General features: G+C 48.3%; 10 protein-coding genes and 1 long non-coding RNA gene across 40 annotated transcripts; 5 read left to right on the forward strand and 6 right to left on the reverse strand.

Annotated features, from left to right (window-relative positions):
- Positions 1–3,386: 3,386 nt before the first annotated feature.
- REEP4 (receptor accessory protein 4) lies at positions 3,387–7,412 on the forward strand. Its single transcript, XM_069574026.1, has 8 exons — positions 3,387–3,919; positions 4,712–4,784; positions 5,164–5,240; positions 5,331–5,451; positions 5,869–5,982; positions 6,386–6,521; positions 6,673–6,827; positions 6,923–7,412. The coding sequence occupies exons 1-8, from the start codon at positions 3,888–3,890 to the stop codon at positions 6,986–6,988; spliced, it is 774 nt and encodes a 257-aa protein (XP_069430127.1). The 5' UTR covers positions 3,387–3,887; the 3' UTR covers positions 6,989–7,412.
- A 4,275-nt stretch (positions 7,413–11,687) lies between these two features.
- HRURF (HR upstream open reading frame) lies at positions 11,688–14,389 on the forward strand. The gene is made up of 2 exons (XM_069574027.1): positions 11,688–11,757; positions 13,940–14,389. The coding sequence occupies exon 2, from the start codon at positions 14,284–14,286 to the stop codon at positions 14,386–14,388; it is 105 nt and encodes a 34-aa protein (XP_069430128.1). The 5' UTR covers positions 11,688–11,757; positions 13,940–14,283; the 3' UTR covers position 14,389.
- A 17-nt stretch (positions 14,390–14,406) lies between these two features.
- On the forward strand, positions 14,407–30,872 carry HR (HR lysine demethylase and nuclear receptor corepressor). 2 transcript variants are annotated; one of them, XM_069574025.1, is made up of 19 exons: positions 14,407–14,562; positions 15,859–16,509; positions 17,323–18,103; positions 19,329–19,479; positions 19,559–19,746; positions 21,702–21,869; positions 22,727–22,816; positions 22,992–23,107; positions 24,154–24,235; positions 24,792–24,955; positions 25,072–25,326; positions 25,672–25,837; positions 26,045–26,114; positions 26,296–26,426; positions 26,549–26,668; positions 26,766–26,881; positions 28,729–28,893; positions 29,321–29,449; positions 29,589–30,872. In XM_069574025.1, the coding sequence occupies exons 2-19, from the start codon at positions 15,898–15,900 to the stop codon at positions 29,649–29,651; spliced, it is 3,567 nt and encodes a 1,188-aa protein (XP_069430126.1). In that variant the 5' UTR covers positions 14,407–14,562; positions 15,859–15,897; the 3' UTR covers positions 29,652–30,872. The 2 variants fall into 2 exon arrangements, with proteins under 2 accessions (XP_069430126.1, XP_069430125.1); XM_069574024.1 differs by having other exon boundaries at positions 14,483–14,562; positions 21,705–21,869.
- Positions 30,873–34,705: 3,833 nt separating this feature from the next.
- Positions 34,706–38,963, forward strand: NUDT18 (nudix hydrolase 18). Its single transcript, XM_069576052.1, has 3 exons — positions 34,706–36,454; positions 37,371–37,584; positions 37,954–38,963. Exons 1-3 carry the CDS (start codon positions 36,293–36,295, stop codon positions 38,547–38,549), a joined length of 972 nt encoding a protein of 323 aa, XP_069432153.1. The 5' UTR covers positions 34,706–36,292; the 3' UTR covers positions 38,550–38,963.
- Positions 38,964–40,742: 1,779 nt separating this feature from the next.
- FHIP2B (FHF complex subunit HOOK interacting protein 2B) lies at positions 40,743–56,736 on the reverse strand. 9 transcript variants are annotated; one of them, XR_011254290.1, is made up of 19 exons: positions 56,594–56,720; positions 51,356–51,434; positions 48,515–48,687; positions 47,811–47,915; positions 47,368–47,490; positions 46,930–47,154; positions 46,630–46,826; positions 45,988–46,096; positions 45,688–45,764; positions 45,145–45,334; positions 44,412–44,557; positions 44,175–44,303; positions 43,922–44,012; positions 43,457–43,600; positions 42,972–43,112; positions 42,654–42,754; positions 42,056–42,419; positions 41,355–41,474; positions 40,743–41,170 (listed from the first exon to the last, which is right to left on the reverse strand). XR_011254290.1 is itself a non-coding variant. In XM_069576046.1 (17 exons), the coding sequence occupies exons 1-17, from the start codon at positions 56,636–56,638 to the stop codon at positions 42,281–42,283; spliced, it is 2,214 nt and encodes a 737-aa protein (XP_069432147.1). In that variant the 5' UTR covers positions 56,639–56,736; the 3' UTR covers positions 40,743–42,280. The 9 variants fall into 9 exon arrangements, 5 of the variants coding, with proteins under 5 accessions (XP_069432147.1, XP_069432150.1, XP_069432148.1 ...); XR_011254289.1 differs by having other exon boundaries at positions 41,355–42,419; positions 56,594–56,729; XR_011254291.1 differs by lacking the exon at positions 43,457–43,600 and having other exon boundaries at positions 56,594–56,721.
- A 4,270-nt stretch (positions 56,737–61,006) lies between these two features.
- Positions 61,007–63,083, reverse strand: LOC138432613 (uncharacterized). Its single transcript, XR_011253924.1, has 2 exons — positions 61,719–63,083; positions 61,007–61,625 (listed from the first exon to the last, which is right to left on the reverse strand). It is a non-coding gene; the product is annotated as an uncharacterized lncRNA (long non-coding RNA).
- Positions 63,084–63,162: 79 nt separating this feature from the next.
- On the reverse strand, positions 63,163–89,296 carry DMTN (dematin actin binding protein). 6 transcript variants are annotated; one of them, XM_069574034.1, is made up of 16 exons: positions 85,754–86,029; positions 76,295–76,501; positions 75,974–76,048; positions 75,078–75,233; positions 74,088–74,132; positions 73,649–73,748; positions 73,189–73,245; positions 72,786–72,938; positions 72,222–72,346; positions 71,253–71,358; positions 65,373–65,437; positions 65,178–65,226; positions 64,977–64,984; positions 64,727–64,792; positions 64,369–64,449; positions 63,163–64,244 (listed from the first exon to the last, which is right to left on the reverse strand). In XM_069574034.1, the coding sequence occupies exons 2-16, from the start codon at positions 76,310–76,312 to the stop codon at positions 64,131–64,133; spliced, it is 1,218 nt and encodes a 405-aa protein (XP_069430135.1). In that variant the 5' UTR covers positions 76,313–76,501; positions 85,754–86,029; the 3' UTR covers positions 63,163–64,130. The 6 variants fall into 6 exon arrangements, with proteins under 6 accessions (XP_069430135.1, XP_069430131.1, XP_069430130.1 ...); XM_069574030.1 differs by lacking the exons at positions 63,163–64,244; positions 64,369–64,449; positions 85,754–86,029 and adding exons at positions 87,906–88,081; positions 89,077–89,296 and having other exon boundaries at positions 64,766–64,984; XM_069574029.1 differs by lacking the exons at positions 63,163–64,244; positions 64,369–64,449; positions 85,754–86,029 and adding an exon at positions 89,077–89,295 and having other exon boundaries at positions 64,766–64,984.
- A 5,102-nt stretch (positions 89,297–94,398) lies between these two features.
- On the reverse strand, positions 94,399–107,307 carry FGF17 (fibroblast growth factor 17). 3 transcript variants are annotated; one of them, XM_069574038.1, is made up of 5 exons: positions 107,256–107,307; positions 99,673–99,709; positions 96,545–96,689; positions 96,268–96,374; positions 94,399–95,215 (listed from the first exon to the last, which is right to left on the reverse strand). In XM_069574038.1, the coding sequence occupies exons 3-5, from the start codon at positions 96,666–96,668 to the stop codon at positions 94,922–94,924; spliced, it is 525 nt and encodes a 174-aa protein (XP_069430139.1). In that variant the 5' UTR covers positions 96,669–96,689; positions 99,673–99,709; positions 107,256–107,307; the 3' UTR covers positions 94,399–94,921. The 3 variants fall into 3 exon arrangements, with proteins under 3 accessions (XP_069430139.1, XP_069430137.1, XP_069430136.1); XM_069574036.1 differs by lacking the exon at positions 107,256–107,307 and adding an exon at positions 99,876–100,397; XM_069574035.1 differs by lacking the exon at positions 107,256–107,307 and adding an exon at positions 99,876–100,322 and having other exon boundaries at positions 96,545–96,722.
- NPM2 (nucleophosmin/nucleoplasmin 2) lies at positions 105,569–120,186 on the reverse strand. Of its 10 annotated transcripts, none has more exons than XM_069574040.1 (8): positions 119,955–120,186; positions 119,658–119,737; positions 119,427–119,512; positions 119,055–119,180; positions 108,491–108,581; positions 107,256–107,404; positions 105,896–105,925; positions 105,569–105,773 (listed from the first exon to the last, which is right to left on the reverse strand). In XM_069574040.1, the coding sequence occupies exons 1-7, from the start codon at positions 119,957–119,959 to the stop codon at positions 105,914–105,916; spliced, it is 549 nt and encodes a 182-aa protein (XP_069430141.1). In that variant the 5' UTR covers positions 119,960–120,186; the 3' UTR covers positions 105,569–105,773; positions 105,896–105,913. The 10 variants fall into 10 exon arrangements, with proteins under 10 accessions (XP_069430141.1, XP_069430145.1, XP_070148322.1 ...); XM_069574044.1 differs by having other exon boundaries at positions 119,936–120,186; XM_070292221.1 differs by having other exon boundaries at positions 119,463–119,512; positions 119,936–120,143.
- Positions 120,187–129,647: 9,461 nt separating this feature from the next.
- XPO7 (exportin 7) lies at positions 129,648–219,579 on the reverse strand. Of its 5 annotated transcripts, none has more exons than XM_069574050.1 (28): positions 219,346–219,579; positions 164,553–164,699; positions 162,407–162,500; positions 161,483–161,649; positions 160,435–160,500; positions 157,950–158,054; positions 156,353–156,518; positions 155,696–155,769; positions 154,265–154,384; positions 152,743–152,889; positions 151,757–151,929; positions 149,653–149,846; positions 149,115–149,220; positions 146,808–146,943; positions 146,187–146,260; positions 144,953–145,033; positions 143,721–143,784; positions 142,940–143,048; positions 141,928–142,034; positions 139,612–139,700; positions 138,791–138,898; positions 136,847–136,929; positions 136,392–136,606; positions 136,027–136,165; positions 134,127–134,287; positions 132,914–133,012; positions 132,281–132,408; positions 129,648–131,262 (listed from the first exon to the last, which is right to left on the reverse strand). In XM_069574050.1, exons 1-28 carry the CDS (start codon positions 219,361–219,363, stop codon positions 131,169–131,171), a joined length of 3,264 nt encoding a protein of 1,087 aa, XP_069430151.1. In that variant the 5' UTR covers positions 219,364–219,579; the 3' UTR covers positions 129,648–131,168. The 5 variants fall into 5 exon arrangements, with proteins under 5 accessions (XP_069430151.1, XP_069430149.1, XP_069430150.1 ...); XM_069574048.1 differs by having other exon boundaries at positions 160,408–160,500; positions 219,346–219,501; XM_069574049.1 differs by lacking the exon at positions 219,346–219,579 and adding an exon at positions 165,237–165,479.
- An 8,606-nt stretch (positions 219,580–228,185) lies between these two features.
- On the forward strand, positions 228,186–232,896 carry DOK2 (docking protein 2). Its single transcript, XM_069576053.1, has 5 exons — positions 228,186–228,433; positions 229,420–229,701; positions 229,941–230,028; positions 231,111–231,295; positions 231,767–232,896. Exons 1-5 carry the CDS (start codon positions 228,371–228,373, stop codon positions 232,388–232,390), a joined length of 1,242 nt encoding a protein of 413 aa, XP_069432154.1. The 5' UTR covers positions 228,186–228,370; the 3' UTR covers positions 232,391–232,896.
- Positions 232,897–248,435: the final 15,539 nt, after the last annotated feature.

Consider the following 248,435-nt stretch of genomic DNA (forward strand, 5'->3'; position numbering starts at 1 on the left):
ATGTGAGAGTTGGACCATAAAGAAAGTTAAGCAACAAAGAATTGATGCTTTTGAATTGTGGTGCTGGAGAAGACTCTTGAGAGTCCCTTGGGCAGCAAAGAGATCAAACCAGTCAATTCTAAAGGAAATCAACCCTGAATATTCATTGAAAGGACTGATGCTGAAGCTGAGGCTCCAATACTTTGGCCATCTGATGTGAAGAGCCAACTCATTGGAAAAGACCCTGATGCTGAGAAAGATCAAAGGCAAAAGGAGAAGGGGGCGGCAGAGGATGAGATGGTTAGATTGCATCAGTGACTCAATAGACATGAGTTTGAGCAAACTCTGGGAGATGGTGAAGGACAGAGAAGCCTGGCATGCTGCAGTCTATGGGGTCGCAAAGAGTTGGACACAACTGAGCTACTGAACAACAATAATATATGTATGACCCTTAGAATCATGTGTCTGGCACAAAGCTAAGACTTTTTGGTTGTAGGACTCTATGAGATAGCCAAGTGTCTCACAGAAGACTGTTTAATGGCAGGGAGAAGGCTGATCTTTGAGGAGACCCGCTTTCTATGGATTAGGATTCCTACCCGTCTTGGGTCTCAGAGCCCCTGTTGTTGTTGTTTAGTCACTAGGTCACGTCCGACTCTGCGACCCCATGGACTGCAGCACGCCAAGCTTCCCTGTCCTTCAGTATCTTCACAGAGCCCCCGTACCCTACATCTTACCTTTAGCCTCAGATGCCCAGTTCTCACAACAGGGAACCGATAGGTGATATGTCTGGGTTTCCACCTTCTGAAACCACATTCACGTGCTCTTGGCTTAGCACGAGGACCTCCTGGGTCCCCCAGCCATACTGTCCTGGGAATGCCTGTCCTACTTTTTCAAATGGGGTCTCATCCTCTGCCAGGGGAGAGGTTGCCAGGGACAGTGGGTTTAGTCTTCTAGACATGTTGGCATTTTGTCACCCAGTAGAAAGATAAACATCACTCTGACTGTCGCTCCCCACCCCCCAGCAGGGCACCTCCCGGGGAAGAGAGACACTCCCCCTCCTGAATGCCCAGCTTTTTGTACAAGGCAGGGCTGGAATCCACCGTATGCCTGCATGGTCACCTGCCAGGGGCAGGTCATCTGTATGTCCAGAGAGCTGCTTAGCAACCCAATGTAACCGGGTGACTGTGTCAACAGCTCAGGACCAAAGGGCGTGAGAGGTAGAGTCCACTCACTCTGCCAAAGCCCAAGAGGGTAACCCCCCTCAGCTGTCAGCCTCACGCCCCTCCCTGCTGAGCTCTGCTTTGAGCCACAGACCTCTGGCATATTGTCTCTTACATTTTCCAAGCACAGTCACTGGGACCAAAAGTCTCCCTTTGAGAGATAGTCCCAGTTGGGTTGGCTTAGAGTGGGCACAGGGGAGCTCCTCTCCAGTGAATGGGGGTAAAGTGAACCCTGTGATGCTGAGGTCAGGTGACTCTGGAAGGCATTGAGGGTAGGGGAGGAGAGGCCGATCTGCAGCAAGTACCGAAGGCTGCTAGAGGTTCACATGCACACAGTCAGCCCAGGCAGCCTTACTTCCAGAAGAATCGATGTCTTTTCCCCTTTCTGCACTTCCCCACCCGGCTCCTCCTGAGCTGTCCAGAGGATCAATCACATCCTTCTACCCCAAGAAGACAAGGGTATTTTTCACCTTTGTTACAATGTTGCATGGTGGTCAGGACCTTCTTGCCCGTGCCTTAGCCCTGAATGGTTCTTGTTCCTCCAGCCTAGGTGGGAGCTCCAAAAAGCATGAGCAGGTGGGGGCGGAGAGAAGGAGGCATCAGGGCCTTGGGGGAGTTTCTCCTGTGGGCCGGTTTCACTGCAAGCTCTCCCACTCAGCAGTACCAATAAAACTGATGATCATAATTATGACTGTATAATCACTGAGTGTTTATTTACTCCCAAGAAGCCTCCTTTCCCTGGCCTCCATCATTAGCTACTCCGTCCTTCTGAAAGATGGCGAGGGTTAACTATGGCTGTAATAAAAAGTAGTAATTGCCCCCACAGCTCTGGGCTGCTCAGCTGTCATCCTCACTTTAGCTCCATGAGGCAGTGAAGAGGCTGTGCTGGGTCGGGGGAGGGTGATGTGCTCCCCATGTCCAGAAGGAGGAATGGGGCACCTAGCAGAAGAGGTACAAAGAATGCAACTCCACCTGCAAAGCTGTAGAAGCAGCAAAGATTGCCTTCTTTTGATTTTTCAAAAATAATTTTTATAGAAATAGATGTATGGCTTCCCTGGTGGCTCAGATGGTAAAGAATCTGCTGGCAATGAGGGAGACCCAGGTTCAATCCCTCGATCAGGAAGATCCCCTGGAGAAGGGAATGGCTACCCACTCCAGTATTCTTGCCTGGAGAATTCCATGGACAGAGGAGCCTGGTGGCTACAGTCCATGGGGCCACAAAGAGGTGGACACGACTGAGTGACTACCACTTTCGTATATATATCAATCACTCAGTCGAGTGGCATATATACTAAAATATGTGTTACAATGTTGCAAGTCTTCTCTTCTAGCCTCCCACCTTCTTCCAGATACATACCTTCCTCCTAGAGGAGCTTTCCCATTACCTGTCTCTTAGAGCTGCCCTCAAAAGAAGGCTGAGCCAAAGATTTGTTTATAGTCCACCGTCAAACACCATCAGGTGCCCTTGAGCAAGTTACTTTCCACCACTGAGCCCACTTCCTAAATGGTAAAAAGGGGTCTTGTAAAGTTCAAGCCTTGTGCTCAAAAATGCACTACAAAGTGGCGATTCTTGATACTAAAGCTCTCAGGGATATCTGTGCTCTTGACTCACGAAAATAGGTGGCATTTCAAACTTTGGGGGAAGATGGATTGAGGACTTCACCCAGAATCTCTCAAATCTGCCTGCCCAGGGACGTGGGAGAAGTCAACTCCTGCAGCCCACCCTTCAGGGTGAGTTGGGATGGGGGTGATGAGTCCCTCAGATTCCCTCTCCTCCGAGTCCTCTCCGCTTTCCGTCTAGGTCACCGCAGCATCTTTGAAGCGCTTATCCATCTCCTGACCTAGTGCTTGTAAGAGCGAGATTTGCCGGCGCTCAGCCAAACCTCCTTTAGTTCTCGACTGAGCCTCTAACCCGGGACCTCCACCCATCTCACGCCCATTCCCATCTTACAGAGGGCGGGAAAACGAGGTAAAAGAGGGGAGCCAGTAAAGAGCCCCGAAAAGTCAAGACTCCGAATTTCCTTCGTTTCTTCCTCCCCCGGCCCCACCTTTTTGTTTCCGCTTCCCACCTCCAAATTTCCCATTTCGAGGGCTACTCCAACCTATGGGCCCCAGCCGCGAGACGGCTGAGCATCGCCACTTTAAGGGGCAGGCCTCTCGCCTCCCTGACCTCGCCCCGCCCCCTTCGGAGCCTCTCTGCGCCTGCGCCCCGCGCCGGAGACCTGGGGTTGGGCAGCGCCCAGTTCCCTGCAACTTTCAAGTGAGTTGCAAACTCCGCCCCGAAGCCGGTGCCGGTGGCCCGGCGCACTGAGCTCCCGGGACCTGCACGAGCGCAGGCTGCGACCAGCCACCCTTGGCCCGGGACTCGCGGCGCCCCTGGCAAGGGCCGAACGCTTCGTTCTCCGGAGCAGGAAGTGCGGGTCAGGGCTGTAACTGTCAGAGCGGCGCGGCGGGGCGAAGGAGCGCGCTGGCGGGTACCGGCTCCCGAGTCGGTCGTGCCTGCCCCGGCCCGCTCGTTTCCCCTTTCTTTAGGCTCTCCGCACCGAGGAGTTAGTGAGCGGCAGGCTCCGCCTCCACAAAGGGGCAACCCTAGTGCCCCTGTGGTTCCTGCACCTCCACCGTGGCGTAAGCGTCCCTCTCTCTGGTCGTCTTCCTGGAGGGATCTCCCTTCCTTCCCAAGGCTGCAGAATGGTGTCGTGGATGATCTGTCGCCTGGTGGTGTGAGTATGGCCGTTCTAATACTCCCTCTGTCCCTGGGTTTCAACCCGCCCCTGGGGTGGAAACTGGGACTGTCAGGTGGAAAGGGGGCTTTCTGAGCTCCCTTACACATTTTCCCTCCTTCCAACATTCACTGCAGGGGTTAACGGATTTGTGAACCTGCACAAGGCATGCGGGGGTGGGGGGGTGGGGCGCGCTGGTACCCCCACCCTCAAGCCAACTTGGCTGACGCCCAGGCGAAACCCCTTGCAGTCAGACACACATTGCAGGCAGGTGCGTGGGAGAGAGAGGACCACAGGCCGGCCAGCAGCCCCTTGGCAGACACAAGATGTGACACGTTGTGGGCGCTTCCCAACTGAGTAGTCATTCACGTGACTCACCATCCTGGCCTCAGTCTCCCCACTCAGTCCTACTTGTCACCTTTCGGTACTCCAGCACCTGGCTGAAATATCTCTGTCTGCAATCTGGCACTGCCGGATCTGATGGCCCTGCGCCTGATGGCACGTCCAGCCTGGTATTCTCACAGCTCCGAAGCCTGCTTCCCACCCACCTTGTGCTCTCCCTGCATCATGCACCCATGGGCCACTTTTGCAGGCCTGAGCAGGCTTGGGGTGTTTGTAAACAGCAGGGTAGGGAGGTGGCCTCCAGGGCACTGACTCAGGCACAGGTTGTGCAAGCCAAGCGGGAAGAACTGGGCAGGTACTGCCGCCTTGAACCTGGGAGGTGGCCACCTGGCAGGGGGTGGGGAATGGTGCCCCTCACACTTCTCCTCTGTTTTGGGAGCTGCTCTTCAGGCTGGTGTTTGGGATGCTGTACCCAGCTTATGCTTCCTACAAGGCTGTGAAGACCAAGAACATTCGTGAATATGTGAGTGTGGGGGTGGGCAGGAGGGCTCAGCCCACGTGGGGGGTGTGGTAGGATTTGGCGAGGTGTGTGGGGTCCAAGCTGGGCTCCCTCTTTTTCAGGGGTATAATCTGGTGGGATATCCTGAAGCAGCATGGGCGTGAATGGAGGGTGGGCTGTTGGGGTTCTTTGTAAGATCTTGTGGGTGAAGCTGATTGAGGGTGGGTACAGGAATGAGTGGCAGTTTCTCAGAGGCAATTCTGTAAGGCCAGCCAAATGCCAGGGGAATGCAGTGGGAAGGGCTTTCTGGAATCTCTGGACTGGGTCAGCCCAGGACAGGGGAGTTGGTATTGCCGGTTCAGCTTCTGGCTCCTGACCTCTACCCCCGCCTCACCGTATCCAGGTCCGATGGATGATGTACTGGATCGTCTTTGCGCTCTTCATGGCGGTGGAGACCTTCACGGACATCTTTATTTCCTGGTACGGGCACCGGGGTTCTGTGGGCTGCGGGGAGGGGCTGGCTCTCCCTGGCCTGGCTCCCTGGTGGACCTTGCCCCTCTGCTCTCACAGGTTCCCTTTCTACTACGAGATCAAGATGGCATTTGTGCTGTGGCTGCTTTCGCCCTACACTAGGGGGGCCAGCATGCTTTACCGAAAGTTTGTCCACCCATCCTTGTCTCGCCATGAGAAGGTACCCCAGGGGGAGGCAGGGTGGGCAGCGTAGGGGTGGGTGCGAGGGGAGGAGCCCTGGATTTGGGGCCTGAGACACTGGGCGACATCTGGGCTCTAATCTCAGTCCTACTGCTGTTGAACTGTGGGCCCTTGACAGAGCCTTGCCTTCTTCCTCTTCTGGACTAATCAAATGGGTGCACAGGTGAATGATCTTTGGAGGGTGTAAAACATCAGCTGGAAGCTGGTTTGGGGATGGTGTGGGGAGCCTGGAGTGTGGTGGATCATTGAGGTGGAGGAATGGGTGAGTGGGTGGGGAGCCCTTTGCTCTGTGGATGGGGTGGACCAGGAGGCATGACTCCCAGTGATTTCTCTGGGTCCGTACAGGAGTGACCCGGGTGGTCCGCCTGAGCTTTCCTCCCCAACGTATCATCTGCAGGAAATCGACACCTACATTGTGCAAGCCAAGGAGCGCAGCTACGAGACGGTGCTCAGCTTTGGGAAGCGGGGCCTCAACATTGCTGCCTCTGCTGCTGTGCAGGCTGCTACCAAGGTGCCCTGGGCCCCAGCCTTCCAACAGCCCTACGCCCACCCCCAGGGCCCTTGGGGCGGGTCCAGCTCTCAGTCAGGGAGCCAAGGGATAGCAGCTGTCCATGTCAGGGAGCCGGGGTGAGAGGTGACAGGTTGCGGTGTTGGCAGGAGCATGGAGCTGAAGTTCAGACTTTCTCGCTCTAACATTGACTGTGAGCCACTGCTCCTTGTCTCTGGGCCCAACCTTGCTGTTGGTGCCCCGGCACAGGACTAGAAGGGTTGCCATGTTGCCTTTGGGCCTGTGCCCCAGGGACTGCTCACAGGTCAGCCTTGATTTCCCTGGGCAGCTCCCCTGCCTGAGGCCCCTTCTGCCCGAAGCCCTGCCCCCTCCATCAGTTGGTGCAGCGGCTCCTGCTCCCTTGCAGAGTCAGGGTGCACTGGCCGGGCGGCTGCGGAGCTTCTCCATGCAGGACCTGCGCACCATCCCTGACGGCCCCGCCCCCACCTACCAGGATCCCCTCTACCTGGAGGACCAGGTACCCCGCCACAGGCCACCTATCGGTGAGTGGGCAGAGGGACCTGAAACTGTGCTCCCCAGAGAGAGGAATGGTTTCCTCCCCTGGGGCGGAGGAAGGCCTGGCTCAGTCTGCCCCCAGCCCTCAGACTGTGTCAATGCCTAGCTTTGCCTCCTGGCTCCTTCTCCTCCACACAGGGTACCGGGCAGGGGGCCTGCGAGACAGTGACACTGATAATGAGTGTTGGTCCGACACAGAAGTGGTCCCCCAGCCACCAGCCCGGCCCCGAGAGAAGCCGCTGGGCCGCAGCCAGAGTCTGCGTGTGATCAAAAGGAAGCCTCTGGCCCGGGAGGTCGGTGGTGAGGCAGGCACGAGGGAAGGGGGCTGTCCTTACCGCTGCCGCAGCCCCGACTGTTTGCAATGTGCCTGCCTCCTCTCCCCCAACAGGGCACCTCGCGCTCCCTGAAGGTTCGGACGAGGAAAAAGACCGCACCCTCAGACATGGACAGCTAGGATCTGTGGAGCCAGACTGGGTCTTACCTCTTGCCCTTTGGGGTGCTGGGGCCCTTCTGAGGGACCTCTGGCCATACCAGCAGCCCTCCTGGCCCTCCTGGCTCTTGCTGATGGTTCCTGGCCACGTGCAGGGCAGCACCCACAATGTACCAAAGCAGGCTGGGCTTACGGTTCTATTTATTGCCTTCCTTGCCCTTCTACCTTCCCAGATGTGGGACCAGAGCCCTCCCCAGACCCCTGGAAAATGAAACCCAAAGGTCACCCAGCTCTGTTCCTTCCTTCCTGTCCTTTAAAGTACTTGACAGCCTTTTCGAAGGCCTGTGTGTGTGTGGGGTTGCGGGGGGTTGCTCATTGTACGGTTTGTGTTAATGAATGAGGCTGGGTTTGTGGAAGTTTTGATAAATAAACTCATAAAAGTGCTCCATCTCTTCTGGTTTGTAGTCCTTGTCCTCACAGCACATGTTATTAAACAGCCCGCCACAGGCCAGTCGGCCTAGGACCAGTGCTGAAAGGCCTGAGACTACAGTAGGGCCAGATGGCCATTGACAGATAGTTGTGATGTGGAAAATACTGTTACAGAAAGCTCCTGGGGACCTCAGAGATAGGAGAGTTGGGGGACAGCCCTGGAAGGGGACAGTCTAACAAAGCAGTCAGGAGGAGATGGAAGCGGACCTTCACGGGAAGTAGAAACCAGTGGGAGTGAAGGTGGGGAGGGACCTCAGGTAGCACGATAATCTCACAGGGGATTAGCTTGAGCTATGCCAGATGAGGCCTGGATAGGCCGATTTCCTCCAAGGGCCTGCCGGGCCTCTGGGCACCTCCAGGGGTGCCTAGGTCTGCAAACCCTCAGGTTGACGGTGGGAGCATTGCACCTCTATGGAGTGGCCACAGGGGGGCAGCAGCTGCCAGAGTCTGGTTTGCCCTCAGCTTCCAGGTCAAGGAGGGCGGGGCTTGGAGGCTGAGCAGAGCCTTGCCCCTGCAGGGGCCTGGCCGCTGGATGGCTGGAGGGCTGATCAAGAACCCTGGCTCTGCCTCCAAAGGCCCTCCCTACTACTTGTGGTCATTGGTCTTCAGCCTGCCCCATCCTCGAATCTCTTATGCGACCCAGGCTGTCTGCTGGCTCCACTTCATCCTTTAATCCCTGGGGCAGCCAGTGCCCAGCCCTGCCCTCTCCTGCCCTGGTCTTATTGTAGTGTCCTAGGGCTGCTCCCCTCTCCCACCCATACGCCTGCTGTCCTTTCCCACCTTTGATTAAGTCGAGAGATGGGGGAGAGTGTCAGGTGGGAAGAGGGGATATGGGGTAGTCACCCAGAGTGACCTGAGGAGTGTGGATTAACTCTTGGTGTGGGGATTATCCGGGTTTATTCGGGAGAGGTACTTAATCTGCTGGGTGGCTTAGCTCCTCACAGATTGGTGTTCAGTGATTTCCTATCTTGATGTTCCCTTGCATCATGGGGTTGCCTTATCTCTTCATTTATTCATTCAAAAAATCTTTATTGAGCATCTGCCAGGTACCAGGCATGTTTCAAGAAACTTGGGGTGCAAAGTCTAGTAATAGCTAGCATCTAGACTATGGCTGCCCCAGTAGGGGCTGCTCTGAGCCCCCAACGGGTATTAATTTATTCCTCACAACAATCTTTACAGAGCAGTTACTATTATTATAATCTTCATTTCACAAAAGGGAAAATAGGGACCGAGAGGGCAAGTTATTTGCCTGAGGTCACACAGCTAGTAAGTGGCAGAGTTGGGCTTGGAAACCAGGTAGTCTGACCCCAGAGTCAGGATTCTTAACCACTGTGCAGAACGAGAGTAAATGAGAAAGTTTCTTGCCAGGGAGAAAAGGAGAAGGAAACTAGTAGAGATGAAATACTGATTGTGTCCCAGACCTTGTGCATTTTAAAGAGGTGATTTCCTTAAATCCTCCTGACAAGACTGTCAGGTGGGAGTTATAGCCATTTTACAGATGGAAGGATGAGACTTGGAAAAATAAAGCAATTTTCCACGATTGTGCTGCCCCTGGGTCAGAGCACCATCTCCTGAGGCAAGTCTGCCCAGAGGTTGCTTTGGTAGGGGTGGAATGGCAGGATCCACAGCCCCGTACCAAAAGAACAAAACAGAGGAGCATGTGATAAATTGTCAAAATGAAATAAAAACGCAAAGCAGGGAGCAGCTGCAGGAGGCTGACAGTGTGTGGCAGTAAGGGAGCTTTCCTGGGAGCTGTGGGGCTTTGCCTGCCCTTGTTCCTCGGATGGCACCTTACAATGAGTGGCAGGGTCACTAGGGCCCCGGGGCTGAATTAGAGATGGCCCCAGCCTTCCCATTAGCCTGGCTGCCCCCGCTGCTCCTATTTCTGTCTCTGGAAGCATCTCTTTCATTCCAGCATCAGCCTCTAGGCCTTTGCTCCGCTCTATGAATCTCTTGTGCTTCCTATGGTCTTCCTTCCAGGCTGTCACAGTGTTTCTTCATGATCAGATGTCACCTAAAAGCCTTCCTTGACTCTAGGCCCTTGTGAAGCTCCTGATCTCTGGCCAGTTCACCCTGTTCTGGGCTGTGCTTGCATGCTCCTTGCCTGCTCTGCTTCCTGCCCATCCAGATGCCAATAGCTTCTTGTTCCCCACCTTATCAATCTGGACTCATGACTCCAGGCTCTTTTCCTGTCCCCCTCTCCACCCTCCCTCACCCCCCGTGCTCTGTCCTATTCCTATTTACCCTTTGGACTTTACTCAAACATCACCTCCTCCAGGAAGCCCTCTGTGAGTCTTCCCCATGTCCCCTTGGGGTTGACTGCTCATCCAGACCACCTCCCACACTGCACTGTGGCTTCATAATGAACAGATCTACATCTTACTTTTGTATCCTGTCCTGGAGCAAATAGTGGTTAGAGCAGGTGACATATTGTGGTTCATGGTGAAATACTTGTTCTCTCATTTCTGAGCTCAGCATTGCCCCCTCTGTGACATTCCCCTGACTTTCCCAGCCTGGGACCAGAAACCCCTTAATAGTCTGTTAACATGCCTGACCCCAGTCTTCACCCACAGCACCCAGCATACAGCCTGACACCTGAGAGGTTTCAGCAAATGTTTGCTGGTAAAAGAACAAGCATCAAGGGAGCAGAAGCTCCTCGATGCCAGGGAACCTTGTATGTTCATTTTTGTATTATGAATCTCCTGGGTGCCCATCACAGAGCCTTGAAAATGCCCAAGTCTCTGTAATACATGTTTGGTGAATGTCTGCTGCAGTTGTATGGGTTCCAAGACCTCCTGGGGCCAGAGGGGAAGGGGCAAGGAGAAATCCAAGTTCTTGACCAGCACGTGTGGTACTGAGACTGCAGCACTGGATGCAGACTGGGCTTCCCTCTGAGAATCACTGAGACACCTGCCTGGCATCCTTTCCCTCTGCATGGGGTTCCTAGCCCAACCCGCCACCTCTCTGGCCTGGCCCCTAGGGGAAGGTTGGGCTGTGCCCTGGCCTGCCCACACCCCCATCCCCATTACCCACAAGTGTGCCCACTGCCTCCCCAGGCAGAATCAGAGCTGGCCAGAATTCCAACTGGCCTGGAGCACAGATGGGCCAGGTTCTGCTGCCACGGGCATCGGTACAGAGATAAAGAGCCTAGGCCAGTCCCCTTAGAAGCACATACCTCTGCTTGGCCCAGGTACCAGCCCTGCTTGGTTTGAGCTCACTCCGGCCTCCCCATCCACCTGGCCTGCTTCTGAGGGATGCCCCCCAATGCTTCCAAGTTCCCTAGTGGCCCTTCATTTTCAGATCTTCCTACTCCCTCCTCCCTACAGCACCCCCCTCCCACGCCCACAGTCCATTGGACCTTTCAGGCAGCTCCTTTCTCTCCTTGCCTCTTTGGCTCCTCTGGATCCTGGTCCCCCTTCCCCACCTCTGGCCTCCAGGTGCCCCGGCCTCACTGGTGCATTTTTCAGTGTTACTGTGGGCGGCGGCAGCGTGGTTAGCCTCTTGTTTCAACACAGCCCAGGCCCAGGCTGAGTTGGGGAGTCCTGGCTGACACGGCCCCACCCTTGAGAGGGTTGAGGACACAACTCTTAGGCACTCATCCCTTGTCCCCACCCCACCGCTGCCCGCAGAGTATCAGGGATGCCCCGTAGCTGGGTAGGGGCAGAAGCCTGGGCAAGAGGATGATGCCCTGCTGGGGAAACCCCAGGGTGGGGGACCAGAGCTGGGTTGCTAGGCAGAAGGTCCTGAGTGAGTATGGGGCAGCATGAGGTGGCTTTCTCTACGGGGTGGCTAGACTGCAGGAGAGGGAAGGTTGAGGGGGGAGGGGCACCGGGGAGGTAGAAGAGGAAATAGGTAGAGATGTGGGTGGGTGGGTGGGTCAGAGGGGAGCGGGCATTGGCCACAGGGCTTCCTCCTGGCTCCCAAACATCTCCACACTTCCCTTCCTCCGCCCCTCCCCCAGCGTCCTGGGAGAAATCTCCCCGGTATTCCCCCTCCCCCCCTGCCCCCGCCCCAGGCGTTGCCACAAGGGTGGGGGGTTGGGGGGGAGGCCGGCCTCAGCTGTCTGAAGGATGGAGGGGCTGGGGAAGCAGGGCTAGGTGCCCAGACGGCCGCGTGTGTGGGAGGGGATGTCCTGAGATGCCCTCCACCCGGCAGTCCCCGCTCTGACGTGGGTGCCCCCCCTCTCCCCGCCCGGATTAGTGGCAGCTTGGCCTGACTCTCCGGGGCTCCTTCCCCCGCCCCCGCCTGCTGCCCTCCCCTGGGCAGGGGGCTGCTCCGCCCGAGGGGCACTTGTGCTTGCCCAGGTAAGGGGCTCTGGGGATAGCGTGAGGTCAGCTGGCTTGTGAGTGCTGCTGCGCGTGTCAGCGGGAACGTGTGTCTCAGTGTGTGTGTGTGAGTGTGTGTGCTCTCCAGGGGTCGGCGCGGGGCAGAAGCGGCCTGCCCGTGGGGGGAGGGTGTTGGTCAGCTCGCCTTTGTCCAGGGAGCCGGAGCCGGTGTTGTGTCCCCACGTTGCGTGGCTTTCCTTCTGTGTTTGTGTCTTTGTGTGTCTCCTCAGACCTGCTCTGTCCTCAGGCACAGAACAGCCGGCTACAAGGGCTCTGGGCCTGTGGCATGGGCTATGGAGCAGGATGGAAAACTGGTGAGGGTGGAAAGGGGCTCCTTCTGGCCCCACTCCCCCCCCCACAACCCCCTGGGCATTTTTAGGAGCCTGTCCTGAGAGTCCTGGTCTAGTCCAGGGACCCGAGAGACTGGCAAATGGGGTGGGATGGGTGCCTGTTCCACTCCCCTAGGACAGTCCCCATCCCCTTGGGGCATGACAGTGACCGGCCCTCGGGGCCCCGGACAGCCCAGACTCCCACCCTGGCCAGCCCAGCCTCTTCTAGGCCTCGAGCCGCAGGATTCTCCCCCTGGACTCTCCCCCGGACTCTCCCACAAGCTTCGGCTGCCAGAAGACACAAATGGGGGACCATGGGCACACCCCGGCCCCCATCCGCATCCCGGAACCAGCCTAGGAATGGGAGGATAGGGCTCGGGGGCCTCGGGACTGCAATCTGGGTTAGACCCTCCGTGATCACTTCCCCCGGGCACACTCAGGTCCAGGCCACCCCTCAGGAGAGCCAGGGGAGGAAGGGAGTGTTAACAACTCAGTCATGTAAACAACCCCTACCAGCCAGCCTCTGGAGGGAGGCAAAAGGCCGGAGAATCTATGCCAACATGACCTAAGTCATGCCCGGTGCTGACCCCTTCAAGCCTCCTCTCCTCAGGACCCCTCCTCTTCTCAGCTGGTCCAAGGATCCCTGCCTCCCCTCTGGCCTCTCAAGGAAGGCTCCCTTCAGGCCTTTCATGGCGCCCTTCTCCAGGAATGGTGCAGTGACCCGGGACAAGGCTGGCCACATCCATGAACTCATCCCTTCAATGGACCAGGGGTGGGTGGGGTGGCACTGCCCATATCCCAGGCTGGGTAAAGGCAGGCCAAGGATGGCTTCCACAAGGAGGCAGGGGAGTTGTGCGGGGTGGGTGGTGGGTGCCCCAGGGGAAGGGAAGCGCCCGTTGGGCGTGTGGGTTTCTGTGTGTGTCTGAATCTGTCTGTGTGTGTTTGAATCTGTCTGTTTGTGTCTGTGCTCTGGAACCACCCCCGCAGAGGAGCTGGGATGCTTCCTCGGGTGGAGGGTGCCTTGCGTTCCCATTTCCTCTCCTCCTCTCTGCTCCCTCCCAGGAGCCACTCCCATGGGCTCCTCTCCAGTCCTGGGCCTGGAGACACTGGGATCCCAGGCCAGGGGCTGACCCCCAGAACACAGGGTGGGAGGGCATCTGGTCCCACTTCTTTGGGCAACGGGTGAAACTGGGACCCTTAGACCAAGAACAGAATAGAGTCTAGACCCTTCTAGCACAGCTAGTGCAGGACACCCCCTTGGAAGGGGGCTTGGGTCTGGAACGGTGGACAGCAGCTTGGCCAGATGAGGACCAGGCTGGGCAGAGTGGGGCCAGCGAGTGTGCCTGTGTGCCAGAGCTGGAGACGACCAGGAGCCAGTGGTCCAGCAGGCACGGGGTGGCTGGCGTGGGTCAGAGTGCCCATCACTGACCCGTGAGAACTCGACTGCCCCTGCCAGCTCTGGCACTGACCCCTCCCAGCCGCCCTGCCCTGGCACCCCTGGGGGCACCCCGCCCCATCGGTGGCCTGGTCCGGCCCCTCCCGCCCTTTGCTCCAGTTCCCGGGCTTGGCACCTATAGTGGGGGTGCTGCCCGCCTGCCAGGCTCCGGGGCCGGGCCCACGGGAGGGTGGGGCGGCTGGGAAGCTGGCACGCTGCCCCGGGGGAGCCTCTCTCGGCAGGCGCCCGGGTGCCGCGGGGGGGAGGGGGGAACAAAGGGCTCATTCTCCCCGTGCGCAGCCGGTGGCATCGCCGGGGCGTTGGCGGAAGCCCCCGGGGCCCGGGAGGGGGCAGGCCCAGGCGGGGCCGCCGAATCACGGGCTCCTGTTTCCCGCAGGGTGCTGGAGGAGGAAACCGGCGGAGCAGCTTCCCCACTCTCAGTTGCGCGTCTGGCGATGGCGATCAGAGGTCCTGCTGCCCTCTCCGCTGGGCTCTCCCTCCATTAGCCGCGCCGCTCCGCGCTGCGCCCTCGCTGGTGCCTCTCTCCCGGGTCGCGGGATCGGCCCCCCTTCGAGGCACGACCCCCTTCCCCCGGCCCCCCGGCCTTTCCCCCCAACTCCGCCATCTCCGACCCGGGGCGCGCGTTCCCCCCGGCCCGGCTCCCTCTCTCCCTCCGGGGGCACCCGCTCCCTAGCCCCGGCCCGGCCCTCCCCGCGGCGCAGCACGGAGTCTCGGCGTCCCATGGCGCAACCCACGGCCTCGGCCCAGAAGCTGGTGCGGCCGATTCGCGCCGTGTGCCGCATCTTGCAGATCCCGGAGCCCGACCCCTCCAGCCTGCGGCCCTAGAGCGCCCCCGCCGCCCCGGGGGAAAGAGAGCGCGAGCGCGCTGAGCAGAGAGCGGGAGAAAGAGTCCTCGCCCGCCGGCCAGGAGGCCCCGGAGCCAGCCCATGGGGAGAGGACGCCCGGTGTCGGCCACCACGACCGCCGCCGCCCGCGCCGCGCCGGGCCCGTGAAGCCCAGGTAAGCGCAGAGACGGGCGCCAGACCCGTGCCTTCTGGGGACGCCCATAGCCGGGCATTTCCGAACCGAGCCGGCCGCAGGGGACGCCCATAGCCCTGCGTTTCCGAACCGAGCCGGCCACAAGCAGGGAGTGAGCTCTGCTTGCTCCTCTGGGCTGGGCCACACACCTCTGAAAGTTAGGATGCCCGACAGGGCTGGACTGTGTCAGAGCAGTGGCCCCAGAAAACCCAAGCGCCCTATGTCACGGCTCTCCTGGGTTCCCTCGCCTCCTTCCTGGGGCTTCCCCTACTGGGCCATGCCGCCTTGCTGGGAGAGTGCAGCAGCTCCGGTACCACCTGTCATCCTGGTCCTTTGCACGCGCATTCAATTTTCCCTCCTTTGCCTCTCTCTGGGGCCCAGCCTGCTTTCCCCGCCTCCTTCCCTCCCCCCCGCCAGGCTGCAGTTACCAGCGGCCACAGCCGCCCTTGCACTGCAGGCTAGACTGGGGTATATAGACCCATCTGGCCTGAGGCCTCTAACTCCCCTCTCCCAGACTGGCTCACTCCTTCCCTTGGGGCAGCGGTGGGGACCCCAGCCCCCAGCAGTTGTCCTGGGCTCTACCTCAGGAGCCAAGAAACTGTAAAACACCGCTAAGAGGCTGCTTCTGTGTAGAGACGGATTCGGGCCAGCAGCCCTGTTCTTCCCGATGACTCCAGCCTGCCCTGCCTGCACTGCCCACCCACACAAGCCCAGGTGGGGCTCGGGGTGGCCTGGAAGCACCCCAGGAACCAAAGATGCAGTGCAGGAAGAGGCTTCCGAAACTGTGCATCTCTCAACCGTGTTTGACACAAGGGCACACTGAGGCCCAGAGGAGTGAACTGACTTGCCCGAGGTCACACAGCAGGGGACTGGATCAGGGCCAGGATCCAACCTTCTTGTCTCCCAGGGCAGCACCTTCTACAGAGCTCATCTTTCGGGTTCTCACCCTCTGTCCTTCCCCATGGCTCATGACCAGTTCCAGGCTCAGCGAGGCCAGGACATGTCATCCTAGAAATGGTAGTCTCTGTCAAGGGGCTCTGGCCCAGGTGGGCTGTCAGGTCCCAGGCACTTGGGGGAAAGGGTAACCTCCCCCCTACTGGGGCATCCCACCCAGGCAGGTCCTTCGAGTCTCATGTGGGCAGGTAGCATGGAACCTAGCTGTAGGTTGGCACTTGCCTTACTGGTTTGGGGTGCCTTGGCGCTGCAAGGGCGGCGCCAGGAACTGGGGTGCTTGAAGCATGTTTCTAAGCAACTCATGCCGTCATGGTTCTGCTCCAGGGACCCCCTCTGGGAGAGCCCCATGAGGGCAGGAGAGTGATGGAGGGTCCGCCCAGCTTCCTGAAGGACAGCCCAGCCTGGGAGAAGACAGCCCCTGAGAATGGGATTGCAGGACGGGATCTAGACACCCCACCACGAGATGGCCTGCGCCCTGCGGCACTGTGCCTGGGAGAGCCCGCTCCCTTCTGGAGGGGTGTCCTGAGCACCCCAGGCTCCTGGCTGCCCCCTGGCTTCCCGCAGAGCCCCAAGGACACGCTCCCTCTGGTGGAGGGTGAAGGTCCCCGGAATGGAGAGAGGAAGCCTGGCTGGCCAAGCAGCAAGGATGGGCTGCGCTGGAAGGAGGCGATGCTTACCCATCCACTGGCATTCTGTGGCTCACCGTGCCCGCCTCGCTACAGCCCCCTGGATCCTGAGCATAATGGTGGCCATCCCAAGAGTGACCCTGTGGCCTTCCGACCCTTGCACTGCCCCTTCCTTCTGGAGACCAAGATCCTGGAGCGAGCTCCCTTCTGGATGCCCACCTGCTTGCCACCCTACCTAGTGTCCAGCCTGCCCCCAGAGCATCCATGTGACTGGCCCTTGGCCCCACACCCCTGGGTGTACTCCGGGGGCCAGCCCAAAGTGCCCTCCGCCTTCAGCTTAGGCAGCAAGGTGAGTGTTGGAGCAGAGAGGGTACCTGGGGCTGAGGCCACACATGGGAGCTCCGCAGGCCCCAGGGGCAACACTGGCAGGGCCAGACCACTCTGCCAATCCATTCTGATGAAAAGATAAGGTGGTACCCAGGTTGGGGAGGAGGCTATCAGCTCAGACAGAGTCAACACCAAGCAATTCCTTTTCTGGGCATAGCCTTCTCATTAGGTGATGTTTACCCATCCGCTGGCATTCTGCCTGCCTCGCTACAGCCCCCTGATTCCTGAGCATAAGGGTGGCCATCCCAAGAGTGACCCTGTGGCCTTTGGGCCATTTCAGGAATTGACTCACCCATTGTCCACCCAGAAGGAGACCCTGGGAACTGGGGCCTCAGAATGTGTGGTCTTGTTCTCGGAGGAGGGGCAGACAAGGTCCTCTGGGATGTGCTGGTGGTCCTATGGCCTGTACCTATGGCACCTCTCCTCCAAGTGGCCTCCAGGGTCATCTCGGGGATGAGATGTAAAATATTTTGAATCCAGTATGGTACAGGGTATCACACCATCTGAACAGATCCTGAAAGCCCTTTGACTGTGTGTGGCATTAACCCTTTAGTTGCTGGATTGTGGGGAGACCTGAGAAATCCTGGGGAAGGATCTGGGATATCCAAGGCTATGAGGCTGTGGAGCAGGCATTTAGAGATCCAGTGCCTATTAACCAGTACATTCTTCTGTATTTTCACAACTCTTAAAGCCACACAGGTACACACCCGTTCTTGTCCTTTTAAGCACTGGGAAGCAAAGTCAGCACTAGCTTAATCCCTTCTCCTCTCTTTAGGGCTTTTACCACAAGGATCCAAGCATACTCAGGCTGGCAAAGGACCCATTGGCAACTGTGGAACCTGGGCTGCTGGGCTCAGCCCCTCGTGGGCATCTCCAGAGAACTGGGGAGGTGGAACACCCTTCTCTCCACCAGAGGGATGGAGAGACAGGAGTTGGCAGGCATCCGAACCTTTGTCCCCTTCTCCTGGGACATCCAGACACTGTGGCCCGGACCCCGTGGCCCACTTGTTCCCCAGGCCTGGTTCATACTCTTGGCAATGTCTGGGCTGTCCCTGGAGGTGGGAGCCTTGGGTACCAGCTGGGGCCATCAGCCGCAACAAGGTGCCCATCTCCTGGACCTCCTACCACCCAGGCAGGCTATTGCTCATCTCACCCACCAGCTAGAGATGACCCTTGTGGGCAGTGCCAGGAGGACCTGGAGGGGGCCACCAGTGAGCCCAGTGAATCCAGCGAGGAAGCCTATAAGACCCCCAGTCCTAGGGCCTGCCTGCCCAGCCATCACACCAAGCTGAAGAAGACGTGGCTTACTCGACACTCTGAGCAGTTTGGGTGCCCAGACAGCTGCCCTGGGGAGGAGGAGAGCCCGGCAGCCCAGCTGCCAGCCCGCAAGAGGTCAAGCAGCCCCGAGGTCCAGGGAACAGCGAGCAGCCCAGCTGCCAAGCGCCCGACCGGTCCTTTCCCGGGCAGTGTGGGTCAGGGGGCCAGAGGCCGGCAGGAAGTGCTGGACTCAGTATTTGGGAACAAGGCGGAGACAGAACAGCGTGATGACCACAGAGGTAAGGGGACCGAGATGGGGTGGAAGCGGGGGCTGCTGGTGGCCCTACTTGGGAGGGCACCACTGGGACAGGGGCTTTCCAGGGAGGTGGGGTCAGTATACCTTTATGAGTGGGTTACACCCAGCTGCCCCATTGTCTACCTCAATGGGGTAGTTCACTGAGTCCCTTAGCATCTACAAGCCAGAGCCTTCCAGCAAGTGGCTCCTATTTTCCTGTGCCTCCTCCCAAGTCATGGCATACTAGTGAGAATATAATGACAGGGTTCAGTGCGTGGAGTCAAAGGACCTGGGTCCTGACTTGACTGATTCGGTGCTGTGTGACCTTGGGCTAGTTACTTCACCTCTCTGGACTTCAGTTTCTTCATCTATAAAATGGGGATAAAGACAGCACCTACCTCGTAAAGACTGCTGCAGAGATGAAACCATATCATTCACATAAGTAAGCACCCAATGAACAGGCATCTCTGTGATTATCTGGGCCACAAACCCCATTGGAGAATTGGCTCTCCTGAAGGACCCCTTGTCCTGCCCCAGAAACAAATGACAAATCTCTGGGCCAGCTGGATCATGGAAAGTCAGTGTGAACATTGCTGGTGTTAGGACTTGGGCACGACTCGGACCCCTGTGTCACGCGGTGCCCTTCACAGAGGCTGGCACTGCTGACCCAGCCTCGGTTCCTCGGGACCGCCTCAGTTTCTCGGCCTCCTGGAAGCTGGGCCTGAATCAGGACTCTTTCGCTGGCCTTGCACCCCTGCACCTGGCACGGGGCTTTCTGCACTCTCCCAGGCCTCTGCCTGCAGTGGAAGCTCTTGGCTCCTCCACCGCCTTCTTGGGTTACTGCACCTGTGGCCTGTGTTGAAACTCTGCGGCCTTCTCACCTTCCAGCGCCCTCCATCCACGTTGGGATTGCCTCTTCACGCTCTCACACAGCCAGTGGCATCACTGAGCCTGAGGCAAAGCCATCCCAAGTCTACACCAACTGTATCTAGAGCCCCAGCTACCCTAGTATCGTAGAGCCCACCTCGTGGCCCATCAGTCCGTGTCAGGGCTCAGCTCTTTTGAAGTTTTTGGAGGCCTGCTTCTCTTGTTCCGAATCAGGCCTCATAGGCCTGGGCCTAGGAGCTGCGCTGGCCCCACGTGGGGGCGGGCTGGGTGTTAAGGCAGGGCCTGGGGCTCACCAAAGCCCAGGAGGCCCAGATGCCCGACCTGCTGCCATATCTCCTCAGGACCCCGGGACGACGGGGCCAGCCTGCAGGCCCCAGGGCCCCAGGATACACCTGGCGTGCCTCCTGTGGCAGGCATCACTCAGTGCCAAGGCTGTGCCCAGGCAGCTGGCGAGACGGGAGGGCCTGCCCGCTACTCCCAGCCACTGTCCAGGTGAGCCTGTTGCCCCTGGCTGCCCCCAGCACCCTCCCAGTGGGGGCTCCCTGCTCACCTGCCTCCACCCTGTCTCCAGATTGCTGCTGGGAGGGGAGCAGCCACAGGAGGAGGACTCGGCAGCCAGCTCCGAGGAGGGAGGAGGGTCTGGCCCGGAGGCTGGGCTCAGCGTGGGCCTGGCCAAGCACCTGCTCAGCGCACTGGGAGACCGACTGTGCCGTGTTCTGAGGAGGGAGCGGGAGGCCCTGGTCTGGGCGCACCAGGAAGGTGAGTGCGCCCATGGGGCATTCACCCTGCGAGGGCCTGATCCTGTGGCCAGTGCTTTCTCATGGGGCCTCCTTCCCTGCCAGTACTGCCTGCCCATCGTGCCTCCAGCTCAGCTCAGGAGCTCCTGCCTTGCTGTGCCCATATTTCCAGCTCAGGCTCTGAGTCAACTTGTATTCTGAAGTTTCTGGCCTGGGCGGAGGATGTTGGGAAGGTGTAAAACCTGGTCTGGCCCAACGCTTCTAGAGCTTTGGGCTTGCTAGGGAAACAAGATTGAATGCCAAGTGTTTGTAAGAGCTCCAGGAGGTGGCGGGGGGAGCTCCCTGTGGCTTTGCACGGGAGGGAAGGCTTCCGGGGCGGCCAGCTGTCAGGCCCTGGGAGGCTGGTAGGATTAGGGCCAAGGTTAGAGGTCAGCAAAGGCGGCGAGGTGTTCAGCTAGTGCCTCTGGCTCCAGCCTCTCCCTACTGTTTGTTGTTGTTTGGTCACCAAATCATGTCTGACTCTTTGCGACCCCATGAACCACAGCACGCCAGGCTTCCCTGTCCTTCACCATCTTCCGAGTTCGGTCAGACTTATGTCCATTGAATCAGTGACGCCATCCAACCAGCTCATCCTCTGTCGCCCCTTCTCCTGCCCTCAGTCTTTCCCAGCATCAGGGTCTTTTCCAGGCTCCCTTCCATGGTATCCTGGAAAACACACACCCTCGGCCTTGTTACTCCCTGGGTGAGGCCCATAGGTGGTTCCCTCTTTTTTTAATTTTGTATTGGGGTATAGCCAAGTAACAATGTTGTGATAGTTTCAGGTGGACAGCAATGGGACTCAGCTGCACATATATATGTATCCACTCTCCCTCGACCTTCCCTCCCATCCAGGCAGTGGTGGCTCCCTCCTATCCTAGAAAGTCCAGCCCCTTCCCCTCTCACAGCCAGCTCCTGTCCACCCTACCACTCCCTCCGTCCAGATTCCCGGCACACCGCATCACTGTCTGCACAGCTCACTTGAGCTTGTCTGCTCCCTCGGGCCTTGGCACCCTCAGATCCCTCGTCTGGAATGCCCTTCTCCTCCCTTCCTACCTGGTGAATGAAAACTTATTCATCACTTGGGGCCCGTTTGGGCAACTGTCCCCACCCTCACCCTTCCGTCCCGCTCATAATCTAGCAGCCACCCCGTGATGCCATGATCACTGCCGTGTTCGTGGGCTCATCTCTCGCCTTGTGATGTGAGTGCTGGGAGGGCAAGCACCAGGTTCTGACCAGCTTTGAACTACCAGCACCCAGTCCGAGATGGGACAAGTGTGTGTCTGATGAGTAAATGAACGTCTGCTCACCAGCGACCTCCCACCTGCCAGCAAGTGCTTAGTCTGAAACTCTGGGTGAGAGAGGGAGTAAGGTTTCCTCTTCTGAGATACAGAGGAGTCCCTGAGGAAATGGTCTTCCCAGGTGGCACTAGTGGTAAAGAACCTGCCTGCCAATGCAGGAGATGGAGTAGATGCAGGTTCAGTCCCTGGGTTGGGAAGGTTCCCTGGAGGAGGGCATGGCAACCCACTCTAGTATCCTTGCCAACCCAATCCAGAATCCCATGGACAGAGAAGCCTGGTGGGCTACAGTCCATGGGGTCACAAAGAGTCAGACATGACTGAGTGACTTAGCACACATGCCCCTGAGAAGACCCCACTGCCCTGGAGGATGAGGGATGAAAGTTTGTATTGGGTGGATCTGGAAGCCCTGGGACAGGCATTGGAGGGGCATACTGACTGAGCTGTCCTGGGTGGGTTGGTTGCAGATGGTGGTGTGGTAGAGGGGCTGTTGATTGATCCAGGGTGACTGCAAGAGGCCTGTCTCCCTTTTGGGGTAGCCCCTCAGTGAAAACTGCCCCTGTCTGTGCATCCCTCCCACATGAGGTCCCCAAAGGGGCCACTGGCTTGAGGCCCCTCTGACCCTGTTCTCTCCTGTGGTTAGCAGGCCAGGCACCAGTCGGGACTGAGGACGACCCAAGCCTTCCACGCTGCTGCAGCCACTGCCACCACGGACTGTTCAATACCCACTGGAGATGCCCTCACTGCAGCCACCGGCTGTGTGTGGCCTGTGGTCGCATGGCAGGTGCTGGGAGCACCAGGGAGAAAGCAGGTAGGAAAGGAGCTGGGGGCCTCGGAAGGGCTGCTTTAAAGTTCATGGTCAGGGACTTCCCTGGTGGTCCAGTGGTTAAGACTCTGTGCATCCACTACAGGGAGCATGGGTTCAATCCCCAGTCAGGGAACTAAAATTCTACATGCCCCAAGGCATAGGCCAAAAAAAAAAAAAAGAGTTCAAGGCCATTTCTTGGCTGAGTCTCCCCAAGAGTCTCCCTCCCCAGCCTGCTTAGTGCCCCTTGGGCCAGGCAGTTTCCTCTCCAGATCAGAGGGCCATGCCTGTGTTCTAGCCCACCCTTGAAAGAAGTTACATGCCTCCTCTCTGCCCCTCCCTTTGCTCAGCTTGTACCTTTTTAAACCTTACAACACTGGGGGGTGGATATTATTGCCTCCATTTTCCAGATAGGAAGAAAAACTCACGTTAAGTGACTTGCCCAAGGTCACACAACAAGTAAGTGTTAGGTCCAGGATTTAAAGTCAGGTCTTCTGATTCCAAGTCTTGCTGTCTTCATGGTTCTCAGCTTTCTCTCCCTTGGCTCAACTCGGCCACCTCAACACTTGAAGTTTCCCAGTGTTCCAACAGACATGGCCAAAAAGAGTTCCAGGGTCAGAAACCTTTCGGAACACCGTATTCTACACGATCATCTTGCAATGCACTCAGCATATTAAAGGCTCTGTGTTCTGCAAGCAGAGGATCTTATGTCACTATGGAACCCAAGTTTCCCAGAAGGCCCGTGTTTTGTAGATTGTCAAGGTCCCCGATTGAAATATCATGCCCTTGCCCTTCTTCCCTGACCTTAACCTGAGGTTACCTTGATTTCCTGACCCACAGCTTCTGCCTTCCCACCCCAACAGGCTCTCAGGGACAGTCCACAGAGAAGTGTGGCCAGGAAGCTGGGCACAGTGCCGGTTCCCTGATGCTCACCCAGTTTGTCTCCAGTCAGGGTGAGCTCTCTTGGAGGGGCAGGGTGGACAGAGGGCGGGTCCAGGGGGCCAGCTTCCTGTGTGGATATCCCTCAGCGCTATCCCATGTCTTCCTGGTGAGTGAGGCCAAGCTGTGCAGGAGTGGCCCCCTGTTTGCCGTCACTGGCAAGTCCCATCTCCCCTCTACCCCTTACAGCTTTGGCAGAATTAAGCGCTGCAATGCACCAGGTCTGGGTCAAGTTTGACATTCGGGGGCACTGCCCCTGCCAAGCTGATGCCCGAGTGTGGACTGCTGGGGATGGAGGCCTGCAGGTAAGAAAGCAGGGCATGGGATAGGGCGCTAGCCTGTGGGGCCCAGGATAAGGCAGTGTGTCTTCAAATCTCTGACCTCGGCAGGGTTTGGTCCTTCAGTGGGAATGAAGAGGGACGTGGAAGCTGGGTGAAGTTGGGACACTTCTCTTCTTCCCCTGGGGACCAGGATCCCTGGAGTGAGCTCGAGCATCTGCCCCCACCCAGGCCCCAGAAGTCCTCACTCTGCCTGCCGGGAGCTCCCACCTTCTTTGTGGGTGTTCTTGGTATAACTGCCAGCGTTTCTTCTTTCCGCTTGGGAGAGCGCGCCAGCAGGCAGAGTGTGCGTCCGTCTTCTCAGTATGCGCACGCGTATTCACCTGTTTCAGTTGTGTCCGTCCGTGGACTGTAGCCTGCCAGGCTCCTCTGTCCATGGGATTCTCCAGGCAAGATTACTGGAGTGGGTTGCCACCCTCCTCCAGGGGATCTTCCTGACCCTGGGATCGAACCCACATCTCTTATGTCTCCTGCATTGATTCAGATGGGTTCTTTACCACCAGAGCCACCGTAGGAAGTCCTCTTCTTAGTATTCCCCACACCTAATACAGAGCAGGTGCTCAATATGCATTTCACAGCTTTTTTTTTTTTTATGAAGTTCATGTACTTAACTGTAAAATTCATATATTCAATAAATAGTTTAGAGAATGGTTTTTGTGTGTTAGATACTGTATACATTCCAGCTGTGGAAAATGTGGAAAATATAGATAAGAAAACAGCAATGGCTTCTAATGTCACCATTGTCGTTTTGACATATTTCTTTCCAATCATTTGCCTCCATGTTTATTCCAGCCTCTTTTACATAGACTTTAGATCCGGCTGCACGCATGAGTCCATGGGCAACTTTTCTCCACCTAATGCTCTATCATATGACATTTTGCTCCTTGTAAACACCATTTTAGGACTTACAGGGGTCCACTGTGAATACTTGGGGGTTGAATTGGATTGAGTTGCATTTGCCATTTTTACATCTCTGATTGGATTGGGGGGGTGGTGGTGACTGGGTTTAACAGAAGGAGCCGACGGAGAAGACTCCCCCAACTCCACAACCTTCCTGCAATGGGGATACCAACAGGACCAAGGACATTAAAGAAGGTGAGCAGCCCCCTGCCCCTCACTCAGACTGTGTGGGGGAAGCTGAGTCAGGTTGGAATCCCCGGGAGAGATTGGAACTACTTTAGCCATCCCTATCCCCATCACCATTTCTCTCCTCAAGTCATCCTAAAGAAAGTGTAGTGTATGTGTGTGTGTGTGTGTGTGTTTGTGTGAAGTCAGTTCAGTCGTGTCTGACTCTTTGAGACCCCATGGACTGTAGCCCACCAGGCCCCTCTGCCCATGGGATTCTCCAGGCAAGAATACTGGAGTGGGGTGCCATGCCTTCCTCCATCTAAAGAAAATCAATCTCAGTAAAATCTAGGACAGACTTCTAGCTCTTTACTGTCCAGACCCCTGATATGAGTCCCTCGTTTGGAGAGGCCCTAGAGACCCTGCCAGGAAAGCTGGTGGGAGGTGAGTGCATCTAGGGCAGAGGTGAGATAGGCAAGGCCAGCGAAGGCTGAACAGGCATAGCCAGGAGATGAGGGAAGCACGTGTGTGGCCAATGGAACCTCTACAGAAAGGTGAAGCCCCGCACCCCTCTCCTCCTTCACAGAGACCCCAGACTCCACAGAGACCCCGGCAGAAGACCGTGCCAGCCGAGGGCCCCTGCCTTGTCCCTCTCTGTGTGAACTGCTTGCCTCCACCGCTGTCAAACTCTGCCTGGGGCATGAACGGATACACATGGCCTTTGCCCCTGTCACTCCGGCCCTGCCCAGCGTGAGCAAGGGCATAAAGGGAGGCCTGGGGGCCCGGGACCCAAGCTGGGCTACCCTCCCCTGTAGGCTCAGGTGGGTCCTAAGTACTCCCTCCCCTCTGTCCCTCCCTCCCCGCAGGACGACCGCATCACCAACATCCTGGACAGCATCATCGCGCAGGTCGTGGAGCGGAAGATCCAGGAAAAATCCCTGGGGCCGGGGCTGCGGGCAGGGCCGGGAATGCGGGCCGGGCCGGGCCTGCGCAAGGGCCTGGGCCTGCCCCTCTCCCCCGTTCGGCCCCGGCTGCCTCCCCCTGGAGCTCTGTTGTGGCTGCAGGAGCCCAGGCCTCAGCGAGGCTTCCACCTCTTCCAGGAGCACTGGAGGCAGGGCCAGGTGAGGCTCCCAGCTCTCACGGCCTTGCCTGAGAGGCCTGAAGGAGGCTTCCTGGCTCTTTGGCCCCGCAATCCTCAGTGCTCTGTGCTTGCTTTGAGGGGTTACCCTAGTCAGGGGGGCTGTGATGGGGTCCCTGGTGTCTGGGTTGAGTCTGTTGGGCATGACCACCCTCCTCCAAATATACACAGGGCCTTTGATCTTGAGGCCAAGGCAGACCTGGTCAGTCACTCAGAGGGAACAAGGCTGGTCCCCATGCCGTTCTGGTGCCCGACAACATGCTACAGTCTGGCCCCACTGGGTACCCGCTCCATTCTCCCCATGTTCCCCTTTCTTTTCCCATTGCAGCCTGTGCTGGTGTCAGGAATTCAGAGGACACTTCAGGGCCACCTTTGGGGGTCAGAAGCTCTTGGGGCGCTCAGAGGCGAGGTGCAGGCACTGACCCCCCTTGGGCCTCCCCAGCCCACCAGCCTGGGCAGTGCAACATTCTGGGAGGGATTCTCCCGGCCTGAGAGTGAGTATCCCAGATGGGGAGGAAGAGGCGGGAGCCTGAGCCTGGGGTGTGGCAGTGGGCAAGGCCATGGAGTCTCAGAGTGGACCTGGGGGAGGCTAGAAGCAGAGCCCCCTGCAGAAACTAGACTCTATCACCACCATGGGAGCAGGGCCCTCTGGGCCCATGAGGTTTCTCCCTGAGCCAACAGCTGTTCTGTCTCCCTGCTAGGTCGCCCGAAGTCAGATGAGGGCTCGGTGTTCCTACTGCACAGAGCTCTGGGGGACGAGGACACCATCAGGTATGTGGTGCCAAGGGCTGCCCGGGCCTCCCCACATCTCCTGTTTGGCCTTGGAATCCTCAGTGCTCTGTGCTTGCCTTAGGGGCGTTACCCTAGTCTCAGGGGCTGTGACGGGGTCCCTGGTGCCTGAGTTGAGTCTGTTGGGTGTGACATTACCCTCCCCCTTCCCCCCCCAACACAGGGTAGAGAACCTGGCTGCCAGCCTCCCACTCCCAGAGTACTGTGCCCGCCATGGGAAACTCAACCTGGCTTCCTACCTCCCTCCTGGCCCTGTCCTGCGTCCACTGGAGCCCCAGCTGTGGGCAGCCTATGGTGAGTGTCCACTCCACTCCTGCCCAGTCCCTACCCCTCTACATATCATCCCCAAGAACCCATGAGTCTGTGCCAAGGTCCTGGGGCCTATTCCCAACTAGCCTTTCTCCACCTCCATACAGGTGTGAGCCCACACCGTGGGCACCTGGGGACCAAGAACCTCTGTGTGGAGGTGACCGACCTGGTCAGTGTCCTGGTACATGCTGAAGCCCCCCTGCCCGCCTGGCGCCGGACACAGAAAGGTGCGTCCTCAGCTGGAAGCAGGGTGGGCACGAGCTTCTGAGGCGAAGTGGTGTCTCTGCTGGCCCCAGGTCCTCCTGAGCTGTCTTTCTTTCCCAGATTTCCTCTCAGGCCTGGACGGGGAGGGGCTGTGGTCTCCGGGCAGCCAGGTCAGCACCGTGTGGCATGTGTTCCGGGCACAGGACGCCCAGCGCATCCGCCGCTTTCTCCAGATGGTGAGGAGGGAGCCGGGGACCCCTCCCCTTCCCCTCCCAGCCCCAGGAGCTCTCCCTCTGTGTGTACCCTGTGTGCTCGCTCCCTCGCCTCAGGTGAGCTGGACTTGACAGGTGCAGAGGAGGCAGACGGGGCCCTTAGGAGAGGTGTGTGGTGGGGTGCACAGCAAGTGGGGGGTTGAGGCAGGACCTGGTGATGGAGTGAGGCACGAGCTGCCGCCGGCTGGGCCCTGGGTCTATCGTCTTCATCAGTTGTCATAGGTACCACATTCGGTAGGGCTTCCCTGGGGGCTCAGGATGGTAAAGCGTCTGCCTGCAGTGCAGGAAACCCAGGGTTCAGTCCCTGGGTCGGGAAGATGCCCTGGAGAAGGGAATGGCAACCCACTCCAGTATTCTTGCCTGGAGAATTACCCGGACAGAGGAGCCTGGCAGGCTACAGTCCATGGGATTGCAAAGAGTCAGACAGGATTGAGTGACTAACCCACACACTTTATGAGGAGGTGCCCTTTGGGGTGCTAGCAAGGAACAGCTGAGGGGGGGCAGCCATAGTAGGCAGAGGGAGAGATGGGACCTAGAGAAGGGGCAGGGAAGGAGAAGAGGAGGGGTTGAGCAGAAGGTGGCCGAGGCCCTGTGGTTCCAAAGTCCAGCGGAGCCCTGATTGTCCTAGGGAAGGGACGCCCACCAAGGGTCACCCCTGCTCAGGCACATGCGCACACACAGACATGCAAGTGTCAGCGCGGCTGTCCATCACCACCCCCCTACCCACACGCGCGCGGAAAGATGGGTGGACTCACATGGGCTGGAACACACAGAGCGGAGCAGACCACAGTATGCCTTCACACACACATGGCCTTGTCTGGGCTGGGTGTGGCTGGATGTGGGCAGTCCTGAATGGCCAAGCCGATGATTCATGGGGAGGGTCGGAGGGGCATAGCCTCACTGAGAGGCCTGGGAAACACTGCTCAGATTCCAGGTCGGACTTCTTGGCACCTGCCTGGGATTACCCTACAGTCCAGCCTATGGTCCAGCCTGACTCATCAGCCGGGTCTTGGAGGTCTGAACCCTGAGCCCAGGGATAATGGCTGAGGTCCTAACTGAAGGGCTTGGAAGGAGCTGGTGGGCACCTGGAGCACAAGGCTGGGTTCCCCTGGCCCCTGGCCTCCATGAGCCCCCGTCTGCACAAGAAGTCCCCACTCTGGTTGGAGAGGGGAGGGGTGGTGAAGGCCCCCCAAAGCTTTGCCTACTTCAAAGGCCTCAGCCTAGACAGTCTAGGTTCATCCACTGAGAGTCAGAACTTCTGAGTCTGGATCTGGGATCTTAGGAGAATCTGATGAAAGCTTCAAATTGTCTTCCTAGGGACATATGGCTACCTACTCACCCACTTTAGCATGCAGTTCAGGATGTCCCAGGATTCCACCAAGTTAAGAGCTCCACCAAGTTAAGAGCTCCTGGCATAGACGGTTTATGAGTTGCGATTCTGCAGGATGTCTTCCTGGGTTTTGGAGAACGGAGTACCTTTGGAGGAGGGAGCAGAGAGCCCAGGGCCAGAGACACAGAGGCTATTCAAGCCATCTATCCCCAGGAAAAGCAGAGATTTGGACCCTCTGCCTCAGACTCTTAATCCTTCCTTCTGATCTTCCAGATCTCTGCTTTGCTGGCCTAAGCGGCCCCAGGCCCCAGTACCCGGGTCCTGTCCCCGTCACCTCTACATCCTCCCCGACCTGCCCTTCAAGACTCTACAGCTCCTACCTGTGTCTCTGGCCTTTGGGAAGCCCACGCCCCATCTTCCTGCAGCCCTACCCTAGCCTCTCCCCCACTCCACTTGCTCATCCCTCCTTCTCTTCTTTGAGGTGTGCCCCACTGGGGCAGGAAACTTGGAGCCTGGTACCCCTGGCAGGTGCTACCTGGACGCAGGGCTGCGGCGGCGCCTGCGGGAGGAGTGGGGTGTGAGCTGCTGGACCCTGCTGCAGGCCCCCGGAGAAGCTGTGCTGGTGCCCGCGGGGGCTCCCCACCAGGTGCTTCCCCAGCGCGTGCCAGTGGGGGCTCTCTGCAGAGAGCTCAGAGTATCAGAAGCAGTCCCCAGGCTGTTACACCCTCTGTTTTTCCTGCGGAGCTAGGCAGAACAGGAAGTCATGCCTCCATTGGAGGGAAGAGGAGAATCCTGTGGTCTTGAAGTCATCAAGCTTACTGGGCATCAAGCTTACTGGGCATCAAGCTTATCCCTTGATGTCTGCTCTGCCTGCACCATCTCTGGCATCCCTTTGGCCTACTTTTGGCCACACCCTTTGTGGTGCCCCTTGCTGGATCCAGGACATCCGCTCTCTGAGAGCTGGTTGGGTGGGGCTCATTAACCAGAAGTACAGCTCAGGGATCAGAGGGGCAGGATGCGTCACCCTGAGTCTCCATTGACCGCCCCCCCGACCTGTCTCCTCCCTGGCACAGGTGCAGGGCCTGGTAAGCACAGTGAGCGTCACTCAGCACTTCATGTCCCCTGAGACCTCTGCCCTCTCTGCTCAGCTCTGCCACCAGGGGCCCAGCCTGCCCACTGACCACCGCTTGCTTTATGCCCAGGTGAGTGGAACACTGGCCAGGAGCCTGGTTGTGCTGCCCAATTTCGCCATCAAACAGAGCTGGGTCCAGGGAGGGCCTTCTTGGCAGGGTGAGCCCAGGGGCATGACTGTAAACTCCTTGTCCTCTCTCTTTCTCCTAGATGGACTGGGCTGTGTTCCAAGCAGTGAAGGTGGCTGTGGGAACATTGCAAGAGGCTAAATAGGGGTGGGAGGTCCCAGGTGTCTGGGGTGGAGGTCAGGGGCAGGCATGGCTTCAGCAGAGAATGGCACTGGGGAACTTGGGGACTTTGGATCAATTCCGCACTCTGGACACAAGCAGGCACCACGTTCCCTGCCCTTGACCTGAGCCCTGATGCCAACAACCACAGTGCCACTGAAGCTTACACCTGCCCTTTGCATACTGGCACTTGCTCTGCCCCTAAGCCCTTCTCCAAGTATCAGACCCAGACTGGGGGGTGATTGTCTCCTAACCCCTGCCCCCAACCCAGCAGACAAACAGCCCTTCCCTGGGGGACCTCAGACATCATTCTGGCTTAAGTGACACCTTCTGTTGCTGCTTCACCTCCTGCTGTCTCCTGTGTCTGAGCTCTGCTCATACCACCCACAGCCTCCTGGGCTCCCAGAGGCCCTTCTCCCTGCAGGTGTGCTAGACAAGGGGTCACTGACATCCCGCCTTCCTGCCACAGAGCTGTGAAGTGTGGGGAGGGGACGGCCTCAGGTCACCATCTAGGCTTGGCCGGAGGGTGCGATAGATATGGGTGAGGCCCCATCCCTGCTCCCTCCTCTGCCTCCTTCCTTCTGGATTTCCATTAAAGGCTGTTGTTTTGTGAATGCTGCCTTGTGGTTGGCCCTGCTCCTGCAGGCCACGTGGACAGGGAGGGAGGGGGACACCTGGAACTGGAGCAGGGTGGGAGGGGGCTGAAGCAGTGGTGACAGGGACCTCAGACACCCCTGCCTGCTCTTCTTAGGGTGGGGGAGGGCGCTGTGTCCCTCCCTCCCACAGAGGAGCAAAGAGGGGCTGACCTTGAGGATGCTCCTGACAGCAGGCAAGGCGGAGGTCTCCGTCACAGCAGCATGGCATCTCCCTGTGTGACACTAGAGCCCCAGAAGCCCTAACTCACCTTGCAAACTTCAGGCCAAACATCTTTCCTGTCTGAACTGGAGCTCTGGGAGTCTGGCCCCAGAAAGCCCCTGACCAGCCTTTTGCCGTCGGTGCCCATGGCCAGCCCCATGCCCACTGGCTGGTGCTGGAGACAGCTGACAGTCCCTCCCCACCCCTAGGGCCCTCTGGTGTGGCTCCATCCCTCCCCTCTTCCTTGTATTTCTCACCCTCAACACGCTCTGACTCTTGTTACAATTGTTCCTGCGGTGGTTCTGGGAATGTTATTTTTTTTATGAAATAAAATTTTTTATTATAAATTTAATATACTTTCAGAACTTTTAGAAAATAAGAAAAAGAAACCTGTATACTATTTATCTCTACTCACCTTCAATCCAACCACTCTTATGTTGGTGTATTTCCTTTAGTTTTTTTTTTCTCCAGGGATCTGTTTTACACATGGTTGAATTGGGGGTGTTTTGCATTAAGTTTCTTTCTTTAACACTGATCATCATCATTTTCTGGGTTGCTCTCTAACCTTTGTTTTAAGAAAGTGTTAGTTGCCCAGTTGTGTCCGACTCTTTGCCATCCTATGGACTGTAGTCCACAGGCTCCTCTGTCCATAGGATTCTCCAAGCAAGAATACTGGAGTGAGTTGCCATTCCCTTCTCCAGCAGATCTTTCTGACCCAGGGATCGAACCCCAGTCTCCTGCATTGCTTCCAGATTCTTTACCACTGAGCCACCAGGGAAGCCAGTTTATTTTAAATGGTCACTTGTATTATTTTAGGCTTGGCAGTGATTTACATAAACATTGCCCATTTTTCCAAATAATTCAATTTCTTCCTTGTATGCAAGGCTAGGCTATTTTCATTTTTTTTCCTGGGATAGGAAAAGAAGAGAAAATTAAGGAACTACTGCCTTTGATGTGTCAGTGTTTTAACTGATCTCATTGAAACCTTTTATCATAACTTTGGGGTCGATATTATTTAATTCTGTTTTACAGAAGAGGAAAGAGAGAGGCCGGGGTTAAGTCACACCCAAGGTCACACAGCATCACCCAAGGTCACACAGCAATTTTACTGGCAGCACTGGGGCTGGAGCCAGGTTTCCTGACTTGAGCTACCTCATGGATATCACAGCCTTCACACTTAATGGGCTTTGCAGATGGCCCTTGCTGCTGTCTCCTCTGTCCTCTTCCTTCCAGTACAGACAGCCACTTCTCAGCTGCTCTTGTTCCAAGTGGCACAGAGTGAGCTGTCCTTACCTATATCTCACCTTGTAATGCTGTGTCCTAATGTCACCCCAGAACCCCCTACATGGGGTCCTTCCTGTGGGAAGACGGGGAAGGCCTCGTGACAGGGCCTCTCCCCTCTCCGGGCCTCTCCCCCCTCCAGTCGTCTCTGCCACCTCCCTTTTCGTGGCGCGTTGTAGCATCCTTGAGGGCATATTGGGTCGGGCTCCTAGGGAACAGAAGGTGGACCAAATGTTCCAGGACTCACCTGGGAATGAAGCTAGTCCAGGTGGGGACTGACCCTGAAACAACCTGGGGCCCTTGGTGGCCCTCTTCCTCAAGGAGGCTCAGTGGGCCACCCCCAGTCCAGCCCTGTCCTTTGGGCCTTTGTTTCTCCCAGCATCCTGTGGTCTACCTGCTCTAGTCCTGCTCACTGGCCCAGATTTCACAACCTCAGAGCCAGACGTGACATCAGAATGTACATATCCAACTCTGCCTTTCTCTTTTTTTCTTATCAAATACATTTTTTAGGCTTTTTTTCTGGGTGGGGGGCGCTGTACTCTGTGGCTTGTGGGATCTTAGTTCCCCAACAAGGACTGAAGCCAAGCCCTAGGCAGTGAAGGTGGTAAGTCTCTTTTTTTCTTTTAGACTTTTTATTTTGAAATGATTTGAGGTTTCCAGTTGAGGCGCAGAGATACTACAGGAAGTTCCCAGTTAGCCTTCATCTAGCTTCCTCGCATGGTAACATCTTAAATAACCATGGTGGTGGTACTAAATTGCTTCAGTCGTGTCCACCTCTTTGCAACCCTATGAATGGTAGCCCGCCAGGCTCCTCTCTAGGCATAATACTGGGGTGGGTTGCCATGTCCTCCTCCAGGGGATCTTCCCAACCCAGGGATCGAACCCTTGTCTCTTAACATCTCCTACATTGGCAGGTGGGTTCTTTACCACTAACACCACCTGGGAAGCCCATGTAACCAGGGTACAGTGATCAAAATATAAGAAACTGGTACTGATACAACTCTATTAACTAAGCAACAGACTTTATTGGGCTTTCACCAGTTTTGTTTGAGGATCCACTCATTTTCCTTACAGGTGGCCTGGAGGGTAGATGTGGCTCCCTCGAGGTCACTCGGGAAGCTAGTGGTAGGGCACAGGTTGAAGTCCGGCCTCCTCCTCCCAGTGCCCTGGGCTGCTGCCCTCCTCACCCTTCCTGCTTTGTCCAGGGCCAGGGCTGCTGCTCCTTTAAAGAACTCTAACTTTATAGACACCCTTCCCCCACCTGGCTTGCCCGGCCCGATTCTGAGGTTGCCTACACTGTCTTTCTGCACACATGCTCACATGCACATGCTTGTCCACAGGCCCTGAAATGGCTGGTCCAAGCCTGGCTCCTGTGGGCGCTGGAAGCATTGCACCGCAGGGCCAACCAGTTCAGCCACTTCTGTTCACTGGGCTGCATGTGGCCACCCACACAAGCCAGTGCTCTAGCCTCTGTGGGAATGCAGGACGCAGAGCACATTTGATGGAGCCCTACCTTGGTTTCAGGTTCTAAAGGTTTCTATCTCAGCACCTCTCCCTCCCTCAGCTTTTCCAGTTCTGCCTTAGGGTCTCTCCTGTCTCCTGTCTCCATCTGGTGTGTGCCCTCTGACACCTGGAGACAGTCACTTTCTGTTGTCCTTCTCAGCATCTCGGAAGGCCTGGTAAAGAACCCTCCTGCCGATGCAGGAGACATAAGAGAGGTGGGTTCTACCCCTGGGTCAGGAAGATCCCCTGCTGGAGGACATGGCAACACACTCCAGTATTCTTATCTGGGGAATCCCATGGACAGAGGAGCCTGGCAGGCTACAGTCCATGGAGTCGCAAAAAGAGTCAGACATGACTGAAGTGGCTTAGCATGGTACAGCACAACCCCCTCTAGGGCCTTCCACCCATGGGGCCCTTCACTGTTTACAGCTGGTTTTCAAGTTTCTCTCATGTGCTTCCCATCACCGGGGTGATTAGGTCCACTCAACTGGCAAGGAACGCTTTGCCCAGTGATAATGGGGAGAGTGGAGCCGCGGTTTGCCACAGTCTTTGCTCTTCCAGGCAGTTAGGCTGTCTGGTGTTTATCTTAGGCCGCCTCTGAGGCTTTCAGAGCCCTGCCCAGACATGATCTCACTCTCTCTCAAATCATCCCTGGGAGGCAGAAGGGAGTCTGGGATGAATGCTGTCCCCATTTCACAGATGTGAAAATAAAGGTCTAAACACACACAGACATGCGTGTGTGCCTGGCAAATATGTGAAAAAGTTGCTTTGCAGTCCTGGGAGCCTGATTTCAGCCCTGTGAATTCAGTTGTTTGGAACGTTTGAGGTCTTGGTTGGGGTGGGGGCGGCAGCGTTCACAAGTGCCTCACATGATTGCAGCTCCCCCAGGGATAACCCACAGCTTAATCCAGTGCCCTGCCTCCAGAGACCTTGCAGTCAGTTTAGTATTTGAGAAGGGCCTAAGGAGGCTTATCTGGCGTGGCTGGAATTCCCCAGACTAAGGTCTAGTTCATGGTGGCCCTTAGGCACATTTCATAAGTGAGCCTTTGGTAGCCACAAAGGCTGTGGCCAGGAGAGCCCAGGCTGGAGCCTTGCTGGGCTGCTTGGTGGTGGTGACCCATGCTGGACAGTCCAAAGAGTTCCTCTCATGATGGCTCACCTTCACAGTAGTCCTGGGAAGGAAGAGCTGTTAGCAACTTATTGTAGAAAAAAACAGAGACATCACTTTGCCAACAAAGGTCCATATTGTCAAATCTATGGTTTTTCCAGTAGTCATGTATGGATGTGTTAGACCATAAAAAAAGCTGAATGCCAAAGAACTGATGCTTTCAAATTGTGGTGTTGGAGGACTTCTGAAAGTCCCTTGGACAGCAAGAAGATGAAACCAGTCAATCTTAAAGGAAATCAACCCTGAACATTTATTGGAAGGACTGATGCTGAAGCTGAAACTCCAATACTTTGGCCACCTGATGTGAAGAGACAACTCACTGGAAAAGACCCTGATTCTAGGAAAGATTGAGGGCAGGAGGAGGGGACGACAGGATGAGATGGCTGGATGGCATCACCAACTCAATGGACATGAGTTTGAGCAAACTCTGGGAGATGGTAAAGGACAGGGAAGCCTAGCGTGCTGTAGTCCGTGTCTCACAAAGAGTTGGACATGACTTAGCAACTGAATGACAACAAGAAAGACAAGGAAACAGGCCCACAAAACAGACCCACAAACAAGTCCCTGACGCTATTAGGGCACAGGATCAACCAGGGAGCAATGGCTGGGCATCCAACTCCAAGTCCAATGCTTAGCTCCACCAAGCTACTGTCCCCCCAAAAAGGGGCATGACCAAAGCCAGGAGGAGGGAAAAGGGAGCCCTCACTGGGACTGAGCTCCTCAGTCCTGAGAAGAGGTTAAAGGAAGAAGGAAAGGTCAGGCTGGGGGAGAAGAAGGAGCTCCTGAAATCAACCCACACCTTGCTCTCAACAGACGAGAACCCCACCAACGCAGCGGTGGCGGAGCGTGGGGCAGGGGGCGAACGGGGGGCGGAGGGGAGGCGGGGGGGGCTGGGGGGGCGGGGGCGGTAATAACAAAGTTGAAGGAGAAGTACCCATCCCCTGAAGGGGAGAGGGCCCGGACCCTGCTTAGGAAATGCGCTGGACTGGAGGCCGGGACAAGGTTGATGACGGCTACGCGCACTGATCTCTGCTCCAAGTTCTGCCTCCCATGGCCAGGCACAGCTCGACCATCCCAGCTCTGCAATCTCCCTCCTCTGAGCGCCTGCAGCATCTCATGCCCAAATCAATTTTTTGAACCAATCCTGTAGCACTCGCCTTATAAGTCAGCTGGCTTTCCATTATTTGTCTACGTCCACCTTTCCAACTAGATCAGAATCTTCTCCAAGGCAGGAGCTCTTGTCCTCCCTGCCACGTGACAGCCAGTACTTTCTCAGTAGAGAAATAAGGTTATTTGGGAAGTGTCATTCAGGGCAATGCCGTGGTTTGTTTACAAGTGCTGGACACTGGGTCCACGCCGCGGGCCCGGTGACGTCTTCGGGTTTGTGATGTCACCGTCGCTGGCTGCTGCGCCGCTCCGCAGCCTGCGGGCAGGTGACGTCACCGTCGGAACCCGTGCAGACAAGTGCACGCCGGAGGAATTAGCGAGGCTGGCGGCCTGAGATGCCGGGAAAGAGGAGGAACCGATGCAACGGCAGATGCGGTGTGGCGTCCGCACCACCGGGGCTGGGCGCCTAGCCCCTTTATGGACTGGCTCCGCCCCCGCCGTGACCTTTGCGCGCCAGCCAATCCGAGCCGGCCGCGGTGACGCGCAGCCTATCAGCGTCCACAACACGCCGGGCGCTTCCGTGTTCGCGAGCGCACCCGACCCGAGTCCTCAGGGGGAGGGGGCGAGGCCGACGGGCCCCACCGTCACCCACGTACAACCCACCAGGCTCGGCCGATCTGCGGTTCCCGGCCCGCCGCCTCTCGGGGGACTTTATGGCTTCGGAAGGCCTGAGAGGGGCGCTGACGGCCGTGCTGGGGGGCCGGGGGCTGCTCGTGCAGAACTATGATTCGGGGCCGGCTGGGGAGCCGCCGGCGCCGGTGCGGCTGCGGAAGAATGTCTGCTACGTGGTGCTGGCCGTGTTCCTCAACGAGCAGGTGAGCGTCCGCCCGTCGGGCCCACCGCCCAGGTCTCTGGGGCTCGCAGCCAGCCCCGGTAGGGAACAAAGGACGTACCGGCAACAGCCACAGCTTCCTGGTGTGTGGCTCTTCCCAGTTTTGCAAAGCACTTTCACACTTAACATCTGAGCCTTGAGCAGCGCAGCCCTGCGATCCTCCCAACGTACAAGGGAGGAAACTGAGGTTCACGAGCCTGTTTAATCCCACCAGGCCTCAGTTCCTTGAGAGGAGGCTGTCTTACTCCTCTTCCATTTTCCCCAGAAGCTAGCGCGGTGCCCGCCATGGAGTGGGCTTAAAAACCTGTCCAGTGCTTCAGAGGCTTCCCCTCGGCCCCATGGGCAGTAAGTGGACAATTTTCCTTACACCCAGGCCTCTGACCCCCTGTTTGATGCTCTGATTGGTGTTGATCCCTGTACATGGTGCGGTAACAACAGCTAGAACGGGTCAGAGCCATAGGTAGGAGTTGTTTGGCGTGAGGGTTTGGGGTGTGTTTCAAAGCCTAAGCAGGCCACACAGAGTTTGTAAACCGTGAGGGGAGGTGAGAGATATACTGTGACTTGTGCAGATGCTAATCAGTGCAGGACGCTGGGCAACCAATCCCTGGAGGCCTAATCTCCAGCCCCTGAAGTAGCTACCAGAATTCTTAACCCCTTTCTGAAATGGAAACCTGAATGCAGGGAAAGAGGAACTGCAGAGACCGCTGCAGTCCCCATACCCAGGGCCAGTCCCCTGGAGAACTCAGCAATTTCAGGGTGGCCCCTGGGATGTGGGTACTGAGCGACTATATCTGAGATTGGAGCTGGACCCAGAGCAAGTGAAGGCTGCTGGCTCTGCTGCCCCCCCTGGAGCTCCCATCCCAGCTGTGGTGGGCGAGGACCCTCTCTCTCCCCCTCAGGATGAGGTGCTACTGGTCCAGGAGGCCAAGAAGGAGTGCCGTGGGTCGTGGTACCTTCCTGCGGGGCGGATGGAGCCTGGGGAGACCATTGTGGAGGCGCTGCAGCGGGAGGTGAAGGAGGAGGCCGGGCTGCAGTGTGAGCCTCTGACGTTGCTGTCTGTGGAGGAGCGGGGCCCCTCCTGGATCCGCTTCGCATTCCTCACCCGCCCCACAGGTATGGCCCAGCAGGTGGGCAGCGTGGGCTGAGGGCAGTAGATACCAGTCCCCTGGCTTGTCCTCAGGTGAGATGAGCCCCTAGTCTGGCTAGGATAACCCTGGCATCTCCAGATTCCAGACTGAACACCTGATCCTGGGCCTCCCCCCTGGGTCACAGCTGGAACCCTGGGTGGCCCTTTATTCTACCAGGCCCAGCACTTCATTCAACATAGACCTTTTCTCCCTCCCTGTGCCCTGGAGAAGGAAATGGCAACCCACTCCAGTATTCTTGTTTGGGAAATCCCATGGACAGAGGAGCCTGGTGGGCTACAGTCTGTGGGGTTGCAGAGTTGGACACAACTGAGCACATCCCCTGCATCTCCACCAGGTGGAATTCTCAAGACTCCCAAGGAAGCAGATGCAGAGTCCCTACAGGCTGGCTGGTACCCACGAACCTCACTGCCTACCCCACTGCGGGCCCAGGACATTCTTCATCTGGTCAACCTCGCTGCCCAGTATCGCCAGCGAGCCAGGCACCCTCTCCTCCTTCCCCAAGAGCTTCCCTGCAGTCTGGTCTGCCAGCGACTTGTGGCCACCTTCACCAGCTTCCAGACAGTGTGGGTGTTGGTGGGCACAGTGGGGACGCCTCACTTGCCTGTCACCGCCTGTGGCTTCGCTCCCATGGAGCAGAGGGGTGGCATCAAGATGGCCGTCCTGCGGCTGCTACAGGAGTGTCTGACCCTGCACCACTTGGCAGTAGAGACCAAGGGGTTGCTTGGACTGCAACACCTGGGCAAAGACCTAACGGATGGCATCTGCATGAACGTGCTGGTCACCGTGGCTTTTCGGAATCCGGGTCTCCAAAACGAGCCCCCAAAGGTTCGGGGTGAGAACTTCTTTTGGTGGAAGGTGGTGGAGGAAGACCTGCAAAACCAGCTTTTACAGCGGCTTCGGGACTCATCTGTCGTCCCAATCAACAGATAGGAGGTGGGCGTCAGTGGGCCGGAGCAAGGCATTCGTGCTTTGGAGGAAGTTTTTGCTTTGGAGCGGGGCAGGGGTGTGGCAGTCAGAGATCTTCTTGCATGAGGACCTGAGCAGTTCTCCTGGCTCCCAGGGGGACTGCCCTCTCTTGTCACCACGGAGCAGGTCCCTGCACAGCACCCAAAGGGACAATGCCTTCAGCTGAACAAGGAGTCCAGAGCTCGGGGACCCAGTTGCCCTGAAATTCCAATGAGGGCAGGACTCCCTAAGGGGACGTGAGGACCTTCGGGACCTGAGGTGGCATCTCCTCATTTTCTGTGCCCTTGCCAGATGCTAGGCACTTAGAACATGGAATGGGTGTGGGGGAGGTCATTCCAAGGGAGAGGGTCCCTGGCTGAGTAAATAAGTGTTACTGACTTTGCATTCCCACCTATATGTTTCTGTGGGTCGGACTTGAGCTGGAAGGGGGAACTGCTATCAAGAGAAGCTCCTCCCCTCATCCCATGGAAACCACACAGGCCTTCCCAGACAGCAGGTGACCGGCTGGCAGACTCCCTTTGTCCACCACAGCTTGGCGCAGGCCTGCCGGGTGGGATGTGGGCACACACCCTCCAAGGTCTGAGCAGTGAGATGCCCAGAAGCTTCAGGTGGGCGAGGAGCTGTGAGAGCTGCCCGTCTCTTTTCTCCTGAGTTTCTCTGAGGGATCAGCGTCGCTCCGCCCCCAGGCTCATTCCTGCCTCTGCCCTGGTACAACTCCAGCCCAAAGCCAGACCAAAACCCTCTCTTCATTCCCCTTAGCTCAGCTGAATCATGGTAGAAATTATTATTTTTTTTTTAAAGAACTTTACTGAAGTTTAAGGGAAAACCAAAGGAAATGAAGAAATATGTACTGACTGCTATACACGCATCACTGGATGTACAGTTTTGGTTCTGAGCAGGGAAAATACTTGGCTGGGTTTCCCTCCTGAAGTAACTCCACTCTGACGCCCAAGGACCAGGACAACCTCAGAGGCCCCTGCCCTGCCTCTCTGGCTGCCATCTTGTTTTTCTGACCTCTGGAGCTGTGCTAGGAACCCACTTGTTCCCTCTAAAGACTTCTTCCAAATGAAGGAATCAAACCCTTTTATTCTGGATCCCTTCTCTTAGTGTCTGAGGGACCCACCGGTCTGTAAGCACACTGGACAGTGACCTTTACTTCCAGTATTTAGCCTATTATTAATAGTTTTCAACCCTTCCCTGGTGGCTCAGACAGTAGAGTCCACTTGCAATGCAGGAAACCTGGATTTGATCCCTGGGTCGGGAAGAGCTCTTGGAGAAGGGAATGGCAACCCACTCCAGTATTCTTGCCTGGAGAATCCCATGGACAGAGGAGCCTGGTGGGCTACAGTCCATCGGGTCAGAAAGAGTCGGACACGATTGAGCACCTAACTCTAGCACTTTCAACCCCAGGTACCCCCTAGAATCACCTGGAGAGCCTTAAAAGAGCAACTGTGGGTGTGCCCTTAGAGATCTGATTAACTGATGGAGGGTGGGACCAGGGCATCGGTATTTTTAAAAGCAGCCCAAGTGACTGGAACATGCCAGGAGGTGAAAGCCACTGATCAGCCCTCCCTCTTGCCTTGCCTGGAGGACTCTTGGTGACCTTCCTCCCCAGAGCATCTCCACGCACTCAGGGACTAGATTTTTTTAAATATGAGGCCCAGGACTTCCCTGGCATCCACACGCAATGCAGGGGGCACAGGTTTCATCCCTGGCCAGGGAACTAGATCCCACACACTGCACAGTGCTGCAAAAAATAAAAATCAGGCCCACTGTTCACCACTAAAGCAGTCATACCTTTCACAACACAAACCCTGCAAAGGAGACTTGTGCACGGATGCCCCAGGTGGCCCATTCCCTAGAGTGTCTCTGGAGCTGCCGGCTCTCAGCTGTAGGCAGGCCGAGCAGAAATAGAGCTCCCTGCCCAAGAGAGGCCGGTTTCCCGGTTCCTGGCAGGCGCTGGGGGAACATCACATTTGCGCTGCCAGAGCCTGCCCGTTTACCACCCGCCCCCACCACACAGACACTGCCCTCCCTCTGCTCCTGTGCTGGGAGAGGAACTGAATTCGTCTTCCTTAGGGAGGAAGATGTGCCTGAATGAGCAGTGGAGCCCTGGGCAAAAGGACACGGGGAGGACAGAGAAGAATGGGGCAGCCATGACCACGCAACCACACCATTTATTGCCATGCTGTCTGGGGAGACACTGTGCGAATGTTCAAGTGCATTGAGGAGGGGAGGGTCTGACTCCCGGACGCTTGAACGTTCTTTCTGAGTCGAAGAGTCCAGACCCAGTTCACCGCCTCGTTCCATGCTAACGCCCATGCGTGGGCACACGCAGGGACTTGCACGGTGTCCTTGGGAACAGCAGGTAAATCCTCCCCAGCTTGGAGGAACGCAGGAGAGGTAGAGGTCACTGAGTTTCCTCTGCTTTCATGTCACCTCCTGGCAACCTGTGGCCGGCTTCTAGAAGCGGCATGGGCAGGAAAAGGAAGCGAAAGGGGCTCTGGCCTGCTCCTCCTTGCCCAGGAGTTAAGCCAGCAACTGCAGTTTGCTGTGAGGTAATGCCTGGCGCCGCCTGTGTGTTCCTGCAGGTCGAGACAGATTTGGGCCGGGTGGGGTGGCAGCCCCAGCCGCAGAGGGCACGCTGGGAGAACGGCACCGCAAAGGACTGCCTGTGCCCCAGCCCCACCCTGCCAGGCCTTGGGGTCGAGAGGGGGTGGGGGAGGGACGAGGGGGCAGGCTGCGGGCCAGTGGGCACCCTGGCCTCACCTGGACCCGGACCTTCCGGCTCTGCTGGGAACAGTATTCTGTGGAGGACCCCAGCCGAATGCTTGGGGTGAGGCCTGGCCTCCCCGGGTCTCTGAGCCCCTCTGCCCAGGTGCTGTGGACCTGCCGAGACGGGTTCAGAAGGCGCCAGCGAGAAACCAGCTGGAGCTGGAGCCTGGCATCCAGCCCCCCGGCTTCCCAGGCCCTCTCCTGCCCTGGCTGCAGTTACTTCAAGCTTCTCATTAGCAGCTGCCCCCGCCTGGCTGTGGAACATGCTTTGGGCATTTGCCACGAGGCTGTTGGAATTTTGCAACAGTCTCTAGGAGGGTGAGCTGGAAGAGGGGCTCTCCCTGCCATCCATGGCCCCTTCCCCAAGTGTTAAACCGAGAAGGCAGGAGAAAAAACATCAAGTGTCAGCAGTATCTGTGGTACCTAGTGGGACAGAGATAGGGCCGTGCCCCCATCTCTCTGGCCTAGGGGCATGACCAGCCTCAGAGCCACTGACTTACTCCCCATTGTGCCCCTATAATTGAGTCTCAGGTCTTGGCTCTGGCCATAGAAGACCCATGGACACAGGTGACAGGCACAGAGCAAAGGAGGCTCTGGCTCGGGGGGACCTGGCTGTCACCCAACTCCCCAGAGAGGGCCCCAAGGACACCATGCTGCCCAGGAAGCCACCGCCTTGGCTCCTTGGTTCCTGGTACCTCAGAGACCCACTCCTTGAAATCCAGTCTGGTGCAGCCAACGGGCCAAGGTGGTCTTGAGTCAACCCAAGAGTGGAAGGCCAGACCTCCACACAGGTGGAAGTCCCTGGGATATAGAGGAGATGGAGCCAAGGCCAGGCCCCCGCTCCAGGACAGTGGCAGCACCACCGCCAGGCAGGGGGCAGCTCTTGGGCAGAGGCGTGAACGGGAGTCTCCCCTCCTGACTCAGACATGCCCTTCTCGGGGTTTGGAGAGGTGCAGGTGAGGACTGTGTGGGGGGAACTTGACGAAAGCAATGGCAGCCAGCTCCTTGCAGAATTCCTCCAGGACGACCACGCCCTGGAGGAAGGTCTGGTGGTCCAGCCTGAGGGAGATAGCACAGGGGTCACAGCTGGGAAGTGTGAGGAGTGTGCCCAGTGGGACATCCCAGTATCTGAGGGACTACCCAGGGACAGCCACCTCTGAGGGTCTATGAGGGACCACAGGCCTCAGCAATGAGCCCTCCTCTGCCCCTGGCCTGGTGCCTCCCCCACCTGGAAGCCCTCGCCATGTCAACCCAGGGCTCTTCCTTGGGCACCCGCTTCCCTTGGGTACTTACTGCTCCCCAGGGACTTGGCCCATCAGCTGCCTGCGCACCAGGAGCAGTTTGCCTGGGAACTGGGGAACCCTCTGAATTCTCTGCATCAAGTCCCCGATCACCTGGAGTGGGAACAAGAGGGGACTGATGAGACCAGAGACCCTGCCATGGGGTCCCTGGCCTGGTCATACCATGGGAGGGTGGGTGGTACCTAGGTTATCCCTTGGCGCTGGCAAGGGTGCCCACACCTGCAGCCCCCAGCCCGCCCCCGTCCCATTGCCCTCCCTTCCTGCCCCCAGCACTGGCATGCTTCCTCTGGCCCGGCCTGGGCGCCCTTACCCTGACGAGCACAGAGAACAGGCTTCGGCAGCCAGGGGCCAAGTTGGTGTAGGGATCCAGGAGGTACTCGTGGATAAGGGGGTGGGGGAAGAGGGCAAGCCGGGACAGGACTGAGGTCACCTGCAGGTTCAGGCTGTATGGCTGTGGGGAGCGCAGTGGACAAGCAAGGGTTGGCAGGGGTGCTGAGCATTTTTACCCCCTGCCCTCCTCCACCCCAGCATTGTGCCTGGCCAGTGTGAACGTGTGCGGGGGTTGGAGACGCACGTGATGTGTGCATCATGGGTTCCCTGGGGCTGAGGGCCAGGACGTGTTAGGGCGTGTGAAGCAGAGGCGAGACGGGGCTTCCCAGCTGGAGAAAGGTGGGGATTGAGGGGGGTCGTGGAGCCAGAAAAGGGAAGATGGCTGGACCCCCAGGGCTGGGCCCTGCTCTCCCGAAGGACTCCGGAGACCTCACCCCATGGCTAGGGCCCAGCCCTGCTGTCTACCTGTTCTAAAATCCGGGACATGCGGTCAAACAGCATTTGGAGGAAGGGACCCTCAAAGAAAGGCTGTTCGGGTTCATGGGGGTCCAGGGGTGGGGGAGCCAGTGGCCAGCCCCAGGGTGTCACTCGGGAGCTGCACTCCTGGAACTAAAAGAGGCGGGAGAGTCAAGGACATAGGCCGAGGAGGAAATGGCAACACACTCCAGTATTTTTGCCCAGAGAATCCCATGGACAGAGGAGCCTGGCAGGCTACAGTCCATGGGGTCACAAAGAGTCAGACACAACTGAGTGACTAACACACGCCAGTGGTCAGGGGTGCCAGCAGACTGGGAGAGCCACACAGGCAGATGGGGCTCGGGCGCTTGGCCAGAGCTGGGAGCACTAGGCTGGAGATCACAGGGGCAGAGTGCATTAACCCCACACTCTAAGTGGCAAGGACTGAGCACGGGCAGAGGCCTCGACACTCACCAGTCCATAAGCATCGTGGACGTACGTGTCGTATCCTGTCTCCTCCAGGAAGGCCGATGTCTTGGCTTCCTCAGGAACGAGGCAGAGGAAACTGAGAGACAGGACCCTAGATGTGGGGAGGAGGGCCCAGCCTGGGCTGCCCTGCTCCATTTCCAGCCCCCGGGAGCACTCCATCCCAGCCTGTGCCCCATCAGGGCTCTGGCCAAAGACAGAACAAAGCTCAGGTGGGTTGGACTTCCTGATGGGCCCCTACCTGTTGACAATCTCGGTCACTGCTGTCTTGCCATCAGGGTTGGTGGCAGGGGCCGGGGGAGGCTTTGCGGAGGGCTGAAAGCCAGAGTCGAGGAAGCTGTCGGTGAAGTAGGGATCTTCCTCTAGGTCTCTGTGCCGGGCGGAAAAGTGCAGCATCAGTGAGCACAGGAACCAGCAGGGGCCGGGGAGGGGCTCTGAGTGGCCCCAGGCCTCCTCCACAGCGCCGGGTTTCACTTACAGGGTGTCCTCGTAGCTTTCGGGCTCAGGCGAGCCACGGGCCATGTAAGGACGGCCCTCCAGGTAGCACAGGATCAGGCTCCGGACAATCTGTTCATGGGGCTTCTGCAGTAGCTCCTCAAACAGCCGCAGTGTGGCGATGCTGATCTGGGGCAAGAAGGAATCAGCGGGACACCCTTTCCCCATGCGGGCCTCCAGGGGTGCCTGGAAACTGCTCACCCAGGTGAGAAGAGGTCCTCTAGGATGGGGGTTTGCCTCCTCTGGCCGGGGGCTCAGGTGGCAGGTTTCAAGGGGAGTAAATGGGTGCTGGCCTGAGAACCACAAGTCTGGCTGGTCTCAGTTCCATTAACTAATTTGAGGTGTGGTATCGGGCAAGCCAGTTGGCTCCTCTGCACCTTAAGTTTCCATGTCTGAAAAATGGAATACCGGCCTCGCCTACCTCACAGAGCGGCTGTCAGCTTCCAACAAGCCAAGTGAATATAATAAAAGCACTTTGTAAAAATAAAAAGTGTCATCGTAAGTTTGTAATCACAGAAAATTACTGCGGGACAAGAGTTTAGCTACCAGTCACTGGGTCACTGTCTTTTTCTTTGCTTGGAGGTGAGAGGGAGCTGGGTTTCAATGCCTCAAAGGTAGAACCACCTTGAAAACTAATGAAAATGGGAAGAAGCTTCTGGAAATCCCATGGGCAAGGTGGGGTGCAGGTGAATAAAGAGGAGGGCCGCCCGCCTCACCTCATCAGAGAGGTGGTCACAGTGCCTGATGAGGTGGGCGCACAGGGTGCGGGGGCTGTCCTCAGGGGCTGCAGGCTGCTGGTCCATGCCCAGGAGGAAGGCCACAGCCTCCCGCAGCAGCGCCGGGGAGCGGAGCTGGCGCAGCATGACTGTGAGCAGGGCAGTGGAGGTCAGGACGCTCTGTTCAGACCTATGGGGAGAGTGCACTGAGCCACGCCAGGCAGGGGACAGCAGAGGACGAGCAGGGAGGGACAGGGTGCAGAGGCGCAGAACCCCTTCCTGGTTCTCTTGCATCTTCTGCTGGTATTTCTCTGTTCATTCCCTGTTCCACTTGAGGTCCTAGAGTCTGAGGGTGGCAGGCCTTGGTTAGCCCACATGGCTCTGGGTCACAAGTGTGTGAAGGGGAACATCGACCAATGGAGCCCACTGACCCCATGACTCTGGCCAAGGAGGTCCCTGGCCTCAAGCACAGGAAAGGGCTTGGTGGGGTGGACATTTCGCCCGGAGCATAGCCACACCTGGAAGGAACTAGATAGAACTTACACATGTAGGAGCTGGGGCTGCAGAATTTCCACAAATAACTTCTCAGCCACAGCCTTTGCCAAGGCATCCGAAACCACCTGGGTGCCAAAGAGCATGTCTTAAAACGCGTTCTACCGACCACCGACAATTTTCCACTGAGAAACAGCTGTATCCTTGTACAGAGCCTAACATAACAAGTAGAGGGGGATCTGCTGATCCTGGGCCTTGCCCAGCTCCCAAGAGATCCCCTGGGTCCTCCAGGTAGAGACAGAACAGAGCAGCATGAAGCTGGAGGTGGGGCGGAGCACCCGCTCTGCTCACCGTGTGTGCCTCTGTGATGAGGTGGTCACAGTAGTCAAACCAGCCCAAAAAGGCAGCCAAGGCCTCCTTGCCGGGGAAGGAAGCCTCATCAGATGGGGCGCTGGGTAACCTGCATAAGAGTAAAGGAAGTGTGTGAGGCCTGGTTCAGGTATAGCCAGGAAGTGGGCTCTTTCACCCTTTGCCTTGGAACCTCCATTGCCGGAAGGCCGTTCTACTGGGGGCTCTGAGGGCAGACAGGTGGCTCAGACCAGCAGGTAAAGAATCTGCCTACAGTGCAGAAGACCTGGGTTCAATCCCTGGGTGGGAAAGACCTCCTGGAGAAGGAAATGGCAACCTACTCCAGTATTCTTGCCTGGAGAATCCCATGGACAGAGGAGCCTGGCAGGCTATAGTCCACGGGGTTGCAAAGAGTTGGAAACAACTGAAGTGACTTAACACTTTCACTTTCCCTGAGGGCAGAAACCAGAGTGATGCTTTCCTGGAGGGTGAGAAGGCCCCTGGCATGGGCTATAGCCTCAGGAGGAGGGTGGCCAGCAGGGGTCCCCATCCCCCTTGGAAAACAAGAGAGGCTACCAGGAAGATGCCAGGTAGGGCTTCCAGCTGCTGAAAATGTAGACCTGCCTTCCCTGGCTAAGCGCCTACCTCCAGCTGATGCCCTCTAAAGCAGCAATGTCTGCAGGGTCCAAGGAGCTGGGCAGGGACTGGTACAGCTGGCAGAGGTGCTCGACGATGGCAGGACAACAAGGGCTGCTCTGTACCATGTAGGTGGCGGCCGCCTGGGACGCCACACTTACCAGGAGCAGCAGGTTCTCCCGGGCCTTCAGGGCCACCCGACCTTTCTGGGGATAAGGGTAGGACTTCAGAGACCTGTGGCTGATCCCCCACCTCCCAGCAACTCACCCACCCCGTCCCCACCCCCTGCGTCTTGGAGGCTGCCAGCACCTTGCTCTTGCACAAGCCAATCAGGGTGGTAATGAGGCTGCTCTCCCCAATGGCTCCATCTGGCTCCTGGGTCTCAGCAGGCAGCTGGGTGTTTGAGGCCCAGGCCCCACAGGTACCACTGTCCGGAGCCTTGCTGTGTGGGCGGTCCTTGTCCCTGACACTGGCTGCCTCTCTCAGAGAGGCGGTGGCTTCTCTGGATGCCTTCCTACCAATAGTCTTTTTACCCTGCAAGGGAGGATGGGTAAGGCCAGGCCGCAGTGCAGACCATTCTCCATGACAGCCCCTTGGGAGTCCAAAGGGGGCCTCAGAGTAGAGCTGGAGGGAAGCCTGCCAAGTGCCTCCTCAGTACCTACTCCATCCTTCTGCCCCTCAGCAAGGCCACCGGGGGCTTGCCCTGGGGTCTGGGCCCTCCCCCTCCTGCTCCCCAGAGGCACTCACTTCTAGGATATAGGTGAGCAGGGCTGGGTCCTGCTGGATCTTGGAGCAGAGGACTGTGGTGAACTGCACCTCCTCCTTTTCTGTGAGGGATCCAGGAACTGTCCCACCAAGTCGGAGAAGTTTCTAGAAGGGGAGCAGGACAGAGACAAGAGGGGGATGGGGTGGCGGGGAAGAGATGGAAGAATGGGGCAGCAGGGAACAGAATCTGTGCACGACCATGGGTTCAAACTCAAGTCCTGCAGCACGGCGCCCAGGGCCTGATGGAGAAGCTGGGGACGGGGTGGGGGGCAGGGGGAGCTCTTTTAGAGTCTCAGAAAGTGGAGCGTTTTGTCAAGGAAGTTTTGGTGCTTTGGGCCTGGCCTTGGAGCAACCCCACCCCCACCAGCTTTGCTTGAAAGCACAGGCCTCACCTCCGAACACCCCTTACCTTCTGGGCCCCTCACCTGCACGGGTCTGTGGACGTTGAGATAATGCAGGAGTGGGTGTTGCACTTGGGCCAGAACCTTGCTGAAGAACTGGAGCACCTGCTGCCGCATGCCAGGTGGGTACTGCGGGGCAGGGACAGAGCGCCTGTCAGTCAGTCGGCGAGGCAACGCCCCCACCTGGACTGCTCCTCCCCTCACTGCCTTCTCCACCAGCGCCTCCTCCTCTCACACTAGGAAACTGGCCTCCTGCTGCTGTCCTGCCCCTTTCTGCCTTAATTTTTGTCCCTAACCTTATCGTTATTGAACATACTATCCGTGGGCTCCTTTGATGCACCTGACTAGAATTTTCCTCTGTTTCAATCACTGTCGGGTCCCCAGCGCCTAGGCCACGGCTGGTACATGGTTGGTCCTCAGTACATCACTGATGAACGAACGCGGACTGAATGAAAGGGAGCATGTCCTCAACCCAAGGACAGCGAGAACACGCCACCAAAGCAAAGCGGTGAGGGCCTGAAGCCTGGGGAAGGTGGTGGCTGTTCTGAGCCATCCCAAGTGATCCCGTCCCCACCGAGCTCACACCGCAACCCACCCCACCCCACCCCAATCCCACCCTTACCCCCCGCCACAGGTTGGGCACTAGGAGGAGCACAGGTAGAAAGACCTGGATCCCTGGGGCCCCAGCTCAGGCGGAAGTTTGCAAAGGCACCCAAGGTCCAGCCCACCTCGGCCTTGCCCAGTGTGCACAGGGTCTCCAGGATCTTGTGCTGCAGCAGGTACTCCAGGCAAGGCCCCGCCTCGCCAGCCGCGGCCTGCTGCTTCTCCTCATACACCAGGATATCCAGCATCTGCTTCAGCCGCCAGGGAATATCTGTTTTCTTGGCGGGGGTGTTTTCATCTAACAGAGATCCAGGAAACAAGGTGAATGGGGTGAAGTCCAGGGACACTGTGGCTTAAAGGGTCAACCCACAGGGTCTAGGGGAGGTAGTCGGGGAGACAGAACAGCCTGGAGAAGGCCAGGTTAAGTTTTCTTCAAAGACCAGAGCAAAGGGAAGTTTACAGTTGATGCCTCTCTAGCTAACCGTAAAAAGAGCTTCCCAGGTAGCACTAGTGGTAAAGAACCTGCCTGCCAATGCAGGAGACTGAGACATGGGTTGGATCCCTGGGTCGGGAAGACCCCCTGGAGGAGGGCATAGCAACCCACTCCAGTAATCTTGCCTGAAAAATCCCATGGACAGGGTAGCTTGGCTGGCTATAGTCCATGGAGTTGCAAAAGAGTCAGACATGACTGAACTGACTTAGCATGTGCTAGCTAAAAAGATGAAAGACCTTTTAGATGAAGCCCAGGATATAGCTATCTGACAGGACATGTGTACAGGTGCCAGCACTTTATTAAAGAAAAGCAAGCAGCATTTTTTTCTCTGAACTCTGGGGAAGGACAGTTGGTGGGCTGCCGGCTAGCTCTGGGCCTGAGTGAGAAGCTATGGGCTCAGGGGTCTCTGTTATAATTTAGAAGCTGTCTTCAGCTTCCTAACAGATAACCTCCAGGGGCCTATTTATGTCTCTTTTATACTCATGGAAGGCAATACTCTATTTTCTTTTTTTTTTAAAAAGCTGAAAACAAATCCACTTATGACCATGGGTTCAGACTCAAACTCACTGCCTGATGCCCAGGTCCTGCTGGTTAGTGGAGTTCTCTTAGTCAGTCTCACAGGGCGGAGGATTTTTATAAAGAAAGTTCTGGCGCTTTGGGACTGGCCTTGCAGCACCCCCTAGCTTTTCTTGAAAGCATAGGCTCTTGAGCAAGGCACCTCACCTCACCCAGCCCTGCACTTCTGGTCCAGAAACCATCTGGTAATTAATGAATTGGGCCAGGTGAAGCCCCAGGTGGAAGTGAGGCAGTTCTAGAACTTTTCCTAGTTTTCCGCTTGCGATTCCATGACAAGAGATCTTCAGTCCAAAAGGTGTAAAATTCAAGATGTAAAATGAGTCCTGGGGATGTAATGCACAGCACGGAGACTAGAGTTAATAATATTGTATATTTGAAAGTTGCTAACAGAGATCTTAAAATTTCTTATCACAGGAAAAAAAAAAGTGTAGCTATAGGTGGTGACAGATGTTAACTAGACCTTATTGTGATGATCATTTCACAACATATCCATGTATCAAATCAGTATGTTGTACACCTGAAACTAACATGTTATACGTCAATTATATCTCAATGTGAAAAAAGAGATCGTCAATCTAAAGCATTCTTTTTAAAAACTATTGCTTGTTATTTTAGATTATATAAAATAGTATATATTTTACATTTATATTAATCCCATAAAATGACCTATTGGTATGGATCAGGATGTTTTTTTGCTGCTGTGCAGCATGAGGATCTTATCTCCCTAACCAGGGATTGAACCCATGCCCCCTGCTATGGAAGCAAGGACTCATAACCACTGCACCACCTAAAGCAATTATTCTTAACTGGGGGCAATTTTGCCCCTGCTCCCCAGGATATCTGGCAATGTTTGGAGAGACATTTATGCTTATCACAATGGGGAGGGGGTGCTACCAGCATCTAGTGGGTAGAGGTCAGAGTTGCTGCTAAACATACGGTATACCCCCACCCCACCCCCAACCTCCTACAACAAAGAATGATCCAGTCCAGACGTCACCAGTGCCAAGACTGAGGACCTTGGTCTAACAGAACACTCAGAGGGCCCCTCAGAGTGTCCTAAGGCCACTTTTAATTTTGGGGGCTGGCTCAGGCTGGAAGTAAAGCCTTTAGGAAAGGTATAGGCAGATGGCAGGTGCAATAGTAGATGAGATGGTTAGACAGCATCACCGACTCAATGGACATGAATTTGAGCAAACTCTAGAGGAGCCTGGCCGGGTACAGTCCGTGGGGTCACAAAGAGTCAGACAGAACAGGACTGAGCAACTGAACCACAAACAACAAAACTGGAGTCAATCCCCAGTCTGAACTCTAGGAGGTGGAAGGCTACGAATGTAGGGAAGGTTACTTAGCAACCAGTGCATCTCCACCAAGCCCAGCATACTGATTACCAAGCAGCCAATGAGACGCTGCCCCCTCAGTGAGTGATCCTGGTGGGCCCAGATGAACCAGAGCTAGAGTGTCAGCTGGGGGAGAAGGACCAGGCACGCTACGTGCCTTGGTTTTTTCTCCTCCTGTGCCAGGTCTCTACAAGGGAAATGCCCTCTAAATTGGCTCAAGGAAAAGAGGAATTTATTCCACTTCTTTTCTTTAGTCGGTAAGCCCTGGGCACAGGTACCTGGGGACTGAAGGCCTGGATACTCTGCCCAGCTAAGGGCAAGTGGAGTTCAATATCTTGGATGCAGAGTCAGGCCAGTGAAACCCAGCCTCCTTGTCCCTACTCCTACTCACACAGGTCCCTTCCTGGAAGGTCAGGGTGAGGCAGCCCCCACTCTGAAGTGGGCAGTGGATGTCACCTTCCCCAGGACACCTGCATCTCTGAGCTGTGGGGTGACCCCCACCCACCCCTCACTCCCCAAACCCTTCAGGGATCCCTGCATGGAAGGAGACGAGGCCCCACCTGTGCTTTCGATGTAGTAGTTCGTGATGCCCTTCCAGTGTTCCACGAAGGCCTCCAGCAAGTCAATGCTGGGCTCCCGCTGTGGAGAGAGCAGACACAACCTAAGTGGCTGCCACTATGACACTCTACCATCTGCTAAGTGTTGGACGGCTGCTGGGCCCTGAAGGAGGCAGTTGGGATCCTGGGTTCTCAAACTGAATTAGTAACACATTTTCTCCAGGACATCTGCACATTGTCTTCATATCTCCCAATAATCTCCTGTGTCCTCTCCCCAGATACCCCCTCCCTCCTTGAGATGTTGTGGTCCTGAAACATGTCATGATCATCCCCCAGCCCAGAGTGGCTAAGACTGTTGGTGCAGAAAACAGACACAGAAACAGATCATTTCGGTACAACGTGGTTATGCTACGATAGTGGTGTGTAGAGGAAAACAGGAAAGCACCCCCAAAACAACAAAATGTAAATGGAAAATGTGGCAGAGACAAAGCATTTGGGTCCATTTCACTCTGAGAGTCTGAAAATTTGGGTTGAAGGCCACCATAACTCAATTCAGCTAGGTGGGTAATGTTAGAATATGAAGCAAGTGGGATTTCCCTGGGGGTCCAGTGGTTAAGTGGGAGACCCAGGTTCAATCCCTGGGTCGGGAAGATCCCCTGGAGAAGGAAATGGCAACCCACTCCAGTATTCTTGCCTGGAGAATCCCATGGAGGGAGGAGCCTGGTAGGCTACAGTCCATGGGGTCGCAAAGAGTCAGACACGACTGAGCGACTTCACACACACACACCAGTGGTTAAGACTCTGTGCTTCCAATGCAGGGGGAGCCAGTTGGATCCCTGATCAGGAACTAGGATCCCATGTGCCATGTGGCTTGCATCCACCAAAAAGTGCCTAACTTATGGTGGTGTTTTAGTTACTAAGTCATGTCCAACTCTGGTGACCCACGGATCATAGCCCGACAGGCTCCTCTGTCCATGGGATTTCCCAGGCAAGCATACTGGAGTGGGTTGCTATTTCCCTCTCCAGGGGATCTTCCTGACTCAGGATTGAACCTGGGTCTCCCGCATTGGCAGGCAGGTTCTTTACCACTGTGCCACCTGGGAGGCCCACCTTACTTATACCGTGTTGCATCTTTTGTTCACAGTGCAGGGTGTGCACCCCTATCTTCTCTCAGTTCTGCTCATGTCCACACCTCCAGCTCCTTCAATCACCCCAAGGAATTCTGATCTTCCATGAGCAGCCCTCGAACCTCCCCCTTCTCCTAAAGCAACCTCTCCATTCCCATGCCCCAGGTGGAACTAACCTTGAACTGGTAACAAACACTACCTCTGAAAACTTCTCCAAAAAGGGCATTTCTTCTCTTTCCTTGCAGAGTGAATGTTCCCAGGGGAAAAATGCATATTCCAGTAGTCCCTACCCACATCCCTACCTTATGGTCTTTCCTCTAGCTGCTCCTCTGCCTAGGAGACTCTGTATATCCCCCTACACCTGTTTAGGTCCTAGCAGTCCCCAGTGAGGTCCAGCTCAAAGCTACCGCCTCCACAAAGCTGTCTCCTGGGTCCCTGGACACACCTCTCTCTAACTTCATGCTTTACTGCACCACAGGACGGGGTGTCTCCTCCTTCCATAACTCCCTCAGCAGGTATCTATTGATGCCTACTGTGTACGAAACACCACGCCTGATGCTATGAGCCACACAAGGATGTCTAAGAGCCAGTCCTCCAGAAACGTGCCATGGAGGAAAAGAGAATATACAATGCACTGAATGACTCAACTACAGGAAATAGTGGGAGACAGTGGCTGGTGCAGTCGCTAAGACTCCATGCTCCTAATGCATGGGGCCTGGGTTTGATCCCTGGTTCAGAACTAGATGCCCCATGTCACAAACAGAAGATGCCACATGCAACAATGAAAATCAAAAGGTCTTCCCAGGGCAGTCAAATAAAAGTAGTAGTGGTGTGAGAACACAGGAGAGGTGGACAGTGACCTTTGGGCGAAGAAGGGTCAGTTCCAACAAGTGAAATGAAGAGGCTATGCTGAGATCATGCGAGAACTAAAACCCGAAGAACTGGTCTGATTTCAACAATAAGAGACACAGGAGAGACGTTTCCTGCAGAACGATCTTTGCAAAGTGTGTCCGGCAAAAGGATGGATGGATGAGTGTGTGGGGCATTAAACTTCTTGGCAAAACCAAGAAGTCCCTTTTTTTTTTTCTTTGCAGGCAGTTGGGTGCAGGTCAGTGACATCTTCTGAGCTCCTGAAGAAGAGTCATCTGGCAAGTATGTAGGAGACAAATGCAAAATGAAGGTTTAGCAGGCCATTATGACAAGAGGAGGAAGAAATGACACTGAATCAGAGATACTGCCCCTTGCCCTGGCAGCCTGGGCAGTCTGCTTTCAGAGTCAGCTGTGGGGGCCTTGACCTTTATGGAAGTGGCACCTCCCACAGTCATTCTAAACACACAGACCATATGGAGTGACTGCATCTTATCACTGTCTACATGATGCTATTATTGTTGGGTGAACAATCATCTCTGTAGGAGACTGTGAGTTCCCTCAAGGCCAGGGTTCTGTTTTTCTCTCTCTGAGAGTCCCTAAAGGGCTCTGCACAGAGTGACTACTCATTGATACTTACTAAAATATCTCAGCAAAATCCTTAAACCTGGACTTCCCTGGTGGTCTAGTGGTTAAGAATTTGCCTGCCAATGCAGGGACACAGGTTCGATCCCTGGTCCAAGAAGATCACATACCGTGGAGCAACTAAACCCACAGCGTCACAGCTACTGAGTCCAGCACCTAGAACCCGAGGGTCACAACTGCTGAACCAAGGGCTGCAGCTACTGAAGTACATGCACCCGGGGCCAGTGCTCTGCAACAGCAGAAGCCACGGCAGTGAGAAGCCCGAGCACCACAACAAAGGATAGGCCCGCTTGCCGAAGCCAGAGAAAGCCCACACGCAGCAACAAGGACACGGTGCAGCCCAAAATAAAAACAAAGAAATAACAAGTAAATACATTAAAAACAAAACAAAACAAAACAACCCTCCTTAAGCCCTTCCCACAGTTCCTTTTTCTGGGAAAACCCTCTGACCCTTAACCACACTATGATCATCTCACAAGCCTGTGATGGGGTCTCATCTAACCTTAAAATTCACTTATAGTCTCCTGAAGCCTTAAGCTGGACTTAAACGAAAAAAGAACAACCCAGGAAAAAAAAGAAGGAGAAACAGAACAAAAGTTAGCCAAAACAAACCGTTAAAGCTAAAAAAAACCCATTAGATAATCTTTACCTAAATACATTGTTAGCTACTGTAACTCCAGAAAAAAGAAACTGCACCAAATGATTTCTTTTTAAAGATAATATTATTATTATTTTTTTTACAAATAACTGTAAAGATTGCTATTCTATTTTGTCAGAAGAGGGCAGGAAAGAGCACTCTTTCTCCTTAACACTTGCTGGGTCAAGTTGAGTTAAGCAACTTGCTGGGGGTTTTAACCAAGTGACCCAGCCCTGGGAAGATCTGTGCTCAAGCTTGGGGTTGAGGAGGGAGAGGGGACCATCTCCCCTGGTGGTCACATGGGACCAGTCAAATTTCTAGGGCATCGACTATATGTTGTATACTGAGGGGCCTAAGGACACCTGCCAAAAAATATCTCCCGTGACCACCAACTCGCCTCCAGCAAGACACTGAAATTTCTACAGAGGAAGCCTTAGAAATTCACTCAGGGCTAGGGTCCTGTCTGTCCTGTTCACCCACCTTGTGTCTGGAGCTTTCCCAGACAGGTATGAAGGAGTGTCAGACTATGTTCTAACATGACAGCTATTTTGACTGGGGACAGAGAGGAGGGGAGGAGAGATCGTTCTGGAATCCCCTCTGGAGGCAGGATGGCCCGAGGTGCCTGCAGGGCAGGCCTGGGGCAGGTGAAAGAGCTGAGAAAGCAGGAACTTTTCACTTTCTCCACAAGTTTGCTTAAGGCTGAGACTGTTCTCAGTCATAAGCCCTGATCTGGGCTGTGTGTTGGGGAGGTGGGGCTTCCCTGGTGGCTCATCAGTAAAGAACCCCCCTGCCAATACAGGAGATGTGGGTTCGGTCCCTGGTCCAGGAAGATCCCCTGGAGAAGGAAATGACAATCCACTCCAATACTCTTGCCTGGAAAATCCCATAGACAGAGGAGCCTGGCTGGCTTCAGTCCATGGGGTCACAAAGAGTAGGAAATGACTGGACTGAGAGCTTGAGCACCCAGGCATGCATTGAGAAGGAAAAGGATAGAACCCAAGGCTGTTTCTCCTGAGAACATTTGATACACTCAACTGATCAATTAGGAGAGTTTAGACTATGGACAAAAGAATTGTTAACTTCACAGGCAGATTCTTGGCAGGGTTACTTTGACTGGAAGGCATCCTGCCTACCCTATCTAAACCCGCACTTTTATCTTGCTGAGTGAACTGTGGGCGCCTCTGACCAGCCTTCAAACCCAACAGAAAATGGCAGAAACACAAATTCCTTGCCCCCCCTGGCCACCCCAGGCACCACCAGAGCTGGCCTCTCTGGACTCAAGGTCAACGGGGCTTGCGGTGGCCTGGGATTGAGATAACATTCTGGAAACGGCACTTGTACCCAGGATAAGACTGCTTCCTGGGCTAGGCGCTGCTCCCCCCAACACACTTCGATTGTTATCTGTACCCTTCCTGGGGACTTGGGCAGTTGGGGCCTGCACTTCCCTAGTCGAAGGTGAGAGGGCCTACCGCGCGAGTGAGGTCTTGGAGGCGTCGGAAGGCAAGGAACCAGGGGAAGGGGCAGTTAGTTTTTAAGGCCAGGTGACCAGGAAGGGAGGAGCGCGGGGGAAGAGGAAGGCCCACAGGCTGGGGGAGGGGACTTGGGGGGAATTTTGGGAAGAAATTATTGGGTGACAGGGGAGCACTCGGCACGGAGGAATTTGGGAATTGGGAGACTCCGGGAGCAGGGAAAATAAACAGGAAGCAATTTGGGGAGAAGGGTTAGGGGCTGGAGCGACCTGGAGAAAAGCTAGGAAGAGGGACAATCAAGAAAGAAGCCACTGGAAACGGGAAGAGGGGTCCGGGAGGGGGCGCGGCGGGCGAGCGAAGAGGCCCGAGACGGGGCTCCGTGCGGCCCGGGTAGGGGTCCCTTCCCCGAGGCGGCCTGCGCCCTCCGCCCGCCCGCGCGCCCGCCGGCTCCTCTCCCGGCCCCGCGCCCGCCCTTCCGGCCCCGCTTCGGCCTCACCGCCCCCACGGCCTCCTGCAGCAGCGCCCCGAGCCGGCTCAGCATGACGGCGGCCCGGTTCCCGGTTCCCGGTTCCGGGGCGGTGGCGGAGCTCCCGGGCGCAGGCGGCGACCCGGAGGCGCAGCGAGGGAGGCGGGGCCCCGGCCGCCCCGCCCCGCAGCCCCCGCCTGGCCCAGCGCGGGGTCGGAGAGGAGGCCGGCAGCCGACGTGGCCCGGCGGGGCAGCGAGGAGGGGCCCCGAGGCTGGGGGTGCCCGCCGCCCGCCGCGGCAGCAGAAAGACAAGGTCAAGTCCGCCGGGGCCCCTGGGGAAGCCCGGAGGCAGCGTGCGAACTACCCTTAGGGAAGGGCGCGTGGGACCAAGCACGTTTTTCCCATGAGGGATGAGAAGGTCCATGGGTCTGGAAGTCTCTAGATGTCCCTCATGGGATCCCATTAGGCCTACCGCCCCCCACCCCCATCGTAACGATGTCAGGGATCAGCAGACATACATTCTGAACGGCTGACTGCCTTGTGATGAAGAATCTCTTTCCATTCCTGGGAGGCTGGATGAGGGGGGAGCGCTGGGGGGGAAGATGGGGAAATGGGCTTTGAACTGGCAGAGCTGGCTACTAGAAAGCACCCTGCCAAAGGGCCCAACTTTGAACATTCCAGGAAGCCCTGCTTGGTTGAGGGTTCTGCCTATGTAATCCTTGGCCTTGATTTTCTCAGTGTGCTATCCCCTTCCCCAAGTTAGACACTGTTTCTTCCCCTGTTGAGTCCAGAAGCTCAACAGGCAGAACCAGGCCAGTGTGACTTCTTCCCCCATCCTGGTCCAGCACAGTAGCCACTGGCCACTTGTGGCTATGGAGTTACTCCTAACTGACACATGCTGAAGACATGTCAGACAAAGGAAAGAATGTAAAATAGTCATTAACGGGGCTTCCCTGGTGGCTCGGGGTAAAGAATCCGCCTGCCAATGCAGGAGACGTGGGTTTGATGCCTGGTATGGGAAGATCCCACATACCACAGAGCAACTAAGCCCATTGCCACAACTACTGAGCCCACCTGCTGCAACTGCGGAAAGCTGCATGCCCCTGAGCCCGTGCTCTGCGACACTGAAGCCACTGCAGTGAGAAGCCCTCACACTGCAACTACAGAGTTGCCCCTGCTTGCTGCAACTGCAGAAAAGCCCTCTCAGCATCGAAGATTTAGTGCAGCCATAAATGAATAAATAAATAAAAATTTTTTTAATTAAATTGTCACAGGATATTTTGGGCTTCCCAGGTGGCACTAGTGGTAAAGAACCTGCTTGCCAATATAGGAGACATACGAGGCACAGGTTCTGTCCCTGGGTGGGGAAGATCCCCTGAAGGAGAGCATGGCAACCCACTCCAGTGTTCTTGTCTGGAGATATTCCATGGACAGGGAGCCTGGAGGGCTACAGTTAGTTTATAGTGTCGCAAAAATTTGGACACAACTGAAGTGACTTGGCACATACACACACACAATGATGTTTTAGGTTGATTGCAAGTTCAAATGCAATCAGTTAGGTAAATTGAGTTAACCAAAGTATATTATAAAAATTAATTTCATTGTTGCTTGTTACTTTAAGTGGCTACAGTGCTGGTCCATAGTTCCTGTCAAGGAAGTCACACTGGCCCCATTTTGCCCTTGTAGACACACCAAAGAAAGATACAGATGGTGGGTCTCCTGGAAAAGTGGGGGGCCACACTGGAAAAGTACACCCCAGAGTCACACAGGCAGAACCTTCAACAGGAGCAGACTTTCCCCTAATGTCCAAAGCTGGGCCCTTAAGAAGGAGGCTTTCTAGCAGCCAGCTCTGCCGAGTCAAAGCCCATTTCCCACCTCACCCCTCCACCTGCCCAGAATGGAAAGATATTCCGCACGACTACAGGGCTGATGTCTGTTCAGAATGTATTCCTGCTGACCCCTGACACCATCTGATAAGAAAGTAAGGCACCAGGGGTTCTGTGAAGGAAGAGGGTAGCCCCTGTCACAGATCTGAGGACCTGGAGCTGTGGGATTCTGGAGCTTCACTGTTCCAGCCCTGCCCTGGGGGCCCCATTCACCAGTGAGACTGAGGCCCCAGAGGCAGCACCTGCCCAGAGGTGGCTGTGTGCCGTGGAGCGGAGCCTGCAGTCCAAACTAAGTCATGGGGAGGCCGGGGTTCCCCTGAGCCCAGGCTGCACTAGTATTTGGATCTCAGTTCTCTGGCATCTGCTTGGGGGAAAAATAGATGTTTCAAACAGTTCATCTACAATTGGTCCCTGGTGAGAAGCCTATGGGAAATGAGAGGAGGCTTTTTAAGCTAAAGAAGTATAAAATATAAGAACAAAGACAAGAAATAAGCCTGTATTGTGTATTAAGAAGCAATCTAGGGCTTCCCTGGTAGCTCACTGGTAAAGAATCCAGCTCCCAATGCAGGAGAGGATGAGATGGTTGGATGGCATCACCAATTCAATGGACATGAACTTGGGCAAACTCTAGGAGATGGTGAGGGACAGGGAAGCCTGGCGTGTTGCAGTCCTTGGGGTCGCGAAGAGTTGGACACAACTTGGCAACTGAACAACAACAACAATGCATGAGACATTTTTGGAATGTCCTTTTTTGGAATTCCTTCCCATTTAGGTCACCACAGAGCACTGAGTAGAGTTCGATGTGCTAAATACAGTAGGTTCTTATTAGTTATCTGTTTTATACATAGTATTGTATAGATGTCATTCACAACCTCCCAAATCATCCACCCCCATTTTCCCCCCTTGGTATCCAGTCATTTGTTCTCTGTGTGTTCATTTCTGCTTTGCAAATAAGATCATCTTTAGTATTTTCGGATCAGGGTGTGATGCCTGGTCCAGGAAGATACCGTATATGTCAGAGTAACTAAGACCATACACCATAACTACTGAGCCTGTGCTCTAGAGCCCAGGAACTGATACAGCTGCAGCCCATGCACCCTAGAGCCTACGTTCTGCAGCAACGAGAGAAGCCGCTGGAGCGAGAAGCCCACACATTATAACTAGAGAGGAGCCTCCCCTCGCTGCAACTAGAGAAAAGCCTGTGCAGCGATGCAGAGGCTAGAGTTCGGCCAAGCCCGGGCTGAGCTAGTATTTGGATCCCACCAAAATAAGTAAATTTAAAAAAATTAAAACAGAAGTAATCTAGAGTGTAGTCCAACATTGTTCTCTGGGTCTCCTTCCTCGTAGGTAAAGGAAGCAGGCTGGATAGATTAAATCCACTTATTTTCCCCTTCAAGATATTTCAAGGAAATGTAGGATATAGGGGAAGTGTATAAGAACTTCATGATATTTTATTTGATTTAATTTTAACTTTTAAATTTTAAAAGCCCTAATAAAAGTCAGTGGACACACTTGTGTATGTGCTAGAGCCTACTGATGTAGCTAAATTCTGCTGCCAGTTTACCTTACTGAGAAGAGGTTTGAATAAACCTCCCCTTCTGTCCCTGGGTCGGGAAGTTCTCTGGAGAAGGAAATGGCAACCCACTCCAGTACTCTTGCCTAGAAAATCCCATGGACAGAGGAGCCTGGTGTCCACGGGGTTGCAAAGAGTTGGACACGACTGGGCAACTTCACTTTTCTTTTTTTTCTTTTCTGTCAATGTAAATGAAGGTAGAAGGCTGTTGCAGAAGAAACAGCTTGAAAGAGCAAGTCACTAAGCCCAGATTCAAAGAGACGGGACTTAGCTGCTATCTCTCAACACTAGGAATGTGGCTGTTCGCATTTGTGTGTGCCATTATTTTAAATTATTTATTTATTTATTTCACTGCATTGGGTCTTGGTTGTAGCATGATGGATATTCCTTGTGTCATGCAGGATCCTTCACTGGGGTACACAGGCTTAGTCACCCAGGGCATGTGTAATCTTAGTTCCCCAACTAGGAGTTCCCTGCATTGCGAGGCAGATTCTTAACCATTGGACCACCAGAGAAGTCTCTTGTGTGCATTTTTAAACCACCAAAATTTTGTAACTATTTATCTATGTAAACTACTTATCTATGAAGGAAACGGCAACCCACTCCAGTATTCTTGCCTGGGAAATCCCATGGACAGAGGAACCTGGTAGGCTACAGTTCACAGGATCTCAAACAAGTTGGACATGACTGAGCTCCTTATCTGAATCTATGCGAATCAGGATTTTGTTGATACTTTGCAACCAAAAATAAGAGTAATTTAGGTCCTGCACTTGTTGAAAGGGCAGTGGTCATATATAATCCCTGGCTTAAATTTTTTATATCCATCAAATAGCTTCCTTATTCTCATTGATTGATTTCATAATAATTGACCATAAAATTCACTTGTAAATGTATTCTAATTACTAATAGTAAGATCTAATTAAAAAAAAAAAAGACTGGCTACTAAAAAGGTTTGGAAACCACTGGACTATATAATCACCAAGGTTTTATTTTAGGTTTTATTTTAGATCGCTACTTTGAGGGCTTCCCAAGTGGTGCTGGTGGTAAAGAATCAGCCTGCTAATGCAGAAGGTATGAGACTTTGGTTCAATCCCTGGGTTGGGAAGATCCCTTGGAGGAGGGCATGGCACCACACTCCAGTATTCTTGCCTGGAGAATCCCATGGACAGAAGAGCCTGGCGGGCTACAGTCAGTGGGGTTGCAAAGAGCTGGAAATGACTGAGAGTCTGAGCTCGCACACTCCACTTTGAGCTGCTCTAAATTTCTCGGGAACCTCAAATCCTTTAGGACCTCAAGTCCAGTTGAGCCCCTACTGTAAACATTTCCCAGAGTGCCCTGGGATCAAACATTCCTCCCACCTCTTGGTGCAAAGCATCCTGGGAGCTCCTGTCCATCATGCTAGAACATGGTAAGCCTTCCAAACATTCACTAAATACCCATTCCTCTCTCTGCTGCCCTTGGAGAGACAACTGTCTGTACTGGGAAAGTCCCAGCTTAGTGGTGAAGAAACTGGGATGTGTGTCTCCAGTCTGCATTTGTTAGTTGCTTGTAGCCTCTAGAGAAAACTTCACATGAAATGTCTCTATTCCACAATTCTCTCATTCTGGAAAAGGATGAAAACAACCTATGTGTGTTGTTGACCTTACGAGTTTGTTAAGAAGATCAAACAACGTTTTGAATGTCACAGAACTCCTACCATTTAAAGCAATCACTCAGGGACTTCCCTGGTGGTCTAGTGGTTAAAATTCCACATCCCCAATGCAGGGGGCTGAGGTTTGATCCCTGGTCATCCTGGTCTGGGAACCAAGATCTTGATGCTGCATGGTGCAGCTAAAAAGAAATACATATAAATAAATACTCTACAAAATAAAAGTTAAAAAAAAAAGTAATCATTCCCATTTGAGCAACTGTTAGCCACTTTGATTTTTTTTCAGCTTAAGGGCCTAGAAACTCAGGGGGGCTGGAAAGTTGATTCAGGTATCAGGTACAGTCTTGGGTTCACACTCGGGCCCTCCTCCAACTCACCAGGTACTCTAGACTGCATACCTCTTCAGGTCCCCAAACCCAGGTTCTGATCCTGCTGGGTGATCTGGGCCTGCCCCCACCAGCACCCACAGCCAAAGTCCTTTTTCTGATCTTCCAGTGTAGTCTTCACCCCCTCCACCCACTCAAACAGGACTGTTCCCTGCCCAGTTGCCTTGGACGGTCCTGCCATGTCAACCAAGTTACCCCTTCTCCTTCAGCCTCCGCTTGACCCTTGTTCCTGCTAGATTTCACCCATCATTTCTTCACCCAGCTTCCCAGGTAGCGCTAGTGGTAAAGAGTCCACCTGCCAATGCAGGAGATGCAAGAGTTGTGGGTTCAGTCCCCGGGTCGGGAAGATCCCCTGGAGGAGGAAATGGCAATCCACTCCAGTATTCTTGTCTGGAAAATCCCACCATGGACAGAAGAGCCTGGCGGGCTACAGTCCATGGAGCCGCAAAGAGTTGGACACAACTAACACCCCCCAGTTTTTCCCTCCTGACCCTTGACAATCAGCTCACTGCCCACTCACACACCGTTGACCTTTCCTGGGTGTTTGGCCTCCCCATTAAACTGTGGGTATCATAGGCCTGGAAGAGTACAACCATGTTGACTATTGATGAGCTTGACTGCCAAAGGCTACACTTAGGGCTTCAGTGGAGGACAGCGCATTTTTTCCCAGCTGGCTCTATATCACGCTCCAGAGTGTGACTTTCTGTTCCCTTGTCCATGCCACCATCGCTCAGCCCCTGAAGGAGAGGAAGCAGACAGGAACTGCTAGCCTGCCCTGGCTTTCCTGGGGCAGGACAGGGGGCGGGTAGTATGTGTGCCATCTCTCTCCCTCCTCCAACTCTGCCTTCCCCCTTCCCTCATTTGAACCCTTGCTCCATGGCTTTTCTCAGCCTGGCATCACTTGTCCCTCCTGCCCCGATCTGGAAGCTCATAAAGAACAAATAGATTTGGGGCCCCATTACAACCTTTTAATTCCAAGCAGAGTCCCCCTCCCCCAGCATGATCACACACACACACACACACACACACACACACACATGCACACACACTGCAGAAAGGGATCTCAGGGTCTGGGCAGGAACAAAACCCAGACCCGGGCAAAAATATATATATAATTTATACACGTGTATTTGGAGAGAAGAAAAGCTGGGAGCGTGATTAGGGTAGGGTGGAGAGTAAGGTGAGGAAAGCAGCTGGGGGTGCCCCAATAAATTACATTCTTTAGAGAGCATGGTGGGGGGGTGCACAGGCATGGGCAGAACCAGTGGCCAGGACTCTCAGCCTGGCTCCTCATCCCATCCAAGGAGATGAGTTCCGCCCAAGGCTTGGATGCTAGAAGGCAGCATTCTAGCCAACCCCGCCTGCAGGCTGGTGGTGGGCTGGGGGTCTGTATAGGCGACATCTCCACTCTATGCCGCAGGCTTCTGGGGAAGCCACGGGGCTAGAGCAAGAGGCTTCGAAGCTTGGGGGTCACAAGGGCAGGGTAGGGCGCGAGCTGGAGGACCAGGTGGCCTCCCTGCTGGAGGCTGAGAGGCGGGAGGCCCAAATGCAGGGGAACCTGTCCCAGGTGAGCTGCAGAGGAGTGCTTGGGTACACATGGGGTACTGGGGTGCTCTCTGCCTACCTGGCTGCTCCCTATCCTCACGGGACCTCCTACCAGGCCCAAGAGATCTCCCCACCCAGCAGACAGGCTTGGCCACTAAGTGCCATGTTCATTTCTCATCACTCTATTCTGGGACATTCACGTGGGGGTGGGGCAGGGAGAGGATGCAAACGTTAACTCACAGGGAGTCCACACTGCTTTTGCCCTGTACTGTGAGGACCAGGGATGAGAGAAGGAGAGCCCTCTCCCCCGTCCCAGCTCATTATGGGGAAGAAAGTCCACATTCTACAACCCCAACACGGCAGAGGTCTTTCTTGCTCCCCCTCAACTTGGATGACGGAGCCAACCCCACCCCTGCGCCATCTCCCTGCTCCCCCCCACCAAGAGATGATGCTCTGGGGTCTTGGGACCCCAGCTCCAGGGCCCTGAAGTGGCAGGGGTGAGGATCAGTCATGGAGTAGGTGGGGGCCATCAGAAGAGAGAGGCCTTTTTCTTGAGCTCGTTCCGCTTCCACAGAGCCAGCTTGCCAAACTCTTCAGGAGACATGGAGAAGACCCTAGAGAAGTCTTCTGCTGACAGGTGCCTCTGCGAGGGGACACACGGGGGCAGTTTAGGGGAGGAGGCACAGGCGGGGCTGGGCCGAGTGACCAGGAGGCGGTCCTCCCCAGCAGGAAGCCCCTCACCCACCCTGCAAATTGTCCCTGCATACCTCCAGCCTCATCCGATCCACACCTGGAGGCAACTTGGTGCGCCCCCTACTGGTCACCACCAGCATTTCATAAGGATAGACCTGGGGGTTGGGAGGACAGAGGGTAGTATTAGGCGCATAGAGGTCAACCTTACCCCTGCCGTCCCCCAGGCCTGCTTATCAGCCTGAAGGGGTCGTGGGGTCTCATGCCATCTTGCCATTCAGTTTCCGTGCTGCCCCTCCCAACATCAGCCCAAAGGACCCCTCAGTGCATTCACTTCTCTGGCTTCTCCCAAGCTGGCCCTCCCCCGCTAGAGACAGTTCTGTCCCCTGCCCACCACCCCCTGACTCTGCCCCTGCCCCTGCCCCTGCCCCTCACCTTCTGCTCCAGCACACAGGGCAGGGAGTTCCCCCGGTCCATCCTCCCCCTCTGGCCCTCTCCATTCTGGGGAGACCAAAGCCGCAGTGAGCCAGAGTGCGGCAAGGAGACCTCCCCAGCCTTATCATGTGCTTCTTGCGGCCTCATCAAGTGACTCCGTGGCCCCACAACCCCCTCCCCCAGCACTGCCAGTCTCCCCATCCATCCGTGACTTCCGTGGTCCACATGTTCCCCTGCAGAGGGCACTCACCTGCAGGCCTGCGGGAGAGAAGAGTCACTGTTCAGAGGTGGCTCTGAGGTTCAGCTGGAGGCCTGAGGTCAGCAGGCCTCCAACCTGCCAGTTCAGCCTCCCCCACCTCCAGCCACAGAGCCCTGCCCACATCGCACGCACAGGCTGCCCCTGGGGCCTGCCAAGCCCCTTGCCCAGCATCACGTCAGCTCTGTCTCTCACCTGGGCTTTCAGCCTCACTCCCAGATGGGCTGAAGTCTGTAGACTGGAGCTGGAAAGGACACAAAAGGATCATAGGAAATGGGAGTGTACTGCATCGTTCCCTTTCACCCCCTGCCCGAGTACCCTGTCCCTCACGGGCGGCCCCACATGCCCACTCTTCCCTAGCAACCTGTGAGTTCGATGCTGGGACCTTACCCGGCTCAGGGTGGTCCTGCCATAGGCGGGGAGGGAAGAAGATTTAGACGTTCCTGCGTGCAAGGCTGGAAGAGAGCAGGAGGCCCCGATTCAGTCCCTTTGGCCTGACAGTCATTCCTGAGGGTCATTCCTTGGCCGCCCCTGCCAGGGGCAGGGCCATGGAGAGGGGAATCGGGGGAACCCAGTGGAGCTCTTTTGGTTTCCAGCTCCTGCCTGTTACCTGCAGCAGGTGACAGCATGCTGCAGTTCTGAACTGCCCCTAACGCCTCCCCTCTCTTTAACGGATGTGAACGAAATAGACATTTGGGCCAAAGGCCCAAGTGTTCAAATTCAGAGTCAGATGATGAGGTAAGTCATGTCTGACTCTTTGCGACCCTGTGAACCATAGCCCGCCAGGCCCCTCTGTCCATGGGATTCTCCAGGCAAGAATACTGGAATGGATTCCCATTCCCTTCTCCAGGGCATCTTCCCGATTCAGGGATCAAACCCACATCTCTTCTGCACTGGCAGACAGGTTCTTTACTGCTAGCGCCACCTGGGAAGCCCCAGGTGATGAGGCTCACCATCATACAATGAACCTCTGGGATACAAAAATAAGTCTAAAATAAGTAAAAAGAATCGAATTATTAGTTTTATGTTTAGCAATGTTAGTAATCGAATTTCAAACGCCTGATGTCATAAAACAGAAGCAGCCATTCTCCCAGCACTGTCAGCTGCTAGATGGCACCGCAGTCGCTTAGACTTGACATTCCCAAGTCAGATGTCACTTGCAATTAGACCTCTAATAATGTCACTAAGGGCTTCCCTGGTGACTCAAATGGTAAAGAATCCACCTGCAATGCCAGAGACCTGGGTTTGATCCCTGGGTGGGGACGATGCCCTAAAGAAGAGAGCGGCTACCCACTCCAGTACTCTTGCCTGGAAAATGCTATGGATAGAGAAGCCTGGCAGGCTATAGTCTGTGGGGTCACAAAGAGTGGGACATGACTGAGCAACTTTCACTTTCACTTTCAACATCACTAAGCGTTCAAGAACTACATCTTATAATTCAGGAAAATTGGTTTTCAGTAACAGGTTTCCTAGAAAGCTTGTTTGGGCTAATCTCAAAATTCCTTCATCTCCAGAGGCTAGACATTGCTGGCTAGACATTGCATAGCGATTATTTTGACCAGCATTTTTTGTGTGTATGTACGTGAAAGTTTAGCCTGGATAGACTCAAAACTGTGAGGAATAATTGTTTTCTTCAAACATTCTTATAAGATATGTTATTTGGAAATTTGTGAGAATAAAATGTGTTTAGGGCAACCTCGTTTTTTTCCTCTTGATACTCCTTACTTTTATATAGAGAATTGTCTGCTTACACAACCCTCATTAATTATTTTTAAATAGTATTTATTTATTTAGCTGTGCCAGGCTTTAGTTGTGGCCTGTGGGATCTGGTTCCCTGACCAGGGATCGAACCTGGGGCCCCTGCATTGGGAGTGTGGAGTCTTAGCCACTGGACCGCCAGAGAAGTCGTTCATTCATTACTGAAGTGCTTCACCTCAGTGATAGGGAGCATGCACTTCTCCCTTGATGGACCAGTAGAATTTCAGCCATAAGGTTTTCACTCCTAATTACTTCTCGATTAGTGACCATTAATTTCATTGTCACCATTAAGTCAGAATGACAAGCCTGTTCGTAATTCTGCAATTGTCAAGGCTGATCAGCTATGCTGTAACCTACTCGATCATGTGACCATTGGTCCCATACAAGTTCAGGGATGCCAACAATGATGCTGATGCAGGCGTTTTGCTACTCAACTCTGCAAGGCCAAATGCACATTAAAGAGCTAATTTTGCCTGACTAGTTAATCCTGGTGGAGCATGAGGGCTGAATCCAACCTCCGGGACATTTCTCTCTTTCTGCTTCATTCTTCAGGCCTTAACTATTTATTCTACATTCTCTAAAAAAGCCTACCATAACTCTTCCTACCCGCACTGAAATATCATCCAGCTGAAATATCACTTCGATGACCAGGTGGATGTCCCAGCCATATATGAGCCTTAACAGTTCCTTGAGTCCCCCAACCCAGTGACCTTCACTTCTGCTCCATAGCAGGCAATCCCTTCCAATGGTCAGCTCCTGGATCCTGTTGTCCATAGCAGCTTCACCTTGACATTGAAGCCTGGGTATCCCACTTTGGGGTCACAGCGCCCTTCTTTGTTTGAAGTTTTCCATCAGCCACATTGCTGGCACAGCTGCTGGTCAGTCTCATGGGGCCTCCAGCATCTGCATCCCCCACTCTCCCCTGACCTTCAACCTGTGACTGGGCATATAACCTTGAGTATTTTGGATTTTCCTGGTGGCTCAGACAGTAAAGACTCTGCTTGCAATGCAGGAGACCCAGGTTCAATCCCTGGGTTGGGAAGATCCCCTATAGAAGGGAATGGCAACCCACTCCAGTATTCTTGTCTAGAGAATCCCATGGACAGAGGAGCCTGGTGGGCTACAGTGCATGGGGTCCCAAAGAGTCGGATACAATTGAGCGACTAACACTTTTACTTTCACACTTCTATCCACACTTAGCAGCTCATCTGGGCACTTAGTCCCTCAGCACCTGCCTTACAAAACTCTAACCCTGGGACTTCCCTGGTGGCCCAGTGGCTAAGACTTCATGCTCCGAATGCAGGAGTCCCGGGTTCGATCCCTGGTCAGGGAACTAGATCCCACATGCTGCAACTAAAGATCCTGCATGCCACAATGAAAATCGAAGATCCTGCCTGCTGCTGCTAAAACCCAGCACGGCCAAATAAATAAATTAAATACTTTAAACATTTAATATGAAGAAAAAAACTCGTCTTGTTAAAACACAAACAAACAAAAAAAATCTAATCTGCAACAACCTTGTGCTCCCCTTCAGCCCACAGGCTATGGGAAGCACCACCCTGTGTGGCGCTCAGAGCCACCAGGGAAGCCCACCCCGTGTGGATGAGTATCACTACAGACCCTAAACCCTCTACCCAGTTCCCATTCCCAGCAGAAACTGTTCTGAACCTTCACCACTCTCACTGAGCCTCACCCTGAGCTCTGCGTGCATGTGGGCTAAGTCGCTTCAGTCATGTCTGACTCTTTGCGACCCAATGGACCGTAGCCTGCCAGGCTCCTCAGTCCATGGGGATTCTCCAGGCAGGAGTACTGGAGTGGTCTGCCATTCCCTTCTCCAGGGGATCTTCCCAAACCAGGGATCAAACCCAGGTCTTCCACATTGCAGGCTGATTCTTTGCCCAATTTCTCGTGTGGCCTGCTCCCAGGTCCAAGTCCCAGACCCTTTCAAGGTCAGCCTCCTGCATCCTAAGACTGGGTCTCTTTCCCCACTTCTTCCCAGCCAGTGCTCCCAGGAGAGCATAGTTAAGTGCTCCTCAAACCCTTAAGCCCTCGGTGAACCTTGTTAAGCCCTCGGTGCCTGTCCTCTCCTCTCTGTCTACACAATGAGATTTTTTCTCATGGTCCCATTACCACATAAAAGCTGAAGATTCTACCTGAGCCCTGACACACCCCTCAAGCTTCCAACTCAGTCAAACTCAGCATCCCACCTACATGCACTTAAGACCCACATATCCCAAACAGTGTCTTCACCTTTCCCCTGACACCTGCCCCAGGTCTGTCATTACCCAGAACCCAAGGCAAAACCCCCCACTCATGCCTCCCTCACTGCCCAAATCCAATCAGCCACTCAGTCCTGTTGATTCCAATTCCTCTACAGACCTTCCTCAGCTTATGATGGAGTCACGAGCCCATAAACCATCGCAAGTCAAAATGCATTTAACAGGGCTTTGCTGGTGGTCCAGTGGTTAGGAATACACTTTGCAATGCAAGGTATTCCGGTTCAGTCCCTTGTCCGGGAAGATTCCCACATGCTACGGGGCAACTGAACTCATGGGCCACAACTAATGAGCCCGTGAGCCTCAACTACTGAACCCATGTGCCACAACTACTGAAGCCCACACACCCTAGAGCCTGTGCTCCACAGTAAGAAAGGCCACTTCAATGAGAGGCCATTCCACCACAAGTAGATTAGCCCAAGCTCGCTGCAACTAGAGAAAGCCTGCATGGCAATGAAGACCCATCACAGTGAAAAAAAAAAAATGTATTTAATACACTGAACCCACCAAATATCAGAGCTTAGCCCAGTCAACCTTAAACGTGCTCAGAACACTTACAGGAGCCTACTGCTGGGCAAAATCCTCTAACACAAAGTCTATTTGACAATAAAGTGTTGAATCGCTCATGTAGTTTACTGCATACTGTACTCAAACTGAGAAACAGAACAGCCCCCTGGGGTTGTTAAGTGCATGGGTTGTTTCCTGTCTTGATGGTGTGACTGACTGGGAGCTATGGCTCACTGATGCTGCCCAGCATCTCAGGAAAGCACCTTGGGACTTCCCTGGTGGTCCAGTGGCTAAGATTCTGGGCTTCTTGAGGGCACAGGCACAGGTTTGATCTCCTATGCTGTACAATGTGGCAAAAAAAAAAAAAAAAGTCAAGAGAGCATCATACTTTACATCACTAGCCTGGGAAAAGGTAACATTCAAAACTGGATGTACAGTTAGTTTCTCCTGAATGCATATTGCTTTTGCACCACTGTAAAATTGAAAAATTTCAAGTTCTGGGTTATTACTATACAGACTGTGTCTGTATAATTCTCAAACTCATTCCCTCTTCCCTGGCCTATGAAAATCTTTAGCTTATACCCAGACAACTGGGAAGGGTGGCAGACTGTCTCCAAAGATGGCTTGCAACATCATCTCTGAGCCTGTGTGCCCTTGGGTGGTTCCTCTCATCAAGAAGCAGAATCTCTTTCCTCTCCCTTGTGTCTGGGGGGCCTGATGACCTGCTCTGACCAGAAGAAGGCACTGGAAGGATGCCCTACAGCTTCCAAGGCCAGGCAGTGAGAGGCCTCAAGCTTCCAGTTTGGGGTTCTCAGATCTGCCCCCCTCCTCTCCAGCCACCATGTTGGAAGGAAGCTCAGGCTAGTCCTGGTAATGAGCACTGTGGCACCAAAGCCCTGGCCACTCCACCACAGGCTCTGCGCTGTGTAGTTCCAGATTTCCAGAGGCCCTCTCTGCTGGCTGGATGTTTGCTGCTCCTGGCCTTTGCTCCCACACCATCCCTGGGATCTTCACTGCCCTTCTCCCCCACTCACTGTGTCTCATTCTGCAAGACTCCAACTCTGGAACCAGGCCCTGTCAGCATCCTTTCAAAGAACTCCAAATGTAGCTCTCATCTCCCAGCACCTGCTATGCTGTGCTAAAACCCATTTCCATGTTACTTCTCCCCATGCCCTGAAGCTACCAGAAGGCAGCACTATAGTGTTTTACTCTTTATATCCCCGGGGATCAAGAATATGGTGAAGTGTGAGTTGCTCACTCAGGTGCGTCCGATGCTTTGTGACCCCATGGACTGTAGGCCACAAGGCTCCTCTGTCCATGGGACTTCCCAGGCAAGAATACTGAAGTGGGTTGCCATTCCTTTCTCCAGGGGATCTTCCCAACTCTGGGACAGAACCTGCATTCCCTGCATCTCCTGTATTACAAGCAGATTCTTTATATTCTGAGCCACCAGGGAAGCCCTAAGAACATGGTAGACACCCAATAAATGCTTGTTGAATTAAATGAAATATGCTAATTCTGTTTTAACTGATGCCATTTTTTGTCATCTCATTTTGTTCCATAGCTGGTGCTTTTGCCCTAAGGAGAGTGTGAGCACCCTGGGCCAGCACCAGAATCTTCTCCCTCTCGTACACCCACAGTAGCACAGGGCTGGGCACGTGACAGACTCAGCAGAGTATTTGATTCATGGTCTAGCCAGGTGATTCTGAGCCCCCTCGATGACACTCACAAGTATGGAAGGGTGTCCGGTCGGGCAGAGAGCGGGTTTTCCTCCGAATAGGCAATGACTTTTCCATCTCTTCTTTCAAGATCATCTTTCCCAAGTTGGAAGTAACCTGCGGAAGGAGAAAGGAAGATGGATCCAAGGTGGCATCAGTACTTGTTTGTTTCTGTTCTTAACTTTTTTGACTGCATTGCATGGCATCTGGGATCTTAGTTCACTGACCAAGGATTGAACCCGTACTCCTTGCATTGGAAGTACGGAGTCTTAACCACTGGACTGCCAGGGAAGCCCTGATACTTGTTTCTCATCTCCAAAAGGTTTGGAGTTGGTATAGCACAGGCAGGAGTGGGGACAGAGCTCCTGAGGGGCTGGTTGGTAGCCTGGAGCCCATGGAGCCTGTCCTTCTTGTGGGAAGCTCTGCCGCACTGGGTCTGGTCACCCTTGAGAGCAAAGAGTCAGAGCTGCTTGGTGTTACCTCTGCCCCAGGGGCCTCTGTATCCCAGGCCACAATGCCCAGAGCACAAGCCCATGTCACCAACAGTGGCCTTTCTCTGACTCCCTGGACCCCCTCCCTCTGCTTGGAGGCCAGCAGTCTGCTCACTCCTTTCTCCTCATCCCATGAACTACTGTGGCTGCTGAAGCCTAGCACTGTCCACGCCACCCTTTTCTGTGCCTTTGGTCCTAATCATAAGTGGCGTCCCCCACAGTGACATGCAGTCCCTGTGTCCCCGTCAAAGCATAGCCTGACATCCTGGCAAAGAAGGGGAATTCCTCACATGTTCTGACCAGCATGCTTTTCAGACATGAAGTCACTCAGATCAGAACGGGACACTGGAAGGATGCCCCATGGCTTCGGAGGCCAGGCTCTGAGAGGGCTGGTAGCTTCCAGTTTTGGGTCTCGCTCCTCTCCAGCCGCCACGTTGGAAGGAAGCCCAGGATGACATAGGGAGGCGGGCGGGGGTCTCCAGACGCTACCTTACTGAGTTCCTCTCTCTGCCGCTCCCTGAGAGCCTTCATCTCCTCCCCGGAGTCGTCATCTTCCTCCTCCTCCTCCTCCTCGGCCCCTCTCCTCGACGCCTTCCGCTTCCTCCATTCTGTCTCTAGGGAACACAGGCAAACAGGCACATCAGTCAATCAACCACGCACTCAACTCGCATCTCTCTAGGGCTGCACCTTGAAGGGAACACTGCAAATCATTAAAATAAAAGCAATGTTTTCTAGTCTTGCAGTGAAGATGCAAGACACATGCTCATGAGACTTAAAAGTCACCAGGGACCAAGACCTCGTCTCATTTCTCTTTCTCTTTCCAGAACTCTCATCACAGAGCCTGGGACGCAGCAGAAATTCAACAAATGTCTGTTAAGCAGTGAAAGAAATGAATGGAAAGTGAATGAATTACTAACAATCAGGGTCATTTACACTGAGAGGGATGCGGATGCTGGGTTCATGTAGGGGGTGGGAGTGGGTTCCTGGGGCTTCAGCAGGGCTTACAAGGCCGTGTCTGGGCCTCCCTCTCCCCTCTCCAGCAGTTTCTCCTACCCACAACAGCCAGTGATGGCGGGCATGGCCAATAGTCCGTTTCGATCTTGGCTGGCTGGTTGGGGTCGGGAGGCTGGGCTGCGGGGAACTTGGAGGACTCGATGATGAGGTCCTCAATGGGGTGCTTGCTCTGAGGGCTGCCTCCAGTGGACTCTGCAGGGGTGGGGGGGAGGTCAAGGTCAGCCCGGGCATACCCTGCCCAGCAGGCCACCTCCCACCTCAGCTTCCCACTTGCTCACGTCTCCCTCTTCACACCTGGAAGATCGTGGATACAAGAGCAATACACGAGGAAGAGAACAGGGCATGTTATGAACATCTCTGCTCCTATGGCCCTCCCACCCTCAGTGCAGCCTCCCAGCAGGTGGTGGGAACAGGGGTGCTGGTCCGTCAGGGGAACCCTCACCTCTCTGCTTGTAGATGGGGGGCTTCTTGTAGATATTGGAATCTGGGCGAGTGGTCTCTGTGGAGAGGGAGCAACAGTGGATGAGAAGGAGGTGGTGATAATGGGGAGGGATGACAGTGATGATGACGGGAAGGCTGGGTCAGAGAAGGGAATGAAGACATGGATTGGGAGGAGGTAGGAAGTTCTCAGGGTCCTGCCAAGAGCCAAGACAGAACTGGAGATCCTAGAATTTATCCCTCCCTCAGGGATTGGGATGTTTCACACTTTTCTGTCTGGGTGGGAGGGAAAATACAACAGGTCCACTCTCTCTGGGAGCTCTGCCTGGGTTCCAGCATTAGCCAGTTCTGGTGGTATGCATATCCTCCAGAGAATAGGGGACTGAGAGTAATGCAATTGGGTTCCTGAAGGAAAAAAAGAGGTCTTAGGGCAAGGACGTAGCCATGCTGACAGTAAAACCTACCAGGATGGTGGAAATGGGGCAGGCTGGTCCGGGGGGTCCCAGCAGTTCTGGGGGCTGGAGCCTGAGAGATGGTTCCAGGAGACCGGCTCTCTGCCCACACCTGCAGAGCAGAAGTGCGGTTCCCTGCAGCTCCCAGGCCCCCACCCCACCCCTTCCACTATCTTGGTGCTCCCACCCTAGCAGCCCACACGCTCCCAACCCCAGGGCAGAGGAGGGCTGTCCAAGGACTTGATCTACTAATGGTGCCTGATCCAGGAGAAAGGATTAAATGAGATCTTGGGTCAGACACAGATGGACCCAGAGCTGGCCCGTGACAGGACAAGGTCCACTGATTCCATCACCCCCTAGGTTCTGCCGAGCCCAGCCTGGATGTGTATGGGGCAGGGGCTAGCCCCATCAGAGCAGGGCTGGACCGGTGTCAGGCGCGGGGCAGACTCACCTCTGGGGATGGTGGGGGGGATGTGGATTTGGGTGACAGCGAGCGCTGTGAATGGAGAGGAGGCTGGTCAGAGCCACAAGGGTGGGATTAAACCCTCTTCCCTAGGACCCCAGGTGGGCCACTTCTTCCCCCACGCCCAATCCTGCAATTGCTCCGCTGATTTCTGGGCCACCTCTTCTCTCTCAGTCCTTGCCAGCTCTCAGGGCTGGCCTTCCACCCTCTCTTTCGCAAAGAGGGTCCTGAAACTTTCCCGAGGACCCATGAAGAAGCAGAAGAAGCTGAGGATTCTGGAGCAGCGTCCATGTGCTCTGAGGGCCAGCTGAAGGTGGCTCTGGCCCTGATCCCAGAGCCGAGCAACGATGGGAAGGGACAAGACCCACAGTATCCAGGATGGAGTCGGGCCCCTCACCAGGCATTTAAGTCTCCCAGAGCCTGGCCGTCTCTCTCCACTCAGCCATGACACAGCCCCCTTTTCCAATACAGTTTGCAAAGTACCTGTCCCGAGTTATCTCATGCATTTACTACCTGGTGAGGTGGACGGGCGAAGGTATCACTTCTATTTTGGAGGAGGGGAAACTGAGACCACACCATCACACATGTCACACTCAGCTAGGACTTCCGGCCTCCAAGTTCAGGCTGCTAAACTTGGCCTCTGAGCTGCTGGCTTCTGCATGCTTTCCATAAATGTGCTCACTTTCTGCCCACTCGCGCCCCATTCCTGCATGACCCCACTCTGTGGTGCTACCACTCAAATGTGGCCTCTCCTGCTCTCCACCTGGAACCGGCCAGAGGCCAGTCCATCTCTAGCTGCCTTGTAGTACAAACACTCAGTCACCAGCTGAGTGGTGATTCCTGTGCACAGGTTCTCTTTCTTGTTTTGGCATCTGGCCTACAGGAAAGAAAGTGTGAGAGGGATCCTGCCCCCCACCTAGTGCAGCTGGGGGAGCCCTTGCCCCGAGTCCCGTCCAAGAGGACCCTCCCACCCTTTACCTCCCGGCTTCTGGGCAGCTCCACATGTTCCAGCAGAGAATAGGTAAAATGGGGCTCATAGATCATGAGGTCAGGCCTCTCGATGTCCAGGATGGCCTTGTCCTTGGGGATGGCAGCCAAGTCCTTATAGCCCAGCACTTGATTGTCCATCTTGGCCTGAAGGGAAATGGTACCCATGGAACAGAGGAGCCAAAAGCCTCATCTAGAATACTGACCTTATGAGCCCGATTTCAATTTATTAGGAAGAAGATGGGCAGCCATGATAGAGACCAGCTCCTATAAGTTAGCATTTCTATTGTTTTCATTCTAAAGGTTTAAAGTGAAAGTGTTAGTTACTCAATTGTGTCTGACTCTTTGTGACCCCATGGATTGAAACCCGCCAGGCTCCTCTGTCCGTGGGATTCTCCAGGCAAGAATACTGGAGTGAGTTGCCATTCCCTTCTCCAGGGGATCTTCCTAACCCAGGAATTGAACCTGGGTCTCCTGCATTGCAGGCAAATTTTTTTACCGACTGGGCCACCAGGGCAGTCCCTAAGGGGTTTTCAGTTCAGTCACTCAGTCGTGTCTGACTCTTTGGGACTCCATGGACTGCTGCATGCCAGGCCTCCCTGTCCATCACCAACTCCAAGAGTTTACTCAAACTCATGTCCATTCAGTCGGTGAAGCTAGAGTGATCTTAAAACAATGATAGTCCTTCACCTAGCACTTTGGATACAAGGAGACAGGACCAGACCAGCAGGAGAGGGTGCATGGAATCTTCTCTGGATCTGGGGCTTTCTCTGCTTGCCAACACTGGCAGGACCATCGTCGTCTGAGTGTAGCTGCCCAGCACACAGCCTGTCCCCGACTCCTCCCTCCTCCCAGCCTGAGGACGCTGGTGGCCAACGGGTACTCACCACGATGCTGGAGGGAGAGCCAGGAACACTGGAGTCTCGGGAGGAGCTGACGCTCCCAGGGGAGGTAAGTGGTTGCTGGGGAGAGCGAGAAGGCAGGCAGGTGGGAATGTGTGTGGGTGTCAGGGCCGGGATGGAGCAAGCGGGCTGGGGTAGAGGAGGGCTTCCCTAGGCCTCCGGGGCCCCGGGGTGCGGTGCCATGGGCAACCACCAGGTGGCACCCTTGACTCCCGGACCTGACCCTCTGCAGGGAGCCGGGACCCCACCGCGTGCCCCTCTGTCTCCAGCATCCCACTGCCCCTGCGTGGGTGCAGCCCCGCGCACCTTCTGCAGTCGTTCCATGCAGCAAGGATGTGGACGGTCGGATCACTCTCGGGATCCTGTGCGCGAGAGGAGACGACGCAGGCGTCAGGCTCTGTCCGGCTCCTGGGCGCTGCGCGCTCGGGGCCGCGAGAGCAGAGAGGGCGCTCCCCCAGGCTGTGGCGCCCTCATCCCTCGGTGACTGTCCAGGCTGCTGGCCGAGTGCAGGGCCTGGAAGGGGAGGGAGAACGTGCCAGCTAGGGCTGTCGGACCCCGCAATCTCTGAGGGCGGGGGCGAGGACAGCCCTCTCTGGCTCAGCTTATCTCCAGGGAGCAGGGCTTCGGCTTTCTCATTTGCTCAGCCCTCGGGGACAGCGAGTCGCCTGTGGCCCTTGGCGAGACGGGAAAGCGGACGGGCTGCACTTGTTTTTAAGCCATTGTTCTCTGGTTGGAAAGGAAATGACGGCAGGGGTCAGCCGTTCCCAAGGCAGTCTCCACATCCCTTCTTCCTCACACCTGCCCTGCCCGGCCTGTGGTCAGTTTCAGGCCCAGGGTTTCACTCCCTTGCCATGACCTTTCCTTGGCTCTGTTCTTGGGCCGTTGCCCCTCTCCTTCTTAACCTACTATCCGAGGTACCACACCCTCTCATAGCCCAGAAAGGTGTGGTGGTTTTTTGTTTGTTTTTATTTTTTTGCCCCATATTATGGCATATAGTATCTTAATTCTCCCACCAGGGGATGGAACCCATGTACCCTGGGCGTTGGAAGCACAGAGGCTTAACTTTCCCTGGACTGACAGGGAAGTCCCCTGCCACCCCAGAAAGCTTTAACACAGAAGGTCTTAGTAATACTATGAGACGGCTACAGCAGAAGGGAAGGACAGAGCGAAGGCAACTTGGTGGGAAGCAGTCAGGCCACTGACTGGGAACTGTCTCACTGCCCTGGGTAGGATCCCTGCCCAGTGGAGAAGGGAGGGAGCCACAGCCCCCTGTGCCTGTCCCGGTACAACAGGCAATCTCACGTGCAGGCATTTGGTAAAGCACCCTGGGGACCAAGGCCACATCCCAGTTCCCTATCATCTTCGAATGCCTGAGCTGAGGCTGCCCTCTGAGGTACTACTTTGCTGTAAGCCAGAGCCCCCTGGTTTGGCAGGAAGGCCTCCGGGCTGGATCCTGGGGAGCTGGGTCCTATCTGCTGCAAAGATTAGGAGTTCCCCTTTGGGCACAGCCCAGATCTGCCTCCTCGGTAACTCCCTTAGCAATCCTCCCATCCTCCCCGCACACCCCTGGACCAAACACATAATAACCATACATTTAATGCCTGGCTGAGTTTCCAATGTGATGGTGACAGTGAGACTGTCTTCCAGCTGCTGGCAGTAAGCCACAGGATGAGAAAGCTGATGGCTACAAAAGGTACAGGGAAGAGGCAGCAATCATGTAGTGGTTAAGAGTGTGGGCTCTGGACTGGAGTGACTGGGGAGAGGGGACTCGGCTACTCAGAAGCTGTGTGACCTTGAGCAAGTTACTTACCCTTTCTGTGACTCATATTCTCATCTGTAAACTGGAAGATGGTCACAATATCTGTTATAGGGTTGTTTTGATTATTAGGCAAGTTATAACATGTGATGTGTTTGAAATATAAATTCTATGTAAAATGTTAACTATTATGATGTCTATCAGAGAAGGCAGTGGCACCCCACTCCAGTACTCTTGCCCCATGGATGGAGGAGCCTGGAAGGCTGCAGTCCATGGGGTTGCTGAGGGTTGGACACGACTGAGTGACTTCACTTTCACTTTTCACTTTCATGCATCGGAGAAGGAAATGGCAACCCACTCCAGTATTCTTGCCTGGAAAATCCCAGAGACGGGGGAGCCTGGCGGGCTGCCGTCTATGGAATCGCACAGAGTCGGACACAACTGAAGTGACTTAGCAGTAGCAGCATGATGTCTATCTCCCTGAGGACTGAGGAATTTAGATGGCTTTTTTATAGCCACTCTTTGCCACAGAAGGTCATGAATGACAGGTCATTGGTGCACCCAGTCTTATCTGTTACTCTATATCAGGCCATTCTATTTCTCACTATCTCTCTACCACCAAACTGCCTCCTTGAGCAGAGGCAGCTCACTCCCACTCCCCTGCTTTCGTGCATGCCCTTGAACTATTCTCTTCTTCCAGATCCCACCAATCCTTCAAGGGTCATCCTTAACACTTCTCTAGGAGACCTTCCCACTTATTCTAGTCCTCACTGATAAACTCTACTCTGAATTCCAGTGGAACTTAAACAGAGACCATGTAACTCAGTCCTTGATTATATGTTGCTTGGTATGTATTTTTGCCAACTAGAATGACTGCTAATTTCTACAATAATAATAGCTATTATTTGAATACTCAAGCTGGGTTTTTTTTTTTTTTTAAGCTGGGTATTTTGACAAGCGCTTTACAAGGATTATTTTGTTTCATCCCCCTAACAACCTTATAAGGTAGACCTATTTTACAGGTGAGAAAACTGAGGTTCAAAGAGGTTAAAACTTGTCCAGCGTTGTGGAGGTGAAAATGACTGTGTCTTCAGCACTGGCATGATTCATAGTGCCTTCCCAGTGCTGTGTCAGGTTCACGGTGTGGACAGACTAGCATTTGACACACTTCTTAAGTCTTTTTGGAATTTTAGAGTCAAGCATTTCTAAGATGAGATTCTGACCATCAGGGTTACCCTAGGTATTTGGTGCCCATGGAAAGACTTCATTCCAGAGCTTCATCTTACTCTTGCTTTCTTAATACTTACTTTGTAATGCTTTTAACTAGGTGTCTGAGGACCAGAATAAACTCTAGTATATATTCAAAGAGTTATTAGCTCCTTCTCACTCCTCTTTCATCTTTACCTTGTTAACAGACAGTATCAAAATAGCCATACACTTGACTTAGTCCTAGAGGCAAGTACTCATCCATCCATCCATCCACCTACCCTTCCACCCATCCACCCATCCACCTACCCATACATACATACATCCACCTACCCACTGGGTTGTGTATTGTTTTATCCATCCATTCACCAAATACTTTCTGAGCACCTACTCTTCAATGACCACAGACCATTGTGGTCTTATGGAGAACAGAATGATGAGTCAAAGAAGCTAAGCTGCCCCTCCAGAAATGAGGCCATGTGTGTAGATAATACCCATGCAAACAAACAGTTACATATGCCAGATAAGATAGTATAAGGGGTAATACAATGGTTAGAGCTCTGTACTCCCACTATTGAGGGACTCCCTAGTTGAGGGACTAGGATCCCACAAATTATGAGGTGTAGCCAAAACAAAAAAAGATGGTATAAGGGGCTGTGAAAGGTCACAGGAGAGAGGAATCACTCCTAATGGAGTATCAAGAGGAGGGAATAAAAAAAATTTCTTAGAGGTGTTGGTGGTTTTAGTCGCTAAGTCACGTCTGACTCTTGCTACCCCATGGACTGTAGCCCACCAGGCTCCTTTGTCCATGGGATTTTCCAAGCAAGAATACTGGAGTTGGTTGCCATTTCCTTCTCCAGGGGATCTTCCCTCCCCAGGGATTGAACCTGCATCTCATGCATTGCAGGCAGATTCTTTGCTGACTGAGCCCCAAAGAAAATCCTTTCTTTCAAGAGGAGGTATTTAAGGCAGACCTTGAAAGATGACTAATTGGAGATCCTGCAAAAACTAAAAAGGGATCCTTGGAAGAGATAGCAGCATGATGGAAACTGGAGACACGGGGAAGCACTATGTCTGTCTGGGGACAGCAAACATGGCTGAACTGTGGAGCTCAGGAGGTTGAGACAGTTTTAGGGCAGGAGGCTCGGGACCAGACTGTAGATGCCTTGAGTTAGACTAGAGGATTCTGAATGTATTCCGTGGGCAACTGGGGCTATGGAATGCTTAGGAACTTTTTTCAAAATGAAGAAGTGATAGATCTAAGCAGTGCTTTGGGGAAATGAGTCTGGCTGCAGACTGGGAGATGAATTTTCAGGTCCACAGAAAGACCAGCCAGGAAGTTATGGCAGCAGTCCAGGCAGGGCATGGTGAGGCGCTAGACTTGGGCCTGGGGCCGAAGAGGCAGAATGTGCAAAACAGAACTGGATCTGGAAACCCCACCGAAAGGAGGAGCAGATAGTGACAGGAGAAGGGGAGGCAATCAGTTCACTTCTTGCCAGGTTGATATTGAGGTGGGGGCAGTAGCGGGAAACACAAATTTGGGAGCCATTTGAGCTAGAGGTGGTAGTCTGCACATGAGGTTGCCAATGGAGAAAGAAGATCACAAATAGCATTCTGGGAAGTACCTAGAGGACTAGAAGAAAAAAAGAATCTGGAGATGGGAGGGCAAAGACGAGGGCTAGGGGTATACCTAGTGATTCTTTGTATTTTCTGTAAAGGACCTAATAAACAGTGAAGGTGCAATAAATATGAGAGAAAGGGTGGTGTGTGCTCATGCTCAGCCGTGTCCTACTCTTTGCAACCCCACGGACTGTAACCCGCCAGGCTCCTCTGTCCATGGAATTTTCCAGGCAAGAATACTGGAGTGGGTTGCTGTTTCCTTTTCCAGGGGATCTTCCCAACCCAGGGATGGAAGCCCTGACTCCCAAGTTGCCTGCATTGCAGGCTGATGCTTTACCACCGTGCCACCTGGAAAGAAAGACATTTGGGGAGGTAAAGAGGGGTTGAGAAAGAATGTCATGAAGGAACTTCCCAAGTGGTCTGGTGGCTAAGACTCTACATTCTCAAAGCTGGGTTCCTGGTCAGGGAACATTCTACAGCTAAAGATCCTGCATGCTGCAACTAAAACCTAGTGCAGCCAAATGTATATATATAATTTTTTTTTTAAGAGAAAGAGAGAATGTCGAGAAGCCCAGAGTCCATTGCCCAGAGAAGGGAAGATGTGTGTACAGGAGAGACAGCTCACCGGTTTGGCTGTCAAGGCCTGGCAGCCTCTGAGAGCATCTGCAAAGGAAGCATGAAGCCTCCTTGTTAGTAATGGGGTGCAGGGTGGAGGGGTGCAGGTGGCCAGGATGCGTAGGCCAGGGAGGGGCAGTTCTGAGAAGTGTGATAGGCAGGCAGGAGAGTAACTATGGAGGAGGTGAGCCTGGTTGAAGGTTTTTCAGGAAAAGGGAGACTTGAACAGGTTTGTAAGCAGTGGGTAGTGAGGAGTAAAGGCTCTCAGTGGAGAGTGAAGAGTAGAGAGATAGAAATTATGGCTCCTCTGAAAGGAGAAGAAAAGGAAGTTGGTAACTGCAACCTAGGGGAATTTAGAGGGAGCTGATCCCAATCAGGAGGCTTCTATTTTCCCAGGAAAATTGACAGAAGGGCATATGCAGACCCAACACGTGGGTTGAAAGTTAAAGGGTTGGTCTCTCAGTTGTGTCAGATTCTTCGTGACCCCATGGACTGTAGCCCGCCAGGCTCCTCTGTCCATGGGATTCTCCAAGCAAGAATACTGGAGTAGGTTGTCATTTCCTCCTCCAGGGGATCTTCTCCACCCAAGGATGCAACCCTGGTCTCCTGCACTGCAGGAGGATTCTTTACCATCTGAGCCACCAGGGAAGCCCAGGTGGGTTAGGCAGAGGCTGAAGAGAGTAGAAAGGACTGTAAGGGTCATGGTGGGGCCTGTGGACAGCTGAGCAGCTGGGAGAACAGAGCTTCTACGGGTCCTGGAGCCTCAGGCTGAAGCTGGGGGTGGCCCATGCAACCTTCCCTTGAACACCATTTGCGGGTGGCTACAGCGTGGGGCAGTGACTGCCCATCAGAGTGGTCACTGCCCAGAGAGGGAGAGGAGAGGGCCACCGTGAACCAGGTCACAGGTTACAAGGTCTTGAACTGAGACGCCCCACTCTCCCCTGCACGAACACGGTCCTACAGGCGCAGCCACTCAAACGATTCAGAATAACGATGTCCCCGCTCTAGCCCCGTCCCCTTCTCCACAGCGCCCGGCTCATCCCTTGGGCTGGGTCTCCTCGCCTTCTGCCCTGAGCCACCTTCTTTCTCCACAGCGCCTGGTGTGTTGGAAAGCACCCTGCGGCAATTGTTAATATCTTACCCTTTCGGGGACCTGGCATATTAATTCGGGACTAACCTGAAGGAGTGAAGGTCTTACTAGTGAAATATTAAGCCAGCAGAGAAAATGTTTCGCGGTGGAGTAAGGGGCGTGGGGGGAGGGAAAGGCGAAGGGGAAGAGAGGGACGGAGGGAGTGTTTTCGCAGCTTCTCTCAAATCACGTTTTACGCCCGCGAACCGCTTACTCCACCCACGCGTAGCCCCTCCCAAAGCCAGTTCCCTCGCGCGTCCGCACTAGCTGCCCCTACTCGATCCGCGCCTGCTCCCAACCGGTGCACACCGCTGGTCTTTGCACGTGCACTCCCAGGTCCGGGCTGCCTCCGGTGTACAGACCAAGAGGGCAGGCTGCAGCAGGAAGGGAGGGCTCAATGAGAGGAAAGGGAAAGCGCAGCGGAGGAAGGCCAGCCCAGGTGGCGGAAGGGCCATCTCAGCTGCGCCGCTGCTCCCAGTCCTTCCATCTCCGCCCCACCCTCCCCCAGCTGTACAGCTGCGCCTTATCTTAACCCCCAGCCCGGTTCCACCTCACACCGCCCGCCCCGTCTCCATAGCAACTAGAGCCGCTTGGCCTGGGTGATAAGGCCCGCCCACCCATCCTCCCTGGGGCCGGTTCCAGGTAGGAGCTGAACCTGCCTTGGCTCCCTGGACTTTGAGAAATGGAGGCTCGACCGGTGGTCTGGATCCTCTAGTCAGCTTTCCCCCGCCCGCGTTCTAAACCAACCACCACTCGCTCTGGGCCAGGGACTTGCACCCATCCTCTCTAGCTTCACACACGTTTACGTCTCCCCATTAGGTGATGAGAATACGGCTGGGCTGAGAGATTGACTTGCCAACTACCCCCGCCCCTACCCTCGCACCTCCCCATAAAAGTCAATCTGGAATTCCTACCCAGGTCTATCTCGGATCAAAGCCAATGGATGCTCTTTTCCGTGGGTCCCCAAAGATCCCACTTTAATGGGGACTTGCGATTTGCGGTCCCGTGCGCTAACCTTATACTGCGGAGCCACTAAAATCCTGCTCGCTGAACTGGCCTGTGGACAAGGAGCAGAGAGGCTGGGGGTTGGGGGAAGGGGTTGGCATACGGGCTCTGTGCCCTGGGGCATGGAGAAGTCAGGCTGGAGGCTGGCTGTGCAGACAGTAAACGGGTAAACTGGTTACGCAATGGGCAGGCTGTCCCCGTAGGTTAAGGGTCAGGTGAGCACGATTCTACTCCTCTCCTTTTTCACCAGTTTCATTTACAGTGTCCCTGCCTGCTTCACCCCGTTTCTGAGTCCCATCCCGCTCTTTCTGCTTTTCATCCCCTTTTTCTTTCCTTTCTTCATCTTTCTTCCCTTGGCTCTGTTTCCCTTTTACCCTCTCCCCCTCCCGGCCCCACCCCCGCAGTTACTGTGGCAACAACTCAATGCCAGAAATAAAGGCAGGATCCAGCTAGGTCACCAGTTTCCAAAACAGCATCCCAGGGTGGAGAGGGGAAGGGTGGGCCAGAGCAGCCTGGCCCTACAGGGGAGGCCCTGAGGGTGGGGTCTGTGTCTGTGTCTGGGTAGGGGGGGACACCCACAGTTGCCCCTCAGATTCCCCTACCCTGGGCTGGTGGTTCATGGAAACATCCTGTGCCAAGCCTGCGCCTGCACCTTTTTAAGACTGTTGGAGTCTCCACTCCCCTTCTCTCTTTTTATCCTTCTTCCCCACCCCCATGTTTAAGCCCTGGTCTATCTGCTAGGAGTAGGGTTGAGGTTCCTCTAATGCCAACCCCCAACAGCACCCCCTCACGCTATGGCAAAGCATCATCACACAGGGGCAGGAGGGCCCGAAATCTGAGTCCCATCTCGGGAACCTGCTTAAGGCCCTGCTGCCCCTTACTTCTGATGACAGCAGGGCCCGGCCCTAGGCACCCTCTTCCTCCCCGCTCCCCTAAATATGCATCTCATCTTCCGGTTTCTTTTAGCTCTCTCTTGGGTTTCTGTATCCTCAATCTACACCCCCAGCTCTGAAGAGGCTCACCTTTCTATGCCCCCCAGCCCCTCAGGTTTGCTTGGTCCTCGGCTTGTTCCTGCTCTGGCCTCTATTTATAGCTGGTCTTGTGGGCAGATGGTGGTGTCACTTTAACCAGCTGGATGGATAGGGCTGGTGCAAGGGAGATGCAAGGGAGATGGCCTCCCAAATTCAGTTTCCTGAATCCTGGGGGCATCCCTATTCTGGTCTTTACATACACACATAAGCTCCGAAGGAGGAATTCCTCAGACCTGCACCCCCAGGTGGACAATTTGGCTCAGGTGTTGGACATGTGGCCATGGCAAGGCTGGCAGCACGGAGCACAGACTCCCCCTTAGGGGCACAGGCACTTCACCTACACAGGCAGCCCCTGCTGAAACACAGGTGCAGAGCAAACACACACTGCTTGCAAGATCACACCCCCACTTTTCCAGCAAGGACCCCCCACGCTGCCATGCGGTGCCTCTGACACCCGCTCACACCCCCCACCTGCTGTTCTCCAGGCTCACAGTCACCTGCCCCATGGGTTGACACCCCCTCCCCAAGCATGTGCATGGCAAGGCACACAGAGCCCCCACTTATCCATCCCATGGGCACTCCCCGTGTCCCCTCCTTCCCAAAGCAAGACTGCTTGCCTTTTCCCATACCTGTCCTTGCTCCCCTGACTCGAATCCTGGCAACCCAGTCCCCTGGGAAGAAAACACTCTGCCCCTAAAGGGCAGGGAGCCTGGCCTGCCAGGCAGAGGGAGGGGCAGAGCTAGCAAGGGCATGCTTCTGATCCTCCTTGGGTGCCTTTGCATCTGCTCAGCTCCCCTGCACCCACCTCCCCTTCAAGCATTTCTACAGCCTACACGGAGAGCACCATAGTCAGGCCTGTGGCCACGCCCTGCCACCTAGCCTGGCCAGCTAAGGGCTGGAAGGGGGCTCCTTGGGCCCCTCCCCCAAGGAGCAGGCCCTACACCAATGGCACTCAGGCCTCTGAGTGAACTACTCCCCTCTCAAGAGGGGCAAGGTGGCAGGAGACTGGCAGACCGGCAGCCCCCACTCCCCTCCCAGTCATTCAGCAAAGACAGAAAGCTCTCCAACCAAACCAGGCGACTCACCTCACCCCCCACAACCCACCATCACTGGGACTTCTGGCCAGCATAGCTAGGTGAAGAGGGCTACTCGGTGATACTGGTGATACCATGGCTCACCCCAGCCCCCCAAATCAGAAGGAGGTGGATCAGACCAAACCCGGCTAGCCTCAGGGTCCAGCCCATTCTCCCACTGAACAAGGGGCCACAGCTGACCCCTCCCCAAGGACTCCTACCCCCACTCAGAACCTCACTTCCAGGCAGGTGCTATGGCCAAAATGCCCACAGAGGAGAAGAGAGGCAGGGAGGGGAATGGGGGGGGATGTCAGGGGTCCTGCCACCTACCTCTTCCCAGACACTGAGGCCCAGATGCTCTGAGGCCCCAAGCCGGCAGGGGCAGACGCAGATCCGGGGCTGCAGCTTTTGCTCAGAGTCCAGGTAATAGGAGACTCTTCCAGGAACCCAGCGTGCTTTCCCGGAGTACAAATAACCAGATAAAAGCTGGCTTGGGGTGGGCGAGTGGGTGGGGAGCTGGCGAAGGAGGGGACCTACCCTCTGGGTCCCCACTCCCTCACCCCCACCCTACTCCTCTGCTGATCCCGGATCTCGATCCCTGGCCAGGCGGGAGGGCGTGTGCGCGGGTGGGCAGGCCAGGCAGACGCGGCGGCAGGGCGGGCCACAGCTCCCCACTCCTGCACCCTCCCCACCTCCAGCTGATAGCGTGTGGCCGCTGGCCTGCGGGTGTGTGTTTGTGTGTCGGCTCTTCCACCTCGCTTGCTCGCTGCAGCTCAATCCATTTCAAACAAGAGGAGCATTAACCAGGCATCATGACGAAGCAGAATCGGAAGCAGACACGGCCAGCCGCTGGCCTTTTTCCCTTTCCCACACCCACCCCCTGCCCAGCAACACTCATGCTCACACACACAGCCCCTCGAGCCTCCTAAACAGCCAGCGCTTGTGTGGGGGATGGGGGAGGGGGCTCTTCTGATCACAGAAGGGGTGACAACACTTGGTTTCTCCAAGCACCTGTCTCTCCCACTCATCACCCACCACCAGCCAGGCCTCTGGGGTCTGTGCCTCCCCCTCCACACCACCGCCCCCCACCCCCGCCGGGGTGTGAAGGGTGTGAAAGCCCAGAGATGACTGAAGGGGAGGAGTGTGTGGGCTGGATGCCAGAATTGGTTACCCAAGGATTAACCCTCTCCTGGGGAGGACAGAATGGGAGGATTCAGAAGACCAGGTCCTCAGGACAAGAGACCAAGTTGGCCCTTCCATAACCCAAATCTCTGGGGGACAGAGCACAGCAGTGGTTAGTGGGAAGGACACAATCCTCTCTCCAGGGCAGGGTCTGCAAAAGAGAAGTTCTTGCCAGGGCATGCCCAGGCCCCTCCGTAGAACTGTGGGAACAGAGACACTGGGAAAACCACCCCCTACTCCGGGACCTTGTCATTGGCCTTTTGGTTCCCTCTGGGCTCAGCGCAGAGTCTGGTTCATGTGTGACCCCTGGGAGCAGGTGAGGGAACCCTGCCAGCTGACTCTGGCCCCAGCCCTGCCCCCTCTCCACCTCTGTGCACTTGCCTACCTAGGCAGTCCTTACTGTTGCCCTGGTAACCACTGCCCACAGCCGTTCAGCTGATGTTATCAGCTGTCGTTGGGGAAATCTAGACTTTGGGGAGGGGGCTCTGGGGTAACAGAATAGAAAAATCACAGGGGGAGGGTCTTGAGGGGACAGGTGAGAGTGTGCTCTGGAACTTCTTTCTAAAGAGAGAAGGGCAGGAGAGGACAGGTAGGGACAGGAAGGGAGAGATGTGTCTGGGTTAGTGGGAGACAGAGAAGAAAGAATCCTGAAGGATGGGCTCCAGAAAGGAGAAATTAAGACGACAGGTCGCTGAGTGGCTGAGGAAGAGTGGAAAGAATCTGGGCTTAGCTCTTGGATGTATTGCGGAACGGGGAGACAGGGAGAAACACAGGATCCATGGAACCATAAGAAAAAGGCCAGGAGATGCTGCAGGAAGAGGTGCACCCGTGATGTGGCAGGAGCAGGCCACACACCCAGCAGAGGGGAACCAGGCCTTTCTAGACAGCCAGCCTGGCCTCTCAGCTTTCTGACCCTGCAGCACCACCCTTATTGTCCTGGCCCCACCCTAGTCCTGCACAGCCTCCATCTCCCACTCCAGGAGACCAAACGCCAGATAGCCCTTTAGAATTTTTCATTTTTTCCCACTACTTCGGCTCCTTCTCTGTTTCCATGTGCCACCCCCTCCCCCAGACTCCATTCCAGGAGATTTGCCTTCCGGTGCCAGGGTCCCCAGAGGTAGGGCTGGAATGAGCTGTCGCCAGGAACGACAGCCGGAGACAGGGGCCTGGAATGAGGTGGCTCAGGAGGAATGGATAGGAGTGGAGCATTCCCCAGGGAAACAAGCACACTGGATAGAGAGTTGAGGGGTGAGGGGAAAGGGCAGGGGGAGGGGGAGGGGATGGGGGGGTTCTCTGGTACCTTCAAGGGCCTGGGGCGTGGGGCAGGAGCACAGCGGCTTCCTCGGTGACATATACCTCCATCCCTCGGCGCATCTCCTCTCCGCCTCCGGTTGCCAAGACAACCTGCCAGCTCAGCCGAAGAGGCAGCAGCGGCAGGGAGGGGGGAGGAGGCGGCTGTGACTCCTATTGCCTCCTCTTCGGTGATAGAGGGAGGGGGCCTCAGTGCTGGGGTGGGGGTGAGGGAGCTCCAAGAGCCCCACCACTCTCCCCTTCCCTCTCCTTCTATAAGGCTCTGGGACTGGCTCCGAGGAGGCCTCAGGAGAACCTTAATTCAGGGCCAGATAACAGGCCTGTCTTGGGGAGGGAGACGGCACTGGGCAACATCCCCCAGTGGAGAAAGCACAGCGTGGAGTTGGGAAGAACAGTAGGAACAAGGGAGGGATAGCTTCTGTTGAAGGGTCAGAGGGCGGCTTCTGGCAGGAAGGAGAGGCCCTGGGTGTGGCTGGGGTTGGGCACTCAGGCCATGGGGGTTCAGACGTCTCCCGGTGCCACCCCTCCACTTTCTCTGAGCACCTCCTCCCAGCCATAGACTCTCTCATTCCCCTGACTGAGAGGAAGGTCGGAGCTCGGAAGAGAGCTCTTTCATTCCCAAAGGGCCCATTCCCACTGTCCCTCAGTCCGTAGGAATGTCCGTCCAGGGGCAGGCCAATACCTTGGGTGAAACTCCCAAGAGCCAGCCCTGGAGCCAAGGGGACTGCGGAGTTAGGGCTCCCTCTGTCGACCTGAGGCTTGGTAGCTGTCAAGGTCATTCCTTGCTGAGGGATCCTGATGTGTGTATGTGATGTGTGTGTGTGTGTGTGTGTGTGTTGCGAGGGCACAGCCAGGCCAGAAGGCCCTTCCCTCACCTGCCTCCCCTCATCTCTGGTCTTGCCCTATGGGGAGACTTGCTCTGCCTCTAGCCCTCTCCTCTTGCGGAGGTCCCAGACTCCTCAAGGCCGGTGGAATGGCCCAGTCTTCCCCCTTGCTTGCCGGTCACCCCATCAGGCTGGGAGGAGACTGGAGGCAAAAAGCTTCAATCCCAGAAGCAAGCACACCTGAACACCAGGTTACCTGTAAGCTGGGCCTGGGCAGGATTCCTGGGCACCGCTGGGCTGCACCCAGCAGGCTGCTAACAGGAGGAGCGAGCTTACCTTTAGGCTCAGCAGTGCCTCAAGGCCTTGAGGATGGGTGCTGGAGTCCACAGGAGGGGGTGGGGGCTCCTGCCCCTCTCAGGAGGGTGGTCCCAGGCCCAAGATACCTAGTTCTTGGTTCTTTCCCGAGCAAGGGCACTGGTGCCAGCTATCCTGACTGGATGCTGGCCCTGCAGCCTGCCCCTTCCCTGGGGCCTGTGCCCTCCTCTGGTCTCACTCCAGTACCCCTTGCCCCGCCCCCTGCATGACCTGCCCGAAGAGGTCTAAACATTAACTCCTGGAGAGGCTGGCTGGGCCCCTGGGCGGCTAAGGGACAGTGCCAGAGAACTGGGCCAGCGGAACAAAAAGAAAGACAAAGGCCTCCGAGTGAGCCTTTCTCATCAGTTTGGAAGATACATCCCCTATCTCTGAGCACTGGACTGACTGTCAGATCCCAGAACCTTAGTCCCAGCGGCTGCCCCAGACCAGCCCTTCTCCTCCAGTCCCTTACCCCACAATTGCACCTGGTCACCTCCCTTCTCAAAGCCCCTCACCATCTCCTCCTGCCGCAGCAGAGACCTAATCGCCATAACGTGGCTCAATCCTTTCCTGCCACTGCCCGAATGCAAACTTTCAGTGCCAGCCAAACCCATTCACTGCTCACAGCTCCTCCTTGCCCTGTAACAAATCTCAACATTTCCCTATCTCAAAGCCCTTCTTCCCCTGCTGTTTTCACTCTCAATATTTCCCCCTTGTGGGTCTTCTTTGCTAACAGAGATCCTGTTCATTCTTCAAGATCATGCAAACCCCAGCTCTTCCCAGCACCACCCCCCTGTATACATCCCTGGAGCCACTGTGCCTGGCCAAGGAGTGGAGGACATCGCACTATAGGTGTCACAGACAGGAGAGAATCCTGACTGTCCTCCTCCCTGTCTGCGGGCATGGGTGAGTTAACATCTCGGAGTCTGAGCCCATCCACACATGACATGGGAATAATCTCACCCATTAAATGAGGGGTTCCAATGTGAGCTCGCCTTGTGTGCTGCCTGGCACATCTCTGGAGTTCAGTACACATCAGTATCATTATTTCCTCCCCTTTCACTCTTTGGGGATATACCACCTTTTTTTTTTTTCTTTTTTTTGCCACAGTGTGGCATGTGAGATCTTAGTCCCCTGACCAGGGATCAAACCCACGCCCCTGCTCCTTAATCACTAAACCATTAGGGAATTCCCATGAATGTACCAAATGCCGCTTTGCAATCTATGGTATATCCATTAGGGGTAAGAGACAGATTCCCACAGTCCTTAAAAAGAACTGCCTTTTTGTAGGTATAGCCTATGTGCTAAGTTGTTTCTGTTGAGTCCGACTCTATGACCTTGTAGACTGTAGCCCTCCAGGCTCCTCTGTCCACGGGATTTCTCAGGCAGGAATACTGGAGTGGGTTGCCATGACCTCCTCCAGGGGATCTTCCCAGCCCGGGGATCAAACCCACATCTCTTACATCTCCTGCACCGGCAGGTGGGTTCTTTACCATTCCGGCCACCTGGGAAGCCCCATAGGTTTATCTACCCCCGCCTCGATTAAATTTCCAGCATCTTGAGTTTGACAGAGGATGACACACTATCCTGTCCATCTTTTTAGTAACACAGCGGTTGTATGTTGTAGGAAATACATAAAGATTTGGATTAACTGCTTAGGACACTCCTGCTCAAGTCCACCTAAGGATGGAGCTTAGAGGCAGGATTCTGACTTTTCATCCTACCTCCACCTTCAGGGACCACAAGGTGCTGGACTTCTTTCTGGGTCTCCAGTTGGTTTATTTCTTCAATAAATACTCTGTGAAACATACTGTGCTGGGTATTACGGGCGAGCCAAACACTGACTAAATCTACATCAGAGTCCCGTGTTGTCCCGCAGAACCAGGACTATGCTCTTATTAGGACCATAGTAAGTACGGTTCTGGAAAAGCCATGATACGTGCCCTAAAGCGAGGGCAAGTTTGTGGCCAGAGGCACCAGGGACAGCAGAGATGGCCATCGTCCCTGGGGGAGTAAAGGGCATCTGTGGAGCTGAGGAGATGGCTGTGGTCTGGACATGCCAGCATGCTGGCGAAGGGTATCCTGGGCAACGGGAAACTCTTCAGCAAAGATGGGTCCAGGGGGAATTCCTGGGCAATTCAGTGGTTGGGACTCTATGCTTCTACTGCAGAGGGAAAAGGTTTGATCCCTGGTCAGAGAACTAAGATCCCACAAGCTGTGTGGCATGGCCAAAAAAAGCCAAAAACAAAACAGGCCCAGTGTACCTGTTGGATGGCAAGAGTTGTAGTTTTGCCAGCATTCTTGAAGGATAGGGCTGAAGGGGGGGCCTGGGCAGGACTGGGCAGGAGCTTGCAAGCCATGCTGAGTCTGCTAGAGATGGTGTGATAGAGGCAGAGCTGTGGCGTAAGAGAAAGCAAGGCGAGTTGAACAAACTATGTGATGTCCTGAGGAATGTGTGTGTAGGAGAGAGACCACGTGGAAAGCCACTGCAGTCATTGAGACAGAGCTCAGTGTCTCTGCACCTCAGGAAGTCCAGCCAAGGTGCAGAGTTTGGTGGAGAAAGCAGTTGGGCGCAAGGCTGACAAGCTGGTTTTCTCAGAGACAGGGGAATAAGAGAGTGGCGCAAATCTCAGGGCATGTTTCTATGAAGCAGGGCCAGGAAAGAAACAGTCTAAGACAGAGAAGGAAGAAAGGACGGTTTAGGGCGGGCCAGGGAGGAAAGAGCTTCCAGGACAGGTGGTCCTTCCAAGTGTCCAGGGTAGTGAGACGGGCTGGGTGACTGACTTCCCAGGCAGGGGAGTCAGAGGGACTGAACAGACAGACGCTAGTTAGAGGCCTGCTTGGAGGGCTAAAGCATGAGAGGATCTCTGCCCTGACTTCCTGCCTCAGCTGCCCTCTTGCCTCAGCTGGCTGTTTGGAGGACAGGACAGAAAAGGTGAGATCAATAGGTAGGCTATTCTTAGCCAGAGTTCTTGGGCATCCTAAACGGAGCACAGGATTTGAGGTGAGCTGCCACTGCCCCCCTCCTGCCACACCCTCCCTGAAGCGGTTGTCTTCCAACCCACTATGTCCATTCCCAACCCTCACACTGGCTTGGAATACTTAAGGGCACCCAGAAGCAACCAGAGCTGCTGTGGCCATCGGAGGTCTAGGGGAATTCTCCTTCAGGTTCTTGCCACAGTCACAGATAGTTTCAATCCCACCTCTGCACCCCCACGCCCCCACACCAGGTCCCATTATTAGAGACCATTCCTTTGCTTTCTTCCTTTTGGCATCTTGGAAATCACCGCCAGGTAGGAGGGAATGAGCTGAACATACTTTTTTTTCTCCGCACTCTCCATATCTCCACAGAGCATGAAGAGGCACCCCAGGTGCAGAGCCTGCACTCCGCAGAGGCATGAAACGGTGGGGTGAGATGGCTACTAGGGCCCAGCCGGGGACCCATGACCACAAGTGGGGCCGAGACTGGCCAGGCTCGGGGTGGGAGTGGGGCTAGGGCACTGTCAGAGGTGGCACAGGCCTCCCCAGCTGCCTTCCTCTCTCACCCTTCCCTGTTCCCTGTCCCTCCCCGCCAGGTCTCACCACCTCAAAAAGCAAGAAAGGAAACAGTGAGGGCTTTCTGGAACCGGCCCCCAGAGGCCTGTCTGAGCTGGGGAGGTCACGGAGAGGGAGGGAGGGGCCGGAGAAAGGCAGAGAAGAAAGGGGAGGCGAGACAAAGGGCCCCGTGCACCTTTGAAGCTCTCTCTAACCCCAGCCAGGGAGGGGTGGGGGTGGGCCTGAGAGCCCGGCTGGGGGGAAATGGTCCAGAGTTTTAAAGAATGTCTCAAATTCCTGCGGAAATCGGAGGGATTGTAAGAACTCCCCCTCCTCAGCACACCTCCTTCTCAGCCCCCTCCCTCAGCCCCCCAAGTCCAGTCTTCCACACCTAGGGCCCCAACCCTTTGTCCTCAGGTAATTACGGGGCGTTGCCCCTTCCCTGAAAATCCCATTGAACTCGCCTGTTATGTGCAGTAGTTCCAGACCACCCTCCTTACTCTCCCCTGCAGAAAAGAACCCCTACACATTTCCCGCAGTCCCCGCCAGGATTAAGACTCTTTGTGATTGGGGGGGGAGAGGAAAAAGCAACCTAGTGAAAAGCAATTATGACAAGCTGGAGGGAGAATGGCTTGGGTACCTCCCTCTTGGCTATGGCCGTCTAAATTCCCCAGGAGTTGGGGGTGTCAGCCTGGGCTCCAGTCCTCACCCGGGGAGAGGTGACTGATCCCCCCACCCCCATCCACTTGGACCACACTCCACTCACCTCCCCTTTTGACTAAACCAGCCCCCATCCCCCCCACCACTTTCCATTCTTTCTTTATTTTTAGGCCACTGTTGGGAGAAGAGGGGAAAAAGGGATGTCTTTCCTCCTTTCTTCTCTCTCCAAAATCCACACCCCCTCTCCCCTTAACATTTTCGCAGAAAGGGAAGGGAAATTGAGGCTGGGGGAGGGGGGGGGGTCCATCCGCAGAAGAGAGGGCTCCGAGAGAGTGTTCCGAGAGAAGAGCAGAGAAGGGGCCACTGCTAGGAAGGGCCTCCCCCCTTGACAAGATTAAAAGCCGTGGCAAAAGAGGAAAGGGGCGGGTTTTACGGCCTCTTAGTTCCACTCCCCAAATGCACACCTGGAGGCGTCTGGAAAGCCCACCAGAGGAGCTCGGGGCTGGGAGGAAGGCGGGGAGGATTGCCCCAGCCGCCCGGAACACCCCCCCTTTTCTAGCCACAGCCTCTAATCGCGTTTTCCCCCAGGTGTGGCCCCCGCCCCGCCCCCCGCGGGGACCTGGGCACTCGGGACGCGGGCTCGTCCTCTCTCCCCTTCTGCCCCTCCGCGCTCCTCCCCCACCCGACCTCCTCACCGGAAAAAAGCAATCTGGCTCCGGGCGAGGAGGCTGCAGCGCCTGCGGCTGCCCTGGAGGCGTCCTCGGCCCCGGTGGCTCCGGCCGGCCCCAGGATTGGGGTTTCTGCGCCCCAGCAGGTCGCACGGGACGCGCGGTGCCAGCCAGGAAACTCGAGCCCGCGGAGGAGGGGCGCGCCGTGGGCCGCCAGCCTCCTGCGGGGTGGAGGTGCGGAGCCTGCCGGCCATCCCTCCCTCCTGGCTGCCCCTGTCCGTGTCCCCTGCCCCTGCAGGGACGTGCGGGGCCCAGCCCGGCCTCCACCTGTCGCACCACGCCCGGGCCTGTGCGCTCGCCTCCTCTCCTCTCGGAGAGGAGTTTGTCCTAGTTTGTCCCCAGTTCAGTTTTGCAGTTCTCCCGCGCCCCTTCAGATAACCTGTTTGCAAGAAAATGGTTTTATTCCGGGGCTGGGAGTTGAGGGATTGGGGGTGCAGGCCTGGGTAGTGGAATGTGAAGAATGGCCAGCGCTCTTTTTTTTTTTTCTCCCTCTTTTTTTTTTTCTGAAACCAAAACAAAAGTCCCTTCCTACCGTCTGGCCAGGAAGAATTCGGAGGCTGGGGGCAGACTGAGGGAAATGGGGAGGAGAATTTGAGGAACCTTGAATCCGCTGACTTTCCCATTCGGTTCAGGGAGACTGACTTTTCTACCTTCCTTCCTGGGGGCCCGCCCCACCCTCAGGGGAGACTCCAGCGTGGGGCCCCGGGGAGCCGCCCTGGTTAGTGGCAGTCCTGCCCCTTTCCAGCGGGGGTGGGGTGGGGGTTGTGCGGCTGTGATGCTCGGTGGTCCTCAGCATCCCCCTTGGGGGCTCTGGCTCCCCGGCCCCCACCCCAGCCCAGTCTTTGGATTAGGAAGGGAGGGGAACGGGAAAGCCCGAGAGCGAGGGGCGGCGTCCCCGGTCCCGACTACGTCAGGGGCTGTGGCCTCCGCGTGCGCTTGGTCCGGCGGGTGGGGGCCGAGCCCACGAACTCGAACTGTTTCTGCCTCTCGGCGTGGTTGGGGAAAGGCAGCTGGCCCTGGTAGAGGCGCTTGATGAAGTGAGCTTCTCGCTGGTTCTGGCGGCTGCGGGAGGCCTGACGGGGCCGGCCCTGCCGTGTGAAGGCCATGAACCAGCCCTCGTGCCGGGCATTCTGGAAGGCCGTGTAATTGTTCTCCAGCACAATCTCGGTGAACACGCAGTCTTTGCTCTTCCCGCTGGGCTGCCGGGGGGGTAGGAAGGAGAGAAGGGGAGTTTGTCTGCCCACCTTGGGTGGCGTGTCTGCCTCATGGGCCTGTGTTATAGGACCAGGGAGGGAACCACAGAGACTGGGAGCCCAAGAATGTCTGCCTGGTGAGGTGGGCACTCTTGATGGAGAGGCAAAGGTGGAGGGAGGAACAAACTTTGATGAAGTCGGACCTGAACTTAAACACAACCTTGTCCTTTAAGTTGTACACCTCAAGCAAGGTATGTAGCCAGACTGAGCCTTGGTTTATCCAGCTGGGGGTAATGATCAGGGTAACTATGCAGTTCAGTGCACACTCAGTGGGCACTCATTAAGCAGAACAGTCCTCCATCTGGGTGAATGGTGTTGCTGGGCGGAGGGAGGATAGGCAACAGTGTGATGGAAAGAAGGGGTAAACGTATGTAAAACACCAACTATGTCGAGAACCAGGCATCCACCCATCTGGCTCTATAGATAATCTTGACACTATGCCCATTTTACAGATGAGAAGACTGAGACTTGACAAAAATAAGCAAATATTTGAGAACAGCCAGAATCAGAATGCAGGATGGGCTGATGCAAAAGGAAGTGGAATTCTCCCTGCACAACTCTGGACCCACCATTGCAGAGAGAGTGACTAGCGGTTACACTAGTAAGTGGTTAGTATGAATTTTGCCACTTGGAGCCTGTGGACTCCACTTACCTTGGGCAGGGGTTAAGAGGGGAACTTCTGGCCTTCTCAACACTGATCAGCCCTTAGCCCTCAACACGAGGGCTGGCACGTGATGTAGGTGCTAAAATTCTTCCTCACTATACTGAGAAATTACCCCATAAACCAGAGCCAAGGATCCTTATGGATCAGCCAGTGTTCTCAGAGGACTTTTAGACCCACAGGTACTAAAGGGATCAGAGAGAGGCTGAATGGTGGGGTGAGAGAAGTCACAGTTCTGGGTGGGGCCCGGCAGAGGGTGGTGGGATGCTGCAGGACCCGGCCTGCCCTCACCCCAGGAAGATGACTCATTTGTTACTCCCTGTCCCCCAGGCCTCACCTTTCCGATGAGCTTGCCCCTCTTATTCATACAGATGTATTTCTCACTCTCAGCCCCCTTGATGCGCACCCGGCTTCCGAATGTGTCCGTCTCCACTATGAGCTTGGCTGTGGGGAGGGGGAGAAACCTCCGTCCATTGGGGCTGCCAGCCCAGGGGTGCAGCGGGGGGGCCTGACCTCTGAGTTTGGGGTGGGGGTGAGGGGCATGGGGAGGCCCTTGGATCATGTGAGGCCAGACAGGGGTGTGGGGATGGCCTCCCATGAGGGCTGGGTCTCACCAAACTTGTTGCCATCCTCGGCGGTGGCGGAGATGCGACGCCCGGTGACCTGCACGTGCTTGCCGCTGGTCCGGCTGTAGAGCTGGTACTCACGGATCTGCCGCCGGCTCAGCTGGTCAGTCATGGCGCCCTGGTCCCTCACGTACTGGTTAAAATTAGGAGACGGGTGATTCTCCCCCTTTGCGGTTACCAAGGGAAAAATAGTGTCAATTTGCTTTGGGTGACACCACCGCAGGTCTATCCGGGGGAGGGGTGCGGAGGTGAGTGTGGTGAGGGCAGGTCATTTGCCCTGTGAAGTAGGGGGGGTGGGGGAAGGGGGCACCTGGCCGTGCCCTTCCCAGGCCAGTGTGTGAACCAGTCATCATGATCTCTTGGCTCCTCGTCTGCCCTGGAGCAGAGGACCGGTAGCTGCCCAGGCTCGAGGGACACTTGGGGACACAGTTCAGGTCTGGAATGGTGACCCTGGGAGCTGGAGGGAAGCTTCAAGCTGGTGCTATATGATCTCTGTGATCTAGGGAGGAGGGGCATGGGGCCACACAGCTGATTAGTGACAGACCCCTGCTCTGCCTCTAGGATGGGAGCTTGTCCCTTCTCCAAAATGCCAGGGGCTTGGTTCTGTTAGCCAGGGTGACCAGATGTCTCCCCAGTCCTCTGCACAGCCCAGGCCTAGCACATGCACACACATAGATGTGTGCACGCTCACACATGTATGTGCACACACAGCAGCTGGTCTATGGACCACTGTGGGGGCACTGAGACTCTTCTCTGTAGCTCCTGCAGGGCCCCTGGAAGCATTTCTTTACACCTCTTTACACTGCCAACCAAGAACTCCTGAGCTCACGCCCATCTCCTCTGCCACTCCCCCTGGGTGCTCAGGGCCCTCAGAGAAGCCATTGCCCCATCCAGCATTCCTCCCCGCTCTAGGGTTGAGCGGCCTCCCTCGTGGAAGAAGTGGAGAGGTACTACCAGCGGGGGCCCAGGGGCTGTTCTGGGAGGCCACCTGCCCGAGCCACAGAGGCTCATGGCCAGTCGGGGGTGATGCTGCCTCCCACTGCTTCCCCAGCGGGGAAAGGGGCTGTTGCCACCATGCATTGTGCTCCATACAAAGCCAGGACAAGTGCATGGTCTCTCCTTATCCATCTGCAGCGCTGAATGGGAAAGAAGCAGACCACTTCCTGCCTGCTCACTCTCTGGCAAGGTGCACACCTGGATGACATTTCACAGCTGCTGGTGACAGCTCCAGCTCTAGCTCTAAAATGTTTCTCCACGTGGATCCTGCTGGCCTGTGCTGGGGCAGCCTTTCCATGCCCCAGGTTCCTGAGTCCACCTTGATCCCAGCTCAATCACAGCCATCTGGACAGAGCTAGACCCCCCAGCCCCAGCATCTGTACGGGGCCTGTGTCTCCTGGAGGGAGGGGTAGGAAGTATCAGCTTGGAGGAAGTGGGAGGTGAGGGAGCAGCTCCAGGCTGACAGCGGAACCTGCGGAACCTGCGCAGGGTTAACCCTTCATGTGTGTGTGTCACTGCCCAAGGCGGACCCCAGCTCCCCACAGCCTGGGAGTGTTGCCACAACCCCATCCCGTGGGAGCAGGGTCTGCCCATCCCACTTCTCCACGGCCCTGAGAAAACCTAAGGCCAGCATTTGGGGTGGGGGACCTGCCTCCGTGCCAGGGGGAGGGGGTCCGGGCCGTCCCCAGCCCCAGCCTCCTGGCCCAGGTTCAGACCCTCCGCCCCTCTTGGCGGGCAGCCTCCTCCTGTCTGTCTGTTCCAGGTCAGGAGCAGAGAGGGGGCCCCCTCTCCCAAACCCCCTCCTCTCCCCATCCCCCTTCTAACCCTGCACAAAAGCAGCCCCACGCCCCCCCACAGCCCACAGCCCACAAGTCGCTCTCCCCGCGGGACCTGGCCTGTCCCTTTCATGTTCCCGCTGCGGGGTGGGGGTTGTGGGGGACCTCCCCTTCCCCTGCCGCAGACAGCTGCTTGTCAGACGGCTCCTCAAGCATGGCTGTGGTCCGGCCTGCTGGCCCCCCCACCAAGGGGGGCGAGGGGGCACTTCAAGGGGGAAAGGACAGCTTTGCCACCTTCCTGGAGTCCTGAATGGGGCCTCAGCCAGGCCATAAACGCCTTGGCCAGCAGCACCATTGTGCTAATTCCCCCTCCTGAACAGGTTGGGCCCACCCCCAGCCCCCTCCTGGCCGGGCTGGGGGCTTTCTTCTTGCTCTCCCTGGATGTGTGAAGCAAAAGGCCTGGAACGGGGGCTAGAGCAAAAGGGGGAAGGAAAAGGGGGGGTGTCTCTCTCTCTCCCACCCCCCCACCGCTTCAAAGGCAGCCCCTTTCCCTCGCTCAGAGAAAAGGCATTTACCTTCAAAAAAAGTCCCCACTGGCTATGAAGAGAAGCCGGCCTCTGGCCTGGGAAAGCCAAGCGATGTCTCCCCAGAGCGGTTCTGGACCAGTGCATTTTAATAGCTGCACTTTTATGGAGAATCACAAAAAGGGACCGAGCCTCGCACGGGGGGCTGAGGCTGGGGGGAGGCTGACTTGGGGTTGGGGGCTGTGGAGAAGCAAACCCTTGAATCTTGTCCCATACAAACCTCTGGGCTTGACCTCATTGCCCTATAGGTAAGGAGTCGCCCGCCCTGGCTGGGCATTCTGAGTGCCCACGAGATGCCCCCCAGGACTATGACTGGCAGGATATCTGTGTTGGTGGGAGTGGGGTGGGGTGCGGGGTGCACACAGGTGGTTTTGCATGGAAACCTGTCCTTTCTCGGGAACTTGCAAGTATTGATACAAGCCTCACCTGAGCCATCACCTCTGCCCTCTTCCAACCACTGCCGGGCTCCATCCCTCAGGCTTGGCTGCCCCTGTGCATTTAGCCTTGGGGGGAACCCAGTGTGGAGGGATGGAGGGAGCGGAAGAGACCCCAGGGGAACTGGGCTGAAATGAAAACGTCTGTCAATCCCCAAATCTCCTACCCCATGCCATCCCAGCCCCACAAACCTGAGTCTTCTGCACCACGGAAGAGGCCAGGATATGCTTCTGTCCACCGAAAGGAGACTGTACCCCACCCCCGCATTGGTACGGTGAGAGAGATGGGGAAAAGCTAGGTGGGGGTCGGGGGGATGCCCACCTACCTGAGTTTGACAGCAGAGAATCAGCAGCTGCAGGCACCTGTGTGGGAGACAAGGTGGACCTGGTTGTGGGTGCCGGAACAGCCAGCCAAAGGGCACACCAGGTGCCCATCCTGCGGTCCTTGTGGCAGTCCCGGGACCATTAAGTCTGCCCCCGAGGCTGGAAATGGCAACAAGACAGCGGGGTCCTACAGCAGTGCACTTACAGTGTGAGGTTGGGCAGCAAGCGGGCGGCTCCCATTGCCGGAGAGATTTCTTGGGGCTGTTTGCCCTCCTGCCCCCAAAGTCAGGAGCAGATGTGGGCAGTCCCCAGGGGCAGAGTCCCAGAGAAGCCAAGGTCTCTTCGAGCCACAGGTTTTCAGTGAAGAGGAGAGAGAGGGGAGGAGGAGAGAGGGGCGGAGGGGGGAGGGGGAGGAGGGTATAATTGGGAGACTGAGGTGTGAGGAGTCCACCTTCCCAGCCAGTGAGACTGCAAAGCGCAGCCACTGGCGGGGCGCTGCCAGCCTCTGGCAGGGCTACCCAAGCGCAGAGGATGGAGCTGCTGGGGGCTTTGGATCAGGAAGACAGGCTCCCGTGTTGTTCCAGACCCTCAAGGACCTCAACAACAGGGTCCCTCTTCTCTCCTCCTCCTGGCCCACCTCCTCAAGGGTGAGCTGCAGGTATCAATCAGTCCAGGCCTGGGGTCGCTGATTCTGGCTCTCTGGGTGTAAATTACCAGGAGCAGCCTTAAAAGGAGGAACCTCCCTCCAGGGGGCAGGAGGTGGGCTTGGCTAGGCGCTTCCACTGCCTCTGTCACCCCTTGCTCCCCCTATCTGCTGTCTGACCACCAGGAAGGAGGGGTTAAGGCTCTCCTGACTAGCAGCAAATAGGGGGTGCTCCAGCGTGGGAGCCAGGGGCAGGGAGACCGCTCAGCTGGGGCTTTGGGTGGATCCCCTGGAGGAGAGCAGGCATCAGCCGCTTGCCTCTGGGTCTCCGCGGTTTCCTCTGAGAGATGGGCACAGTGATGCCTCAGGATGTTGGAGGACCCAGTGATATTGTCACGCTTAAGCAGAAGCCAGAGATATATCTTCTGGGCCCCACTTGGCATTCCCCTCAGGCCAGCAGCCATCTCTAGTGCCTCTGGGAGCTGAGAGGAACCTGGGGCCTCCTCTTCTCGTACCCCAGCAGCTGTCTGGGATAAAGTGCCCAGCAACCTCCCAGTGGTCCCACTGCCTGGTACCATGCCAAGTATCACCCCATTCTGCAGGTGAGAAAACTGAGGCACACCGATAGGTCATTTGTTCAGGATCACCCAGCTAGTCCCTGGTGGCTCAAATGGTGAAGAATCTGCCTGCACTGCAGGATACCCATGTTCAATCCCTGGGTTGGGAAGATCCCCTGAAGAAGGAAATGGCAACTCACTCCAGTATTCTTGCTTGGGAAATCCCGTGGATAGAAGAGCTCAATGGGCTACAGTTCATGGGGTCTCAGAGTCAGACATGACTGAGCGACTAACACACATTCACATAGCCATCTAGCAAATGATGTGGTCAGGTTTCCAAAGTCCCTGCTCTTTCTCCTCCACTGTGCATTCTTTCTACTGTGTCCACACCCTCCCGGCCCAGCACAGCACCCATTCAACATGACCCAATATCCCTGGTCCTGGAAGCTGATGAGCGACGGACTCTACACCAGGGTTCCTTCCCTGCAGAAGGTGGCTGATGGTGGCTGTGGGAGGGGGCTAGTGCTTAGGGGGCATCTCTGAGGGAAGCTCACACTTCAGCTCTAGGCTCCCTGGAGGTCACAGTGCCCCCAGCTTGGGAAGAGAAGGGGAAGTGCTGGCTGGGGATTTATTTACCTAAAGAGATGAGGCAAAGGGAGAAACTCTCACCTTCAGGCCTCCTTCTCACCTTCCTGAGCTGGAACAATCCACAAAGTTGTCTGCCACCCCTCCCCACCCACCAACAAGCAGGGACACCTCCGGGTCCAACTCCATGCTCACTCCCAGCTCCACCCCAGGTGCCCCGCTGGGAGCTCAAGGGTGAGTTGAGCCTGAGCTGGCCTGGGGGGTGCAGCCTCGGCCCTGGCCCTGATCTTTGTAACTATGTGCCCGAGTTGGAAGCAGTCAGCATGTTTGCTTGTATGCTCAGTCACCTCAGTCGTGCCCAACTCTTTGCGACCATACGGACTGTAGCCTGCCCAACTCCTCGGTCCGTAAGATTCTCCAGGCTGGAGACGATTACTGGAGAGGGTTGCCATATTCTCCTCCCACCCACCCAGGGATGGAACCCATGTCTCTTACGTCTCCTGCGTTGGGAGGCGGGCTGTTTACCAATTGTGCCACCTGGGAAGCCCCGGATGCAATCGGAAAGAATGTCAAAACTGGAAGGGATCTTAGGAGATTCTTCACCTGGTCCCACCTCCTCATTTGCCAGCGAGGTCCAGAGAGGGTCTCCCAACTAGTTAGCAGCGCAGTTGGGACAAGGTACCAATGGTCCCCCTGGTTATTTCCATTTTCCACATTGGCACCATTACTAGGGGCCCCATTTAAACTCTGTCTCTCCCATGGCAACGTCCTGATTCTAACTCTCCACTGATTGGTGCCGGCTCCCTCTATGGAAGCCATGCCCTCATCCTCACCTGCTCTTACTCCCTGGAAGAGTATTAAGAGCTACCTTCTTCTGACCTCAATCCCTAGGACTCACAGGTAAGAGCAGAGAGGCTTAACCTTGGGGTCTGGGGTGATGGGGTAAGCTCGGGGAATGGAAGGCAGTGAGGAGAGGCAGGTGTGAGGAGTTCCATCCAGGTCCAAGGTCTCTGAGCCAGAGAGCCTGGTTCCTGTCAGTGGGGGAAGGGCCTGCTCTAACTGGCCAGCCCCCAGCCCAGCCTGGGTCTCCATGGTAACAGATGCCCGCTGTCAAGCTTGGCCTTGGGGCTCAGCCAGGGGGCTGGTGCCAGGGACTCTGGGGCACTGCTGGGTAGCCTGTTCGTGCTCTTCATCCCTTCCTATTCTGCACCTGCAGGCCTGGTTTCTGACTCTGTTTGCTTCTTTACCCCGTGGGAACCCTAGTGATGGGCCCCAAGTGAGGAATGTTTCAGACCCGGCCTCTGAATTTTATCCTCCTTCCCTGGCCCAGGTCCTTCCAGGCTGTGTGACCTGTGGCAAGTTCCTTCACCTCTCTGGTCTCAGCTTCCTAATTTTTCAAAAGGAAATGGCCACAAGCGACGATGTCAAAACTACCATCCATCACATCAGCTAAGAGGAAGGACACTTCCTGCAAGAGCTACAGGAATGAGGGAGAGAGAGGCAGAGACCCTCTTATGTAGTCCATCCTCAGTCTACCTAAACTTTGACTTTCTCCCCTGATATGAGGGAGCTGGGAGGGGGCAGAAGGGTAGAGTTCATTAACATTTATGGGGGGTGGCAGGAGGTGCTAAGGGGAGTGAGAAGTAGCCTGGGCCCTGGTGGTTAATCCCATCCCCTAGTGCCAAGTTCAACACCCCCCCCAGCGGAGACGTCTCACGCCTGCCTCTAGCAGCCCAGCTTGTGCAGACAGGCGGCCACCTGCAGGCCTGCCACTTGTCACCACCTGCTCGACCTCAGCCCACCCCTTTCCTGTTGACAAACAGAAGAGGTTGGGCCGAGGAAGGGTGAAGGGCAAAGGCCTCTGCTCCAGTGCAGATCCCCCCATCTTTGCTATTTGATCCCCACCACCAGCCAGCACGTGGAAATCAAATATCAGCAGTCTAGCTGTTGACTGCCTGTGGCTGAGTCAGAGGAAAGGAGAACAACAGTGGCGCATGCCTGAGGCTGAAGCAGGGAAGAAGGCCCTGAGGGGAACATAGGCTTTGCTATAACTGAGCTCTGGAGCTGCCCGTCCTGGGCAAGAAGATCACACACGGACTCAACTCTAACCCCTGCTCTCAGTTTGAGACTTCCCAATGCCCTCCAACTTTCATGTCTCCCTCTCACCCACAGGGTGGTTAAAAACAGGGCCAGACTATCTGAGCCTGAATCCTGGCTGTGTGACTTTGGGGCAAGTTGTTTAACCTCTCTGTACCTCACTTTCCACATCTGAGAAATGGGGCTAATAATACCCTCCTCTGGGCAGAGTCATGAGGATTAAAGGCATGAATCCATTGAAGGCACTCAGAGCAGTGCCATCACCGCAATCACATCAGCCTTCTTTCTGCCCATATCTCTGTGCTTGTTCCGCCTCAGGCCCTTTGCACCCTCTGCTCCTGGGAATGTCTTTCTGCCAGCTCCACACGTAGCCATCATCCCTTTCCTGTCCATGCTCTCCTTTGAGGCACCTTCTCAGATCTAACTGAACAGCCTACCCCCGCCATTGAAATTAGCCTATTCTACTTCCTCCACAGTGCTCGACGGTCATTGAAATTACGTTGTTGGCTCTTTGTTTCTACTAGACCTGGGCCACTTGAAGGAATTTGTCTTGCCCGCCCCATATCTTGGTGGCATGAGGCCACAGTCAGTGCCAGCTGCCTACCTGAAGCCAGACCTGATGTCCCTTGTCACTCTGGGTGACTGAGGTCAGTGCCGTGTCCTCCCTTGTTAGAAGGCAGGACAAAACTCACATCTGCCTCATGGGGTGTAGAAAGCAGAAGCAAGAACGCCAGCCCTGGACTTCCCTGGCAGTACAGTGAATAAGAATCTGCCTGCCAATGCCGGGGACATGGGTTTGATTCCTGGTCTGGGAAGATCCCACGTGCGGCAGAGCAGCTAAGCCCATGTGTCACAACTACTGAGCCTGTGCTCTAGGACCTGTGACCCGCAACTACTGAAGCATACGTGCCTTTGGGCCCATGCTCTGCACCAAGAGAAGCCACCGCAGTGAGAAGCCCGAGCAGGGCAACTAGAGAGGAGCCTCCACTGGCTGCAACCAGGGAAAAGTCCGTACAGCAATGAACACCCACCCAGCACGGCCAAAAGAACCCAAAAAGTGCCAGCCCTGCCCACCTCTACCTCTTTCTGGCATCAAGAGAAGCTGAATAGGGAGACTGAAGCCTGCCTTTCTGATGCAGGTGTTCAGAGACCTCCAGCCTCCTGGAACCCATACTTGGGGGTCCTAGGGAGGGAGGGCAGGGCCAGTTCCCCATTGGTCCACTTCAGCCTGGCCAGTGGGGTGCTGATTAGAGGCAAGGAGAAGCTCAGAGAGGTTGTACAAGTAGACCCCAATGGGACAGCCACCTGCATGTCACCATGGTTGAACCTGGCCTCAAAGTGGCTCTGCAGGCTGCTGGGAGCAGAAGCCCAGAGCCAGGCAATGAGTCATTCACCCCCCTTCCAATCCTCTGTTAGCCTCAAGCCAGCAATTTACTGAGCCCTGTTCTTGTGGCTCTGGCTGCTGCCCTCAGGGAATGCTAGCCTGGGAGTTGAAAGTGTTCACTGCCCACCTTCTGGAAGAGACCTTCTAAAGGCTTCAGGAAGCCTGCCTGTCTCCCCACTTGGGAGGTTCCCTTGAAGGTACAGACTGACACAGACCTTCGCCCTGTGAGGAGCTCCCCCAAAAAAGGATGCAGACTTGGGAGAGCAGGTCTAGGCTGGGCTCTTGAGATGCAGGCTGGCCCCTTCCTGGTTGGGGGGGTGTGGGGGTGGGCAGCTATCACCCCTCAGTTGTGTATCTTGGACAGCCAGGCCCTGCCAGAAGGGAGTGTGGATACAGGAAGACCCACACCAGCTCTAGTCCCTTCTCTCAAAGCTAGGGAAGGGGCTGAGACACTTGGTTCCTCCCCCCAAAGGTGGGAATGGGGGTGATGCCAGGGAAAGAGAGGAAGGTAAAGAGCAGAACATAGCTGGCTGGCGCAGGCATGCCCTGGTGTGCTGGCACAAGGCCTCCCTCTGCTGGACATGTGGGCTCATTGCGGCCGGCTAGGACAGGGAGACACCGCAGAAACAGGGTCCTAGCAAAGCAAACTTTATTGTGACTGTGAGTCAGGGCTTTTCCTGCAGCAACCGAGAGTTGGGGTGAGAGGCTCTTGCACTGCCCCCCCATCATGTCCATCACATTCAGACTCAGCACGGTGGTCTCATGGGTTCTCCCTTGGTCACTGCAGCCAGGCGCTCCTGGCTCCTCATCTCTCTTTAACGTCCTGGCTTTTTAGGTCTGGGTGTGGATTTGGCATATGAGAGAAGAGAGGCTCCAGTGTCCCACCCTCTCCCCATCCTACCGCCTTCCCAGAGACCATCCCCACTTCCCCAGGAGGACGGCCTCTTAGCAATACTCACTTTCCAGCAGGGCTCCCTTTAAGATGGTGTCTGGAATGGGGTGGGGTTGGACAAGGAGCGGGAATACAGATTAGAGAGAGACTCAGCTCCATGCCCATAGCCCCAGGCCCCGTACTAGAGCCCAGGCTGCAGAGTTGAGCCCTGGACACTAACAGGAAGCAGGCACTGTGATTTAGAGGTTCACTTCTCCACCTGTCACCTGCCAGGAACCAACTCTCTATTTTTAAAAATTATTTTTTGGCTGTGGCACAAAGCATGCAGGATCTCAGTTCCCCAACCAGGGATCAAACCTGTGCTCCCTGCAGTGGAAGAATGGGGTCTTAACCATTGGACCCTCAATGGAAGTTCCTGACTCTTTTCAAAACAAGATTTTTTTTTCTCTTAAACTTCTATCTGCTTTACTTGTGTATAAGACACAAATATTTCTTTCTCATCATAAAAGATGTTAACCACCTTGCACAAAATATAGCAAATAGAGATGAGAATATACTACCTATAATATTCTTTACCTCCTACCAATATTAACATTTTTTTTCCATTCAGAACTTTTTCTTTTGTTTGTTCTGAAAACATGTGAAATAAAATGAAAATAATATCCTGTTCTCTGAATTCCATAAACACTTTTCAGGTTGCTATATTCTTCATGGGCATTATGTTGCATTCCATTGAGAAGACGTGACAGTTTAAGCAGTTGTTACACAGATGGATGTTAGAATGCTTCCATTTTATACTATTATTAGAATAATGAAGTGATAAGTTTCTTAGTGCACATGTTGTTTAGTTGCTAAGTTGTGTTGGACTCTTTGTGACCCCATAGACTGTAGACTTTCAGACTCCTCTGTCCGTGGGATTTCCCAGGCAAGAATACTGGAGTGGGTTGCTATTTCCTTCTCCAGGGGATCTTTCCAACCCAGGGATCGAACTTGAATCTCCTGCATTGGCAGGCAGAGCCACCTGGAAATAATTTCCCCCATATTTCAGATGGGGTTCTTTAGGAACTGCCGTAAGTGGAGTGAAATCAGAAGAACTGCTTAATCCTTTCAAAAAGGCTCTGCCAACCGACAGTAGCAGCCCACTGTGTCCCCGCGTACCACACACCTGCAGACACGTGTAGCATTCTCCTTCAAGCACTATGTATCTCTGTTAAAAGAGATACTAATTGTCGGTTAATTTAATAGATGGAAAGAGTTACCTTACTGCCTCGTCTTTTTTTTCCACCTTTTTTTCCTGGAAACCAACACGAGCATTAGGGGGAGTCTGGCCGAGGCCAGGGCCAGAGAAGACGGGCTGAGCATTTGGCAGGGGGTGCCTGGAGCCTCTGCCCAGGTTTCTGGGGAGCCCTGGGGCAACCCTCCCTCACCTTGCCAGCACTTGTCTGCTTCTGGGGTGCCAGCCTTTTCACTTGTTTGATGGGCGTCTCCTCCAGGAACATATCTTCATCGTCGTCATCATCATCTTCCTCCTCCTCCAGGTCATCCTCCTCCTCTTCCACTTCCTCCCAGGATCCATCTGAAATGTCAGCGATGGCATGGGAGATGGGGCAGGGCCTCGGGGCCCTGGGACCTGGGACCTCTGCCCAGCTCCCCTTCCCAGATCTCCCAGTTTTGGAGTGGGAAGCATTTGCCTGCCCGCCTCCCGAAGACACTCTCTGGCCTCCCTGACAAAGTGCAGCTCAAGTGGGTGAGGCTGAGGGTGGGGGCAGGGTGAGGTACAGCTCTGGCGGCAGGAGGGGATGTGGGAAGGAGCATGTGAGAGGAGGAGGGGGAAGGTGGGGACACAACAGCCAAGGAGCTCAGGCCTGATCCTGAGGGAGGCGGAACCTGCCTGGGGTTTGGAGCAGGAGAGAACCCTGATGAAAGCAGCACCGCTGGACAGAGAAGAAGGCAGTTAAAGGGACCTGACGAGCACAGCCATCTGCCGGGGACCATGGCACTGCTACAGCTCCATGTTGGGTTGGCCAAAAAGTTCGTTTGGGTTTTTCCGTAACAGCAAACAGAAAACCTGAAGGAACTTTTGGCCAACCCAATACTTCCCAGGTGGCTCACTGGTAAAGAATCTGCCTGCCAATGCAGGAGAGGTGAGTTTGCTCCCTGGGTTGGGACGATCCCTAGAGAAGGAAATGGCAACCCACTCCAGTATTCTTGCCTGGAGAATCTCACGGACAGAGGAGCCTGCTGGGCTTTGTCCATGGGGTCACGAAAAGTCAGACACAGCTCAGGGACTGACCAATAATACTTCATAGCAGGTAATGTTTAAATGTGTGCTGCCACCAGGAATTATGTTCAGTGCTTTTGCTGAATATGGCATGCATTCCTTACAACTAGTCTTGGAAGATGAAACCAAGTATACCCCCACCCTCCCTGGTGTTACAGCTGAGGGGTCCGTGGTCCACAGAGGATGTGGTGGAAGGTAAATGAGAACCGGGGCTAGGACCCGTGCCCACACCTTTGGTCCAGGCTGCTGGTGATTCTGTTGCCTTGGCAACCCTTTCTAACCATTCAAGAATCTATCAAGTGTTTGAGGACCTCTTACGTCCTTGTCCCTGTGCTGGACACTGTACTCGAAGACCTTACTAGGGTCCAAGCTTGGACTTACTGTAATGTTCCTGGCCACAGAGGAACACAGGTCCAGAGCCAGCCCGGAGCTGGAACGTGACTGGAGGGGAAAACTCCAACCCCAGAACGACCTGCAGGGGGAGATGGAGGGGCACGGGGAGGGAAGGAGAGGCAGAGGAGGGGGAGGAAGAGGGGCAGGGTGAGGGGAGGAGGGGGAGACAGGACGAGCTACTGAGACCTGGCACCTGAGATGGGGTGCGGGGGGTGGAATGGAGTGGGGGGGGTTGCCTCAGGCAGAAATACTCAATTTATTCCCTCCCCTCCACCACACACTTCAGGGGTTCCCTGAAACCTTCTGCACTCCCAACCCCCTGGCCTTCCCTGCTGAGGTGGACTCTGTCAGAGAAGAACATGGATCTGATCATTTCATTCCTGCCAAGATCATAGGTGGGCTTCCAAGCTGGGGGGCAGCTGTTAAACAGAGAAATCTTATAGCCATGGACTGTCCTGCATCCTGTCTAATTCTCCCACTGAAGCCCCCTAACCCTCAATGTGATGGTAACTGGGGATGAAGCCTTTGAGACGTAATCAGGGTTGGATGAGGTCATAAGGGCAGGGCCCTCATCATGAGATTAGTGCCCTTAGAAGGCTAGACCAGAGAGCTTGCTTTCTCCCTAGGCTGTGTGAGGACACAGAAAGAAGGTGGCCACCTGCAAGCCAGGAGGAGGTCCCTGATCAAAAAGCAACCATGTGGGCATCCCCGTCTCAGACTTCTAGTCTCCAGAGATGTGAGAAAGAAATGTCTGCTGTTTAAACCACTTATTCTAGTATTTTGTGATTGTGGCCAAGCTGACCAAAGCACTGATGGAATGAGAAAAGCAGATGCAAAGTTATAGTTTCACTATTGCTTAACGGGCTCCCCTGATGGCTCATACAGTAAAGAATCCACCTGCAGGAGACCAGGTGGGAAAAGCCTCTGGAGAAGGGAATGGCTACCCACCAGAATTCTGGAGAATTCCATGGACAGAGGAGCCTGGCAGGTTATAGTCCATGGGATCACAAAGAGTCGGACACGACTGAGTGACTAAGCACAGCACAGTACTGTATTGATTTTCTTTCTACTTTTCCAAAGCCTGCAAATTTTCTAGAGTAACAATAATGATACTTAAGTTCCTTGAGTTCTTACTATGTGCCAGGCCCCATGCTAAGCATTTTACCTCATCTATCTTATGTAAATCTTCACAAGGAGCCCACAAAGGAGGTGCTATTACTTTACAGAGAAGGACGTTGAGGCTTAGAGAAATTAGAGTTCCTATTTCAGACAGGGAGCAGATAAGTGAAAACAAACTCTGCAGCCACAAACACCTAGAAATGGTAGACAAAATGTAATTTGATGTTTTTACTGCTTGCCTGAACAGTAAGACAGAAAAGAGGCTCCCTGTGGTCAGAAAGAGCAGCCCTTGTAGGGGCTGATGCTGCAGCAGAAGGGAAGATGTCTTCCTTGGTGGTCAAGTGGCCAAGAATCCACCTCGCAATGCAAGGGACACTGGTTCCATCCCTGGTCCAGGAAGATCCCACATGCCACAGAGCAACTAAGCCCCATGCTGATCCTGTGCTCTAGAGCCCACCAGTGGCAACAAGAGAAGCCACTGCAATGAGAAGCCCGAACACCACGGCAAAGAGCAGCCACCTCCATTCACCACAACTAGAGAAAGCCTGCACTCAGCAAAGATGACCCAGCACAGCCCCCCAAAGAATAAAATGTCCTTGGCCTGTGACACTCATGTGGACAGGAGACAAACGGCTTGGGCTCAAGAGGGGAGCTGTAATGCAGCCCCTTATGCAGGCTGGGACCCTCAAATGGCTACATCTCAGTAATGGATTGAGGAGAGTGGACTGAAGGACCCCAACCCATCCAACCGGGAATGACCCACCATCAAAGGAGGGAAGCAAGAACTCCCATGTGAGATAACAGAGCCTCTTGTGAGAAGCTAAGAGCTGCGGTTGTACCTGTCACTTACACAGAGTCTGAATTTACTTGGTGGTGACTGCCAAGTTAAGAGAACTGTATAAAACCCCCAGGCTTGTGATATATCTGGGGCAAATAGCAGATGCAAATGAAAGCAGTCTTTCAGGAGACTGAGTTCTTTTCATGCAGAATTCTTTCAGAAAACAGAACCAAACCCAACCAGAAGATGAGTTCACCATCTAAAATTACAAAACACACAAGGAACAACACTGCTGGAAGTACCAGAGGGAAACAGAAGGGCGCAGCCTAGTACAGTCATGAATCTGAGAAAGGAGAATAACAACCTAAGCAACATGAAATAAGTTTGATGAAAACCAATATAAATATAAAATAGGAATATATTTATATAAATGTAAAATAGGAATCAGAACCATAAGAACAAGATATTAATGAAAAGAAAAAGAACCAAAAGCAGCTCCTAGACATCAAAAACATAAGCACTGAAATACTGCAGGGCAGCGGTGGAGACACAGAGAACAGACTGTGGACACAGTGGGGGAAGCAGAGGGTGGGGCGAGTTGAGAGAGCAGCATTGACACTTACATTACCATATATGCAAAACAGATGGCCGGTGGGAATTTGCTGTATCGCTGCTGCTAACTTGTTTCAGTCGGGTCGACTCTATGCGACCCCATAGACGGCAGCCCACCAGGCTGCCCCATCCCTGGGACTCTCAATGCATGAAAGAGAAAAGTGAAAGTGAAGTCGCTCAGTTGTGTCCGACTCCTAGCGACCCCATGGAGTGCAGGCACAGGGAGCTCAAATCTGGTGCTCCGTGACAACCTAGAGGGGTAGAATGGGAGGGAGGTGGGAGGGAAGTTCAAGAGGGAGGGGACAGAAGTATGCCTATGGCTGATTCATGTTAATGTATGGCAGAAACCAACACAATACTATAAAGTAATTATCCTCCAATTAAAAATAAATTTAAATAAAAATTTAAATATGCATTGAAATCAAGTGAACAAATGGTTAAAAAGCAGAGTGAACCAGCTGATAGAATTGATAAGCTGGAGAAGTGCTGGGTAGAAACTACCTAGTATGCAGCAGAGAGAGAGAGAGACGAATAAAATATGAAGATTCGAACATGGTGGACAGATGAGAGGGTCCATTGTACATCCAATCAAAGTTAGGGACTGGAGAGGATGGAGTCAGTGTCCCAAGAAATAACAACTAAGAGTTCTTCAGAAACAATCCAAGACAGATCCTCAGCCATGAATGGGTACATAAAAATGAACCCACACCTGAACATACCATGGTGAAATGACAGATAAGAGCAAAGAAATGATCTTAACATCAGCTAGAGAGGACACATCTTCAAAAAAGAAATGATACACAGACTGAGGATTTCAACAGCAACATCAGAAATCAGAAGAATGGAATCACATTGTCAATGTTTTAATGGTACCCGGGAAGCAAAATAATTATCAGACAATACAGACTTTGTGGTGTTGGAGGAGACTCTTGAGAGTCCCTTGCACAGCATGGAGATTAAACCAGTCAATCCTAAAGGAAACCAACACTGACTATTGATTGGAAGGACTGATACTGAAGCTCCAATACTCTGACCACCTGATGCAAAGAGCCGACTCTTTGGAAAAGACCTTGATGCTGGGAAAGATTCAGGACAAGAGGAGAAGGGGTGGCAGAGGATGAGATGATTAGATAACATCACTGACTCAATGGACGTGAGTTTGAGCAAAGTCAGGACGACAGTGAAGGATAGGGAAGCCTGACATGCTGTAGTCCATGGAGTGGCAGAATTGGACATGATTTAGCAACTGAGCAACAACAACAACAATACAGGCTTTAATTCAATGAGCATTTTAGGAATAAATAAGATCACCACATAAAGAAAAGAATTAGATAAGGAAGATATTTACAATTATACAGGAAGGTAACAATTTTACAAGAAAGATAAACCTGTAAATTATATGCATCAACATAGTCTGGACATTCATTAAACTATAGTACAGTAATCAAGACAGTGTGATATTAGAGGGATAGACACAGATTAAGAGAACATAAGACCTAGAAATAGATCCACACAAATACTTGCAACCTTTTTGACAAAAGTGCAAAATCAATGAAATGGAGGAAGCTTTTCTGACAAATGGAGCTGGAGCAATTGAACGTCCACAGGCAAAGAAATGAACCTTCACCTAAACCTCATGGCATATGTGACCGTGATCATGGACTAAAGTGTAAAATGTAAAACTGTAAGACTTTTGGACAAAAAGCATAGAAAACCTTCATGATCTCAAACTAGATAAAGCATTCTTAGACTTAACATCAAAAGTCATAAAAGGAAAAATTAATACAATGGACCCTATCAAAATTAAAAACTTTTGTTCTGTAAAAGTTCACGTGAAGAGGATGAAAAGAGAGCTATAACTTGGGGAGAAAATATTTGCAAGCCATGTATTTGACAAATGATTAGGGTCTACAGTATGTAAAGAATTAGCAAAACTCAACAGTAACAATGCAATTAGAAAGTGAACAAAAGACATGACCATTTAACTGAACATACAGATGGCAAAAACTGCATGAAAAGATGTTCAACGTCATTAGCCATCAGGGAGATGCAAATTAAAACCACAGTGAGACATAATTACATACATATTGCATGCTAAGTCGCTTCAGTTGTATCTGACTCTGTGCAAACTTATGGACTGTAGCCTACCAAGCTCTTCCATCCATGAGATTCTCCAGGCAAGAATACTGGAGTGAGTTGCCATGCCCTTCTCCTGGGGATCTTTCCAACCCCGGGATCTGAACCCATGTCTCTCATGTCTCCTGCACTGGCAGGCAGGTTCTTTACCACTAGTGCCACCTGGGAAGCTCACATATTGGGATGGTTAAAATAAGAGCTAGTGACAACAAGAATGTCAGTTAGGATGCAGAGAAACTCAGCCACTCATGCATTGCTGGTAGGAATGCAAAATGGTACAGTCACTTTATAAAACAATTAGGCAGTTTTAAGAAACTAAATGTGCACCCACCCTATATGATCCAGCAATTGCACTCCTGGACATTTATCCCAGGAAAAATTGAAACTTAGGCTTATACAAGAACCTATATACAAACATTCATAGAAGCTTTATTTTTAAGAGCCCCAAACTGGAATCAGACTAGTTTTTCCACAGATGACTGGTTGAGCTGTGGTACTTCTGTGCCATGGAATACCAGTCAGCAATAAAAAACACACACACAACTTGAATGAATCTCCAGGGAATATGCTGAGCGGTGGGGATGGGGGGGTACCCAACCCAGTTCCTAAGAAGTTACGTATATCTGATTATATTTCAATGACCATATTTTAGAAATGGGGGACAGACTGGTGGTTGCCAGGATTTGAGGGAGGGTGGGTGGGTGAGGAAAACAGGAGACAGGTGAGTGGTTACAAAGGGAAAACATGCGGGATCTCTGGGCTGTTGAAACTTGGCTATGATATCTGTATCTTGGCTACGATAGTGGATATAAAACTTAGGTGAGGGCTTCCCTGGTGACTTAGTGGTAAAGAGTCCTTCCTGACAATGCAGGAGACACAGGTTCGATCCCTGGTCCAGGAAGATCCCACATGCTGCAGAGCAACTAAGCCTCTGGGCCACAACTATTGAACCTGTGCTCTACAGCCCAAGAACTGACCTACCTAGGGTAAAGCCTGTGCACCCTAGGCTTCTCTGCAACAAGAGAAGCCACTGCAATGAGAAGCCGGTGCACCACTACTAGAGAGTAACCCCCACTCACTGCAACTGGAGAAGAGCCCGTGCAGCAACAAAGACCCAGTGCAGCCAAAATAACAGATAAAATTTAAAAAAGAAACTTAGGTGATAAAGTAGTACAGAACAATACCCATGCGTTGTATCAACATCAATATCTTGGCTTTGATATAGTACAGTTTTGTAAAATGTTACCACTGGAGAAAACTAGGCAAACTATACAGGGATCTCCCAGTATCTTTTCTTATAAATGCATGTGAATCTATAATTATCTAACAATTTTTTTCAATTAAAGAATAAGCATAATAAACAAAATTATGAGAAGAATCTACTGAAACTTTACAATCACAGTAGGAAGTTTTAACACAGTTCTTTTGGTAATCAACAGATTAGGGAGAAAAAATATATATAGGTTTGACTATATAAGCTTGATTTAATGGACATACATATAATCCTATAATACTACCTTGTAGTAAGCCACAAATCAAGTTTCAAATACCACAGAATGTATATATATACATATCTTTGGGAATTAAAAATTCGAAGTAACTCATGCGTCAAATAAGAAATTGTAACTGGGGGGAATTCCCTGGCAGTCCAGCGGTTAAGACTCCACGCTTCCACTGCAGGGGGCGTGGGTTTGATCTCTGGTCAGAGAACTAAGATCCTGAAAGTTTTGAGGCATGGGCAAAACAAACGAAAAAACCCAACAAAACAAAAAAGAATCATAATGGAAATCAGAAAACATTTAAAATAAAATAGTGAAAATATAACAAAACACAAATTAAACGATGCAGTTAAAAAATCTTCAGAGGGAAATTTACAATATTCAAAATAAATAAACAAAATGTACTTGGAAAAAATAAGCTAGAACATGAATGGACTAAATAGCTAACTCAGGTAGTAAGAAAAAGGAACAAAGCAAACCAAAAATCAGGTAACCAGAGAAATTAATAAAATAGAAAATAAGGAAGCAATAGAAAACATCAACAAAATCAAAACCTTGTTCTTTGAAAACAAAAGAAAGGCTGATACCCAGTGATCGAAACGAAGGGAAAAAAGGAAAGATGATAAGCACTAATAAGAGTTTTAAAAAGAGGAATATAATAACAGATATATTCAAGATGAAACAGTTGAAAAAATTTTCCCATTGTCCTCTAGCTTGCATTACTTGGAGATATCTACTCACATCCTTGTCTTCATTCCCCTGCGTGAGATGCCTTTTTTAACTCTGGCTGCTTTTAAGATTTTCTCCTTATCACTGATTTGGAACAATTTGATTATAAGACACACTGAGGTTCATAGAATTTCTTAGATCTGTGGATTTATCATCTAACTAGATGAAAATACACTAATGAGATTAATGGCAAATGAAAAGAAAAATGACATTGAATAAATAAAGACTATCCAAAATGAAATACACAGGAAAAATACTTTAAGACAAAGTGAAATGAAGTGTGGGGCAGGTATTGATAATTGGACTCCTCAGTAGAGATGAGAGAGGAGATGGAACAGAAAAAAAATATTCGAAGAAATAATGCTCAAAAGTTTGCAAATGCTCTAAAAGTCAGATGATCAAAGTATAAAAAAACAAAAGGTAAAACTCAATTATGTGTTATAGAAAAGAAATCAAATTTATACATACAGATGCAGAGGTTTCAGTAAAATAACAAAATAAAAGAATAGGAAAAATACACAAACACTAATACAAAGAGAGCTAGACTGACTATATTAATCAGACTAAATAGACCTCAAAATGTTTGTCAGGGAAAAAGGGAACATTTCATAATGATAAATGGATCAATTAACCAAAAGGATTTAATAATCTTAGAAACACAGAATTTATTAGGATGTACCTAACAAAAGAGCTTCAAAATACATGGAGCAAAACTGATAATCAATAAGAGAAATAGAGAAAAGATACAATGATGGTTGAAGTTTTCAATATTCCTCTTTCAGTGACTAAGAGAGCAAGTGGACAGAAAATGAGTAAGGATTAGAAGGCTCACACAAAATCAACCAACATGAAATAATCAACATTTACATCGCAATATACCCAACCACAGGAGAACACATGTTCTTCAAGTATAAATAAAATATTCACCAAGACAATATATTAGGGGCCATAAAATAAGTCACAACCCTATTTAGATGGAAATCGAATAATGTATATTTTCATACCACAGTCAAATTAAAATAGAAATCAAGTAAAGAATGAATAATGGAAAATCTCTAATTATTTGGAAATTAAAAAGCAAACATACTTCTAAGTACCACAGGGAGTGAAGAATAAAACTAGAAAATAATTTGAACTAAATTAAAATGAATATTCTTAGCAAAATTGGAAGGATGAAGCCAGAAAGATGTTCAGAAGGAAATCATAACATGAAATGCTTATATCCAAAAAAGGTCTAAAAAATAATATAAGATTCATAATGAATAATATAAGATTATGCTGTAAGAAACTAGAAAAAGATGAAATTAAAACAAAAATAAGCAGAAGAAAGAAATTAACAACAGATAGATTAAATACAAAAGTGGATAAACAATAGAGAAAGACTGATGAAGCCAAGATCTGGTTCTTGAAAAAGACTGATACAACTGTTAAACCTAACATAGCGTATCTACAAAAATCTTTTATCTGTCTGAATGGTAAAATACTGAATACTTGCCCTCTGGAAAAAGGCAAGGATAGTCCTGCTCTTACCACTTTTATTCATCATTGTACTTGCTGTCCTAGTCAGTGAAATAAGACAAGAAAAAGAAATGCCAGGTATAGAGATTAAAAAATGAAGATGTTAAACTGCTTTTATTCACAGATGACATGAATAAGAACATAGCAAATTCGGTGGCATTAATAAAGAGCTGTTAGGACTAATATGCAAATTTAGCAAGGTCAGTTAGTACAAAAGCCACCTATATAACTATATGCTAGTACTGAACAATAATAAAATAAAAATTAAAAATACCATTTCTGAACCTACAGCTAGCATCATACTCAATGGAGAAAAGCTGGAAGCATTTCCTCCAAGATCAGGAACAAGACAAGGATGTCCACTCTCATCACTTTTATTCAATATAGTTTCTGAAGTCCTAGCTATGGCTACTCGAAGGTTTTCTAAATAACTATTTACTGGGAGGATATCAGATTTGGGGATGGGGGAAGAGGTCATACATAAAAATTAAGAATTTGGATTTAGTAGGTTAAGTTTGTAATATCTGTTGAAGTGTTAGTTGCTCAGTTGTGCCGAGCTCTTTGCGACCCCATGGACTGTAGCCCACTAGGCTCCTCTATCCATGGGATTTTCCCAGGCAAGAACAGTGGAGTGGGTGGCTATTTCCTTCTCTAGGGGATCTTCCTGACTCAGGAATTGAACCCGGGTCTCCTGCATTGCAGGCAGATTCTTTACCGGCTGACCCACCAGGGATAACTATTAGATAACTGTTAACGTATTGAGTTGGACAGAATATCTGGAGCACAAGAGAGACTGAGTTTACAGGATAAATTTCCAAGTCTTCATTTGTATAGGTGGTCTGAAAAACTATGGGAATGGATAGATCTAGGGAGATCTTGTTGATAGAGGAAAAAAATAGGTTTAAGGGCAGTTTTACACATCAACCTCCCAGATCTTTAAGGGCAGATAATCCTGGTCTTCAAATCACTGTTGTCCACAGAGAAGAAGGGAACACTTTATGCCTCGGTTCATAAGGCTAATACGCTTTGATATCCAAATAAGATAATTTATTACACGCCAAGCTCACTTATGAGTATGTAAGTTTTAAAAAAGTGTCTTATTAACACAGCAAATCTAGAAGTTTATAATACAATCAGTAATGTTTCTCAGGAAGGCAAAGTTGGTTTAATATTATTCTATTACTATAATTTACCACATTAACAGATTAAAGGAGAGAGTGCCCGTGATCATATGAATAGAAACACTTTCAATAACCAATCATGATTAAAAAGAAGAAACGTCAATTTTTCAAAATAGAGTAGGATTAGACAGAGACTTTCTTAACCTGACAAAGGGTATCTACCACATACTTGATACTGAATGGAGAAATGTGAGAAGCATTCCTTTTTTAAAGGAATGAAACAAGGATATCTACCATTATCATTTTACCCACTATTATACTGGAGGTCCTAGCCCATGTACTGGATTAAAAAAGACAAATACAAAAACTGCCATTATTCACAAAGATCTACACAGAAAACTCAAATGACTAGAAGTGAGGATTTCTGGATACACAAGCAGTGTGTAAATTACCAACAGTATACGGTCACCAGCAGTAAACAGTTGAAAAATGGGATTTGAAGAAAAGTTATTTAACTTGCCCAAAGTCACACAACTAGCGAAGAGTGGACTAGAGTTTCCTGGCTGTCCAGTGGTTAGGGCTCAATGAGCACCGCTCCCCTCTCCCCCACAAAATGCAGTGGACTAGGATGGAAACCTGGCTCCCTGCTCCCGGGTCCAGGCTTTTAGTGCTGGGCTATACGCCTCTCTAGGGCTTTCCAGGTGGCTCATTGGTATAGAATTCGCCTGCCAATGCAGGAGACCCAAGTTTGATCCCTGGGTTGGGAAGATGCCCTGAAGAAGGAAATGGCAACCCACTCCAGTATTCTTGCCTGGGAATTCCTGTGGACAGAGGAACCTGGTGGGCTACATACAGTCCATGGGGTCACAGAGTGGGACATGATTTAGCGACTAAACAAAAAATATTTCTCTGGGGCACCAGCTGCACGTCTGTAGGAGCCTGTATACCACCTTTGTGTCCATCTGCACACAAGGGCTGAGGCCTGAGCAGGGCCTCCGCGGGCTGGAGCCAGGGTTTCCTAGGCCCTCAGGGAAGCTCACCATGGGGAGGACCGAGGCCCGAAGCGAGGCCAGGGTGAGGGGCCTCCTCTTCTTGTCCTCCTGGCTTGCCGAGGGCAGGATCTCCACGACGTTCACCTCTTCTTTGGCTTTCTCACCCAGGGAAATCTGAGGGGGGTGGAAAAAGGGACAGGGAGCGTCCTCACCCCCAGGGCGAGGGCGGAGGAGGGAAGCCTGGCTCCAGGTGTGGGGACCAGGCAATGCCGCCTGCTCCTGCGTGTCTGGCCAAGTTCCTCCCTGCCCCCCCCGCCCCCCCCGCCCCCCCCCCCCCCCCCCGCCCCCCCCGCCCCCCCCCCCCCCGCCCCCCCCGCCCCCCCCCGCCCCGTCCCCGCTCCTCGGAAGAGCGGCACCCACCGTACTCAGCAACAGCGCACAGTCCTGCTTCCCCACCTTTTGGGGTTTGAAGGTCCAAGTCGGCCTCTCCTGGTTTAGCTCACAGCCTGCGAAGGGACAGGGAGACAGAGGGCGGAGGGAGGGCTCCAGAGAGGCGTCCTCTCTCTCCCTCCAGCCCTCTCTCTTCCCCCAGAGACGTTCCCTGCCGCCAGGACACCCGCTGCTCCGAGGACACCCTGGGGCCTCACTCACCCCAGAGCAGGCTTAGGGTCTCCTTTTCGGAGGTGCTACTGATGGCACTGCGATTCATGATGCGGGCGGGGGCCGAGCAGCTGCCGAGGAAAGGCCCATTACAATCCCCCGGCTGGAGACCCCGCGCGGAGCGCCCCGAGCGGAAGGGTTGCCCCGCTGGCCCTCCCAGCGCCCCGAGGTGCAGCGCCCGGCACCCGCGGGGAAGGCGGCTCGGTGCCCGGCCTCAGGTCCACCCTACCCTGGGACTCAGCCCTCTCGCAGCCTCTCCTCCACCTCACCGTCCCTAACTCCGCTCACTTCATCGGCTCCTCCTCGGATCGCTTCCCTCTCGGGCTTCCTTACTCCGGCCTTATCGCGGCTTCACCTGAGGGCCCGGCCGCCCACAGCGGGTCGTTATGAAGCCTGGGAAGGGGCCACGGGAGGGGTCTAATCAGCCCCCATCCCGTTCTTCCACTCTTTCCTCCCCTTGGCGCCTCAGAAGCACCTGGAGAGCTTATTAAAATAACAAGCGCTAGGCCCCACCTCCACCGTTTCCTAAGGGGGGAATCCAGAAAACTAGCATTTCTAAACAGGTGCCCAGGTGAGGTGGATGCTGCGGGTCTAGAACCACACCGTGAGAACCGCGGTCCTGACTAATGGGGACTGACTGCGGCCTGAGGCGGGAGCCCGCCCGCGCCCTCCGTGGAGACCCTTTGCCACCTGGTAGGAAGCATAGCCTTGTTCACCCTTCCTTTGCCTTTTTCTGTTTGTTTCCTTTCCCTCCATGCCAAGTGTGGGCCTCTCCCCAGGCCCAGAGGGCTGGACCCCCAGGGCTGTGGTCCCCAAAGATGAAAAGCCCAGTTTCCAAAAGGCTCACTTCTCCCAAGGCCAGGAAGGAGTGGGGATGAGGAAGGGGACAGCAGACGCAGCTGGTGAGCAATGCTCCATGGGGCACAGTGACTCCAGGGCCACTCATCTAACCCCCTCCTCCTCTAAGTGATTCCTCTGTTTGGGAGTCAGAATTAACAAGGAACCTCTCTCATTGTGCATCACTTCTATCCTGGAAACTTCTCACCTACATATAAGCTTCACCGATTTTCAACAAAGGCGTCAAGGAAAAGCATAGTCTTTTCCACAAATGGTGCTGGAGGAATCCCTCTGGAACCCGGATTGGAGTGGAGCTTCAACTGTGCAGGAAAGAGCTTATTTTTTAAAAATACTGACTTTATTGAGAAATAGTTCATATACAAAAATGTACTCATAATAGGAGAGCAAAAAAGTTGGCTTAAAGCTCAACATTCAGAAAATGAAGATCATGCCATCCGGTCCCATCACTTCATGGGAAATAGATAGGAAACAGTGGAAACAGTGTCAGACTTTATTTTTTTGGGCTCCAAAATCACTGCAGATGGTGACTGCAGCCATGAAATTAAAAGACGCTTACTCCTTGGAAGAAAAGTTATGACCAACCTAGATAGTATATTCAAAAGCAGAGACATTACTTTGCCGAGTAAGGTCCGTCTAGTCCAGGCTATGGTTTTTCCAGTAGTCATGTATGAATGTGAGAGTTGGACTGTGAAGAAGGCTGAGTGCCGAAGAACTGATGCTTCTGAACTGTGGTGTTGGGAGAAGACTCTCGAGAGTCCCTTGGACTGCAAGGAGATCCAACCAGTCCATTCTGAAGGAGATCAACCCTGGGATTTCTTTGGAAGGAATGATGCTAAAGCTGAAGCTCTAGTACTTTGGCCACCTCATGCGAAGAATTGACTCATTGGAAAAGACTCTGATGCTGGGAGGGATTGGGGGCAGGAGGAGAAGGGGACAACCAAGGATGAGATGGCTGGATGGCAGCACAGACTCGATGGACATGAGTCTGAGTGAACTCCGGGAGATGGTAATGGACAGGGAGGCCTGGCATGCTGCGATTCATGGGGTCGCAAAGAGTTGGACACGACTGAGCGACTGAACTGAACTGAACTAAAGCATATAATTTGAATTTTCACAGATGTATACACCAGGCTCAGTGGTAAAGAATTCACCTGCCAATGCAGGAGACGAGGGTTCCATCTGTGGGTCAGGAAGATCCCCTGGAGAAGGAAATGGAAACCCACTCCAGTATTCTTGACTGGAGAATTCCATAGACAGAAGAGCCTAATGGGCCAGAGTCCATGGAGTTACAAAAGAGTTGATCACAACTGAGTGCTTAAACAACACTACCACCAACACACCAGCTAGCCATCTCCTCAGGCAAGTTACAATTTCTGTTACTCCTCCAAATTTCCTTGTTTCCCTTTGCAGTCAATATCCTCCCCTTACTAACTGGCATAAGACACTTCTCTGCCTTCTGACACTGTAGATTAGTACTGACTGTTCTAGAATTTCATATAAGCAGATTCATATCGGGTATTTTTGTTTGCCCTCTTTTGCTGAGCAAAATGTGTTTGAGATTTATTTATCCATATTGTTGCTGTATCAGTAGTTTGTTTCTGTTTATTGTTGAGTAGTACTCCACAATTTGTATATCTAGACACCTGCTGGTCAGTTTTAGGTGTCAGTTTAGCTAGGTTATTGCAACCAGTTATTTGATCAAAATGAGGGTGTGGCTGACACCTTCTATGTGGCAGTTCCTATGAGAGTATTTTATAGATGTGATTTACATCCACAGTTACCTTTAGGTAAAGATTAGCCTCAATACCATGGGTGGGCCTGGTACAATCAGTTGAAAGTCCTTAAGAGCAGAACTGAAGTCTCTCTGAAGATGTTTTGCCTGGACTGCAGCTTCAGCTCCTGCTAGAGCTTCCAGCCTGCTCTTCCTCACAACCTGTCCTACCGATTTCAGACTTGTTTAGCCAATGCTCATGACTGCATTAGCCAATTCCCTGTGCTACATCCCTGACTGATAAACCTGTTGATGAATATTTGGGTAGTTTCTAGTTTTAGATTATTATGAATAAAAATACTGTACCATTTGAGAGCAAGTCTTTGCATGGAAATATGTTTTAGTTTTTCTAGGATAAATACATAGGAGTGTAATTGTTGGGTTATTTGGTATGTGTATATTAAATTTTATATGAAACTGTAAAACTATTTCCAAATTTCCTATACCAATTTGCATTTCTACCAGAAATGTATGAAAATTCCAGTTGCTCTACATCTTTGTCAACACTTGGCATTGTCAGTCTTCTTAATTTTAGTCATTCTGGTGGATGTATATAGTGACATCTCTTCTGGTTTTTATTTATATTTCTTCAATAGCAAAAGATGTTGACTTTTTTCAATTGTTTATGGGTTATTTGTGTAACTTCTTTTGAAAAAAAAATGTTCAATTATTTTGTTCATTTTTAAATTGAGTTATTCTTATTGTAGTTATTTATACGCGGATGACTGTGTTAGGCATACATATTCACTCCTGTCTATGGTTTGCCTTTTCATTTAAAAAACAAATGGTATCTTTTGAAGAGTAGAAATTTTAAAGCTTGAAGTCAAATAGTTTTATTTGTGGATCATGCTTTTGATATTTTAAGAAATCTTTGCTTCTTAACTCAAGGTTGTGAAAAATTTCTCCTAAGTTTCCTTCTGGAAGCCTTGTAGTCTTAGCTTTTACTTTTACATCTGTGATCCATTTGAAGTTAATTTTTGTGCATGGTGTTAGGTAAGGGTCGAGGTTCATTCCCCACCCCCTCTTCAAGTGAATATTTAATTCTTATAGCACTAGTTCTGGAAAAGACAGCTCTTTCTCTATTGAATTACCTTGGCACTTTTGTCAAAAGTCAGCTAACCATATATGTTGGTCTATTTCTGGAGTTTATTCTGTTCCACTGGTTTGTTTATCCTAGTGCCAATACGATCCTGTCTTGACTACTGTAGCATGATAGTAAACCTTGAAATCAGGTAGTTGAACCCGCCAATGCTCATCTTTCTCACAGATATTTTGGCTCTCCCAGGTTCTTTGCATTTTCATATAAATTTTAGAATCAGCTTGCCAGTTTCTTTAAAAAAAGAAAAAAGCCTTCTGGGATTTTTATTTGGATCCTGTAGAATGTAGTTCAGTGTGGGGAGAATTGCCATCCCAGTTTTGAGTCAACAGTCCATGAACATGTTTTAATCTCATTTATTTAGATCTTTAATTTCCTCAGTGATGTTTTATAGATCTTAGTGTTCCAATCCAGCACATATCTTGTTAAATTTATTCTGATGTATTTCATACTTTTGGATGCTATAGCAAATAGTATATATTTCAAAATTTCATCTAGTGATAGTGTATCTTTTAGTATATAGTTGATTTCATATTTTATGAAATATTTCATATTTCTACATACTAAAAATGTTTCTAATTCTAGTTGGTGAGAATTTTTTCTTACGCTTTTTCTTCACTGGAAGGTTCACCTTCTTCACCTTTGTTTATATGGCCAATTACATTTACTGATTTTTTTGAATGTTTTAAACCAACCTTTCGTTTCTAGGACCAGTCCTATTTGCTCATGATGTATTATGCTTTTTGACATATTCCTGGATTTGATTGTTTATATCTTATTATGATTGAGTACTGTTCCCTCCTCTTCTAATTTCTTGTTGAATTCCAAGTGCTCTGCTTGTAAAAGCAGGGAAGTCTCCTTAGATCAGAGTTCCATTCAGGCTCACCAAGCACTCTTTCCCATAATGTCCCCCGATTCCTCCGCCTTGACTCAGCTGCTGTCCTACTCTGGATCCTGGGGGGAATCATACTACAATCTACTTTTCTCTACCCTCCCCAAGTCCTCTTGAGTCCACCCCTCACCCCCAATATTTCCTACCTCTCCCGAACTCCTTATTACTCATTTGTTGTTCAGTCGCTAAGTCCTGTCCAACTCTTTGTGAGCCCATGGACTGCAGCATGCCAGGCTCCTCACTAGCGATGAATTAAAGGCTTTTACTCACCAGTGGTGAGTTAAAGATTGGTCACTAGGCTGCTTTCAAACTTAATGGTTTTTAGTATCAAATCCCAACCTCTTGTGCTCCACCCTTCATCCAGACTTGTTTAGGGTTGCACTCTCCCTCCAGTCATGATGTTTTTGCAGCCTCCACAAAGGTACAAGGCGTTTCGTGCTTCAGGATTTTTACGCTGTTTGAACGTTCTCCCTTGCCCTCTTTCGACGAACTTGCTTCTGTTACTGCTCTTCTTGCGGGCTTCTCCTTTGTATCTCAGAGCAAACAGCATGCAGTAATCATCCTTTTCAGCCTGTTTGCCCATTCCACTGAGTTCTTCCCAGCCAGGGATCAAGTCCTTGAACAGTGCCTCTGTGACTGTCACCGTGGATACCTCTACCCAGTACAATGCCCAGCTTTGACCTTCCCTAAGAGGAACGCTCTGCAACCATAGGGCAGCCCAGCCCTGCTCCCAGCCGCCACCGCGGCCAGTGGACGCTGGGAGTCACGACTTGCGCCTGCGCAGAGAGGCAGAGGTGGGGTGAGCGGCGGCCCTGAGAGCACACGCCTGTGGAGCCGGCCTCTGTGCGCAGGCGCGTGGGGGGAGGGGGGTGGGCCCGGAAAGACAGCACCGAACCGCCTCCGGGGCGTGGAGCCTTGTCGGGAAGTCGTGCCGGGTCAGGGGTGAATTCTTTTCCTCTTTACTTCGCAGAGCCTCGGGGCTTGTGTCAGAGACTTCTTCCCTTTTCCTTTCCTTAGAGAGGCCTATGGTAACGATGTGAGCTTAATCGCACCACGCAGGCAGCCTGGGATCTCTCCGCAGGGGCTTCACCCAAAGGAGGTCCAACTACCCTCCACTCTCCGGTTCTGCAGACGCTCCCACGCCCCTGATACACATCCCTTCGTTCATTTTGATCTCTTCTGTATAATAATCTCTCTGTCAGGCCCGGCTTGTAAGGAACATGTTTTGGTTGCTGAGACAGGGCGGGAGTGGGGCTAGCAATGCCTCAGATAATCCCGTGAGACTTGGGGGGGACTACAAGTAGAGCTCTACTCTTAGTTTGAAAAGGTGGGTAAAGAACAAAGAAGTTTACATCGAGAAGAGAGGGCCCTGCAGACCAGGAAAAGGCACAAGGTACACTGTGGAGGAAGAGATAGCAGTGGCAGTCCTCTGAGTAGAAGGGTTTCCTTGCAACGTTTGTAGCTTGACTGGTAGTTTATGACTTGTTTTGTGACACATGTCCCAGACTAAAGGGTGTGGAACTGATTTCTTGCTAAATAGAAATGATGAAGTCCTGTCATATTCTTAGATCAAAGAACGGTTTCATTTCCACTAATTTTCCAGCTGAACTAATGGAGCCTTGCAGAGCTTTATCTTCATTGCCCTGCCATCAGTCTTTCCGAGCTGAGGGGAGACATGCTTTTACCTTCACCCATCCTTTCAGTATCAGACACTGGTGTGGCCCCTTTTATCTTCACAAAAGGCCAAGTCCATTGTCCAGTTAATCAGTTTGTATTCTGGGTTTGGTTGTTCTCCAGACCTTGAATCCAGATATGCATAGAACTCCTTTAATTTGTTGTTCAATCAACAGACTGGTTCCAAACAGGAAAAGGAGTACATCAAGGCTGTATCTTGTCACCCTGCTTATTTAACTTATATGCAGAGTACATCATGAGAAATGCTGGGCTGGAAGAAGCACAAGCTGGAATCAAGATTGCCGGGAGAAATATCAATCACCTCAGATATGCAGATGATACCACCCTTATGGCAGACCCTAAAGCCTCTTGATGAAAGTGAAAGAGGAGAGTGAAAAAGTTGGCTTAAAGCTCAACATTCAGAAAACAAAGATCATGGCATCTGGTCCCATCACTTCATGGGAAATAGATGGGGAAACAGTGGAAATAGTGTCAGACTTTATTTTTTGGGCTCCAAAATCACTGCAGGTGGTGACTGCAGCCAGAAAATTAAAAGACGCTTACTCTTTGGAAGGAAAGTTATGGCCAACCTAGATAGCATATTCAAAAGCAGAGACATTACTTTGCCAACTAAGGTCCGTCTAGTCAAGGCTATGGTTTTACCAGTGGTCATGTGTGGATGTGAGAGTTGGACTGTGAAGCAGGCTGAGCACCGAAGAATTGATGCTTTTGGTGTTGGGAGAAGACTCTTGAGAGTCCCTTGGACTGCAAGGAGATCAGCCCTGGGTGTTCTTTGGAAGGAATGATGCTAAAGCTGAAACTCCAATACTTTGGTCACCTCATGCAAATAGTTGACTCATTGGAAAAGACTCTAATGCTGGGAGGGATTGGGGGTAGGAGGAGAAGGGGACGATAGAGGATGAGATGGCTGGATGGCATCACCGACTCGATGGACGTTGAGTTTGAGTGAACTCCAGGAGTTGATGGTAGACAAGGGAGGCCTGGTGTGCTGAGATTCATGGGGTCGCAAAGAGTCGGACACGACTGAGCGACTGAACTGAACTGAACTGAGGAGGGGTTAGGAGATTTCCCACTTGACACTCTTCATTCATTTGTAACCCAACAATAGGATGTTCTGGCCCATATAGGTGGTGCTGTTATGCCTGTTTATTGAGTGGTCTGTCTTCATGATTGTTAAGCAGAATTTCAAGTATAGCTGTGCTTGTGTAAGTATTGTTCACTACATTGTTTTGGGGTGTTTGTACCAATTTGCCTTGCAAATGATGTTTTTTCCTTTTTAGTTTCCTTTTCTGTTGCTGACCCTCAAAAAGGTATATGGCTTAGAGTAGATTCTGATGAACGGACAGACAGCAGCAGTGGTGAGGCAGTCTTGAGAACCGTAAGGGTTTTCTGAGGAAGAGGATAATATCTGAGGCTTGATTTCATCCTCCCTTTCGATCATCTGATGTCCCACTATCTGGCAGCTCATTTGTTTAGTGACCCATTGATCCTGAAATAAACCAAACTGGCTGACTAGTGAATTCCAGGGTTATCTAAGAAATCCAAGATAAATGTAATAGAGCCGGGAGACACACTACTGATGCAAGAAGCTGCTTAGATATTATCTCTCACCTGATTGGTGGTTGTATTAATTATGGCTGGTGAGTATGTTTTAAACACGAAAGGTTTAAAGAACTAGGACTTTTAAAGTAATACTCATTTACATTTTTTCTAGCCCTTGTTATCGGTTATGGTTTTTGCAGTCTCCCTGTAATCATCTTTGCTTTCCCTTTCTGCTTTAGCACTTGGGTAACACTTCATGTGGCAATGTAGGTTTGCTGTGAAAGTGAAGTCGCTCAGTTGTGTCCGAGTCTTCGCGACCCCATGGACTGCAGCCTACCAGGCTCCTCCATCCATGGGATTTTCCAGGCAAGAGAACTGGAGTGGGTTGCTGTAGATCTAGCTAAAAACCTTGGGTGGAGGACGGGTTGGCTGGTGGTAGTTAAGATAGAAGTGTTCTGGCTCTCTGGAGTTAATTCATCTTACCCCACAACTATGGGTATTTTGAAAAGTGGTCTTCTTCCACTCTTCGTTAAAACTTTCTAAGTTACTAGAACATTTTAGCACTTGATAGGGAAAAAAGCAAGTTCTTAGTAAGTTTGAGTTTGCAGAACATAAAACTATTACTTCTTAGTAGGCTTTCACTTATCATTAGAAAATTGGTACTTGGCTGAAAGTACTTCTTAAAATCTAAAAACCTAAAATTTGATTTTTGTCTGAATTATACTTTAGTGAAGATGGATAACCATATTTGTTGGCAGAGCCAACAAAAACAAATACATACATACAGTTTGATGATCTGCAGTAGATTCTAGGTGTTTTTGTCAACGTAAGGTTGTTTGTGTCGGGAAACACTGTCCAGAGACATTTGACTTGATGCCTAGGATAGCCTGGAAAGAAAGTCATTTTTCAACTGAATAAAAGCTCCACAAGATGTCTTGAGGAAATCAAAGTTTAAAGATAACTGACTGGCTTTTGCATTTATTAGGTTGACTCATGTGAAATAGCTGATAATTGATCAGGAAAAAAAGGCTCTTTGGGGGGTATCCCTCTTATAACTATCAAGAAAGGAGCAGCTTCACTGTTTAAAAAGTCTGATGTGGTTGGGGAAGATTGTAACTGTGGCACTTGGTAATGATTGGACTGGGCTTAGGACTGCACTGGGGAGACACCACCTCTAGTGAGGTTCTTGCCTCTGAAATTGTTTTTGTGGAAGGAAAGGGAGGGGTACGGGGGTTCTGCTGATCAGTCAGAATTTCAGGATAGTTGGGAGAGAGGGTTTCATCTTCAAATATCTGTGAGAAAGTTATTTTTTGTCTTATTTACTGCAGAATTAGAAGTCCAGGTCAAGGGATCATGTGACTGGAGTGTTTTGCATATTAATGAACACTGGCCATTTTCTATTAGGCTTAGAGACAGACTTGACTAAGGTGAATCAATTCTACTTCCCTTCTAGGTATTAGAATATATATTTTTTTGGCCTGTGAAATAACTTTGGACCAGAGACCAAAACAGCAGACAAAGGTATATCTAGTGGACAAGAGTGGCTCTCTAGAGCCTGTGATTACTGAATGTCACTCTGCATTAAGGTACAGCAAGATATTGTAGTACTTTAATACTTTTCAATGTTCCTGGAAACTCAATGCTTTTACATCTGGGTCCTACATAGCAAAGGGGATGAGAAATAGTCCCTTTTACGGCAGTTCTGTTCTTCATTTGACAATTCTGGCTCATGAAATCTGCCAGATATTTTGGGGGATAATATTTATCCTTGAACTTGTCAGGGTCTATGAGTGACGCCCAGCCCACGAGCATATGTCAGAACATTAACTGGGGTTTTTGCAATTACTACTTCTCTCCTGGGTACCCTGTTGTTACCTGGAAACTCATAAAGAGATAGAGAGGCTTCACTTGTTACAGCTGTGGACCCAGCGTATTTTTTATATAGAGAATATATGGACTAAGAGTCCTGCTTTTAAAAAGACGTAGACTCAGACTTCATCCAATGAGAAGCTAATTTCAGAGTTGAGGGGTCCCTTGTCACCCACTGGCTTTCAGGAATGCATGTTTCACGTGTTCAGAATGAGACATGTCCCTGCCAACACACTAGACTTGATTGCTGAAACCAGGTCAGTAGAAACCATTGAAGTTTATTGGCGGTCACAATGCTTACACTGTATGCAGCAAACACCCTTACAAGTCTATCCGCAACCTGATCACGCAAGAAAGGATTCACCACACAGTCGCCAGAGGAGAAGGAAAAAAAAAAAAATTAACAGGCTTGTTTCTGGGGGTAGAGGAGAAAAATAAAAATAAAACCTAATTGATGAGTGTCCCATGGGCGAGAGCTGAACTAGAGATGCGTACAACTAGCAGCAACAGTTGTGGGAAAAGTACAAGGCAAATAGCTTTCTCCGTTAATTTTCCTCTGTAGGTTAATTTTTTTTAATATTCAAAACATTTATTATGGTTTTCATTTTATAAAAATGTATATTTTTAAAGGGGTGGGAGAATGTTAAATACTTCATGCTAGGCAGACCTTGTTATTAAGAACCCCTCCACTGTAGTAACTTCCTCCAGTTCATACATTCACGAGTGCAGGGTACATATATAAATATCCACACGCACACATCCACACACACTGCCTCGAGGGCTGGGGAAGACTAAAAGTTATTGGCCACACGTGACGGCCTCTGGTGGACTCATCCAAATTGCTCGACAGGAGAGCCACTGGCTCAACTCCTTTTCTCTGGTCTCCACTTTGAACAGAGACCAAGAACCCTAAATTATAGAGTTACATCTGACTTTTAAAAGCAAGAGGCATATGTCTGAGGATGGGGGATCGGCAAAGTGGGAAAGAGGATGAAGCTAAGAACACCAAACACTTTTAGCTGGAGTTGTCGGTCACTGCAAGAGGCCAAGGAACCGAGGGCGGCATCTAGGCTGACGGGAGGAGGGGTGGTGCTCCGCATGGCTTAGAGTTCCTAATAACAAGGGTAATATAGTAACAGGAAGTGATAATTTGGGGGGCCAAGGGAAGGGCAATAAGAAAAAATATACATTTGGAATTTTTACTTTTTTTTTCTTTTTGCCTCTCTACACTGTGTCACTAAATATATCTCTGCACGTTCACACATCCTTGTCCAGTAAAGCTTCAGGCCACCAGAATACACATTTTTTCCTCACTCGCATACACAACCCCTCACATCAGCATTGGTGCACTAGACTCTGTAAAAATTTTTCAGTCACACTTTGTTTTTAAACTTGAGTCAATATAAACCTTGTTCAAAATGTTATGAAAAAATGTACATGTTTATACAAGGCAGGTTGTGGCAGGACACTGGGGGTTCTTTCCCCGTGGGTGGCCCCAGGAGGAGGGGGGCTGGAGACTCACACATTTGTGCCTCTATCTCCTTACCTCCTCCCACCACCCTTCCCACCCGATCCCCCAGGAACCAGCAGCGCCCTGCCCCCCGAGTGAGTGCACACACACCCCTATTCCCTGGGGAAGAAGCTAGTTGACCTTTGCCATTTTCCCCATACCCCTGGAGGAGGGGGCCAGGATCAGCCAGGCCCTCTCCATTGTAATTGTTCGCCCCCTGGGTCAGACCAAAGGGACACTGCTCTGTACAGGTAGAGTCCAAGGAGGTGTCAGCTCATCATATCATTGCTATTCACTCCATACGTGGAATTCTTCATCGAGTCATTGACTTCTCGACGGAATGCCGACAGGTTCTGGGTGAACCTACAGAGAGGAGCATGTAAGTTGGGGGAGCAGAGTGGAAGGGGAAGGTCTTTGCCGAAAATGTTTCTAGCAAGCAAGTGGCTACTGAGAGGCAGAATGTTTGAAGCAATGGGTTCTAAGGTCAGTTAATTTCAGTCCTAAGACTAAGGAGAAGCTGGGCTAGTTTTGCACCCCTTTCTCCCTGACAACTTTAAGGCAGGCTCAAGATCTGGTTAAATCCAGGGCTCTGAGGATCATTTCAGGCTCATGGCAGCACAAAAGGAATCTCAATCTCATCTTTGTCAGATGGGAAGTAACCCTCACGAGATGAGGGCTGGACAAGAATGAGGCTGTCTCATGTCTTAATGCCAAGAGACCTGTGCTGTCCAGTATGGTAGCCGTTAGTCACAGGTGGCTATACAGCACTTGCAGTGCTCAGAGCAACCGAGGAACTGAATGCAAAGAAAAGACATTTAAAATTCAGTCCCCCAACTGTACCTTAATTAACTTGAAGTTAAAAGCTGTATTTTAAATTAATTAAAATGAAAGAAAATTTAAAAAATCAATTTAGGAAAACCTGACATAAGTTCAGTTATTGGACAACTAAGTATGTCTGGAACAACTTAAGTATGGGAGTCTACTTTGTCAACTGTAAATCTTAGGAAATCTAAATACAAATCAAGTATTTCTGATGAAAATTTAGCATCTGAATTGAGATGTCCTGTTAATTGTAAAATACGTAAGATCTTGAAGACTTAGCACAATAAAAAGAATGTTAAAATTCTCAGTTTAAAAATACTGATTACACATTAACATATTATTTTAGACACATGGGTTAAATAAATAAAAGATACTAAAATGAACATTGTTTCTTTTTACAGTAACTAGAAAATTTTAAATTATTTTGTAGCTTGCTTTTCTATTGGGCAGCACTTCTTTTTAGACAGCCTCTAGAAGACTTTGAAGGAGTCTCCTACGTTTCAATGATCTGAAAACTAACAGTTGCCCAGAATTTCTTGGCAGAGCATTCGACACTCACCTGTCTCTGTTTTTCGTTAGAAGGTTTCGCTCTATGCCTTCCATCAAGTTTTCAAAGCACAGATGCATAGCCTGCTGCTTCTCTGGTGGCTGGCTGTTCACGATACTGTTCCTTAGGTCAGAAAAATACTGCAGGGCAGAGACAAGAGAGAAGGTAAGGAGAGAAGAGGCAGAAAGGTTGACTAGCCCCTCATCACCTGAAGAACAGGAGTGTTCTAGAAGAAACAAAATTGGATACTTTTTTTTTTTTAAAGTTCAAGCAAGCACCTGTAGTATATCATTATCTTACTTAAAAATTTAGAATTTTAAAGCGATAAACGCTATGAGGGTCACCTGATGCAGATTCTTCTTTTATAAGAATCTCTAGACTTACTTATGTCTGTTTATGGCAGAGCTGGAACTCAAACGTAGGCCTCAGGTGCTCTGATCTCCAGAGGCTTCTTTCCTTGTCACACTTCCTCATCCTTCCCCTTCTGTCTGAACTGCTACAGGTGCTGACTTCTAATGTTTAAGTGATTATGTTCTGTTTAGCGCATGAATAGGACATGCTCAGAAAATGGGCCTCTTTCTCCACTGTGGGGGTGCTTCTGTCTTTCCCACAGTGCCCTGGACACCAGGGAGCTGGTTCTCCTACCTTTTCATTAAGTAGTATCAAGCCGAGTAGGGGTCGGGACATAGACCACTGGTTCCTACAGTCTTCGAAGATGATGATATTCAGCACCGTTGACAGCATCTGGAAACGGAGAAGTGGAGGCAGTGACCTGGTGTGTGGCTACCCAGAACAGAACTACAGATCCCAGACAGAGGAGTGTATTAGGCTGAAAGCCTTTTCTGTTGAGAGTAAACCACATAGTTCATGCAACTTCATTTAAATCTATTATAAGGTGAGTTACAAGATATTCCCTTTCTAGGGAATTGGTTTGATAATTCATTTAAAAATGGACCTTTCCAGTTAACCCTCATTTTTGTGGGTAACGGGATCGGTCAAGTAAATGATTGTAATAGGCAAAATCACCCTGCACTAAAGCTCTCAAGATCTTGTCTCAGGAGAGAGAGATTTATAACATTTTGGGGATGTTCACTATTTCTTAGAGAAAAACATAGATAAAGATGAGATTGGTTAAGATATTATTGTCTAAAATTTTAAATTATTCCATTTATTCTTTTTCCTTATCTATTTTTATCTGGTATATTTCTGCAAATCTCACTTTTGAAAATATGTTGCATACAAATTAAATAATGGTAGGCATACGGTTTGATCTCCATGTGTGGTCAGTCATCTCCTTTTGTCATGTGCTCTTTTTTCTTTTTGTTAAACCAAGAGCTTTATTTGAAAGGTAGAACAACATGTAAGTTTTTTGGCTGCACAGTGTGGCTTGCAAGGATCTTAGTTTCCCAACTAGGGATCAAACCCACGTCCTCAACAGTGAATGCTTGGAGTCCTAACCACTGGACTGCCGGGAATTCTGTCCTACACTCTTCTTCTATTCTGCAAGTGGAAGTACAAGTTTTACAGCTGGATACTCTCACTCACGCTTCATTTATAGCAATGCATGAGCAAAGTCACTGTCATGGAAGGAGAATCGTGCTCATGGGACAGGCCCAAGGCATGGGGGCTGGTGTAACACTCAGAAGAAAAATTCAAAACCTGACTTTTTCAGATTGTCTATATCCACATTCAGTGACCCCTCAGCAAACTAAAAAATCTGCTGTCATTTTAAGGCATAAAATTCTCCTTGGCAGCATTAACCAGATGAGATTTTGGTGAAGTTCCTTATCTTGCTGGGCCTCCCCCTCTCAGAGAGGTTCTCTCTCCCAGGCCGCCTCCTGCCCCTCACACTCCTCACCTGCTGGATCATCTCTGGATGCTGCTGCATGATATGCAGGAAGCGGTCGCTCTCCTGGGTCAGGGGCGTCGTCCTCTTCTTGGTGCTCCGTGAAAGCTGCTTGAAGAGGTATGTCACGATGTGGTCCAGGCAGGAGCAGCAACCTGTGCATACCATGGTGTCTGGAAGAAAGCAGGGCAGGGATGGAACGGAGCAGGGGTACTGAGCTGCCACTGGCGATGCTGCTGAATGTGAGATGCCAAGCTTAGACCCCCCAGAGGCACCTAGCTGGACCAGGGACGTGGCCGGTGTAGCCAAGACTACCAGTGGGGATGCTGTCTGTTTACCTCTCACCCTTATCTTAAGCAGGGTTTAATGCTAAATCTGAAAATGAGCTTGTCATAATAGCTAATAGAAATAATACTGAAATTATTGACTTCATATGATGTGGATTTATGTCTTCTGCTTCATAAAAAGTAACAAATAACTTACAGTAGAGCAAGTGTTTTTACTGTGCCAGATACTGTGCTAAGGACTTTATCTCTATTTTATCCTCTTGAGAACGCCAGGAGGTAGGTGTTCCATTTTACCAACGAGTAAACAGAAGTGTGTAGAGGTTCTGTGACTTGCCTCAAGGTCTAGTAACTACAAGTAATTGGAAGAGCAATAATTACAATCCAAGCACGTGATGTGAGCCTGTGCTCCAAGTTACCTGGGTGATGTCACTGAACCCAGCTTAGTACAGCCTATCAACACTACAGTTTGTTAAGAGTGGGGTGCTGAAACCTTCTTTTCTCCCTGGCATCTCTGGAGAAGTGTGTGGTGTAAAGCTGCAGGTGTCTATGCATTTATAAAGGGGACATTGCAGTGCAGCCTGCAGACAGCACTGACTTGGTGAGGCTCAGACCACAGGCCTAAACAAGTAAACCATGCTGCTTCTGTGCATGCCAAGGTTTTTCAAGAAGCTAAAAACCAGCCTTCTAAAGCAGGATCTGATACCTGGCTGGATGGTTCTAGACACAGTTATGCACCCTGCTGGAGGTAAGTGCATATCAAGGAAGTGGCACAGAGGTGTGGCTGACTCACCATGGCAGACAATTCAAAAGTCATCCTCTGCATTTGCAATAAATTATGATCATTTTCCAGTTGACTTATTCTTCCTATTTATGTTTTGCTCAGCTTAGTATAAAAATGTATTTTATTCTCTGCACACATACACACCAAGACAGCTGGCTGGCAGGCAGTGTGGTAACAAAATGGTTGACCAGAGCCAGGTGGAATAGGATGAAGACTTACGGAGCACACTGGTAACGCCCCACTGCTTCCACTGCCCTAAGGCTAGGATCCAAACACCCTGATCCAGCTGAAGGGCAGCCTCCATGACCTCCAGATCTGCCCTGCCTCCTCTCTCCCCCCAGCTTTGCCTCACTCCTCTCTTGCCGTCTGGAGTTCTGGTTCTTCTTTGCCTTTGGGGGCTAGTACTTGCTGTTCCTGATGCCAGGAGGCTTCCTCCCCAGTTCACCTGATGATGCCCATTCAGTGCCCTGCAGGATGCCCTCAAGGCCAGGAGTTCAGGTATTCTTCCGGGGTGCTCCCACAGCACTCTGTACTCACCCCCACTGCTGCGCTTACACAGGTAAGGGCGGGAACAGGCAGTCATCTGTTTACATGTCTATTTCATCTACCAGATGAAAAGCTCCCAAGGGACAGGGACTAATTACTATACTAGATCCTTAGTGCCTAGTCTGTAGGAGGGCATCAGTAAGTATGTGCTGGAGGAGAATGTTCCCAAGAGTTATATACTCTGGTGTGAGGGTCAAACTCCCCAAAGCAATAATCCTGTTGGGGCAAGATTCTCCCTTCTGCTTCGTGAGGTGGTAAAAGCCAATCGACCAGCCCATCTACCAACCCAGGTGCTTACCAAGTGCAGTAAGTCCTTCAGAAATGGAAGAGAGAATATACATGATGACATGAGGTTCCAGGCTTGCGATAAAGTTCATGTGGTCCTGGGTGAGGACTTCCAGTAGTGAATAGTAAGACTGGCTGAGCTTGGGGTAATCCTGTGGGAGAAGCAGGGTTAGAGTCAGTGGAGGCAATGTGTACCTCAGCACGTGTGAGCACAATCAGAAATAAACAGCTTAGTGCCCTTCAGATGGGAAGACAGGCCCAGTGCAGCTAGCTTCTAGTTCTTCAGAGAAACATTCAATCATGGCCTCAGCCAAAAAAAAAAAAAGACAGACGTGATGAGGGACTCAGATTCAGTCAACGATGAAGCTCAGGGCTTACCAAGAGGTCGCTGTGGGGGATAGAGAGGAGCAGCTTGATGAAGGTCTGTAGAGCATTGTCCAGGGCATCATCCCCATAGAGACGGAAGACTCCAAAATTGACGTAGCTCCCGCTGAGAGCAGCCTTCAGCATGGAGAAACAGATGGAGATGCCCTTGAGCTTCAGTGCGTAGACCTGATCCTTTGGGACCTCTCCTAGTGTCAGGATGCGATTGCCTGAGTAGATGAGACACATTTATTCAATCACGTGGTAGCTGACAGTTCACATACCAACTCAACCCTATTAGTCCAAAAGTCCTTGGCACCGGGTGGCACTGTAACATGAGTGTATGAACAACACAGCATGCCTCGGCAGTGCTCTCCTGGATACAGCCAGGGCTGGCCTGAGACCCATACTCCGGAGTGGAGACTGGGCTAGAATTCACTTCCAGGGTACTGCTCCTCTTAATTGCTTACCATACATTGTTATCATCTTGCTGGTTTCTCTGAAGAGTAAGATGCCATTGGGGGATGAGACATCAAACTGGAGTCGCTGGGATCTGAGCAGATAACACAGAGGAGATAAAAGTCAGAGATATGTTGCTGGAAGACTCACTCTTGCCTGAATACCTTAGGTGATACTTTTTGCGTGAAGACACAGACTACCTATTGTAATGTGAAATAACCAAGTTAATCCAAGATAACCAGTGATGTAGCTTGTTGTATCTTGAAGAAAAACATGATACATTCAAGTTCTGCTGCTCAAACCAAAAACATTTAAAAGAAACAAGGGAAATGAAGCTGGAAATAAAATTATTTTAAAAAATTCTCAATTTGATTTAAAGTATGGGTTCTAGAACAGTCATTGCTCGGTTGTACTCACAGCCCTGCAGACTTTAATCTATTATATATTACCTCTCTAGCTTCAGTGGCAACTGCGGGAGGGGCACAAGCATCGTCCCTACTTCTGAAGAACAAAAGCTGTGAAGGCACCGAGTGTGCTACCTGGGGAGTCAAGCCGGGAGGGCAAACAACATCAACAACCTGAGCTTTGCATTCCTCACTGTCCCCTAGGCCAGAGTTCTCCTCCTTGGCTTGCTCCTCTACTGCTTAATGAGGTTGCTGACCTCATGGCTGGTAAGGCCTCAGACCAACACGAGTCCTCTTGATTCTTCTCCCCCCCCGCCACAGAGAATCCATCAAGATCTAGCTCTCCAATATGCCCTGAACCCACCCGCCAGCTGTGAGGTCCTTCTGCTTCCACTCTTGCCCCTAGGGTCTCATTATCCACGTGAAGCAAGGACACCTTTAAATAATGTCCAGGAGATCATTCTCATCCCTGCTTACCATGCTCCATAGCTTCCCACATACTGAGTGCACACAACGCCTCACTACTGCTGTACTGAGATGCAGCATGATGTCTCTGGCTGGGCGCCCACCATGGCCTCCCTGCCTTCCCTAGGCTTCAGCCAGCAAGCTCATTCCGTCTCCGGGCCACTGCAGTTCTTTTCTCTGTTTTGACTGCTTTTTCCCTCTCCTTGCAGGGAATACCAGAATGCTTCTGGTCCATCTATATTACTGTCTCTGAGAATCCTTCTCTTCTTCGACTCCCTTGTTTTACTATCTTACTTTTTTCAAATGATCTTCCACACTTGTTTTACTGCCTATCGTCCCTCCAGAATGTAACATCTAAGTGGACAAGGTTTTGTCTGGCACAATCAATATCAAAGTGCCTAAGTGGCAAAGAGCAGATGTACTTAAATGTTTATTTTATAAGTAAGTCTTAACTATAAGCCTCACAGGTGGCTGCAACTTCCGTGACTATCACCCACTTCTTCACTAAGGTAGCTGTAAACATGACTCTCTCTCAGATGTGCCAGGACAGATGCAAGGCAGACGTAGAGCTGAAGTTCTAGTGAAGTCAAGGTGCTGAAGTGGTCTTTTCTTTACACCCCTAAATTGCTGGGCAAATCTAAAATGTAGTATTTTGGAAATCTTTCTTAATTTAAGATAAACCTTCACTGATTCAGCTGTCATCTGCCTAACAATGAATACATAATGGGACCTATGTATACTTATGTCTGATCCCTATTGTAATTATCCTTCAATTAAGAATAAATAAATGAAAAAGAAATTTATAACTGAGACTCTTGGTTGCCAGATTCACTTAAGAGTGGGTATCTTGAGGCGTTTTTTAAAAAGTGACTTACTTCCTGCAAGCCGCTATAGGTTTGTGTGGGTAGGGACATCCTTCTTTCAAACAAACACACACAGAACACAATCTATCAGAGGTTTTCAAAGTTTGACAGCAGTGAATCTTAGTACCCTCTATAATCTGCTGAAAACACTAGGTAAAACGAATAATCGTAGGGCCCGCTCAGATGAAGGGCAGCAGGGCCTTTTGAGAATCTCCCTGCTTACCTGTTGTGGACCAGTTCGGCCATCAGCTTGAGCACAGGTGTAGTACAGGCTGGGTCATGGTACCACAGCTCAATGGCCCGCTGCAGGATGGGCATGTAGGAGGGGTAGCTGTAAATGAAAAGCTAAGGAAGAATTCTGAATACAGAAAGGTACAGAATTTCTCAACACTGGTCAGGCACAACCTGCCAAATTACAGTTCTCTGATTTCCTGTCTCCTGCTTGCTAATCTTAGCGTCTTTCTGAACAGAAGGTTCTAGAGCAACTGTGTGTCCTTTACCTTGCAAAAGGCATCCAAAGACACACTTTAACTTACATAATGCCTTTCTTCTGAGAAGCACAATGCATTTCATCCTGTTATCTGTCCTCTTATCACCTCTGTGAGGTGACAGGGAAGCATAACTGGACATAACTGTTTGAGGAAATGGAGGCACTTAGATGTTAAGTGCTTTGTTACAGGTTATGAAGTTAGCAAGCTTAGCCTTTCTAACTCCTAGTACAGCTGTCTTATTAGTAGATTGAAAAGTCTCTTTTCTAAGTGTAGCAAAATTCACATGCAATAATTTCAAAGGGATTTATAATTGGAACCCCAAATAGAAACCGAGGAGCCCCACCTCACTCACTTCTCAATCTCAATGACCAGGCAGCTTCATGTCATTGGATCACTGAGAAATGAGAACTCCAAAGACATGGCTGCCTTTTGGGTAACTCTTCACCTTCTCAGCCTCACAATTCCTTCCTCCCACCTTCTCCAATGACTCCATCACCCATTCACCCTCCAGGTAAAGCTTGTGGAGGTGCACTCCCAGCTTGAGCTAGGATACATCCATTCGAACAGCATCATGAAGCTGGTCTTGGCATTGAAGGCAAAAGCTATTCCTCTCAGGTCTCTTACAAGGCCAACTAGAGTTCGCTGTGGCAGAAAGCAAAAGTATGTTAAGACAGAAGAAACACCAAACCTATCACCACCCGATGGGAATTTCATCTTCCTTCTCCCATCATTCAACAAATACTCCTTCGCAGTATTCTGACTCAATCTCTCCCATAGTGGAGAGAGAAGTGCAATCTCTTCTGGAAAACTAGTTTTGGATGCTTTTCATATCCAGAGAAAGGGATAGTTTCCTGGCCCATCATAGCAAAAACAGAGGATGATAAGATTTTAAGACATTAATATGATAAATTGTATATAAAAAATGGAAAAGCAAAAAAGCTTATTGAAGAAGAGGTGGGGGAGAAAAAGGCAAAAAAGCACATACAAGAAGACGGAGAAGAGTCATATCCCTAAAGGTATGGTACCACATCTAGTTACAAAGGTATCAGTGCCACAGGAATGCAAATACAGACCCCGCCAGGAGCAAGATAGAAGTCTGCAAGACTATTTGCCTTTTGGTTGGGCTATCTAGAAAGAAGACTGATGTATCGGATCTTGGACCTATAAAGCACTAATACTAAGAGCCTGTGACCCAGTGAGGTCAATAATTTGTTTACAGTCCTGCCGGAAGGCAGCAAAAGAACCAGGGTTAGGACACCAAGATTCCAAATCCAAAGCTCTCTTTCTCAACAGAATATTGACTAGTGGGCCCTGAAGAGCAATGAAACCACTTTCCAAAAGCTAACAGCCACCAGTAGGTACACTGGGTGTCCTGACTCGTTTGTAAAAAAAGTCTGCATTTTTGTTAATGGTCTGCTTACAGCTCTGTTCCTAAACTGATACCATAAGCTCCACTTTAAGTCTAAGACATGGGCTTGTTACATGAGACATGACAAAGATATAGTGATGGTTGTAGTTCATGGCCAAGGTGGTTCTTTCATTAATTTTACTTGTTTTGTACAGAACTAATGTGATGGGGAAGGGGCTGCTATCCCTGTTATCCTTGATAGTAGTACCCATCTCAGACTGTAGTACACCGGAGTAAGGAGGATGAGTTTGGTAACTGGCGTTGCTCTCTGACTTCCTTGTTAATTTGAAAAGAGAACACCCAGAGGCTTTCTAGAGATAAAAAAGGAGAATTTTATAATGTCAGGTAAAGTATGGCATTTTAGAGGGCAATAACACTGGGCTATTTGGTGGCTCTAAAGCTCATTATTAGAGTCATGAACACTACAGAAAAGTCCTACAAATATTAATAGTCCACTGTTTCTGGTTTTGGTACAGAGATCTATAGGTGAAGAGTACAAGTGTGCAAGAAACAAGAAGAGAAGGAAAGCAAAAAAAAAAAAAAGGACGGCTATTCTGACAGCTAGAAATCAATAACTGAAGGTAACTTTAAAATTCCATTTATATGGAAATTTACAAACCCTTCTAAATGACTCATGGGTCAAATATGAAATCTTAATGGAAATAAAATGCAAAAAGCTGAATGATAACGAAAGATGCTATATATCATAGCTTGTGGATTCCGGAGACCTGTTTCAAAACAATGTGAAAACTTACTGCTACTAAACCACTTAAAAATGGCTGAACTGTGTTATAAGTTTTTCTTTTACACTAATTAAAAAAACAAAACAAAACAACATTTATGAAATAATACACCTAGAGAGACATTTACAGTTTTAAATGACTGTATTAGGAAAGAAGAGATTGAAAAGTGAAGTGGCAACCACAGAATAGATTCAAGTAAAAGGTATGAAGATAAAGATTAAGAGCAGAAATGAATGAAACAGCAAACACAGATAAAACAGAAATAAAACAAAGAAAAAGAAAAAATAAAGAATTCTTTTGTGTGCCATGAGCAGACTAATAAACTAACAAATCTCTGGCAAGACATCTAGAAAAACGAAAGAAAGCACTAATAAGCAGTATTAAAAATGAAAAGGAGACATGACCAAATATACTTCAGAGATTAAAAAGGCAATGAGAAAACATATTAACATTATGCTAATACATGTGAAAACTTAAAGATAAAAAATCCTAAGAACTGTTTAAGAACATAAACACTTTAACATAAAAATAAAGTTTATAAAGTTTATGTTGGTTCTTCTATTTAAAAATCCCAGGAATCCAAGAGACTGAATAAAGAGCTGTATCAGTAGAAAAATCTATAGATAAAACACTATTTTCTGCAGTGCTATCCAATCCAGTCTCTCTCAGGGACTAGCCCTTAACCAGAAGCTGATCAGTCAGTGGGTGAAGGACTTACCTTTGCCTCTTGTTCGTTGAAACTGTTAGTGCTGAACATCTGGGCCACAGCCTCAAACGCCGCTGTGAGAGGCAGCATGAACTGCTCGTACTGGTCTTCATCCTCTCCTGTAAGGAAAATAACCCGGGCTGTGACCTCAATACAAAACGTGCAAGGCTGTGGTATGCGTGAAAAGTAAGTTGCTATAAAGGAAGTACAGACCCAGGGATAATTCAGAGCAGTCCTTGATTATCCCAGTAGGTACCAGTAGTAATCTCAGAATAAAATTATGTACAGAGATAATTTTTTAAACTAGAAAAATCATCACAGCAGAAATCATCTAACTCAGGAATGCCCCAATTTTTTAATACTGAGGTTCAATATCAAAGATTCTGATGAGAAATGACCAAGTCTGGTGTATGAAAACTAGATGAGACCTGAACCTGAATTAGGTGCACGTGGAGGAGTTTCTTTTTTATTACTCCCCTCCCTTTTTAAGTAATCCTTCATAAACATAGAAGGTTTTACCTCGTAAGTTTAGTAGGATTAAACCTAAATAGCTAAAAATTATGATACTATTAAGCTTCAGGTTGTAAGCTGAGCCCAAACTGCTAATATCACAACCAGAGCTAGAAACATACATAAGCTCTCCTGGTTCGTCCATGCCAGGGAAGTGGGTGCTGAGGAATGCTGGCCGTCTCAGGTGGGCTGCACCTCAATGTGGCAGGAGGGATTATCTGGCCAATGAGATGCATTTAGGAATCTCAATTCTCAATTCCTTTATCTTACAGATGAGAATCATGAATAGAATTTTAAAACCTATCAGATGAAAACTTCAGACACATACTGTAATTCTCTTCCAGTTACAGGGATCATGATACCACAATCTGTTCTTGGTGAAATCCAACTGTAATTTCAGATATTTTTGAAACAACGGCAAAGACTTCTCCCAACACTTAAGTTTTCTATCCTCGAGTAAAAATTGAGAACAATGCCAAATTACTTCACTAGCCACTAGGATTTATTGCAGTACCTAAATCCACCATGAGGAGACGCCCAAGTGCTGTGTAGAAAGTAGTTCGACACCGCATGTCTGTCAGGTTGGACTGATTGTTAATACCCAAAAATGAAAAGTGCTCGCTCTATTGAAAAAAAGAAAACAAGTTACAAAAATAAAAACACAGGGTTAGAGGCAGAATGCAAGCCAGTAATTTTAGAATTACTGAGCCCTTTGAAGCTAATGGCCATATCATCATTCCTTAATGGTAAATGAGGAGTATTAAAAAAATTTTTTTAAACTGCTATTGTTATCTACAACTAAGTTATTTTAGTAAGAGTAATAGTTGGTGCTGCTGCTGCTGCTGCTAAGTTGCTTCAGTCATGTCCGATTCTGTGCGACCCCATAGACAGCAGCTCACCAGGCTCCCCCGTCCCTAGGATTCTCCAGGCATGAACACTGGAGTGGGTTGCCATTTCCTTCTCATATGCATGAAAGTGAAAAGTGAAAGTCAAGTTGCTCAGTTGTGTCCAACTCAGCAACCCCATGGACTGCAGCCTACCAGGCTCCTTCACCCATGGGATTTTCCAGGCAAGAGTACTGGAGTGGGGTGCCACTGCCTTCTCCAATAGTCAGTGACTTCACCATAACTCAGATTATCTGGATCCGAAAGAGTAGCTCTGATGACACTAAGCATCGCCTGGCAGTGTGAAGGACTGAGCACCACAGAGCTCACTGTGAACATGTCCACTGCTGAGAGGATGTGGGCGGGGAGGTGGCTGGAGAGCAGGACCAGGAAAGGGGCTCAACCACTCACCGTGTGATTGTTCAGCATGAACTGTACCGCACTCAGCTTCACTAGCTTCCTCACACTACTGTATGTAAGGACAAAGGAAGAGGGTCAAGGAAAGTGTGATGCAAAGGAAGATCTCTGCTGCAGAATGGGCACCTTCTGGGCGAGAGCAGTTTCTTTCTTTACTATGAATCCCATGCCTGGATAGCCTATTTGTCTTAACCATTTGAATATGACACTGCCAAATGGGGGGAAAAAGGTATTCTCTTCTAAATAGCATTTTAAATGATAGGTGAAAGAATACCCATCTTGAAGTCTGTGTGTAAGAAAATAGCTAACCCAGCAGTTTCCCTTAAGAATCATGATATCCTAGAGAAGCTTTTCTCAACGGGGCTTCTGAAAGAGAATTAAGCCCTAAAGCCTGTGTACGGCACCCACTGTAGGTGTGAATAAACCTCTCTCCTATGCATTGAGAATGAGACTAGCTCTGTATGAAAAAAGTCATCCAAATAATTTTTATAGGGTTTACTTCTCTTGTAGACCCGTGGTGTGATAAGCTGTTTTGGAGCAATTCAACCTTTACAGCAGACTGAATCCAAGTCAAGAGGGTGTGTAGCCACTACTTTTATTGCAAAGTTTATGATCAGGCTGCTTCTACCTATAAGCTGATAGAAAAATCCAGACGGACTTCACTGCTACCTATCCTAAAACCTTGGCTTCAAAGAGTGTGTACCTATCAGAAAGACCTGTTGGGGATTTGTAGATCTGGGAGATAGCCAGGAATAAATCTTTGGGAGACTATTTCAGAGGAGCTTGGCGGGCTACAGTCCATGAGGTCACAAAAGAGTATGACACAACTAAGTGACTTAACAACAAGACGATTAGTTTGTCAGCTGGCTCACTTTTAAGGTCTGGAATTAGTCCTGAATTGTATGTGGGTATCGCCTTTGGTTCTGAGGAGAATGGAAAATATTTAAGTATGTGTGTGTGCTAAACTGCTTCAGTTACTCTTTGCAACCCTATGGACTGTAGTCTGCCAGACTTCTCTGTTCATGGGATTCTCCAGGCAAGAATACTGGAGTGGGTTGCCATGTCCTCCTCCAGGGGGGTTCTTTACCACTAGTACCATCTGGGAAGCCCATACTTTAGGTATATATAAAGCTAAATTAAGGTAGAAATGGAAGAGGCCCTGATTTCTCAGACTGTGTAACACCATGGTCCCTGTTTCACCCAGAAGCCAGCTTAGAAAAGGATATCCAATGGAGAGGTCATTGAGAAGCTGTAGTGTCTTGGAGGTGATTGGTTCACAACGGCCCCAGTACTTCAGGTTGGTGATGCTGGAGGACAAAAAGAAAAGAAAAAGCAGGAGACACTTTTGATATGCCTGGTGCTCTGGAGAGTTGGGAGAAGAAAATCATCCATCATGAGTCACCACACACCTGCATCAACAATTCACAGACATCACAACCACAAAAAATGGGTATAAAATCTCCGTACTTACATTTGGTTGACTAGAAAAATTATCCTTCAGATAATCTTCACTACTTGGTTCCAAAGCTACACTGGCCCATACCCAGGCCCTTGGAATTCTGGGGCACTCCAGGGCTGATTTCTGCAGCAAGGGCAAGAGATTTCTGCGGCAGTGATAACATGCAGACGTATGCAATTCTGCAACTGCACCATCCACTGTCAGCTGCAGAATTCTAGTAGCCCTTGCTTCTGGATTCTTGGCTGGCAGAGTCCTTTAGACCCCCTTTGCTTTTTTCGTCTTAAGTGATTAACCAGCTCACGGATATGAGTGTTTAGGTCCAGGATGGTTGGAAGGAGCCAAAATGGCGCATTGCACACAGCCCTGGGTGATATATTTATTTGGCTACTACTGTGTGCGTTGATAAATTGAGCTCCTAAAAAAGGGGGAAATGTAAACAAAGCGACATAACTAAAAAAAAAAAGAAAAGAACCAAAAAGGGCCAATCAGGAGCTCCAACTTTGAAGATAATTCAAATAACAGCACTTGATTTTTGCGATTCAAGACTCTGAAAAGGTGTAAAGGTTCCTGAGAAGAGTAAGCCCGTTTTAATTAGATTGGGGCTCCCCTCCTGGGGGCACACCTAGTAGCAATCAGCATCAGAAAACAAAAGCGGGCTCAGGGCCTCTGGGCAGGAGGGTGACCTGGAGAGAGGCTGGGGAGGAAGGTCTGTTTTGCTAATGTCACAACAGGTTTGCCCCAACAGGTTCCCCGTGATTTCAGAGGCTGTCGATGAGATGCCACATGGACATAATGAAATCCTTGCCTGTTCAAGCCTGGAATGCTCTGGGGCCGGGCCGTATCTCTAAGCACAGCTTGTCACACACTCAAATGCACAAGTTTCTGACGCAAACGATCAATGCTGGAATACCAAGGCACTGGCAGCACAATGCCAAGATCACATTTTACAGCTGCAGCAGGACTGCAAGGGGCTCTTGCTGAGGGCGAGCCAGAACACTTACATTTTTCCTATGAAGACACTGAGGACCATGGTCTCGTCATTCAGGCCCAGAACCTCTGAGAGTCGGCGGTACAGCTGGTGGTGTGTTTGGGGAAGAGAAAGTAACCAGAAAATACAGATAAGAAAAACCATATCCCAGTACTGTTTCTGTCCTCATGCAGGAGGTTAAAACCATAAGAAGAATATGAACAACAATCCTGGGGAAGTCTTTACTGACAGAATGAGCTAGTTTCTGAGTACTACTAAATACTGGGTACATGTTATCTTCAACCTTAAAATGATAAAAAGACTGTCAAAACCTTCTGCTGTTTTGAACATCCAATTCATACACATAGGGACCAAGAATGCCAATTTAGGGGAGACCAATGGATGTTGTGACTGCTCATTTATTAAGCACATGAAGTACATGAAGACTGAATGCAAAGCCGAGAGGAGAATCTAGCTGACTTCTACTCTTTCAGGAGTCTTTGAGGAGTCTCCCAAAATTCTACAGACCAAGAGGAACTATTTGGATTATTCTGATGTTGGAGACTGTATCTAAACTGTTAACAGCCATTTCTTTTACTCAGAAACTCCACAAGCAGAAGTGAGCACTGAATGGATCCAACTCAGAGTGTGTTACCTTAGAGGATTTCTGCACCTGGTCCCCAATGTAGATCTTACGAAACTGTTCAAAAAAGCTCAGCATGGCCAATTCTAGTTTCTCGTTACCCGCCTGAGCCAAGCGAGAGTCTGTTAGGTTCATCAGCTGGAGCACCCTGGAGGAGGAAAAGCAATGATTCTCTCAACAGCAGGATATCCTGGTCACCACAAAAACCAACCTCCCTGAAAACAGGCATAGGCCCCCTCCCCTCACCTATCATCCTATTGGAAAGGCTTTCTCTGCAGGCTCTAAGCTCCACTAGGGAACAAAATTCTCCCCTTCGGCGGCTCAGGAACCACAGCCAAGAAATATGAATGACTAGATATTTAAAACTTCCAGTCCCCTGAGATTCTATAGATGGAGGCAGAACTCGTAACTGCTAAAAAATAGTGGGGAAAAATACTAGTACTAGGGTAATGGTCATCCCTGAGACTTCCATGAGAACTCAAGTACAGCAATTTTATTTTCTTAGCCCCAGTTCCACAGCTATAAAATGATGGTGACAGGACTAAGCCAGTGGCTCTCAATCTTTTTTCTCACGGAGCCATAAAAGGAAAGGAGACACATGAAGGACGATGCCCACAGGCAGGGAACACTTCCAGGGACCAAGAGCTGATATGCTACCTGTGACTTCATCCCTTTCACCTGCACCCATTCCCCGAAAAGAAAGCATATTGGAATGCAAGTCAGTGGTTGCTGGATGAGTAAGAATGATGTTATTATAAGTGAGTCATCTGACATTTTGATAATGTGAAAATAGGTAACAAACTATTGAACATTTTGTGATATCATGAGTGCACTGGACTCAGTCACTGTTCTGGAACACTCAAGTTGAGAACCAGTATATGAGAAATTGTCTAAACTCAATTTATGTTATGACACACACACAGTATTACACAAGGCTACAGAATCAGAAAGGTATTGGATTTCATCTTTATTAAATCTTTGTTCAATCAGGGCAGATGAGCATCTGATAAATAAGGTGGGGGTGGAAAGAGAAAAATGGGGATTTTCAGCATAAGAATAAAAATTATGGACTGAAATGTCTAGGGACCAATAAACTCTAAGATGTCTAAGGAGAGCATCTGCAACTTTAGAACCCTTCAGGGTAGCAGTTCCTTGGCAAGGTCACAAACCATATTCATAAAAATTGTTATTTAGTTGCTCACTCGTGTCTGACTCTTTATCAACCCCATGGACTATAGCCTGCCAGGATCCCTTGTCCGTGGGATTTCCCAAGCAAGAATACTGGAGTGGCTTGCCATTTCCTCCTCCAGGGGATCCTCGCCACCCAAGGATTGAACCCAAGTCTCCTGCTTGTGGGGTGGATTCTCTACTATCAGTCACCTGGAAAGCCCTTCATAAAAATACTAAAACATTATTTGCCCTTTCACTAGCACTCTCACAGGAGGGTGCAGTGGGGTTTTTCCAGAGGCTATAAGCCGTGTGATATCACTACAGTCTGAACGCAGAAGAAGAGAGGAGAACCCAGCTGACTTTCACTGTGCCAGACATTAAAACAAAGCTACTCTTCTCATTCATTTCTTCTGAAAAATATAGTTAAATATTGATAGATATAGCTCACATGCACAAGTTCTTTGAGGACCTCTATACTTTTTAAGATGGTAAAGAGTCCTGAAGAAAAAGGTCTGAGAATCTCTGCTGCAGAGGTTTAAAAAGATTTTTAAAAATCCTGTCTTTTTATTTCAACGATAAGTAGACTTTCAGAAATCACTAAATGCTCATTTACAGGTTTTTAGTAAGATGAGAATCACACAGACACAAAATAACTTGAAATCCTGTAGATGGAAAAGGGTATGTCAAGACATCTGAAAGGCTATAGAAATTCTGTAATTCATCTTTAGGGAAATTTGAAGACCCAAAGTTTCCTATTAGACTTCGTATCAGACTATTAGGCAAGGCAAAAGCATCCACATTTTCATTAACTCTGAGATACTGCACTTAAACAGAACTAAAAGCTACTCTCCACTCTGTATCCTACTTATACTCTTAATTCTATATCCACAATTTATTTTCTAGCTGAATTACTGCAGATGGTTTTTTAGTAAAGATTGTAGGCATGGCTGGTGCTGTATTTATAAAAACTTTGGAATCTGGACCTGTAACAGTTTTTCATTTTCACTGGCAATCAGCTTCATAAATTATACTTTGTAAATGGGAAGAACAGCACTAACAGAAGCATGTCAAATTCCCGTGGTCTCAGGACCCAAAAGGGGGTGGGAGGGTCAGAGCAGTGAAACGGGATGCCTCCGTGCAAGCACTTACCGACAGACAAGCTCGCCGTCCATAGCATCCTGCTCATCGGTGCTGGCAAAAGAGACCCGGCCACCAATCACGGCACCAATGATGTAAACCAGCCACGTCAGCCTTCCTGCAACAGGAAGAAGGCCCATTAGTGTCACCTCCAGTCGTCACTGCAAGAAGAAATTCCTCACTGTGAGGTTCACTTCTTACTGTGGACTCTCTTAATCTTAAGGAAGCGAAAAGGCCCTGAAGTCAGACTGTTCCTTCAGAGAACAGCTACTCCTCTGCTTTAGTAAGGGTGATACCAAGGGCAAAACTCATTAGATAACCAAGGCTCCCCTATCAGACAGGGTCATTAGTTTTAGAATGCAGTAGTTCCTTAAACGCATCCACTACAGACAGGACTTCAGTCGCTCTTCCCTAGTTCCCCATGGCACTATTATCAAATATTCTCGTTTATATGAAGCTAACTGAGGACGGAAAGTTTTCTGAAGGGGAGAGGTGAAAGGGAGGTGACAATGAGTGAAAGGGTGCTGACGGCAGTTGGGTGTCCATTTACCTTCCTGCACTGCGATGTCCATGGGGCTGGCGCTGGCACTCTGGAGCAGCTCCTGGTAGGACTGGGCAGACTGGTCAAACAACTGCACGAGCAGCGCACACGTCTTCTCGTATTCACAGCGCCCGATGGTAGACAGCTGGTCCAACTGCTGCTGGACCAGACCCGTATCCTCCAGGGGATCTTCCAGTCCATCTCTACTCCCAACAGAAGAAGGAAGGAGCCCTCTTAAAGTATGTTGCTGACTTCCCTGTCACAGCAGCGCTCCTCCTCCATTCTGCCACCATGTGCTGCCGTAGAGGCCCATATCCCAACACAACTTTTTACCAAGGAAGGTAAGAACAGGCTGAAGGCAGGGGTCTCACCCAAGCATCAGTCTCCTGAAGTATCTTTCAATCCCTAGCCCCGTAACATTTGTCTGCAGTGATTTTCCCAGTCCTATGCTTCTCAACCCTGAAAGCTCCCAGCTCTCAGCCTCTCGTTTGTTCCTGACTATAGTAAACTCTAAGACTACAAGTAGCCTATCCCTGCTGTGAGGCCACTTGTTCTGTGATCAGATGGCTTTTGGAATTCAGAAATCTTCAGATTTTCGGGAGGTACTGTATGCTTCTACATGTAACATGAACCCTCCATGGGCCGTGGCATGTCATATACAATATTCCTGCATCAAAATATATAAGTATTACAAAGAGTCACAGTAAATAAAATTTTTTAAGAACACTACTATGTGTGTGTGCTAAGTCGCTTCAATTGTGTCTGACTCTTGTGCAACCCCATGGACTGTAGGCTGCCAGGCTCCTCTGTCCATGGGATTCTCCTAGCAAGAATACTAGAATGGGTTGCTATACGCTCTTCCAGGGAATCTTCCCGACCCAGGGATTGAACTGCAGATTCTTTACCACTGGTGCCACCTGAGATTAAGTGGTCTCGTATCAGCACAGGTCAAGTTTTGCCATCAAATGAGTTTTGTGTCAAACTTATGAGAAAATTAAACATTCACATCTTAAGTTTCAGAACTGCACACAAGGCACTGCGGATCTATACCATGTCTTGTCGTATCCACTGGTTTCCCAGACTTAAAAACCTTATCATATCATAAGCTGTCTACTGTTACATGGTTATACGACAATCCAGCAGCATCACTGCTACTACAATGGGCAGCTCAGAGCTGTGTGTTAACCATGGTCCTTACACTAGGCCAGGACACAGTAATTTAATCCCCATTATAATCTGGTCCAAGAGCACACAGCTATTAGCTGAGTAACTGGGCCCAGAGCCCATACATGTCCCCGCTCCCCAGCATGGCCTGCCTGAAACCTGCTGAGTCCTTAGGAATAAAAACTATGCCACTAACAGAACAATGCTTTTCAGCAGGCTTCACCAATACCCAGATTCTGAAATGACTCAAGTCATACACAACTGAGACTATAATTATTATGACACATTTACTTGATTTGAGCAAATTATGAATGCAACTTAAAAATGAAAAAACAACCAGACCTTCAGAGTTCGGGTAAATTCTCCTGAGAAACAGCCAATGAAAACACATATAAGAAAGGTCTCTACACCAAGAATAACTGTATTTTATGTAGGTCATTTCTGAAAGACTAACATTTCTTTACTATAGAGTTCTGGTCCAGCTGGCAGTCAAGAAGACAGAACCCATGTGTCAGGTAATGCAATCCGTGGCCAGCTGCCTGGGACTCTTACATCTTCTAGTAAGCTCTGGATAGCACGGTTTATTTATCCACTTATTTCTTGAGAAGTTCACATTAAGCACCTACACGTTACATGTTATAACTGTTGTCATCTACAGCTTAGAAATGCTTCTCTCATGTTTAACGAAAATCAGTAGATATGCTTTGTATTCCAAGATGCTGCTATGGTGGGTGAAGAAGGGACAGTCATGAATAGGATGTTAAAGAGAAAAAGACTCTTCTTTCAGACATTATGCTCTCATCAGCTGTTGTACTGACAGGAAAAAATACCCATTCTGGTGTTAGCTCCAGTAAGATTCATATCAAGGATGCGCCTACCAACTGGGTGTCGGGTCCCTTGCAAGTCTGACACACGTGTAGGGAAAAAGGGAGGCTGCCCATTTCCTTACCTGAGTATGATGTGCACAGATTCCAGACGGGATGTGATGTAGGCTTTGGTGACCTCAGGAGTATACGTCTCCAGCATGTGGGGCTCGGTGGCTTTCACATATGGCACGGAGGCTGCCAGCCGCTGCCAAAGGCTCAGGAGATAGTGCACGCTATTCGGGGCAAATTCCCAATGCTAAAGAAAACCAAGAGAGTAGGCCTCTGTTACCACCGTATCTCCTAGAGGTCCAATCTGAAATTTAGTATCTCTTAAGATGTTCTGATGTGACCTCCTAGAGGTCCCAGAAGCATCAAAAGAGACAGATGCTATAAAAGGAAGGAAGAGGAGAAAGAAAGAATTGTGGCTGGATGGACAGCAAAGTCTATTAAAGGGATCCAGTAGGATCAGATGTTAGCTCTCATTTGTGTACATAGTATATTAGTCTCAAGCCACTTGACATAAAGAATATTCTTTAAAAAAAAAAAAAGGATAAACTTTAATGGGCTTTGTTCTATGTACAGCAACCAGTCTAACGTGTTTACTGGTATTTCAGAGACCAATCGTCCAGTGAGAAGAGCTGTCCTGAGCTGGTTGAGGAAGTGGCTCTCAGACATTAGTATGCAAGATAGTCTCGTAGGAAGCTTGTTAGAAATAGAGGTGCCAAGGTTCCCCCCTAGATCGAGTGAATCAGAAATGATGGGAATAGGACCCAAGCACCTGCATTTTCTCATCAAGCTCTCTGGATGATTCTGATGCAAGCCATCACTTTAAAGAACCACTGCCTACATATGGCTAAGAAAGAGGGTGCTGAGTCTCCCTTCATTCTGCCTGTTTGTTTTAAGGGGACTATGAAAGAATCCTCCCAGCCTTGAATCTAAGTGTTATTCTTACGATTCCCTCATGTTCTCCTAACCACACTCTGTAATGCCACAAGGTTAAATAAAACCAACAAGCAAGAAAAGAGGTTCCAATGTTTAGGAAGAAAGAGGCAAGCAATCTATGACAAACCTGCAGGCTGGTCACCGTGAAGTTAGCTATCAATCGGATGACTTCGGGGTAGTTTTCCACCTTCACTAATTCTCCCAGTTGATAGTTACTCTTCAAGCGGGCCAGTAGTCTGCAAAACTCATGGTAATTGTTTGGGTCTGACAAACTCTGGTGACAGTACAGGGAGGAAAAGAAAATGTAAAACATGATTCATTAAACTGCTTCCCAAAGGACATCTGGGATGGCACGGGGGACGGGGAGGCGGTGGGAGATGTGCTTTAACTTCTGAGATGCTGGCCATCATTCTGAACGACACATTTGTATGATTAAGTAACAATTTTTTAAAAAGTCACTTTTAAAGGGGACTATTGCATCTATTATCTCATCTGTTCACAATAATCATGTTGGAAGATGGGGTTATTGGCCTCAATCGGCAGAGTCTGAAACAGAAGCCCAGAAGGACCATACTACTTGCCAGGGCTGTAATGTTGATTAATGGCAGAAAGGGGCACAATCTTAGATTTAACAGGCCTGTTTGCTTCCCACTGATCGAATGAAAAGCAATGAAATTTTCATTTTCACAGCTGTCTAATTTATCATTAAGCACAAATAGAATGGCAAAGTTACACAAATATTTCATGTATTTTATTACACCGCTATCATGACAACAAACTCACTGTATTAGTATGTTTATGTATCTTGTTATCTACTTATATCAGACACTTTTGTTCGCACACTACACCAGTGTATTTGTTTCCTTACACATGTTCTCCTACATTAGAGAAGGGGGGCAGGTTTTGTTCTGCTTTGGCCTGTGGCAGGTGACTTCATACAATTTGCTAATAGAAAAAAGGATTTTTTAAAAAGGAAAGAATTGATTAATGTTTTTTTTCTTTTCTTTTTTTTTGGCCATGCCACAGGGCATGAGAGATCTTAGTTCCCCGACCCCGATCGAACTTATTATGCCCTCTGCAGTGAAGGCATGCAGTCTTAACCACTGGACTGCCACGGGAGTCCCAGAACCAAGTATATTTAAGTGAATGGGTCTTATTTATGATATTTCCTAGTGTGGGGAAGTGATACTTAAAAAAAGGAGGTATTAGCTGAATCTTTCAGACTGAAAAAGACAAGACGGACAACTGAGTTATGGAATGAATAATATTTGAATGAGAAATCTCCCTTCCTAGCTAAAAGTAGCTCTATTCACTTAGGTAAATAATTTACATTCAAAATCATGGAAACAAAAACAAAAAACACACAAAATGACTAGCCCTCTCCTTATTCTCCTTCAAAGCGGCCCTTTCAATAATTTCAACATTCCTGAATCTAGGGACAAGCTCCTTTTCTGGGTAAATGTTAAAAATCTATGTACAGACATTCACTGAAATCTTCTGAAGGATAACTGATTGAACTGTTTTCTAGGGTTTTTGCTATGTGTGACCTCTAGATTGAGCTTTTGCATTATAACAGAGAGGTATATACTAATCATACATGCTTATACACACATACACATAAAATAAAATTAAATTCTCAAAAATCATACCTGTGGGTTTTCCAGTATTCGTTTAACACCATCAACAAGGTGAGAGAGAAACTTGGCCCTCTCTGCATTGTTGAATAGGGATCTTCTAACTGAGGCAATCTGTACTAAGCAGGATAATACCTAGAGCAGGGAACAACCAAAACACAAATGAGCAGAAAAGATGGTATAGCTCTTTTCATTACTCTTTCCCTTGCTATAAATATTCTTCTTCTCTGTTCTGTCACCCTCTGCTATCATTATAATGATATAAAAAAAAAGATCCAGGAGGGTATAGTTGAGGATATCTGAAACAGCTTTATTTAAAGAAAAATAAAGGGCATTAGACCCTCAGTGAGCATAACAACTAGATAAATCCAGTTTGGAAATTCATATAGGTATTGTTTTTCAACCACCCCTAGGCTTCTTTGTGTTTAAGATACATACTTAAACTTGAAAATACCAAGCAACTGACAGTAAACAATGCTATAGACATAGGGTTTTGTTTTTTTTTTTCTGTTTTATTAAGGCCTTTTTGGCTAATCAGGCTTTCCTATGTGGTGCTATCATGAAATAACCAAGTCAGAGCTATGCTCGGAAGCAAACAGGTTTTATGATGAAAACATTTTCCCCTTTCCCCATTGCGCTAGAAATTTGCATTCTGTTAGCCCCTCTCGATCTATTTTCTGCCCTTCTCCTCTCTAGTTTCCACTCCGGGAGGTGGACCTCTGTTGACCAACAGCAGAAGCAAATGTACCGATACAAGCAACACAAACTCATGTTTCTGCTAAAGCGAAGGTCCGCATTAATTTGGAAAAGTGACATGACGACCAGGGAAGCAGTCTACGCAGAAACACTGTGCAAAACACCTACTGACGTTCCTTTACTTTCTCTGTACGTTTGGTACAACAACATTTTACACCAGCAATCTGAAGTATCAGACCACTGACTTTTTAGGACCCAAATGAATTTTGGGATTTGAGGTTAATTATTACTTTAAAGGAGAAATGCAGCATTCCCAAGAGCTTTCAAATTTTATTAAGGACAAGTATGCAAATCTGCCTTTCCAATACAGCTTCTATTGATCACTTATATAACATAGGCCTGAGGGAGTTTCAGAAATCTCAGTCTTGACAATCTTCTACTAGATCATATAAAATGAATTCCCCACACTCTAGCCTGTGGCAATTCGAGGTACAGTACAAAGTCAGACACAAAGGGGACCAAAAGAACTTGACACCTGCAGCAATCTGTCATTAGACGGGAACAGTTTAAAAGGAATGAAGACTTTATAGTGAGAACCTTTAACTGACGAGCTTTATCTCAACAGGCTAGATTACTAACCCTATATTTCTAGGAAAAAACTTTACTTCTATGATTTTGTACAACACAATGAACATAAGGCTCATTCACCACTGCTACATTCCAGAAAGAGAAACTGTAGTCCTGACTCACCAGAGGTGAAAATGAAGGAGGGATGGAATGATAGAGGTCAAAAAACAGCTGCAGAGTTGAAGAATCTAAGAACGCTGAAAGAGAAAAGAGCACATTACTGAATCGTCTGCACACTGGGGCCGGTGCACTCCAGTCATTGGGGAGCGTTATCTTCTTGCTTTCTTATCTTACAGAATGTTTATTTCCTTTGAAAGTGACAAACTAATGGGGGCTTTTTGTTTTCCTTTCTTTTTTCACAAAAGCATTAGTTTTTAGTTCCTCTAAGAAATGGATTCATTTTTTCTGATTCTCAAACAATGTAAGACAAGCAGGACTCTTCATAGCAAGAATTTTTATCTTTTAGGCACACAATACCAAGCACATGCACAGGTTCTTTGTTTTTAAAGCTAGAAATTCTCTCAAATGAGTAAGAAAGCAGAAGTCTCTAGGTGAAAAATGTAAGGTCAAACTCACACCCATCAGAAACTGGATAAACAAGAGTTTGCCCCAGCTGGGGGATCCTCCCAAGTGCAGCTCCCTAACTTTATAAAGACCCACACCAACCTCCCAAGTTTTCTCTAAGAGCAAGCAGGGGATCTGCCAGTGGATCCTGAGCCCACTCTGCTGACTCCAGGTAGAGGGGAGCAGCAGCATGGTGCGAGGGTGTGGCCATGTTACCTGATCTCCAGCTGGTGGGGATCTGTACCGTGCACAGGTCATCTGAGGACTCGTCGGTGGAAGTGCCGATGAAATCAAAGTTTAGGCAGTTATGAGTGAGCTTGAGCAGTTGCATCAGCAAGCCATGCTGACTTTCATCATTCAAGTTCAGATTCTTTCCAGAAGCCTGTAAAAATGACCACATAATGAGCCCCAAACAGTCCCTCCTTTCTACCAAGCTTGCTACCAGACTTACAAGGAGGCTGCTGAGCCAGAAAAGGAGGTGGTTCAGCACAGTCAAGTGGTGGTTCTCTGCCAGGAGATGCAGCACTTCTATTACCTTTAAAGTCCTTCCTTCACCATGAAACTCCTAGCTCCTTATTTACTATTAAAACATGTTTCATGTTCATAAAAACATGAAGCTAGTATTTAAACACACTCCCTCTTTGACATTTACTCTTTACATGCTGCAGACATCATGGCCGCAGATAATTCTGAAGCAATATGGGATGAATGCTTACTTCATCTGCATGTTAGATGCTTTTATTTATTCATCAGCAGTGTACCTGCCTACAGCTCAATAATGGCCCAGAGCTATGGTGACTATGAGATTCAAGTTTCTACCAGTTGTGACCTCAGGGACTGGCTGGTTCGTTTCTGATAGCATCAGTATCAGAAGAGGATTCAATGCTGTTTTCTCACAAGCTTTTTCCCCCTCCAGAGGGTACAAGAGTTTTTACAAGGCAGCTTGCCCAAACTGAGGACTTTTGGGGAATTCTGAAGTGAAACTAGGTAGCTGAAGGAAAAGATGGATGGACATCATTAATTGGGACAAAAGAAAAATCCAACCTTGCTTCTTATATTACAATTGAGACACACTGGAAAATGAGAACAAGAACAATAAAACAAACAAAAACCCCAAATGAACATAAAAGCAGAGGGTAGTTCCATTTGGCTTTCTGTATGGACAAAACATCCAAACACAGCTATAAATGTGTACAATTTACAGGTTAACATTTCTTCCTTAGTTCAAGTCTATCAATAAACGAATCGAAATACCAACTTTCTATTTTAAAACAGTTAATTTCCTTCGGTGATACTGTCTACCCCTTCAGGTTAGGAAATCTAAATGGATATTAAAAATTCAAAATATGCTTTTCCTTACAGATGTTGCTTGTTTATTTGCTGCCTGTAACTCAGCTGGGGACAGGGGAACCAGCCTAGTTTTAATGTGCTAGCAATGTAGTCTGAGCCTGTGTTCAGAGCACTGAGAATCAAACACCATAAAAGGAAGATGCTTTAACTCCATATAGAAGGTCTTATATGGATATTAAAAAGACCAAACAACAAAAACCTCAAGTTTCGTGGCAAACTAGTTTCTTTAAAATAGGAGCATGGGATAAGTGTTCGCTTTCGGCTCCTTACCTAGGGGAACAGATGTGAAATCAGGAAATAATTCTCTCTCAGACTGGAAGGTCATCAACATCTCGGACATATATATTATGTGAGAGATGCATAAGCTCTCACGGGTCAGTGAAGAGCTGACATCTAACAAGTCCCCACTTACTCTGATTCTTTCAAAAGGAACCGGGAAGCAGGTACCAACATACAATCTCACCTGCTTTAGTAAATTGCACGAAAGTGTGAAGATATCGAATAATGATGAATCTCGGAAAGAAGAGGCTATTTTTCTGTGCTTGGTTAAAGGATGGGTGGTGTCTGCCTGTGCAGAAAAACAAACCAACACAAGTTTTAAAATTAACTGCAAAGAAAAAATTTTTCATGTAGACTTCAAATAAAGTAGAAGGATTTTTCAATAAGATCAACAAAAATAACAAAATACGTTTTAAAGATTTAAGTTACTGTTAAACTCTATCTAGTGAGAGAAAGAGGATGATGATAAGCAGTTAACAGCTACACAGGATATCATGTCTCTACCATTTACAGAGGGAAGATAGAAAGAAAGTTACAGTGACTCCACTGCAAGGTTTCCATGTCCTCTGCACTTAGGGAGGTAATATTTAACAACCTGTTGCAAGACTCTGTTAATAATTATTATCATCATGCTCTTTTGAGGCTGAGTCTCAAAAACAGACAGTCGCAAGGCTTGGATTTTGCTAAATAATCCAGTCAGAGCCGAAGTTACTACAGCCATGAACTTAAGATAAATGGCAATAGCCTGTAATACTCTCTTTTCTCACCTATTTCAACAAGCAGTCTATTCCACAGAAGTGAGGGCTTCAACCAAGGGGCTGTACTGGTCTCTCACTCCCCTGTCCTTGTCTTTTCAGTCATATTTCAAAGGTTTCTGTGGTCAGGGATTAAACCTCTTACTTCTTTCATATGTCCTCTATAGCTGACACATAGTACGTACTCAATAAGAGCGATAAAGGAATTTCAAGGTTGCCAACAGTATTTAGTCCAACCACTTACTGTAAGCGTAAGTCACTGCTATATACTGATCAACTTATGCAGGAGAGAGCTCATCGTCCTTTTGGCACATTATGGAACCTCCACCCCCCAATTTTATTTCTAAGTTCAAATTGGAATGGTAACAGAAATATGCTTTCTAATTTAAATCTAAAGCAAGAAAAAAAACCACACAATAGAAAGGTCAGTTGCACAGAGTTCAAAATATTCTGATTTTAGCCTCAGTGTCACTGTGTTACAAATGTCTTGGATAAAAAGGTATCGCTAGATTATATACCAGATGCCGTATACAATCTGTTACACAGATCATAATCCAGAGAATTACATCTTAAGTACATCACACACATTTCTATGGCTTTCTTAAGAAAGATAAATACAAAATTTTGAAAAGATTCTAAAATACCAACAATGATGGATTTTGTGGAGCCAAGTTTCCAAAGGAAGAGCATTAACCCCACAATCTGTACATAATGCATGCTCTCTTATTACAAAGGTGTGTATTTGTGTGTGTGTTCAATTGTGTCCGACTCTGCGACCCCATGGACTATAGCCTGCCAGGCTCCTCTGTCCGTGGAGTTTTCCAGGCAAGAACACTGTAGTGGGTTGCCATTTCCTATTCCAGTTACTACAAGGACAGGAGTGGTTAAATAAGCAAATTAAGAGCATAGGCTCTGCAATAAGCCTATGTGGGTCTGAATTCATAAACTGTTTGTGGCCTGGTAACTGTGATACCACAGGCAAATTATTTAATCTTTATGCGCTTTAGTTTCCTTATCTAGAAAATAGCATAACCAGAGTCTCTATCTCATAGGACTACTGTGAGAATAAAATTAATATAAGTGCTTAGAACAGTGTCTGCCACACAGAAATCACTCACAAGTATAAATTATTATTTTAATAATTACCAATCATAGTGGGGATTGCATGTGACAGAGAACACAATATGGACTCCAGATTTTAATAGGCTCTAAGCTAGCATATTTAAAATACCAACTCACAGTTAAATTTCTCAGGGTTAATTAAAATGTCTGCATAAGTATGAGCAATAGCAACAGTGATGCCAATGTAATTAATAGCTGACAGCTGAAGGGTGAGCTGTTACAATTCATTCAGGCCTGTTCAATAATTGTAACATTTTGGCCGGATACAAAAGTAAATGACTAAAAAATATTATAGCCAGAGCAAAAGAAAGCCACTGGTGTTTCCTCTGTAGTAATCTGTGACATCGATGACTATTTAAAAAAATTATTTGATATTTAGCAGAATGTTTTGTGCATTCTGAAAAGATTATCAGCAAAATCTTTAATAAAGGCAAATAAGAACTGATTTTTGAACGATTATAAATACATTAACTTATACAGCAAAAAGAGCACACCAATGATGCTGGTTTCCTAAGTTTTGACTTAGGATCATTGCGCTCTTCTCTAACACTAAACATTAATAACCACTGAGGAAAGCTGAGATGAGAGAAAAAATATTCTGGAGATGGAAGGGCATCCGGACTTCACTCACAGAGGAAAACCCCATGGAACTATTTTGTTTCAAAAGGGCATTAATCACTTACCGCAAAAGCACACAACTGCCAAAAAAGATCATCCCACACACAGGCAGAAAACACCAATACTAAGTAAAAATATGGCACTTACTTCAATGAGGAAGGCTGTAGCACTTACTTGATTAATTTCATTGGTTAGCTGTGATAAAATCGTGACACCAATAATGCAGTATTCAACACTATCCTGGTTTAAAAAAAAAAAGGTAAGGCAGAAAGAGTTGGCCTGTGCAGCTTGATTTCAGCATCTGGAATGCAGTCATACTTAAACTGCCTAGACAAGGTATGAGAAATTGGTATTTTAAAACTGCTGCTTTGCAGGACACAAAATCTAACTGATAGACTGCTAAATCTGACTGCATCAAAATTGAAACCTTTTGTACGTTAAAAATATCTACAAGCTTTACTCTATACATACTGCAGGAAGAGAAATTAGCAAATCACATTTGAGATAAAAGACAAATGAATGTGTAAGATATAATTTATATGAAAGGCTGTATACAAAAAAGGGCAAAGAACTGATTTAAAAAATGTACATAAATAGGAAGTTCACAAAAAGCAAAAATAAGTAGTAAATGAGCATATGAAAATTTGTCTCATTCATTACTCAAATGCTGAGCTACTAATTCTTTCTACCTATGAAACTGGAAAAATAAGAAAGCTGATCTCACAGGGTGGACGTACAGAGAAACAGAAATATTAACTGTTGGAGGGAATAACTTTTTTTGAGGGTAATTTGGAAATATCCATGTAAACCCAAAATACACATAGTCTTCTCACTGAATAATTCAAAGCCTAGGAATTCACACTATAAACACACTAGCTCAAAGTATAAACACACAAACACACATACACAAGGAATATTTACCAAAGTATTTATTTACCAGTCTAGATATAGACTGGTAACTAACTAAATACTAACTAAAGACTAACTAAATACTCACCTAGAAGAGTTAAATGAATTATAATGTTTTAAACTGGAATAGTATGTAAGCAATAGAAAGAATGAAGTAGGGTTTGTGCTGACATGTAAACATGCAAAACCAAGACATTAAGAATTAAAAAGATACAGAAGAAAATGTACCAAACAACTCCATTTGCAGATCAATATCTAAGTTAAGCGTATACTGCTTCACTTCTTTCTATTTCATCGAATATATACATCATACCTGTAAAAACCTTGTGACATCTGTGATTGCATTTCTGAAGACGTAGTCATCCTTCTGACAGTCAAACCAGCCCAACTTTGTGATCCTGGCATATAACTGGATAAGTGCTTGCGTCACAAAAGTGGCCAGCTTTGGCCGAGTGGCAAGATAGTTGAGTACATAGTTCCCTATAAAACAGAAACAGTCCACATCGGAGGTGGCTCCGCCAGGGAAGGGTGTGCGCTGTTTCCTGTCTAAGAAGTGGTAAATCTAGACTCTTTACCCTAAACTTCCTTAATTATTCACACTATCGAGAAACAGGACTTTAAATTTAAGATTCACTAAACTTTCCAACTATGATGGCTTCCCTCATCACTCAGTAGGTAAATCATCTGCCTGCAATGCAGGAGACCCTGGTTTAATTCCTGGGTCAGGAAGATCCCCTGGAGAAAGAAATGGCAACCCACTCCAGTATTCTTGCCTGGAGAATCCCATAGAGAGAGAAGCCTGGCAGGCTATAGTCCATGGGGTTGCAAGAGTCGGATACGACTTAGCGACTAAACCACCAAACTTTTCAGCTCAGAATTGTATACGAGTCACAACGAAGAACCTGAAGTAAGGGAGCCTTGAATCTACCTCTTGATGGTTAAATAGCATGGTTGGCACAGGATTCAAAATCTTCAGCAATGTTTTTCTTAGTTACCAGTGATGGTGAAGACCAGGTAAAAGAAACTTTCTGAAAACAGAACGGCTAACTTGGGCTTTATCTAGGAGCAATTATATTGGGCCTTCTTCATTTTTAAGCCCAATTCTGGAAAGAAACTATATTCTAGATATTCTGTATGCCTAGCAACTTCAGAACATTATCAAACAAGCAACATAAATGTAACTATTACTAGAACATCACTAAACAAACTAAGAGAGAAAAGACAACTTTCTACTCACGAATATCTATCCGTTGTTCCAATGGCAGAGGGTTATTTGTGCGTGATACAAGCTTTGTAAGGCATGTAGCTGCCAGTAACTGGGAGTAAGATGACTGTGAAAAGAAAGGGGGAAAGGGCTTAGGATTCAGTTTCATTAAGTTAGTCAAAGTTTTTAACTTGGAGATCTGAGTTCAGATTTAAGAAAATTAATCAGCTTTGCTACATTTGATCCTCTGGACTTTTAAGGGTCTCAAACTAAGGAAAAATGAGCCCATTCATCATCTGTGCTCATTAAGCTGACTTCAGTCATGAATAAAGGGAAGGATAAAGTGAATGCCTGATCAAACTGAATCTAATACAAGTATCTGTATCATTTTGAGGGGGGAGAAGTTAGAGGAGATCTTTAGAAAGATATTAAGCTCCACAGAAGACAAATCTCTTCTTTCATTTAAATCTAGAAATCTTCTTCAGTAGCCTTGTCATAACAATGTTTAAAAAAGTTTCAACTCATAATATTCCTATAGTATAGCATTAGAAAGAAGAAGAAAAAAAACCGTAGAAGTAGTATTAGAAGGAACCACCGCCTTATGCTATGTAGTTAATCCCCAAATTGTATCTTACCATCAGTACATCTATCAATCAGCTACTGCTTTGGGGAATGTATATGCTGGTTTTAGTAGTAAATTCATAACAATTATTTATGAGAAAGAAAAAACTATGCCCTAAGCAAAGGAACAGCATTACCATATTCTCAAGTGTAGATTTTAATGAATTTTAACCTTATGGAGAAGCAGAGTATTCAATCTGATCATAATGTATAAAAAGGAGCCATGCACAGATTTGAATTCCTCTGTGCAGCTGTGTTACATATAACATCACATAACCGGGACAGACTCAGAATCACCAAAATGATTTAATCAAGGGTCGAACTATAAGTCCTCAGGGCAGTAGGCTATCCATAGAGGCTATCCACAGGCATTACATCATACCATCAAATGCTAAATCATTAAGAAGTCGACAGAGATTAAAGAGGAAGAATCCACTGTAATTAAGTCTTTTAGTATTGCACCAACCCTGTTTTACTCCAGCCTGCTGACTATCAGTGTGAGGAACTGGAGTTAACAGTGTCACAAATGACACCATGGGGCTTCAGTGGCAGTCAGATGAGAGCTAGTTGTGAATCTCCCACAGTACGAATCTAAACTGTTCAATACCAGAACCAAGTGATGGAAAAGAAATATAAAAATACTATATGCGAAAACAGAACAGAGCACAACCCAATCTCTGACCATGATGCTTTAACCTTCAGACACTTGGGAAAAGAGTCAGCTTCTTTAGCTACTAAGGATATCACTTAGCCAACTGTAGTCTGTTCTATTTACTGCATAAATTCTCTAACACTATTAATGCAAATTTTAAAATGAAGCCATTGAGAATTCTATACTCTCAACAAATTAATGGCCTTCCTCATTTTCACACTTCCTTCCCATCTCTGGCAGAGTGTTGGCTGCTGGTCTAGCTGGGATTCTAAACTCTCTTGATGCCCTTTCATGATACCCTGGATGGATGCTTGTCCTTCCTAAGACCTCCATCCTGCCAAAAATATTAACTTAATCAAATCATGTCTCATGAAAGCATTATTTTGATCACTGCATGCCATTTTTAAGCCGGAAGAGGTTCTAATTTCATTTTAAACACTCTAACTTCCTGTCATTTCCACTGTGAAGGAAAATTCCCCCCCTGCACATCTAAGACAAAAAGCAGCAGCTGTGGTACAGGGGAGGAAAAACAGAGCAGACTAGGGATCTTAGAAGGTGACATGAATTTTGTGGATAAGAAAGGCCATTTATATATAGCCCTGTCTTCTTTGTAAAAGGTGTGAAGTGATACATAAGTGTAAAAAACAGAAAAGGAGCCACAGAAATTTGATTCAAGAATAAAAATTATAGGACAAAAATATACGCTCAGTGAGATTTTCCTGATGACTCTGAAGGCCTTTTTTGCTAGTGTGGCAGGTCTGGTTTGTTTTAAAAGTGAAAATTAAGAAGGCAGAGGTACCTAGAAGAATCAAGGAACAGAAGTTATCGCAATCCACCCCTAAACTTAGAACCAGAATATATCTTCCTAAACCTGCTCCCCTTTAGGATTTTTCAAATCTTACGTACACTTCCTCTTTCAAGGAGTAGCTGGCACTTGCTCAGGCAATCGGGGCTGTTGGTGAATTCAACCAAGGCTTTCTCTGCCTGAAGTCGAGTGGTCGTATCTGTTGTTTCATACAGCTGTTTGCACAGATTCTCTAGTTGGGCCAGGCTCTGGAGAAGATCAGTTAAAAAGAAATCAGTCCAGTCTATTACATACATAAGTCGACTATACACATACTCCGCTTGAAATTACAAGATGAAGATAAATAATAATCAATGAAGAGAGACTTGCTTCTCAATGTGGAGGAGAATCTGGGTGACCTTTATCTAAAAATAACCACTTATAGCCCTCTTCATTTGATGCTTTAGAAGACAAAATGACAGAATGCCTAAAATCTATATACTTTTTCAGTCATTTGCTTAAAGTTCAGACAAAAACAATATATTTTTTCCTTGCAAATACCTATCCTAAGCTTTTCCAAAATGTTTTCAAAGAAAAATGCAGAATTTACTTGCTCAGGCATCAATTTCAAAACTGTGATTACAAAAGTCGTAACTGTAAAATTAAGCACATAAACACACAATGTAAGCGTCACACAGATCTTTTCATAGGTTGAAATATTCTTCTTTTGCCTGTAGCTATCAGCTTACAATTATGTGTACACGCAAAGATGGCCAACCTCTAAGTTTCAGAATGCAAGTACGCACCTTCCTCCCCGGGTCCCTCATGTCTAAAGTTCAGCAGACTCTCTTCTGTTGCACTTTAACCTCTTGCTTTGGTTCCAAATTTAAAGCGCAGGGTCAAAATAAATTCAACCTGAGCATGTGCTCAGTCAGAGATAAGACACGGGAAACGCCCCCAAACAAACCCTACTTTCCAAATCTTGAACCAGTTCCAGGGAGGCAGGAAGGGGATGGGTGTGTGCTTTGGTTAAAACCCCAAAGGGACACAAATTCACTTCCACTCAGTGTGGTGTTTAATAGCGAAGGGGAAAGGAGTGAGTGAGAGTTCATGTAACGATCACCTTTCACTGACTGGAGAGGAGGGCAAACATCTGCTAGTTTTTAAAGGACCAGTGTGGACTTTAAGAAGAAATTTTGAACTTATCTTCTACAGCAGCAAGCAAGATCTGGTTTAACTAGTTTGAAGGATCCTACTACTATTAGAAATGACAATTCTGACAAGAACCAAAATAATTAGGCAAATCAACCTGTGTAAATACCCTAAAATATATCACACAGCCAGTCTGCCCAAGGCTTTTCATTATCACTTTACTTCACTAAGCTGGGACTTTTAAAATCACATCTTTTCTACTAAGAAGGAAAGCCCTAGGGGCAGGATACCTATTTTACTCAATCTAATTAATAAATTTCAAACATTAACCTAAAGGAAACAAGAAAGACAGATGCTGACACTCGGATTGTCAGTCTCACTTCAAAAAGCCCTCCAAAGAATAAAAACAACCACCTTCACTGCAGAACAAAATAAACAAACCACTCTTCAAAACATCTTGGGACTCTGTTTAATCTGTTCCTCTCTGATTTGCAGGGGTCCCACTTAATACCTTCCTCAATTTGAAAGCACAGAGAAAACTGTATTCACAAAGCCAGATCTCAAGTGATGAAAGTTCTGTTGAGTAAAATCTGATTTTTTCATATAGCTTATAAACAAACACAAGGAATAGAGGATAAGGCCAATTAATTACATATACTCCATAAGACATATGTGCAAGTCAGTGTTATGTCTGCCACTACTGGCCAAACTCCCAATGAATCAGTTTAATTATAAATCCCCACATTCCTAAGCAAGAGATTAAATCTCCTTCAGGAGGTTTTTGTTTCAACCCAGCAGACTGGGTTCCACCTCCACCCCCTACCCTTCCTGTGAAATGATTAACTAAAGGGGGAACAAATTATTTAAAAAATAATTAACACAGAAGACATCAAAGGGTGGTATGAGGTTTCAGTAAGCAACAGCAGCCTCATAGCCTCCATAACGACCACTCACCACAAGCATCCTGAACAGAACTCCCTAAACGGTCAGGCTGCTTAAGGTATCATCACTTACTTTCCCTGAAGTCTGATCAGTCAGTTCCAGGAGCAACCCCCACCCTGGTGCCACTCTTATTTACATTTATTACAACAAAGTCGTTCACATGACGATGGCTAAGCATCTGTCACTGGTAGTTAAGTTCTTCACTGCTAAATACCGAAATGCAGGTTATGGTGGGCTTTTTGGTTGTTGCTTTGTTTTGATTTGTTTTAATGTAGTAGATAAAAACACACCACAGGGTGAGTCTGGTAATGAGCTCTCAGCTCAGGAAACAAGACCATAAAAAACCCAAAGAGTAATTTGACCATTTACACAAACATTTAGGAGAACAAAAGCTTTATTTCTTTGTTTCCAAAAGAACAAATGGGAAACAATCTTGTTTTCCCAAACAATTAGTGGAAACATCTAAAAACCACAGGGTGAATAGTCATTTTATTTGGGTTGCCCAGTGAAGGAAAGGGGAAGCAAACATTTACATTTATGGGATCCTAATGTTTTGCAAGCAAATCTAATAGTCAGATCATTTTGAATCACCTCTCTGGGGGATCCAGAATAAAACCATTTATCCTACAATTGTTTGATGAGCCATTGAAACTAGTTATTTTACATTTAGCACCACTGCATCTCACCCCCTGGCGCAGTTCCTTCTCCCATTCAACCAATTCTTATTAAGGACATCTATTACACGATGCCGGTTCAGTCACAGAAGAGACTCCAGAGAAACAAGTCTATTTTCTATTCCTGAGGCTGCCAAACTGATAATTCTCAGAGAAACCTCCATCTGGTCCCACTGGAATATGAAAGCATGTTTGGGTGAAATCTTCACAAAACTGGAAAGCAATCTTCAACTAGAAAAGCACTACTTTAGTACAAGACACTCAAGACAATCAAACCTCCAAACCTACAGCACTTGGATTCCACCAACAATTCAGTTACAATGAAGGTATTAAAAAGTATTAAAAGAATGTATCCTATTATTTAGCAATAATGTTATTTTACACAGTTTTTAACCAGGATAGAGAAAAACACAGCTCAATTATTTTCATTTCAATATAAGGTACAATCAGTTGAGACTTCAGGCCTCCCAAATTAATGATTTATCTGAGGAGCTGCCTGTACCTTTTGGGAAAACGAAGATTTCTGTTTCTGCAATAGATGTTATACTAACTCCAAAAAGCATATCCTGGAACTTATTTTGTCACATTCTGCTTTTTTAAAAAAAAAAGCCTGACAGTATATATTTTTAAATTAGTCTCACTGCTTGGGAAAAAAAAATCCACTTGGAGATTTCTAATCAGAGACCAGGATACTTGTTTTTAGGAAGGATTTGATGACATTCCTAATATTGCCGAGTAACGACTAGAAAACAACCACAAGCCTCGGACGACTAGCTTCTCTGGAAAGCACATCCTTGATCTGACTGCCACCCAAACCAGCTGAAATGATCAGAAGAACCACTCTAGTACAAAGTGTGATGTACACCCTCGATCCAGAGGAGCGCTCATGAAGGGTATACAGTCAGAATTACCAATTTGGTAGCTGAATTTTCATGATCACGATGTCTGAAATTTGACAAAAATCAAAGCACTTTCAACCTGTTCATAAACTCCATTAATTTAGATCTTCCTTAGTTGGAAGTTTTCTGTGTATTAGGAAAAAACTGTTAGGTAAATCAAAAGATGCATACTTAACCTGCCAGAAAAGAAATGATTTATAAAGTGTAAGGCTAATAAAATTGATTTGATATACTAATTACATTTTATTTTTATCTATTTGATAAGGCATTCCTATTGTCAATAATGAATATTCAATAATGAATATTCAATCATCATAGATAATGTTTTTAAAAACTCCTAAAATCCAGTAATAACAAAAAAGCAAGTGGCAGAGAAAGACAAAATTTGCCTGATTTGACTTATAAGTGGAATCTAAAACAAAATGATACAAGTGAACTTATTTACATAACAAAAATAGAGTCACAGATATAAAAAACTTCTGGTTATGAGATTGGAAAGCAGGAGGTGGATAAACTGGAAGAAGGGGATAACTAATGAGAACCTGAGCTTCCCAGGTGGTGCAGTGGTAAGAATCCATCTGCCAATGCAGGAGACGCAAGAGACATGGGTTCAATCCCTGGGTCAAGAAGATTCCCTGAAGGAGGAAATGGCAACCCATCCCAGAATTCTTGCCTGGAAAATTCCACAGACAGAGGAACCTGGTGGGCTACAGTTCGTGGGGTTGCAAAGAGCTGAACACGACTGCATGAGCACACACACACACAGCAGAATCTACCATAGCACAGGGCAAGGCACTCAAGACACTGTAATGACCTACAGAGAAAAAGAGTCTAAAAAAGAGTGTGTGCAGAATATATCATCTGTGACACGTGTTAGCAAACTCATAAAGGAAAAGCTGTATGAAAACATACTGACAATTATCTTTAGGAGACGAGATTATGCGAGACTCATAATTCCTTTTCTGTATTTCCCTAAGTTTTACATTTTTGACCACAAGTAGATATTGCTTATAAGCAGGGAAAACCCCCCCAACAATTGTACAGGTAATCTTTTATAAACTAACTCCTCTCAATAGGAACATATTACTATTGATTAATAGCTGATCCTGCTTCCAATCAGAATTCATAAAACAAATTTATAAAATCAAGAAAGCAATAGGCAATACATTCTAAAAGCTGAAATTTGAAAAAGTATGTCAGTGCTTATTGCTGTCAATACTTTTATTTTGTTCTTACCCATAATAAATGCTGACGGTTTGAATATCACATGACCCAGGTACTCTACTCCTATATATATACCCAACAGAGATACATGCTTAGTTCACCAAAACACTTGAATAGGAATGTTCATGCCAGCACTAAATGTAGTAGTTTCCAAATGTGAAAGCCAAATGTCCATCAATAGTAGTATGGATAAATGTTTCATTCCTTAACGTGGGTACACGTTACAGAGGCATACTCATTTTGAGAAAATCCATTGAAGTGTACATTTATAATCTGTGAATTTTTCTGTACACGTCATACTTCAGTAAGAAGTTTTTAAAATGAAACACAGTCCTCCCCAAATTCTTCACATATTTACCCTCATCTTTCTTTCTTATACTAATGAAACAGAAGTCCATCTGTGACTGACAACCACATTAGATCTAGAATGCTTTAGTTTTATACCAGTTTCTGCTTTTAGAACTGTAACTCTCATTATTTGTTCAGGAAATAAATAAAGTAAGATTTTTGGATGCATGAGGGACATTCTTTTTCTGAGAGGACTAAGAGAGTAAGTAAAGCTTTTTGGTTGCAGTTGCTGTGTAATGTCTACTGCCATAAAGCAAGATAAAATACGTACTTTCAGTAGGCGATAACGCGCTGCCAGGGCCTTGCGTGCATTAGATAAGGACAGCATGTCTCCTAACATATGAGACTGCAAAATTCTACACTTAGCTTCAAAATATGAATCAATCCTCACTTGTAATAAACACATATGATGTTTGCACTGTGGGTGACACACAGCTAGAACACGTGTAAACAAATCATTTCATGAGGTAAACAGCCAGACTAACTGTGCCTGGCTTATTGACTTACACATTTAACTCAAGAGCTTTTATTTAACATGTCACTAGAAACCAGTTCTGGTTCCTTCTCACAGTCATTAAGAGTGCAGAGGAACGAAAGCTGCAGTGTAAGCGGAATCCTCTGAAGTACGGATTTCAAACTGGTAGCCTCACACTGGCCCATGCACATTTTGGCTGTTCACCTTACACTGTTCAATATGGCTGCCAACGTTTCATGATAGTATCTGGTTTTCTAGTTTCCCATAAAAAACTAGCAGATCTGATTACCTGGGACCTGCGTTTTCAAGTGTCACTAGTCAAATGACAGTAAGAGCACAGTGCTTCCCTCGGGGCAGGCTCTCGCTAGCTGACTGCAGGTCCTAAGTCCTGGCCCCTGACGGAGTTTCTTCCACCTGCTGTAATGCAATTCCACTTCCAGATGTCAAAGTTAAAAAGTAATGAGCATACGGTATTATAAGAGACTCTGACTTAATTTGGGGGTACTAACTCCTTGCCAACTTGCAATTTGGAGGGGTTCCCTCATAGCTCAGTTGGTAAAGAATCTGCCTGCAATGCAGGAGACCCTGGTTCAATTCCTGGGTCGGGATGATCCGCTGGAGAAGGGACAGGCTACCCATTCCAGTATTCTTGGGCTTCCCTTGTGGCTCAGCTGGTAAAGAATCCGCCTGCAATGTGGGAGATCTGGGTTTGATCCCTGGGTAGGGAAGATCCCCTGAAGAAGGGAAAGGCTACCCACTCCAGTATTCTGGCCTGGAGAATTCCATGGACTGTATAGTCCATGGGGTTGCAAAGAGTTGGACACGACTGAGAGATTTTCACTTCACTTAGTAAATAACAGTGTGACTTTGGACAAGTTTATTTCCTGGAGCTTCAGCTTCCTCATGTGTATAATCTGACAAAGATACTGCCAGTTCTAAATTCCATGCTTCTTCTAATTATGTAAGTAAATCAGATTTAAAAGGTAGCAAATATTAAAATTTAAAAGATCCTGAAAACAACTGGCCAAACTTTTTAAAACAGGGAATTTAACAAAAAAATAAATCAGGTTAACACTTCCACACATCTCTCTAACACAAACACCAGTGACCTAGCAGCAGGAACAAGGATCCTTTTTGAGTGAAGGTTCAGTATAACCTGAGTTAAGACCTCAGATATCAGGCAAATCCCCACTCCCCTGTTTATAAGCTGTGGGAGTGTGAATAAATTACTCAAATCTTTCAAACTAGTTTTCATTTCTTTTAAGTAGAAATATTTATCTAACAATGCTGTAAAAGTTAATGTAGTAATACATGTACATTCTTAATTATTGTACATGTAGTAATACATGTACATTCTTATATATTATATATATATATATATATATGTGCTGTGTGCCTAGTTGTGTCTGACTCTTTGTGATCCCATGGACTGTAGCCCACCAGGCTCCTCTGTCCATGGAATTCCTCAGGCGACAATAATGGAGTGGGCTGCCATGCCCTCCTCATTTGTGTGTGTATACATATATATACATACAAATTTAATTATATTAATCCATTTTCAGCTGTGATGGGTCTTTGCTGCTGCGCAGGTTTTCTCTAGTTTCAGCATGTGGGTTTCTCACTGTGGTGGCTTCTTTTGCTGCTGAGCACAGGCCCTAGGGCACGTGGGTTTCAGCAGTTGTGGCTCCTGCATTCTAGCAGTGGTCGTGGCCCACAGGCTAAGTGATTCCACATTGCCAGCATGTGGAATCTCCCTGGACCAGGAATCGAACCTGTGCCTCCTGCATTGACAGGCAGATTCTTTACCACTGAACCACCAGGGAAGCCCTAGAGGGGTTCTAGATGCCTTCCTTGCCTTGCAGGGCTACGGTACAGGGTACATTGGGCTGGCCAAAAAGTTTGTTCCAGTTTTCTTACGGAAAAATCTGAATGAACTTTTTGGCCAGTACTGTATAACTGCTCCTCACTGTTCGCGGGTCCCATATTTGCAAATTTATCTACTTGCTAAACGTATTTGTAATCCCCAAGTCAAAACTATCAGCAACTGTGTCATTTGTGGACATGAACAGAATGGTGAAAATTTTGAGTGGCCTGACATGTTTCTCAGCTGAGGTCAAACAAAGTAATGTTTTTGCTTTAGTTCTCATAACTTAAAAAGTGTCTTTCCTGTAGTTTACTTAATGTCATGTTTTTTGCAATTTGGGGCTTTTTGTTGCCAATTATGCTGTTTAAAATGGCCCCATGCATAGTGCTGAAGTGTTACCTAGTATTCCTAAGCTCAAGAAGGTTGTGCGAAAAAATGTTAGATAAAGGTGTTTTAGAAAGGTGTCTCTAAGTAGAAATACAAATAAAACAAAGGTTGGTTGAGGAAAATGTGACCAGAGGTTGGCAGGAACTTAACCCTGTATGTCCTGCAAGAGAAACGGTTCACAATTTGTTAATTCAGTGTTCTCAGCGAGTTTACAGAACAAACTACCATAAATAATGAGGACCAATTGTATTTCCACCCATTTCCAGACTGGGTAGTATTCAGTACATATTTCCCCACAGATATAGAATTATATTGCCATTGTTACAGGCATTTGTTCAAAGAGAGGTATTTATTAATTTACATAACTGTATAACACTCAAATTCTAGTACAATCAACTCAAATGTTTGTTTACATGGGCATTTATACCGATTATTTATTTATTGTGATTTTAGTAAGTCAGTACTAATGTGCATAGTGGATGAAAAGGACAAAAGCGTACCTCAGTGTCCAGCACACAGTAGAAGTTTCATAAAAATGTCATCCGTAAGTGGATGTCGGGACTTCCCTGGTGGTCCAGTGGTTAAGAATCGGCCTTGCAACACAGCGGGTGTGGGTTTGATCCCTTGTCTGGGAACTACGATCCCACAGGTCACAGAGCAAATAAGCTTGCACACCGCACTAGAAAGTCCGTGCACCTCAATGAAGGATTCCCCATGAAACAACGAAAGATCTCGCATGTCACAATTAAGACCAGATGCAGCCAAGTAAATAAAAATAAATGACTGTCTAACTCTTAAAAAGCCTCCTGGGGGTTTGGCTTAAAATGGCAGAGTGATCCCATATTTAATCTTGTTCCTTTCCCAAACCCAACAAAAACAACACTGAAGGGATTAAAAAAAACAAAACAAAACATAATTTCACAAGAAATATGATACAAGACAGGACAAAATTTCGGAATACAGAAAAATTAGCAGTAACTGACTTAACTGACACAAGAAGGCCAAATATCTTGCAAGTGGTGAAAAGAACTGGAAACCAAGCTGTTTTACACTCCCTGCTCAGATGTTAAGGTGAAGTGCGGTGGCCAAAGAAAGAACAGGGTAAACGTATCTTTGAGAAGTGAGACTTCCAGGTATCTTTATTCAGTGCCTCGGGACTAGGGACACCAAGCCAGTCAAAAGCACCTTTGAGGATGTGGGCGCCAGATAGTCGATTAAGTAGCCACATACACATCGAATGCCCCCGTACCGGGCTCCTTGTACCCAGAAATGCCACTGTCCAGACTGGACTCCCTTGACGGGAGTTTGGAAAATCTTCCCCTCAGAATTCCATTAGTCACAAAGGAAATACCTAAAGATACAGTGATAGAGAGGTTACCCAACAAATGGCATAACTGGATTACCCCACTGTGATGCCTCAAGCAGACAAGCCTCACACCCATACTTTGCATTTCTAATCAGCTTGGTAGTCTTTCAATCTTGATTATGAGGAAATAAGGATTACCACAAATCTGAAGAAAGCTTTTCACATGGAAGTGTGCACAGTGATAGTTGCTCAGCTGTGTCTGACTCTGCGACCCCATGGACTGTATGTAGCCTGCCAGGCTCCTCGGTCCATGGAATTGTCCAGGCAGGAATCCTGGAGTGGGCAACCTTTCCCTTCTCCAGGGGATCTTCCCAATCCAGCGATCTAACTGGGGTCTCCCACATCGCAGGCAGATTCTTCCCAGTCTGAGCCACCAGGGAAGCACTTTAACATGGAAGACAGTGTTAAAATACAAAATAGGCCTCAAGTGAAGCTGCTTATGGTTGGATAAAAAACTAAGACTTAATTATAGTTTCGGCTCTCCCCAAAATGGAATCTTAAACCAGTCAGTCAAGATCTGCCTGATTAGCACTAGTTAGGTAATCTGCTGGATAGACCCCTGCCCTCCCCTAAAGGAAAGCAACTTTGCAACAACTAATTTGGTTTTTTGCTTAGTATGACTCCCTTCTCACCTAAAGTCTTTTTATTTTGTACAAGACTTGGAGCTCCTTTCTATATGCCAGACTGGATGCTCTGCTCAAATATACTCTTGAAAAATTTTAACATGCCTCGGTTTCTCTTGTAACAACAGCAAACAAAACAAATACACACAAAAAAATCCTGTAACAAACAGAAAACTGTGCAGGAAAAGGAAACTTGAAAAAAGAAAAAACATAAAGATAAAAGTATTACTAAGCTCGACAAAGAGATAAGAAAATATTTTGCAACTGGGAGTAAGAACAGGGTGCTCTAAAAAAGAAATATTCAAAGAATATAAAAACAGATCTTAGGATTAAAAATATGATGGCAGAGACAAAATATTCCATAAGAGGGTTGGAAAATCAAGTTAAAGCCTCTCAAAAAGTAGAGCAAAAGATGGAAAATAAGAGAGCAAAGATAAAATCAGAGGCCTGATTCCAGAGGTCCAGCATCTAATTAACAAGAGTTCTAGAGGGCACAGAGAACAGAGGAGAGGAAACATCAACAAAATAATCCAAGAAAACCTCCTCGAGCTGAAGAACATCAGATGTCAGAAGGAAAGCTCTACCGAAGTCCAGCCTAAGTGAAGATCAGGCCATACCCAAGGCATACCGCTATGAAACCTGAGAAGCCTGAGAGGAAGAAGACTCTGTGAGCTGCCCAGGAGGCAAGGAGATGGTCGATGAGAATGCAAAACACCAACAAAATCCAAGTCAGGTAAACACATAAATGATCAGCAATCAGATGGCTCTGGGCAGCACAGAAGCAACACTTGCCAACAAGACAAGGAGTCCCTGCAAGACTCTGAAGGACAATGATCAGCACAGAATGTTTACCCAGGTACACAAGCAATCAAGTGGGAGGGCAGAACAAAGCTATTTCTGGCACCTAAGGCCACAAGAATTTATCACCTATGCTATTTACTATTAAAAGAATGTGCATCACACCACACCATAAAAAACATTAAGCATGGAGTGCAGCAGATGGGAACTCTTCTAACACAGAGAGTGATATCAAGGGAATTCAGGGAGGATGGTGAAGGGAGGTCCTGGGATGACAGCTGAGAGTTGGCCTTGGAGAGCAAGGAGGCCTTAGTCAAGCTAAGAGGCTTAGGGGCCAAGTCACGCAGACAAAGTCATCACCAAGAAGGCTGCTGCCATCTAGGACAGGGTTCTCATGTTACGATTTCACCTAAATCCATGTTGAAGTTCACAGAAATGACCTCAACTGACAAAGTAACCACTCTCCATTAAACTCTGGAAAATTTTTCTATAGAGCTGTGACATCATTTTAAACTAACATTCCAAACACAAAAGCTATTGTGCAACATAAAAGATAACTCTGAAATGAATACTGCACAGTGTGGTTACTGACAGCATTTAAAAATGGTAATAGGCTCTAGGCATAAAAATTTTGAACTTTATGATTTATAAATGGAGTTCTACTAAGAAAAAGGAGAATACACTTGGTTTTTGCCACATTCACTTCCTTTACAAAAAAGGTTGCTTGTTTCTCAAATGCCTTTTATGGAACTTGATTCTGCCATGCTGACAGTATTAAAACACCAAACAAAGTATTCTGCTATAAAAATGGCTGAGTAACAGAGTAGATTTTGAAGGCCTAGCTGATCACCTTAGGAAAGTAAGCCAACACCCAGCCATGTGGGAACCCAAGTTTGCAGTTTGAAACAATCATACATGTAAATAGTTTTTTGCTAATTATCATTTCCCTAAAACTTCATTTTTAAAAGCAGGTCTATGTAGGGGGAAAATCCTGTAAGTTCAATACTCATGTTAAGAATGTTAAACCATAACTCTTACACTGGAATGGTACTGTCTACTGATAGTATATTTTTCCCTATAAATTCAATATGTGTATGTGTGTATAAATATGGCTTCCCCAGTGGCTCAGCAGTAAAGAATTTACCTCCAATGCAGGAGACACAGGTTTGATCCCTAGATGGGGAAGATCCCCTACAGAAGGGCAGGGCAACCTACTCCAGTATTCTTGCCAGGAAAATCCCATGGACAGAGGAGCCTGGCAGGCTACAGTCCACGGGGTCGCAAAGAGTCAGCCAGGACTGAGGTGACTGAGCACATATGTGTGTGTGTGTGTGTGTGTGTGTTTATCTATATATATACACATACCACATAGCAGTTATGGTCAAACAAATGACTTCTAAAGGTCAGAAAGTAATAGCTTATTGGTTAAGTGCTAAAGGAGCCAAAATGGGAGAGCCTTTCACATTTCATTTAGCCCTGGTTTCCAAGAAATGTATGTTTTTGAGTTCTTTATTATTTAAGCTACACTATAGATAGAGACTGTTGGGCCAGTGTGCATTTATTTTTTTTAATTTTATGTTCTTAATATCAATATGGTATAAGATCCAAACTTAAAGAGTACTGGGGATATTTTATGCAGTATCATATCAAAATATTACAAGTGCCACTAAATCCATATAAGAGAGCAAAGAAAGTCATCAGACACACAATCATCAATTATCTGACGCCCCTAATCACCAAGCTTCGCTACTATGTTTAACAACGACTAAATAAAAAGAATTTTAGGTTCAAGCACTATACTTGTTTTATTAATAGGTCAGCCAAATAATTGTAACTGGCTTGAAGACTATTCAAGCAACTTAGGAATAGTGTTTCCCCCTTCTTTTAATGTTACTAGTTGTTTCAATCTCCATGGCTGATAGGAACTGCAGTCATAAAGAGAATATAATTTGCTTAATAGAATGAAAAAGATCAGCCAGACTGGAAGACAAATCTTTGCAAAACATGTATCTGAGAAGAGAACAGTATCCAAAATATACAAAGAACTCTTAAAACCCTACAGTAACAACCCAATTAAAAATCTGGCAAAAGAGTTGAACAGACACCTCACCAAAGAAGATACACAGATGGCGAATAAGCCTATGAAAAGATGCTTAACTCTGTATGATATCAGGGAAATGCAAATTAAAACAACAGTGAGATACTACTGCACACCTATCAGAATGGCTAAAAAACAAACACTGAACACGGACTGATTGCTGGCAAGGATGTGGAGCAACAGAACTCTCAATTCATTGCTGATGAGAATGCAAAACGGTACAGCCACTGTGGATGACAGTTTGGTAGTTTCTTACAAAACTAAACATAGTCTCACCATACTATCCAGCAACTGAGCTGTTTAGTATTTACCCAAATGAGTTGGAAACTTTTATCTACACAAAAACCTGCTCATGAGTGTTCACAGCAAGTTTATTCAAAACTGCCAACACTTGGAAGCAATCGTGATGCCCTTCAATAGTGCATGGAAAAACCAACTGTGGTATATCCAGAAAATGGGATATTAAATCATTGCTAAAAAGTAAATAAGCTATCAAACCACAAAAAGGCACAAAGGGACCTTAAATGCATTATTATTAAGTGAAAGAAGCCACTCTGAAAAGGCTACATACTCTATGATTCCAAATTTCAAAGACAAAACTAGAGAAACAGTAAAAAGAACAGCAGTTGCCAAGAGTTTGAAGAGGAGGAAGGGATGAGGAACAGGCAGAGCCAGAGGATGTTTAGGGCAGTGAACCTATTCTGTATGATAGTCTAATGATCAATACATGACCTCACACATCTGTCAAAACCCAGAGAACATACAACACAGAGTGTATTTCAGTTAGTAATAAAGTATCAGTGTTGGCTAATCAACTTTAACACAGCACAGCAATGAAGACGTTAGCAACAGAGCAAACTGCTGAGGATAAGGAGGTACATGGGAACTCTGTACCTTCTACTGGATTTTTCTGCAAACTTAAAACTACTCTAAAAAGTAAAGTATATTAGAAAATAGTCTATTAAAAACAAATCTAATGTCGATTTTTAAAAAGTCCCAATCTTCTCCAAATTTTATCTTAATACTGTCTAGTTTACTAATCAATGTTTTATAATAAAACATATCATTTCATATCCTAGCTTTCACTCTGCTGGTCTACTTGACAGGACAATAAAACGGTTAAAATTCCCTAGTTTAATACATAGGCATTATAACACTGTCATTCAAAGATGATGTAATTGACAGTGGTTCTCTGCAGATGTGAATTATTAATGGAACCCACACTGCATCCACCTGGTATATTCTTTTGCTGGAGGATGTATACAGGAAAAATTCTCAAGAGCTGGATTTATAAGGTCATTTCAAAGTAATGTTCATGCTTAAATAACTTGCTGTTACTCGTCTAAATCGTCTCTTACCACTTAAATACATGTCTATATGCAAAAGGTCACCAAAACTGATTTGGTTTGCTTTGTGGGTCCTCTATTTTTTTATAATATCTCTGGTGTTCTGCCCTCCTTTCAAAAACACAAATACAATTCTGGCACATGTTGACAACTGAAAAAGTCTTCTCTGTAAGTTTCTGTAGCTTAACCATGCATTTGTCATTTAAAAATTAAAAAAAAAAGAAGCACAAGAACACCTGAAGAATAGAGTTTACAGTAAATTTTGGCAGATTTGTTGCCATATATGCAAATAACAAAGTGTGCAACAACAAAAAACTAGTGTGTGCAACATACCAATAGTTATTTTTGAACGGCCCTAAAGTCTTCATTCAAAAGCTTGCTGTAGAAAATGACTACAGGTATCTCACCATTTCTCACAGCCGAAACTGGTGTGGTTTCTGAGCTAAATTCTTACAAAAGAAACAGGCCAAATGCACTTGACATTCTAGAAGAGAAGGGACATTTGCTACAGGTCGCTAATACCAAGGAGAAAGCTTCTAACAATGTGGGGATGGTACTGATGTGCTCTGTTTAAATTTGCTGGGACCTGGGTTAGGTTATTAATAATCACTCCAATCTCGAACTATTATTTCTCCATCATCCCGTTGTTTACACAGCACAGGATCTTCTTTTTCACCGACAACATGAACAGAGGTACGTGTGCCAAGTCTCTTCAGGCGTGTCCGACTCTGTGCAACCCTATGGACCGTAACCCGTCAGCCTCCTCTGTCCATGGGATTTTCCAGGTAAGAATACTGCAGTGGATTACCATGCTCTTCTCCAGGGGATCTTCCCATCCCACGGATCAAACCTGTATCAAACTCGATATACTCAAATAAACTCAATAAAATCAAATATACTCAGAGTTAACATATGACCTTATTGTAAGTTCTAGTACCATAAAAACAACACTCTTTGAAAGTAATTTTCCAAAAATACTGGGCTGACAACATGAAGCTCTGGAAAAAAAACATTAGCAGTAGCTGGAGACCCTCAATAACAAAACAGCTGATAACATACCTATACGCTATGGGGTTCTCCAAGTGTGACCAAATACAGGATATTTTAACTAAATGGACAGAATGGCAGGCTAGTGAAAGGAAGGTTTTAACTGGTGGTATGTGTGTGCATGTGTGTGCATGATGTAGTATACAAAGATACACATAATTGTTCTTTTCTAATTTGTTATTGAGGTACACTGGTTTATAATTTAAGTTTCACATGTCCACTGTATTTCTACTTTCTGTATACCCTATAGCATGCTCACTACCAATTTAGTTTCCACCAGTCATCAAACAGTTGATTCCCTTTTTTCATTTTGCCCTCCCCACCCCTACCTCGTTTCTGGTAACCATTACTATGGTCACTGCATCTACAGTTAACTGGGGGGTCTATGTGCAGCTTTGCTTTAGACTATTTATGTGACACTGGAACGTCCCTAACTCCTGAACATCTCTATTCTACATACAGGAAACAGAGCATTCGTTTTACAACAAGTATCTGAGTGCCTGTTATTTGCCAAGGCTGCCCAGGTAGCTCACTGGTAAAGAATCCGCCTGCCCATGCGGGAGACACAGGAGACTTGGGAAAATCTTCTGGAAGAGGAAATGACAACCCATTCCAGTATTTTTGCCTGCAAAATTTCACGGACAGAGGCAGCTGGTGGGCTACTGTCAATGGGGTCGCAAAGAGTCAGGCATGACTGAGCAACTGAGAATGCACAGAGAGGGGAAAAAATGAAATAACATGTTTACAAAGTGAGAGATTTGACTGAAGAGGTAAGCACATCTACTTACAATTCCTAACTAGGATTCACTATGAGTAAGAGGATACACATGAAGTCTTCAAAGGGAAACACTACCATTTCTCGGGGGTGGGGTGTGTGTGTGGGTGTGTGTGGGTGTGTGTGCTCAGTCATGTCCGATTCTGCAGTGTGTGTGTGTACGTGTGTGTGTACACGCTCAGTCATGTCTGATTCTGCACTGGCAGGTAAATTCTTTACCATGAGACCCCTGGGAAGTCCTCAATGAACGGTACTAATGCTAATTAAATCTTTGGGCAAGCGTTTCTTTGAAAATGTCCTTAAAAAGCCTGTGGAACAAATAAGATTAAAGAAACTGCTTCTAAGGAAGTGAAACAAATTTAGACCCACTCAGCCCTGGATTCTGAAATATTACAGGGTATGGCTGTGAATTAAGTAAAAAACAAACCTACCTACCTAATATGATTGATTTTTTAAAAAAACTTCTAGCTAAACCTAGATCCCAGTAAAAATGACCTTAAAAAATTTATTCCAGAACTTAATCTGTTCCTACTCTGGTGGTTAAAAAGAAAGTACTGATACCTCTATTCCCCAAGAAAATTTAAGACTTCCCAAACTGCAACAAACTACAAGTATTATCTGTATTTCCCTTCAAAAATAATCAACAGTGCTCAGTAAAGTTTAGAACTCAACAACAAATTAGAGTGAGACTTGAAAATGCTGAGGTAGAACGGTTTTCCAAAAGGTCCCTGCTGGCATAAGTAAGCTTTACCTGACCCCTGGCAGTTACAGCAGCAGCTTGGTTGTCACAAGACAGAAAGAAACGTCAGGGAGCCTTTAGCCTTTAAAACTTCCATGAACACTACCTTTTTGCCACCTTGTTCCCATCACCCCATCACACTGCTTTTAGCCAATTATGGTATAATTCAGTTCAGTTCAGTCACTCAGTTGTGTCCAATTCTTTGCAACCCCATGAATCGCAGCATGCCAGGCCTCCCTGTCCATCACCAACTGCAGGAGTTTACTAAAACTCATGTCCATTGTGTCGGTGATGCCATTCAACCATCTCATCCTCTGTCGTCCCCTTCTCCTCCTGCCCTCAATCCTTCCTTGCATCAGGGTCTTTTCAAATGAGTCAGCACTTCACATCAGGTGGCCAAAGTATTGGAGTTTCAGCTTCAACATTAGTCCTTCCATTGAACACCCAGGACTAATCTCCTTTAGGATGGACTGGTTGGATCTCCTTGCAGTCCAAGGGACTCTCAAGAGTTTTCTCCAACACCACAGTTCAAAAGCATCAATTCTTAGGCGCTCAGCTTTCTTTATAGTCCAACTCTCACATCCAAACATGACCATTGGAAAACCCACAGCCTTGACTAGACGGACCTTTGTTGGCAAAGTAATGTCTCTGCTTTTTAATATGCTGTCTAGGCTGGTGATAATTTTCCTTCCAAGGAGTAGTGTCTTTTAATTTCATGGCTGCAATCACCATCTGCAGTGATTTTGGAGCCCAGAAAAATAAAGTCTGTCATTGCTGCCATTGTTTCCCCATCTATTTGCCATGAAGTGATGGGACCGGATGCTATGATCTTAGTTTTCTGAATGTTGAGCTTTAGGCCAACTTTTTCACTCTCCTCTTTCACTTTCATCAAGAGGCTCTTTAGTTCTTCATTTTCTGCCTTAAGGGTGGTGTCATCTGAATATCTGAGGTTATTGATATTTCTCCCAGCATTCTTGATTCTAGTTTATGCTTCATCTAGGCCGGCATTTCCCATGATGTACTCTGCATATAAGTTAAATAAGCAGGATGACAATATACAGCCTGATATACTCCTTTTCCTATTTGGAACCAGTCTGTTTTCCCATGTCCAGTTCTAACTGTTGCTTCCTGACCTGCATACAGGTTTCTCAAGAGGGAGGTCAGGTGGTCTGGTATTCCCCATCTCTTTCAGAAGTTTCCACAATTTATTGTGATCCACACAGTCAAAGGCTTTGGCATAGTCAATAAAGCAGAAACAGATGTTTTTCTGGAACTCTCTTGCTTTTATGATGATCCAGCAGATGTTGGCAATTTGATCTCTGGTTCCTCTGCCTTTTCTAAAACCAGCTTGAATATCTGGAAGTTCACGGTTCATGTCTTGCTGAGGCCTGGCTCTGAGAATTTTGAGCATTACTTTACTAGCATGTGAGATGAGTGCAATTGTGTGGCAGTTTGAGCATTCTTTGGCATTGCCTTTCTTTGGGACTGGAATGACTTTTTCCAGTCCTGTGGCCACTGCTGAATTTTCCAAACCTGCTGACATATTGAGTCCATTTAGTGCATAAAAGTAACTTTCATCTGAGGAATGGGAGAAGTATCCACACAGAACAAGTCTAAGTTACTTGTCAGTTTCATATTATTCAATGACACAGATTCTGGAGAAGATAGCTACGTAGCAATTGTCTCTGGGCATACAAGGGGCTAAAGATCACATCAGGGTGGGCCTTTGTTGGCTGCTGGACCAACAACCAATCACAAAGAGTAAAAGTTGGTTAAGCCAAGGAGGATCTGTGTTACAGAAGGAAGTGGTAAATTATAATGTGGAAATTAAACTTTGCAATGAGAATAAACTAATTTTTTTCTATAACGTTAATTTCTGGAACTACTGTGTCAGTTTACGAGATTTCCTGAAAAAGTATAATTCAACAGTGAAACAGAAACCAGAAACAGAGGGCATCATAGAGTTTTGAACAGAGAGGTGAACAAACCTTTAGAAAATTATTTTGATCTCAGGATACCTAATTTGCTATAGAAAGCACCCAGACTCAGTAAAGTATTTCCTGGTGATGACTCTCACTACAGATGAGACCACATGTTCAGTACCCACATACTTTAGGACACTAACTGGCTTTTTAAAGGATGCTTCAAGGAGCCAAATGGTGTCTTTGAAATCCAACATCTAATTCTTGTCTGAGAATGTGCCATTAACAAAGCCTGAGACATCCTCTAGTGTGTAAGATATTAAATAAATGTAGGAAGACTCTGGCACAGATGTTTTTGATAGGATGTTGAATTCTGGTCTACTAACACTTGTCTTTTTGTAGAAGGTGAATTAAAAGCAAACAAACAAAAAACAAAACAGAAAAGCTCGATTCTCACTGTGTTTTGTTGAGCCATATGAAGATGCCAATAGCCGATCCTTCTTGTTCTACAAAAAAATGGCAGTTTTATGTGGTTCAATCCAGTACATAAAAGTAACACTTTAAAATGCCTTCAAAGTACTTGAATGTTTGTGTTCTGCTTCTATCTAAGGGTCAGACTTTCCTTTTATATCAACATAGTGGGGTGAGACAATGTCGGTAAACCATCTGACTTCCAATCCACCCCATCCCCTTTTCATTACCCCTCAGTGCAAACCTTCCGGGCTCCGGCTTTCAGATCTATCACTGATTTGTCTGCACTTCCAGTACCTTCTTACTCTTTAGCTCTTCTGTTCTTGTTTATTTCTATAGATGTCCCATGTGTGCTTGAGGAGAATGTGTGTTCATGCATGCTAAGAGAATGTGCTGTCCATCAAATCCAACCTGTTACTTGTGTTCAAATCTTCTGTAGTTTTATTCTTTTTGGCTTCTTGCCCAATCAGGGCTGAGTGATTTTTAACTATAATAGTGGATTAGCCCTATGCTTTTCAGTTTTTACTTTATATATTCAGAAGCTTCTTCATGAAAAGCAAACAAGTTTAACAGCTGTCTTTTGTTATTAGTGACTATTTTGATCTCTGAAGACTTGCCAGTTATGTGTATAAATATCTCTTCCCACTCTTTTTTGTTTTTACTCTTAATGCTGTCTTCTGATGAAGAAAAGTTCTTAATTCTAATACAGTGCAATTTATTGCTATTTTCCTTTATGTGTTTTGCTTGTCCTTAAAAAGATTTTTTTCCTAAGTTCACAAACATTTTCTTCTATGTTATCTTTTAAATGTTGGTTTAACTTTAGATGTAAAAGCCAGCTTGAAGTGTTTATCTTACATGGTATATTTGGTGGTCAAGCTTTATCTCTTCTATATTATTATTTTTAACACCCTTGGACAAATTTGCTTTTGAGGTTACTTCATACTGGGCTTCCCTGGTGGCTGAGAGAGTAAAGAATCTGCCTGCAATGCTGGAGACCCAGGTTCGATCCCTGGGTCAGGAAGATCCCCTGGAGAAGGGAATGGCAACCCACTGCAGTATTCTTGCCTGGAGAATCCCATGGATAGAGGAGCCTGGTGGGTTACAGTCCATGGGGTCACAAAAAGTCAGACATGACTGAGGGACTAACACTTACTTCATGTCTGTTATTACTAACGTATCATGGACTCTTCCTTTGCTGTGTTTGCCCTCTTCTCTTTGCTTCTTTTCCCTTCCTTGATATTTTTGGATTTAAACAATTTTTTTGGTTTGCTAGTTCCTGATTTCCATCATCTTCCACTCCAAGACTAGTAACTACAGATTCTTAATAAAGTCCAAACTTAGCAATATTTCATCCCCTATCCTGAATAAAACAATGACCTTAGAACATGATCGGTTCTCTCCTGATTACAGTATGTTATTGTCTACTACTTGGTTTTATATTTTTACTTTTTCTTCTTCTTAGTTTTTAATTTTATTGGAGCACAGCTGATTTTCTGGTTGAGTATTTTTAGTCCTAAAAATTAGACATTACTTACTTCTTACAGTTTAGATTTACTTATGTGTGCCAATTTCTTGGCTCCCTTTTACTTTTCACTACCCTTATTCTAAGGTATTTTCCTTCTTCTCTAAATGTATCCTTTATAGACATTCCTTAAGTAAAGATCTGTTGATAAAAACTCAGTTTTTCTTTACCTAAAAAGGATTAAGAATGTTTTCATTCTTAAGAAATTACTTTGTAGTGTACACAGTTCTAAGTTGACATTAATTTCTCTCTGTACTATCTTCTGGCTTCTAGATCGCTGTTGAGATGTCTCTGTCAGCATGATTTTTCTTTGTAGGTCATGCTTTCTTTCTGGGAATTTGTAGCTTTTCTACATGTTCAGGTGTGATTTTCTAAAAATGTACCTTGTTTTATATGCAGAGCACTTTTAACTTCTGTTCCATAAATTTCTCAGTCAACATTCTTCTAATACTTTTCTCTCCTCCACTCTCTTTCTAGGTATGTTAAATATTCTACCCCTTATGTCTTTTGACCGTTTGTAGTTTATACATTTCCTGTCCTCTGTGCGGCACTCTGAACCACATTTTCAGATATTCTTGTTAACTCTCCTCTTCACTTTCTAACATGCTAACCTATTATTCATTGGGTTTAAAATTTCAACAATTATATTTTTAGCTTCAACTTGAGTTTTCAAATGTGCCTCATCATTTCTGATAGTCACTTAAAAGAAAAAAAAAGATCATTATTGGGGCTTGCTGGTGACTGTAGTGAAGAACCCACATGCCAATGCAGGGGACACGGGTTTGATCCTCGATCCAGGAAGACCCCACATGCCGTGGAGCAACTAAGCTTGTGTGTACAACTATTTAGGCTATGCTCTAAAGACTGGGAATTGCAACTACTGGAGCCTGCACACTCTAGAACCCACCCATCTCAACTCGAGAGTAGGGCCCCCTCGCCGCACCTATGGAAAAGCCCAAGCAGCAACAAAGATCCAGCACAGCCAAAACTAAATAAATGCATGCTCATTTGTGGGGTTCTCCCATGTGGGAGTATAATATAAATTCACAACCGGCTGATGTGAAACTGCGGAAATCCTGAATACCTGTGTTTTCCTGTTTCTGCTAGTGGCCAAGGAGTGCTAACAACTCCAACTGCTTTCTAGGGAACTGAATTAATGGGGAAGTTTCAGCCTTAGACCCTTTACTCCGCAGCAGGCAAAAATTTTTCAGCTTTGGCATTTGACCCTAGAGCCACTTCTGCTTCACTCCTCACACTCAGTTAGAATGGGTTTATTTAAATTAACTGATGGGGTGGAGGACTTGGGAGATTTCCTTTTTTTCTTGCAAACTTGTCGATGCTTATTCAAATTCAACAGGATCCACTTATTCTTATCTTCCTACTCATTTTTGCTCCCAAGGGATTTTCCTTACTTTTGGGGGGTAAGGTCAACTATGTGCTTAAAAGGAGTTATTTTAATACTTTGCCAAGCATTTCTGAGTGTTATATAGAAGAATTTTCAAGTAATGTATGTACTTTGCCACACTGCTAGAAATTTCAGGAGTCTTTTTCAAACATGTTTAAACTAGATCTTGCCTGTTTTATGCTATGCAGTTTTTCTATACCTACATGTAGGATCATGGGTTTATCTATATAAACTTATTTTTGTCAGGTTTGGAGGATTTTTCTAGTCTACTGAGATCTTTTGAACTCCTATTATCAAACCATCCACCCCTTCACTCAATTATATGAGCAGCCCATTAAAATGTTGTTCAAGTTGCTCTTTGGGCTTCCCTGATGGCTCAGATGGTAACGAATCTGCCTGCAATGCGGGAGACCTGGGTTCGATCCCTGGGTTGGGAAGATCCCCTGGAAGAGGGCATGGCAGCTCACTCCAGTATTCTTGCCTGGAGAATCCATGTGAACCCAGGAGCCTGACGGGCTACAGTCCATGGGGTCGAAAAGAATCAGACACAACTGAGTGACTAAGCACAGCTCTTTGTTTATATGATCATTTCTTTTACTCCCCATTGAGAGGAAAAGATAGGGTATATGTCAATTGTTGTTTTTTTTTGGCCACACCTCATGGCATGCAGAACTTCCCTGACCAGGGATCAAACCTGTGTCCCTGCAGTGGATCGGGGACCAACACAGAAGCTTACCATACGTTATTTATTTTTTGATTTTTGACAGCATGTTGGACTATACAACTCACAGGTGACAGTCATTAAATGCATACTGAATGGATGTCCTTACCTAAGTTGCTGATAAAAATACTGAACAGGATGAGCCCACGGTCAGAGCCCTGAGCCATGAGACTCTTGCTCCTAGCTGTCAATGATGTATTGATTAGCATGCCTGGGTACGACCATTCAACTAGTTAATTATCTGACAAATATTTGGTACTGCATTAAGTTTACATTTCAGCCAGTTACCTGTGTCTATGAGGATATCCTCAAAGATCTTATCCAGAGCTTAGCTGAAATCCAGATATATTCTGTCTATGGCATCTCCTTTTCTACTAAGCCTTACTGACGCATCTTAAATCCTTCACGAAGCCATTCTGAACATTCAGATGATATTGATCTCATTAGTATCACTTTGAATTAAGCAACAGACATTTTTACACTTTAATTATATACTGCTTATTGTTTAATGTATTTGTAACTCTTCCTCCCATGAAATTTAACAGTGTTGAACATGCAGCAAATTGCAAATAAATAACTGCTTTATTATAGAAGAAGAATGCCTTTTAAATGTGTGAAACTTGGGAAGAAAAGGAGAACTCTCCTCTCTAGTCCTACCCTCATTAGAGGAGGAAAGAAACAGGATTTTTCTATTTAGTTTCTCTCAAAGGAAGGCAATAAAGACCACTGGACCACCAGGAGTTGCCTAAAATCTGCTTTTATATCCTTAAAAATCTTGTTTCTTCAAACAGTAGAGCAATAAACACTTGTGAAAGAAATGCATTCAGTTACAGTAACCCAAAGAATGAGAGGACCTATACATTTTGCAGGAAGATGTGAATGGACTATTTGAAACACTCAGTTAATCACCGTAGCATATTAACATGTATGTGTACATGCGTGTGTGCTCAGTCATGTCTGACTCTTTGAGGCTCCACGGACTGTAGCCCACCAGGTTCCTCTGTCCATGGCATTCTCCAGGCAAGAATACTGGAGTGGGTTGTTATTTCCTTTTCCAGGGATTGAACCTGGGTCCCCTGCATTGGCAGGTGGGTTTTTTTTTACCACTGTGCCACCTGGAAAGCCAGCATACTAACTCTTAAGTCCTAAATATTTTGCTCAATTGATGACAACCATAAAGGAACTTCCATAAATTATGAAGTACTTAATTATTAACAAGACTGGGAAAGCCACAACTGTGTGCCAATTCTGGAAAACACAAGGAGTTATATTTTCATATCTTTCTCAAAACATAAACACAAGCGCTGAATATAACAGCCAGTGAACATCCACAAAGTTTTCTAGTTCAGTGTTCCTCACACTATTATTCATGGACCACTCTGGTTAACTGGTGAAGGAAATGGCAATCCACTCCAGTATTCCTGCCTGCAAAATCCCATGGACGGAGGAGCCTGGTAGGCTATAGTCGATGGGATCGCAAAGAGTTGGATACAACTGAGCAACTTCACTTTCACTTTTCTGTGATTACTGAGACTCCCTCAGGAGGTCTATAGAATCCAAGCTATTTTCACAGTAACACTAAGACACCATTTACCTTTTTCACTGTATTGACATCTGCATAAATGGTGCACAAAGGCAATGGTGAATAAAATTGCTCTAACTTAGTACAAACCAAGGCAGTGGCATCCGAGTGTATAGCAGTCACTGTATTCTTCACTACCACACACTTATTGAGGAAAAAAAACCAGACAGTTTCACAACAACCTTGATGAAGGAAGCAGAAAAAAATATTATTTTTTATGAAATCTTAACCTTGGGGGCACTTTAAAAAATATTGCATGTGACAAATAGGAAGTATGCCTAAAATCTTTCTGGCTGCATACCAATGGGTTTTCATTTAAGAGAGCAAGGGAAGTTCAGATGTGGTTTCAGACTGCACACTACAACTCATCTTCCTGAAACTTCTACTTGTCAAAAAACCATCCAAGAAGAATATCTAGAATTATCTGGAAAGGTTATTAAAATATTCCTCTTCCAACTACTTATCTGTGTGAGGCTGGATTTTTTTTTTAATACTTTCAACCAAAAAGAAATGTACGGTAGCAGACTGAATGCCGAAATATGAAAATCTATTTAGCAAGATATTAAAGAGGCTGAGAAAGAAATACAGAACAATGCTACTTTACTAAGTTTTTGCATATTGGGACATTTTTTTATAAAAATGTCGGTAACTCCAACAATGCAACAACAACAACAACAACAAAAATCTGATATAAAAATGCAGAGGATCTAAGCAGACATTTTTCCAAAGAAGATATTCAGGAAATCAACAAACATGTGAAAAGATACTCAACATCACTAATCAGCTGCTGCTGCTAAGTCACTTCAGTCGTGTCTGACTCTGTGTGACCCCACAGATGGCAGCCCACCAGGCTCCCTCGTCCCTGGGATTCTCTAGGCAAGAACACTGGAGTGGGTTCACTAATCAGCAGGGAAATGCAAATCAAAACCACAATGACATATTACCTCACATCTATTAGAATGGGTATTATAAAAAAAAAACCCAATAAATAGCAAGTGAGGTTGTGGAGAGGATGAGGAGAAAGGGGAAACCTTTTGCACTGTTGACAGAATGTAAACTGGTACGATCACTATGGAGAACAGTACAGAGGCTCTTCAAAAAATTAAAAATAAACTACCATATGATCTAGAAATTCCACTTCTGGATATTTATGCAAAGAAAATGAAAACACTAACATGAAAGATATATGTACCCTCATGTTCTCTGCAGCATTATTTACAAAATGTGATACACACACACTCTCACACACACAATGGAATACTACTCAGCTATAAAAAAGAAGGAAGTATTTCCATTTTCGACAACATGAATAGGCCTCGAGGGTATTAAGCTGTGTGAAATACGTCAGAGAAAGAAAAGTACTGTATCATCTCACTTATATGTGGAATCTAAAAAAAAAAAGGAAAAAAACACACAAAATGCCAAGCTCATAGATTCAGAGAATGTCATCAGTGGTTGCCAGAGGCTGGTGTGGGTGAAATGGGTACAGGGAGTCAAAAGGCACAAACTTCTAGTTTGTATATGGTGGCAGATGCTAACTAGACTTAATCATGGCAATTATTTCACAGAATATACCATGTTTTATTATGCTGTACACTTGAAATTAATATATGTCAATTATGCTTAAAATCTTAAATGCTTATAATGGGTTATAATTATTACATTAAATGAATACACAATCTAAAAATTTTGCTTTAATTTCTAACTTAAAAAAATTAATTTCTAATGTTTTTAAAATTTCTAATTTTGCTTTAATTTCTGGTAAATATAAATCATCTAAATAAAAGCTCTTTGTAGTCCTCAACAATCCTAGGGTAAAGAGGTCCCCAGACCAAACTATCTGACAACTGCTCCTGCAGTTGATAGAAGCATCACTTTGGGAAGTCCTGCTCCACTTTACATAGAGCGGGACTTACAAACTACCTCATTTACCTTATTTATCAAGAAATACTTAGGGCTACTATTTGCTACTTGTCCATTTTCTCCAACACTGCAATGATGACCTATAAACTATTCTAAGGTGAACACCAGGCAAGCCCAGAATTAGAACTTTAAACCACCCCAGAAGTCCCATCCCCATCACACCTTCCTTCTCCTGCTGTATGTAACCATTATCCTGCTTTTATATTAATCATTCCTTTGCCATTTGCTTTCTATCATGAGCTTCCCTACATACTAAAGGTTAGTTTTGCCCATTTAGAAAAAAAACCAAGTGTCCTCTAAGTCTTTGGTAATTGATAGGGTTCTCCAGCTTCCCTTTCATTTACATATAATGTTATCTATTGAAGAACCCAGCTGTACTATAGATCAGGAACCTAGAGTTCCTGGGTTTTGCCAAATGCATACTCTTGGTGCAGTTCAGCATGTTCCTCTTCCTTGGTATTTCTGAAAAACTGACATATGGATCCTGAGACTGGATTAGACTCAGGTTCTGTCCCCCTTTGGCAAGACTATAGGAGGCACATAATGCCTCATTATCTCTCTTTTGTGATGTTAGGAGCCAGTGATGTTTACTGCCACTGTCAGTGGGGATTATAAAATGGTGATATTTTAAATTTTATAATTTTTTAATTTATTAGTTGGAATACATTTATAAAGTGATTCTCAGTTCAGTTCAGTTGCTCAGCCACGTCCGACTCTTTGTGACCTCATGGACTGCAGCATGCTAGATTTCCCTGTCCATCACCAACTCCAGGAGCTTACTCAAACTCATGTCCATTGTGTCGGTGATGCCATCCAACCATCTCATCCTCTGTCGTCCCCTTCTCCTCCTGCTTTCAGCATCAGGGGCTTTTCAAACGAGTTAGTTTCTTCCCATCAGCTGGCCAAAGTATTGGAGTTTTGGCTTCAGCATCAGTTCTTCCAATGAATATTCAGGACTGATTTCCTTTAGGATGGACCGGTTGGATCTACTTGCTATCCAAGGAATTCTCAAGAGTCTTCTCCAACACCACAGTTCAAAAGCATCAATTCTTCAGTGCTCAGCTTTCTTCACAGTCCAACTCTCACATCCATATATGACCACTGGAAAAACCATAGCCTTGACTAGATGGACCTTTGTTAGCAAAGTAATGTCTCTGCTTTTGAATATGCTGTCTAGGCTGGTCATAGCTTTTCTTCCAAGGAGCAAGCATCTTTTAATTTCATGGCTGCAATCACCATCTGCAGTGATTTTGGAGCCCCCCAAAATAAAGTCTGTCACTGCTGCCATTGTTTCCCCATCTATTTGCCATGAAGTGATGGGACTGGATGCCATGATCTTCGTTTTCTGAATGTTGAGCTTTATGCCAACTTTTTCACTCTCCTCTTTCACTTTCATCAAGAGGCTCTTTAGCTCTTTGCTTTCTGCAATAAGGGTGATGCCATCTTCATATCTGAGGTTATTGATATTTTTCCCTGCAATCATGATTCCAGTTTATTCTTCATCCAGCCCAGCATTTCCCATGATGTACTCTGCATACAAGTTAAATAAGCAGGGTGACAATATACAGCCTTGACGTACTCCTTTCCCGATTTGGAACCAGTCTGTTGTTCCATGTCTAGTTCTAACTGTTGTTTCTTGACCTGCACACAGATTTCTCAGGAGGCAGGTCAGGTGGTCTGGTATTTCCATCTGTTTCAGAATTTTCCAGTTTGTTGTGATCCACATAGTCAAAGGCTTTGGCATAGTCAATACAGCAGAAACAGATGTTTTTCTGGAACTCTCTCACTTTTTCAATGATCCAACGGATGTTGGCAATTTGATCTCTGGTTCCCTCTGCCTTTTCTAAAACCAGCTCGAACATCTGGATGTTCATGGTTCACATACTGTTGAAGCCTGGCTTGAAGAAATTTTGAGCATTACTTTGCTAGTGTGTGTGATGAGTGCAACTGTTTTTATGGCAGTTTGAGCATTCTTTGACATGGCCTTTCTTTGGGATTGGAATGAAAACTGACCTTTTCCAGTCCTGTGGCCACTACTGAGTTTTCCAAATTTGCTGGCATACTGAAGGCAGCACCTTCACAGCATCATCTTTTAGGATTTGAAATAGCTCAACTGGAATATCATCATGGCCACTAGCTTTGTTTGTAGTGATGCTTCCTAAGGCTCATTTGACTCTGCATTCCAGGATGTCTGGCTCTAGATGAGTGATTGCACCATCATGATTATCTGGGTCATGCAGGTCCTTTTAGTATAGTTCTTTGGTATATTCTTGCCACCTTGTCTTAATATATTCTGTTCATGATGCTTACAAAAAGATCATCAGGAAATCAATCATCTTGGCCTGTAAATAACTCCATGTACAAGATCTTCACAACCCAGATAATCACGATGGTGTGATCACTCACCTAGAGCCAGACATCCTGGAATGTGAAGTCAAGTGGGCCTTAGGAAGCATCACTACAAAGCTAGTGGGGGTGACGGAATTCCAGTTGAGCTGTTTCAAATCCTGAAAGACGATGCTGTGCAAGTGCTACACTCAATATGCCAGCAAATTTGGAAAACAGTAGTGGCCACAGGACTGGAAAAGGTCAGTTTTCATTCCAATCCCAAAGAAAGACAATGCCAAAGAATGCTCAAACTACCGCACAATTGCACTCATCTCACACACTAACAAAGTAATGCTCAAAATTCTCCAAGCCAGGCTCCAACAATGTGTGAACCGTGAACTTCCAGATGTTCAAGCTGGTTTTAGAAAAGGGAGAGGAACCAAATTACCAACATCCACTGGATCATTGAAAAAGCAAGAGAGTTCCAGAAAAACATCTATTTCTGCTGTATTTACTATACCAAAGCCTCTGACTGTGTGGATCACAATAAACTATGGAAACTTCTGAAAGAGATGGGAATACTAGACCACCTGACTTGCCTCTTGAGAAATCTGTATGCAGGTCAGGAAGAAACAGTTAGAACTGGACATGGAACAACTGGAACTGGACATGGTTCCAAATAGGAAAAGGAGTACGTTGAGGCTGTATATTGTCACCCTGCTTATTTAACTTGTATGCAGAGTACATCATGAGAAACGCTGGGCAGGAGGAAGCACAAGCTGGAATATAGAATGCTGGGAAAAATATCAATAACCTCAGATATACAGATGACACCACCCTTATGGCAGAAAGTGAAGAACTAAAGAGCCTCTTGATGAGGGTGAAGGAGAATGAAAAAGTTGGCTTAAAGCTCAACATTCAGAAAACAAAGATCACGGCATCTGGTCCTGTCACTTAGGCAAATAGATGGAGAAACAGAAACAGTGGCAGACTTTATTTTGGGGGCTCCAAAATCACTGCAGATGGTGACTGCAGCCATGAAAGAAAAAGACGCTTACTCTTCAGAAGAAAATTATGACCAACCTAGAGAGCATATTAAAAAACCAGAGACATTACTTTGCCAACAAAGGTCCGTCTAGTCAAGGTTACAGTTTTTCCAGTGGTCATGTATGGATGCGAGAGTTGGACTGTGAAGAAAGCTGACCGCTGAAGAATTCATGCTTTTGAACTGTGGTGCTGGAGAAGACTCTCAAGAGTCGCTTGGACTGGAAGCAGATCCAACCAGTCCATCCTAAAGGAAATCAGTCCTGATTATTCATTGGAAGGAAAGATGCTGAAGCTGAAACTCCAATACTTTGGCCACCTGATCTGAAGAGCTGACTCATTTGAAAAGACCCTGATGCTGGGAAAGACTGAAGGCGAAAGGAAAAGGGGACGACAGAGGATGAGATGGTTGGATGACATGACTGACTCAATGGACAAGAGTTTGAGTAAACTCTGGGAGTTGGTGATGGACAGGGAGGCCTGGTGTGCTGCAGTCCATGGGGTCCAAAGAGTCGGACACGACTGAGCAACTGAACTAAACTGAACAGCAATGTAGTTGTCACTTCGTATCTGCTACTTCTCAACTTCTGGTCTGCCACTCCATCATAAAGTCATTCTACCCCTACTAATTGGTTATCTATTGGCTCAGTGCACTTAGAAAAGTCAGGGGTAATACTCGATTCCTTTACCAGTATTTAAGATAATGAATTGGTTTCCTACCACCCTCTAAGGTATCCAATTATTTTTTAAAATTAATTTAACTGGAAGCTAATTATTTTACAATATTGTAGTGGCTTTTGCCATACACTGACATGAATCAGCCATGGGTGTACATGTGTTCCCCATCCTGAACCCCACTCCCACCTACCTCTCCATCCCATCCCTCAGGGTCATCCCAGTGCACCAGCCCTGAGCACCCTGTCTCATGCATTGAACCTGGACTGGCGATCTATTTCACATATGATAATATACATGCTTCAGTGCTATTCTCTCATTGTTACTTTAAAAATACCATTAAGAATGAATGAATTTATGGTGATCTAAATGGGAAGGAAATCCAAAAAACAGGGGATAATATATAAGCATATAGCTGATTCACTTCATAGTACAGCAAAAACACAACACTGTAAAGCAACTATACTCCCAATAAAATTAATTTAAAAAAAGAACTAGTGGATTTAAACATACCTGATTAACTTCTCATGAAATTAAAAGATGCTTACTCCTTGGAAGGAAAGTTATGACCAACCTAGACAGCATATTAAAAAGCAGAGACATTACTTTGCCAACAAAGGTCCGTCTAGTCAAGGCTATGGTTTCTCCAGTGGTCATGTATGGATGTGAGAGTTGGACTATAAAGAAATCTGAGCGCCGAAGAATTGATGCTTTTGAACTGTGGTGTTGGAGAAAACTCTTGAGAGGCTTTTGGACTGCAAGGAGATCCAACCAGTCCATCCTAAAGGAGATCAGTCCTGGGTGTTCATTGGAAGGACTGACGTTGAAGCTGAAAATCCAATATTTTGGCCACCTGATGTGAAGAGCTGACTCATCTGAAAAGACCATGATGCTGGGAAAGATTGAGGGCAGGAGGAGAGGGGACGACAGAGGATGAGATGGTTGGATGGCATCACCGACTCAATGGACATGGGTTTGGGGGGACTCCAGGAATTGGTGATGGACAGGGAGGCCTGGTGGGCTGTGGTTCATGGGGTCGCAAAGAGTCGGATACGAATGAGCAACTAAACTGAACTGATTAACTTCTCTGCCAAATTTCTAAACAGCACATTTTGGCCACCCAAGGCTAAATTTAACTATAGTTTTAGGTTAAGTGAAAGACTAGCTTTACACCTGAAAAGGTCCGTCTGCATAAGCAAAAACAGTCGAAAAGGCTGATAACTGTAATCAGTTCTCAAACACATGACAAAATTCAGGGTAGATTTAAAAATGCGATTTTCTTCACAGAAATGCCAAGGTTAAGTTCAGACAAAATTCAAGAGATCAGGGAAAAAAAAAAAAAAAGAGAGAGAGATCAGGAAATGTTTTGCTAACTATATTTTGAAAAATTCTTCAATGACGTCTTGGTTTTCAGAATAAAATTCAATCTCATTAGCTTGGTGCATAAGGGATGTCATGATTTGGTCTCTAAAAGGAAGAAAGCCTTTTCATGCTCCCTGTGAACAAAATTATGTAAATAAATAGCTTCTTTTCACCAAAATGAGAGAGGAAAAAGACTTTCCCAAAAAGACATTTTTTCCCACACTACGGAGTAATTACCTTAAAAATTTTTCAAGTATAAGAGATGGTAAATGCCCATGCTTCTCATTCTCATTAAGTATACACAAGACTTTCAGTGTTCCTCAATTTGGGATCCTCAGGTATAGTCTCAGTGAGACTATATATTCTAGATGAGAATTTGAGTGATCCGTTTTCCCTTGTGTGATTGTTCATAAAATAATACAAGCCTAATTTGGATCATCTGGCTAATCACCTTAGTATCAAGTACTACTTCACAATTTTGGTGCTCACGTACCTACTCAGGGATATACTTGGGCCAAGCAGTTATTCTTGAATAATTGAGGGCTAATAAAAAAGAGGCAGGCAGACTTAATACGTAAATGATGCATTCTATCAACTGAAGGCCAAGTTACAGTACATTTTTCCTCTGAAGAAAAATATAGGGAGAACTGGGTCATCACATGGCACACAATAGACTGGCTGAACTCAGAACTTAGATAGAAATTTCTTAATGGGTTAGGGTTTCTGTTTGGGGTGATGAAAATGTTCCAGAGTTAGATAGTGGCTGATGCTCACACAACACTGTGGATAAACTGGAAGCCACTGAATTAAATATTTTCAAAATGATGGGTTTTATCTTATGTAATTCCTAAGATAAAATGTGTTTATAGTTGCATAAGGGTTTCCCTGATGGCTCAGACAGTAAAGAATCTGCCTGCAATGCTGGGAACTCAGGTTCGATCCCTAGTTTGGGAGTATCCCCTGGAGAAAGGAATGGCAACCCACTCCAGTATTCTTGCCTGGTATTCTTCTATTCCATAGACAGAGGAGTCTGGCAGGCTACAGTCCTGCCAGAGTCGCAAAGAGTTGGACACAACTGAGCACCTAACACAAGAGTGGCAACCCTGTGAAGTTTATGTCTAGCTTTATGTTTATTCATATCTGTTACATTAAACCAAGTTAAAATAGATGTATTGACCTATTTTAAATTAATACAGGGGATTGGTGAGACACCATTTGTCCTTTTAAAAAGGGCTATATATGAAAAAAGTTTTAGAAAAACTTATATGTAAGACTCATAAACATTTCTCTGAAACTTCACTAATAAAACATTTAATAAATATGGGAACTTAATACAGATTTTCTATCTTCTTTATAAATTAACCTAAGACCTTTCAAGATTTTCATTTATCCATAAGATTCTCATTTATCCATATAACATTTCTACTTGCAAAAACTGAATACCAATTGGAACACAGTAGCTGCTCAACAAATACACACTGCTTTAAGAAAAAAACAAAGATACCAAAAATCAGGCACTGAGAAACAGAAATGCAGGTTTCCATGTTGTTCCAGGGTACTTTAGTTTCTGCTTGATCCTTTACAACTAAACAGAGTCACTAGTCAAAAACTTCCAATGATTTTAGAGCCTTTTAGTAATTAATAAATTCAAAAAGGAGTATCTTTTCTGACAATCAGTAGGCTGCTTTACATAGGAACCCTGCAGTAAGAGGCACAGCGATGGGAATATGAAGGAAACAGCTAAGAACTTCTGAAGGTTAAGGAATTTGACAGGCACAGCTTGAAAAGTATACTAAGCTCAGGTCCTGTGGAGTAGGCAGCAAAGTATCAGACACAAGTCTTTCCTATTACACGAGAGTTTTAATTCTGGTAGTAAAGAGATCAAAAGCACTTCTGCCAACAGATCAAGATGTTTTAGAAAGCAAATAAATAGTTTAACAACAAGTGTACTTTGGAAATACATTTAATAAACCCAAATAAAATTCATTTATTCAACCAAAACTAATCTGTATAAGCTTCATGGTGGTAATTTATAATCTACAAATAACTTTATACATAGATATATATCACTCTAACATTTTTCTCACCGTATTGAAAAATTCAGAAAATATGCAAGTTTACAATTTTTTGAGCTCTTATTGTGCTGTGCTATGTGCTTAGTTGGTCAGTCATGTCCATCTCTTTGTGACCCCATGGCCTGTAGCCTGCCAGGCTCCTTTGTCCATGGGGATTCTCCATGAAAGAATACTGGAATGGGTTGCCATGCCTTTCTCCAGAGACCTTCCCAACCCAGGGATCAAACTCAGGTCTCCCACATTGCAGAAGGATTTTTTACTGTCTGAGGCAATAGAATAAAACTTTGAAACTCACAGATTAGTTTTTTTTAAGTAGGAAAATACATTTTTAATGCAATACAGCATGAATTTTACAAATATAGCATTCCAATTTTACAAATTTACAACTGGATGAAATATAACAAAATGTTAAGCATTTATATCTAGACTGTGGGACTACAGATGATCTAAAATTTTTTTCCAGTTTTTCACATTTATTACCTTGAAATTAGGAAATTTTTTTTCTTAAAAAATTATTCCTAAAAAAAAAAAAATCCTTTTCCTTTTTAATGATTTTTAAAAATTTAAGTACAGTCGATTTACAACATTGTGTTAGTTTCAGGTGTAGTGCACAGTGATTCACTATTTTTGTGGGTTATACTTCACTATAGGTTATTACAAGATAATGGCTATAATTCCCTTGCTATAAAATATACCCTTGTTACTTATGTTTTATATACAGTAGTTTGTATCTGCTAATCCCATACTCCTAATTGTCCTTCCCCTCTGGTAACCACGAGTTTATTTTCTGGATCTATGAGTCTGGTTCTGTTTTGCATATACATTCATTTGTATTATACATTAGTTTCCATATATGAATGATATCATATAGTATTTCACTTTATCTACTTATTTCCCTAAGTACAATATTCTCTAGGTCCACCCAAGTTGCTGCAAATGGCAGTATATCATTCCTTTTTAAGAATAAAAACTCACAGAATCAATCAGTCAAAGCCTGAGTCTATCAAGAGTGACCCTGACTCTATCAAGGCTGATGACAGAGTAAGTTTTCTCTTTTGCTAAAGCTGGGATGCAGTAGCAAGGTGCTTATGTAGGTAGCAAGTAGACTAATTCACCAGTCAACACTGACCCCTTAACCCTCTTTTCATCCTCAAAACCACCCAATATGAAGCAGATGTTATTCCCTCTTTTCAAATTAAAAAACTGAAAATTCTACCTAAAGAGCAATGAGTGTTTCACATTGGCTATTAAATAGAATTACATGAATAAAAGACAAGAGATGCTGGTAGGATCCCTGGGTCAGGAGGATCCTCTGGAGAAGGGCACAGCTACCCACTCCAGGATTCTTGCCTGGAGAATTCCACTGACAGAGGAGCCTGATGGGCTACAGTCCATGGGGTCGAAAGGAGTCAAGATACAACCGAGCAACTAACATTTTCACTTTCATATAATGTTATGTTAACAGTTATTCCTGGTCAGTCTTTGAGTAGTGATTAGGGGTAAAGCTGTTAGGGGGGAAAAGGTCCTACAGCACTGTTTCAGGGGGATATAGTGCATAAAAATGTTTGGAAAAAGAAAGCTCTAATGAACAGAAAAGATGGGGGCAACAGACAGACATGAAAATGGAATAAAAATGAAAACAGACCGAGTCCCTGGGGTTTGCAGGACTTGGAGAGAGAAAGATCCTGTCCATACACACTCCTTGTAAGGACTGTAGGGGTACTGGAGGGGCCCCGGATTTAATCAGGGGAAGTGGTGGCTCAGACAGTATATGCAAGAGACCTGGGTTTGATCTCTGGGTTGGGAAGATCCCCTGGAGAAGTAAACGGCTACCCACTCCAGTATTCTTGCTTGGAGAATTCCAAGGACTGAGGGCCATGGGGTCACAAAGAGTCAGACATGGCTGAGTAACTTAACACTTTCACTTTCTCAGTACCCCAGATAACAGTAAGAAAACTAAAGCTTCGATGATTAAAATTATCTGCCCAAAGTTACACTGTCATTAAATGAATTAAAATTTAGGTGCTGCTTCAAATCCAATGTTCTTTCCACTCTACCATACTGCCTGAAAAAATAAATTCCTTTTTAAATCCTAACGAAGCAAAAAACCAAGTTATTTAGTAAAAAATATACATACCAATAAATACATGACCTGATCCTATTTGCAGTTAGTGGAAAAGAAAGAATACTAACAAGAAATCTATACTTGAAGCTTAATATTAGAGTTTTAATCCTGGCTCTCACTGATTCTGACTTTGGGCAAAAAGCACAATTTCCAATTATTTTGCTTGTGTGGAGGAAGCTTGTACCTTGACATAAAAATTAAAAGAAATGGCTCATCTGAAAATACTTTATAAATGAGGTTCATACTTCTGGCTGCAACAATATGGTCAACTAGTTAGCTTCCAACCTTCCTGACACAAACATCTAGAGTTGCTATTTAAATATTTTAAGACAAAAGTAACTTTAAATGCATGGCTGTGGTAACTAAGGAGTAGGGGAAATCAAGGAGTGCCAAAAACTACGACAGAAGCAAGCATAAACGAAATTCAAAGAAGTAAGCATAAAAGATAACCTGTGACTGTCCCAGTGCAGGTGACGGGAGTCAGTTTTGGTAATCTAGGGGTTACATTGCGACTTCTATACAAGGCCAAGAGACATTTTGGGCCTGCACTGGGTTGGAGCTGGAAATGAGCCCCCACGAATTCTTGATTCATACTAATATATAAAATGTCTCAGAAAGGTGGACTTAAAAAAAAAAAAAGTGAGTTAAAAATCTGCCCAACACAAAGGAAGACAATAAGGAAGCATGTCTATCTTAATCTGGACTCTGGCTAAAGGGGAAAAAAAGAAATTCCCTGAGAATCTGTAACCAAAGAGTGGTGTCAAACTCTGGCTCAGGAAATTGCAGGTCAAGAAACTAACATATAAATTGACCTTGAGCCAAGGACACTTCCTACCAGGTGGAGTTAAATACAAAACCTCTCCACTAGAGGGCACCTCCAATCCAGACCACAGACAAATCTATTCTAGTTTATCTCATAATCTAATGAAAACAATATGAAGAGAGCAAAAATCAGTAAACTAACAAATTAAATTAAACCTCTAAGAAATTCACGAGATAACATAACAGAATGAGTACAGATGCTGAAATAATCAAAACCTTAAGAGAATAAGACACTATGAACAAAAGAGGCAGATTTGAATAAGAGAAGGCAATGGCACCCTACTAAAGAAAACTTTGGAAAATAAAAGCTAATTAAACCAAAAGCTTTAGTAGGTGAGTTAAACAGCTGAATAATCACAGCTAAAGAACTAATTAGTGAACTAAAAGAGAAATCTGTGGAAATTATACGGACTAGAAAATAGAAGACATGAGATATGGACGGTTAAGACATACAGGAGACAGAACAAGATGATCCAACATATGTCTAAAACAGTTTCCAGAATGGAAGATACAGAATGCAAAAGGCAATATTCAGAGAATTTTCCAGAACTGATGAAAACTAGAAATCCATAATTTCAAGAAATATACACCAAACAGAATCAATAAATATCAACCCACCCCACTTTGTAGGAAAACAAAGAGATCTTAAGAGTGACCACATGATTTATTTTCCAAACTGGGGCACTTTCTTTTTTTTCCTGAGACAAATGTTAAACCAGATGGGACCCCAAGACAATAGGAGCAAAAAACTGGGACTGTTACAGACTATTATGTCCCAGCCAAAACATCTAGTAAGTTTACTAAAGAAATGATAAGGAGACTGACAGAATACCTGGCAACAACAGACGGAAGACAAAGGAATAACCTCTTCAATGGGTGAGACAAAGTGGCAGTACTGTATTTCTATATCCAGCTACAATATCTTTCAAAATTGAGGGCTAAATAAAAACATTTTCAGACAAAAGCAGACTGAGTTTCTCTTTTCAAATTGCTGAAACAATTACTGAAAGATGCACATGTAAGAAAAAGAGTAAACCCACTTGGAAAGACAGTACAGAAATAAAAAAGTAACAGTTCTATGGAATTATGTCAATTTATTAGAAAACTCTAATAAAATGAAAAATTTTAGAAAATTACACCTTGCCAAAAATGACTCAAGAAGGAAACGAAAACCTGAAAAGATCTACTGTGCCACCTCCAGAAACATTCATGGTAAATGCTACCAAACATTTAAGCACTAATATCAATCTTATTTAAGTTGTTCTACAAAACAGAGACATGAAGGGAGGGAGGAGAGGGGAAGAAAGAAAAACAGGAAAGCTCCTTCCCCCTCCTAAATACTAAAATTCATACAGAAGAGAAAAAGGGCCAAGAATGATGGAGACTACTTTGAGGAAGAACAAGCTTGGGAGCACTCGCCTTAGCAGAGATCCAAATTCACTATAAAACTACATGGATTAAGACAGTATGGTATAGCTAGAGGGACAGAGAAATAGACCACTGGAACAGACAGCACCCAAAGAAGTTAGAGCCACGGCAATACAGATCAGAGGAGAAGAGCTGAGTGCACTATGCAACAAACAGGCTGAGAAAATCCACGCGGGAAAAATGAAGTGAGATACTTATCCCCAAGTGAATTTCAACAGATAAAATATACATTAAAAAGTCTTGAGTTTTTACTTTTTTAGGTAAATAGCAATATATTCAGAATAGAATCATTTTACCAAAGGACATTTACTATTCTTGAGGGAAACAGTTGATATTTGACTAATACCAGAATAAATGTTCCAGCTAGTACGAACTAAAGGTAAAATGTAACATATATATAACACATAAGGTATATATACACACATACATACAATATACCAAAACATAACGTTTACCATATACACAACTACTATAGTCCTTAGAGAAAACAAATTACCTTGGGGGAAAAGGTATTTTATTCAAAAGACAGTCCTCATTTACTAACACAAATATGCCTATTTTAGTCATATCATTTCTCATACTGCTAACTAATCGCCAAACTGAAAACAGAGGAAGGAAAAAAAAAATCAGAGGTAATCATGATCTCCTTTGTGATGTTCTTCCTTCTTCTTGCTATATTACAGCGTCATTCCTTGCAACTGAAAATGAGAATTGGAACACTACACAAAGTTTCACTCTGTGCTCTTTTAATTTACAGAATGAGCATTTTTTAATAATTAATTTATTGAAGGATAATTGCTTTACAGAATTTTGCTGTTTTCTGTCTAGAATGAGCATTTTAATAAATCATTTAAATCTCTGAAAATCTGATTTGAATACCGGCAAAGTGATCCATCATATGCTACAACCTGCTAATCTCTGTAGCTTCATCTTCCCTGGCTCACTAAGCTACAGACAGGATGGTCTCTTCTAGTTCTGTGAGAGGAGGTTTTGCTGACCTCAGGGCCTTTAAATGTGCCGCTTCTTTTTGTCTGGTACACTGTTCCCTTCCTTTCCTTGCTATCTCCACTCAATAATAAAAATAAGAAATCACTCTCCAAAGATTTCAATACATGCTCTTTCCCTTCATATCACTTATCACAAATTGTAAATATAGATCTACGGGCACAATTTCTGAGTAGCTATCTCTGAGCAAGTTATTGTGCCTTTTTTTTTTTCCTTCTGGTTTTTCTCTAGTATTTAGCATAGTGTCTGCTCCATAGAAAGGAAATACATAATGTGAAAAACCATTTTCTTGTCTAAACTTATTCTTGTCTAATAAACCTTCCTTAAGCAGGTTGACTTGTAATTTTTCTTTAATTCTGCTAGTTGTATAACAAAATTAAGATTTTAATGGTCAGAACAGTTAAAATCCTTGCATTATCATCCATATACACACACACACACACACACACACACACACACATAATAACTATCCTTGAAAAAGAGGGCATGTAAATTTTTAAAAATTTTATGTGATTCTGATCCCATTTCATGAACTGGTAACAGTATTATTCTCCTTACAATGGGTATCTAGTACAATTACTGCATTCATAAATGAAACATTATAAACACTCAGTTGTAGCTTAACAAAAACAGTATTTGGTGGAGACATGTTTAACTGGCTTTAAAATGCTTTCTTAAATAAAATGTAATATTAAATAGGAAGCAAGCTAGTATTGTACATCATTAAAATAATTGTCTATTTAAACACAGGGGTCAGGATGGTATTCCAGTCTTAAACCTGCACATGTGATTGGGGTACTCATGATTTATATAACCCTGAATCCTTCAATTACAGGAATTTTCAAAACAGCACATCATCTATTAAACAACAGTAATAATGGTAACATTGTAAAAAGACATTTCAACAGTTTTCTAAAACCTCGGAATGTCATGTATTCCTATAACTGTGGCAGTAAAGTAAGACACTATCATGAAAGTGCATTTGCTCAACTGTGTCGGACTCTCTGCGACCCTATGGACTGTAGCCCACCAGGCTCCTCTGTCCACGGGATTTTCCAGGCAAGAATACTAGAGTGAGTTGCCATTTCCTTCTCCAGGGTATCTTTCAGACACACGGATCAAACTCAGGTCTCCCGAATGGCAGGCAGATTCATTTACCGTCTGAGCAACCAGGGAATCCCTTAAGACACTATAGCACATGCCAATTAATACTTTCTTGTCCTACAGAAATGCATCTTTGATCTTTAAAAGAAGTCAATGCATATATCAAATATTCCATATACCATGTATATAGGCCAACTTTCCTTGTATTCCCTCATTTGTATGTTTTAGAAAATCTGCTGGCAATGCAGGAGACTCAGGTTTGACTCCTGGGTCAGGAAGATCCCCTGGAGAAGGAAATGACAACCCACTCCACTATCCTTGCCTGGAGAATTCCATGGACAGAGGAGCCTGGCGGGCTACATCCATGGGGTCTCAAAGAGCTGGACACAACTGAGTGAATGTCACTTCACTATTAACAGACATGGAGAATGAACAGCCTGTCCATATCAAGAATGAACAGCCTGTAATTTCTGAGCCTTGCTGAGATTTAACATTCTGAGATACTAAGATAGCATCTCCTCTGGCCTGCTGAATAGCATTCTAACTATTGTTAAAAAATGTTTAAAAGCTTGTAAGTAAGAAAGAAAGATTTAAGAAAGGCATAGAGAACAGAGCTTTTACTGGCCTAAACATTCAGAAGAAAGTCTCTCAACTCTCCTTATCTCTTTTCCCATGAGAAAAGCCCAAATACTATATGTACTCCTTCAGAAGACTCCACCAAAAAGTGTAAGGAGATCAAAGTGAAAGTCGCTCAGTTGTGTCCAACTTTTTGCGAGTACAGTCCATGGAATTCTCTAGGACAGAATACTAGAGTGGGTAGCCTTTCCTTTCTCCAGGGGATCTTCCCAACCCAGGGAATCGAACCCAGGTCTCCCACAGTGCAGGCAGATTCTTTACCAGCTGAGCAACCAAGGAAGCCCTCAAAACAGACTATTAAAGGGAAAAAGATAAAGGTAATCACAAACACTTAATTTTAGAACCGTAAACTTTGATTCAGAGAAGCTAGAATTTAGAGTTGTTCTGTATTTACCTTCTGATAGAAAAAGTAAAAAAAGAGTTTTAAGTAAATGTCTCTTAAGCTTTGGTATACATGCCCATACATGTCAGTTTTCTGATTCTTTGGAATTTTTCCCTTAACAGGTCTGTAAAATATCAATTTGCCTTAAGTTTACACTATTATATGACCTACCAAAAAAATCCAAGAACTCAAGTCAGCCAACAAGGAAGACCAGGCAAGTTGGGAAACAGATTTAGAAGAAATAATGAGTTTAAAAAAAAGAAGTCTTTTCTGGATACCCCTCAAACACTAGTTATGATGGGAGATAACTAGTGTTTGAGGGGAAAAAAACTAATCTGGTTTTCCAAAAAATAAAAATAGGATGGGAAGACAAAAGAGACCAAGGGTTATAAATTTAGTTCAAGATCAAGCAGATTTAGTTTTAATTGCTTTAACAATAAAGAAATTTTTAAGAGATACTGATGGCCAGCGCTGTCAACACTGTAAGTTTTACTCAAACTTTTAAATATGACCTCTTTTTTACTGCATGTATGTCAATTTCAGACTTCCTAGGTGGGGCGGGGACAATGGTAAGGAACCCACCTGCCCATGCAAGACAAGCAAGAGGCATGGGTTTGATCCCTGGGTTGGGAAGATCCCTTGGAGGCAGAAAAGGCAGCCCACCCCAGCACTCTTGCCTGGGAAATCTCATGGACAGAGGAGCCTGGGAGGCTATAGTCTCTGGGGTCCCAAAGAGTCAGACATGACTGAGCAGCTGAGTACACAGGCATGCGCACACATCAATTTCCCAGCCGACTGTCAAAAGCATTTTATTCCTGCCTCTGGTAACACAATCTGAGGCTGTTTCAGGAAACAAATGAATAAAATACCAGAGTTTCACTCAAGTTTTACAGTTGTTGTTAAGACTTGGTAAAAAATATGATATGTGTGTATCGTGAGCAGCTAACACTTTACATATTTACATCAGAAGGCTATGACCTTCACTATAAAAACATGAGTTCCAAACAAGCTGATAACAGGTAAAGAAATGCCTACTGGACAAATCTCCACTCAAACGTTCACCAGCACTTCAAAATCTGCATATTTAAGACTAACCTTACCATCTTTTCAACATCTTGTTCATTCATTCACTATCAACTTTGCTGCCCAGAAATGCGGAAGCCTGCTGCTGCTGCTAAGTCGCTTCAGTCATGTCCGACTCTGTGCGACCCCGTAGAGGGCAGCCCACCAGGCTCCCCCATCCCTGGGATTCTCTAGGCAAGAATACTGGAGTGGGTTGCCATTTCCTTCTCCAATGCATGAACGTGAAATGTCAAAGTGAAGTTGCTCAGTCGTGTCCAACTCTTCACAACCCCATGGACTGCAGCCTACCAGGCTCCTCCGTCCATGGGATTTTCCAGGCAAGAGTACTGGAGTGGGGTGCCATCGCCTTCTCCAGTGGAAGCCTGCCTTCTCACTTTATACATTCAACTGTTAACCAAACCCCACAGTGTAACCTCCTTAACATCAATTTTCTATTCTCCATCCTCGCAGCTAACTTACGTTAGTTCAAGTCCCAATTATTTCTTACATCGTCTGCTGCTTCATCTGCTGCACTGCCTACCTCCAATCAATTTTCTATACCATCACCACAGTGATGTGATTATTCTGTCACTTCTACTTAACAACTTTCAACTACACATCCACTGCACAAATTCCTTACTAAGATCTAACAGGCTCTTCACCTCTGGTCTCTTCTACCATTAGAGTCTCATTTCTCACTTAGCTGCTCTTTATTCCCTATACAGCAGCAATTTTTCACTGCTTTCACTTTCTTGGACTTTCTTGGAATGTTCCATGAATATATATATGTATATATAGATACATATATATGTATGCATAAATATATATGTATGTATGTGTATGCATGTATGTGTGTGCATATATATCTTTTCTTATGGTATTCCCTCTGCCTGGTATACTCTTACCAACTGGGAGAAGACCACGTCTTTTTAGATCTGGCTTAAGCATTCATCAGGTTAAGAAGCCTCTCCTGGCTCTCCAGGGGAAGACTGACATCTGTCTCACACTACAGTCCTTGTGTCTGTGCATGCTAAGTCACTCAGTCATGTCCGACTCTTCGTGACCCCATGGACTCTATCCCACCAGGCTCCTGTCCATGGGATTCTCCAGGCAAAAACACTGGAGTGGGTTGCCATGCCCTCCTCCAGGGGATCTTCCCGACCCAGCAATCAAACCCACATCTCTTATGCCTCCTGCGTTGGCAGGTAGGTTCTTTACCACTAGCGCCACTGGGAATGTATTGGTATACATTTCTAGTTATTCAGGTCCTTGAGCACTGATGCCGTACCGCCCTCACTACACATCTCCTTACATCTACATACAAGAACATCACGAGAATGCCCACTTTCTACTTTCTGTTAGCTGGTGCAGCAAAGCATTTATTTCCAGGGAGGATTATACTGACATGGCTGCCTAGTCACTAAAAATTTATGAACACTTCTATTTTATGTTAAGAACAAGATAACTCGTCCACTATAATAAATGCACTGCTGTTGTCTGTTGCTTAGTCGCCACGCTGTGTCGGACTCATTTGCGACCCCATGGGCTATCGCCTGCCAGCCTTCTCTGTCCATTGGATTTCCCAGGCGAGAATAATGGAGAGGGTTGCCATTTCCGTCTCCAGGGGCTCCTTCCGATCCACAGGTCAAACCCATGTCTCCTGCCTTGCAGGTGGATTCTTTCCCACTGAGCCACTGGCAAGCCTATAGTAATTACATATTTTTTCCTAAAGAAGAGGATGACTATTTGAAAATGGATTTACTGAGCTCCACTTCGTTATTTAAAATTGGTTATGTCTGTCCCCAAGAGCTGAACCACAAAACAAGTTTTCACTGATATGAAGGAAAATCTTAAAATACAATCTTAAAACAGGTTGTTTCAACCATTTTAATTTCTAATATTTCTGGGTTATTTTCAAAGGTAACACTATAATTACGAAAAACGTTAAGGTCAATAATATTTTAAAATTAGTAACTAAAGGGAACCAGAACTGCTAGCATATCAAGACTCAGCATCTTTAAAAATTTTTTTAATTGGAGGATAATTGCTCTACAATGTTGTTTAGTTTCTGATATAAAACAAAACAAAGCGAATGAGTTATATGTATACATATATCCCTTCCCTCTTGAGCCTCCTTCCCACCTCCCACCCCATCCCACCCCTTGTCACAGAGCACAGGGTTAACCTCCCTGTGTCATACACCAGATTTCCACTGGCTATCGATTTTACACAAGGAAATGTACTTATTTCAATGCTACGGTCAACTCGTCCCATCCTCTCCTGCCCACTGTGTCCATAAGTCTGCTCTTTGTAAGGGTTAGCATCTTGAATAAGTGATATAATTGCTTAATACCTTCCTCAATATTCTCCCTCCATTTTATCTGTAAAATGGTTACAAATACAGGGGGGTTTTAGAAGGCTTGTTTCTGCAAAGTGCTTTGGGAAAGAATACATTTAGGGTACTTTAAAAAAGTCTCTAAGACACTACTTTCTGTCAGTAAAATTCTGAATTTCTTTAATGATTTGACTGCTTCCTTTCATTCCCTTGGCTAAGTAAGGGAACAAACATATCACAGGCTCAGAGCATGAACTGTAATGTTAAATAAATTCTTAAACATGTCTGCTTGCATTCACATACTTGGGAAAATGAGGATTCAGTTTATTTTCGTAGGCATACAGGAAAGCAGTTCTATAACCTATGTTCCACTTCTGTGGCCAATCTCTTTGGTTCTGTGGCGAGTTTTTCTTATTCCAGAGTAGCACTGTCCTACAGAAGTGTCCATGATAATGGAAAGATGTTGTAACTGCACTGTAGAGTATGGCAGCCACCATGTGACTACTGGGCACTTGAAATGTGATCAGCTGAATGAAGAACTTAATTTTTACTTTAAAATAGCAAAATGTGGCTAGTAGTTAGCATTCTGAACAGTGCAGCAATAAATGCCAGTGTCGACAAAATGTATCCAGTTTGATCTGGTTCCTGTCAAATTGGGCTTGGGTTAGACCCATTCTGGGCTAGCCCTCTCCCCACTGAAGGGTTAGGCAATAGATATGGGGGGACACACCCCCAGGAATCTGCAAACTTCTGTAGAAGACCAGAGAGTAACTATTTTAGACTTTGTGGGCCAGAAGGCCAAATGGTCTCTGTTGCAACTATCCACCTCTAACAGTGTAACACAGAAGTAGCCAATACACAATTTGGAAAAGAGTTCATGTGGCTGTGTTCCAATACAACTTTTATTTATGAACATAGAAATCAGAATTTCATGTAATTATCATGTGTCATGAAACATTATTATTATTGTTCTCTTTTAGATTTTTTTCAACAATTTAAGAATGCAAAAACTGTTCTTAGTTTTCAGGCTGTACAAAAACAGGTTGTGGAGCCAAACCACCAGCCTGGCTTGCAAGCCTCCAAGATACAGGAAAGGTCAGTAAGCACAAGAAGAGATACACAACACTGTTAGTCATCAAGGAAATGCCAACTAAAACTACAATAAGATCACACAAGAATGGCAAAACCAAAGGCTGGTAAAGATATGGAGTCCTTGGAACTATTACACGCTGGTGAGAAAGTAAAATGCTACAATCACTTCAGCAGTTTCTTTAAAAGGTTAAACATACCACAGGACTCCAAAACCCTACTCCAAGTATGTAAGAGAAAATTTATGTCTATACAGAGACTGCCATATGACTATTTATACGCCCTTTATTCAGAGACTAAAAACTGGAAAACCACCCCCATACCACAGAGGGGTGAAGGGATAGACAAGGTGGCACGTTCTACCATGAAATACTACCGAGCAATAAAAAGTAACCAGCTACTGATACTATGGGACAAACGGAGTGAAACTCACAATCACTGGTTGAGTACAACAAATCAAAACCCAAAGAGTACATAGTACATGCATTGCATAAAATTCCGGGAAATACAAACTAATCTACAGTGACAGAAAGCAGATGAGGGCTGTCAAGAACTAAAGGCTGAGGGAGGGGCAGACTGCAGTTAGGAGGAAATGTTTTGTATTTTAATTGTGGTAAGGCAGTCAAAGTTATGTATATGTCAACTTGTACACTTTAAATGGATGCTGTTTCTTGTATATATAAAGGTGATTTAAAACAAGTCTTGGTTCCACTGGCATCAGATTTACACACAGCAATCTCTGTGAACTGTTCTATTCACTTTCTTAAGTGCTGTTTGACTTGAGGAGATGGGTAAGCAGGGGACAGGTTAAGTTAGCCTGGCGTCTCACACCATCACTGTAGATGGGACCTGTAGGGCACATAAGTAGTTACTTATATCAAAGAGCTTTAAACAGACAAGTTTTAGGAATTCTGTGAATTGAAAACCTTTCCTGTTCATACACTCTGATCTCTCTGTTTGGAACATATATGATAAGTCAGACTAAAATGTAGGATTCCAAGAATCAGTAAATAATCCTTTATGTTAAAACAAGTTTCCATTTGTAATACCTCTGAAATACTATCCTTACTTAAGAACAATAACAAAACAATAAAAAACCCTGTCGCTCAGATTCAGTTTGTTTGAAAATATTTGCTGTATAACAAATATATGTCTATGAAGACTAGAAGAAACTTGCTCAACTCTGGAATGACATTATCAATTCAAAACATTAAGAGGAAAGAAAACAAGGTCCCATTTTCTAGTTAAGTTTTATTCCTTCTTTTAAATTCTAGGTTAAAAACAAAAAACTCTAGGCTAGTTTTTGACAAGAACTTTCAGGGACCTGTCAGATGGAACAAAGGCAAAATAATGATTAAAACATCACCTACTAACAAAAAATAAAAAATATTTTAAATAACCTATGGCTATACATTGGTCAAAGCTGGGATAGTTTTATTTTTTAACTGAGTATAGATATGTGAAATACAAACATGGCTCCCCAGATTCTTCTCAGAGCAAACAATGTTACAGGTTTCTAGAGTCAAATTAAATGTCACGCTTGACTTCAGACAATGTGCTTTGGAAGAGAGAAGTAAAATACCAAAATTCAGGAGTTAGTGGAGATGAGTTGGTTGAAAAAACTGAGATTTGAAATCATTTGCTAATCTTAAGACACATGTTTTCAAAACACCAGGGTTCCCTGGTGGCTCAGACAGTAAAGCATCTGTCTGCAATGCAGGAGACCCAGGTTCAATCCCCAGGTTGGGAAGATCCCCTGGAGAAGGAAATGGCAACCCACTTCAGTACTCTTGCCTGGAAAATCTCATGGATGGAGGAGCCTGGTAAGCTAAGTCCATGAGGTCGCAAAGACTCAGACACAACTGAGCGACTTCACTTTCACTTTTCCAAAACTCTGCAAATATTACTAAATAGGCTTGAAAAAAATCCTTTAGAAAACTCTGCTTTCCCCATTTCTGACCTTAAATACACCCCTTTTAACCATATACTTGACTCCGATATTAGGGAATATGTCTAGCATAACTCTCAATTCTTTTAGAAACTACACACTTTAAGTATCATAATTTATCATACAAACTAGAAATGAGATCAGATTTTGTGAGCAACATAGATTCGTGCACTTAAAAATTAAAAGGCCACCAGAGCTATAGGATCACAACTTCCTGATGTAGTCCAGGAATATTCAATTAATCTAATTGTTTTCCCAAGTATTTATAGGAAAGCATTTGACTGCTTTTCTCTGAGAGGCTTAAACCCAGGGACTTTAAGTGATAATCATTTTTTACAAGCATCAACATCTGACTAATAATGTTAATTCTTGGCACCACAGAAAATGTCCTTCACTGCTTACTGCTTAAGACAGCTCTTTACTTATTATCTGGGGTATAACAGGGCTCAATTTGTGAGACACGCTACAGATTTGGTCCTCACATTCCCCAACAAAAATTGGTAGGTGGGGAAGATGAAGGGATATTTAAGATAGATGAAATGGAAATATAAGTATTACATAAATATCTTAGGAAAACTTATGACAGTGCATATGAATTGAGAAGATGGTGCTTTATCTGGGAGGGAATGGTAAGGATGACAACTAGAAACCCTAGCAGAATGCTGAAAGTATAAGGGACTTAAGTGTGTGCGCGTGCTCAGCCGTGTTTGACTCTTTGTAACCCCATGGACTATGCCCCCCCCAACTCTCCCCCACCCCCTGCCTCCTCTGTCCATGGGATTTTCCAGGTAAGAATACTGGAGTGGGTTGTCAGTTCCTCCTCCAAGGGATCCTCTAAACCCAGGGATCGAATGAATCTGTGTCTCTTGCCCCTCCTGCGTTGGCAGGCGAATTCTTTACCACTAGTGCCACCTGGGAAGCCTGTAAGGGACTTAAGTGCCAGTTGCTCAGTTGTGTCGGACTTTGTCAACCTGTGGACTGTAGCCAACAGGCTCCTTTGTCCATGGAGTTCTCCAGGTAAGACTACTGGAGTGGGTTGCCAATCCCTTCTCCAGGGGATCTTCCTGACCCAGGGATCGAACCCGGGTCTCCTGCATTGCAGGCAAATTCTTTCCATCTGAGCCACCACGGAAGTCTGTAAGGGACTTAAGAGAGCACCTAATTCAGGTTCAAGGAGACTAAATGAGTTGCCCAATTAAATGGCATAACACATATCAAGGGGCTTAGCGTGGTGCTGGCACATAACAGACACTCCATAAACGTTTGTATCACCCTTTTGCTTACCCTCAACCAAGGTCCCCCACCAGTAAGGTGTGCAAGAACCACCACCACACTGTAACCTAAATCTTCCAATAGCTCTCTAGTCTTCTACAGATACCAGGTCTCCTCATTCCTATTTCAAGGAACATCACTATGATCTCTATAATACCTACTGTGCAGAGTTGCTGTAAGCATTAAATGAAATCATGTAAAATGGTTAGAAGCTAAAAGTCCAATCAATGCCAGCATGAAGTTTCCAATGCTGCCCTCTCTCAAGTGTGTCCTTTCCATGCATGACAGTACGAGTGTGCATGTGTGTCTCTGTGTGTGTGTGTGTGCACAAACACGTATGAAGGGGTAAGGAGCCATGGAGGCAAATATCAGATACACTTAAGACTCAATTTTTGAAATTTCCTCTCCTTTCCACAGATTTTGATATGGACTCCTGGGTACCAATCTCATTTCACTGAAAATTTCCTGCCACCACGAGTCACTCACTTTCAGTGTGAGGCGCAAACTCAGATGTACTGGAATCGGGCAAAGGCGATGGAAGCAACAGTTCCTTCATTCAGGGATATGTTGACAAAAACAGTGTCTCACTACAAATTCACAACTCAACCCAGGTTCAGTATCTAATTACCATGCAAGGCCCCTGAAAATAGGACATCGCATCTTGTACTTCCTTGCATGTGTGTAAGGCAGGACATTAAATGTGTAACAGTCATTCATTGTTTTTCATCATCCTCAAAAATTCAGTAATTTAAAAATTCAACCTGCATGTAACTCTCCAGGAATATACACTGAGACCCTGAGCTAGCTTGAGAAAGACTTATAAATCAGTTTCTCAATAAAATACGATAGGTGTTTCATCTAAAAAGGAATATATCTTTAAACTCAAGTTCTAAAGTACTCAGATAGCTTGAAATTGTAGGCAAATTTTTACATAGATACACTTTACTTCCCTAGAGAGCACACAGCTTCCATTACATTCTTAAACAAAGTCCCCCCAAAACTGAAGAACCAGTGTTCTATGCTGCTTCTCCCCTGGCTTTGAAGTTCAAGTTCTCATGGATAGGCATTCCGCAGCTGGACTCCTAAAAGAATACTTAAAAATCAAATGACAGGACAGTAATTACCCTCCGGAGGAAGGATGTGTGGGTAGTTGTAGAGAGGGCCATCAGAGGGACTTCTGAGGCACTGAAAACATCGTGGATTTGGGTGTTGGTTATAAGAGTGTACACTCTGTGAAAATTCATCAGGCTGAAAAATTATGATTTTTGTATCTGTCTGAAGGAATATTTCAATGAAATTAAAAAAAAAAACAAACACGTAACAAAGATGGGACACTTATACGCAGCAGACATCATTACATATGTAAAAAAAAAAGAAGTCCTTAAAAATTACATCCTAGGAAGGGCTAGCGTGCTGAAGAGCTGAAACCTCCAGACGACAGCCAGTGAGGCACTGTGGCCCCCACCCACCCTCCTGAGACTAAGGAACTAACGCCGCCAATGAGAGTGTGGGTGAGCGTGCAAACAGGTTCTCCATCCTGAGTTAAGCCTGGAGGTGAACCACAGCCCCAGCAGACAGCCTGACAACCAGACCCTCAACTAGAACCATCTAGTCAAGATGCTCCCGGATTCCTGACTCTGAGAATATCTGTGAGATAATATATATTTGGTGTTTAAAAGAAGAAAAAAAAAGATATGATGCAATATCTAAATACTCTCTTCCTTACATATACGAAAGTGAGCAAAGTAGCCTTGGAAGTTGTACCTACAGACACATCAGCTTATCGGTTTAAATTGGCAACTTTCACCTCGAGAAGGGCTGTGGTACAATATCGTGTTCCAAACCCAATCAAGAAGAAAGAAAATACAGCTGGTGGTTATGAACATCAAATTTGGGATCAAATGGAAGTTAATTTATCTGTAAGATACAGAACAGGGATCTTCTTAATGCTCCTTTTTCCTACCTCCATCTAAATTAGAGATTCCATTACAGAAATATTTTGTTTTATTGTGTGTTTGAATGATATCACATGGATGTAGACAACCCTTAATTCTTCTGAAGGCTTTTCTCACAAGAGGTACTAACATTGTCAGAATTATCAAGTACATAAAAAGGTGTCCGTCTAAAATACAGACATATTATTTGTATAAATCCACAGGAGAGGCAGCTGGGGTGAGAGGGAATGTGTAGCTATTTCATATGATCCAACAGAAAAGTAGCACGTTTTGCAATCAACGTATTAGTCCTTCTACCCACTTGTACTCCTGAAGCTTGCCCGAGACAGTATCAGAATTTGACACTTCAGCAGGCTGGCTCCAGTGTCTTTTCCAGTCCCCAATCCTCTGCAGTTCCCAGCACAGCGAAGGCCTTTGGGCACATTAAGCCCTTACGGTATCAGTTTAACTGAAAGAAAATTACAAAAGTATCTATTTTTCCCCCTTTAAAATTCCCCAAAGTTGTACAGAATTCTCTTCTCAAAATAAATCACCCATAGTCCTTCATGTTTCCTTGCATGTTTTTAAAAGCTAAAAAGACAACTATCTTTTCCTCTAAACGGGTTAAACTTTTGCACTCTGTTAAATTTTAACCTGCCAGTTTTAATGATTCTTCTTGACCCCTAGAGTTACAGTGGTGGTCAATATTTAAACAAATATGACGATGTGAAAACTGTATTTTCTGTTATTACTCAGTCATAATGCAGAGACCAGTGAATAACACTGTAAGAGTCTGAGTAAGACCCGGGATAACAACAGAATAAATCCAACAAAACCCCAGAATTATCATTCATTTAATACATTTACATGCATGTTAGTCGTGTCCAACTCTCTGCGACCCCCATGGACTGTAGCCCACCAGGCTCCTCTGTCCATGGGATTCTCCAGGCAAGAATACTGGAGTGAGCTGCCATTTCCTTCTCCAGGGAATCTTCCTGACCCAGGGATTGAACCAGGGTCTCCTGCATTGCAGAGGGATTCTTTACCATCTGAGCTATAGGGAAGCCCCATATTTACATAGACTTATATGTTAAATAATATACTTAATATCCAGTTATATCATATACATTTTCCTTTTTCTCTCAAGAACCTGGATACCAGCTAGCATTATTAAAACTAACATCTGATGATCCCTCTTAACTTTTCTGTTACCACTGTACACTAAGCTAACTTTCATCTCTTTACAGTAACTAGCCAGCAAGTGAAAATTCCAAATCCTCATTATCTTCATCTAACTTAGTGTTTTTTAAAAACGGAAGGAGGACCATTCATTTTATGAAGATAAATACAAATGAGTTTGATTTTTTAACAATCACTGCCTCCTTGGTGGGTGTTAGATAAGGTCCTCTAATACCAAGAGTAAGAAACTTATCACAACGAGAAGGTTCTTACAAGCCTCTCTTCTGAAGAGACTTGACTACTGACATCAACAGAGCTAAAAGACAAATCAAATATTGTAATTTTCCATTACTATTGCTTTGTGACTTCCATTAAAGACTTATCAGAAGAGATGCTCAGGACTCCAGCCTAAGAATCATATGACACTTAGTGTCAATAGAAAAAACAACAATACAGAACTGCTCACCCTGGTGGTTCAGGAAAGCACTAGCTACATAATGACTCAACTATTTAGAACTACACATGAAGCTTTCAAATAATCACTGCTTTGAATCAGTGATAAGACTTTTTTAAACTTCATATTCCAATAGTGTTTTGAGAAAAATACTGCCCCTCAAAGCACTTCAGATTTGTCCTTAATCTTTTCATTTATTTACTCATTCCACACAGGGGAGAATTTATCTTTTTCTTGAGAAGGTTTTCTGCTACAATAAAGTACATGTTTAAGACTCCAAGTATCCAAAACTAAAAGTAATCTAGTGGTCTAACAAACAAAAGCATAAAGAGAAAAAACTCCTTCACAGACTTATCTGGTTGTTAAAAAGACCACTATTAGAGAGTAACATACTATAACTCTCTGAAATCAAATGAAGCACTGAACTGGCCTCCTCCTCTTTGTTTTGAAAAGTTAGTAAGTTCTTACTTTGGTAGATTTTTATGTTGGGGTGAGTGGGAAAAAAAACCAACGCCTTACTAAGGCAGACCCTCCTTTGAGAGCTAAGTGCTATGAAGACCACTTGAACTCATCCTGACGTTCCTCTAGTGAGGAATGACCACCTTTTTGATTCAAAATGTGGGAGAGATCACAGGAAGAGAAACTTCTCTGCAAGAGATAAGACAGATGTATATTCATAAAAGTACATGAACTTCCTGTCTTCCAAAGCATCGTCAGAAAGGCTATCTATTCAAACCATATTCTGGAATGCTCTCTGACACTATTTTTTTATTTCCCCAGTAGATAAGAGCATGGGACCCAAAGTCAGAAGCCTCCAATCCACTTCCTAAATAAATCTAACATCAGTTCTATGCTTTGGTTTCCTCAAAATGACAGAAGTAGTTAGTTAATGCCTGGCTACTCTTTTAGGATGGAAGAATTAAAAAAAAAAAAATCACATAAAAATCCTACATGCTTCTTAGAAATGGTTGCTATAAAACTCAAGGAATTACAGTATTATTATTATCACCTTGTATCAAGTCTTACTGCTACTTCTGAATCACGCTACTGATACTGGGTTTCAAATACAAAACTGTGGTCCTTCATCAGTGGTTACAATTTTCTATATAATTCTATCCTGATAACTTGTGCTTCCCCCTTCAAAGATTTAGTCTACTGATCCCTGGCCTAAGAATTTATTTAGTCCCTTGTCTCCCAAAGAAACTGACAGAAGTCACACCACCCCAGTTCCTTGTAGACAAAACGTGAGAAGATTCTCCTTTTTACTTGAGGAATGATAACTATACAATATGCAAAATAAGGAGACACACTTGCTATACTCTCTACTTTCTACTTCCCACAACACAAAACCCGTGCAGTTACCTAGAAAATCCAAAAGTTTCTGACAATATAACTGTAACAATAATTGTGTCATAAAATTACAGGATCTAAGGCACAGAAAGGAAAAACTTTATCGAGTTTGCAAGAAATAACCCTGACTCCTCGAGCTACTTTTAGGAGCGGTTAAGGGTTTGTCTCTTCCTAGGGCCTGTGCCATGTCTTTGAAAAAAAGTGGCCTGGGCCCAAAGCACACACGGGGCAGCTCTGCAGCCCCGCAGCCCCATGGGGACCCTCCAGAGCAAACGTCTGCACCCAACGTTGCAACTCTCGATTCAGACACACCCCCTCCACCCCGCGTTTCAGAGGAGGTGTGGGCACTCAACTCCTTCACTGGGGATAGGGGGACCGGAGGGAGGGCGGGCCCAGGCCTGAGCACCCATTTTGGAGGATCAGGGAGCTCGGCCCTGCAGGCTGTGCCATCAGGAGTGGAGGACTGGTGGGCGAATCCGTGGGAGCGAGGAAGGAGGCAGGAGGGAGGGGGTCTCATGTTCGGGGGCGAGAAAAGGAAGGCGGCGGGAAAGACTCAGTAGGGCGAGATTGATCAGTGCGAGGTATTCTTTTTGTTATCTGTTTAGGGCCGGCGAGTGTGACGGGGAAGTGCCCCTCAGGACACAGTCGGCAAGGGGTCTCCCTACCGCCCCCGTCTTGGGGGGCACTGAGGACTTGCGGGAGGCCTCCCTCCGGACTGAGGACAGTCACTGATAAGCGATGTAGGCTGTGCCGGCCGGGGCGCGGATCCCTGAATCTGCAACCCCGCGCGAGAGGCGTGGGACCGGGTGGGAGGGGATGGAGGAGGCCCCCGGCCCGGGAGGCGGGAAAGGCCCCAGGGCTCCGGGACGGGGCGGCGTCTCCGGAGCCCCGAGTGGCGGCGGCGCGGGCCCGGCGAGCCCCGACCCTGCCCGAGCCCCTCGGGCCGCGCGCGCCCCCAGTCCCCACTCTCCGTGGCCGCCCCCTCCCCCGCAGCTCCTCTCACCTGCACATGATCCGCCATTTTGCTCCATTCATGCTCCTCTGCGGCCCCCCCTCCCCCCCAACGCGCACCTCGGCCGGGCCGCCGCCGCCGCCGCCGTCGCCGCTGCGCCTGCGCGCTGGGGGCTCGTCGCGCTGCGCTCGCGGCGTAGCGCCGCCCGGCTGCGCAGGCCCGGGCGGCACGGGCCGCGGTTGGAGAATGCGCAGCGCCGTTGGGACGGCGTAAAGGCGCGGCAACGTCAGCGGCCCGGAGACGCGGGAGGCGGGTGGAGGAGGGAGCAGACTAGGGGGCGCGAGGGGAGGGGGCCGGGGGAACAAAGCTTTGTTTACATGATTTTTAAAGGGGCCGCGCTCGCTCCGGCGGGCCGGCGAGAGCGGCAGCGGGAGGTGGCGCTGCCTTAGCTCCTCGGCTTGGCGAGGGCTCCCGGAGGGACCAGGACCTGTCCCCGCCCAGACCCCTGCACCTGAAGGATTCCTCCCTTCAAAAGTGTCCTCACGTCGTGCCCCGACGCCCCTCACCCGGCTGCGGCCGGGCCACTGCTGTAACACCACACCACACCATACCCCTGGGGGTTCTTCCGGTGCGCCCACCGCCCACTTAGGACGCCTGCATTATTCTTTACTTTCCACTGCCGACGAATTTGTGTCCTTCTGGATTTCTACTCCAGTGGACAGGGGTCGTTGCTCTCTGATCCTACGTTTTACCAGCAACCCAAATCTCCTTGTTTCCATTTCCATCCTCTTCTCCACGCTAAACGTTCATGGAAATAACCGCCAAGTAATGGTAATGATGGATACACGCAGAAGGCACGGTTCCGACCTTCCCCAATAAATTGTCATCTTAATCAGCTGTCTAGGCTGCCTCCTGAGAGTGGTAAGAAGCTGCGGGAGGTGCTGGTGGGGAAAGATAAAGGGATTTTAAGACCCCTGGGCTCAGTCTTGAGTGGAAAAGTCATCCCTCTGGGTGAGGTCAGGTAAGGCCTTGCCTGCTGAGACCAATTCCAGTCTTTCCCACTAGGGAAGATATATCCTGTTTTCCATTAGATCCCACTCTGGCTTCCAGTCATGGTCCCCAGATTAAATTTTATCTGAATTCTGAGAGTATAGGTTGTATGTTAGTAGTGAATGACACACACACTTTCGGTTAAGGATCAGGAGGACTGGTGCTCAGCATTCATTTCAACCTTCATCCTCCTCCGAGTGTGTCTTCCTCATTCGCAGAGGTAGGACACCTAAAAACTACATTACCCAGACTTCCTTGCAGCCAGGGTTCTCGATGCAAGTTAAGCTCAGTTAAGTTCAGTCGCCCAGTCTTGTAGGACTCTTTGCAACCCCATGGACTGCAGCACCCCAGGCTTCCCTGTCCATCGCCAACTCTCAGGGCTTGCTTTCAAACTCAGGTCCATGGAGTGAGTGATGCCATCCAACCATCTTATCCTGCGTTGTCCCCTTATCCTTCTGCCTTCAATCTTTCCCAGCATCAGGGTCTTTTCCAATGAATCAGTTCTTCACATCAGGTGGCCAAAGTATTAAGAGTTTCAGCTTCAGCATCAGTCCTTCCAGTGAATATTCAGGACTGATTTCCTTTAGGATTGACTGATTTGACCTCCTTGCAGTCCAAGGGACTCGCACGAGTCTCCTCCAATACCAGGAAAGCATCAGTTCTTCAGCACTCAGCTTTCTTTATAGTCCAACTCTCACATCCATACATGACTACTGGAAAAACATAGCTTGACTAGACAGACCTTTGTCAGCAAAGTAATGTCTCTGCTTTTTAATATGCTGTCTAGGTTGGTCATAGCTTTTCTTCCAAAGAGCAAGCAGCTTTTAATTTCATGGTTGCAGTCACCATCTGCAGCGATTTTGGAGCCCAAGGAAATAAAGTGTGTCACTGTTTCCATTGTTTCCCCATCTGTTTGCTATGAAGTGATGGGACTGGATGCCATGATCTTTGTTTTCTGAATGTTGAGCTCTAAGCCAACTTTTTCACTCTCCTCTTTCACTTTCATCAAGAGGCTCTTTAGTTCTTCCTCACTTTCTGCCATAAGGATGATGTCATCTGCATGTCTGAGGTTATTGATACTTCTCCTGACAATCTTGATTCCAGCTTGTACTTTATCAAGTCCAGCATTTTGCATGATGTACTCTGCATATAAGTTAAATAAGCAGGATGACAATATACAACCTTGTCGTACTCCTTTCCTGATTTGGAACCAGTCTGTTTTCCCATGTCCAGTTCTAACTGTTGCTTCCTGACCTGGATACAGATTTCTCAGGAGGTGGGTAAGGTGGTCTGGTATTTCCATCTCTTTAAGAATTTTCCATAGTTTGTTGTGATCCACAGTGTCAAAGGCTTTTACATAGTCAATAAAGCAAAAGTAGATGTTTTTCTGGAACTCTCTTGCTTTTTCAATGATCCAGTGGATGTTAGCAATTTGATCTCTGGTTCCTCTCCCTTTTCTAAAACCAGCTTGAACATCTGGAAGTTCACGGTTCACACATTGTTGGAGCCTGGCTTGGAGAATTTTGAGCATTACTTTGTTAGCGTGTGAGATGAGTCCAATTGTGCAGTAGTTTGAACATTCTTTGGCATTGCCTTTCCTTGGGATTTGAATGAAAACTGACCTTTTCCAGTCCTGTGGCCACTGCTGAGTTTTCCAAATTTGCTGGCATAGTAAGTGCAGCACTTTCACAGCATCATCTTTTTGGATTTGAAATAGCTCAACTGGAATTCCATCACCTCCACTAGCTTTGTTCATAGTGATACTTCCTAAGGCCCGCTTGACTTCACATTCCAGGATGTCTGACTCTAGGTGAGTGATTACACCATCATGGTTGACTGGGTCATGAAGATCTTTATTGTATAGTTCTTCTGTGTATTCTTGTCACCTCTTCTTAGTATCTTTTGCTTCTGTTAGGTCCATACCATTTCTGTCCTTTGTTGTACCCATCTTTGCATGAAATGTTCTCTTGATATCTTTAATTTTCTTGAAGAGATCTCTAGTCTTTCCCATTCTGTTGTTTTCCTCTATTTCTTTGCACTGATCACTGAGGAAGGTTTTCTTATCTCTCCTTGCTATTCTTTGGAATTCTGCATTCAGATGGGTGTCTTTCCTTTTCTCCTTTGCCTTTAGCTTCACTGCCAATTAGATTCACTCAGAGAAATCTATGGAGACAGAGCTTTTGACTGTTGCTTCTGACAAGTCTAGCCTTTGAGATGTGGGATTTTTCTGTTTTTGTTTTCCAACATTTCAGTATCCAGTTCTTAGTTCCTGGAGCGTACAGAGCAAGGGTGGTGGGTTAGGTGCTTCCTTGATGTCTTCTTGGAGTGATGATTGCAATGGGGTAGTCTTCCAATTCCCTACTTGCCTGATGGAGTAGAAATAACAGCTCCCTGTGGGGTCAGACCCAAATCCTCCCCCACCAACAACCCTCCCCACACCTGTTTCTCTCCCTCTATCTTCCCCTTTTTCAGTAAATGATAATCTAGTGTTTCAACAGTCCCTCATAGCCAGTCCATAGCAAGTCCAGTACACACCCAAATCTGGCCGCTAATCTTCATCATTACTAACACCCTGATCCAGACCACAATCAGTTTTCTGCTGGGCTCAGATAATAGAATCCTTGCTTTCTTTGCTTCTGATCTTGCCCCTTGACAACCCACGTTCCTGACAGCTGCAGAACACCCTTTTAATATCATAAATCAGATCATTCACATCCCTGCTTTAAAATCCTCAAGCGGCCTCCCATTACATTTAGAATACATTCGGAATCTTTCCTGTAGCCTGAAAGGCCATGTGATAGGACCATCTGTCCCCGGTCCCCTCTGGCTTGCAATGCTCTGGTCATTCTGCCCTTCTTGCAGTTCTTCACGTCCAGCTATTCCTGCCTAGGGGCCTTTGCCCTTGAAGGAACTTCTGCCTGCAGTGTTTTCCCCTTAGATCTTTAAGTGGCTGGTTTCCTCTTATCACTGATGTCTTAGTTCAATTGTTATCTCCTCAGAGAGGCTTTTTTCACCAGTCCTATAGAAAGTTGTCCCCTCCCCCCATCACTGTCATACTTAACAGCACTGATCACGGTCTGTTTGAAGCTATTTATGTATTTAGTTTTTTCATCATCTGAGTCTCCAGCTAGAAAGAAAACGCAAGAACTTCCCTGGTGGTGTTGCAGAGAAGCCCACTGAGTCCATGTTGGAAACTTTCTTGACTTGCTTTTTGTTGCTTTTGTTATTATAATCATACTTAATAGCTTGCCTCAGAGGACCCTGCCCCTCTGCTTGAGTGTAAACTAAAGTGCCTTTTTTCAGCTCATTGAGAGCTAATCTGTCCCTGCCCACCTGTGAATAGAAGAGATGAACACATCCCTTCCTAAGGCTTGCAAAGCATCTCCAAGAGGTGGTGCAGTGGTAAAGCATCAGCCTCCAATGCAGGCGACTTGGGAGTTCTATCCCTGAGACAGGAAGATCCCCCGGAGAAGGAAATGGCAACCCACTCCAGTATTCTTGCTCCTATGTCCATGGGAACGCAAAGAGTCAGACATGACTGAGCATGAGCACAAAACCGTTTCCCAAGGCTGGCCAATTCCCTTGGAGGTGTTTTACAAGACGGAAGACCCAAACATCTTTACTTCCCCACTGCCTTTCCCTCTAATCTGTCTCTTGACTTTAGTTCCTCATTGCTTTCTCTGTGATCTATTAAAGAACTTGGCACCCAGACCTGGACACGATGGTTGTTTTGAGGCACCTTTCCTCAATCAGCCAGCTCCCCAAATAAAGTCGTATTCCTTGTCTCAGCACCTCGTCTCTCGGATTCATTGGCCTGTCGGGTGGCAAGCAGAGTGAGCTTGGACTCAGTAACAGCGGTCCAGTGACTGATCCATCCTCCCACTGCAGGGGGCCTGGGTTTGATCCCTGGTCAGGGAACGAGTACCTACATGCCACAGCTAAGAGTTTGCATGCTGCAACTAAAGATCTTGTATGTCGTAACAAAGATCCAAGATCCTGCCACAATAAGACCTGGCACAGCCAAGTAAAGAAATGTTTTTAAAAAGAGAAGGGAACCACAATGAAAACAGGGAAGGGGACAACAGAGGACGAGATGGTTGGATGGCATCACCGACTTGATGGATATGAGACTGAGCAAGCTCCGGAAAATAGTGAAGGACAGGGAAGCCTGGCGTGCTGCAGTCTGTGGGGTCACAAAGAGTTGGACAAGACTGATTAACTGAACGACAACAGCAAATGTCTTCTTTATGCTCTGTCCCTCCTACCTCTGCACAGAGGAGATGCTCAAAAAAATAACTTTTAACCTAAATTCTTCCAATCTCAGTCTCATCCTAGGGTGCATTTGGGGCTCTCAGGAGAACATTAAGGAGTTTGAACATTAAGGAGTGTTATGCCAATGTTAAGTAATATTATTATGTTAATAATGATATACTTAATGGAGAGTGAGGGCTAGGAAAAAAACTCAAGAGACAGATCCTTCCTCCCCCGCTGACAGGAACAACTCGGGTGGGAGAAGGCAGGATTGCTTTTATGAACACCCTCCCCCCCACCACTCTGAGGACAGGGAGGCCTGGTGTGCTGCAGTCCATGGGGTCGCAAAGAGTCGGACACAACTGAGCAACTGAACTGAATTCTGCCCCCCACAACTTATTCTCCATCATTCTCCGGCCCCCGCCAACTCCCTGCCCACCATTCTATAGCTTCTTTGCCGTTGCTTCTCTGCTGTCCAGAGCTGCCCTTGAGGTAGCTCTTCCCCTCCGGTCCTCCGCAGCCATTCATCCTCTGGGGGTTGCCTAATCTTTAAAGCTGCCCAAGGAATCAGTCTCTTCTGCTCCTTCCTTTCTAGCTCCCCAAGTCCTTTTGTATTAGAGATTTAGTTGCTAAACACTGGTGAGAATAGTAACAAAAAGTTGCCAAATTCTTGGAGCCCTGATCTCCAGATCTGTTCCTAACTCCAGCTGAGAGAAACCATTGTAAAGGGAAGGATCCTGTGGCTTATACTGAAGCACAAATGAGGTGCAAGGTGTTCCTTTATTGCCAATAAAAGCAAAAAGGAGTCTAGGGGCACCCGGCCCTCCACTCATGCCTTATCTTTGGTGCCTGGGTCATCTAAGGGCCTCTGGCTCTTTGCCCTTCTGTTGTGTCCTTTTGGGTCCCTGCTTATAGAGTTTGCCTGCGGCCAGGCAGAAAATACTGGGGTTAGTACTTTCTCTGCAGGGTCCCCACACACAAGTCCTGCTAGGAAAAGTGGGGGTTGCTCTGAGTTCACGCCTGCCACAAACAGCCACAGGAAAATAACTTTTCCTACTCCCATAGGCAAGGGATGGCATGGAGTGGGGGCGGGGTATCCAAGATTCCTGGGGCTCAGGCCTCTGGGGTTAAATGCGTGCTGTTTAGTCGCTCTGTCGCGTCTGACTCCTTGCGACCCCATGGCCTACAGTCCGCCAGGTTCCTCTGTCCATGGGGATTCTCCAGACTAGAATACTGGAGTGGATTGCCATGCCCTCCTCCAGGGGATCTTCCCAGCCCAGGGATCGAACCCAGGTTTCCTGCATTGCAGACCGATTCCTTAGGGTCTGAGCCACCAGGGATTAAATAGTTTCCTGGTAATCTGGCAAGCTCAGGCTCCCCCCTGTGGTTCTGAGTGGAATGCGTCCAGTTGACCTTCAGGGAAGGAGATCAGAGAGGTGGAGGGGAGGATCCTTTGTTGTCTGGCTACTCAGTCAGGTCCGGTCCACCCACCAGCGACTTCAGCATCTCAGGTCTTATGCCAGGCCTACTGCATCTGAATCTGCAGTTTTAACCAGGTTTGCACATTAGCGTTTGAAAGGCACTGCTCTGACAGCCCCCAGGATGGCCTTAGAAGCCCTTCTTTTCTCACTCCCTAAGGAGATGCTGAATCATCCACAGTCCATGCAGCCCCTAAGTAATGTTGCCTCCCCTAAGGGGCTGGAGAAATGGAATTGTTGTTGTTCAGTCACTAAGTCAAGTCTGACTCTTTTGCAACCCTGTGGACTGTAGCTTGCCAGGGTCCTCTGTCCATGGAATTCTCCAGGCAAGTTATACTGGAGTGGGTTGCATTTCCTACTCCAGGGATCCAACTCATGTCTCCTTCATTGGTAGGTGAATTCTTTACCACTGAGCCACCAGGGAAGCCCAGAGAGATGGAATAAGCCACCTACTTCCATACTCTTAACCCCTTCTCAAGGCATTTTCCCCCCTCACCATCATCCTTGGTTCCCCTTTGGTTTCTGGATCCACCTGTTCAAATCCAGGCAGCTGGACTGAGTGTCATGAGCTTTCTGTGTCTCAGTTCTCTCCTCCCAGAGCCCATGATACTCATGTTTTGAGCTGTTTTGGTAAAGCACATGGCATGTACAGCAGAAGGTCTGAGCAGTGCACTGCTCTGCTCTTCCCAAGACGACCAAACCCCTGCAGTAGAGGAAATGGCTCAGTTACATAAACACCCATTATGGGGTTACCCCAAGAGTGCTAGTCTAATTCTCTGGTTTTCCCAATATTTCCGCACCATGCCTCTGTCAGATTGCTTCTCTAAACCATTTGGCCCAAAGTTAGATAGTCTCTGAGGCACTTAAATTTCCCCTAAGCCATGTATCTACTTGCACGGAGTCTAGACTTTGTTTGCGTGCCAAGCTGCTTCAGTTGTGTCTGACTCTTGTGGTCCCATGGACTCTAGCCCACCAGGCTCTTCTGTCCATGGAATTTTCCAGGCAAGAATACTGGAGTGGGTTGCCATGCCCTCCTCCAGGGGAATCTTCTGGACCCAGGGATCCAACTCATGGCTCTTTTTTCTCCTGAACTGGCAGGCGGGTTCTTTTCCACCAGCGCCAGCTGTTGTTTTTGTTCAGTCACTCAGTCGTGTCTCACTCTGACCCCATGGACTGCAGCCCACCAGGCTTCCCTGTCCTCGCAGCATCCTTGAGGCCAGCAATAAAAAGACTGTTCAATTAAAAGATCAGTTACCCTGGTGCTTCCTCCTCTGGCCTTGTGACTTTAGGAGACTTGCAAACAGGTGGGTTCACGCCTGCCCTTCCTTCTTCCAAGGGTAGAAAGTATGTCTGGAGACTGTGTGGACCTGGAACCTTTGGTAACTGTGAAGCACATTTGATAACTATGAAACTTTTTTTTTTTAATATGAGAGTTTGCTATTGTAACTTAAAAGATAACCTCCAGATAGAATTCAAGTGTCTTTATAATGTTCACAAAGGCTGAAAAGAAGGTGGACTCCGACAGTTGAGACGTGCTTGGGGACTGTAGCTCGCTTCAGTGTGGAGACATTCATGTTTCTAGAAGCTCAGGAGGTGGTGGGTGTGTGTGTCATTGTGGGGGACAGGGAGTGTCCCCACAGAGGGAAACCATTTCAGCAGAGTGTATGAAAGTACTGAGGCTAATGTGTCCAGTGTGCCCGTGTGGCTCAGCTCTTGCTGAGCTGAGAGACCTGGTTTCCGGTTTGGTAGCCCTGAACCTGTCCTCAGCCCTTCCTTGAGCCTCGGTCTCCTCATTTTTAAATGAGGATGTTGGGCTGGTTGATTTCTCAGGTCTCTCCTAGCTCCATCATGCTAACCATCCAGCCTGAGCATGGTGGAGCCTTCAGCTCCTGGTTTTACAGTCAAATTTTTGTTTCTGGGTCTCTGTTCCAGAGGGTCAGTCACCCTGTGTTGTTGACTTCCCCCGCTCACATGCCTCAGGCCTCTGTCCCTGAGCTGCGTTCAGTGAAACACTAGAGTTGGGTTTTTTGGAAATTCTCTCTTACTCACTGAAAATGCAGGAAGCTTGAATGTGAAACCCACTCGTCAAAAAGAAAACACACACACACACACACACAGAGCAAGAAACCACAGGGCCTATCGGCCTGTCGTCATCAAGCAGCCGAGAATAGTGCAGAAAACTCTAGGCAGAGAGGAAATGAACTTGAGAGAAGGGGGAACCTAGGGCAGAGAGGAGCGACAGAGGGTGGGAGTGGAAGGGGAGAGCTGGAGCTCAGGGGCCCCGGGATGCTGCGAGGATGGAGGGCGTGGTGGTGAAGCAGGGCTTCCTGTACCTCCAGCAGCAGCAGACTTTTGGGAAGGTAGGAAGAGCACTGTTGGCCTGGGGCTGGGCTGAGAGGTGGCGGAGGGTGGGGTGCTAGAGACTCCCCGGAGAGGAGAGGAGGCCCTGGAATGTTCCAAAACCCTTATGGGGTGATGGAGACTGCCATCTACCACACTGGGTGCGGAACACAAGCTTGGGAGGGCTTGTTCCTTAGCAGCCGCTTGCTCCCTTGAGCAGCCTCCACATCATGGCCTTTGCTGACAGCCGTGACCCCAGGAGGAGGGGATACCAGAGGACTCTGACTCTTTCTTGTTCTGTGGCGACTTCTCCTCACCGGGACACATTGGGAGGGACTGGACTGCACAGTGGAGGGGATAATTAGGGATGGCCGTGGAGGTTCCTTCCTCTTTTCCTGCCCAGTGGGCTGCGTTTGGCTGCTTTTGAACTTGAGCAGGGGTCTCTGGGAGCCAGGGCCCCATTGTGTCTAAACTCCTTTTCATTCTTTCGGCCTCTTTGAATAGGGAAGTCCTCCTTCCCTCAGGGGACCCACCCCAGGGTTCCTCTCTCTCTCTCTGTCCCTCTCGTGGCCTCAGGGCACGAGTGAAGAAGCTTCAGGACAGCCAGCAAGTTCCTGGGGACAGGGCCTTCTGTGGGGCCTCATGCAGAAAGAGGAGCTCCCCAGTCTGGGCTCTCAGGCTGCCCTCCTCACCTCCTCTGGGCTTCAGGACTCACAGGCTTTCTGCCTCTCACCTGGGATTCCCTGCTTTGAGCTTACCCAGTCTCCCTGCAGTTGTCTTCATGGGGCTCACCCCTGTGCCTTTTCTTTTTTTCTTGCCTCCGGCTTCCTCCCTGCTGTCACTGGAGGCCTCTTTCTGGGTCACTTGGGGTGCATCTTCAACACATACTAACTCTTAAGGCCTGTGTGAAGCCCTCTGCCTCCTTGGGTTTCCTGTGATCTTCCCCTACATCTCCCCCTGGGGTCCTCCTCTCCCCGCTGGTCACTATCTCTCCATCTGGGGCCAGAAATGGCGCCGGTTCGGGGCTGCACTGTATGGAGGTTCAGGCTGTGCATTGGCCCGGTTGGAGCTCCAGGAGGGCTCGGAGAAGTCGCGCCGGGGAGAGGCCCCCCGGAGGGTGATCCGCCTCAATGACTGCCTGCGGGTGTCCGAGGCCAGCGGGGAGGCCAGCAGCCCTCGGGACACCAGCACCTTCTTCCTGGAGACCACGGAACGCCTGTATCTGCTGGCCGCCCCCACCGCCGAGCGTGGCGACTGGATACAGGCCATCTGCCTCCTGGCCTTCCCCGTGAGTCGTCCAGGGCTGCAGAGAAGATGTGGGGCACCGGGTGCCTGCTGAGGGCAGGTGTTGTGGGAGTCAAGGTCAGGATGCTGAGGGTGGTTCTTTGGTGGGGTGTGGATCCCAATTCAGAATAAAGATGGGAGCGGTAGGGGCGGCAGATTGAGTGCATTTTGCAAGAAAGCTTAGGGTGGCCAGAGGTGGGGCTGGAGATGGCGATGGTGGTGAACGTTGGGCCTTCTCCCCAGGGTCAGCGGAAGGAGCTGTCAGGGCTGGAGGGGAAGGGTGGCCGGCCCCGCATGGAGGAAAATGAATTGTACAGCAGCGCGACCGCAGGTGAGGGGGCCCCCCGCTTCTCCCCTGGCTGCTCTCTCCAGGGCGTGGTGGGGAGGAGGTAAGAGCTGGCCGGCAGCCGGCCCAGTCTTCCTGCCTTGTGGTTGCCCCCGGCCCCAGCCAGCCCCTTATCAGCCACTCCGCATCGCTTCCGGCCAGGCCCAAGGTTGGGGAGGCTGGCCTGCCTTAAATGTCAGCCCTTCACCCTTGGCCTTCTCCCTCTGATCCAGGCCTGGCTGAGGGACCCAGGTGAAAGTGCTCGTCTGAAGTTCTCCCTTAATGGGTCCTGAGCAATCGTCTGTAAAAAGAATGGTTTCCCTTCTGTGGATCTAAGGTGTCCTGCAGCAAGGGAGCTTTCTGCTGACAAGGCAGTCCCCCTCCTGTCCTCTTGTCTAGCGCTCTGGGAGCTGCCTGGGGGGAGCAGGAAGACACAGGGCAAGGGGTGCATCCAGGCTCCACCCCTCGGAGGGGCCCCCAACCCCCCGTGGCCTCGGCAGAGGGTGGGTAGGCAGGGAGAGCTGGGGAGGTGGGGTAGCACCTGCAGGTGTGGCAGGAGGGATGGGGAGGCAGCTGGGTTGGGGCGAGCAATGAGATGGAGGAGACAAAGCTGTGACTCTGGCGACAGGAGCAGGAAGGATGTGGCCGCGGAGGAGTCGGGGTGCTCGTGGCTAGGGCACGATGTCTCCTGGGGGAGGGGTTGGGGGTTCCTGGCATCTTGGGAAGTCTGACCTGGCCCAGGGCAGCTAAGTCTTCAGAACACAGGCACCAGGGTCATGGGGCCACCGATAATACTTTTCTCCTGGAGACCTGGCCTGCTTATTTAGAGCAGTGGCGAATAATCCGCCTGCTAATGCTGGAGACGCCGGAGACCCAAGTTTGATCCCTGGGTCAGGAAGATCCCCTGGAGAAGAAAATGGCAACCCACTCCAGTATTCTTGCCTGGAGAATCCCATGGACAGAGGAGCATGGCGGGTTATAGTCCATGGGATCACAAAGATTCGGACACAACTGAGTGACTGAACATGCACACACACAGCATTGAAAAAGGTTGGCTGTTTTCCCCATGAATTGTGTCTCCTCCCCAGGGACCCCCCAAAAGGAGTTTGCTGTGACCATGAGACCCACAGAAGTCAGTCAGAGGTGCCGGCTCCGGGGATCCTACACCCTCCGGGTTGGGGAGAGTGCCCTGGAGTTGTGGGGCGGCCCCGACTCGGGCACCCAGCTATATGAATGGCCTTACAGGTTCCTCCGGCGCTTTGGGCGGGATAAGGTGAGCAGGGGCTGCCAGGGGTAGGGCAGAGGAAGGATGAACTATGAGAGAAAAGAGAGTGTCAGGGAGAGGGCTGAGGGGCGCTCAAAGGAAGAGAGAATGGAGGAGGGAGAAAAGATGAGATAAAGACCGGCAGAAGAAAATCAGCCCAGCCCAGGGGCTGGAGGAGAAACCCGGAGAGGGACACATGGAGGTGGAGGTGGGTGAGGGAAGGAAAGAAGAGGAAGACCTGGGTGGGGAGTAACGGGCCGTGTGGAGGATGAACTCTGTGCCAATCTTCATACGCTGATGGATGGAAGGAAGAAGGAAAAAGGAGAGGGGTTTGTAAGAAAAGACTTGGAGAGGAAGCAGCTTGGGGAGAAGGCCAAGCACCTCCCCAGCCAGAGGGAAGTTGGAGGTGACGTGTTTGTGATTGAAAACTGGGTATAGGAGCAGCTGGCCCCCCAGTAACAGGCTTTCTCCCGCACCCAGGTAACCTTTTCCTTCGAGGCTGGCCGGCGCTGTGTCTCAGGAGAGGGCAACTTTGAGTTCGAAACCAGGCAAGGCAATGAGATCTTCCTGGCCCTGGAAGAGGCCATCTCTGCCCAGAAGAACGCCACCTCTCCTGGGCCCCAGACTCAGCCAGTCCCAGTCCCTGCGGTGCTCCCCCGGCCAGAGAGCCCCTACGCCCGACCCCACGACTCGCTGCCACCACCGTCGCCCGCCGTCCCGGTGCCCGCTCCCCGGCAGCAGCGTGGACCAGAGGGAGAGTATGCCGTGCCCTTCGATGCAGTGGCCCGGAGCCTGGGGAAGAGCTTGAGGAGCATCCTGGCTGTTCCTCCCGAGCCTCCAGCCGACCCTCTGTACGACAGCATCGAGGATCACCCACACCCACGACCCGACCACATATATGATGAGCCCGAGGGGATGGCCCCCCCGGCCCTGTATGACAGCCCACAGGAGCCCCGGGGTGAGGCCTGGAGGAGGCAGGCCACAGACGACAGGGACTCCAGCGGCCTCAAGCATGGCTACGTAGTGGGACAGGACTTTGCTGCTTCTGGCTGGCCACAGGGGACTGAGTATGACAATGTTGTACTTAAGAAAGGGCCAAAGTGATGGAGTGTGGAGGAAATGCGATCCCCAAGGGAAGCCAGTGCTGGAGTCCTATGCACATGGGGCCAAAGTTAGAGGCTAGTGAGAAGGAGCTGGAGGGGCAGGCAGGCCCCCTCTTCCAGCTTCTGCTGGTGACTCCTGGCCACCGCATCCCAGGAGCCCTGCTCTGCTCCTTCTTGAACCCTCGGCTTAACCACTTTAGTCTGGTCCGAGGAATTGTCCCCTTCAGGGCTTGCGGCCTGAGTCACCATCTGAGGGCAGGAAGAGTGCCCTGCGGAGACTGCCCTTCTCCTACTCCTTCTCCACTTCCTCTTCTTTTGCCAGCCCCGCTGGCCTAAATGGAACCTCCGGCATTTAGAGGACAAAAGGATGTCAGCAAATCGCCCTGGTTCCTCAGTCTGTGTGGGCCACCTTTTCAGGGGACAGCTGTGGCCCCAGGCATGCAGGAGGATGGCTGCTGCTTTCTGCCAGTTTTGGACTTCTCTGTGGCATTAAACGTTTCAGAAATATTTCTGTGCAACATGAGAGTGTGGGAGGCGGGGATGGGACAGGCATGGCCCTGCTGGGGGTGGATACTTCGACTGGTCACCATTGACACCGCCTCTCCCAGCAGCAGGAGCCTCTCTGGGCATCAGCTGGGACCCCACATCTGGTCACAGATATAGAGGTCTGCGCAAGTCAAGGCACTCTGGGAAAGATGCTCAACACTTTGCTAGGGTAGGGTCAACACCCAAAAAATAGTGAGGAAGCTGTGTGTGTGTGTAAACCTGGAGTGGAAGACAGGCAAGAGTAGAAATGGGACTCATCCCTTGCCTTTCTAAGACTTACTCTCCTTGTCTGTAAATTGAGGGAGTTTCTCCATTTGGGTTCTGAGAGCCCTTCCTGTTCTGAAGTTCTGCATTGGCCCTTGTGTTTCTATAGGGTTGGCCCGAAAGTTCCAACCCAGTATTTCCCTGCAGGCTCTGTGCCGTCTCCTTTCATCAGAACCTGCTTTCATGGAAAGGGCTGTTAGTATGTTTCTGCTACTGGTCAACTCAGCAGAATTACAGGGCACTGTTTGTAAAGCCTCCCTTCACCTCATGATGCTTATAGTCTAGAGGTGGGCTGAGATGAGGACACAGATGTCTATCACAAAAGGGGATGTAAGTTTCACAAGAGGAGAATCAAGGCCTGGGGGTCAGGGGAGATAGCTATTCACTGGGGGACCAAGAAAGGCTTCGTATCAAAGATGGCATTTAAGGTGGCCCTTCAAGAGTGGGAAGGGATATGAAAAGAGGATACTGGTAGAAGAATGTGAGTGGAGGCATTGGGGGAGGTGTGTACATGCTCAGGAAAGAGTTCTGTAAGGATGGAGGGGAAGGTAGGAGGGAGATTCAAGAGGCTGGAGGCATATGTATGCCTGTCTGCCTGCTAAGTCACTCAGTCATGTCCAACTCTTTTTGACCCTATGGACTGTGGTCTGCCAGGTTCCTCTCTCCATAGGATTCTCCAGGCAAGAATACTAAGTGAGTTGCCATTCCCTTCTCCAGGGGGTCTTCCCAACCCAGGGATCAAATCCATGTCTCCTGTGTTGCAGGCAGATTCTTTACCACTGAGCCACCGGGGAAGCCTGGACGTATGTATACTTATGGCTGATTCATGTTGATGTGTGGGAGTAACCAACACAATATTGTGAAGCAATTATCCTCCAATTAAAAATAAATAAATAAATAAACAAGAATGGAGGGGACATGGGGCAATCTAGTTGAGAAGACAGATGCAGATTCTAACCCTGTTGTGCAGGAATTTGTACCTAATTAAAGGGGAAGGAGGAATGACAAGGCTTTATTTTTTAAAACTTGTATTATAAAAAATTTCAAACACACACAAAAGTGGGAGGAGTGTGTAATAAATCCCCATGAATCCATTAATTAGCTTCAAGAATTACCAATACATGGCCATCACATTGACAAGGCTTTTAAGCAGAGAATATTATAGAGCTCTGTGTTAGGTCAGTAAGCTGCCGGGTTACTTGGAAGATGGACTGATGCCACAGTGAGCTGAATTGGAAAGGGAAATTCAGAGAGCGGGGGTCCAAATGCTGTGGTAGAGCCAGGGCTTGTGGATCTTGGAGTCACATTGGATGTGGAACACAGAGAAATGAGGTGTTGCGGAGAGATTTGGGTTTGCGGAAGAAGGTGAACTGAGTTTCTGACAGTTTTAGGCTAAGAAGGCTTGACTCTCTGGAGAAGGGCATGACAACTCCCTCCAGTATTCTTGCTTGGAGAATCCCAGGGACAGAGGAACATGGGGTCACAAAGGGTTGGATACGACTGAAGTGATAGCACCCATGCACCCACGCGTGATTTTACTCTATTCAGCTAGAAGGGTCCTAGCAGCAGCTGGAAACGGGCTCCAGAGTGGGGAGGGAAGCAAGACAGAGACCAATGGGCTGCCCAGCTTCACACGTGGGTTGTGGGCACCTTTGATCTCAGCTCATGCTTTTGCCCCCTTTTAAAGGAATTTGAGGCAATGGGTGAGCAGGCTGAGACAGAGGGGGAAGCCACCCAGGAACCTTGACTCTGGCCGCACCAAAGGACTAACCTGGCTGCCAACACATCCCCGCCTCGGAGGACACTGGAGGCAGGAGGCCTAATGCCTCTAAAGGTTTCCGTGGCTCCCTCTCCAGGCGAGGGGTGGGAGCTGGGCGTTCGCAGGCAAGGATGATGGTGGTGGTTTGGTCCCTAAGTTGTGTCTGACTCTTATGACCCCATGGACTGTAGTCCGCCAGGCTCCTCTGTCCATGGGATTTCCCAGGCAAGAATTCTGGAGTGAGTTGCCATTTCCTTCTCCTCTCCGACCCAGCGACCCAGCGGTTAAACCTGCGTCTCCTGCGTTGGCAGGAGAATACTTTACTAACTCAGCCAACAGGGATGTCCCACCTATTTCAATTTCCATGAGTACTTGGGACAGACACCACAGCTCAGCCCAGCAGGGGGCAGTGTTAGCCTGTGGAAAAGGCCACTGGGGGCTTAAGCCCTAATCCCGTGAGGGGGCTTGGTCCTACAGAAGGGAACTTCAAGATTTACTGCCCAGAAGAATGGGGGGATAATTGCAAGGATCTGCATTTCAGAGCTGGTCCCTTCAGATCCTCAGAGTCTCTCTTGGAGGACTGTGGACCCAGCCACTGAGAGGTGTGGGGCCCCAAGCTGAAAACTGCTTCTCTCCTGGCCTCTCTCCTCTCTACTGAGATCCTGGGACTTCAGAGTTTTTCCCTCTGAAGCTAGCTTTGCTCGAAAGGGGAAGTGGTAGATTGGGGCCCTGGGGAAAGATGGGGTGAGAGCTGGTGGGGGCAGGGGAGCAGAGCATTTGGGGAAGTGGGAGGGGCCACGTGAGTCCTGAAGATGCTGACTAAGCCCACGGGGTCTCTCTCAGATGTGACCAGATGGGGCAGGTCCTCCAGAGAGCCGGGCCAGCCCATCCCCAGTGGCACCATCACCTTGGACTTGGGCCTTGTTCCCTAGTTGCCACCATGGACCAGCCCTGCTCTGCACCTGTGTGGCTCCTGAACAGAGTGGTTGTGCAGGAATAGCTTCATGCAGGCGTGAGCCTCAGGGATGAATCTCTGCAAACAGAAATACAGAGGTGAAGCCCTTCTTAAAGTATTCTTCTAGCAGCCTGTTGTCAAGGAGCAAATTCATAGATGAGGAAACAGCTTGGTCTTGAAGGGGACAGGGCAATCAATGTAAGACCAAGAGACAGCTCTGTGACAGCTGCCAATGCCACGAGATGTTCTGCCCTGACCAAGGCACTTAGAGACTGCTTTTATTTGCTAAGTGTGCTATGCAGAGGCAACATCAGGGCGGGCGAGAGTGGCCTTCCCTGGGGGCTCCATCTGTAAAGAATCCAACCTCGATTCAGGAGACCTGGGTTCCATCCCTGGGGTTGGGAAGATCCCCTGGATAAGAAAATGGCAACCCACTCCAGTATTCTTGCCTGTAAAGTCCCATGGACAGAGGAACCTGATGGGCTACAGTCCGTGTCCATGGGGTCACAAAGAGTCAGACAGAGAGCCTAGCATACATAGAGATGTATACATAGATAGGTGTAACTGTGTGCACACACAGACAAATATTCCATAGCATTCCTGTTTCTTTGTTTTCCTCTTTGCCTCCCTTCCCCCCCCCCGCTCCCAGAGCATAGGACCAATATGTGGGGGGTGTGTGTGTGTCTGTGTGTATGCATGCACTTGTTGACTTCTGGTCCATCCCATAAGCCTGCTCCCAGGCTATGCTGGGGTGACCAAGGTCCTCTGGTGAATTCCCACCCTGGAGCTTCAGAATAAACCGAGACCCAGATTGTTGAGGCCTCTCTGCTCTCTCAGCCTCCTCCCTGCTGGCTGCACTCAAGCTGTTGCTGCCACCACCTTTCAGCAGTGATGCTAACCAGCCTCCTGCCTCGTGGGCGCTGATTCAATTAGCCAAGGTGCCCACCTCCTGCCAGGGCCATTTATAAAGTCAGCAGGGGCAGCTGGAGATCTTAGGGAGGGAGGGGTTGGGAAGAGAGGGAAGGGAGACCAGTGAGCTGGGAGGGGAAGACAGAGGTGTGAGGGGGATCTGGGAAGGGGTGTCTCATCTGATTAGGCATCCGGTGGGCTTCTCCCCTGGTGGGCGGGGCTGCATGTCACTGGCCTGCCTCACTCCTCAGCTCCCAGGCCCATCCCATGCCAGCCAGTGCAGAGCAAGACCATCTATCTCCAGCCAGGCCTGCCTTTTTCATCTGTGCTCCCTGCCAGCCCTCTTCTTGTCTATTTATTATTATTATTCTACAATGTATTTATTTTTAATTGGAGGATAATTGGTTTACAATGTTGTGTTGGTTTCTGCATACATCAACATGAATCAGCCATGGGTATACCTAGGTCCCCTTTCTCTTGAACCTCCCTTCATCTCCCACCCCATATCACCCCTGTAGATTGTCACAGAGCACCAAGTTGAGAGAGTCCTCTTTCTGACACCAGACCCTGGATCTCTGGGCCAGAGGTGGCCGGAAGGTTAGGGAGGGAGAAGCAGGGTCTGAGGGATCTGTTGGGGAGCTGGAGCCCACAGCTGTTAAGTAATTCTGAGACCTGCAGCCTGGGACTGGCTCAGCCTTGGGCTTCGGTGTCTGATCAGAGAGGGCTGGTGGTGCCTGAGGTGTGCCTGAGGGGACTACAGCTTTTGGGTAATAATAATGTTCTTGAGTTTGTACAGCTTTCCCTTATTTATAAAGTGCTCTGGGGGCAGTTAGGTGTAGTTGATTAGGCAGACATACTGTACCCTGTAAAGTGTGTGTGAAAGTGAAAGTGTTAGTCCATCAGTCGTGTCCAATTCTGCGACCCTGTGGACTGTAGCCCACCAGGCACCTCTGTCCATGGGATTGTCCAGGCAAGAATACTGGAGTGGGTTGCTATGCCCTCCTTCAGGGGATCTTCCCTACCCAGGTATCAAACCCAGGTCTCCCACATGGCAGGCAGATAACCTGCATTCGGATTCTGACACTCCTCCTGCTGGCTGTGTATCTTCAGGCGACTTCTCTGTGCACCTGTTTCCACATCTGTAAAATGGAGAGAGTATGTTTCTCAGAAGCTTCTTGTGAAGACTGAATGGATGGATACACAGTCCTAGATTGGTGCCAGGATTACAGAGCTCTGTCTTCTCTACGACCTTCTTTTCCCTCCCAGGGGCTCTGACAGGTGTAGGCAGAGATGTCGTTTCATAAGCCAGAGGCTGGAGGCCCAGAGAAGCTGAGTCGTTTAGCTTTGGGGTGAACTCAGGCTTCACGGACATAGGAGGACCTGGCTGGGATTCTGATGAGAAGGAAGAAAAACAGAAGAGCATTCGAGGAGAGGGCAAGGAACAACATCAAAAGCCTTACAGCCCCTGGCTAGGTGGTTCCTAGTCGGCGGGCTCCATCCACCTGGGCAGAGCAGGGTTGGCCTGCGCTGTGAAGCCCAGAAATGGAAGCGCTTGGGGGGAAATTTCTTCCTAGACTAGAAGGCCTTTGGCTTGAGGCAAGGTGGAGGGCAGGAGCCACAGGGGAGATGGCCTCCCCCCATCTGAGTTGCTCCATCCCCGCTGTGGCCTGGCAGCTGGCACACCTGGGTGTGGGGGCAGGCTTCAGCTGGGTGGAAGCACCTGGGGGGCCAGTTAGCACAGCCTGCCAAGGGGCAAGCATGTTGTGATCACACAACCCCGGGGCCACTGCCCTGCGGGAGCAGGAGGAGGCTGGCAGGGGGTAGGCAGGAAGAAGGTCCGTGGTCTCTCCCACTGGACTACAAATGTGCTAAGGGCAGGATTCGTTTCTTTTCTTTTTTTCTTAAGTTTATTTGGCTGCTCTGGGTCTTAGTCGCAGCATGCTGGATCTTTTAGTTTTGACATGTGGGATCTAGTTCTCCGACAAGGGATCGAACCTGGGCCCCCTGTATTGGGAACACAAATTCTTAGTCACTGGTCCACTAGGGAAGTTCCAGGATTCATTCTTAACTTAATTCATCCTTGTACTCCCATTACCTAATGCACTTCTGGGCATGAGGTAGGTGCAGATTAACTATTTCAGGATGGAAAGAATAAATGAAGTCCACTTTACTTGGGGTTGGGGGTGGACACAAATGGTTTGTGGAGCCCTGGGAGGACTCCCCCTCCAGAAAGTTTCCTTCATGAACTCCAGGAAGCCTATCATCAGTGTTTTGGTCCAATTCCTCTTCCCCAAACCTCTCCCAGCAAGGCTCTTTTATTTATTTATTTATATTGGAAAAGAACCTGATGCTGGGAAAAATTGAACACAGGAGGAGAAGGGGATGACAGAGGACGAGATGGTTGGATGGCATCACCGTCTCGATGCACATAATTTGAGCAAACACTGGGAGACAGTGAAGGACAAGAAAGCCTTGTGTGCTGCAGTCCATGGGGGTTGCAAAGAATAGGACACGACTGAACGACTGAACAATAGCAACAATGGAAATTTTATGTTTCAATTTTTCATTTTATTTTTGAATTTATTATTTTGGCTGTGAGGCTGGCGGGATGTCAGTTAGTTCCCTGAACGGGGATTGAACCCTGGTCATAGCAGTGAAAGCCTGAAAGCCCGAACTTCTAACCAACTGGCCACCAGGGAACTCCCCAGACCTCTTTTAAAATGCATTTGCCCTGGGGCAGGTCTTTGCGGGACCCACTAACCATTCTTGGGAGAGAGAGTGTGGAAGGAGCCGGCCTGGGAATGGAGAAGGAGGTCCCTGTGGTGGCAGGAAGGAGCGCTGAAGGGGAGAGGCCTGGCCTGAGTCCGGAGTCGTGGGCTGGCTGGTGCTGTGCAAGCTGGCAGCCAGGCCTACAGGTGCAGGAGGCACGGACAGGCCTTGGGCGTGGGACACACTTTTTTTATTACTTAAATTTATTTATTTTTAATTGGAAGATAATTGCTTTACAATATTGTGTTGGTTTCTGCCATGCATCAACATAAATCAGCCATAGGTATACATACGTCCCCTCCCTCCTGAACCTCACTCCCACCTCTCACCCCATCCCAACCCTCTGGGTTGTCTCAGAGCAACCGGTTTGAGCTCCTTGCGTCATACGGTAAATTCTCACTGGCTATCTGTCTTACATATGGTGTATTTTACATATGGTGGTGTTTGGGCCCCATGGACTACAGCCCGCCAGGCTCCTCTGTCTCTGGAATTCTCCAGGTCAGAATACTTGAGTTACATATGGCAATGTGTATGTTTTCATGCTACTCTCTCAATCGTCCCACCCTCTCCTTCCCTCACGGTGTCTGCAAGTCGGCTCTCTATATCACTTCTTGGCAGACCAGACTCTGACTAGAACCCTGAACTGACGGTTTCTCCCTATTTCTGCCCCTGTCTTCCTGGGCTACCTCTCCATGCTGCAGCCTTACTCCCCCAAAGCCAGGACCCTGGGATGCTGGGACAAGGGGTGCAAGTGGAGTACGGAGCTGAGAAACCCCTGTCTGCTGACACTTCTAGGGCCAGAATGTCTGAGCCAGAAAAGGGCCTTAGCTCTCCTCTTGTCTGAGTCCCTATCTTCCACTTAAAGAAACTGAGGCCAAGTTAATTTTTAAATACCTCTCAGATGTATTTACATTTTATTAGAATTTGTTTATGGTTGTGCTTAAGCCACAGGAACAAACAATTACTGTTGACACTGGCGACACCCACAGGGAGATCATGTTTGGCCTTTTAGGTGGATGGGGAGGGACAAAGGAGAGGGGACTCCTGAGTCCCCTACTCTATTATTTCTGAGCAAGGCTTTCTTTCCTTCTCCAGTGTCACTGTGGCAAGTCCTCAAGCAAATGCCCAGGGGTATGAGCCAGAGGCCCAGATTACTCAAGGGGAGTATAGCTTAGACTTGCCTTTGAAATGTGGTGCTTGGAGAAGACTCTTGAGAGTCCCTGGGACAGCAAGGAGATCAAACCAGTCAATCCTAAAGGAAATCAACTCTGACTATTCACTGGAAGGATTGATGCTGAAGCTGAAGCTCCAATACTTTGGCCACCTGATGCGAAGAGCCAACTCATTGGAAAAGACTGAATCTGGGAAAGACTGAGGGCAGGAGAAGAAGGCAATAGAGGATGAGATGGCTGGATGGCATCACCAACTCAGTGGACATAAGTTTGAGCAAACTCTGGGAGATAGTGAAGGACAAGGAAGCCTGGCCTGCTGCAGTCCATGGACTGAACAACAACAGCAAACTGCTTAGACTGAGGCTGTTTTTGCTAATTTTCTGCTGGTTACCTCCCTGGTCCATACAGAAAGGGCCGCTCTGTGAGCCTGTTCCCTTTCTAGTTTCCTCCAATAACTATGCCCCACCCCCCGACTAGTCCTTCTCCCATGGTATCCTTGACCCTCATCCTCGGGGCAGCTCTCCTGCCTAGACAACTCCAGAATGGGGTGCAGTTGCCACTTCTGGTGCCCAGGCTTCTGTTACACCTATAGACAGAAAAGACTTGATCCATGAGTGAGGATAAGGTTAGGGCAGGGGAGAGGCTGACGGAGGGTGGAGAGGCAGGTAGGATTGGGGTGGGTGGGTGGGGGGGGGGAAGATTCAGACAAGAGAAGAAATGAACTGAGGTGGAGAGTGGGTGGGGAAGCGGATGTTCCAGTGGGGACAGGAGTGGATGGAGGAGTTATTTAGGGTAGCTTCCAGAACAACAGCTGGGATAAGACCACCCTGTCTGGTCACAGGGGATGGAGAAACATCAAGAAGCTGCAGCTTTTGAAAAGCAGAGTGGTTGGTGAAGTCAGGTTCCTGTGCTGCTGGGTGCTCTGGGAGGTTGGTTGTTTCAAATCTGGGGTTATGCCTGAGTACCAGAAAGAAAAGCCCTGGTTCTCTCCAGGAATGTTGGCTGAGGAGGAGTGGGAACCTGGCTGGCTCTGGGATGGGAGATGGTGCTGGAAGAGGGGTCAAGGGGATCAGGGGAGCACGGCCAGGCAGGGTGGGCTCAGTTGCCGAGTAGGGGCATAGAGCATTCAGCAGGCTTTTGTGGGCAAAGGCTGGGAGGCTTGTGTTGATCGTGTAGGAAGTCAGATATGTCACTCAGAGCCAGGCATCCAGTGTGCGTCCCGTAGGGCCAGCACAGACAGAACCGACAAGCCAAGCCCATCCTGAGCCTAAGACAGAGCTCGGGCCACCCTTCTGGGGGGCGTTTGGACCTTCAGACTTTGTCAGACTCCTGACAGCCAACCTGAGTTCTCCTGGTCCTGCCTTCTGTTTCGGCTGACCCAGCGCAGGATGCTTCTTCCCAGTAGACGAGACAGACGTGCCTCCTTAAAAAAAGATTAAAAAACCCCACAAAACTCTTTGAGTTTGTTGATGGTGAAAGCAGCAAGGCCAGCCATGGTGTAGAGGGCTTGGTGCCTGGGGCATTTTTTCTTGCCCCAGGGCATCTTTTCTTGCATCTTTTCAGCATCTCTGTGTCCTTATCCTCCATCTGTCTATAAAGTAGGATGCCAGGCTGAGCACTGAGCCAGGAGCTCTAATCCCAGCCCTGCCCTAACTGGCTGTGGGCTGTGGGATGCTGGGCAAGTCTCTTCCCCTCTCTGGGTTTATTCTTCCATGTGCAAGATGATAGAGCTGGATTAGAAGAACTTCAATGTCCCCCTTAACTCTATAGTCCTTTGTTTTGGGGAAATCTCCAGGACAGAAAGGAAGCAGAAATGACTTTGACAAGAGAGAGTGTAGAAAATATAGCTTCAAAGACTTAATTTAATGTGTAGTGGGACCTACTGCTGGGATTCAAAAATGTCTGGAGAACTGGTGAGAATGGGTGAGAATGGGTCCCATCCTGTGAGGGACAGAGGAGCCTCTTAGGAGAGGACTTACCTTATAGAAGAGGATGGCATTGCAGAATCTCTGTGCATGCTTGTGCAGGTTGAGCAATGAACAACTCTGCTGCTGCTGCTGCTGCTTAGTCGCTTCAGTCGTGTCCGACTCTGCGCAACCCCATAGACGGCAGCCCACCGGGCTCCCCCATCCCTGGGATTCTCCAGGCAAGAAACTGGAATGGGTTGCCAATTCCTTCTCCAATATGAACAACTCTAGGAGGTACCATTTATGAGGGCTCAGGTGAGCCTGACATGCTTGACCATGGAATAAAGCACAAGCTGTCAGAGAGAGGGGGTGCTTTGAGGACCGTAGAGTGTCTACAGGGCCGTCACGTACCACGGCACAGGCTGTGCACGGTACAAGTGCAGGCAGCACCATTCACAGAGACCACAGTGGAGCCATCTATCTCTAAGACTTGTTTCTTAGCATCCCTGATTTCACCTAAAGCACTGGCTGCATGGTTAGGCATTTCTAAAGTGGAGGCTGAAACAGAGAAGGGAGAGGGAGAGTTTCCTCATTTTGCTACAGGTTGCCAAGCACTGTCAGCAGATCCAAGGGCTCAGTGGCTTAAGGTTTTCTTTTTTTTTTTTTTGCCATTTACAACATTATGGATGGACCTGGAAGGTACTAGGCTGAGTGAAATAAGTCAGACAGAGAAAGATAAATACCTTATGCTATCACTTATATTTGGAATCTAAAAAATGAAACAAATGAGTGAATATAACAAAACAAAAACTGACTTACAGATATAGAGAACAGATGAGTGGTTGTTAGTCGGGAGAGGGAAGTGGGGCAGGGCCCTATTGGGGTAGGGGATTGAAAGGTTACCAGCTGCTATATATAAAGTAGATTAGTTACAAGGATATATTGTACAGCACAAGGGATAGAGCCAATGTTTTAAACTCACTTTAAATGGAGTGTGATCTATAAAGATATTGAATTACTATATTGCACACCTGAAACTAATGTAATATTGTAAACCAACTACATTTCAGTATTTAAAAAGTGCAGAAGGAGAAGACATAGGCGTGGTGGTCTCAGTAGGGGTGGTATCCGTGCCGGAAGACAGAGAGCCAGCACCTGAGACAGCTGTAAGCAGCACCTGGGAGGCAATTTTCATGGACTGGGGTCCTTCATTAGCAGATGCCTGCACGGGCTGTAAAATCCTGCTTCCCTTTACTTGGGTTTCCCTGACAGCTCAGTTGGTAAAAAATCTGCCTGCAATGCAGGAGACCCCAGTTCTATTCCTGGGTTGGGAAGATCCCCTGAAGAAGGCAACGGCTACCCACTCCAGTATTCTGGCCTGGAGAATTCCACGGACATATACAGTCCATGGGTTTGCAAAGAGTTGGACACGACTGAGTGACTTTCACTTTCACTTTCCCCTTACTTGGAAGCTGGCTGCAGAGCTGTCCCTCAGTCCAGCCACCTCTTCCCTCTCCCGTGGTCCCAAGTTGGGCTCACCCTCATGCAGATATTAGGAACCTCTGTCTCCAAGTCTAAACCATCCCTATTCTGCATGGCTGTCTTTCCTGCTTCTCGCAGCTGTAGGCCTGGTCCACTTAGTTCTTTTCACAAAAGGAATCATGAGAGGAAGACTATAGATTTTATTATTTATTTGCTTTTTAAATTTTTGTCTATACCCTGGGACATGTGGGACCTTTGTTCCCTGACCTGGGATTGAACCCACATCCTCCACATTGCAAGGCAAAGTCTTAATCATTGGACCACCAGGAAAGTCCCCAGGAGGAAGACGACAGTTTTGTTTAAGGAAGTCACAGTCAGCTGTGGAGGCTGCTGTGTCACATTAGGCCACATTGTGTCAAGCACGTGGGTGTGGGTGTGTTTGGGGGTGTTGTGACTATGGTGCCTCTCTGGGGCACAGGGCTTCCTTGAACCAGGGCATTCCATGTTCTCTCTGTTGGTCTCCAAGAAGTGGGTGTTGTTTATAGTTTGCAAATGAGGAAACTGAAGTTCAGATTTGAGTCTTGCCCAAGGTCAGCAAGTTCCCATGTGTCTGTGCTGGACTCAATCAAGCCCTCCACAGCCTGCCAGAGCTCCCTGCATGGTGGGGTGGCGCCAGGCAGCTGCCTTCCAATGCTACTCACTGCAGTCCCTGCAGGGAAGTCATTTCTTTGTGACTTAAAGATTTCCAAGAGACACTGTGGCAGAGTGAAAAGAGAACTAGGTTCTGGACTTGCCCCTGACAGCTGTGCTACCTTAGGCAAATTGCATCCCAGAGAAGCAACTGGCAATCCACGCTAGGACTGTTGCCTGGAAAATCCCATGACCAGAGTAGCCTGGTGGGTTACAATCCATGGGGTTGCAACAGTGGGACATAACTAAGTGATTAAACAACAACAAAATAGGGTTAGTAATACCCATTGACTCTGTGGGGTTGTTGGGCAGCTTAAATAAGATCATGAGAAGTGAGTGGGAATTGTGTGTTTCTATTCAGTCGTAAGTCATTATTATCTTCAAGGGTACCCGGTGGCAGTGTATGTGCATGCTCAGCTGCTCAGTCGCCCTGAGCAGGACAAAGCCAAAATGAGCCTCAGTGGGGGACATGAGAGGTCCTGGTGGCTGATGCAGCTTCCTCAGTAATCAGGGAGTTGAACTGGGCTTCAGATAGGGTGTGGCTATAGGCTGTGTGATTTGAGGGCCTGACTTTCTGCTCTGTATCCTTCTATCCTAGCACCTGCAGAGGCCAAGAGGCTCATCCTTCCCTCATAGCAAGCCCCCGACAAGGAGGCTTGCACCCCCTCCAACCTTGATCCTCCTCTTCCTCTGCTTTTTCCTTCCCCATAGCACAGACTGGCGTCTGACATTCCAAACATTTTATTCGTTTTTTGTTTATTGTTTCCCTCCCCACCAAAAGAAAGTAAACTCTGCAAGGGCAAATATATTCATCTCTGGTTCACTTTGTATCCCCAGAACCAAGAACACTGACTTTTCACAGGTGCTTGATCAATATCTGAACGAACGGAAAAATACGTCTCCCACCCTCAACGCAAACACACACAGAGACACACTAATACCTCTATCCAGGCCAAATTTCTGGCTCTCATCTCTTCCCGGCTAGAATTATCCTTGAAGTTTTCACTAAATGCATGACCGCTTTTAGAGGTCTTTGCATTTTATAAGGGAGACCTTTAGAAATAATGGGCTTCCCTGGTGATTCAGATGGTAAAGAATCTTGTTCTCAGGGCTGTGCAAGTGCCCTGAGGCTTGCTCTCTGAGCTTACCTGCCTCCTCCTCCACCCAGTGCCTCAAGAGTCACAGAGCTCCCGGATCTCACTGAAAGAGACCCTGGGGAGCTAGGCCCTTGGCAGACCACCAGCTGGAAATATTCTGTGAGCTGGCAGGAGGAGGGAGGCTGTGGAGTTGGCAAGCTCTGGACAAACCAAGATTAGTGAGGAATATGGTGCTTGCTCACCCGGCATGGCTCATTACCCAGCCCTAATCCGGGTAATTTCTCTCTCTCTCCTTTTTTTTTTTCTGTTGCACTAAGATTTGGAGGGAGCAGTGTAGCCCTGTGGCGTAGTGGGGGTTATTCAGCAATAGAAAGTCAAAGCTTGGGATGGTGTTGTGGGGGGAGGGGAGGATGTATCCCTCCCTCATTCCATTACTCCCCCTAGGGTCTTTTCTAGGTAAAAGACCAGGTAAGAGGCGATAGAAGAAAATGACACATTCCTGCCTCAAGGAATTTGGTGGGGGAGATGGACATATACTCAAGGCAAAGTGCTGGGAAATAGGAAGGGCTGGAGGATTGCTACAGATACAGCACTGGAGAACCAGGCACCCGACTAGAGGAAGGAGACATCAGGGAAGGCTTCCTGGAGGAGGTGATGCAGCAGCAGTACACTATCCTTGGGAGGAGAAAAGGGTGCTCCAGGCCAAGAGACAGAGAGTGAGATTAGCTAAGGAAAGGCTGCCTCACAACCGAAAGGACCCCACCTCAAGGAAGGACCCTGAAGATGGCATCGTGGGCTTGGAAGACGTGGCAAGGAGGGGACCCAGAGCTGGCGTTCTCTGACAGCTGTGTTCCTCATGGGCAGACCCAACAGGATTAAGGGACAGAGTAAGCTCTAGAGAAGGGAAGGGAATGTCATATAGGGACGAGAGGGCTGCCCAGGGCCCCACGACTACAGATGGGGAGGTTTCCCTCCGAGGATGCTCCTCCCGCGCGCTTGCGCAGCAGCCGCAGTAAAACCAACAGCAGCCACTGCTGATGGAGCAGTTCTAAGCGCCTCCTATGGATGAACGCGTGCATCTGCACAACGGCCCTTGAGGTAGAAGCCACGGTTATTGCAGACCAGGAAACTGAGGCCTAGCTGTTACTCAGGGTCACATGGCTAGCTCCAGGGAGCAGGCATCTGATCCCCCCACAGTGTGCCGCAGGGTCCACGCTCTTAGCCCTGGAGGTGCGGCGGCGGGTGTGAACCTGCTGCCTGGCAGCGCATCGTGCAGGCACTGCACACGCTTGCCCCCGTATTGGAACCCTCCACCCTCCTGACGAATCTTCTCTATTCAAGTGCCCAGTCTCCTCCTTGCCTGTGACTGCAGACCCTCCAGCAGAGGTGAGGTGGTAGAGACAATCGTCCCTGGTGGGAGGAGATGAGGATACTATCATCTGTAGCATTTGCTGATTTCCACGGTGTGCGTATTTCTACTCTGGCCGCTTTCAGCTATCACTGACATCAATCGGGTTGTAAAACTCCTGAAAATCTCACCATCAGCTCTCAGCACAGGCCATCTCCAGCTCTCCAGTGTGATAGCCCTCCTTCTTCCCGACACTGCCTGAAGCTGCGCTGCCCCCCCACCCCACCCCAACACCCCCATCTCCTTTCCCCTGCCACCTCTCAGCACGTCTGATTAGACTAGATTCACACAAACGGGTATGCTTTGAAAGTTCTCATCTTGGGAGGTTTGAAAACGGTTTTATTTCTTCCACTCAAAAAGAAATAATAATAAAAGATTCATGGAGTGCTTCTCACTATAATCATTTCCAGGAAGGGACCTTGGTGATTTAGTTCAAATATTGGTTTTATAGATACAGAAAGTCCGCCCAGGAGTGGAGGTTCTGGCGGGAAGGCTCAGAGCAGGTGACTCACAGCCATGGAGAATAGCCAGGTCTCAGGACTCCTGTTCCCCTGCTCTTCCTTGCGACATATCTCAGGTTCCATAGAGGTGATGCAAGGCAGATGAGAGAAAAATGCAGGATGGAGTTTGGCTTTGCCATACACCAGCCTGTGGCTTTGCGCCAGTATCTTAAACGCTTTGAGCCTGATCTTTATCATTAAAAAAAATGTAGACCTTATTAATACTTGCCCTCTGCAGCTTATAAGGGTGTTGTGGAGACCAAAGGAGATAAATGGGTAGCAGAATACATCTAACGGAAGGAAATACAAATGGCTCTTAAATGTATATAATGATGTTCAATCACACTCAAAATAAGAGAAATGTAAATTAAAATTACTCTGGTAAATAATGTTTTCCTATCAGATTGGCAAGGGTCCAGAAATTTGATAATATGCTCTAAATGGTGAAGTTGTAAGGAAAAACCATTCTCATATTTCTTGTGCATGCATGCTAAGTTGGTTGCCATTTCCTTACATCTTACAACTCCTGCGCTGGCAGGCGGGTTCTTTACCACCAGTGCCCCATGGGAAGCCCTCTCATATTTCTCA

This window comes from Ovis canadensis, chromosome 2 (genome assembly GCF_042477335.2).
Source record: "Ovis canadensis isolate MfBH-ARS-UI-01 breed Bighorn chromosome 2, ARS-UI_OviCan_v2, whole genome shotgun sequence".
In the NCBI taxonomy this organism is placed as follows: domain Eukaryota; kingdom Metazoa; phylum Chordata; class Mammalia; order Artiodactyla; family Bovidae; genus Ovis; species Ovis canadensis.

What these genes read in the sequence shown, in the direction of transcription:
- REEP4 (XM_069574026.1), top strand. Translation starts at nt 3,888, where the DNA reads ATGGTGTCGTGGATGATCTGTCGCCTGGTGGT. An exon ending in ATGATCTGTCGCCTGGTGGT is followed by an intron (nt 3,920 to 4,711) that starts GTGAGTATGGCC and finishes GCTGCTCTTCAG; the next exon opens with GCTGGTGTTTGGGATGCTGT. An exon ending in ACGGACATCTTTATTTCCTG is followed by an intron (nt 5,241 to 5,330) that starts GTACGGGCACCG and finishes CTGCTCTCACAG; the next exon opens with GTTCCCTTTCTACTACGAGA.
- FGF17 (XM_069574035.1), bottom strand. Translation starts at nt 99,910, where the DNA reads ATGGGAGCCGCCCGCTTGCTGCCCAACCTCACACT. An exon ending in TTCTCTGCTGTCAAACTCAG is followed by an intron (nt 96,723 to 99,672) that starts GTAGGTGGGCAT and finishes GTAACCGCAAAG; the next exon opens with GGGGAGAATCACCCGTCTCC. An exon ending in CGAGGATGGCAACAAGTTTG is followed by an intron (nt 96,375 to 96,544) that starts GTGAGACCCAGC and finishes CCCTCCCCACAG; the next exon opens with CCAAGCTCATAGTGGAGACG.
- NPM2 (XM_069574039.1), bottom strand. An exon ending in GACCCTAAGCCTGCTCTGGG is followed by an intron (nt 119,513 to 119,657) that starts GTGAGTGAGGCC and finishes GTCCCTTCGCAG; the next exon opens with GCTGTGAGCTAAACCAGGAG. An exon ending in GGGCCTCGGTCCTCCCCATG is followed by an intron (nt 108,582 to 119,054) that starts GTGAGCTTCCCT and finishes CTCCCCCTGCAG; the next exon opens with GTCGTTCTGGGGTTGGAGTT.
- DMTN (XM_069574034.1), bottom strand. An exon ending in GCCCCATTTCCACCATCCTG is followed by an intron (nt 73,246 to 73,648) that starts GTAGGTTTTACT and finishes CCCTCTCCACAG; the next exon opens with AGACCACTCGCCCAGATTCC. An exon ending in GCCATCACTGGCTGTTGTGG is followed by an intron (nt 72,347 to 72,785) that starts GTAGGAGAAACT and finishes TGTGTTCCCTAG; the next exon opens with AGACAGAATGGAGGAAGCGG.
- HR (XM_069574025.1), top strand. Translation starts at nt 15,898, where the DNA reads ATGGAGGGTCCGCCCAGCTTCCTGAAGGACAGCCCAGCCTGGGAGAAG. An exon ending in TCACTCCGGCCCTGCCCAGC is followed by an intron (nt 24,956 to 25,071) that starts GTGAGCAAGGGC and finishes CCCTCCCCGCAG; the next exon opens with GACGACCGCATCACCAACAT. An exon ending in CTGGCGCCGGACACAGAAAG is followed by an intron (nt 26,669 to 26,765) that starts GTGCGTCCTCAG and finishes TTTCTTTCCCAG; the next exon opens with ATTTCCTCTCAGGCCTGGAC.
- HRURF (XM_069574027.1), top strand. Translation starts at nt 14,284, where the DNA reads ATGGCGCAACCCACGGCCTCGGCCCAGAAGCTGGTGCGGCCGATTCGC.
- DOK2 (XM_069576053.1), top strand. Translation starts at nt 228,371, where the DNA reads ATGGAGGGCGTGGTGGTGAAGCAGGGCTTCCTGTACCTCCAGCAGCAG. An exon ending in TCTGCCTCCTGGCCTTCCCC is followed by an intron (nt 229,702 to 229,940) that starts GTGAGTCGTCCA and finishes CCTTCTCCCCAG; the next exon opens with GGTCAGCGGAAGGAGCTGTC. An exon ending in GTACAGCAGCGCGACCGCAG is followed by an intron (nt 230,029 to 231,110) that starts GTGAGGGGGCCC and finishes TCTCCTCCCCAG; the next exon opens with GGACCCCCCAAAAGGAGTTT.
- NUDT18 (XM_069576052.1), top strand. Translation starts at nt 36,293, where the DNA reads ATGGCTTCGGAAGGCCTGAGAGGGGCGCTGACGGCCGTGCTGGGGGGC. An exon ending in CCGTGTTCCTCAACGAGCAG is followed by an intron (nt 36,455 to 37,370) that starts GTGAGCGTCCGC and finishes TCTCCCCCTCAG; the next exon opens with GATGAGGTGCTACTGGTCCA. An exon ending in ATTCCTCACCCGCCCCACAG is followed by an intron (nt 37,585 to 37,953) that starts GTATGGCCCAGC and finishes CATCTCCACCAG; the next exon opens with GTGGAATTCTCAAGACTCCC.
- XPO7 (XM_069574047.1), bottom strand. Translation starts at nt 165,257, where the DNA reads ATGAGGGACCCGGGGAGGAAG. An exon ending in TCTGTGCACATCATACTCAG is followed by an intron (nt 149,847 to 151,756) that starts GTAAGGAAATGG and finishes TGTTGGGAGTAG; the next exon opens with AGATGGACTGGAAGATCCCC. An exon ending in AGTGTCTTCATAGGAAAAAT is followed by an intron (nt 145,034 to 146,186) that starts GTAAGTGTTCTG and finishes TTTGTCCTCCAG; the next exon opens with CATCACCAACCTGAAGTACT.
- FHIP2B (XM_069576046.1), bottom strand. Translation starts at nt 56,638, where the DNA reads ATGCTGAGCCGGCTCGGGGCGCTGCTGCAGGAGGCCGTGGGGGCG. An exon ending in GAAAGCTACGAGGACACCCT is followed by an intron (nt 44,304 to 44,411) that starts GTAAGTGAAACC and finishes CGCCCGGCACAG; the next exon opens with AGACCTAGAGGAAGATCCCT. An exon ending in GGCCAAGTCCCTGGGGAGCA is followed by an intron (nt 42,420 to 42,653) that starts GTAAGTACCCAA and finishes TATCTCCCTCAG; the next exon opens with GCTGGACCACCAGACCTTCC.